General features: G+C 37.5%; 1 protein-coding gene across 8 annotated transcripts; it reads right to left on the reverse strand.

Moving 5' to 3' along the window:
* Positions 1 to 39,588: 39,588 nt before the first annotated feature.
* LOC101613198 (muscular LMNA interacting protein) lies at positions 39,589 to 177,241 on the reverse strand. Of its 8 annotated transcripts, XM_045157793.1 has the most exons (13): positions 177,079 to 177,241; positions 166,724 to 166,879; positions 164,964 to 165,353; positions 152,681 to 154,228; positions 143,924 to 143,995; positions 130,207 to 130,272; positions 129,860 to 129,919; positions 127,205 to 127,249; positions 120,870 to 120,911; positions 110,453 to 110,581; positions 78,688 to 78,894; positions 55,284 to 55,337; positions 39,589 to 41,154 (listed from the first exon to the last, which is right to left on the reverse strand). In XM_045157793.1, the coding sequence occupies exons 1-13, from the start codon at positions 177,172 to 177,174 to the stop codon at positions 41,152 to 41,154; spliced, it is 2,868 nt and encodes a 955-aa protein (XP_045013728.1). In that variant the 5' UTR covers positions 177,175 to 177,241; the 3' UTR covers positions 39,589 to 41,151. The 8 variants fall into 8 exon arrangements, with proteins under 8 accessions (XP_045013728.1, XP_045013733.1, XP_045013731.1 ...); XM_045157798.1 differs by lacking the exon at positions 166,724 to 166,879; XM_045157796.1 differs by lacking the exon at positions 143,924 to 143,995.
* Positions 177,242 to 288,358: the final 111,117 nt, after the last annotated feature.

A 288,358-nucleotide genomic window follows, 5' to 3' on the forward strand; every position in this document is an offset into this window, starting at 1 on the left:
TGTATCTTATATATGTGTATACACATAATGAAGGATTGTTTATTAATTTGGTAGTTATACCTTTTTTGAGAGACTTTTCTACTCTTTTTAAGAATTTCTATACAATGGGCTGGAGAGATGCCTTAGCAGTTAAGGTGCTTGCCTGCAAAGACTAAGGACCCAAGATCAATTCCCTGATACTCACTTAAAGCCAGATGCACAAGGTGGTGTGTGCATCTGGAGTTCATTTCAGTGGCTAGAAGCCATGGTTCACCCATCTCCCCCACCACCATCTCTTTCTCTCTGTCTCATAAGTAAATAAATAAATATTTTTTAAAAATTCTACAAAAGCTTACATCACTACCAAGAGTAAACAAATTCCCTTTTTTTCTATAACTGCTCTGCTATTTATTATAATTTGTCATTTTTATAGACCATCCTAACAAGTGTGAGGTGATCACACATGGTTTTTATTTGTATATCTTTGCACATTAATGATTTTAAACATTTTCTATTTTTATTGTCTATATTCATGCCTTCCTTTAGAAACATCTATTCATGTGTTTTCCTATTTACTTTTATTTTTAACTTTAACACAATATAAAATCATTTCTCATACAACATTCCATACATGAAAAGATTTTATTATAGTGTACAATTGTACAACAAAATAATAAAAGTTTTATTACTTTACATTTATTGAAAAAGTCATGGGTTTCTTTACAGCATTTTCATACATCTGTATCAAGTACTTTCATCCTCCTTATCTCCATTACTGATTTTTCCCTTCCTCACTTCTATTTGTCTCCTTTCTCTTTCCAAACAGTTCCATTAATATATTCAGGTTCTAATATGTTTTTGAAATTTAGATTCTATGTATGAGAGAAAACAGGAAGTATTTGCCATTCATGAAACATGATGGTCTCAATTTCGATTCACTTTCCTTTAAACGACAGTTTAATTCTCCATGGCTGAATAAACTTTTATTATCTATCTATGCCACATTTACATATTTATTTGTTGATGGATATCTCATTTACCTATTTTCCTTTTTGAGTTGCTTGAATTTTTATGTATTTTGGATATTAACTATTTATTGTGTATGTAGTTGCAAATATTTCTTATCATTCTGTATTTTAATTCTGATTACCTTATTTCCTGTATAAATTTTTTTTTATATTAAAGTAGACCTATTTGTCTATTTTTGCTTTTGTTGCCTTTATTTTGGGATCATGTAAAAATTGCTGCCAAGCCCAGTGCTATCAAGCTTTTCAGAAGCAGCATTGAATCAATGCTAAGAATGTTGGCATTGATGTACTTCACTCTGCCAGTGCTTAGATGGTTACCTTCTGATCCCACATCAACACAGACCATAGCCTGTGGGAAGGGAGGAAGCTGTAGTGAGAAGAGCTGATAGTGGAGTCTTAATTCTTTGCTTGTAACACATTGTTAAGTATTTCAGCTTGTTAGCTTTTGATAAGAGCACTTACTGATTACAGCATCTTTCTAGTTTATGATTTCTAAAATTGAGACTGTATTAAAACTTACTGACATGAATTTCACATTGAAAATGTTGATCATATTTGATGTCAGTTCTACTACTGCAGGAGTTTGGTGGTGTCTGAAGACAATTTTGTTGGAGAGCTGTGGAGGAGCTGTCATCATTTAGTAAGATGCAGTGATGCTCAGCATCCTGGCATGCACAGAACAGAACATAAAGCACAACTTACCTGGCCAAAAGTGGTAATATTGTCATCACTGACAAACCCTTATTAAGTTGTGTAAATGTTAAAAAAAATAATTAACAAGGTACCAGAAAAATCATGTATATTTTCCATCTGGGCTTATATAAAGTCTCACCAGATAAACCTCCAGTAATTGTCTGTATTTTTGTGGCAGTAATGAACAATAGTAGCATGTCTATCCTAGATTGCCCCTCAAGACTTTGGGGTGCAGTACCTGCAAGACCAGAAGGGTTCAAGTATACCAGTGTTGTGTGAAACTTTTCCTGGGGTGACACAAATTGGTATCTATTCACCCCAAATAAGGCACGGACAATGGCCAGTGAAACAATTTCACCAAAATTGAATGTGGTGAACCAACGAGCCTATTGAGATAACTTATGGGAATGCAGATGGTGCAATGGAAGCTATACTATGTCCCACCCCAGCCTAGGTGAAGACTTGCTGGACCAGCACCCATGGAGCACTTGCAGGGCTTTCAAACAGCTCAACTGGTAGGAGAGTCACTTTTCCCAAACAATCCTAACCTTGTGGAGGAGTCTTGTAAGTCTTGTGAATTTCAGGAACTTTATCATGCTTGTGAATTGTTTATATCCCAAGTTTTGATGAGCCAATATTTTAATGTGGATCTTTTTTGTTTTTGTTTTTGTTTTTGTTTTGGGAGGGGGGTAAAGTTTTGCTTTACCCCAGGCTGACCTGGAATCAGAATGCATTGGCTTCGAACTCATGCCGATCCTTCCTCTGCCTCCCAAGTGCGGAGATTAAAGGCATGCACCACCACGCCCTGCTAATTTGGAACTTTCTAATGAAGAATAATAGGAGCAAGACAGCTGCTTCCCCAGGAAGCTTGCCAGTGACAGAGGCTAAAGGATAGCGTGGATACCATCTTGCCTGTCTTGGCAGGACTGGAAAGCCCATTGGATCCCGTCTCATCCAAGATGGCTGCAGTCAATACCTTAGCAACAGATTCCTGTCTATTCCTCAGCTTAAAACATGTGAGGGCTGGTCCCTTCTAAATTGGCCTACTGAGCCTACTGTGGTGGCTTGAAATATATGTCCCCTATAAACCCATGTGTTCTGAATGCTGATCACCAGCTGATGGAAATGTGGGAGGTGAAGCCTCGCTGGAGGAAATGTATTTGCTGGGAATGGACCTTGATGGTTTATTAGCCCTGGCTTTCCAGTGTTAGTTCAGCTCCCTCTCCAGCTGCTATTTGCCACCTGATGTTGGCAAGGAAGTGATGTCCACCTTCTGCTCTACTGTCTTTTCCCTGCCATCATAGAGGTTTCCCTTGAGACTCTAAGTCAAAAATAAATCCTTTCCTTCTATCAGCTGTTTTTGGTCAGGTGCCTTGTGTCAGCAATGAGAAGTTAACTACAAAACCCTCTAACCAATCAGGACTCTCCCTTACACATCTGGGTCTGATGAAGAGGCTCATACTAACTTGATGTCTGATCCATATGAAAGAGCCTAACCACATGCATAGAACTCTCTTGGGGTCTTGTTTGGCAAGCTCTCCAAGCCAGGCTGGGAAGGACAAGGATTTTTTTTTTCTTTCTTTCTGTGGCATTTTTCTGCCTGCTTTCATGTGTGCTTTGTTCTGGGTGCTTTCTTGACCAACCATGTGTGTAAATCCCTCTCTTGATGTCCTTTCTTTCCTCTGGATCTACATGGGTGTTAGTCTCTTGATCTTTTTGTCTGTGTGCTTTCCTGTCTTGTTTATATATGTCTCCTTTCTTTTTTTTTTTTTTTTAATGTAAGGTCACTCTTTAAGCTTTGAGTCCTTCATTATCTCTTAATATTTCCTGACCCCTACGTGAGTGTGAGGGGATCTTTATAGTTGGGCGTCCATGCTTACTGTGTGCATACATATGTGTGTGTCTGTATGTGTATGTGCCCCAAGTCTTTCCCTATGTGAAGGATTTTTTTTCCCCCCATCTTCCCTCTCCCTCTCCAGCCAGGCAAGGGGAGAAACCTTCACTTGGTTTGGGGATTTCCACTAGCCTTCCCTCTGGATCCTAACTGCAACTAAAATAAACCTTATAATTCATGATTTACCCATCTCAGAGTTGGTGTTTTCAATTCTTTGCTAATTGATAAGGACCCAAAAGTTGGGGTTCATGAGCCTGGCATCTCTTACGTCTTCATGGAATTTAATATGTCCCTGGATCCAAAATCCTGCACCACTGACAAGTTTCTCTCCTGGAGAGAATGCTTTAATTTGAGGAAATCACAACCATCTCTTCTTTGACTCTTACAATCTGCCCCCTCACCCCTGCCTACCCAGCTCATGTGTTGGGTTCCCTGGGCCTTAGAGGAAGTGATATAGATAATCACCTATGGTGAATCACTGCACCACAGACATAGTCAGTTTCAGTAACTTGACTGGTGGTTGAGTCTTTCCAGGACATCTCCCATTGCAAACAAGTTTCCTTTCATGATGAATTGATGCTGACAGCAATAGTAATCCATGCATGTAAGCACACATATCTAGAAGACAGTTTGACAGCACATCACATCCATCTTACAAAATAATAGCAGTTGCTCCCCCACTAGGAACAATGACTTTCCCAACCACAGGCTGTGTGCATGGCTTACCATGCCAGATATGTATTTCTTCCTGCTCAAGGAGCCTTAAGTCCCATCATAAAACAGCAAAGTGGTTTCTGTACCTATAATAATCATGTCACTATTTCAACACTAGACACGTTTTATCTGGTATGTTACTCCTATTGGTTCATAGCCAAGCAGGATTGTCGTCAGTTTCCCCCCTCTAATCTACACAGTCCAGAACTTTGAAAACTAACCAGTAGAAAGCAGCTACCTGCTCAATCAGAGCCTGATTTCTCCATGCCCTGCAGCCACAATGTGCAGCTTCCTTAGCCATAGGCTCTTACTATCTAGTCTGGCTGCAAGCAACAGGAGTGTAAATACCCTTTGTATCCCTGGGTCCTCCCTGGCCAGCAGCCTTTAGTGAAACAATGCACCCCTGGCACTGGGGTTTGTACCAACAAACTTAAGCGTTGGGGGTGTACCTTATCTACCAATGCAGGTTATCTTCTTCAAAGTTTTTTAACTACTGTCATTACCATTTTTTTTTTTTTTTTGCAGATGCTTTAAAACATCCATGAGGTGCTTAAAGATTAGCATTACATAAGGAAACCTTTTTCCGAGATGAGCAGGATCCATAAAAGTCCACCGTCACCCATTCCAAGCAGGAACCACTTATCTAGGATAGCTACAATGATACTAAAGAAAAGATATCATCCAGGTCCAATACAGCATGAAAAGATTCTGTTCCTTCTATCAACTGTTTCTTAAAGGAGCAATGTTGGGGATGGAAGCCTCACTCTACAGAGCTCTCTGTAATCCACAGCATTTTCCATGAGCCAGTCTGTTTCCTTTACGTGGGGGGATTCAGAGTGGGATCCATGTCCTACTCACCCACCATGAACTCAGTAGGGCCCACTCAAGCTGCTTGGCTGGGCCCAGGGCCAAAAGGGAGTGAGGCTGCTCTTCTTCCTGCTGTTGTGCCTGCCCCTCAGGTTGGGACCCTTGATTTTACAAGGGCAAAGATACATCACATATTCTGTTGAGATAGCTGTGCAACTCTGGGGCAAGCTTAGTCATTTCTACCATGAATGTTGCTCAGTGTTAAAACCTGCTAGGACCTCACTGGCCTTGCATTTGGCTTTTACTTTATTTTATTTTTTAATCTAACATGTTGCATATTGGTCGTAACCCAAACTCCTAAATTAATTTCTTTATTAACTCTGAACATGGTTCTGTCTGGCTTTGTTAATTGAGAATCAAATACAGTCTTTCTCACATTCAATTCCCTTCAGTAATACCTGTACCTCTTGTATTTTCTTCCAATCTCTAATATTCTTGGTGATACCAGATGGTGATAATAATGTATCCCTAAATATTTCCTAGGAACTAGTCCATCTGGAACTGATTCTTCTCATATTGTCTGGGGCTATGCAGCTCTTTGTCTTGAGGAGGAATGAGTAGTTACAGTACTTAGTTTTTCTAATTCAACAGCATTCAGATTAACCCCATGTGCCCCTAAGTCACATAGTTTTACAAGCTATGAAACTGTGAGCTGTGAACCATTTCTTTTTTCACTTCTTGCTTAAACGTCTTTGTTAACTTATACAGTGCAGAGATAGAATACTTCATAACTATCATAGTCTCTTGTAGGGACTGTTATTAAGTACATCTGCATGTGAAATCATGGATTTTTGTTTTTGTTGTTATGTTTTCTGTATTTAAGGTGGAGCCTATCAGGTATGTTCTATCACCTTCACCCTCACTACCTGACTTTTTTTCATGGGCAACCTTCTAAACTCATTCTAAGAACATATTTATCCAAATAAAGTTCTTGACACAAGGTCTCAGCTGGATGCTATGAAAATGGATGGGATAGCAGATTAGTCACATTTATTATTGTCAGTTCTCAGGTATGTTTAACTATGTAAATGTAAACATGGAAAGACATTATGTTCTACCAGAACCAGTTTCCCTGTTCACAGAGACTTTGTATTGTTGCTTTTGAATACAAGGCCAAACATGATGAGAGTTACACGGAGACAGACTAGGAAGGAGGACCTGCTGTAAAAAAGTATCTGAATGGTTAAAATTCTATGATTTAAAAAAATATTATTGTTGTTGTTATTATTATTATTCTGGGATTTGTTAGCTTGAATTATGATTCATCCCTTAACCTGGGCAAGAAATCTAGTGTATGTTTCATGAGTTGGTGAGAACTGAGAGAAAAAGCATGACAGTTGAGAGAAGAACTTTTTTAAAATGAAGTGTTGTTCTTACACATTATCCCATCAATTAATTATGTGAGCCTTCCTTGTTTCTGCTCCACTGACTTAATTTAAATTCTTGGAATAAGGAATTTTGTAAAGACTGAAAAAAATTATTCTGAGTATACGATGTATTTGATTTTAATTAAGCTGCTAAGGGAACCTGGAGGAGTTTACACTTGAAAATACATATATATATATATGTATATATATATGATGAGTCTTAGTGTATGATCACATATGACCCTTGCAACTATATGTGTGATAGCAGAGGTTACAGTATGATGATTGTGGAAGTTATAATGTGATGAGGGCAGAAGTTATAACACTTTTTCATAGTTTAGTTTTACAAAGGACCAAGAATCAAGTGGCGAAGTCAGAATGTTTGACACCAAGCTAAAAGTACATCTACTTCATTGCCCCACCTATAGTTCTGACTGAATATTCATCTATTCTCTCCACCTTATCTAAAGCCTGGCCTCAGTTCATGACAGGAAAACATTTTCACACTCTTTCTAACCCACTCAATGTTGAGGAAGAACATCTGATGGAAATGGGAGGCAGAGACAGAGATTAAAGGAAAGATGATGAGATTTCACTAACTGTGCTTTGTGACTAAGCTGCACTTTTCTATGGAATTCTACCCATTAATGCAGATTCAGTCTCTAAATATACATCACTGCCAAAATTTTAAAATATTAAAGTTTTATCAAATTTATAAGTTGGAAAAAGGGATCTTAAACAATTCTGGCCAAATTCCAAGCTTGCTCAGATCATTGTTTGAAACATTTCATAATTAAACAGGTACTTTCAGTTTCACTTCCCTCTTGTTTCTCCAACTACTCATTCCACTTATTTCCTCACACAGAGCTGTGCAGTATGATGGTTTATATAGTTGTCGATTAACACAGACTAGATAGGATGTGCATCTAGACTATGCCACAGAAACCTCTGTAATGGGCTCCAGTGAGGTGTCTTCCTGAGCCTGGAAAGGAGAAAGAGAGGTGTTTACAGAAGCCATATCTTCCCCCTCCCCAGATTCTCCTCTGATTGAAGGGTTTCCCACAGATGTTGTTTTGCAAACTCTTTGCCTCAGTGTGGATTAGAAAGGTGCCACTCAAACTCTGTAATGACAAAACCCAAGATAAACGAAAAGAAAAAACATGAAGACATGAGGGCAAAAGCATAAAGCCAAACAAGTAACCAAAGACAGCAATAAAGAAAAGGCTAACAGCAAGAAGCCAGCAGAAGAGAGATACTGGACATACCAGATCAAAGTGCCAGTTTCACTATATGCAATCTGGAATTTACGAAGAATGCAAAAGCATTACTTCTAGATTGAACAAAATGTTTAATTAGTGCTTTATTTCACAAGAGGCCCTTGAAAATCAGAAGTAGACCTGCTATTCCACACTAAGTGTGCTTCTAGCAGTATAACATCCTGATGAAAGTCAATATTATCCACTTACTATTTTCCACAACACAAAAACACACACATTCCATTTCTGGCACTGCCATAATATTTGAACTTTCAATATATTCCACACACTATGACACATTCAGGGAATACAGAAATTAATGACACCTGCTTCTAACACATAAAGACCAGCACAGTATAGCCTGGGAAGCAAACTAAAAAGTAATGATATAGTGAGCCTCTGAAAAAGCATTAACAATGGGATCTGAAAAAGCTTTAACAATGGCATAGAGAAGGGTGTGGCTAATCACAGTGGGTGGAATTAATGAAAATAATACTAAGGAAGGTGTTGAATTTGAGTCTTAAAAAGTAAGCAACATATTTGTCTTGTAGACATGATTTGTAAACTGAGGGAGATAATATAGCACATGATTGCAAAGCTGACTGTGCCCACATATTTTTGCATGTTGAATGAATAGCAAGAACATACTAAGAAATGGGGATTTTAAAAATGGAAAAAGCATTCTTATTTGTTCTCACATTTTTACATTTTTTTTTGTAACAGCACATAGTATCTCTTTGGGATCTGTCATTGTCTCTTCCTAATATTCTCATGTGACCCTTGATAACAGGCCTTCATCTTCACTAGCTCCTGGAAGTTTCACATGACAAGATGAGTTATCATTCTTTGCTGACAGTTTTTTTTTCCTGGGTGGAATGGCTGTAAATAAAGCAGACAGAGTGGATTCAGAGACCAGCACTTCCAAATTTGATCATGAATTACACCGGCCAGCAACCTTCGATCATTCAGTGCTTCCTTAATTCTGTGACTACCGATATTCTTGTAAGACACTCTTTTGATTTTTAATTGAGTCAGGGAAGAGACGAGATTCTATATTTGATAAAGATTCTATATTTTGATAAACAAAGATTTATTGAGACAGAAAGAACAATTTTATAAAAAAGACAAAGATATGGTCAGAACTGACCTTCTTTAGATTCAGTCTGTTTATTTATTTATTATTTATTTATTTATTTTAGTTAAGGTCTTGCTGTGTGTCCCAGGCTAGCTATGAACTCACAATCTCCTTGCCTCACTTTTCCAAGTACAGTGAGTATAGACAAACACAGCACACTGATTAGAATGGCATTTTGAAATAGATCATAACATTAGCAAAATAGAGTATGGATTTTATTATGACAACAATGGAAAGAGGAGATTGAAAAATATTGCTCTCTGAGAAAATAAGAACTTGTTCCACAGAAGTGGTTCTCGAGTAAAGAATTATATCTGAAAGATATTAAGGAGATGATTCTTTAGCAAAGTCAATTGAATACAAGGATAAAGAAATTGTGGCAGACTAGAGTGAGGTTGGGGTTTCTTAAATGAATGATTAGGTAGTGACAGTACCTTAGGAAAAACAATTTAGGGCACAAAAGAACTTAGTCTGAATCACAATGTTTGATTATCCAGTGGGTTACTCCAATAGAACTATCTAATAAAAGGAAAAAAATATTTCTATCTTTGCCAGGAGTAGATTTATAATTCATCTGCATATAGTTGGTGGTAAACCTGTGGGAGTGAATGGCATTACTCATCATCAGCCAAAACTAAAAGAAATGTCAATGAGATATTTAAGATGTCTAAGTGTGTTTATTACAGTCAACTGCAAACAATCACTTTATAAACTCATAAACTCTGTTGAAAATATTTTTATAAATTCTTTCACAAATGATCTGAAATTTCCAAATGGCCCTTCTACATATGCATTTAAGAGGTACAGTATAACAGAATGAGTCATAGCTTGAATTCAAACTAAAATCTTAGCATATGGTCTCAGAATTCACTGCTTCCTCACTGGTTTTATGGTCTACATTGAGTGGCTTTGAGCCTGTGGAATCACCACGAGCTTGATGGTATTTTTGCAAACTTGAAAACTTACCCCATATGCACTCTCTCTGTGCTTAAAAGCCTTTTCATGTACTAACTCAAACTCTCAGTTCAGAATGCCTATTTCAATAGCTGTGCAGTAGAATCATTCAGGAAATGACTGTAAAAATAAAATTAAACTAGCAGGGTATGCTGGCACATGCCTCTAATACCAGCGCCAGGGAAGCTATGGTTGGAAGGTCATCATGAGTTTGTGAGTTCAAAGCCAGCCTGGTACTACAGAATGTGTTCTAGGTGAGCCTAGGTTAGAGTGAAACACTGCAACAAAAAGGGGGAAAAAGTAAAAATTAAGCTAGTCTCCATACTTTATTCCAAGTAATTGATCCTAAAACGCAGTCCAGACACTGTGCTGCATCTGAAGATACATAGGTTAAAGAAATGTGACCCTAATCCAGAAACGTGATCCAAACTTGCCCAGAAACCTTTTGGAAGGAGCCTTTCTCCATCATAGTCTATGAATATGTGAACATTTAACAAGTGCATAGAGGAAGAAGAAGTTGACCCCTCTTGGTCGAATTAGAGAAAACAACACCAAAAGAAAGGAACATCAGGGGCTAGAGTAATGGTTTAGCATTTAAGGCATTTGTCTGAGAACCCTAAGGATCCAGGTTTCACTCCCCAGCACCCAAGTAAGCCAGATACACAAGGTAGTACATGTGTTTGGGGTCCTGGCATGCCCATTCTCTCTCCTTCTCTCTCTCTCTCTCATAAATAAATAAATAAAAATAAAATATTTTTAAGTGATATTACACTTCAACAGTATGAAAGGTGAGATAGTCAACAATTGGCAAATGATATACACTCAGGCTCTTCCCATATTGCATGAGTGATTATATATCATGATTCATTCTTATAGAAACATGAGTATTCATGCAATGGGACATTATTTATCTTCACATCATTTAACTTATAAAATTATTTTCTCTGCTGGGTGTGGTAGTGCACGCCTTTAATCCCAGCATTTGGGAGGCAGAGGTAAGAGGATTGCAATGAGTTCAAGACCACCTTATGACTACTACATACTGAATTCCAGGTCAGCCTGAGCTAGACTGAGACCCTACCTTGAAAATGAAAAAAAAAGAAAAAATTCTTATTCCATCCAAAATACTTTCACTTTGGGATATTTATTTGATACTTATTGGCCAAGATAAGGTTAAGTTATTATATATATATACATATACACACACACACACATACATACATACATGAAGGATTTCAACTACAGCATAGATTTAAGTCTTCTTATTTATAACTCAAGAAACATAATGATTAAAATGACCTAACACCCTACTAATCCCATTTAATGGTATGGGTGATTTCAATTGCAACATAATTTTACTCCTAGAATGAACCCATAAATTGAAAATGTATCCATTAAGAAGTTCCTGTACTGGATGCACAATAGGCAGCCAGTAGGTGTTAGTTTGCTCCAAATTAATTCTTTACTCTGTCCCTCCTTTCCTGTCATCAACCTCCTGATAATACATGTATTAGATAGTTCTTCACTAACATTAAATTTTAATATCTGGTGGGTTATTATTATTCAGCAATCATACTTATCTCCTTTGTAGAACAGAAAAGAATTTGTGTGCATGAGTGGTATCCTCAGGGTGTTCATATTCTATTTCCTGCTGGAGATGATAAGGACCCATTTAAAAATGATGAGATGATGTCAATCAGGCAGAATGGGGAAAATGAGATTGAAAGACGGGATGAGACAGATATGTGTGGGTTGAGACAGATGACGGCTTTGGCCAAGGACAAGCTTTCCCCAGCAGTAACCACCTCTGCACCCATACAGAGGTGGCCTGTTGTAGTCCTTTCCTCCCCATGAGACATAAACTGTGGGTGGCTTGAAAGGCTGAGTCATTTTCAGCATTATTCTAGTGAGCAGTAGGAGAACGATAAGAATTAAAAAAAATAAAAATCAGAGAGAATGAAGACTGCTAATTTCTAAAGATGTATCAAAGCTCCAAAACTTTAAAAACATAACACATTCTTTACATGAGTTAAAAAATAATACACCTGAAATTACTTCATTCAAAATTGTGATACACACACACACACACACACACACACACACACACACACATGCATATGATGTGGAATCAAAGTGCATAAAATTTGGGTCTGGCTTGGGATTTTTCTTTCAGGGGTTTCCTTATTTGGAGTTCATGTGATTTTTTTTAATAACTCAGTTAAAGTTTACATAAAATATAAGTTTAGGATAATTATGTTATTTTACCTTTTTTGGGGGGGGAGAAAGGGTTGAGGTAGGATTTTACTCTAGTCCAAGCTGACCTGGAATTCACTATGTAGTCTCAGGGTGGCCTTGAACTCATGGTGATCCACCTACCTCTGCCTCCCAAATTCTGGGATTATTTTGTTCATTGGTGTGAAGAACCTCACCAGTTGAGACCATATTAGGCTGACCTGGGTCCTAAAAATGTCTTTTATTCTGAACCACTTGCAAAATGGTCCAGACCACAAAGCTAGAATTTTGCTGCTAAATTCAGAATTTTAATTTAGGTATCTAACAACTACTAAAGGGGAACACATATATAATCTGTAAAATAGTAGGCTAAGTCTGGGGCAAGCTGAACTCATATTAGATTCTGCTATACTTGTGCCTCCAAAGTAACTGAATATGCAGAATTATGAAGTGCAGATCAATGATTCACTATTTATATTACCAAAGGGCTACCAAAGTTGCTATGACAATAATAATAATATTCAGACTGCATTATAAATATAAATTGTAATATATTGGCTTCTTTTACATCTGTGTGACCAAAGGGCTCTCTATTTTTTTGTTTATATAACTCCTAATGGAGTTTGAAACTTCACTAAGGGAGAGGGAACTGTTTGTAGACTGTTAATGATAGCTGTCTGGCTTGTTTTCTCTTCTGTGAGTTTCAAGTACTCTCCTGTGTATTTTATGCTGGACATTGGTGTCTTACAGTATCAGAACGCAGGTTAAAAATGAAAATAGCATTATTATATATGTTGATATTAGAATTGGCTTGTATAGTACATACCATTTTAAAACAAAGTTTATACTAAGTGAAATTTTATTGTTTTATAAAAATGATTTAAAAACCCATTACCAGGAAAAGAATACTCTAAGAACATTCTACATAAGATTGCTTAGGAATCATCTGTAACAATTTTCCGCACTATTTTGCAAGTGGGGCAGAAGCAAACTAACAAAAAAAAAAAAAAAAAGGTATGGACTTGGCCCAGCCTAATATATAGTGCAGCCTCTTAATGTCCTTACATAAATAATCTAAATGCAAAAAGCAAAATAAAATTATATTGAACTATGTTATATAACCCGTAAACTGAGTTGTAAAAAGATCAAGTAAACTCTAAAAGGACTACCCTAAAATCTTTCTAAGGAATCTTTCCAATTCTATTCCTTAGTCAGTCACACATATTTTGACTATGCACAAGATGTGTCCACTTTAAATATCTTTTAGTACCCTTAAACAAAATATTTCTAAAACTAAATTTACACTTTGTATACTCACCCCTTCTTTTTGTTTGCAACCACACGTATACACAGTAGAAGTTGCTTCTCGCTTCTGTGACAAAACGCCCAGCTGGAGCAGCTCATGTAAGGAAAGGGTTTACGTCTAGCCTACATTTGTGAGGAGTTTCATCATGGTAGGAAAAGACAGCAGGGCATCACATCTCCACATCAGCATACAGGAAGTAGAGCCAGCAAGGTGAGGCAGCAGACTTGGGCTATAACACCCCAGGTTCTACCCCCAGTTTCACAAGTCTCCAGTCTCACAAGGCTCTAGCTCCCAAAGTCTGCACCAGATGGAGATTCAGAAGGAAGCGTAACCACAAACACATGAGTCTATAAGGGACATTTTACATTCAAACCACTATCAACACACGTGCACGCACTCATGCACACGTGCACACACACACACACACACCTTCTATAAACCAACATGTTCCGTGATGAGTTAGCTAGCCATATTCTGCAGGAACAAACAAAATCAAAGTCTCAAAAACATGGCATATAAAGTTTATTCCTGGCTCATACAGCGATCTCTCATGACCGGGTGACAATCCAAAGCAGCTGCCCTGCAAGAGGTGATTTTAATTTCTTAGCTGCTTTTTCCTGGGGCTTTACATTCCAGCAGATGGCCTCCCTTCCTCTTGCCAAAGAGGAAGGAACAGATGACCCGATGGCAGAGATGATACTAACACCTCTTTTCAAAACAGTATTCATCATTTCCTTTCATGCTTTGTTAACCCAGAGATGTTTACAGTCTCTTCTAATCTCAGTATCTTGCCAAGTATAATTTTATTTTGTTTAATATTTTTATTTATTTGCAAGCAGAAAGAAAGAATGTGAATGAATGGGCATGTGCCTGGCCTCTAGCCATTGCAAACAAACTCCAGATGCAGGTGCCACTTTATGCATCTGGCTCTGTGTGGGAACTGGAGAATTTAACCCAAGGCATTTGGCTTTGCAGGTATGTGCCTTAACTACTGAGCCATCTCTCCAGCCCGGCCCAATATCATTTTCTATGAACTAAAAAGAAAAAGTAGAAACTGAAGATCACATAACATTATCTTATCAAATTGACAATTTGAAGTTCCCTGGTCAGAAACTGGCTTCGTACATCTTTCCCTGTCAATGTACAGCCCATTTATTGCTAAGTATATACTTCTAATTCTATATTTTTCCCCAAACAGTTCACTTTTATGCATTAAGAAATTAAAACTCTCATTATTTCTCTTTTATATTCCCAAAACAGCTTCTCAGTGGGTACACATGCCTCTCATTCTCTTGCCTTTGAGTCAGTTCTTTACTCAGTGGTCGTCTTTATTTGCCTCCTGCTTGAAATCATCCCTCTCTTTACTTAATCCTGTGTGAACTATAAGACTCTGGATTCCCTGGTATGTATTTGGATTTTTTTTTGACTTCATTAAGACTTAATTTATACTTCCATGTGCTTAGCATATATCCCATTCAAATGCAAGTCAATCATTTCCCTATGACAGGGCCAGTTTATAGCTCACAGCTGAAACTCTTCTGTGAGAATGAAAAGAATTTGCTGTGACCTCAATTATTTCTTCACCTTTAAGATTTATTCAGGGTCAGAGGAAGACTAACAACCCTCTACTAGCCTCAACTTTTGAAGGGCCACCTCCTTCCACAACTCACTATGAAGTTGTTTTCTGTGATCTACAATCTGTGATTGTAGCTGCAACACTTCCCAAAATGGTCTCCTTCACACCCCAGTGATTGCTGTCATTGAATATATTACCATATAACTTCCTTCACTTCAATATTTGTCCACAGCTGTATCCTGGGGAGCCCAAGACAATGTCTCAAATGTCAATTTCAAGGTGCAAAAGTCACTGGAAATTCTCACAGCATCCAGAACAATTTCTTTTTCCTTACAAACATTTCATAAGTGTGTTTGAGGATTTGAAGGCTAGTCACTGAAACAACCTCTGGTGAATAGACGTAAGGGAAGCCATGTTAGGTCACTCAGCTATCTTGACATTCTCAAGGAGCCATAAGAGAGTAAAGATTAACACAGGGCAGTAACTACAAGCTTGAGGGCATGATTCCAGGAAAGATATCTGAGGTTAGTCTTGCCCTTATGTCAAGGTGGCTGGTTACTCCATACAAGCTTCATCTGGTGTTTGGTCTTGCCCATATCTGGAGCTCTCTCTGCCAAAGCTCTGCTTTTGTAAAGCGCACTTACTTATTCTTGCAAAAGATAATTGGGGTGGGGAGATGACTACAGAATAAGGGGTAGGTTATTGTAAAGAAATGTAGCATTTGAAAACTCACTATAAAAGTAGGATGGAGCTTCTCTCCTCCTTGCTGTGAGGAGACAGATGCTGGCCAGCTTAATAAAGACTCTTCTTTCAAATTTTTATTCCAAAGGTCTTTTGCTTATTTCTGGTCTGGGGCTCACTACAGTCACACTTACCAAATTTCACTTGTTATAAACATCAGCATCATGTCAAAAAAGACACCACTTCATGAACACCATTGCTTATGTTTTTTTCCCTTTCTTCATTCCTACTCAGACTCTGATGATATTATTCTTATTAATAAATTGTATTATAAGCCCCTTATGTAATGGGGTCATAAGGATCTTCAGACACTCAATGAAAATAAATTTCTGGTGACATGAGGGCCACCATTAAGATTGTGATTTGGCTTAACTTTAAAACCCAAAACCCACAGCCACTTTACTCTGAATATAGGCCTATGCTTGTTCTCTGGGTCCATCAGTATCTCTGATGTAAGAAGCACTGGATCTCATGAATTCTGTATATGGACCATAGGACTTTCTACCTATGGTAACTTCACCCAGCCACATACAGACCACTGGGATGTGGAAACAAGGGGAGGCTAGGATTATTCCAAGAGTTTTCATCATGGCCCTTGTTATAGCTTTCTCTCTTTTCCTCACTCCAACCTCAAAACTGTATTTGCTTCTAATGTTACCCTCCAGTAACTTGAGATCAATACTTCTCCAATTCATTCTTCTACACATTTTATAGTATGCCAAAGAAAGATAATTTATAAATTCATTTCTTTCATCATGGACTCTTCTGGTTTGTGACACCCCTAACTTGGTTAAATAAAAGTCACCTTCAAATACTTGGCTAATTTAAATACAGTCCTTATTCTTCACTGCTTTTTAAATCAATATCAGGAAAAAAAAAATAATAAAGGTTTATGGCCTCTCCTGGGAGAGGGCTGCCAGCAGCACATTGAAGGATAGGAAAATATGGGGTTAGTGTTTGCAAAGAATCATTCCCCACCCCAACTTGCAGTTTGTCTTGTATCTGTTCCTTCAGGGTAGAATTTTTCTGCCAGGAGTATTTTTATTTGTCTTGGCAGCTTTGCTGACAGAGTACCTAGCCCACAGCAGATGCTTTAATCTCGTTTGCTGAAAGGCACTCAGGGTAGCTTTACCTCCTACTCCAGGTCTGCTGTGATGCTTCTCTTCAGAGTGCCATCTGCTTCTTCACCTCAAACTTACCTCCACCTGCTTTTAATTTGACTGATAACATGGATCCCAATGAGTTACTTTGGATATTTATTATATATTTTTTAATCTACTTCTACTGTTGCTTTGGGTATTCTTTTAGATTAGAAACATCTAAAGCTAAGGAATCAATATTTGTTTCCTTTTATAATACCTTAACCATTAAAATTCTGTACATAACTAAAAATAATTCTTCTCAGCATGCAAAAATAAGAGATTGAGGGATAAAGCATATCTTCAGGATATCAACTCCATTGAGGCACACAAAATTTGAAGTTATTCTAAGGTTAAAAAAAATTAACTCTAATTATAAAATGATTGCTAATATTTATTTCTTAGTCAGAAAACAATAACTTTTACATGTGTTATTTATACTCCTATAGATACACTATGCTCCCCAGCATCTTAAATAAATTACTATTAGTTTTATTCTGGTTTTACAAATTCGAAGCTGAGGCACAAGTACATAAATAAGTTGTCTAAAGTCATATAGCCAAGGTGTTGAAACCATGATTGAAAGTAAATTTAATCTAGAATTTGTACTTTAGCTTATGAACAACAGTACTATTTTCCACAAATCAGAAATCTCTTGATTATTACTATGAAATACTTTTTTTCTAGTTTCTCAATGCACAAAAGATTATAGTTTTCATATATTAAGCATCCTTAAATTAATCCAAGTGTCTAATACTTGAACTTGAACACCATTTAAAAATCGGTCAAATCTGCCTTAGAATGTACCTTAGCTCCCATGAAGTGTTCTAAAATATGCTATGGCTAATGATCCTTAATAAGCCAAAGGTTCATTGGAACATTCATATCTGAACATGAGTTGAACATGGATATTCCTATAATGAGCAAATCATGCTCTAAGAAGCATGCATACAAAGAATTTTTTAGTAAGAACGTATTTCTGCCTAAGTGCTGCAGAGCCTATCCTCATGTTGTCAAGCTGTGAGTTTCATTATCATCATCAGTTGGTTAAAGTTCTTTTAATTACAAGTACCAAAATGCAATTTGAACCAGTTGGAGCAAAAATGAAGAAAATTACCACAAAGGTGCAGGGAGAGCCCACATGAGTAGAAAAGGTAGAAAACAGGTGTCCCTTTGAACAAATAAAACTGGTGGCTGGGAGGCAAAGAAAATTACAATTAGGCTCCTCATTGATTTTCTCCATGAATTTCCACCATGTATCTCTTTTGTTTCAAAAAATTCAAAATGAGAAATGAGAAAAATAAATGTTTAAATTAGAAAAACATGGGCTATTTAGGTGTCTTAAATGCATAGGCAGAACCTAGATTCTTTTTGTTGTTGTTTTGTTTTTTGGTTTTCTGTTTTCTGAGGTAGGGGTCTCACTCTAGCTCAGGCTGACCTAGAATTAACTTCTATGTGAGTTGGAATAAAGATCAGTAGCAGAGGCCAGAAAGCTAGAGAGAGGATATAAAAGGAACAGAAAGGGCGGGTGGGGGACTTAATAGGATGGTTTTGTATATATGTAAGTAGAAGAATGCATTAATGGGAGTGAAAAGGCCTAAATGTGGTCAGGGGAAGATGGGAGGATGTGGAAGGGTTAATCAAAATCTAAGAGAGTATGAATAAGTCATATGAAAACCTATTTATTTTTTTTGGACAATGGAACAACCAGAAGCCATAGATTATTACAAGAAAATTTTCTTTTTTTAAAAAAAATTTTATTAGCATTTTCCATGATTATAAAAAAATATCTCATGGTAATTCCCTCCCTCCCCCCAACAAGAAAATATTCAGTGGCAGAGATGGGATACTTTCCAGTGAGTTGTTGGCTAAGGAGGTCCCTGGTCTCCAAAACATTATAGGCTATTGCAGAAGCTCTTAGTTTCCCACCAGGAATTGGTGGTAAAACATTATTGCTGAAGACTCCACATACTTGGGCTTCAAGGTGACTGAGAAATCCTGCTGGAGCTGAGCTGAAAACCTCCTCCATGTAGACCAGCTGACAGAAAACTGTAAAAAGCTATGTTTCATGCAGTTCAATGGGAGAGAGAGAAATCACCAGTGGAGATACTCAAGAGTGGACACTGCAAGCCATAAATATGGCTAGCCAGGCTAAATGAGCCAGTGGGTGAAAAAGTGGCATGTCTGTTATGGGGGAAAACAACTGCTCTCTAATTGGAATGGAGGCCTGCTCCATGGGAGGGAATACACGTCTGATATTGTGTCATGAATCCTGGGGGTGTAACGTCTGCTGCTGTCTGGCTAAATGTATATACTATGCTCACCCAACTGCCCAGTAAGCACTTCTCTTAATTTTCATACACATATATTAATGCTACTCTCACTTTTGGTTAGAGAACCTTCTCTTTCCAGATGGCAGTGGCCATGGGATGACTCAGAAGGCACCATGGTATTGAGAAGAAGTGACAGAGGAGTATTCAGCACTGAAACATCTCCATCACACCTTTCAAGGCTCAGGGTCCGTGGCAGAAGAGGTGGCAAAAAGAATGTAAGAGCCAAAGGAAGGGTAGGACTCCTTACAACGTGCTCCCCCCAGATACAAAATGGCCTATATATCCATGACCTCACAGTGCCTGACACTACCTACACAAGACCATCATCATAGGAGGAAAAGATTATGACATCAAAATAAACGAGAGACTTATTGAGAGGAGGAAACATATGGTGGACAGTAGAGTTGCAAATGGGAAAGTAGGGAGAAGGAGGGTATTAACATGGATTATTTTCTATAATTACAGATGTTGTTAAGAAAGAAAACTCTATAGACTCAGGGTGTTCTTGAACTCACAGTGATACTGCCACCTCTGCTAGAACCTAGATCCTTTATAAAGCTATGAAGATATACTGCCATTCAGGAAAAGGCTAGATGGGAAACAAGACAGGGCCACAAGGAAGTGAGTGTGATCACAACACATTAAAATCCATGTATGTTTTTTACAATTAATATATATTAACAATGTGATAAATCATCAAATTCAGAAGAATTTTGTTGGCATAATGGATACAACATAAGATAGTATAGATAATAGAGCAAATTATCTGAAGAAAATACTGACTTCTAGAAAAAGGAAAAGAAAGAATGCTTAAGGTAATAAAGTTTGTGCGCATTAAGGATATATTAGCTATTTCTTGTTGCTGTGACCATGGTCCTTCTCACCTCATTTAACCTACTTGAGGTAATCTCTCACCAGGCATGCCCAGAGACTTTTCCTATGTGATTCTAGGCCGTGACAAGTTCACAGCCAATGTAAGTCATCACAAGTTCACTCCTTGTCGATTGACAGCCATACATACCACTTGTAAGTTACAACCTTCCTAGTCTTAGCCCCATAAATTCATGGACATCTCATAATGCAAAACACAGCCAGTATAACACCAAAAGTCCTCATAGATTTTAACAGTTCCAACACTGATAAAAGTATATAGAGTCTTTTTTTGAGACTCAAGCTGTCTCTTCACTATAACACCAAAAATAGTTGCACACTGGCCTACAGACATGGCTGTGCTGTTTAGGTGCTTGCCTGCAAAGCTTAACAACCTGGGATCCATTCAAAGTTCCTGAGTAAAGCCAGATGCACAAAGTGGCACATGCATCTGCAGTTTGTTTGTAGCTGCTGGAGGCCCTAGCACACCGATTTTCTCTATCTCTTCTATCTCTCTCTGCTTGAAAATGAATAAACAAAAATAATTTTCTCTGTTTTTTGACCCCAGCCCCTCTCCATTCCTCAATGAAGCTGTGCTCACCCTCACGTGAAACACTTCTGGTACCTGCTATCTGCAGCAATCTGAAGGCAATGTGAGATCATTGACAGTAACAGCCCCAAATACCACTGCACTCCACTCCTTACAGAGGGCAGATGTTCAGAAAAAAAAATGTGTGAAACGACTGAATGAAACAATTAATTAATAAAGTCAACCCATGTTTTCTGCACCACTCTTTTAAAGCCAGTTTTGCTACCTGAGTCAACCAGCAGTCTTTCTGAAGTGGTGACATTGGACCCCCAGGTCTCAGTAAGTCGGTGAAATTAGTCATGATACTTAGCATGCATAGCCTGCTTTCTTACCGGAACAGTTACCTTCTTGTTTTAACTAAACAGCTCATGGAAGAAAAGTGTTTACTTCCAGCTTATAGTTTCAAGGGGAAGTTTCCTTGTAGTGGGGAAATCATGGTAGAAGCAGACAGCTAGGCTTCACATCTCCATTTCCGTAGAGAGAGTGAGCAGAATGTGGCAAGCAGGGCCAGGCTACACCAGTGAAAGGCCTTCCCCTGGCAATGACCTCCTTCAGCAAGACTCCATCTCTCAAGGGCTACACCAGCTGTGTTTTAATTTTGAGGGTTAATAACAAACAGATGAGCCTGTGCAGCTCATTTTACACTCAAACCACCACACTTAACCATGAAATAAAAATAGCAGTAACAAATAATAAATAATTCAAGTAACTTAAAAATTTAGGATAGTGCCATACACATAATGGGAATGGAATAATTTTAACTGGTATTTTGTGTCCTGGTGATGTTATGACCATAGATGTGTGATATACTTGGATTTACAAATGTGTGTAGTGTTTCCTCTTTCTTCCAATTGACTTATTATAAGGTATGTCTCTAGGAAGCACTAGAGTCAAAAACAACATCTTACTCTAGAATCCACTCTGCCTGCCCATCCCTATCATAGCATGCTCTCTCCCTTCAAGATTAAGTGATCTCCCACGGTCATGGTTCCTTGTGTTTCCCATGTATGTTTTCATCCCTTGATCCTCTTCTTTTTCAGTTTCTTTTTACTCTTTCTAAAGTCTTAAAACCTGATTTTAATCTATGAGTCCCTCCTTCATTTTTTGGTGTATGGTTTTCACAGTGTAGCTGATAAATTTTGTGTATTTCACAATATAGCTGGCTTATTTTTTCATCTGAATTTTCATGGGACCATCTAATGCATTCCTCTATCATGTGTATGCTTTAGGAATTGGGAGGTGAATACAAACTCTAGATGTGACTCAAATTCATTACATGTGAAATACTATTAGGTGGTAGTAAGTTATGGTTTGATTATAAAAGGGCCATGAGGACTTGCTCTCAAGTTGGTCATGCTGTTGAAAGATTATTGGATGATGCTAATGATGATGTCATCATGCTAATCACATCAATAGATAAATCTGTTGATGAGTTCATAGCTTAATGGCCAATTAGGGGGTAAGGACTGGTTGGAGGACATGTGTTAGTAAGGCTATATCTTTGAAGCGTGTAGGATGTATCTTGTCCCTATGTGTTCTCTTTTTCTCTCTCTTTCTCTCTCTCTGTCCTGGCTGTCATGCAGTGGCCAGCTCCTGCCATTATGCCTTCTGCAATAATGTGTCTACCTTGCTATAGGCCTAAAAGCTTAAAAGCAATGGAGCCAATCAAAGACTAAGGCTGCTGAAATGAGGAGCAAAATGAACATTTTACTTTAACTCATTTGTCTCATGTATTTTGTCAAATTTCTTTAATTACAAGACACATAATACACAGTTGTTTACAGCCAGCATTGCTCAATTCCTAGATCCATTCATTCTTTGGAGCTTGAAAATATTCTATTATTTTATGATTATTATCTAGAATAATTTTATAAGGGTATAGTTCCCTTTGTCACCTAATTGATTATATATGCTATGACTCACATAGGAAAGGTAGTATAAAATTTATCCTTCCCTTTTATTTACTCACTTTTGAGGAAAACGAATTAGTTTTTAACCACCCTCAGACATGGTGAATTTACTTTTCGTATCATTATAAATGTATGAATTTCAATCCATTTTGGTTTTATCCTTATTGAAACTTAATCCATTCCTTCTTCACCCACCAAAAGCTTCCTCAAATTTGCTTCTGAGTCCTTCCAACATGAATCTGATGGTCTCTGATGGCATCTCTGCTCATCATATGCATTCTGCTCTGGAATGTAAATAAACCAGTTATCTGAGGGTCTCCAGTATCTTTTTGTTGGACATAGTCTTGGGAACTATAATCAGCATACTTAGGATGTCCACTGACGTTGAATCAGCCATTGTTTGTAGTTGTCTTCAGTGGAAAAAGCTAGGAATCTACAAATATTGAAATTTAAACTCAGAATAGCAGGCTGTTTAATTTTCTTGAATCATGTTTATATATTTTTCAATGGCATTATTTTTCAATGGGCTATTGGCATGCCCATTCTCTCTCTTTCTCTCTGTCTGTCTCTCTCAAATATATAAAAATATATATTAAGACAAAGAAAATCTCATATGCATTAGTAGTCCCTCCATCCTAAAGCACCTAAAAATTTTCTATCTGTATAGATTTCTCTTCTACACATTTTATACAAATACAGTCAATTTGGTATTTTAGTGATTGATTTCTTTCACGCAATACAGCTCTAAAGATTCTCAAATGTAGCATATTTACCAGTACTTTATTCCTTTTTATTACAAATATTCTCTTATTAAAATGCTACAATATACTTATAATTAGATAAATTGAATAATCATAATTAATATGTGACATATAATAAATATAATTTTTAAACATAAATAAATATTTTGATTATATACCTATATATTATAGAGAGATTAATATAATTTTTGTTGCTGCATGGTGTGTGTACATGTAAGTGCTTGCTTTTGGAAGCATTAGTGGTGGCCAGAGCAGAGCGTTTGGTGTGCTCCTCCATCACTCTTCATCTTTGTGTTGGAGTGCCTTACTCCTCCTAGAGCTTGACATTTGTCTCACGAGCAGATACCTGGGACTCTGCCCCCCATTCAGGACTGGGGTTACACACATGCATTGCCACACCCAGATGTTATGTGGACCATGGAGATTGTACCTGAGTGGTTACTCTGTCCCTCATGCTCTTAGCTGCTGAGACAGCTCTGCAGCCCTAAAAGTTTCTATGTAGATATGTGCTGGATGTTTTCTTTGCCAGAAGAGTTTTAGTTTGCTTAAGCCTATTTATCTTTTTTATTTTCTATTTATCTTTTTTATTTTTTATTTATCTTTTCCCCTTCATTCCAGCTATTGCCCCTTCCATTTTATTATTATTAACAACATATGTCTTGGTATGCTCTTTTCCCTCATCCCTTGGCCCTATTCCATTAAAAAAAAAAAAAAAACTGTGATTTTAGTGTAAGACATAACTGCCAGATACAATGCCATAAGCTTTTCTCATATGTTCTTCTAACTATTTTATAATTTGAGGCTTTATGTCATTTAAAATATCATTGTGTGTGTGTGTGTGTGTGTGTGTGTGTGTGTGTGTGTGTGTGTACATGCACTCATGCATGCAGCACACACACTTTCTGCATGTGCTTGCATGTGCATAGGTCAGAGGACAACTCTGGCTGTCAGTTCCTTATCTTGCACCTTGTTTGAGGTAGAGACTCTTGTTCACCACTGTGTATGCCAGACTGGCTGGTCCATGAGCTTCTGGGGATTCTCCTGTCTATACATCCCATCTTACAACAGAAAAACTGGGACTTCAGACATTGCTTCTGGCTTTATGTGGGTTCTAGGTCCTCAAGTTTGAACAGCAAGCATTTTACTCACTGAGCCATTGCCAGCTTTACAATTTCAGTTCTTATGTTAAATCTTAGTCCATTTAGGTTTACTGGTTGGTTTTTTTGTTTGTTTGTTTGTTTTGTTTTGTTTTGTTTTTCGAGGTAGGATTTCACTGTGGTCCAGGCTAACCTGGAATTAACTCTGTCATTTCAGGGTGGCCTTGAACTCATGGCAATCCTCCTACCTCTGCCTCCTGAGTGCTGGGATTAAAGGCGTGCACCACCACACCCTGCTCAAGGTTTACTTTTGTATATGGTGTAAGATGCAGATCATATTCCCCTTTATACATTTCCAGTTTCATCACCATTTTACAGAGACAATTTAGTTTTCCAACAATATTTGTTCTGAAAATGATCCTTTCTTTTTTTATGTATTCTTGGCAACCTATTAAATCTCTTGACTATCTAATCCTAGGTTTGTTTCTGTCCATTCTATTTTCTCCTCTTTGTCTGTATCTCTATTTTTATGCCAGTTTAATATCTGTTTGATTGTTGTATTTTTGTAAAATATTTTAAAACAAACATAAAAGGTGAGGCTTTCTGCTGGCTATTCATCACTGGTGGTTTGAGAGATGACTCAGCAGTTAAGGCACTTGCCTGTAAAGCCTAACAACCTGGGTTTGATTCTCCAGGACCCATGTAAAGCCAGATGAACTGTCACATGCATCTGGAACTCACTTGCAGTGGCTGGAGGCCCTGGCGCTACCATTCTTCCTGTATCTCTTCTCTCTATAGCTCCCTGCTTACAAGTAAATCAAGTGAATTTTGAAGTTATTTTTTTGTTTAAAAGTATCACAGAAATTTTGATGAAGATTGCAGTGAATATGTATATTTCTCTGGGTTGTATGAACTTAAGAATATTCATATGCCTTTCTGCTTATTAAACATTTTCTGTAATTCATTTTGAAATATATTACAGTACACATGCTTTTGACTTTACAGATTAAATTTATTCCAAAAACTTTTTAGGCTGTTATAAATGGATTATTTTCTTAATTATTATTTTATATTTTTCCTTATTAATATATAAAATACAACCAATTTTATATATTTATTTTATATCTTGTACCTTCAATGACTTTCCTTATTCCTTTAAAGAAATAATTGTTTTGGACTGGAAAGATGGCTTAGAGGTTAAGGCACTTGCCTGCAAAGCCAAAAGGCCAAGATTCAATTCCCCAGGAGCCACATAAGCCAGATACATAAGGTGGTACATGCATCTGGAGTTCATTTGCAGTGGCTGGAGGCCCTGGTGCACCCAATCATTCTCTTTTTCTCTCTGTATCTTTTTCTCTATCTCCATCTCTCTCATAAATAAAAAATAAAATATTGAAAAATTGCTTTAATTTATAGCTTTGAAATTTTTTACTTTCATAATTACATGTTCATGTAGTTTGAGTTAAATCTATTTAAAAATACATTGAGATAACTGGTTTTGTTACCTCTTCAGGCCTTTTTATTACATATGAGATCATGCGATATGCTGTTAGAGAAAATTTTACTTCTTTCCTGATCAGAATATGTTTTATTTCTTCATATTGCAAAATTTGTCTATCAATTACAGTAAGGTTTTGTATAAAATTGTAGTAATCATTTTTTGTTTACCTTATTTCAAAGGATAACCATGCTACTAATCCAAAAGATTAGTAACATGGAGAAACAATGCCCTGGGTGCTTAATCCATCAGCCTCTGTCTCCAGGCTTCTAAAGCAGTAGCATGCTGTTCAGCTATTTGGGTGTTCAATAGTTACAGAAATATAGATCATAGTGAATCTTTTCAATAATTCAGGATAGATGTCAAACCCTTTGGAAGCCCCTGGAAAAGTAGGGACAATATGATATACGAAGAAGTTGAGAATTCATAGTTTCCTCCTTATGTGAAGTGGAGCAAGTAGGAAGGAGTATGGAAGAGGGTGCCACAGAATTTTCTACCTCATTGGTGCTGTTTCTAAGCCTGCTGTGGTGTGGGAACCTATTTACCATATACCTGTTTATGCAAAATAAATTATTACATAAATTTTTGTTAAATTATTGTTCCATAGGAGGAAGAAGATCGCCTTCCTATTTGGTCACACTGATATCACTCTTTAATTATGTTTATTTGTGAGACAGAGTCTCACTATATAATTCATACCAGCCCAAAACTTAGTAGTTGGTTTTGAATTTACAATCCTGTCTCAATATTCCAAGTGCTGGAATTACAGATTTGTGCCACCATGCCTAATAGAAACTTCTTTTAGAAGACTTTCAGTACATTTCCTCTTCTTAAGTTTCACTCACCACACGAAAGCCTATGTCCCTTTTATGAAGTGATTCATGACAGTTGGTCCCAATGCTCTAGGAAGCAGAACAAGTATGTTTTAACTTTATAAACATTATGAGTACAAGGATAGTTATTTTGTGAAATAATAGGAAATACATTTTCAAAAACCATAGAAGGTAATTTTGGTGACATGCTCATTCCATAAATTGTTTAAGGAAGATACCCCAAAAGCTTAGGTTCTCCTGAAGTGCTGAGTATAGCACATAGACCTCATTAATCTGCAGAGGAAATGTTCGAAGCCAGTATCAATAACCAGAGAGCATGGTGCTTACTTAAGAGATGGGGAGAGGAGAGCACAGGGAAAGGACTACCAAAGAGCTAACGTGCAACACTTTGGGAGTAGGAATGGTAACAGATTTCACCTGAGCATAAGTGACAACTATTTAATTATAACAATCTATGATTCTGTGTAGAAGATTCTGAAACTAAACCTAGCTTTTATAGCTTTCAAGACCATAGGTAGGAGAGGATTCTGTCACTATAACCAGAAGACATCTTGCCAGGACAGATGAGGGACTGTTAAAACTGATCTCAGGGGCTTGCGGCTTGCTAGTCTAGCTAAAATGGTTCCCTCAATCCCAAAAGTGTTGTACTCATCTAAAGGCCTTGCATATGCCATTGCAACGGTATTCAATAGTCTGTACTAGAAGTTTACATTATACTTGAGCAATCAGAATGAATTTTCTGGCTGCTAATTATGAAAAATACAAGTGTATTTTATTACATGTTTGCGTGTAAGGGTAAAAAGTGTATGCACATGCTGGTGTGTGTGTGTGTTTGTGTGTGTGTTAGAAAGCTCAGAGGCTGCAGGTGTGTAACTGGATTAAAAGTGAAAGACTGAAGTCAACTTTTTCTCGTTGGAGAAAGTATCTAAAACTCTTTCCCCAGGGCAAGCTGACAAAGTGTACACTTATCTAAAGGGCAAATTTTACTGTCTTCTTTAAATTCTTGCTCAATGAATAAATGGTAGTATGTGTGTGAACTCCACAGATTTTCTCTGCCTTTGTCTCTCTCCCCACCCCGTGTGTGTGTGTGTGTGTGTGTGTGTGTGTGTGTGTGTGTGCGTATGTGCAATCAGAGAGCCACAATTGAGAGGATATTTGGAATATTTGTTGTCTTTAAGAGACTAACTTAACTGACTTAACATGATTATATCTAATTGCATCAATTTTTCTGCAAATGAGCATAAAAAAGGTTTAACCTCATTAGCCATCAGAAAAAATAAAAAGCCAACCTATGCTGAGATCACTCTTACTCCAGTCAGAGTGAAAGTCAATAAGAAACAAATAATTGATTCTGGTAAGAGTGCATGTAAGGGCTGGCTAATTAATCTGGGAGATCCCAGAAAGCATTGAATTAGTTACAGAAATTACTGGGACATGCTAGCCCTGGAACAGGCTTTAACACAGAGGAAATTCTTATGGGATGTAAATAACTTTCCAAACAGCAGCCTGATAAGGTCACCTGCTGCATAAGAGCCATCATCCCAAATGACACAGGAACTGTTGCCCCAAACGATGCAAGCAGGCTAGAAACTAGTCAAGCCAGACGTAAGTGTCAGATCTGAGGAAACAAGTGGTAATTTTTAATCCTCTCCCCCCACCCTTGTTCTCTGCCTTGCTTGTCCCTTCAATAAATATCTAGCTGAGCTGTGTCCATCCTGCAGAAGGGGCTTACCCTCCTTTGCTTTTCACCTGCTTACTCTCCAATAAAGAATAGCCTTCCGTTGGGGTACTATATTCTCTCTCTGTGTATTTTTACGTAGCCCTAGTTGGTCTCAACGCTGACTCAGATACAATGATTGATGCCAAACACCAGTTGGATCTCAGGGTCCATGGACCCCAACCCTCTCCTCCTTACAACCTTGTCTAATACCCTGGCTGGTTTGCATAAGATTGGCTACTCACCTGCAGGGACTGAGGAATCTCATTGGTGTTTTTTTTTTCCAACTGCCTTGCTGAGTTCAGCCAAGCCTTCAACCACCCACTTGGGTAGTCCACAAGACGGTGTCCTCCTTCCTTTTCATTCCATCAGGTGCTCAAACACCTGCCATTCTTACTAGAGAGGCTGAACAGTTGCCAGTACATGACCTGTACCTTCCGCCTTTGCAAATTTTGTCTTCTTAAGGGATACAGACCCCATGGAATTGGACTCATTAATGCTTTTGAGTAAACTCAGCCCACGGTCTTTTAGCCCTCTCCAGGACCCATACTCGCTTTCCTATCCGTACTGACCTCCAGCAGGGGCCTCTTGCCATCTGATACTCCATCCATCCAACGCTGCATCACCGTCACTAAAGTAAGGCCTGAACTCTGTCGACAGCCACCCTAGACTGCTGTTCTTCTGGCCCAGTGGCCTCTGGCTGTTAAACTGCCAGTGGGTGGGATGGTGGGTACCTCTTCCCTGCACCCTGGAACCTGACTTTTCTCTGGTACCTAGTGCCAGAGTTTAGCCTTCTAATCTGGCTTTTCTCTTGTACAGGGTGCCAACGTCTAGCCTTCCATTCCAGCTTCATGTTGGCACTGGGTCATGACCCACTATCATAATCTCACCCCTGACTTTATTTTGGTGCTAGGTGATGACTTACTATCAAAATCTAGCCTCTGTGTTGCATGTTCAAAACATTACTTTCCAAAAGTGGGAAGATAAAGGGAGGCAGGGGACTTAATAGTATGGTATTGCATACATGCAAGTAGAAGAACAGATTTATGAGGGTGAAAAAGGCCTAAGTCAGGTCAGGGGAAGAGACTGAGTAAAGGAAAGGTGGAGGGAGGGCTATTCAAAATCTAAAAGGATATAAATAAGTTTTTATGGAAGCCTATTTTTTTGGACAATGGATCACTCAGGAGCCATAGATTGTTACTAGAAAGTTTTCAGTGCCAGGATTGGGATACCTTCCAGTGAGTTGTTGGCCAGTAATGTCGCTGATGTCCCCAAAATATTACAGGCTATTGCCAAGGCCTTTGGTTTCCCACAAAAAAAGGGATGGTAAGATCCTATTGCTGAACATTCCACATACTTGGGCTGCAAGGTGACTGAAAAACTTTACTGGAGCTGAACTGAAAACCTCCTTCATGTAGACCAGCTGACAGAAAGCAGGAAAAAGCTATGCTGCTTGCAGTTCAATGGGAGAGAGAGAAATCACTAGTGAAGATACCCAACAGTGGACACTAAAAGCCTTATATTTGGCCAGCCAGGCCAAATTAGCCAATGGGTGCAATAGTGGCAAGTATGTTATGAGAGAAACCAACAGCCCTCTAATTTGACTGGAAGCCAAATGGAGGGGAATATATCCCTGATACTGAAAACCTACAACAGGGATAGTCATGAGCCCTAGGGGTATAATGCGTGCTGCTGTCTGGCTATATGTATGTACTATGCTCACCAAACTTCCCAGTAAGCACTTCTCTTATTGTTCATACCCATATATTAATGCTACTCTCACTTTTCATTAGAAAACCTTCTTTTTTCAGACGGCAGTGACTTGGGAAGACTCAGAAGGCACCACGGTATTGAGAAGTGACAGAGGAGTATTCAGCACTGAAACATCTCTACCACACCTTTCAAGGCTCAGGGTCCATGGCAGAAGAGGTGGCAGAAAGAATCACCAGTGTAGATACCCAACAGTGAACACTGCAAGCCATATATTTGCCTAGCCAGTCTAAATGACAGAGGAGTTCTCAGCACTGAAATATCTCTATCACACCTTCCATGGCTCAGGGTCCATTGTGGAAAAGAGATTGCAAAAAGAATGTAAGAACCAAAGGATGGGTAGGATTCCTTACAATGTGCTCCTCCAAACACAAAATGGCCTGGATATCCATGACCTCACAGTGCCTGACACTACCTACACAAGAACATCATAATAGGAGGAAAAGATCATGACATAAAAATAAAAGAGAGACTGAGAGGGGGGAGGGGACGCGATGGAGAGTGGAGTTTCAAAGGGGAAAGTGGGAGGAGGGTGGGAATTACCATGGGATATTGCTTACAGTTATGGAAGTTTTCAATAAATAAATCAATAAAGTGGGCTCTGAGCTCTGTCCCCAGAGACACTCACTTGAGATGCCTTAAATCAACACAAAAACTCTGGGTCTAACTGACCTCAAGACTAAACTTCTAATTGGGTTTTCTACTAAGATCTGCCCCCAATATCAGTTAGGTAATCAACACTGTTGGCCTAAATTGGAGCCTTTGATTTACGAGTCCTTACTGATTTAGACATTATAAAATGAAATGGTAAGGGGTCTGAAGAACCCCAAGTCCAAACTTTCTTCCATTTCCACGCTTGCCCCTCTCTTGGTCAAGATTGTTCCGCTAACCAGATCCTCCCGCTGCCTTTTCTGATTTTGCCTTTCCTTTGGTCTCCCCGCTTTCTGCCTCCAGTCTCCCCCTATCCTTCTTCAGAGCTACCTGCTTCTGCCGCTGCCGCGGTGATCCAGAAACCCTCCCCACCGGTTCTCTTCCACAGCCGAGCCTACGGGACCGAGTCTCTTCCAGCCCCGCAGCTGGAGCCTTCCGTGGCGGCCCTCCTTCCGGCTCTTGTGAACATCTCCCAACCTCTTCTCAGTCACACCTTTTTCCTAACATTTGCTGCCGCCTGGTAATAGTCTGACTCTACTCTCCCCTGTGTGGGCCTTCACTGTGGCCACAAAAATTGTTCTTTATGACACCAGATAAAGTTAACAAGAACTGCCCCTCAGGTCCATGCATCACTGGAGGGCATGCAGGCCTCTCCCACATGTTCCAGTCTTCCCAGAGGCACAGAAAAAAAGTGTCCGTTTTAAATTCAAACTGCAAACAACTGTTTCTGTCTTTAAACTTACTTAATGCCTTAAAAATTAATAGTAATCAGGATAGCAATTTGGCTTTAAAATATTGTCTATTTTGCTGATATGATAACATTGGCTCACAAGCAAGTACCCAAATACATTTAAAAATATCAAATTAACTTAGGTGCTCACTAATTTATGGTATAATTACAATATTAATAAAAGGATGCCTCTTCCTAATCATGCTTCATGTTCTTTGTCATGTCATGTCTGATGCTGGCCTGTCATGTCATATCATGAATCCTCTGTTTCATATGGTCTGTCTTATGTGTAACTAAATTATGGTTGATAATTGTTCCAGCGCTTATGGTCATTAAGTGTTCAAATATTCATTGATAAATTTTGAGATGATGTAAAACCTCTGAAGAAAATAGGCTTACATTTAAAATGTTTTACTTCTGTGCTTTTGGCTTTTTGTTTGTTCATGCTTACTACAATAGACATGTTTACATACCAAAGTTTAATCATGTTCCTAGCATTACCTTCTAAACATTTATTATGACTTAAAGCTTTAAACAGTGATTGACTTGGGTTTACTGACAGAACACAAAATACTGATAGGTTTTGCCTACATTTATGACTGCTGAGATACAATGTACATGCTTTCTGCTGAGCCACAGCTTCCTGGGCTCTAAGAATAATTTCTAAATTTTTATAATTACAATGATGATAACACAGTGTAGAAAGGAACCATCAAAAATTACAATCATAAAATGTGTTTTCACAGACATACAAAGTTGTTTCTCTGTCTTTTTCTCACCTTAATGTCATATCATTCAAACTTGACTCCTTTTTATAGGCGTTCTAAAATTGAAGCAACATTTATTTCTTATTGACAACTCCCATAATAATAGACAATAAACCATAATAATGACCTCTCCCCACTTTCCCCTTTGCATCTCCATTCTCCTCCCCCTCTCAACCAGTCTCTCTTTTATTTTGATGTCATCATTTTTCCTCCTATTTTACTGGTCTTTTGCAGGTAGTGCCAGGTACCATGAGGTTATGGATATTCAGGTCATTCTGTTTGGTAGAGTACACTGTAAGGAGTCGGCCCCCTCCGTTTGCTCTTTCATTCTTTCCACACTTCTACAGTGGACCCTGAGCCTTGGAAGACCTAACTCTTTATAGTATATTATTAAATAATGTTAAAGAGCTAAGGTGAAAATTCAAGTTTTCTTTAATATAATTCTACTCTTCAAATGTTTACAATGTGTCTGATTTTCTTACAACAATAGACCTCATAGACATTACTTTAAAAAATGGGTTACAAACAGAAGTTTGTTTTCTTTTTTTTTTTTTTTTAATGAGATACTTAAAAGTTTTTATTAACCGGTTGTGGTGGCGCATGCTGGTAGGATATTACTAAAGAGGCAGAGGCTGGTGAATCAGGAGATTGAGGCCAGCCTTGGCTACACGGGTTTTTTAAAGTTATAATTAAGTGATATCCAAATAGTCTCCTAAAGAATATGTTGCCATGCCTAAATCTGTATCATCTACAAGCCTATATCTATATCTAAGAGAATGCCTCTTTGCCAAGAGGGACAAAAGCCTGATATGTGCACTGAAGGGTTAATAGCCTTTCCTGAAAACTAGAGGGAGCTACAGAGTTAATGACTAACCTTGAGATGAGAAGGCCATAAAGAATGGAAACATCCAGTCCTCCCCAGACAGCTCTGCTAAAAAGCCTACTCTGAGCAAATAACTTTGATGCCTTATCTCCTTCCCTTGGACCTGCAGCTGTTTCAGTCTGCTTGCCTTAGGATCCTCCTTAGAATGCCTGAGTCAGTGCTTCAGTCTTCATCTCTCGCGGAAAGGCTGCTGCTCCTCATTGTACCTTCCAATAAACAGTCTGTAGAGACCAAGTCTGGTGTTCTCTTTGGCTTTTCTCTTACACTTTCCTTACATGCACAAAGTTTGGAAAATGGAGACCCAAAAGCTGAGGCTCCCAGAAACCTTTTAAAATAGCCAGTTTACTATCTTTTTCTTTATATGACCTGACATCTCTGTGACCAGCTGAAGCACCTATCATTCCGGATTATAGTTCTTATAGACATATTCTTATTAAGCTAGATTTATACCTGCTTGTTTCCTCTTCAAGTAAAAGTCATTCTCTTGTATTCTAAGCCTTCCTCATATTTACTGATTATATATATATATATATATATATTCTTTTGCCATTGTCATGAGTAAATCTGTTATTTGCCTACTTATGCAGTTTGTTTCAGCAGCTCCAGGTCTGAATGGTTTCAGAAGCATCTGCTGCTACTTGGGATTCTGAGACTGTCTCCCAGTATGTTTTCACATCCAGATCTACTGCTTGAGAAAAGATTGAATCCATACTTTTACTCCAGTCTCACCAGGCCACTCATCAACCTTGACTCCCACAATCAAAGCCATGCCACCAGAATAAGCTCCTGTAACATCACCAGCCTGGCATTCTATATAATGACAGAGTTGGGAAAATATCAGACCCAAAATGACTCCATTTTTGGAATCTGACTGACATTGCATTGTAACTCTCTCTCCCCACAGTGACACAACCACTCCTCCCAATTATCCAGATCACCCACACCCATTATCAGTTTCCTGTAGTGGCCCAAGCCCTCAGGCAAGATAGACAGCTCTGCAACCAACAAAATCAACGACCCCTACTCCTCATATCCCCTACTAGTCCCAAAGCTCTCCCAACACAGCTCCATCTTGGGAGACCACTATGTCCTGAGGCTTCTCGGTAGCGCTTTACTCCTGTTTTCTCTTTTTGTGTATGGCCAAAGATTTTAAAAGTGACACCAGAGCTCCCCCTCCCAAATCGGGAGAAAGAGATTAAAGTGTCTTTCCTATGCTGGAGTGCAGCTTAAAATTGTTATACAACTAGTACTGGCCAGGAACTACTGGCCCTTCCTCAAGACCAAACCTTATTCTGTGGGTCCTATTTATTAGTGAATCAGTTCTGGAAATATGATGTACTTCAATGTTCCTTATGCCTCTGCAATCACAACAGATCTCCCATAATAATCTGCTCTCACCTCCTGTCCTTGTCACAGGGCCAACATTAAAAGAAAAACCACAACACCATGCCAAAATGGCCCTGACTCAACTGGACACCATGCCAGATCCAGGCCCCAGAGAGACAACACTGACCCCCTGACTTGGTCCCATAAGTCAGCAGGAAGCATTTCAGAGAGTCAAAAACCACCTTCCTTTTAGTTGTCTTCAGTATCTGGGACCCAGCAAGCATTAAATGAGTCAGAAAAATTATTGGGGCCTGCTGGCCCTAGAACAGGCTTTAACACAAAGGAAATTCTTTTGGGATGCAAATAACTTTCCAAACCATAGCCTGATAAGGTCACCTGCTGCACCGTAACCATTGTCCCAGGCTGCATAGCCCCAAACCATGTAAACAGGCTATTATCAAAAACTAGTCAAGCAAGATCTAAGAGTCATATATGAGAAATCAAGTCAGAGTTGTGGTAGGATTTTTTTTTTTTTTTTTTTTTTTTTAGTTTCTTCCCCCATTCTCTGCCCTGTTTGCCCCTTCCCTTTAAATATACAGCTTAGGGCTGGAGAGATGGCTTAGCGGTTAAGCGCTTGCCTGTGACGCCTAAGGACCCTGGTTCAAGGCTCAATTCCCCAGGACCCACGTTAGCCAGATGCACAAGGGGGCGCACACATCTGGAGTTTGTTTGCAATGGCTGGAAGCCCTGGCACACCCATTCTCTTTCTATCTGTCTCTTTCTCTCCCTCTCTCTCTGTCACTCTCAAATAAAGAAATAAAAATAAATAAATAAATAAATATACAGCTCAGCTGTGTCTGAGAAAAGTAGCTTCTATCCCACTGAAGGGGCTTGCTGTCCTTCACTGTTCACCCACTTGCTCTCCAATCAATAAAAGCCTGATATTAAGGTAGTATATCCTATCTCTTTATCTCTACTCACCCTAGTTGGCCTCAGCCCTGAATCTGATTCAACAGTGCAGGAAAAGAGAACCCTTATACACTGTTGCTTGGAAAGACAATATTCACTAAGTAGGGAGATCTGAAAAATACATTAAGTCAGTTGCCTAAATATTGAGCAGCCATCTGTAAATAGAGTACAGTTAAGAACAAGGAAGATGGAAGAAAGACCTTAAGACTCCAACATGCAAACCAAAGCCACCAATCTGAGATTTCCTTTTAAGTGCAGGCTCCTCTTTCATTCAATTTAAATGGTCATCCAATTGATAACAAGCTATTTATCCTTGTCTCCTTAGCTCTCATTATGCACAATTCTCCAGTGATTAATATTCTATATCCTGTTGCAGGGAACTTTAAAAGTAGATTTTTAAGTAATGAGATTGTGACATTGAGAATGCTAAGAATATAGCCACAAGTTACAAAACAGAAAATGAATGTTTCATGGAAGCTGTGCTTTTGTTCTGCAGGAGGGTAAGAACAATATAAATCTTTGGGAAGTCACAGAAATCATGGGCTGGACACTGGGTTTTTTTTAAATCAAGTAGGTATACATGCAAATCAATTGTAACTATGGAAGCACTTCCATTGTATTATTGATAATCATTTATCAAGTGTGTTGTACAATGACAAACAGATCGCACTGTTCTTATTTGGTTCTCCAGGAAACTACGGGAAGTAGACATTTTTAGAACTGCTGGAAGACTCCTCTCTGCCTAAAACCTCCTCCCATCATGATGAAGTGCCAGGGCAGAGTATACAAAAAGAGAAAACTAAAATGACAGAACTATGTCCTAGATCAAGTGAGCAGTCAGCTTGAAGAAAAATTTGATAATTTTGGAAGATGGATTTAGAAAAGAGGAGGCTGATTTTTCAAACAGCTATTACATCATGCCTAGACTTTGTGCCAGGAGAAGCAGACCACAATGTCAAGATGTGGTCTTTCCTATTTCCTAATGATAGCATAAATGGCAACTCGAACCATGAGCCACAGAAATAAGAGTTTTGTAGCTATTGTAGCTCAAGCTGGAATACAGGCTTTCACTTTCAGGATTGGTTCCATTTAATAACTCTTACTGATGTGCTTTTACAGGACATGTGGGACAGAAATATGAAAAAAATGTCTCATATAAATAACTGTAGCAGTAAGAATCAAGGGTCCATCCAGTACTGCCACTGACATAGCCTCACACCACAATTTGACCCCTCTTCGGGATATTACTGGAGCAATAATGAGAGCAAAATATGTGATTACTCAGAGGAAGGTCTATTTCAGTTTTCTCTTTCCTAGTGGAAAAATACACATTTGTTTTGTGTAAAAAAGAAATACTGGATAAGAGAAGTGTATGTGTGTGTGGGGGGGTGTTGTTTTCCTCTAGCATTTAGAATTGTGTCTATCATAACTGACAAAAGTGTCTTGAGTTCTCGGAAGTGCACTTCCCCACATTCTCTTGGGCCTATCTAATATTAATGTTTATAACTGAGAAAATTCAGAGCTTGACCTTACCACATAAACTTTAAAATATATATTTTTCATTAATGTTAAGTGACTTAAGTAAAATGTTTTTCATAATCATTATCCATTTATCAGAAAATATAAGCTGTGAACCTTAATTTCTAGACTCTCAAAGGACTCAACTCTGAACCAAAAGTAGAGACAGCAAATATTTCTAAAACTTCTACTTTCTTGAATAATTTAACTGAGTTCTAATTTGAAAAGACATCCTAAGCCTTGTGAAGAACATTTTCAGATGCCATATATACTATTCTATGTCTTTCACCCCTCTGCAAGTTCTGCCATAAAATATGCTTTTTAAATATTGAATCTTCTATTGGGTTCAGGTTAAAGATTTTGTTCCAGTATTCTGAGTAGTAACCTGTAGCACCTTGGAAAATATTGTCTTTATTATGTTCTCTCATTTTCTTTTGTTTCAGTATTTACAAAGTTTTCTCTGCTTATTGCTTGAATTTACCCCCAGAGTTTTTGGTAAAGGAAAACAATCTAGGCTCAGGTGTTTAAGTGATACTGAACAATTGTCCAAAAACATTGAAAAATATATTTTAAAAACTTTCACTCAAATGATATTGAATGAATTCATTAAAATAGAAAATACAGATAATTTTATTTCTAGTTAACAAATTCATTTAAAGCTTTATGGCAATACAAGATATCACAGAAAATCAAGAAAATTCCCTAAAGGTAATGTGTTTTAAATAAATTCAGAAATATTTCCTAAATATTAGTGATAATTCTAGGTCTTTGGGCTTAATGTGGGCAAGCAATCTTTTTTTCTTCTTACAGTCATCCTCTCCCAATGGTGATTTAATTCTCAATAGAAATACATTTTGAATGCAAAAATTCACAGCAGTCTAGTTAAATAAAGATTTTCATTTCCTTTGCTACCTGAGGAATTTTTTCCTTGTCAAGTGGATAAAGTTGTGAGATTATTCCTTTGTCACTTAAGCTTTCAAATATCTCTTTTTTTCTTGTACTTTACCTCAGAAAATATAATGAATGCCATTAAAATGAAAAACTCACAATAAAATATTGGGTCCTATTAAACACAAATACTAAAATGTAAAAACAAAACAAATTAAAAAAAAAACACCTTAGAAACAGAAAAGTCTTAGCAATGTAAATGTAGTGATAAAGCTTTAGAATTACTACCCCAGTTTCCTTTCTTCTTGGTTTAATTAATTCTAAAATGTGTTTATTCAACCTTGTGTTCTTAAATCCCTTAGTGGAAAGATCTCCAATTGCCCATTTTGGTGTCTTTATAATGTCTTTCATTTGTTTCTTCCCTTCTCATTCCTTTATCAGTGACTAATGGTCACTACCCAAACATTAAGGACATACACTAGATCCTTGTCAGCTTCTTGGGGAACCCATATAGAGACAGAGCCTCAATATCTATCAATTCCATACCACCTGTTCTCGCTGCTTTCTCTTCACAGATATCCTTTGTACTTCAGTCTCTTCATATCACTGAATTCCATGTCCATCAATGTGTAAGTATGCTCCATGTTCTCCTAAAAAACAACACTAAGTCCTCCTATCTTCATATTTAGACGGGGCTTTGTTGACCTGCTGAACACATGCATTACCAAACGATGTTCAGAGCTGGAGAGATGACTCAGTAATTAAAGGCACTTGCTTGCAAATCTGACCACTCCCCAGCACCTATGGAAAGCCAGACATGGCAATATTCACTTTCTCTCTCTCTCCCTCCCTCTCTCTCTTTTTCGCTACCTTTTTTTTTTATCCCTCAAATAAATGAAAATATTTTTTAACAAAAAAACATGATATTTAGATGTACTTGATTTTCGTTCAGATATTTAGGATTTAGTCAAAGAAAAGTTCTCGGCTTTTACCTTTGAACGAGGGCAATAATATTTGACTGACAACTGCTATCAGTTAGAGGGTGTACACAGGCATGGGTAGAGTATGAAATGCCCCCACAGGCTCATATGCTGGATGCTGGTGCGACTTGGGTGGGTTGTGGAGCTTGAGCAGGTAGGGCTTTGTGACAGTGGACCATGACAAGCATTGCTTTGACTGGTACACCTCATTCATTTCTTTCTCTCTGTTTCCTGCCCCTGTGTGAAATAAAGTGATTTGTCCTGGTTTGCATGCTCTAGCCTCTAACCAATGGGACTCTCCACTAAAATTCCTGAAACTATGAGATAAAATCTGTCTTTCCTTACATTGTTTAGTCAGATATTTTGTCAAAGCAAAAATAAATAAATGAATGAATGAATAAGTAGATAGATTGAAAAATATACAAGCATTTGAAAATATAAGACTTAAAGGATACATATTAAAATAAACTTCTCATATTGAGTTAGTTTTTAGTGACAGTATAAACAAATGTTTGAAAGGCCAGGTGTTCAAAGGTGATGGACAAGTTTTCTTAATGTATTGTTGGTAGAAATATAAGTGGTAGTGCCTCATATAGATAGCACTCTGAGAAACAATGTAAGCAATATCCTTTATGTTTATTAAAGACAGGTTCCATTGAAACAGTTCACACCTTCAAAACATGTGTAAGCAAAAATAAACATAAAACATATGAAAGTATTTGCCACCAGCAAGTGAAATAGAAATAATTACAAATACTAGTCATAAATTAAAAAATATACACAAAAGAGGATTTTCCAGAACTTATGAGCATAATTAGCCATGATCTGGATAGTATGATAAAGTCAACAACTTATAAATGAGGAAAAAGTGAACAATTGATGGCTGGGGGAAATGCACAAGGTGCTTGCTTGCAAAGTCTGCCAGCCCAGGTTCAATTCTTCATCCATATGCAAAGTGGCACATACATCTGTCATCCCAATGCACTATGACCACAGGAGTTGGGGCCAGGAGAATCCAAAGCTCATGATCCAGTTAGTCTGATGTTCATTTCCAGTATGGCAGATCATTTGCACCAGCAAAGGATACTCAAGATGGAGAACAGACTCCTGAGAGTTATTCTCTCACCTCCATATGCTCACTGTAACATGCGTACCCACCCATCTACACACAGAAACACATAGGCATACACATAAATAAATGAATCAAAAATCTGAATGAATGAATGAACAAAGATCTTAGACTCAGATTACCTGTATGTCTGTCTTTCCCACTTACTAGTTTGACTGAACCATATAGATGTGTCCATCTTTGTAAGTTCACTGTTGGGAACTGCTGTGGGATCTTCCTTGGTGGGTATTATCCTAGGCTTCCCCAGTACACAGAAGGAAATCACTAGAGCACACTAAGACCAAGTACTTGGATGATGATGAGGAACTAAATAATAGGCATCAGGTGTGATTCTGCTGGGCTCCCAGTACTGTCACCCCATTGTGGGTTTGCTCTATTGACTTTTTAGTGTTCCCAAGATTATAAGAACAAATGAACTGTGAAGTACCATTCAGAATGATGAACCATAAGCCATGTGCAGAGAGATGGTTATTCAAGACATGTCAGCGACATACTGGACATCATCCTTGTAGTGTCCAGTACAAAGTCTGCCCTTAAAGAAACTCAATACTTTAGAAAGACATCATGTGATATGTACAATACCAATTTTCTCATTTTTTTTCCTCTGAAAACAGGTGGATACACAGATTCTTTTAAAAAGATGTTATTTTCCCTTTCAATGTGTATGACTGAAGCAAAACTATTAGAATCTGACTCAGTTAGCTATATATATGCACTACATAAAACCGGTGTTTGAAAACAATAATCATAGCCATTTTGTATTGACCTATGGTTCTTCTTTATTTAGTTACTAGATGTAGGGGTATTTGTATTGCTGTCAGCTTATTAGAAGGCATTAAAGGCTTGAGCAGCAGTGTGAAAAGCTGCAGGTAAATCTCTCCTATTCTAGGTTTCGTAGTAGACTGTGATGTATGTCAGCAGCAAACATTTTTTAGCTTCTCTGATGTACTATAGCTCATTCTCAAAAAGATGAGTTAAATCTAGCAAGTGGTTAACAACAGCATTCCATACATCTTCTACAGCCTGTGTTTTCACTTCTGCTCCAACTTCATTACTGCAAAATAAAACAATAGATTGATAGAGATGAAAACATTTAAAATTACAACTGAAAATTACACATTAATAGGTGAACATAGTATTTCATATAAATAGTTTCTATAATAAATCTGTACAGCTATACACATGATTCCAGCCTCTGGAGAGCTCAACAGATCAGCTCTGGTTTCCTACCAATGGTCATGATAGCTTAGAAGGGCTGGCGTAGTCTTATGGAGTTGCATACTATATACTACCAACTACTCATCCTTCAGTATCTTGACTTTAACCTTGCCTTTTCTGTATATTGAGTGCAACATCCCCTAAAATGTAATATCTAAAACAAGAAGATAGCATGAGTAGGGATTAAATTAAATCTGAGGTTTTATAAACTGGTACATGGCTAAAACTAGACATAGCATAGGACCTCTTACTTGCCTATTTATGTACTGATTTTCTTGGCTTTATATGGTTACTATATGGTAGAAAAGTGATCCTGATAATTTACTTACTCATTCCTTTTCTGTGTGTTCCTAGATGATGTAGTAAGACTGACTGGAACAGATAAGATAAACTTAACTCAGTGAAGATGGATGTTTGCAGCTATGAAGTCACGGCAGAATAAATAAAATAAGAAATTGATTTCCAAAGCACCATTCTGATAGAACATTGTGATAGAATGACAATGGAAGAAACGACTAGAACATTCTATTTCCAGATGCCAATGCATAACATGCCAAAATGGTCAGTGGAGAATAAAAGAAGCCAGGTGTTTTTTCATAGGCAGCTCTTTTCTGTTTTTCACTGGGCTAGATAATGGGGAGAAGAAGTAGAGATTGTGAGCCCTGTGGCTTGGAGTTGTACCCATGAATAGCCATGAATGACTAAGTCAGGGTGAAGCAGAATAGCTAGCTCAAGCACAGTTTCAGTATAAGTTCTCAGTTCTGATCCACTGGGAAATCAAGCTCATGTTCTCACTACAATTCAGCATCTGCTAAGAAAAGATGTATGATACATCAGGTAGGTAGCAGGTACAGCCCCCATCTGGGACACAGTATGAAGTTTCTATGTTGTTTTTGCCATTCTCAGTATAAAGAATGACATAACATGGAAGAACCAAAGGTAAACATTTAATAAAGATGAAGATGATAAAATAAGTAATTCCTTATCTTCAAATGAGCAGGCTAGGTATTTTATTCACCAATATGCATCACACTTATTAGGGCTTTAAGAAAATATAAGTAGGAATGAACTTAATTAAGAGACTTTGAAATCATAATTCCAAGGAGAATTAAACTCCAATTCCTTTGTTTAGAATTAACTTTGGTTAATAAGTAAGTGTGGCCCTATAAAACTTTAAGCCAATATTATAGAAAGGATAAAACAAACAATAAAAGTTGCATAGTTCCTTCAAGCATGTGCTGTATAAATGGGCTTCTTCAAATCTCTTAATACAGCAACAAAAACACATACATTTTCCTGATAAATGAAAGAAAAATGATCTACACTCATGCCAGATTCCACATGTACTTACCCAAAGCCATTTCCAAATATATATATATATACACATTCATACTATGTTTTATTTTTCTTCCAAAATATTTTGTGTACTTTGCACATGTATGTAACCATCAACATTGGTATAGAAGTATAAACCTGCTGTTAAATTTATTATCCATAAGCCAATAGCCATACAACATTCAAGTCTTAGAGAATATAAGTATAATGAACTCAGGGTCTCTACTTGGATCTGAGTTATAAACAACCTGATATCTGCTTAGCAGGGCCCTTCTCTGTAGGCCTCCATGCCCATCATCCAAGCTATGGTGACAGAAAAAGAGGAGGGGAAGAGGAAGAACAGATGATGATGAGTAACTTTTAGTGCTTTATGACTTTAGTTTCACAGCTCACTGCATTGTACACCTTATCTTTGTTGGGAGGACTTGGGGGAATGTCCACAAACTTGTCAAACTCTTGCACCCCCCATTGATAGAGACAACTAACAACTGAGTTCTTAGGACAGCAATAATCGAGACCTGTTTCTTCAGTTGTCTGGTCAATAGATTCTCAGATTTCAGTTCTAGAACGTTTTCCTTTCAAATCTAAAGACAAATGGAAATTAGAAATAAGAGTTTGATTCTGCCTGGGACTCTATGAAATGAATTTTCCTTGCCTTCAGTTTCCTGAACCATGCATTTTAGAAAACTGGTGGCAGCATTTTTTATTCTCTTGGAATCATCTATAAATTCTTATGAGTGCTGTTTGTTAGCTACAGGAAAGTCTTTGCCAAGGTTTTAATAGTTCGTTTTGAGTATAATCATCTAAGGAACTTGGTATTCCTCTCTCCTAGTCCCCAGGGACAATAATCTCCTATTTTCTGCTAAAGCCTACCTACTGTCCTAAAGATATTTCTTTCTCTGGAGTAAAGAAAGACACAGATGGTTATCTCAATTTTTTGGAAGCTTTAGGAAGAACTATGTGTTATAAGTGATACAGCAATTCCTCTTAGTTGGGAATTAAGTGACTTATTATAACTAGCAAACATACATAGTTGATTAGTTTTATAGTGAAAATTCTCCCTGTATTTGCAATATTAATGGATTGCCCATGATGTACATCACATTCTATAAATGTTTTAATATGTACATTAGTTTTACAAGAGGAAATGTAGGTTTAAAAATAAGAAATTATATTCCCTTAATAGAGGCTTATGACAGGGAATAAATGACAGGAAAGTCGTTTTGATAGCCTCACTGACATTAAACACTAGGGTATAAATGGCCATCAGAATGACTAGGTGGCTGTCCATTTAGCGGCCCATAGAAGGTGAATTTATTTTCGTAAGAAAAATTTCTCTAGTTCTTTAGCACAACTTGTCTATCTAAAAATCATCAAGTAATAATCCAAATTTCAAGTTCTTCTCTCAAAGTATCACCTGGAATTCTGAGCTGTCTATGATTTATCAAAGGTTGTTTGAGAAATAATAGTTTGGAAAAATTGCCTGAAGCAAATAGAGTGGACTTTTTTTATATTTTCATTTTTACTCTGCAATCAAATCAGAATATAAGAATAGCTTCTATGAACAAATTACTTATATTTCCATTTCTATGCTCATCTAGAAGAAGATCTTCTACCAATAGATGTTCTGAAATTCAAAATAAAATGAAAATAAAAGCCATATAGACCACAAAGTTCAAATCAATCATGGTTAATTTGCTATTACAATTATAGTCTTTACAGATCTTAAATATTTATCAAAATTTGTGATAAAGAAATAATAAGAAGCAGGAGGAAGCCTGGGGATGTGGCTAGGCTGTACATGCGTAGCATTTGCAGAGCTTTTGTTCAATCCCCAGTATCACAAAAATATTATTATGAAAGCTGGATAATAATGGATTTTATGGCATTTTTGTGTTGCTTAAAGTGAATCAAATGCATCTAATCATGCTTTGGAATCAATTTAAAAGAAACCATCCTAGAGCATCATGCATCAAGAGATGGGAAGTGGGAAGGCCAGTTTCATATCTCACTTTGCAGTGTGACTTTCATTATTAATCCTGAAGAAAGAGAAGTGAGTTGCAGAATGCTATGGATCAAAGGAGTCACACATTATGCAGAATTTGCAAGTCATTATAAATATTATTAGAAATAACTATTGCTACTAGAATACAAGTTTATTCTTAATAATTCCCTCAAAAATTATTTATCTGAGGCATGTAGCATATACTTGCTCCAGAGTATTAAATATTCACCTATTTGAAGATTACTAAATCAGTGTGAACATTGTGACTCTCTTCAAAACTTTTTCAACCAACTGACAATGATCAGTATTCAAACTGATTATGTAGGAAGCTCATCTGTTTACATGTAGCCTCTTTCATGACTAAGTATGTGTATAATGTGTGTGTGTGTGTGTGTGTGTGTGTGTTATAAACTAAAAATAAAGCATTGCTTCATATGTCTTAAGGTTTCTGATTCAGTACAATAAGTACTATCCCCAAACTCAGCCTAAGCAATTTTCAAATGCTTATGTGGAAAATCATGGAGGAGAAAGCTTTAGATTTAAAAAGAAAATTGTAGTGACTTTCACCCTAAAGCAGTTATTGCAAAATCAGTCTGCCACAGTTAAAGTGCATGTATATCATGGAGCCCAACTTTTAAATAACTGAAAATACCCCATTGGCATATCTTTTTAATGATCCGCTCCTTTTAGTTTCATATGTATTCATAATTAAATGATTGATTTCGCTATGCACATTTGAGTCACTTGCAGAGACTTAAAAACATGTCAAGGCATTTGCAGCCAAGCAAGTAGTGAGATAGCATGGTGATATAGGATTTCATTTGGCTTGGGAAAAACACAGACCCCTTTCATAACAATGTACCTTGCAACCTGAGTCTCCCACCAGCAGAGAGCTGCTGGGTATATACACCACTCCATATGATGCTGTAGATGGATCCTGCCTTAGCACCTCCTTGGCAACCTGCCTTTTGAAACATATCCAGGCAGCAAAGATAAAGGGACAATCCATCCTGAACCAGTTTTTTGCTCATGTACAGTAAGGTAAACTGTTCTTATATCACTTATTTACTACAATATGTCTATGCATGCTCAGGGTGCACACTGGAGGAAAATCAGATGCATCATGGGAAAGGCTGTGTATGGCAGAAAAAAGCTTACAAAATCCAAGCTTGTTAATCAAAACAGAAAATCATCTGCATTAAGCCCCCTCTGCCTTCTCTTAGACCAAATAAAAAGAAGCCCAAACAGTAACCTAATGCTGTTGGGCAATCTAGCTCAAGTAGCCCACAGCTTCCATGTACTGCATTCCCCCACTATTTCTTCAAATAAAATTTCTTGGTCTTCTGTTCTTTATAAGTTGCTGAGTTAATTTTAAAAGCTAGTTAGTTATTGGACTTCTATGTGAGTAGGAACAAAACTCAGTAGCAGAGGCCACTAAGACAGAAAGGAGATATAAAGGGAATAGAAAGGGAGGAAGGAAGTACTTAAGAAAATGGTATTGTATATATGTAAGTAGAGGCACAGATTAATGCGAGTGAAAAGGCCTAAGTAAGGTCAGGGGAAGAGACTGAGTAAAGGAAAGGTGGAGGGAGAGCTAATCAAAATCTAGGAGGATATAAATAAATCATATTGAAAAATACTTTTTTGGACAATGGAACACTCAGGAGCCATATATTGTTATTATAAGATTTTCAGGGCCAGGGATAGGATACCTTCCAGTGAGTTGTTATCCAGGGAGGTCCCTGATGCCCCCAAAACATTACAGTCTGTTGCCAAGGCCCTTGGTTTCCCACCAGAAATAGATGGTAAGACCCTGTTGCTGAACACCCCACATACTTGGTTGGGCTTTAAGGTCATTGAGAAATCCTGCTGGAACTGAGCTGAAAACCTTCTCCTCATAGACCAGGTGATCAAAAGCTGGAAAAAAGCCACACTGCATGCAGTTCAATGGGAGAGAGTGAAATCACCAGTGAAGATGCCCAACAGTGGACTTTGCAAGCCTTATGTTTGGCCAGCCAGACCAAATTAGTCAATGGGTGCAATAGTGACATATGTTATGGGGGAAACCAACCGCCCCCTAATTTGACTGGAGGCCTGCTCCATGGGAGGGAATACAACCCTGATACTAAAAACCTACAATAGGGGTAGTCATAAACCCTAGGGGTGTAACATCTGCTGCTGTCTGGCTAAATGTATGTACTATGCTCACCAAACTGCCCAATAAACACTTCTCTTAATGTTTATACCCATACCTTAATACTACTCTCACTTTGTTAGAGAGCCATCTTTTTTCAGATGGCAGTGACTTAGAATGACTCACACTGCACCATGGTGCTGAGAAGTGACAGAGGAGTGCTCAGTCCTGAAATATCTCTGTCACACCTTCCATAGCTCAGGGTCTATTGTAGGAAAGGTGACAGAAAGAATGCAAGAGCGAAAGGAAGGAAAGGACTGTTTACAATGCACTCTTCCAGACACAAAGTGGCCTGGATATCCATGATCTCACAGTGTCTGACAGTACCTATACAAGACCATCATAATAGGAAATAAAAGATCATGACATCAAAATAAAAGAGAGACTGATTGAGAGGGTGAGGGAATATGATGGAGAGTGGAGTTTCAAAGGGGAAAATGAGAGGAGGGAGGGAATTACCATGGGATATTGTTTACAATCCTGAAAGTTGTCAATAAAAAAAAAAAATGAAGGAAAACAAAGCTAGTTACCAATAGCAGGAATGGAGTCTAGATATCAGATTGTGGTAGTAAGCAAGAAAAACTATTATCATTGGGAAATGAAAGAAAACCAAGAGGGTAATTCAATGATGCAATCATTTCAAAATTCTGTTTTAAAAATAATTTTATAAATTTTATTTTTATTTATTTGACAGAGAGAAAGAGGAGGAGGAGGAAGAGAGACAAAGAGGGAGAGAGAGGGAGAGAATGGGTGTGCTAGGACCTCCAGCTGCTGCCGGCAAACTCCAGACATTTGCACCACCTTGTGCGTCCAGCTTACAAGAGTCCTGGGGAATCGAACCTGGGTCCTTTGGCTTTGCAAGCTAGCACCTTAACTGCTAAGCCATACCTCCATCCCTCATAATTTTTTTTATTTGCACCAGGTATGGAAACAAGAGCTTTAATCCTTGAGGATTATGGACTGCTTTACAGAAATAGACAGTTTTCTCTGCTCTTACTAATAGAGCTCAATGAATAACAGAGTTTGGGTGAAATATATGGGTCAAGAAGTGGTAGGAAGTTTGCAACTTGAAAGACCTTCATATCTTCAAAGAAGAACAAACACCAATGATTCTCACATTATTCCATTAAACTAGGAAATGAAGACATACTGTCAAACTCCTTTAATAAAGCCTGTCTTACCAAACACCAAAATCAGATAAAGACACTTATACCTACAAAGGATAATTTTAGACCATTATTCCTTAAGAACAAAGATCTAAAAATTCACAATAAAATATTTTCCAATAGAATATAGTAACAAAACAAAAAGATCACTCACCATGATCATGTCAGTTTTATCTGAGAGATGAAATATGCAACATATGGTAACAAGTTTAATATACTATATATAAATGCACCCAAGAACAAAAGTCACATTATCTCAATAGATTCAGAAAAGACATTTGACACAATCCTACATTCGTTCATGAAAAAAAGTTCTAAAGACATTGGAAATAGAAAGATTATATCTCAACATAAAATATATATGATAAATCTATAGTCAACATTATAGTAAGGAGGGAGAAACATGAAGCATTTTTACTAAAATCATAAGCAAGACAAGTGTCCACTTTATTCATTCTTTTTCAATACATCTAATATTGGAAATTTTAGCTATAGCAGTTAGAAAAGAGAAGGAACTTAAAAGGATACAAATATGAAAGGAAGGAATCATATTTTTACACAGAAGATGTAATTCTAAATGTAAGAGACCCTAAGGACCCTACCAGGAAAACTGTTACAATTGATAAACATTTTCAGCAAAATAGCAGGATACCAAGTTAATACAAAGAAATCAGTACCCTTCTGATATACCAATAACAAATATGCTGCACATGAAATTAGGGAAACGTTCTTATTTATTATTGCCTCAAAAATGTATTGGAATGAACGTAACCATAGAAGTGAAAGATATCCACAGTGAAACACTTAGAACATTCAAGAGAGAAATGGAAGAAGACACTAGGAGATGAAAAGAACTCCCATGCTCCTGGACAGGAAGAATCAATATTGTGAAAATGTCTCTTATCACCTGTAATCTGCAGATTAAAGAAATCCCTATCAAAGGCTGTATGTGAACATACAGCTACAGTCACCTGTTTGTTGATAAAAATGCCAAAAAAAAATATATACTAGTGAAAAGACTGCCTCTTTAACAAGTGATGCTTGGAAAACAGGATATTTATATGCAGAAGAATAAAATTAAATCTTTACCTCTCCATGCATAAGAGTCAACTCCAGATGAATTAAAGACCTTAACAACAGACCTGAAACTCTGAAGCTGATAGAGGAAAATGTAGGTGAAACAATTCAACATATAGGGATAGGCAAAGACTTTCTGATTAAAGGAAATAGGGCTAATCATCAACAAATATGAGTTGATGAAATTAAAAAACTTTGCAGTTATTAAATAGTTAATTTAGAGAAGAAGCCACCTACATAGAAAAAAACTTTGCTAATAATATACCTAATAGAGGATTAATATATAGGATATACAAACAAGTCAAAAAATTAAACTATATGAAATCAAACAACTCAATCAGAAATGGACTATATTGGTCCCTGCTGGCTAGCCCTCTTAATGCTAGAAAATGCTAGGCAAGCCACTAGGGGATAAGGCCAACCAACAGTGTGAACAGCTAGGGGTTCCTACAAGCTGCAAAAATCAACAAGCCAGGCAATATGTAGACATTTCGGCCATAGTGGCATACAGCCTGTGCAGGTATTCAAAGGCTCTCTGATTGGATATGACATCTGCTTAGTAGGAGAAAAAGCATACCTAGTACTGAGAACCAAGTCAGAATCCTATGGATAGAAAGATCACACACTCCAGAGAGAAGTTCCCACTGGTCTTTGGCTAAGAAGAGTGGCTATACCCACCAAAAGGGCTGCATAAATGGCTCAGCAGTTAAAGGGCCTTGCTTGCAAAGCCTGATGGCCTAGGTTTAAGTTCCCAGTACCCACACAAAGTGCTTGTGTCTGGAGTTTGTTTGCCTTGGGGTGCCCACACTAGCGCTCTCTCTCTCTCTCTCTCTCTCTCTCTCTCTCTCGTCTTCTTCTTCCTGTCTCTTAAGTAAATAAAATATACTTTTTAAAGTTCATAAATAACTATGCTTCTATCCTTTAATCAATGAGTCTCAAGGTTGGAGAATCTGCTTTTTCTTATGTTGTTGTTGTTGTTGTTTTACAGATGGCAGTAAAATCCAGGGAGAACCAAGATCCATTAATATGACAAGAAAAGAAGTTAGGCAACTGGCTACCTCAGGAAGAGCCCCCTCCATCACATCAGCCAAAGCCCAGGAGACATTACACAGGAAGTGTAGATTTAAACATAAGTGCGCTTCTCACTGCTATCTTGACAACCTTCTCCAGGGAGATGGTGGTCGACACAGAGGACGGTCATAAGTCATTAAAGCAGCAAGCCAGAGGTCACAGACAGCTCAACACTAACATAGATTTTCAAAACACCTGCCAAATCTCAGGTAACATTGCAGAATAGTGACAGAAAGATCGTAAGAGCCACAGGATGGCAAGGAGTATCCTGAGGTGTTGTCCCTTCACCACACAAGAGAGCTACTGATGCATTCCTGATCTCATAGTGAATACCAACACTCTACTGAGGAGGATCTCAGTGGAATGTAGAAAAGAGGTGTTACAAAAATATATCCTGCTGTGAATATGACCAACGTGTGATTTGTTTATGTAGTAAAGTTCATTAATATTAAAAAAAAACTAATAGGCTATGGAACTGAACAGGGTACTGGAAAGAAGAAATACCAATGAGCAATAAATATTTTTAAATGTTCAACATCTTTAACCCAGGAAATGCAAATTAATACTACTGCCAGATTCCTTTTTACTCAGAATGGATAACATCAAGAAATCAAATGACACAAATGCTGGTATGGATGTGGCCTTTTATTCTCTGATAATGAGTATGTAAAATGATATAATTATTGTGGATATCACTGTGGAGATTTCTCAAGCAACAAAAAAATGGATCAACTCCATGACCCAGCTTCACCACTCCTGGACATGTGCCAAAGGACCAGACCTGAGCACATACCAACTCTGGAGACCCTTCAATAGAGAACCTTGCACATCCATGTTCATTGCTGCTTTATTCATAATAACTAGGAAATGGAATAAGCCCCAGACACCCATCAACTGATGAATGGATAATGAAGATGAGGCACAATACACAATGAACTCCTATTCAGCTGTAAAGAAAAAATGAAATTATGGAATTTACAGGAAAATGGAGGGATCTAGAAAATATTATATTCAGTTAACTAAGCTGGGCTCAAAAAGACAATGTCACATGTTCTCTTTCAAATTCAGATCATGGTTTTAAGTTTTTACATTTGTATCTGTGCTGGAGTTAGAGCCAGTAAAGGCCAGGAAGCTAGAAAGGGACATGGGTGGGCAGGCTTAAGGACAGTGGATAATAAAAATTTAATTAAAGGGCTGGAATACTGAGGGTGGAAAGGTTTAACTGCGGTCAGGGGAAGGGTTGGAGGAGAGGAGTGTGACTGGCGAGTTATCCTAAAGAACCCAAAACAAACAAAATATATTGCAAAAAGTTGTTATATTGTTCCAATAAGTCCCAATATCACTAAGATATAAAATAAAATACATCATTCTAAAAGTGTAGAATGTAAATATGCATTTGCTTCATTATTTGTTTCTTTTAATACTAACCATGTGTGTCACAATTGTTAAAATTTAGCTTATTTTGTGACATGTTTATATGCCCCAAATCTAATTCAAAATTATTTTTCACATTTTATCCACCAGTTGAATTTTATATTTTGTTTACAGTTTTCATACTTGATGTAAAAAAAACAAAAATATTATATCTGACATTTTTAATGTAACATAAAGTATTTTATATTACCTAACATTCAGAAATTCTCAATTAAATATTCATTATTGGAACTGAATGCTTTTGTTGCTTAAATAAAAAACCAATTTTGCCTCATATTTTAGAAATACTGTTAGTAAGTAATGCTAGCCTACATGAATTTGAGCCAAACCTAATTGGCTTTAAATAAAGATAATATTTGACAGTTACATTCCTATCATGAAAATAGCAAAATTTATTCAAACATTCTCCTATTTGGGGGAATAAATATTTGTCTTTTTAAAAAATTTTACATAATTTGCCACCATTTCTACTGAAAGTTCTAACGTTTTTGACAGTTAATATTTTTATATGTAAACAGAGTTTTTATTTAAAAAATAATTGATAAATATTAAGCAGAATGCAAAATATCAATAAAAATAAAACCGGATATTTTAAAAATGCAAAGCAATGAAAAATGACTAGTATTTTAAGTTGACAAATATTTAAAATATGATAGAAAATATAAAAAGAGCTACATAATATAGACATTTAGATAAAGTTACAGAAACATGGCTGAGTGTGGTAATACATGCTTTTAGTCTCAGCACTCAGGAAGCTGAGATAGGAGAATCACTGTGTGTGTTAAGCCAACCTGCGGTTATAGAGTGAATTCCAGGTCATCTTTGGCGAGAGTGAAAGCCTGTTTTGAAGAAAACAATATAGAGAAATATACAAAAATACCTTTACCTAAATTAAGTTGTTTTTTTTTTCTTTAATTTAGATAATGGATGGCATATGAGAAAGCATTTAATAGCCCAGGAGGTTAGATCTCAATTTAAACACTGATTGTGTAATCCCTTCCCAGCTATTTGACTTTAGACAATAGACTGACTTTTGTCAGGCTGTTTCCACATCTGCAAAACTATAATAGCATTAGTTCTTAACTGAGATTAGTTTTTGAAATTTAAAATAAGGTATATGACTTTTTTTCAATATACAGTAATCTCTCAATTAATTTCCAAGTATAATAATTCTCAGTACATGAGTATAAGTATTAAAACATACTCCTAGTAGAATGAGTTACTATAATTTTTATTTTCATAACAGCACTGTATCTGTACATGTTAAAAATCTATCATATGCCCATATTCAAAGAACTAATAATCTTAGACTATTATCTTAAAAATAAATTTATCTAAATATATCAGTGTATACCAAGTTATAAAATGCCTTGATATGTTTACACTAGTGTTGCAGAGGAAAGCAATGCTGATCTTGTATGAAAAAGTTAAAATTTGAAGAAATATAAGACTAGTGATGTAGTTTAGAAATAGGGCCTACCATGTCTAAGGCCCTAGGTTCAATCCCCAAAACTACTACTACTACCACTAATAATAATAATGATTGATAATGATAATAATAATAATAACAATGACAGGTATGGTGTCACATTCTTTTAATTCTCCACTTGTGAGGTAGAGGCAGGAAGATCATAAGTTCAAGGTCACCCTCAGCTACATCACAAGTGCAAGGAAAGACTAACCAGGTCTGCATGACCCCTATCTCAACAAAACAAAAAATTATAAAAAATAGGGATGTCAGTTTATGAAAAATATATACTATATCCAAGTATGCCTTGAAACAGAAAATTCAAGTTTTATTTGAAATTTTATCATTTCTTTGTTTTATAGTTTTTTTTTCTACATTTGAAAGTTTAATATAAAACATGTTTCTTTTGTCAGGGTATCTAAAATGAATGTGTTTTAAATGAATATAGTCTCTTTTTCAAGATAAGTTCTTTCAAATTCACATTTTCTCATATTTTTCCATTTTATCTGAAAAGGTACACAGAAAAGCAAACATTGTTCAATTATACTTTCTTTTGAACACAAAATTGAACCATTTAGAGAATGTTTTGCATAAGTTTTATAAAAATCAAAGGAGGGGAATAAATTTAGTTTTCGATTTTGGGCTCAAAATATGAAAGTAAGTAAACATTTGCATAAAATTGGGAGGCCATCATTGAGCTGGCTATGCTCTGTCTAGATCCCACCTTCCAGAATGTTACTGGTGGAGGTGAGGAGATGCTCTATAAGTAGAGAGTCATCTTCCTGACCCCTGAAGCTAAGACACTGTATAGTTCCTCTGCCTCCAAGCATACTGTGTCCTTTGTAGTTTATCCATTGACCCTCTAGAAAGTGAGCTACACAGTTTGCACCCATGGAACTGAAGGGAAACAGACAGTTGGCATAGGGGACTTTGGTTCATTATTGTGATGTAAACACAAGGAACACCACTAACACCTTCATATTGAGAAGCCTTATCAGAACAACACAGTGGAAACAAGTAGTTTTCTTTTTTTTTTTTTTTTTTTTTTTTTGATGAGGCAAGCCCAACAGACTGCCTTTTTGTTTTATTTTAAGCAAGAGAAAGATAGAAAAAGCGAGAGAGTGAGAGGAAGAATTGGTGCACCAGGGCCTCCAGCCGTGGCAATCAAGCACCAAACATGTGCGTCCCCTTGTGTGCAGGAGCCACCTTGCATGCTTGTGTCAGTGCGTGGGACCACCGATAAGCCATCTCTCCAGGCCGCATTTCTTTTAACAATGTAATATGGAGTGAAGAGATGGCTCAGTGATTAAGAACACTTGGTGCGTAAGCACAAGGGCCTTTGTGGCCAGAGACCACCAAGTTTGGCTCCTCAGAATCCATGTTAAAAAAAAAAAAAACTAGGCATGGGTCACGCACATCTGCAGGGAAGCACACTGATGAACAGCAGCTCCATGTTGAGGACGAGATTCCTTCTCTATGAAATAAACATGTGGATGAGCAATAAAAGAAGGACGTCTAAGGGCTGGAGAGATGGCTTAGCGGTTAAGCGCTTGCCTGTGAAGTCTAAGGACCCCGGTTAGAGGCTCGATTCCCCCAGGATCCACGTTAGCCAGATGCACAAGGGGCGCACGTGTCTGGAGTTCGTTTGCAGTGGCTGGAAGCCCTGGCGCGCCCATTCTCTCTCTCTCTCTCTCTCTCTCTCAGCCTCTTTTTCTCGGTCTGTTGCTCTTAAATAAATAAATAAATAAATAAATAAATAAATAAATAAATAAATAAATAAAAAAGAAGGACATCTAATGTTTTTTTCTGTTCTCCTCACGGAACTCACATCTACACTCACACATGCATATACCACATGTCCCACACACTACACACATACTCTCCACACACACAAAATAATGAATTTTTCAATATTAAAAATATTACTGTAGACTAGAGAGGTTAAAGGCACTTGCTTGCAAAATCTTATGTCTCAAGTTTGATTCTCCAATACCCAGGTAAAGCAATATGCACAAAGTGGTGCATACATCTAGAATTCACTTGCCGTGGCAAGAGACCCTGGCACACCCATTCTCTCATTCTCTCTGTCCTTTTATCTATCTTTCTCAAGTAAATAATTAAATGTTTAAAATAATAATAATGACTTATTTCTACAGCCAATATCAAATGAAAGCGGGTAAGTGGATCTCTAACCCTGTCTTATCTTAACATTTACCTCTTTAGAATCAAGAGATTCATGTTCAGGAATAGCCACCATTGGATGCCCCAGCTTCACAGAAAAGATGCCAGATGCCCAGGTAGTGTTCAGGAACAGAAGTGAGGAGAAACAGATGTTTAGATTTCATTAAATAGATAATTAGATACTTCTATATTGTTATATTCTTTTACATAAGAGTAGATTCTACCAACGATAAAAAGTAAGACTTGTTTGTCATTTTAAAAGCATGGAAGATATTTTGGTAGACGGTCAGTATATTGAGCATAAGACCACATCTTAATTGTCTTTGTGTTACACATAAACTCCAACAGTCTTTGCAAGTCAACATGGATTGTTTATAATTATTTACTGCATGAATGGTCAAAACACTCTGACAGGATCACAGAAAAGAAACTAAGTGAAATTTAGGTTTCAATCCTCACATACTGGCCTCTGATAAGAAAGATAAAAGCAAAAGCAGCAAATAAGGTTCAAATAATGAAAAATGTAAATACATCCAGAGAGAGCACAAATTTCCTGGTAGTGAAATATTCCACATTACTATGTGTATTAGCAATCTCCATACACAGATGTGTCTTAAACAGCACAACCCCATAGATGACATTATGATGACATAATACCCCAAAGAGATATCTTGGAAGAGGGAGATTCTTTTCATATTCGGGAATTGTTTTAGCATGGGTCTTCAGAATGCTGAACGCTCAAACCCACTAATGTAAAAGAAAGGCATCTTGCATTCAAGGAAGGATTGAGCACACAGAGTTTGTGATGAAATTCAGTTACCCCCACAACTGGGCTGCTGCTTCTCTTCTTTCTCTTCCTTCTCTTTTTCTTCCTCCTCTTCCTTCTTTTCTTCTTATCCTTCTGCTTCTCCTTTTCCTCCTTCTTCTCCTCTTCCTCCTGCTTCTTCTTTAACAGATCTCTCACTCTGTAGCTCAAACAGCCCTAGAATTCACTATACAGTTGGAACTTAGGGCAACCTCCCCTACCACAGCCTCCCAAGTGCTGAGATTATAGTTGTAAACCATCACTCCATCTACCCCTCTTTTTTATTTACTATCTCTATTTCTCTAGCTTTATAGTAACCATGAAAATTGTCTGCCATGAACACTCCTATTTCTGCCCTATGCTAATTGTAGTGACAAATGACCTAAACTCCTTCACTCTCAAAAGAATACTTCTTTAGACAATCACACAATAAGGGAATTTCTAGGTCCAAATTATTTAGAGCAAGTTTAGGAAAGGCAACAGGACCAAGGAAGCTCAGAAGGTGTCTGCTTTGTGCATTTTCAGGCCCCTTCTGCTCATGCCAGCAGACTTTATAGAATGGAGTTTTCTTTTATTTTCAGTTATGACTTCACAAAATCCCAGGCCTTAGATTGTTTCCAACTTTGAAATCCTCTGGTTATCATAGCCTCAGGACTTCTAGGTGCTCAGCACCATTGCTTTAAATAGGAGTGAAGTCAATTAAAGCTCCAAATAGCACTCCAGAAAGCAACTGAAAGCATCTATTTCCTCATGCACTATACTGTTTCAGCTTCTGAGCTTTGCTTAGGATCAGACCTTATGTATTGCTCAATCTTGAAACTTATGTTATTGGTCCTGGACACAGTAGCCTTTACTATACCTAGGCTAAGTGACCGGATATTTGTATCAATCAGTTTGTACAATATCAAATTTTTATTTTTCTCATCTACTAGTATATAAAAAGAGAATATCCTGAAATTTTTAAATTTGGTAATACCCCAAGTTATATAACTAAGGTTGGAAAAGCATTTGAGTCATGATATGATATCTAATTTATATTCCATTTTTACTTCCAGCATTGGTATTCATTAGTTTAAATTGATTTCAGTATAATCATGAACTTCTAAAATATGTTCTGATTGCTCTAATCAACAAAACGGAACAGGAAGTGACTTATCATAAGTAATTATTTAACACCAAATTCTTTACTTTTGATACCTAAATGCTTTGAACACAGAAGATCAGCCTTTATATTTTCTTTAAGCTACCTGAAATGTTATGTCAATTTACTGTAAAATTTATGAGTTTAGTCACAATAATTTATTATACAATTATGTGGCAGACTGTTTATATATGTATTTGTTCATTTAGGATTTTCACTGTTTCATTTTTTAATTAATTTTTTGAGGAGGTCTCCTTACTATGTGACCCAGGCTTGTCTTTAACTCTGATTCTCCTATAAGTGCTGAGATTATAAGCATGTATAACTGCACCATGCTGTTAATTTAGTTTTTAAACAAATAGCAATCAGCTTCACAGATAGGCAAACTAAAACACTAAGAGAAAGAATAATTCATTCAAGATCCAGAAGTCATAAAGGAAAGCAGGCACTGGACTCTCAGTAAAAGTTTCCAAGGAATGTGAGGGGATATGTCTCCAGGAAGACATGTCAACTCAGGAAAAAGAAAACCAGGCAGAGAGTCAGAGAAAAGGAGGAGGGTGTGTGTGTCAAAGTGTCCAGCTGAGAGACCAAAACAACTCAGGAGCGACTTCTGAGCCACACCTGAGATATAATAATGGACCTTGTATGGTCAGAGGAGCCATAGCAGTGTCTTCAATAGTGAGGTGTTGTTAATATATTTACAAGAATTTAACTTCAACAAAAGTCATTGTAAACTGGTGTTTAAGTAACCTGTCATTGAAAGAGGAAGAGGGATAGGAGGAAAGGAGGGAAAAGGGAGCAAACAAAAGAATGTTAAAAGAAAATATTGCCTAGGAAATTAGAATAGAGCGAAGATTTGGTGGTATATCTTACCTCCTAATTCCCAAGATAAACTGATAAAAGACAGCAAACATGCATACTAATTTGAAAAGAAAAAATGGGAAATAAGAAATAATGTTGAAGCTGAAGTCTATACTAAACACAGATTTTATAGGAGAACAGCAATGTCAAGTGGGGAGAAAAAGAAACATGGTACACGCATTCTGCCACAGTCAGAACGGAAAGCATAAAACAAAATATTAAGTACTTAATAGGTTGATATTGTATATATGTAAGTACAATGATTGAGTTGGGGAGGTAATATGATGAAGAATGGAATTTCAAAGGGGAAAGTGGGAGGGGGAAGGAATTACCATGGGATATTTTTTTATAGTCATGGAAAATGTTAATAAAAATTTAAAAATTAAAAATTAAAAAAAATATATTAAAATGAGTTCCACATAATTGAATGCCTTGCTAAACAAAAGTGGATTGTTTGGTAATGTTCTAGAAAATAATTTACCATTTGATCTCAAATAAAAATAACTAGAAAAAAATCAAAGTATATCAGAATAGTATTCATATTCAGAGAATGAAAGAAAAATAAAGCACAGGTGAAGTGAGAAAAAACATAATTTCCATTGGATGCGGAATCAAGTCACAGATGTTACGTAACAGGTTAATTAGACTCTGTTCCCTCATCCCTGTGGTATCTGAATCTAACATTCAGTTGATTTTTATTATACTTGATCACAACTGCCAGCAAACTAGGATAGCATTGTGATGTGTTTGCTGCAGTGTGCGGCCTCTCACAAATACTTCTGTCTCTCCAGAGGTAACGATCTACCACTGCAGGATAACAAGGTGAACTCTTCTCAGGCAGCTGCAGAAATGAGAATCCAGCAATTCAAAGGAAGAACATGTGAAAAAAAATATATATGGTTAAATCTGCCAAGTCTTTAAGGGACGTAATAAATGGAATTCAATGTTCTAGCATTTGCAGAATTGCTTAAAGATGAACTCGACTGCCAAAAACTCCAAAGCTGAGGAAGTGTTTCAGGAAGTTTCAACATTTTAAAATCAGTAATAGAACACAGTCTACTCAGGATTTACTCCTTTGAGATTTCTTTATGTTCACACACATCCTCTTATAAGCTTCCTTCACACCATTTGTAATTAGGTCCTTCTACCTTTCTCTCAACACTGGAACCATGACCTTATTAAGAATACTTCTCACTGGGCGTGGCGGCACACGCCTTTAATCCCAGCACTTGGGAGGCAGAGGTAGGAGGATCGCCATGAGTTCGAGGCCACCCTGAGACTACAGAGTTAATCCCAGGTCAGCCTGGACCAGAGTGAAACCCTACCTCGAAAAACCAAAAAAAAAAAAAAAAAAAAAAAAAGAATACTTCTCAAATGTACTCGTGAAAAATGACTGCAGCAAGAGTTGCATAAAATATTGGCTGTCCCATTAGCATAAGGCTGTTGTGATGAGGCTACATGTCATTGAAAGTTCTCTGTTGCATGTCATTCACCTGTAGATTTTTTTTGCACCTGGTGTATTACCCACTTAGCACAGAAGATATGTGAATATTAAAAAAATAAGTAAATGAAAGAACAAATCAATTTTTTAGGGAAAGAAAATCATATATTCTGACTTGTAAAATTAAATTCTGAATTAGTGAACAATTAAGGGGATTTTTTTTGCATTCTTAAGTGTATACTCATTTATGTGAGACTTCACATGTTGAGAGACCTCAAGTACAACTCTTACAGGTGAGTTTTATTTGATCATCAAAATTTTCTTGCTTTAGGGCTGGAGAACTGGCTTAGCAGTTAAGGCACTTCCCTGCGAAGACTGAAGACCCAGGTTCAATTATCCAGGTCCCACATTAGCCAGATGCACAAGATGGCACATGCAGTTGGAGTTCGTTTGCAGTGGCTAGAGGCCTGGCCTGCCCATTCTTTCTCTCTCTCTCTCTCTCTCTCTCTCTCTCTCTCTCTCTCTCTCTCTCCCTCTGTATCTAATAAATACATAAACAAATAAAATAATAAAAAATTTAAAAATCCTTACTTTAACAAGACTTGAATTACCTGTCATAATAATTAGTATTTAAGTTCATGGATTCTACATGCAGGTCCATATTTCTGGTTTCTAGAACATGGTGTTTGCAATAATTTAGGTCTGGATATCAGCATGCACTTGTTAGAAGCTGGAAATCTCCATATCTTCCCTGTCCTCACTACTCCAGCCAGGAGACCTATGGTCAGAGGTTACCTGTTATCATGCTCACATTTACAGTGCAAGCTTGTTTCATGTGCTTTGGAGATCTGCCTAGTCAAACGAAACATTTATAGCTTTAATCTCTGACTTACAATATTTCAAACTGCATAGGATAAAACCCAAAGGCAATTTGTAAATTTCATGTATAACACAGGAAGGATCAAGAGACCATGAGATTCTGCATTTCTAAGCTGACCTCAGCTACTGCTGCACAGATTAAAGTGTGATATCAGTGAAAGTACAGATGGAATTAATATGCTTTAAACATTTATACAGTCACATCCAAAACTAACTGTACTGAAAAAGTCCCAATTAATTACCATGTGTGGCTGTTGCATAAATAAAGTAATTTACCATGTGTATTTTTACTTTGTACCTGCTAATGTGGTAGACACTTTGTTAGATGTCAGGAACACAGAAATAAATAAACACTCTCCTGACCTTGGAAACTATAGTCTAGTGGCAGAAACCCATAATGATACAATTAGGGATCTTTAGATACAAACATAAAGGCTCTGACTTTATCAGAATTCATTTTAGATACCTTTGGCCTAGTTTGGAGAAATGAAGGAAATTTTTCTTGAGATCATAAGATTCAGAAGATAAATTACTGCCGGGATAATGAGTATGAAGAGTGTGCCAATGGACTCACTCACTTAGAAGAAATTCTAACCTGGCTGGTTAAGAGATAAGAGAGAACTTCCGAAGAGATGGATGAGGTGAATGAGAGAATGCCAGGACTCCCGCTATACATCAATTTCAGTTCACATTCAAGGTTTATTCCATGAATGAGCATCAGTAAATAGGCGTGTGTTTCATGTGTCCCAAAGGCTGCAAGCTGATGGTGGAGCTTGCCGTATCCTAGCAGTTGAGCCGTGAATACCAGCTGATTGATTTTATGGCATATACTTGATTTTATGCTCGAGAATAAAACACTGGCAGTGTTTTCAGTATGTCTTTTTAGTATTTTTTTTTCTTTTTTAGTGTGTGTGCAGATTCACAAGCCCCACGCACGTGCATGCACAAGCCGGAGGAGATGCCTGGTGTCCTTCTCTACCGCTCCTGCCCTTCTTCCGTGGAGGTGGAGTCTCGCACTGAACCCGGAGCAGCCACTTTCAGCCAGCTGGACTGACTGATGACCTCCGGCAGTTCTCCAGCCTCTGTTCCCGAGGACACAGGGGTGAGGTTAGAGGCATGCACGACTATGCCCAGCTGTTTGCATGGGTGCTGGGAAATTGAACTGCGGACAGTTCAGGCTGTCACAGGCCCTCATACTTGTGCAACAAACACTCTAACCCACTGAGCCATTTCACTAGCCCATTTTAATTTACTGAGACTAGATGAACCGGTATCAGTGTCCACCCAGTACACCACTTGTATCAAAAAGAAACTGTAACAAAGAAAACACGAGTTGTTTCTTTATTTTTAGAACTTAAAGTACTGAATCTCTCTTAGATGTTGTCCGAATCATTACAAACATGTCTTTCCCACTAACTCCCTATAAAACCTCCCTCTGTGATTCAGTTTCCTTATCCATAAAATGTGCTCTCAGTGGGGGATGTTTATCAATGGCAGAATGCTTGGCTAGCATGTACCAGGCCCTGCATTTTATATTGTAGCTCTAAAAAAGTAATATTTATTATAGCTAATTGTCAATTAAAATATAATTTGGGCCCTAATGAAACTATTAGGGGTGTTGAAGTTTAAGTGTGCATTGGAGACTATAATTAAACTGTATCATATGTATAAATAAAAAATATTCTGTGACATAAAATTAATATATTACAATAAAATAATCCTCACAATTGATATGTTCCAGTTCCTTTTTCTCTTGGCAAGTTCATTAGTTCTGTGATCCTTATGCAGAAATGTACTGGTTGATAAGTGATTCTACAAATTAGAGTTCTTTCCTCATGGAATTTTCTTTACTGAATCACAGCTGAGGTAGACATGTCCATGGGAAGCTAAGCATAAACATATTCAGAAAATATAACCTGGGATTCTTAATATCAGTTCTCAGATATCCCCATTTATTCTTGAGTGGTATGTAAAAAAAGTAAATACCATTAAGCTTCACATTCTTTTGTGTATTCACTGAGTATTATCAAATGCTCAGTTGATAATCCATATTGACACATATCACTTTTCATGTGTTTGCAAAATCCTAATGGCCTATACAGTCATTAACTAAATAGTATTTTCTTTATGAAGACAGTATTAGTAAATTATTTTCTCTACATTTTTAACTTTTTTTAAAATATATTTTATTTGGGGCTGGAGAGATGGCTTAGTGGTTAAGATACTTGCCTCTGAAGTCTAGGGTCCCAGATTCAATTTCCAAGTACCCACCTAAGCCAGCTACATAAGGTGGCACATGCATGTAGAGTTCCCTTGCAGGAGCTAGAGGGGCTAGCATGCCCTTTGTCTCTCCTCTATCTGCTCTCTCTTTCTCTCTCTCTAAAATAAATAAATAAATGAAATATTTTATTCATTTGCATGTACCTGTAACCCCAACCCTAGGATTATCGAGTCAGAACTTCAAGATTATCCTTGGCTTCATAGTGAGTTCAAAGCCAGCTTAGGGTACATGAGATCCTGTCACAGACACAAAAAAAGTGTTCATAATAAACATAAATAAATAAATATAAATATAAATAAATAAAAGATATCAGTTAGAATTTGAGTATAAATTGTTACATATATATATTGAATTTTATTCAAGGAGTGGGATCAGGGACTCAATAGAAGGTTCAGCACATAAAAGCACTTGCCTCACAGTTATGAGAACTAATGTCCAACAATCCATGTAAATGCTGAGTGGATGTGGTGCCATACAAACAGAGCAACATAAATATAAGCAAAATTTAAAACCATAGGAAAAAAGTATACTAGAAATAAACATCTAGAATTGGTCAATATCAACATGGGGGTGATGATTGGAACAATGGAAAGATGCATATCAATATACCTTACTAAAAGAAGATATAAATATGGACATTATATAAGTATTGTTCTCTACCTAAAATAACCAAAATAAAGACAGTTATAGTAGGATTGGAGAAACGGCTTAGCGCTTAAGGCACTAAGGACCCATGTTCACCTCTCCCAGTCACAAGTCAGCCAGCCAGACGAAGTGATGCAAGTACACAAGTCACACATGCGCACAAGGTGGCACATGTCTGGAGTTCGACTGCAGTGGCTGGAGGCCTTGGCAGGCCAGTTCTCTTTCTCTTTCTATCACTCTTGCTCTCACCCGTACTCTCTTATATAAACAGGCCAGTCTGTTGGGCTTACCTCCAAAAATACAGTTATAATAACCAGGAAGTTACAATATCTCTTCAAGTGGAAACAAAAGAGGAAATATAAAAGTTATAGAAAGCATCAAGTATTACAGCAGAATTGACACCACTCCCTGAGCTAATCTTATGTATTAGGAAAGATTTCTGAAGAGAATACAAATCAAGATCAGAGGCTGGGAAGGTAGCTCAGTGAAGAGTACATGCTGAACATCCCCAAAGCCTTGGCTACAACGTGTAACTAGAAAGCGCTTCACAAACAAAAGTCTTAGAAAACTGAAAATCAGTGGAAAAAAATGACTTATTTAACCACTGATTCAGAAACTTTTTTAAAAATTTTAATTTATTAGTTTTCTTTTCAGCAAATACAGGCAGTTTGGTACCATTGTTTAGGCTCATCCATGATCTACTCCCTCCCAATGGACCCTCCTTGTTGATGTAAATAGGTTGAACATTGTGGAGTTAGTCCACAGTTATTGGTACGATAAATGTCTCTGCATATCATGACCCAACATGTGACTCTGACATTCTTTCCACCCCCTCTTCCACAAAACTTCCCTGAGCCATGTTGGGTTCATTTTTGGTCTGCTTGATTCAGAAACTTTTTATCTCAAAAATTGAATTCAAGAAAAAACATGTTGTAAGGTAACAAAAAAGGCATTGTATGGTGGCTCACAAATTAAGATGATATGTCCTTTGTAAACATATATTCCTAAAACTATGATCAAGTAATATTAAATATTACAATGCTTGAATTTTAATGTTTTGAGGAAAGAATGCTCTTCCTCTCCATGTGACTTAAAAGTGTGCTAAATGTCTAATGAGTACTAAATAGATACTTATAAAGCCTATGGACTCAGCTCCACGATCACTTCCCTCCAACTTTTTCCATTGATTCAAAAAACATATGGAACATATGGCTTCACTTCCCTGAGATAGAATTCTACATGAAACTTAACAATTTTCTCCCATTCTGAGTGAAACACAGCTATCTGCTTTGTTGCTGCCAGATTAATATATGGTTTTAAAAAGTGATTGCTTCTTATATCTCTACTAGAGAAGCATTCTGCATGTAGCTGCTAGGGCAAATGGGTCTGAAAAAATGTTTAATATATATGGACCTAACATGTGGTGTTAATTCAAGCTCAGCTAGTACTACCCAGTACAGTTGAAACTTAGACAAATATAAATGCACAAGCAAAACAATACTGAATGCTTACTATTGTTTGGTACCCAAGATTGAGGTAGCTCATTACACAGTGTTGCTTCCACAATAGCTATCTATTACAGTACCCTTATCTCCACCCTATTAATTATACCATATTTATTGGAAGTATTAAATAAGTTAAAGTGGGCAGGAGGGACTGGCTTAGCAGTTAAGGTGTTTGCCTGCAAAGCCAAAGAGCCCAGGTTCAATTCCCCAGACCCACGTTAGCCAGATGCACAAGGGAGTGCACATATCTGGAGTTCCTTCACAGTGGCTGGAGGCCCTGGCGCACTTATTCTCTCTCTTTCTCTCTCTCCCTCTTTCCCTCCCTCTTTCTCGTCAAGCAAATAAATAAATATAAAATATTTTAAAAAATAAACTAATGCATTAAAATGGCAATGGGTATCTGATGATTGTAGATTAAATGTCTGCTGTGCTTTTATCAGTCACACATGAATAGCTTTCAACTAATTTAGGAATCTGAAAGAATTCTATGCTTATATTTTAGAGAAAGTTAATCACATTAAACAAGGTAAAATAATAGAGAAAAATTACATTCTAAAATTCAAAGCCAATGTTTTCATAGGTCAAAAGTAATGGCAATTTCACATGGCTCTATCTGACACAAAGCATTTAAAATGTATATGGCATTTCAAGGTTAAATGAGCACTAGGCTCAATTATTATTATTTTTTTGCTGGGCATGGTGGCACATGACCCTGTGTGTGTGTGTGTGTGTGTGTGTGTGTGTGTGTGTGTGTGAAAGAGAGAGAGAGAGAGAGAGAAAGAATTGGAATGTTAGGGCCTTTAGCCACTACAGTTGAACTCCAGACATGTGCATCCCCTTAAAATCATATTTCAGAATCTTTATTTATAAAGATAAAATGTCTCCGTTTTGACTGTCATTGTATGGGGGATTATAATTCAGGGCTCACAGCCACCTCCTTCCACCACAGCATTTCTTTTCTGAAAGTTGTGTCCTAACCTTTTAAGAACTAGTAGACCAGGTACAGCATCTTTGCCTCATGTGTGGAAATCTTTGCTTTTCATACTTTCAAGCCCTCTCACCATGAATTAGACCAATGCTTGCCTTTAACTGAAAGCACACTTCTTCCCCTCTTTGCCCTTCCTCATTAGGATTCATCCTTCACGTACAGGATGCACTCTGAAAGACATTTGTTAAGTGAATAGTAAATCATTGCATCCTGTCCCAAGCTCTATTCTCATTAACCTGCTCCAAGCTTCTGTGAAAATTGTGCCAGGTAGCTAAATTCTATGAAATGCAGGAGGTTCATTTTTCCTTCACATCTCTATCTGAATGAGGTACATACAAACTGATGGCAGTTTATTTTTTCTATGCATATAAAACACAGAACAGTAAATAAATTGCAGGAGGGGCAGCAAATTATAAAAACTTTAAACTTTCAAAAATCACACCTTTCTTAAACTAGACTGTCGCATTGAAATTGTCATCCTGCTTGCCTCCAACCATGCACCTCTTTCCAGTTAACAAATTCTTAATATTTAAAATAATTTTATTGGGGCTGGAGAGATTGCTCAGCAGTTAAGGCACTTGTCTGCAAAGCCTAAACACCTGGTTTGATTCCCCAGTACCCACCTAAGCCATATGTACAGAGTGGTGCATACTTCTGGAGTTCATTTGCAGTGGCTAGAGACCCTGGTATGCCCATGTGTACTCTCTTTTTCTCTTTCTCTCTCTCTCTCTCTCTCTCTCTCTCTCTCTCTCTCTCTCTATATATATATATATATATATATATATATATATATATATATATATATATATACATATACATATACATATACATATATATGTATATAAATATATATGTATATATGTACATATATATATGCTTGCAAATAAATAAAATAAAAAGTAATAATTTTATTAAAATGTCACAATGAAATATTTCAAGTAGATGCTATATATTCAATGCCAGATGACAAATGAGCTCAGGGACAGAAGTTTTTGTCACTACGATTAAGTCAAAAAAAGGAGTATGAATGATTATTCTCAATTTCCTGGAATAATTTTAAAAGTCAACTGTTTTGTGATTAAATTTAAAAACATTTTTGAAAATAATAGCTGACAGGAACATTCTCGGTTTTACTGCCACTGATGGGTAAAAAGCTCACCATACCCTTTGCTGCAGGACCTCCTTGAATGGGATACTTCATTTTTGCAGAACTGCTTCTCTTAAAACACCTGCTCATTGACATTCATTATTCAATGTTAAATGTCCAGTTAATTTGACCTGCCCCATTGAACAGAGTGTTCTTCATAATTATATTATAAAACAAAATCTATTCGTTTTGAAAGCAATTTGGTATCAGCAAATAGTGCCTACATTTTGGCTTCCTGAAAAGTCTCAAAACATTAAAAATCCATTTGGAGTTTTATAAAATCTGTTTCCTGCCTAACCCTTCTAATGCATCCTAATAGTCATCCAAATCCCATTATCTCCATATGTTGTCAGAAAAGTTTAAAATTGAGAGCAAGGCAGTTAGTGTCTGCTTTGATTAAAAAAAATAAATAATTACCTCAGTTAATTCACTCTGACAGATTGATAATTTTATGTATAGGTAGTGCATCACAAACATGATTAATGAGGTACTTAAAAGACCTCCAGGACTCAAAATGGCCATTTTTTCAGTAAAGTTACTGCCAAGTGTATTATTTTTATTTTGCAGTTTTAGTTCCTTTTTTGTTTCACTATGTAGGCTGGTTTCAAACCCTGAGCTCAAGCAATCATTAGTCAATAGTCTCCTCCCACAAGGGTTGTTAGGCTGATGGTGGACTAGGGCGGCTACAATGGTAATTGCAGTACATTTCTAACACAGTAGATGTTCTCTTCACCACTAGCTTTTAGTACTGTGGGTGCTAAAGAAATGTGGGAATCTGGGGATAAAATGTCAAAAACACTAGGGGGTTCATGATATGCCAAAACTCTTTTGATGACTCATGCTGTGACCTTGGGCATGACACTGTTCAATTATCCTTCAGTGTTTTCTGCTTGCTTAAGGTAGGCAGGCAGCCTTGGCAAGTTCTTAGATCCAGTTCTGAGTTAAACCTAGAGTGTGTGGCCCCAGGGAAGCCTGTGATCCCAAGATAGTTGTAATACAGAAAGGAGTTACAGTGTTTCATAGACAAATTCCTGGGGAGTCTTGTCAGAAACATAATACACCAGCTTCTCAACCATCCCATGGAATCTCTGATCCTCATATGTTTCATGTGTAAAGTGAACCAAATACTTTATGATTGTTTTGAAATTTCAAAAAAAAACTGCACTCTGTAATTCAAGTGGCACTTTGCTTATTTTTACAAAATAACTTCTTTTACAAAACTTTAGAGAGTCTGCAAAGCATGTTCCCCTGCCACTAAGACATCCATCATGTCAAATGCTCCCTTTGCTGTCTGGTAGAGAGTGTCACTGAATGGGTCTGATTCTTCATTTCCCAGGTCTGCCTCCATATCCAATAGCCCAGTTCATTCACAGATGCGGATGCCCATCTAGCAGTCATACTTCTTGCTAACTTCACCTCATGGTCCAGTTTCCAGAAGTGTCTTCAGTGATATTCTAGACTGCTGTCATTTTCTCAGGTTTGCCAAGTTCCTTTTTTTGTTTGTCTGTTTAGTTTTGTTTTCAATTTGTGTTTGCTCTCTCCTCTCCTGCTTTTTACCCTCAGTGGGATACCTCATTCACTCCACACCTGATGTTCACTTCTTTCCAGTTTCAAATTAATTTCATACCCTCCTTACTTATTTTTTTTATAATTCATCAGGGGAGATTATAATCTCATAGCAGCCAGAAACTTCTGCAGGACAATCGTCATGATTTATCTCATGCTTTATTTCTGTTACACCAAAGTAGAAAACAAGTACATGGTGAAGGCTCTTCATTCCTTGTCTGCTGTTCACCATGACATGGCCAGCACTGGAAAATCATGGCTTTGCACTTAATGGACAGTTACTGAAACCATGTGATAAAAATAAATAGCTGTTTTTTGTTCCCTTCTCACCTCCAGGGCTCCAGATCTCTATTTTGGAATAAAATAATTACAGTGTATGCTCTTTGCTTTGCAAGTGAACTAGGCTATGAGGTAGATGAGGGTTTGGAACCTTGAACTAAATCCGCTTAATCTGGTGTTCATTTGATCATTGTTGAACTGTGTATGATTATGATCTACTTATCTCAAATACCGCCACTTTATTCTAAAAGTGCATGTACAGAATATGTTTTCCAGCTGTAGATCCAAATATTTACAGGTTACGTTAGACAGAAGATTACTATTTCAAAGCCCCTGCAGTTTCAGGAACCTGCACCTTCAGCCACCCAGGGTGAGCACAGGACCCTGCATCTTCAGCCATCCAGGGTAGAAAATGGTGAGTAAATGGATAAATCAGAAGCATTAAAAATTAAACATATTGTAATAAAAGGTAAAAGGAATTTAAGATTAGTGAGTGCCATGTTCTATCTGTTATATTGATGGATTGCTTCTTAGTGCAGTACTAAAATTTTTGCTAATAAAGTTGGATGTTAAAATGTATTAAATTAAAGTTAGAATGCGAAAGTTTTAGTTGTATTTATTTATCATTTATCCTGACCAAAAAAACTGAGCATTTTTACAGGTAAGAAACTAAAGCAAGAGACTGCATCACATTTTCAAGTAGAAGCATTTATTTTAATAACTTACTGATTCAATAGAAAAAATTCTAACTGATAACTTATAGATGGAATTGGTGAATGAATTTTAATGTGCATTTCAATAATGTGAATTAACTTTATGGCTAATAAGCAAATAAGGCACTTAATAATGTAAAGAAACAAAAAGAACATTAAAATTATAGTTTTTGAATAGTTGCCTATTGATTGAAATGGTTTATTACAGCAATGGATGTTTTTTCTAAATCATCAACTTTTCATGTGTTCACATCTTTATAATAGTTCAGAACTTTAGCCTAAAATATACCTTCAATACATTAAAGATGATTTGTATAGTAACACTGTAATAAATTCCAAGAAAAAAAAAACTATTTCTAAAAATAAAACTGGAAAAAAAGCATATAGTATTATTTATGCTCTAAAAATGATTGACTGATTAGGACATAATTAGCTACATATAAATATGCATCTTTCTGTCAATTTGGGAGACATTGGGACTCCCTCTGAGCTCTAGCAATGACAGTGTCCTGGAGGTTTGCAAGAGGGCCAGGAGTGCTCAAGGCTATGGAGGGGTACTGGACAGAGAGAACAAAGATGAGATGAGGAATTCTCTCTGTCCTTTAGGGGAAAACCTGCAGTAGAAGGGTTTCATTTTTTTCTTCTGCTATCAGGCTACTCCAGAGATAAGTACTGAAGTATTCAAATTAATAGTGGTAGAGAAAGCTAGATCTGAGTCCTACATGTGCATGTGCATGTAAGTATTACATATTACAGTTCAGCAGCAGTGGATTCAGTGATGCAATGCATATACAGAGACATAAGACAAAATAAAATGGTATATTTTTACCAATGAATGAAAATGACACATTTTTGAAAACAAGTGAAATAAAAAGGTTACATGGCCACAAATGAGGCATCAAAATATTTTTTGTTTTTGAAAACTGAAAGAGAATATACTTTAAGGGGAACTGTGAATTTTCTCATGGGGCTTTAAAGATGTAACTGTCTATAAAGATCCTATGTTTTTTTTTTATTAATGGAGAACTTTATTGTGTGAAAACATTGCATACTAATCACATACCCCACAGGTTATACACATATGTTTCTTCTCCTCCTCCCCAGTTCCACTGAGGGGGTTATCAGTATTCAACCAAAAATAGGACCTTTAGGGGAAAAAATAAGACAATAGGAGATCATAACACATGGAAAGTGTTAAGTTGGGATGGCTCCCAAAATAGAGTCACCAAGGACAACAAAATCATGACAGGCATAAGGAAGTGGATTATTCACATTCCTCAAGAAACTGCGCTGCCATTATCCCATCCTTGCCTAACAATGCCCCCAAGTCATGGTTTACTGTCCCTCATCTCTTAAGTCACCTGGTCACTGTTCTTGTCTCACACCCTGGCTATCTTAGATCTCCCCTAAAGAAACCTTTTTTATTCAACTTTCCCCTTCATCACCTTCCCCACAACTGAAAAGCCCTATAAATCCCACCATCTGAAAACTCAGGTTGGCTGTGTTCTGCTTTTGTGAGCCAGCCCTGGCAGCTCCTGGTTTTCCTGAATAGAGGCTTTCAGCTTTACCTCAGAGTGGTTTGCGTGGCCTTGGTCACTCCCAAACCTTACAGAAAGATGCTATTTTAGCTTGTAAGACCCCTCAAACTTTCATAGTAAATAGACGTCCCACTTAGGAAATCCTAGCCTTTGCCCTGCCAACTACTCAGAAGAGCCATCCTGACTGTAATGGGTTAGCTCTGCCAGCCAATCAGAAGAGCCATTCTGAGTGTACTGGCTCAGTCCTCACTATCAGGGCTCTGTTCATAGACTGAACAGAAGCAACACACCAAGCATTTTCTGGTTTGTTGCTGGTACAAATCAGTAGAGTAAGGACTGAACACAGACAATAGTATAAGATATCCTGTCTAAATGACATTATTCTTGACAATTAAAAGGAAAAAGTGGGATATGAAAAAAGGGAAAAGCTTATGAAACTGAGTGATTAACTTGGATATTTGAAGTAGTCAGAAGATCTGAAATCTCAGGTTGATTTGAGGAAACAGACAAAAATACTCCTAATATTATGGATGTAGAAAATAGCAGAAGTAAGGCAGAAGATGGGTGGAGAAAAATAATTTCTAGAGAATGCAATTTTTTCTGACTTTATGAACATATTCTCAACTGAAGGATAAGAAAATCAGATGCCTGTGGCAAAATATTAATGGTCATATGAAGAGCAATTTTTCAAAATGTAATGAATTTTCTGACATAGTGGACAGGTTCTAGAAAGCCTTAATCTGGACATTGACAGATGTGTTTTACACGACATCTTATTACCTTTAAAACCACAGTCTTTAAAGTATACTGAAAAATAGAAAGAAAACTGTTAAAATGACTATTGACGAGATACAATTTTATTTCACATACCAGACATATATTTCTCCCTTTGTTTTAGCATTATCAACAATATGCATAGTATATCAAAAATAAAGAAAATACTCATAGTCTTTGGATCTTGAATTCTTGATATGTTATTTTGCTTTCTAGTTGTTTTTTTTGTTTGTTTGTTTGTTTTTCCAAAGTAGGGTCATATGGTTGTAGTCCAGGCTGACCTGGAATATTTTGCTTTTTCTGCTTTGTTCTTGTTTTTGAAAGGATGTTTGCTTGCTTACTTTTATAGTAGTGGAATTGCACTCAGGGCGTAGTTCATGGTATGTAAGAGTTCTACCACCAAGCCACATCCTCAGCCCCACCCTTACTTTAATAGACAAAGTTTTAGATTGGAGAAGGTTAAACTTCAAATTTTGATCAAAAATGGTAAGACTGGGCTGATCAATGGCATACTGGTTAAGGAACTTGCCTCAAAACCAAAGGATGCAGGTTTGATTCCCCAAGTCCCACATAAGTCAGATGCACAAGGTGGCTCATGCATCTGAAGTTTATTTGCAGGGATGAATGCCTTGGCATAGTTACTCTTTCTATCTCCCTCTCTGCCTCTTTCTTTCTCAAATAAATAAAAAAAATAAAATATTTTTTTAAAAAATATAAGATTGGGTAAATGCACACACATATACACATACTTCTTCCTACATCATGCATTTCTTTGCACCAGCGTACCCTAGATTCCAAACTGCCCCTGCTTTTCTTTAGCTGTCTGCAGTTTCTGGTGATTAATTCTATGTGCCAGACACAACCTCTGCTAAAGATTATCAGAAGTTCCCTTCTCTCCTCTCAAATGACATTGCTCTGAACCTCTATTAGATATTCAGAGTTTTCCATAAAAATCCATCTCTAGTAATTGACAGTGAAAACTTGCTTGCCAACATACTCTTTATCAGATGCCTTCTCTTATCTCCACTTCCCCTCCTCTAGCCTGTGTGTCTTGGAATCACCTCCCAAACTAACTTCCTAAATGTCAATGCTCTCCAGAGGAGACTGAACACTAAAACAACCAATGACTATTCTTTGCATTTTTATCAACTAATCAATAAATATCTTGTTTTTCTTTGTGTCTCTGTATAAAACATTTATATATCACATTACTGATATATTGACTGAATATCTGGACAATGGCACGGTAATCCATGCCAAAACTGGTGCAGTTAAGTTGTCTATAAAACCTATCACTGCCTGACTGTCTAAAAACTTTGGACAACTCTTTCATACCAGCCTCGGGGCCTGTTTGAAGCAGCAAAATCATAAACAAAATGCAAAAATATATTTAAAAATAATATGGTGCTGGAGAGTTTGCCAAAGAGCTAATCATTTATAGCATGACAGCTGAGATAAGAAAACAGAGTAGAAACTTGCTTAACCTTAACTGGGAACATGTGTGTACTCATTGCTGTGACCAACATGACAAGAAACAAATTGAGGATGTGATATTTTGTCTCACAATTTAAGAGAACATTGCATTACAGTAGAGAAGGCATAGTGTGAATGGCTTAGCCTGTGGCAAGAACCAGACAGCAGAGAAAGGGATTCCTGGCACTTTCCTGACGTTCTCCCTTTCCCTTTTAATTCATTCTGGGGCTTCAGCCCCCAGGAAGATGCCAACTACATTGACCATACTCAGGATGGGTCTTCCCTCTTAAGTTAATCCTCTCTGGAAACAGCTCTATACAAGCCCAGAGGTATGTCTCCTAGGTGATTCTACTCAAGTTGACAATGAAGATTAGCCATCACAATGTTTTGTTGTTGTTGTTTTCCATTTTGGGTAAGCCCACAAATGGCTTAAAGAACAAATCAAGTGCAAGTAGTATTGATGATGGATTATAAATAGAGCTTGGTGAATGCATACATGTGAACTCTTGCAGTTCCCTGTATTAAAGGGAGCAGAACAAAAGCATAAAGAGGATAAAATGGCACTATTATGGCCTCATAGAGATTACATGATTCTAGCATGCATGCCACAATAATCCCCATGTATGCTAAAGAGGCACAGAAATAGCTACCAGGGAAAACATGAGGACATGCAAGACATAAAGGCACAGCAACTTATCACACAATTTATGGACAGATTACAGACAGAAACAAAAACCTCTCAGAAGATGCCAGAACTTATATCTGTAAGGGGAAGAATCAGTGTCCCTGCCTCACATCTCTGCCTGACCTGTGATCCATATGAACGATCTGCAAAAGCTCATGTATCTATTTAGGCCTTAATAAAATAATTATTTTCAGTTTGCTGTGATTATTCTAAACATATTGGGAAATGTATTAATTGTTCTTATTTAGTTTTTGCTTAAAACAGAAATAAATATGATTGGCACCCAAAGTTCACAGTGAAAAGTTGGGACTGTTTTGACATTTGTTTATCAGTAACATATTTACTGGCATGCCTATAATGTGGGAAATATCATGCCAAGTATGTCATGTCCTATATCAAGGAAAGTACAAAAATTGATAAACTATAATGTGCATGGGATGCTTGTGTAGAGGGAAAATGCATACAGATTGAAAAGAATAAAGAGCACTTTGAATGTTGCAAGAAAAAAAGAACTTCACTGAGGAGTGATAATTTGACTAAGTCATATAGTATAAAAATGGTTTACATGTATAGAAAATAAATGAGAGCATTTATATGTGGAGAATATATGAGTAACAGTAGGAAATGCTCAAGGCATATTTGGAGGCAAGTACATCATTTTAAGTAAAGTAGAAGAATAGTGCAGAATAACGTAAGATAAGAAGAACCCAGCTAACTTGAAAAATGAGTAGTTGTAAGGACAAAAACAGAAAATGAAAGAATAACAGGAGTTGAATACAGCTTTGAGTCTGAGGGCTTGGTATTATGGTATTAATAACAAAGTCAGGAAGTCAATGAAAACTAATTTTATGTAAATGAATGATGAATATGAGATATCAGTAAGGTATTCACAGGGAAGGTGATGGATAAGCAGATAGAGTTAAGAAACATGCTATCAGTGGAGAAGTAGCATTGCAAATGTGGATTTGAGACTATCAGTTAGGCTGAGGAGTGGTCAAATTTCTGAAGAGTATATAGCAATTAGAAGTTATCCAGGGGTGATGGCATGCCACATCTGTAGTTTAAAATCCTAGCTATTCATGAGCATGAAAAGTAGGGTAAAAATTCAATGCTAGCACGGACAACTTAGCAAAACTCTCTTTAAAATCAAAGTTAAAAAAAAAAAAAAAACAGGGCTGGGAATATAGATCAGTCCTTGCATGCAAATATAAAACCCTTAGTTTACTTCTCATTTCAAGAAAAAACAAAGAAGAACAATGAGGTAAGCAGACAGTAAGTGCTAACAATCAAAGGAGGAAACAGTCAAAGTTGGAATATATGTATACCCTAGTAATGGAATTAGGAGAGCAGTTGAGAATGAAGGGAATGAACAGCCATGTCATGTACTACAGAGCAGGAACAGAGACTGAAATAGGAGGAAATCTGGTCAATAATTTATCCTTGTGAGGCAATCTGAGTAGTGTACTTGAAGTAAAAGTCAGCATGCTTTCAGGTACTGCTTAAGGAGCCTAGGGACATGGTTCAGTTGGTACAGTATTTTTTGGGCATGCATAAGGACCTGAGCTCAGACCCTCAACACCCACATAAATGCTAAGCATCACAGTGTGCCTATACTCTCTCTCTCTCTCTCCTTCTCTCTCTCGGTGTGTATGTGTGTGTGTGTGTGTGTGTGTGTGTGTGTGTGTGTGTGTGTGTGTGTATGTGCATGCATGTGTGTGTTCAGGCACACACATGTCAATATGCACATACAGAAGTAAGAGGACAACTTCTGGTGTTGGTTTTTGCCTTTCATCTTGCTTGAGACCGGGTCTCATAGTATTCATGAATGCAGTCACCATGCTGACCTGGCCCACAAGTTTTCAGGGGTTCTCTTGTCTCTGCCTTCCATCTCACAGTAAGAGCACTAGGATTATAGATGGTCACACTACCACATGCAGATTTATGTGGGTTCTTGGGATTCTCTCAGGTCCTCATGTTTATATAACAGGCACTTTATCCACTAATCCTTCTCCTCAGTCCACGGATTTTGTTTGTTTGTTTGTTTGTATGTTTTCTTTTATTTCCTTCATAGTATGAGGAAGCATCCAATGAAGAAAGAATGAAGGACAATTCCAGACAGCAGTTGAAATGACAATTCCAGATTTCATTAGAGTAATGTTGAACTTCTCCATGCTCGTGTTGAATTTCAGTCACTGCCTTAGGCATCCATACCTATTAGTCCCTCATATGTGACATTGCAGATTTCTACTTTGAAAGTAAGATTGGAGGGAAGGGATTAGGGTGATGATTTAAATTCTGAGGACTCATGAAAATCTGGAAGAATACACTGCAGATTCAACAAAATGAAACCTGCTGAAAGCCTTCCACAAGCTTAGGTGATGAGAGACCTTAAAAACTGAAAAGTCATGCTCAATGCAAACTTCCAAGAGAGTTTTCCCAAGAGATGTGCATTTGGAAATAAGCCCAGTATGTAACACGGAATATTATTAGCATGAGACACATAGAGACACGTTGTATTTTACAATTCCTGGTGAGAAGAATTTTCATGTAAAATATGAAAGTTGATAACAGTATAGTATGATCCCACTACTATGTCATGTTTATAAAAATAGGGATTTAATATGATAATTCCTATTTGTAATAGAATAGTCACACAAAAGTAAGCAATTAAACCTTCTGTTCATCAATATCATTGTACTACAAGTTTATTATTTTTGTTATTTGGATATGAATAGCTGTTTATTCAGTATCAATAAATCTTAACAATCTTAATGACAAGAGCTATTATTGAAGATTTTCCAACTAATACTGCTTATACTTTTTCATACAAAATAGAATTTCACTATGGTGCCCATGCTGATATCAAATTCATAGGCTCAAATGATCCTTCTATCTCAGCTTCCCAAATATCTAGGACTACCAGCATTTTAACCATACCTGCTTTACATCCATTCATGTATTGCTTTGTAGAGCCTAAAGAAGCAAAGACCCAAATATAAATGAAATATTGAATCTATCCTTGTTTATGAATCCCAGAAAACATGATTAAAAATATGAAATGAATAAGGTAGTTCATGAAATTGATTTCTAAAAATACAATCATAACCCTATACAGGCAAATTTATTATAGAATGGATTCATTATCAGAATTAACTCTAGTAACTGATGGTTTTGATGGAACATAGAGCAGCATTAAAGCAGAGAAATATTGAATAATATACCATTTTTAAATGAACTTTTCCTGATATAGTCATGTTTTCAACATTAAGAACAAGAAATAATGAGAGTTCATAATTAGACAATCCTAAACTTTCTTGGCAGAAAATGGATATCTTAAAGTTATTTTATTCACAATTGATCATTCATACTCATTGATAGTATGAAGTATGGAAAGCTAATTTGTCTTTATATGTCAACATTAGATAATTATGTTTAAATGAGGTTATTAATATTACCTACAACAAAAACACTCAAAGAGAGCTATGCGTGGTGGCTCATGCCTTTAATCCCAGTACTCACTCAGGAGGCAGAGGTAGGAGGATAACCTTGAGTTTGAGGCCATTCTGAGACTAAACTACATAGTGAATTTCAGGTCAGCTTGAGCTAGAGTAAAGCCCTACCTCAAAAAAAAAAAAAAAAAAAAAAAAAACCCTCAAAGATCAAAAACTTTGGTTCAATTGAATTCTAGAATATATCCTTGATTTATTTATTTAGGTTTTTCGAGATAGGGTCTTACTCTAGTCCAGGCTGACCTGGAACTCACTATGTAGTCTCAGAATGGCCTTAAACACATGACGATCCACCTACCTTTGCCTCCAAGTGCTGGGATTAAAGGCGTGCGCCACCACGCCCAGCTCCTTGGTTTATTTTTAATGATAGAGACACATTTTAATGAATAGAGAGTTTGCAAGATTCTTTTAAGTAAGATATTGAATCATACCAAATTATTTAACTGAAATTTAAACTTTTCTGGTTAGTTATTTTAGATATTTTTAGGGTCTCAGAGTATATACCAGCTAACTTGGTCGCTAGGGTAACAATAAGGGCAAGGGGCACTGATACATGCCCTACGCATTGCTGCTGCTTGCTGCTAGCAGAGCATGTAGCTGATTCCACAACCAACGAGGACTATGAATGTAATGTATATGATACGCAAGCATTCTTGGCACTGAATTGTTTGTGATGTTTAATCTATCCCATACTGTAGACAATAAGTCAGAGAGACCCAGTTTAAAATAAAATATTAGTATTATTCTACAAATAACTACAGTAATTCTATGTAGTTAATGCCCACTGTCTGTAATTATAAGTGTCTTTTCATAGAATCTTTGTAATTTACTAAGCTCTTAAGTACCACTGAATAAAGATTAACAAATAAGTTAACAATGTCCTCATGTAAAGCTTTATAAATTTTCTTGGCATTTTCACATTGGGGTTAAATCATGACACAATAAAGAATACAAATAAGAAAAAGGCTTAAAAATTATATATATATATATATATATATATATATATATATATATATATATATATATATTTACCATAGTTCATTACTGCCTGTTTATAAAGTAATGCTCTTCAGCCTAAATATTTAACATTCCAAATATATTTAGAGATCAAATTTTTAAATATCTAGAAGTCGTCTTCATATATGTTTTACAAGTTAAGCACTGTGATGGTTCAGAACAAAATACTTATGTGGGCAGATAATTCTCACCTTATTGTAAGCATTCTGGCTAAGAAGGGTAGGAGAATTCTCCTGTTCATCCCTCAGTGAGAAAGAGGACAAATGACTGAAGGGTCCTGGAGTAAGACAGTCAGCATGTGAGAGGGTCTGTGGATGCAGCAAGGACTTGGCAGGAGGGTAGAGTTTAGTCTGATATAAAGGATGGAGGGAAACAGGCTTGTGAGGGACAGTCACATCCTAGGAAGAAGAAAGGCATAGACTATGTTAGTATATGAAAACTAACCTCACAACATCTTATATAGATGTACCTAAAACAATGAGAGAACTTTCTTATGTTGTTTGTTTTTTTGAGGTAGCGTCTCACTCTAGCCCAGGCTGACCTGGAATTCACTATGGAGTCTCAGGGTGGCCTTGAACTCACAGTGATCCTCCTACCTCTGCCTCCCAAGTGCTGGGATTAAAGGCGTGCTCCACCACACCTTGTGAGAGGACTTCTAATACAGAAGTTTCTCACAATACTTGCTTTCACAGTGAATTGTCTCTTTCAATAATTCTCTTCAGCTCCTCACTTCCAATCTGTCTTGCAAAGCAAAACAGTATGGAGGTTATTTCCTGAAGGTACTATACCTCAAAATATTGGGAGAAGAAATCTATAAGGACGAAGAGAGTTTATCCTAAGGGGGCACTGCCTGAGTGTAGAGAAATTTTTATTGAAGAGCTATGTATGGGTGGAAATTTTTTATTCAAAGATTCATGTAAATTTATCTGGAAGAAACTGGATCTGGCATGAAAATTTATTAAACTATGAGGAGAAGAGAAGAAGTAATGCCTGGCTCATATCACAAAAAGTTATGTGGTGAGCTGAGCAGGGATCAGTAAGAGATGAGTGTGGAAGGAATGAAGATAATCTTCAGTTCCTATCAGTGTTGTCTTGGAGATAATCTGGCTGTGCAGCCAATAGGTGACTTCAACTTCAGGGAGCAGAGGAGACAGGCCTTATACATGGTGGGTTGTTAATACAGAAATCAGATGGAGGCAAGAATTTCAAGAAGTAGGAGTGACTAAACGAGGCCATGAATTTTGTAAATGAAGCAAGGAACCAACAAAAGAGAGAAGCCTTGGGTTCAAAAATAAAAGTTGCACATGTGTAGGTTTGCAAATAGATCATGAAATTTTACATGTAAAAAAACAAATTGATGATGATCTTATAGAAAATCCATTAAGAAATGAACCTTAAAACATGAAACCTACTTTATTCATCATTCTGACCTCAGAATTAATTAAGCAAGTATGTTAGATGTTTAATGAATTAACATCTGAATTTTTAAAGGAATATGATATTTTTGTAAGTTTAATATTATGTTCTATTATTTATATGCTTCATAAGTAATATTTTTATTTAAGCTGAGTTCCTTTTCCTCAAATAATATATCTTTAAACCAATGACTGTCTTTCATACCAGTCCATGAAAGATGTTGATTTTCTACCAAGAAACATAGTGGTTTTAATTGATATTCAATTGATTGTCTTAGAAGTATATTACCTAAAATATCAAATCACCTAACATAGTGATGTTTATCTCTTTTCTAGTTAGTAGTCTTTTCATTTCTTTCTTTAGTCAATCTTCATCATAATACTTCTCATATTATTAAACATAGCCATGCTAGTGAGCAATTTAAATGAAATACATGCAGTACTTTTCCAGCAAAGTGTGTACTTCCAATTGAATTAGCATATATATTTTGTTGGTTTTGAAGTTCGGTCTCAGTCTAGCCCAGGTTGACCTGGAATTCACCATGTAGCCTCAGGCTGGCCTCAAACTCATAGCGATCCTCTTACCTCCTGGGTGCTGGAATTAAAGGTGCATGCCACCACAACCAGCTGGATTATCATATATGTTAATTTTGTGTAATTTCTCATTCATATATTTTATATTTTAATAACAAATGATTACATTATTTACTGTAGAAGGTGAAGAGAAGAAAACTGAGCATCAAACACAGGTGAGTTGTGCCTGAGCAGAGCAATGATAGTAGGTTAATAGTCGAAATGTTTAGGAAAGACGGGCCTAGCATATGGTCCACAGCCAGGTCTCAGGGCTCCTGGAAGAAATGGAAGCTGTTCTCTGGATGTCAGAAGTCAGCCTATGGGGTCCACGGGAAGTAAAGCAGAGATGGCTGGAGGGATAGAGTGGAAATCAGGAGGGAAATGCTTGGCAAGAATATTCAACTGTGTGTTTCATACGTCAGCATCACTGTTGTCAAACTTTGGCTGTCAGGTGTGGGTCAAATCTCGACACATCTATGAAATCAGGTGGCATATTCAACTTATCAAGGTATGTGGGCAGACATAGAACAGAATTTTTTCAATACTTGATCAGTCCCAGGAAAGCTGTGGGTCTTAACCAAACTCACTTAAGTACTGAAGAGTTGACAACTGTGGACAAAAGTGAAACGATTCTTGCTGGGAAGAATACCTGTGCCAGTTGAGAATCTGTCTTCCATGCAGTGAGACTTAACAGTAGTAAAGCAAACAGGATGGGCTGATCACCTACCTCCAACTTGTATCCTTTTACTCATCTTTGTCATATCTTCACTCTGTTGTCTAAATAGTAATTTCTCTGGCATTTTTGTTCTGATTTCATGGAGATACTTATTTTCTGTAACCTCTGAAAATATTGGTTCTCCTTGAATTTTTTCCATAATAATATTTCTTCTATGTTTTTCTTTTATTTGTAGTGAGTGGGGCTTTTTCTTTGATTTTGTGTTTAAATCTTTTATTGGGGTTTTTCTTCAGGTATCTGGGTATCCATCATTGTCTGCTGATGTTCCAGAGCAGGATGAAACTTCTTAGAAGCACTGAGCTCATGGACATATTATTTGAGTTTCATTTTCCAGATCACACAACTGTCAATAATTTGAAAGCTTTCTGCTTTGGGCTGACTAGCTTCCTCACTGAGCAATTTCCAAATCTCCTGGTGGGGGTTTAACTGAAAAGTCAGCCCACCCACAAATAAAACAAGCTGGGCTACAATTGACCATTCACTGGTTATCACTCAGTGCTCATTTCTAGGAGGGAGTCACTGCTCCAAGCTATGTCAAGTGTCCCTCAGGACAGATATCCTGTTTGAGTCTCCCCAGCACATGAGCTATTTCCTTAGGGTGGGAGAAAGTCAGTCATGGAGAAACATGATGTTAGAGATAGGTTCTTCTTAAATAGCTCTTCCCTCTTTTCTTATTTTATCTATATTCCTTCATTCTCCTTTTAGAGAATATCAATCACATCCAAAATACTAACCCTTCTGAGTACTCCAAGTAGAAATAGAATCAGTGCTTGCATTCCTCCATGCCGTCTTGAGATTTAGTTTCTCTGCCTACTCTGTTAGTTTCCTCTCATCAAGATGTTATTCTGCCTCTGAAATGTTACTATGTCTCCTTTCTTCCCATATTTGTAGATTTTGCCTTAAAATACATCTTTATAGTAATTTTAAGAAAACACTGATGGGGTGGAGAGATGGCTTATTGGTTACGGGACTTGCCCACAAAGCAAAAAGACTCAGGTTCAATTCCCTAGGACTCACATAAGCTAAATGCACAAGGTGGTGCATGCACTTGTAGTTTAGTTGCAATGGCTGGAAGCCCTGACACGTCCATGTTCTTCCTCTCTCTCTCTTGCTCAAATAAATAAATTAATCAATTAAATTTTAAAATAAAAACCACTGAGTGAGAGATGTCCAACCCACCCTTCTCTACTGAAAATCCTTAAGAGTTTTGTCATATTTTATAGAATAAAAGTGACACTTGGAAGCCTATGAAGATAATGGCATTATTTTCTCTTTACATTTTTAGTATAAATCATATTCATCAGATTGCAGTATTCTTTATGATGTTACTGAATTGTTTCTCCTAAACTAAGATATTTGTATTGCTATTCACAACTAAGTTTCCACCAATGTTTTCTGTGTATACAGCCTCTGTGGGGTGTTGTAACACTTTCATAATGGCTATATAATGTAAGGTAGAAGATGTAGCTGACAACTGTCTGTCATCACAATTATTTGATTTTAAAATCATTATATCCTTGTGGTTCTATGTGTGCTGCTTGAGGTACATTTTTACTATCTTTGTTGTTCCTCTTTTGGTAACTGGTTTCCTAGACTTTTTTCCTTTCTGCTTTCTTATATTTCTAGGAAGTCATATTTTTGAAAACTTGTTTGTCTTTTATGAATTATTCATTTCACATTGATCTTCAAAATGCATAAGCTTGAAAAAATTCGATATATTATTTTTTATTTATTTTTAACAGATTGTATACATTTATGTTCCATCTCCCCTGTTCCCATTTCCCAGGAACTCTTCTCTGTGGAGTTATAGGATTTATTGTGGAAGCCTGAAGGTCTCAGTCAGTTCTAATGGCATAGTGGGGGGGGGGGGACCTGCCTTCAGGTATTCCCACCAACTCTGTGGCTCTTACAATCTTTCTACCACATCTTTTGCACTAATCCCTGAGCCATGGTAGGCCTATTGGCATTTTTATTTAGTAGGGCATTTTCTTTAGCCTCTGGATTTTTGCTTTGATAGGAAACTGGACATACAAATACAGAATAATGAAATTGGACCCATATGCCATATATAAAAGTCAACTCAAAATTAATAAAAGGCCTGAAATAAGTTACTAGTAAAAAAAAAAAAGCATAGCAAAAATCATTTGACATCAGCTTGTACAATGGATATTTGTATATGTCCCCAAGAGGACAGGAAAATAGGAAATAAAACCAACAATTGAAGACTAGAGGCATATACATGCACAATTCACACTTTGAAAAGAAGTCTCCAAGCAAAGAATACACATAGATGCCCCATGGAGCAGAACCTTTGCTTTAGCAGAATGGAATCCTATCATTTGTGACCAAAAAAAAAGGGGACCAGAGATGAGTATATTAAGTGAAATAAGCCAAGCACAGAAATGATCGCACTAATTTACAATAAAAATCTAGTAAAGTTAATTTCACTGAAATAAAGAATAGAACAGGAGTTACCACAGGAGGGAGCTGAAAGGAAGGAGGGAAGGTAGAAAAGGTTGACCAGTTAGCACTAAATTAGTTAGAACTTTGGTGTTCTGATGCACAGTAGGATGACTAAACACAACATGTACGTTCATTTCAAATGCTAAACTAATTTTAAAAGTTTTTCCACCATATACAATAAACATTTGTGGATATTGATGTTTTATCTAATTCAAACATTTTAACAGTGCATATCAAAACATCAAGTGGAACCCCAATGACAAGTATATTTTCTATCAGCTAAAAGTAAAAATTTCTATCTGTGAATAATACAAAAGATAAAAATATTGATGAGAATGAAGAAAAGAAAGCCGTTATGAATAGTTTGTGGGAAGGTAATTTTACACCCAATGTGTAAAACAATATGGAAGGTCCCTGGAAAACTGAAAATATTACTACCACATAAGATTTAGAAATCAGAAAAGAAAAAAAAAGGATTTAGAAATCCTACTTGTTGACATATATCTAAAGGAAAATAAATTATCTTCTTTCAAAGATACCTGTATTTTCATGTTTACTATAAAAAGATAGGAAAGCAATGCAGATGTCCACCTACAGATGAATGCATTAAAATCTGCTTTGAAAACATAGGAAAGTCTGTCTTTTGTAATAACATGGTAGAACCTGGGAGAAAAGTAAACCAAACAAAGAAAGATTATATGAAATCTAAAATAGTCAACCCTATTATAGAAACAGAAAACAGAACTGTAGTTTTGGGGGTCTAGGTGTGTGAGGGTTCGATGACCATCTCTTATCAACATAAATACTTCTCAAGATTTAATGCAAAGCAATGTTCCTGTAATTAACAATTCTGTACTGCATACTTGAATTTGCTAAAAGGATGAATACAAAATGTTCTTACCACAAAACAATAATAGTAGCAGTAATAATGGTAATTAGGTCACAAATTTATTCGATTGATTGTGATCATTTCATAATACATACAATTATAAAAATACCAAATTGCACACCTGAAATATGCACACTTTTAATTATCAAATGGAGGCTGGAGAGATGGCTCAGCTGTTAAGGCATTTGCTTGTAGGCCAAAGGATACAAGTTCAATTCCCCAGTACCCATGTAAAGCCAGATACATAAGGTGGCACATAAGTCTGGAGTTCATTGGCAGTTGCTAGTGGCCCTGATGTACCCATTCTCTTTCTCTCACTCTATCTATTATCAACTACCTATCTGCCTCTTTCTTGCTCTTTCCTCTTTCAAATAAATAAATAATCCTGTTTTTAGGCCAGTACCATGTGGTTTTTTTTTATTACTATGGCTTTGTAATATAGCTTTAGATCAGGGACAGTGATGCCTCTGGAGGTGTTTCTGTTGCTGAGGGTATGCTTGGATATCCGAGGCCTTCTGCCATTCCATATGAATTTTGAGATCATATTTTCTATATATGAGAAGAACATTGGTATTTCTTTAGTATTTCTATTTCCTTACTCATACATTGTATTTACCTCATTTTATTAAACTGATTTCTTGTGCTCTCATTCAAGAGATTCTTTTTCTTCTTTGTTTTCCCATGGAAAAATTTTTTTTTTTTTTTGGTTGACAACTTCCATGATTGTAAACAATATCCCAAGGTAATTTTTCTTCTTCTTCTTTGAAACCTTTGAATTCCCTAGACATACTTATAATAGTTTTATAAATTCTCTGTCATGAATTTTATGTAATTCAGTCTCACTATGTTTCATTTTTATTGGATTTATAAATTTTGGAGAAATTATGTTGTCTTGATATTTTTGTGTTTCTTTTATTATTGCATAAGGATTTTTGTATCTTGAGTTATTCCAATGCTTGCATTTTCTAGTTATCATCTATGTTCTTGGATGTGTAAACAGAAGTTATATCTTCAGGGTATGAACTCAAGGTGTTAGATGTGGCATCTATATTATTTCCAGAGTAATAGCAGGAGCCAAACAAGCTGTTGGATATGCCTATAATGCAAATACCCAGTATCAAATGTACAATAATGTTTTTATTAAATCATTAATTGCTGGTAGGTTAAAGAGCAAGGCTAGATGTTATGTTTTAGGTCACTTAGAAATGGGAGGAGTGTAGGGGGAATTAGCATGTGAGCCAGTATTCATTTTGAAAAAGATGAAGGTAGTGTAGGTATCTTGGAGAAGGATGCTGTGGAAAACTGTTCATTTCCACATATACTAGAGATTTTGGGGGCTATGGAAGCTTACAGTTATAGAGAATAAGAAGGGGATAAGGAGGAGGGTATGTGGAAAGGGCGTTAGAAAGATAGTGAAAGTAAACAAGTTGGGGGAGGGGAGAATAGTAGAAAGAGTCTAACAGTAGTCTGGATAGAGAAAAATACACAATACCAAAATCCACTAGTACTTAGATTATTCTGCAGATGTTTTGTTTTATTTATGTAATATCCCTATTTTATCAGGATTATTTAAATTAAAATGATGATCATCTGAGTAGCTCACTGGACACAATGGGATTAAGGAAAAGCCTTCTGAAGGTTCTCTGCACTATATCAAAGCATTTAGCCCTGATCTTCCAGGAAGACTATCTTTTAACAAACTTGAGTTTTAACTATCTAACACTCAAATACACAGGAGATCTAGGTAAATCCATATGAACCAGAAAAGATCAAACCCTTATAGTTTTAGTTTAGGAGTTGGCCAGGGACAGTTAATAAGTATTGTAGGCTTTCCAACCTATATCTCATCATAATTACTTAATCCTGCTATCACAGTGAAAATACAGTAGACAGTACATAAATAGACATAATTGTGTTCCAATAAATGTTTTCTTATAAAGACACTGGTTGGACCATATTTTGAGCATCCTATTTTAGTTTAGTTATTTATTTGCTTGTGCAAGTGTGTATATGTACGTAGAATATGTGTGATATGGTAAATTCATGTGTCTTTGTTTGTGCGGGCGTGTGTGTGTGTGTTGTGCACACAGAGGCCAAAGGAGACCCTTCTCTATTGCTCATTCATGTTCTTCCTTCAGACAGTTTCTCCCTTAGGCCATAGCTGCTGTTTTCATTCAGATATACTCAGTGATTCCATAACTCCAAGTACCCCACTCACAAACTGATTATAGACACGTGGTCATGCCCTGCTTTTTACTTGCATTCTGAGGAGTCAAACTTGGAGGGTTTCCTGGAACTCCCAGGCCATCATGCTTAGCCATCTCTCCAGCCCCATTTTTTAAATTAAAAACATCAGTCATGTTTCAGCTATACATCACTTCAGTTCAATGAGTTATCTTGAGACTAGTACGGACACTTTGGAGATAACTATTCTAGATGATTTGTGAAAAACATTACTACTAGCCCTCACAATACCTCAGCATCTAATATGTGAACCATAAGTTTAAGAGGCTGAATATTAAAAAAGAATTAATTTATGTTGGGTGATAATTATTATGCAAAACTTCAAAAAGACCACAACTTGTAAAGTAAATAATAACCTCATTCGTTACAGAAAAATTAGCAGAAAAATGTCAAGTAAGTTGATTTACCTAAATTTACTAAATTAGAAAAGACACCAAAGGATTAATTTTATGGCTCTGCTATATTAGCATCTATAAAAAGGCAACTTCCTACACAACCATCAACCTGCTCAACTTCAAACGCTGCTTTTATTGCAATACCAAAGGGCATTTTAAAGCATACTTGGCTCTTCCCATTAAAGTCTGCATATCTTATATGATTTTTTTCTGTTTCTAACATTTAAAAAATATTATTATTTATTTATTTGACAGAGAAAGAGGGAAGGAGAGAGAGAGAGAGAGAGAGAGAGAGAGAGAGAGAGAGAGAGAGAGAGAGGGAGGGAGAGAGAGAGAGAGAGAGAGAGAGAGAGAGAGAGAGAGAGAGAGAGAATGGGCGTGCCAGGGCTTCCAGCCACTGCAAACAAACACCAGAAGCATGCCATGTGCCCCCCTTGTGCAACTGGCTAATGTGAGTCCCAAGGAATAGAACCTGGGTCCTTTGGCTTTGTAGGGAAATACATTAACCACTAAGCCATCCCTCCAGCAATGCTTTTAACATTTTAAGGTCATTACTTTCCCTATGGTTGGGAAGCAAATGGTGAAAATTCACTTTCTCTTAACTTATGCCGGTGAAGTACTGGCATCTTCCTACCTTTTTGTTGAAACAATACTTAACTATTTAACTCTGGTATATTTTGCTCCCTACAATTTAAAATTGCATAGAATTTATACTGCAGTCTTAATTTAATGCAGCACCCTTGTAACAAGGTCAAAAGCAGTCACAATGTATTCTGAAAGAATGGTTCCTTTATCTGAAGACATACCAATATTTTAAAGAAGCAACTACAAAACAATTGCCAAGATATTGTGTTGCCGTCTGTTCACATTGCTGGGACAAACATCCTCCCAGACACAGCTTATAGATATGAGGAAATGGATTTATTCTAGGCTTACAAATTCCAGGGTGATGGACAAAGCTGACTCAGATTCACAGATCCAAGCAGAGAGAAGAAACTGCAGCAAGCAAACACCAACACTAGCAATTGTGATCCATTTGAGCTCAAAACTGTTCTCTCCAAGCCTTTGGGCTAAAATTCAATTCAGCTCCCAGTAACACCTCTTTCCCAATTGACTCCACCCACTGGAAACTCAAAATTCAACCCTACGTCTATGAGAACATATATTCAAACTACCATAAATAGATTCTGATTATCTAAAAATTAGTAAAATTAACCTAGTGAATTAGGTTTCTTATTTTGTACATATGGCATAATTTCTTATTTATACCCCTGATTTTGAAAAAGCCATATGCATTTGATATTTAAACTAATATATATTTTGAATCTTTTTTTGTGTAAATGAGTTTATTGATGAATACACAGGTCAAGCTTCCCCCAACAACCCCCGCCCCCAGAACAGATCCCAACAAGAACAGAATAAGAAGCATTTTTAGGGCATCCTTACCCCTCCTTTCAAGCCTCACATACATACACGGAACAGGACTGGGTGAGGACAAGGAATCTCTGACCAGTAAGAGCTCTGGGCATGTGCTTGCCTCCCCAGCCCTCTGTATGCCAGTAAGATCAGACACACTTGGGCAGAGAGTGGGGTGTAGGGGCATGTATCCAGCTCCCTTAATCTGGCCAAGCTTGAAAGGGGCCTGAGGGGAAGCTGTGGCAGAGGCAACAGGCTGTCTCTTTGAGAGAGGTTCTTTCCCAAGAAACAGAGCTCCTCCCCAGCTCTGCCTGGGATGCAATGGGAGGAAGCTCCCCCAGGAGGGAAGACATCGTATGGATTGGCTCAGTTAGGCCAGCAGAGAACAGCAGCTGTTAACCATCACTGGTGGGGAGGCTGAAAGAAGCCTCAGCTTCAGGGATTGAAGGATTTATTGTGGCATAAAATCATGCTCTGTCTGCTTGTCCTGACACATTCTCCTCCTTCTGGAACTACAGTTTGCTTTGAGATGAGAGCACAGTGTTTGTAGTGTGAATCTCTTATACCACTTGTATCCAACTGACTCCATGCATGAGTCTCAACAAGGGAACTTTAACAACTTGCTTGCTTTCCTACCCCACACGTCAACAACCTACCCACCTTCCACACATAACCCTGTGTTATAACCTGTTCCCCATCTATTTTGAATCTTGATATGAACCAAAAGGGTGAACTTGTAAAGCATGAAAAAAGTTAGACAACATTTTTAGCTGCTTTGAATCATCCATAAAAATGGTTTAAAATAATTGCAGCCTAATTTTCAAGACAAACTTTGCATAACCATATGTAAAGTACATGGGTATCTGACAGCATTCTTCATAAAGCAGGAGTCATAGATCAGTCAGTGTGGTATTTGATGGAGTCAGTCCAAGGAAAAGAAAGAAAATTCTTTATAGTCATTTGGGCACTAAGGCATTACAATACTGAGTTTTTAAGAACAAACCCCATATACATAATTCAATTCTTAGATTTCCCAAATTAGCATAACCAAGAAAGAAGAGCAACTTAAATTGAAGAGATAAGAAAACAATATGGGGGGGAAGCTTCCATGATTTCTCACAATAAATATGAGAATCTTTATTTAGAAGCCATTCCATTTTCCTAAAATTACAATGATGTTTTAAGAAAACAATACTAGTAAATATTTTCAAATTTTACTCCCTTTAAAGTGTCCAAAGCTGATCCACATTCACCATTGCATTTACTCATTGCAACATTATTCAAAATAACCAACATATGGAGAAACTTAAGGGCCTGTGAATGGATGAATGGCTGAAAAGTAAGGTAGTATGTAGGCAATGAAACATTATTTATAATTAACCAAGGAAATCGTGGCATTCTTGAAAATATGGGTGAACTCAAATGATACTACTTTAAGTGGAATAAGTCAGGGAAAGAATATGTATACAATACATATTATGTATGGAATCATTTAATAAATATTGTACAATACAAAAGTCTGCCTTATACCTAAGATCAAATGAGTGAAACACACAGAATCAGCAAGTACAGTGATAGTGTCCTTAGACTGAAAGAAGGGAAAAATGGAAGGAAAGTTATCAAAACATATAAACTTTAATTTTTATATAAATACTTTCTATGGATCTAATATATGGCATGGAAACTATAGCTACAAGAGCGTTGTGTACTTGAAATTTACTTAGGAGAGTAGATTTTAAATTTCCTTAGCCTCCTATTACACACACAAGCACACAGAGTATTTATATGTGATGATAGATATATTTATGGTAATCATTGCACAAAATATGCATGCAATAAGTCATCCCATTATACACCTTAAGTATACAAAATTTAGTTTGACAATTATACATAAATAAGGATGAAAAATAAATTTTAAAGCCAATTATGTTATTCTCTGCAGAATGCATGAGTATATATCCATATGCATATTTAAAATGGTGATCAATAAGAAAATCTTTTCTAGAATGAAACTAAAGGAATAAATTTTAAGTCAAATTACAGAGTTCATTTCTTTCTATTGAACTCTTCCATCATCTGCAGAAAAGTCAAAGGGTGGAATAACTGGTAGCCCAGACAAGGTTCCTTAAAGTTTTCGAGAGCCACAGCCCTAGCATGTTACTGTCTTGTCAGTGGGATGCCATAATGCATACAGTCTGCTTATGAGGGGAATGAAGTAGAGTGAGAAAGCCATAGAAAGAGACAGAGGGTAAGCCTAGAGATTTAGAGCACGATAGTACCCATATTTCATGGGAGAAAAGCTGTGTAGTCTGCTTTCTTGCCTGGGGCATTGCTCAGGCCTATTTTAGGACCTGGAACAGATATTAACAGGAGAAAATGAGTATGTGGAGCCATAACAACACCATTTATTATGAACTACTCAGAATTATGACCACATACCAGGGAATAATAGTTTCAATTTCTTTCTTTCTCATAGTCCAATTATTTGTTACTTCTACCAACCAAGACAATTGAAGCCTCCAGTCGAATGTCTCAGGGTGGGAATGTTAAGGCAAAAGTGAATTCAAGAAAGACTAAGTTACTTGTTTGCTTGTTTGTTTACATGCATTGTTTGTTTAAAGGTACATTTTGAGAGCCTACAGCAGAGTTAATACTGGAGAGAGAACATTTTGGGGAATTGCATATCTAGAAACTTGAGGACAAAATTCTGTGCAGAGTATAAATATGTTGTTCTAAGCCACAAATAAATCTTATCAAATACATTCTATAATGTATCAGATAATAATGCAATAAAATTAGAAATCAATATAATAAAGCCTACACAAATACATGGAGAATGAATAATATATGATTGAATGACCAATGGATCACTTAAGAAATCAAGAAGGAAACTTAAAATTTTTTCTAGAATTGAATGAAAATGAAATTATCACTTACAAGAAACTTTCAGATATAACTAAAGCCGTTCTCAAATAAATAATCTCAAAGTCCTAAGGAAAAAATAAAAAGAATAATCCAAAGCTCAAAGCAGTAGACAGCAGTAAAAAAAAAAAAATCAGGGAATAAATCAATAAAATGAAAACAAAAAGAGCATTTCATAGCATCAAACACAGTTGGTTCTTTGAGAAAAATAAGTAAGCTATATAAAAATAAAAGGCATTTTAAAGATATAAAAAGTATATACATTTATAGAAACATATAACCTACAAAAATTAAATTGGGAGGATATAACAACCAAAAGAGATGCATAGCAGTCAATGACTGAAGCGATAATAAAAAGTCTCCCAACAAGAAAGGGCGATCCAGCACTGGACACATTCGCTGCTAAATTCTACTAAACCTTGAAAGAAGAGAGAACACCAACGCTCTTTCAACTGTTCCACAACATATGAAGGGAAGGAACACTATCAAAGTAATTCCACAAATCTAGCATTACCCTGGATGATAAAATTTGATAAGGACACAAGTAAAGGAAATTATAAACCAAGTTTCCTAAAAACATAGTTACAAAAGTACTCAGTAAAATTTGGCAAGCCAAATTCAAGAACATACTAAAAAGATCATATACCATAGCCAATTTGGTATAATTCCAGGGACATGTAAGGCTTTTTTTTTTAACATACAAAAATCAGTAAGAGTAATTAACATAGCATGTAAGTAGATATAAGGACAGAAATCATAGACCATTTCACTGACAGCAGGAAAGGCCTTCAACTAACCAGGGGAGAGAGAGAGGACAAACACCCCAGGGTTCCCCTCATATCTGCATATGAGTGCCATCATAATGTGTGCATGTGTGCGCACACACACACATGTATGTACATTTAAAAAGTGAAAAAAGATAGTATGAACGCGTGACATGTGCACGGAAGGAGGGCTAGAAGCAGACTAGAAACAATAAAAAGGACAGAGAAACAAGATCAAAGACTAAATGTAAGTATAACAGATCATTGTGTTCCATCTTCATAATTCAGTTTGTCAGATGCAGTAGTGGCAGCTAAGAGAATCCTTGACAAGCTTGAGCAATTAGAGGCCATTGGTGTCCTTGATTCTAAAGTGAAACTGAAGAAATGATAGGATTCCCAAGTTCTCTTAGGCCTACTCTCCTAAGGAAAACAGACCTGAAAAGACCATGTCTACTAAGAAAAGCCTTTTGTTTTTTTTCTTTTCCTTTTTTCCAGGTTTTCTTTATTGACAACTTCTACACTTATAGACAATAAATGATGATAATCCCTTCCCCTCCCCCACTTTGCCCTTCACAACTCCACTCTCCATCATATCTCCTTCCACTCTCTGTTAGTCTCTCTTTTATTTTGATGTCATCATCTTTTTCTCCTATGTGGAGGGTCTTGTGAAGGTATTGCTAGGCATTGTGAGGTTGTGGATATTGAGGCCAATTTCTGTCTGGACAGTTGCATTGTAATGAGTTGTAACCTGCCTTGGCTCTTACATTTTTCCCAGCACCTCTTCTGTAATGGACCCTGAGCCTTGGAGGGTATGATAGAGATGTTTCAGTGCTGGACATTAATCCATAACTACTTCTCAGCACTATGATGCCTTTGGGTCATCCAAGTGGCCACTACCATCATAAAAGAGAAGCTTTTCTAACCAAAAACGAGAGTATAGGAGTCTCCATATTGCTTTCCAAAGTCCATCCTACATTCCCACCAGTGAATGAGTGTTCCTGCTTCTCCACATCCTCACCAGCATTTATTTTCATTTGATTTTTTGATGTTTGCTATCCTTATTGGGGTAAGGTGGAATCTCATAGTTGTTTTAATTTGCATTTCTCTGATGATTAGGGATGATGGACATTTTCTTAAGTGTGTGTTTGCCATTTGTATATCTTCCTCTGTGAACTGCCTGCTCATCTCTTTGCCCCATTTTGTGAGTGGGGTGTTTGTCTTCTTATTGTTTAGATTTTTGAGTTCTTTGAAGATTGTAGAGATTAGGCCTCTATCAGTGGGATAACCTGCAAATATTTTCTCCCATTCTGTGGGTAATCTATTGGCTTTGGTTATTATATGCTTGTCTATAAAGAAACTCTTCAGCTTCATATGATCCAATTGGTTGAGTGACTGTTTAAGATCGTGAGCCACTGGGGTTTTGTTCAGGAAGTCTTTTTCCATTCATATATAATGGAAAGTACTTCCTAAATTTTCTTCCAGGAGTATTTGAGTTTCTGGTCTTATGTTGAGGTCTTTGATCCATTTGGATTTGAGTGTAGTGCATGGTCAAATGTGTGGATCAAGTTTCAGTTTCCTGCATGTGGTTATCCATTTTGTCCAGCACCATTTGTTGAAGATGTTGTCTTTTTTCCAGCCTATATTGTTCAGGCCTTTGTTGAATATCAAGCAGCTATAGTTGCTTGACCCAAAATACGGGTCCTCAAGTCTATTCCACTGGTCTATCCTCCTGTTTTTATGCCAGTACCATGCTGTTTTTATTACTATGGCTTTGTAGTATAGCTTTAGATCAGGTACTATAGAGATACCAACAGACCCAGTTATACCCTTACTGTGCATCTACCCTAAAACCTTCAAACTACAGGCCAGAGATATGTGCTCAACCATGTTTCTAGCGGCTCAATTCATAATAGCTAAAAGCTGGAATCAACCCAGATGTCCATCACTAGAAGAATGGATAACTAAGATGTGGTATAACTACACAATGGGATTATATATAGCAGTAAGAAAAAATGACACAAAGAAATTTGAGGAAAAATGGTTGAACCTGGAACAGATCTTCCTCAGTGAACTTACCCAATCACAGAAAAAAAAAAAATCAACACATGGATTAGACACTAGGATGGATGGGGAGGGAAGGGAGGGAATCGAAGGGGTGGGAAACACTAATCTGGACCCAAACAGCAATGGTACCATAAAATTCTACTTCCTAAAAGGCAGTCCAAATGGCTGAACCTTCACTAGACCCTTAAAGGAAACACCTGAACCACAAGACACTGGAGAGGGTAGGATCAAGTGTAACCTAAATCTTCTACATCTTCCTTCCCTCCCTCCCTCCCTCCCTCTCTCTCTCTCTCTCTCTCTCTCTCTCTCTCTCTCTCTCTCTCTCTCTCTCTGTCTCTCTCTCTTTCTCTCTCTCTCACTCACTCTCTCTCCTCTCTAATTCTTGTATATTAGTTATTTTTTCCTCATTTTCTTAGTGGGCACTGACCTGTAACCCCCACTACCAGCATGGGGCTATCATCCACAGTGAGCTTTTGATCAGAGAAACCTACAAGGTTTCCTAAAAGAATGACAGACTTCTGTCAGAGTCCTTGATGACCCACCAAAGGTCAGTGGTAAGACCCTATTGCTGAAGACTCCATATTCAGCTGACACTTAAGATGGAATGGCATGGCTGGAAGCCAGGAGAGAGTCAGTTCCCAGTCAGCGTGTCTAGTGCCAGAAGGTGCTACATGGGCGACTGGGGAAAATGACCAATATCTGTCCAAGAAACTCATGGTCTAACCTAATTAGCAACAAATAACCTGGTGTGATGCCCACACAAATGCAATAGTGGCACACAGCCATGGTGGGGAACCAACTACTCTTGATTTGGCTAACTGATCCCCTCAGTGGAATGGGACCCATAGCTGGAGCTGGGAAACAAGTCAGAACCATATCCAAACATAAGCCCACTCTCTAATATCAAACTACCATCAATCATGGGGTATAAGAGGGCATACACCTATTAAACTCTCTATTAAAAAAGTAAGTGTTATCTCAATTTTCCAGGTGCTAACTTACTCTCTGTTGGAGAATCTGCTTCTCTTTTTCAGATAGATGCAGATCCTAAGGAGAAAGCTGCCCCATCATACCTCAAAAGGGGCCTGACTGAAACTAAGAAAAATTGGCAAAACAAGCAAGGGTGCTGTTTTCCTGATGAACCCGATACCAGCACAAAGGGGAAGGAGATGAACACTGAGAAAAATCAACTCCTACCAAACCAGAGAGCCAGAGCCTCAGAGGCCCCCAACACCTCAGCACTGAAGCAGACCAAAAATGAACCCAACATGGATCAGGGAAATTTTGCGGAATAGGGGGCGGAAAGAATGTCAGAGTCACATGTTGGGTCATGATATGCAGAGACATTTATTGTACCAATAACTGTGGGCAAACTCCACAATGCACGACCCATTGACATCAACAAGGAGGGGCCATTGGGAGGGCGTAGGTCATGGATGAGCCTAAACAATGGTATCAAACTGCCTGTATTTGCTGAAAGGAAAACTAATAAGTTTAAAAAAATAAAGAATAAAAATTTAAAAAAGAATAAACCTTCTTTTAACTACAAAAAAGTGATAGTATAATTAAATATGAATATAAACATTAATTGTGGTGCTTACAGGGCACTTTAGTGAGCATAATATATGCATTTAGCCAGACAAGAACAGGCTTTATACCCCTACAACTCATAACCTCCACTGCCATAGGTTTGTGATTGGGTTTTCAGTAGCAGGCATGAATTCCCTCCCATAGAATAGGCATCCCGTCCAATTAGAGAGCAGTTGATTTCCTGTAGAGCAGACATGCTACTATAGCACATGTTCAGTCATTTGGCCTATCTGGCCAAACGTGAAGTTTCCAGTATCCTTTGTTTTCACCACTGATGACTTCTATCTCACATAGGACTACATGCAATGCAGCTTTTTCCAGATTTCAGTAAGGTGATCTATAGGGAGGAGGTTTTCAGCTGAGTCCCAGCCTGATTTCTCAATGACCTTGCCAACCAGGCATGTGAAGTCTTCAGCAATATGGTCTTACCATCTGTTTCTCATGGGAAACTAAGGGCCTTGGCAATAGCCTATAATGTTTTGGAGGTAGCAGGGATCTCTCTGGCCAACAACTCACTGGAAGGTATCCCATCTCTGGCACTGAACACTTTCTAGTAACAATTTATGGCTTCTGGATGTGCCATTATCCAAAACAATAGGCTTCCATATGTCTTATTCAGAATATATTGAATTTTGATTGACCCTAACCCCACCCTTCTTTTACTCAGTCTTTTCCCTGGCCTCACTGAGGCGATTTCACTTCCTGTAATCTGTTCTACTTATATATATATAGAATATCATCCCCTTAAATACTTCCTGTTCCTTCCTCTCATATAGCCTTTCTCTAGTTTACTGGCTTCTGCTACTGAATTTTGGCTCCAGCTCACACATAAATCTATACATTTGTAGCTAGGATCCACATATGAGAGAGAACATGTGATGTTTGACTTTCTGGGGCTGGGTAACCTCACTTAGTATGATTCTTGCCAGATCCATCCATTTCCCTGCAAATTTTATAATTTAAATTTTTGTTTACCACTAAATAGAACTCCATTGTGTAAATGTACCACATCTGTATTATTCACTCATTTGTTGAAGGACATCTAGGCAGGTTCCATTTCCTAGATATTATGAATAGAGAGGCAATAAACATGATTGTGTAAGTATCTCTAAGGTAGTGAAAAGAGTCATTAGGATATATGCCTAGAATTGCTATATCTGGATCATATGGCAAATCTATTTTTAGCTGTCTCAAGAACCTCCACACTGATTTACACAATGGCTGTACCAGACTACCTTCCCACCAACAGTGTAGAAGGGTTTCTCTTTTTCCACATCCTTGCCAAAGTTTATTGTCATTTGTTTTCTTGATGATAGCCATTTTGACAGGAGTGAGATGGAATCTCAAAGTAGTTTTAATTTGCATTTCCCTGATAGCTAGGGATGCAGAACACTTTTTTTAGATATTTATATACCATCTTTATTTCTTCTTTTGAGAACTCTCTATTTAATTCCATGACCCATTTTTAATTGGGTTGCTTGATTTCTTATTGTTTTGTTTTTTGAGTTCTTTGTATATTCTGGATATTAATCCTCTGTCAGATGTATAGCTGGCAAAGATGTTCTCCTATTCTATAGGCTGTTTCTTTGCTCTTTGAACAGTGTTTTTCACTGTTCAAAAGCTTTTCAATTTCAAGAGATCCCAGTGGTTGGAATTTTAGTGGGTATTGCATTAAATATGTAAATTGCCTTTGGTAAGATTGACATTTTCACAATATTGGTACTTTTGATCCCAAAACATGGATATCTTCCCATTTCCTAGTGTATTCTGTAATTTCTCACTTGAGTGTTATAAAGTTCTCATTGTAGAAATCCTTTACTTCCTTGGTTAGGTTTATTCCAAGGTTCGTTCTTTCTTTCTTTCTTTCTTTCTTTCTTTCTTTCTTTCTTTCTTTCTTTCTTTCTTTCTTTATTTTTGAGGCAATGTGAATGGGAGAGATTCCCTGATTTCATCCTCTACTTGTATTGTTAGCATATAGGAAAGATACTGAGGTCTGTGTTTATTTGTATCCTGCTACATTGCTAAAAGTGTTTATCAACTCTAACAGTTTGCCCTTGAGTGATTTCATGTCATCTTTGATGTACTTCTTGTAGGCCTCTTTTGTGAAGCTGGTTTCCTGAAGGTGATGGTTCATGACACTCTCAGCACCAGTGACTACTGTGCTTTCAGTACCATCACCCGCCAGGCCTTCAGTGGAAGCCTTTCCACCCATGAGTGAGTCACCGATGCTACCCTTTGTCCTACTGACCATCTTGCCTGCCACCTCCAGGCACAGACCATTCGCGATCTGCCGCATCTTGTAGATGTCAGAGAACAGCTCATCATGGCTAATGAGGTCCGGGTAGATGATTATGATGGTGGCTGGAGGGAGACAGCCGTGGCACTACCTAGGAACTCAGACTAAGCGCAGTGCTGCCTGAGCGGTTCTGGGGTGGGTGGGTAGGGGGTGGAAAAGCCACTTCTGCCTTTTAAAGTTCATGTTGAGAGATATGCTATCATCCTTGTAGGCGTGTGTTTATAGGGGACTTGCTTTTTCTTTCTAACTGCTTTCAATATATTTTCTTTGGTTTGTGTATTTAGCAGTTTAATTATAACATGGCAAGGATACGTTGTTTCCATGTTTTGAATGTTTGGTTTTCTAAACACTTCTTATATCTGCATTGGCATGTCTTTCCCAATTTGGGGAAATTTTTCTTCTATTATTTTGTTGAAAGCACCTACTATGCCTTTGGATTGAAATTATTCTCTTTCTTCTATACCCTGGATTCTTATGTTTGATTTTTTTTTCATAGTGTCCTGAGTATCTTGAAATTCCCATTCATACCTTCCTATAGCTTGTCTTTCTCTTTGTTGGACTTTATTAGATCTCCCACCTGGTCTTTTAGTTTTGATATTCTGTTCTCTCTTTCATTCATTGTACTGGTGAGACTTTCCACAGAGTTGTTTTTTTTTTTTTTTTTTAATTTACTGTAGATTTCAGTGCTAGAATTTCTGCCTGGTTTTTCTTCAGAATTCCTATTTCCTTATTCATGACTTGTAATGATCTTCTTATTTTATTATGCTGGTTCCCTGTGTCCTGTTGAAATTACTTCAGGAGTTTGTTTTCTTGTTTAATTCCTGTTTACTTCTTTGATTCTTTTGACTTCATTTTATTTCCTTGAATATAGACAAAATATTTTTTTAAATTTTTGTCAACCATTTCATCTAAAACAGTATCATTGGGTATCATTTCCAATGTATTTATAATTTTTGGTGGGTTTTTATTGTCTTGATTCTTTGTGCTTCTTATATTATAATGTAGTGATTTTTGCATCATGAGTTGATGTGATGCTTGGGTCTTCTAATTATCTGCAGTGCTCTTAGACTTGGAAATCCAACTTTATGTACCTTCATAGAGTTTAAGGTGCCAAATGTAGCTTTATACTCCTACCCAATAGCAGAAATAATCCTAGATGTTGAATTTGCCTGCTATTCAAGTATTCTAGTGGGTTTGGTGGAGCAATTTCCTGGCAAGATTCTAAAATTCGACTGAGCAACATATACATTCAATAAAAACCAGCATGGAGTATGCAAATATGGGGATTGAAATAAACAGATAACCTTATAAAGCCCAAATCCCTAAGGGGGTGTGTTGCTCTACACTTTTAAAATATTTTTTGTTCATTTTTTATTTATTTATTTGAGAGCAACAGACACAGAGAGAAAGACAGATAGAGGGAGAGAGAGAGAATGGGTGCGCCAGGGCTTCCAGCCACTGAAAAAGAACTCCAGACGCGTGCGCCCCCTTGTGCATCTGGCTAACGTGGGACCTGGGGAACCGAACCTCGAACCGGGGTCCATAAGCTTCATAGGCGAGCGCTTAACCGCTAAGCCATCTCTCCAGCCCAACACTTTTAATTCTGTCAGTTGGGAGGTTGAGATTTCTGCTCTACAATGGGTTCCAGGTCAGCCTGGGTCTGAATCAGACCCTGCCCCCAATAATGACATTTAAAAAAAGGACAAAGGCTTGATTAATCTGAAAGCATCTATACTCAACCCCAAAATACAGCTTTATTGAGAATGGTAAAGCCAACAATGAATATGTAACCAATAACCTGCCCTTTGCTTGTTTGTCAGTTGGTCTTGTTACCTTTTGAAGTTGCTTCTAATCTCACTAGTGCTAAGTGCCCACCTCGATCCCTCCATACTGTGCTGTGGAGCTGGTGTTCTGATCAGCTGTACTAGATGCCCTGCCACAGGGGTTGAATGTGTTCTCTGGAGGTTTGTGGTTTTGACAATTGGGGGATGGGAGAGTGCAGGAAACCTGGAGTTGTACTGGAACTGCTCAGCTGGTCCCACCTGTATCCCCTTCAGCTGGTCTCTGCTGCCTTCCCTTCAAGTTTCTTGACTTTGCAAGAAGGCTGATGAGGCTGGAAAATACCCTGCTTGGTCTCTGCTCCTGCAGCTCATCACTGGGCTGGGCAGATGGCTGTGGTTGGGGCAACAAGTGCCTAGGCGGGATTCTGGCTGTTTTTCTCCTTTCTAGTAGACCTTGGTCCCTCCTGCTTCTCTGCTGTGGCTGATAAAAACCTATACCCCTTCATTTTTTTATTATTATATTTAAGCACATTAACTAAGATGTGGTATATCTACACAAGGGAATTCTATACAGCAGTAAGAAAAAAATGACACCATGAAATTTGAGGAAAAATGATTGAACCTGGAACAGATCATTCTCAGTGAACTTATCCAATCACAGGAAGAAAATCGCCGCAGTCTCACTCACCTATAGCACCTAACCTGAATCTACCCAAGATCCCTTACATACCCAGCAAGCAGCTCATGGACTAGACAAAAGGATGGGTGGGGAGGGAGGGAAAGGCAAGGAGGGGGTGGGAAACACAAATATAGACCAAAATGGCAATGGTACCTTAAATTCTACATCTTAAAAGGCAGACCAAATGCTGGAACCTTCACCAGACCCTTAGAGGGAACACCTGAGCCACAAGACACTGGAGAGATTATGATGAAGACTGACCTTAATCTTCTACAGCTTCTCTCTCTCCCTCCCTCCCTCCCTCTCTCTCTCTCTCTCTCTCTCTCTCTCTTACCTCTAACTCTTTGGTATTAGTTATCTTTTTCCTCCTTTTCTTAGTGGGCTCTGACCTGTAACTCCTAGTACCAGTATGTGGCTGTCATCCACAATGAGCTTTTGATCAGAGAGACCTACAAGGTTTCCTAAAAGCAAGACAGATTGCTGTCAGAGTACTTGATGACCCACCAAAGGTTAGCAATAAGACCCTACTGCTGAAGTCACCTTATGCAGTTGACACGTAAAATGGAATGGCATGGCTGGAAGCTGGAAGAGAGTCAGTCCCCAGACAGTCAGTGTGTCTAGTGCCAGAAAGTGCTACATGGGTGACTGGGGGAAAATGACCAATATCTGTCCAAGCAACTCATGGTCTAACCTACTTAGCAGCAAATAATCTGTCGTGATGCTCACACAAGTGCAATAGGGGCACACAGCCATGGTGAGACACCAACTACTCTTGATTTGGCTAACTGATCCCCTCAGTGGAACGGGACCCATAGCTGGAGCTGGGAAACAAGTCAGAACCATATCCAAACATAAGCCCACTCTCCAATATCAAGCTACCATCAATCATGGGGTACAAGAAGACCTACACATATTAAACTCTCTATAAAAAAGTAAGGGTTATCTCATTTGCCTGGTGCTAACTTACTCTCCATTAGAGAATCTGCTTCTCTTTTTCAGATACACTGAGATCCCAAGGAGAGAGCCATCCCATCATACCTCAAAACGGTCCCAGCTGAAACTAAGAAAAAGTGGCAAAACAAGCAAGGGTGCTGTTTTCTTGGTGAACCAGGTACCACAAGGGTGAAGGAGATCCACACATACAAAAATCAACTCCTACCAATCAGAGATACAGAGGCCCAGAGGCCCCAAACACCTCATCAGTGAAGCAGACCAAAAATGAACCCAACATGGCTCAGGAAAATTTTGTGGAGAGGGGGTGGAAAGAATGTCAGAGCCACATGTTGGGTCATGATATGCAGAGACCCATAACTATGGGCTAACTCCAGAATGCATGACCCATATACCTCAACAAGGAGGGGCCAGAGAGAGGGGGTAGGACATGGATGAACCTAACAATAGTATCAAATTGACTGTACTTGCTGAGTACAAAACTAATTAATAATAAAAAATACAAAAAACAATGCAGGATTGGTGTTGTCCATGTTGATGGAGTATAAGATTTTTAAAATGACTAGATGGGTTTTTAATATACTGATATGTTAAATCCATGATTATAAGGAATCTAGATGAAAAGGTTGATGAGCTGCAACTAAGTTATATTTCTTACATAGAAGTTATTACACACCAGTTTCCAAGTAAATTTGAAAGAGTAAAAAACTTGAAGCCTATTACAATGATGACTCCAAAGCCTTTTACTATTATGGGAAAAAAAGTAAATCAAAGTAGTGTCTTCTGAAGCTTCAGAATGCAGAAACAGTATATCTAAAAACAAGGATTTTGCAAAAGCTTCATTACCTTCATTTTGAAATTTTCCTTCTCTTAAAATATCATTTGCCTACTTTGCCTTCCTATTCAGGATATTTTCCCCATGAATAGCTGACAAGTTTGCCAAAATGAAACAAAAAACTTAAGTATATAATTTCAGGACCCTTAAATGATTTCCAAAGATACATTGTATATACTTAATATATTTTTGCACGTGCACACACACTTAAAAAAACTGTCTCACCACAGGATTTTATAAGTAATGAATTTGCACAAATGCAAATTACATCTATTCTAAGAGAAATAATGGCAATGAATGATACTGATAATATCATAAAACAAATCAGAAGTGAATGGGAAACACTAAAGAGAAGAAAATGAAAAGGTTTCCATACCAAACATAGTCAAATCAGGAGAAAAAGCACACTAGCAACAGCACAACAGCAGGAAACTACATGTAGATGTGATTTGCCATTCCCTGATGATATTATTGATACAGATTTTCCCATGTATGGGAAATTATGGCCTAAATTTCACTTGCTTTTTACTTACCGCCTTTTTTTTTTTTTTTGAATCGCCTAATGACATAAAATATGCAGGGTAGATCTAGTACTTCTTTAAAACATAAACATGGAATTTTAGAGCAAGAGGTGCCTTCACTTTATTAACACCTCATCCATGTCCTCATTTTGAAACTGAAGATAATATAGTCCGTTATCAGAACTGACTTCATCCACTAGCACACATTGTAAGAGTCATTATACATGTGCCTTATTTTTATATTTTTCTTTTGGCTAATTGCAGTAAAAACCAATAATACATGTAAGAATAACAAAGAAATATTTAGAGAAGTAGGAGGTCATGATTATTTTGATATTCTTGAAATCAGTGAGAATGTATATCACTTATTAAAGAGGGCTATTATTGTGGGGGGAAACTACACAAGAAAACCTCTGGAAGATGGGCAATTTCATTCTTGGAAGTTTACCTCATTTGCATGGATCAAGAAGAGAAAAGCTCTTGGAACACAGTACCTAAGGGTTGGTTAAAATGATGTCTCTTCACGGAGAAAGTACTAAGCTGCATTAGCCTATGCAGTGAAGCCAAAACTTATTCTAGTTCAGAGCTCCTTAGTCCAAATATGACCATCATTTCCACCCAAAAATTCTTTGTTCTGTGTGGGTCTCTATGTTCTGCATTCTAGTACATTTAGCAGCACCCCTAGCCTTTAGTTAATATTAGTACATCCTGCCTTCTCTGTCATTACAACCAATAGCCAAAACCACACTCTGCTAAGAACCGTTAGTCTAGTCCAATCCTTTTAACTGACAAGGTTCAAATTTTCTGTTGAGGTTCAGACTTCACAAATGCATTTGGTAGAGCTCATTTACCACCTAAGCGTGATCAGGACATGGAGATCTCTCTCTCTGCATAAGAAAGCTGTCTCATTTCTCTTTGGTATCACTGTACATTAAAATACATAATATACTCAGATTCTGCCAGAATATGATTTATAAAGTAGGAGCCAAATCTTGTCCTAGTTTTGCATGGACCTGCAGTGGGCCAACTAACTACTAAATACGTTTCGCCAAAATCTAACTCTCAGATACAGAAACACAATATTTATATGCATTTTATTTAAGCAGATAAGACATGCCCTCAAACTTTACTAGATAAAGAATAGCTACCTTGTGTTAAGTTGTCAGTGATCTTTCCAAATACAATTTCCTACTTGGTAGAAAAAGTAAGGTAAAACAATAATAGTGAGATGGAGGAATTAATAAATGTTTAGGGTCTGGGAAAAGCCAAGACTATCTGAGTTCAAATCTCCAAAGTCAACATTAAACACATGCACTTATAACCCTAGTCCTGAATAAAGATAAGCAAGAACATCTTGAGTTACATGAGTTACAGTAGATATTTGCATAAAATTTCACAATGTTATTCTTCCCCAGTTGAATGAGATATTATTGGTAACTACACATCTACCAAATATTTATTATACAAATAATGCATTGGATATCATTATGATATAAATAACAAGTGTGTGGCTTTTTATAAAGCAAGTCAATATCTCTTTAAGATTCTCACCATTAAGAAGAGGTGAAGAGGGACAGGAAAAGAAATCTCCCCTAGCAGCATAGAAAAAAAAATCCAATGCATTAGTTATTATTTTCAAATTTCTATGTGCCCATAGGCTGATGTAGTTAATGTCAAACAAAAGGAGATATGAACTCATAAGTATGAAGTGAGCCTATCTAATTGCATCCTGGAGGATAAGACAAATATTTTTTCAAAAGGAAATTTTAATAATCCAAAGAAATGTTAGTTTATTATGTTTATGATAAATCATTCATTGCATACATTACACAATATTACATAAGAGAAGGGAGAGGAGGGAAGGCGGGAGAAAGAAAACTTCATAGAATTACATTAATTGGATAAATAAAAACAGCATGGTAAAAATTGGAGGAGACAAATCTTTGTGACTAAGCATTCCAAAATCAAAATTTCTGTTTCTTGTTCTTCAAACAGGGTAACCGTTGTTTAATAACTTTTAAACTAAAATGTTTCACTTAGATATTTTACCTGAAAATATTTTCTTAGTAAAAGATTAGCAATGATAATACAACAGGTTTATAACAGGAAAGAATGAGCTATCATGATTGAAAAGCCACTGTTGAAAAAGTGGTAGGCTGTGGCAAAGTCAAAGTCATTCAGAATAAATTACTTATCCATGGCAAAGGTATTTACCTATTATACATTGGTGGAGTAAGGAAGGGAAATTTAAGGTTATAGCTGAAATAACTTGATTAACAGTTAGAAATCTAAAAGTCACTCACATGATCATCAAACCTGAATGCCAAACATAGAGAATTTGGTAGGGATGGGATATATTTGGTAAGATAGAAAAGTTGGATGCTTAAAAGATCACAAGAGTGTTGGAGAAATGGCTCAGCAGTTAAGGTGCTTACACACAGAGCCCAACAGCTAGAGTTTGATTCCCCAGGACCCACATAGACCCAGATGCACAAAGTGGCACATGATCTGAAGTCCATTTGCAGTGGCTGAAGGCTCTGGTATGCCCACTTGGCTGACTGTCTTCTATCTCCCTCAGCTTGCAAATAAATAATTTTTTTTTTAAAGCTGCCCTCATTTAAAAAGCAATCAGAAGAAAGAAGAAAAAAGGGAATGAAAGAACTACTGGAAAGAAAATCCCTGTATTTACTGTTATGTTCTGTGTAAGTGGTGTGGAAGACATTCTCTAAATAGTCATCTTAACACAAAAGCATTCTGTCTCCTCCATTGAAGTGAATTAGAAGAAAAATAAAATTTAATGGTGTACATGCTATGAAGAATTAAATCTTAAAGAAAATGGAAAATACTTAAGAAAGTCAGATGAAACACCAACATCCTCGCTTTAATTCTACTAACACCTTTTTTCATGTGGTTCTCTTGGCCTTTAAGAAATTAATGACATTTAATATTATGCAATGAATTGTTATCTTATAAAGACAGAGAAAGATCTTTTCCCTAACATTTTATATAACTGAACTTAGCTATTGCTTTGTACATCAAAGCAAAAATCTTCAGTGAAGAAATTACTTTTATCTAATTAGATATATTAAATGGTCAGAAAGTAATATACTTTGAACACTTAGAAGCAGTCAAAATAAATTAGAAGTCACATGAGCCTTTTGTAGCTTTATCTCACCCACAGCTGAATTTCCAGATGCTTTCAGGATACTCACTGGTCCAATCAATTCTATTATTTTTAGCTCTGCTGTTACTAATCAATTACAAGCATTCTTCAAAGCACTCCATCATCATTCTAAATCTATGCATTTGTTGTAGACTGTGAAGATATTCTGTAATAATGCAACAGGACCATAAATGCAGGCAGTAATGGATTGGAAGATAATTTCAAAAAAAAAAAAAAGGCTTCATTCAGGAGAGATTCTTTTAAGAAATCCATGTAATACAGAATGATGTTTCCTATCTAGGCCATTTTGATGTAAAAGTCATTAAATAATAACCCTCAATTACTTGGTTACACATTTGGGCTCAAACTTTGCTTTTAGTACTGAGATGCTGTTTCCAGAAAATTTTTCTGTCCATAGTCAGTTCATAAGGTTGCCCAGCTGAACCTCTTTTGAGCCACAATAAATATATCTCTGCTCAGCCTCATCATCTTTAGCATCTGACATTTTGCAACAGAATTTTGAAACCATATTCCGTGACAGTGAGTCTGCTGGGGAAAATCCATTGATTTAACCACCCATTCAACATCTCCTGTCACTGTACAAGGGAGATTAGTGAATGTGAGCTGGTTCAATTTGGCCCAATTGCCTGGCTAAGGAATTTTCTGGGACATGGCTGGGTGAGATCAGCATTTAGAGCCATTCATTTTGTCCTCTGGCAGCAGCGAAAGATAACAGCAAAGACTGCAACTGCATGTGAGTGTTCATCATCTGAGGTTCTAGGGGATTATCAAGGCTGAACTACAAAGTGTTAGCACTCAATTGGTTTTTAAAGAGACCGAATATCTACATTTGTGAGCTGTCTCTTCCTTGTGTAGTGTAGACAGAAAGCACGTGTAGTCAGCAATCAATGTGAAGAAGTCGGTTGATAGGATATGAACTTTCTTGTGCATGTAGTGGCCCCAAATATTCTACCATACTTTATTATCTTATCTCATGCAGGGTAATCAATAAGATCAGGCAATCTTTGAAATTCACTTTCGGTTGTAGGCTTGATTTCTTTCAATTCATTTTTTTTTCCTTTCCTTAAAATTTAAATGTTCTAATTAACATACAAAGCATCAGAAATAATTATGGCATTTTCATATGAATTTTGTTTTAGTTGGTATTCCTCATCTCACTCCTCCCCCTTGTCTCTTTATAACCTACCCTCACCCCATCTCCTTTCTGCTTGCACGTCACTGCATCCTTTTGCTCTCATCCTGCTTCCTCAGCATCACTCTTCACCCTCTGTCTCCTTCCTAGATTTTTAGGTTTGACCCACAATTAGTTTGCAGTCTGCTACTAGATTCCGCTCTTGAAAAAAGATACAAAATAGAATAACTTAGTTATAAGAAAGTACAGATACAATTATGTTTATGGACCTTTGATATTTATAAAATAGGTATTTTCATCAAACAACCTGCCAAACATGTTTGTTTTGTACCATAAGTGGAGGTTTAAATGTCTATAATCATGAGTTCAGTGAGAAAAAAAATCACTTGTTTTAAATGACAAGAATTTCCTGCCCTTGAAAATAGAAGTCATCATTCTAGAAGACAATAGGAGTGATAAATTACAGGCAGATTAACTTGGTGTACTACAAGGGAAATTGCTTGAAATAAAACACACCATTTTTAAATTACATGAAAACTAAAACAATTATCCTAGAGCATTAAATCACATTTGAAGAAGGCAAGTTATGTAGATAAATGCAAAATTTATCTTAACTGTGTTTGTTTTTTATATAAACATTAGGGTATTTTATATGTATGTGGGAGAAGTATGTGGTATGTGTATAGATGGGCATGCATATGCCACAGCATATTTGTGAATTCTGGGGATGACATTGCCTTCTACCTTACGTAAGACAGGGTGGCTTATGTCATTTTGTTTTGACACTGTTTTGTGTGCACCAGCTTAGCGGGCTTCTAGGCTTCTGCATTCTCCTGGCTCCATCTTTCTTCCTCTTGCTATATAGATTCTTGAGATTGCAGATACATATGCCACCTTGCATTGGGCTTTATATGTTAACTAGGGAGTTAAGCTTGGATTGTCAGGCATTCAGAGCAAGTGCCTTTATCTAATAAGGCATCACTCCAGTCCAAGATTATGTTATAATAAACTTTTCTAATGACCTCATACAGTCTAAACTTTCACACTAGTCCTCTAAAATTTAGTGCTATGAAAACAATTGATATTTTATGTGTATTTTCTGATAATGAAATACACTTCCCTAGCATAAATTTCCATATTTGTGATGTACAGTTAATAAAATAACTCAAATTTCTCTATTTAATTTGAGAGTTACATTTTATTCCACCAAATAAAACTTAATTTCCTGTAATTATCTTTTTAATTGTATTTGTGCTTTCTAAAAAGTTAAAATTTATAAAAAAAATAGCAGTCTCACAAAGTTTATCTAAATAGCTGGAATATATTTGTAGCTCTGTAGGGAGATATGCTGCCTAGTCTGCCCTTGAAGCCATGCATTTCAAGGATCCTCCCACCTCAGCATCCCCTGTAGCTGGGACTGCAGATGAACACTGCCCTTCCAACTCCAATTTATTTTATAAGTAAAATATAATGGCTGCTCATGAGAAAGTATTTATAATAAGTTTCTTAAACTGCATAAGGATTTCCTATCTATTTGGGGTAAATTAAAGCTTTAAAGTAATCAAAATTCAAGAATTCAAAGGATCTTTTTAATTTAAAAATAAATTTTATATTTATTAAGAACACACTTTATATGGATACATAATGTGTTGGTACTATCTTTTCCCTCCTCCCTGCCCCCACTTGACTGATGGCCCTCCTCAGTGGGGTTGCTGGTATTCCCTGTGGATTCTGGGGTATGAGTTGTGAGAGTTGCAGTCAGTCATTGGGTTGGGGGACAATGCCTCTGTGTATGCTGTCCCAATCTGTGGTTCTCACAATCTTTCTGCCCATTCTTCTGCAAAAGTCCCTGAGCCATGGTGGGAATGTTTTAAGTCCACTTCAGTGACAAGCTCTCAGGAACCTCTGGATTTCTACTTTGGTGTGTGTTGAGTATCCTCAGTATTAACCAATGGCTTTCTGATTGGCTAAGAGATCTGCCCAATGAAAAGAAGCCCATAGCTGGAACTTGGAACTATATCAGAACCCTACAGAGAGCAAGATTAGGGTCTCCACCAACAAGCTCCCACTAGTCTTTGGCCAAAAGAGGGGTTACATCCATCAAAATCTCCCTGAATTAGTCATGCTTATCCAATTTATCCTATGCTGACTTCACTCTCCATTGGAGAATCTGTTTTGCCTTTTCAGAAGGTATCAAGACTCCAGGAGACAAACACTTGTCACAATTCAGCCAAGGCCCAAGTGAATTACAGATGAACTGGTAAGATGAGCAAGAGTGCCTTTTTAAAGAACTTGATCTTCACAACTTACTTTACACATCAAGAATCTGGGCCTGATCAGATGCCTTGATGAGTAAAAAAATATTTGCCACATAATTATAAGAAGCTGTGTTTACATCCCAGTGCTGTGAAAAATATTGGGTGTGTCAGTCTATACTTATAATCCTATCCTGATGTTGCAGCGGTAGAGACAGAAGATTCCCTGTGGCATGCTGATTAGCTTGCCAAACCCAGCAGGTGGGACCTCTGAAACTAAAACATTGCATTATTATTAATATGAATCTGAAAACCATTTGTCGACTCTAATATAGCAAATCTACAATACCATGTTTTCTCAAGAGGACTGAAGGCTTCTCAAAAAATAAGGTGATACCTATGTTGCCCATCCAAACAGTGGATACATGATGTGTTCATAGAAATAACAATATGCAGCACGTATGTGACTATCCAGCCAGTGAACGCATGGTGAGTCCATAGAAATAATAAGGCAGCACCTACAGGACCTCCCAACCAGTGAATGTATGATGTGTTCATAGATATAACAAGGCAGCACCTCTGTGACCATCCATGATGTGTTCATAATGGTTAATAGCACAGTCTCTCAAATCATACCAACGTTAGGTTCAGAAGACATTTAGAAAAAAAAATTAATTAGTGAGATGCTTTATCATCGTCAATTAATCAAGAATCACTCTTTATCTACAAAATGATCTTTTCCATTACTAAGGTCATTTTTTATAAAGTGTACATTTTCTTGCACATATGCTATTCTTATCTGAAACAAGAACTTACCAAAATAGCAAATGCTTTCCTGTGTGTATACTCACCTGCTCAGAAAAGAGGTCGCTGTTTTCTTCAAGGTATTTACTGAAGGGATTAGGCTCATACACTTCCTCCTCCTTCTTCAGTGATGGCTTGGATTTTATAGGCACTGGACGAATTACGCCAGGCTTAGTCTTCATGAAGGACAAATTAAAAATAGAGAAATACACACTCTTAAAATATGTAACTATGAATATTGTTGTCACCCAAATGTTCTCACAATTTTGGGGTTGTAAAATGATTTTACAGATGTGTTAAAACAGCCCAAAAACCAAATAATTTCAACTAATATAACTGAAGTTAGAAATTAATTACTTAGCTAAAACTGTCAACTAGTTGTAAACAATTAGCTTCTTGATTTTTACAGTAACCAAATCATAAAGCTAAACCATCAGGACATTAAAAATACAAAAATTATTTCATTTTACTCACCAAACATGTTATTCAACCCCTGGCAGTTAACAAATATTACAATTAATAAATTTATTTTGAGAGCCTCCTCCAAGCAAGGGACCCTTCTAGGCATGATATATACATGAATTTAAAAATCTACTGAGCGGGCTGGAGAGATGGCTTAGCGGTTAAGCGCTTGCCTGTGAAGCCTAAGGACCCCGGTTCAAGGCTCGGTTCCCCAGGTCCCACGTTAGCCAGATGCACAAGGGGGCGCACGCGTCTGGAGTTCGTTTGCAGAGGCTGGAAGCCCTGGCGCGCCCATTCTCTCTCTCCCTCTACCTGTCTTTCTCTCTCAAATAAATAAAAATATTAAAAAAAATCTACTGAGCATCTAACAACTTTTTTGGAAACATACCTGTGCCTCCAAATCCACAGAGTGAACCCTCATAAACCATGTTCATATTAAAAATGTAAGATAACTAAGGTTGGATACAAATAGTTCTCCCCCTAAAAATATGACATAGGTATTTAAGTTGTCCTTTGTGGAACTATGAAACTCCTTAATTCAACTTAAAAAACAGTCTTACTGAGATGAAGCTGAGGGGAAAGTTAGTTCATGGAGAAGCAGTCCAAAGAGGACAGTCCGCAAAAGGCCCAGCTGGTTTTCCTGCTCGAGGGTTCCCAAAGGTTGCCCCTTCCTCATATATTAGATTCTATGTTTTTTTGTTTTTTTTTTTTTACATATCCAAAACTCTGTAGCTCGAAACTAAGGAGTTTTGGTTAATACATAAATCACACAAGATTCGTAAAAATGTATCCATTGTTAATGAGAGAGACGGAAGGGAGAGGGATTTTAGTTGGGGATAATTTCAAAATATTTCACAACGTGCAAAATTTTGTAACATTGTCAAATGTTTGATATTTCTTTTTTTTTTAATTTTTATTTGTTTTTTTATTTGAGAGCGACAGACACAGAGAGAAAGACAGATAGAGGGAGAGAGAGAGAATGGGCGCGCCAGGGCTTCCAGCCTCTGCAAACGAACTCCAGATGCGTGCGCCCCCTTGTGCATCTGGCTAACGTGGGACCTGGGGAACCGAGCCTCGAACCGGGGTCCTTAGGCTTCACAGGCAAGCGCTTAACCGCTAAGCCATCTCTCCAGCCCATGTTTGATATTTCTTTAGAACATCTGACAGGCTGGATAGATGGCTTAACAGTGAAAGCTCTTGCCTGCAAAGCCTAAAGAACCATGTTCCATCTCTCTCCAGACCCCACAGGTAAGTCAGATGCACAAACGTGACACAAGTGCAAGCTGGCAGAAGTGTCTGGAGTTGCATTTCAGTGTTTGAGGCCCTGGTACTCCGATTCTGTCTCTCTATATAAATAAATAAATGAATGAATAAATAAATAAAAATTAAAAATGTAAAACATCCCAAGCAAAACTTCAATACAAAAATAAGTAATACTTTCTGTCCTGACACTCTTTGTGTTTATGTATTTTATTGCAATCATTCTTCTCAACATGATTTTATTCCAGGAAACTGTAACTTAACACTCCTCAGTCAATTCTGGTATTCACAGTTTAAGCATTAAGGGGCTGCATCTCTCTTTCTTCTCTATAAAACATCTGATATATTTTGAGAATCACCTTTCTCCTATATTTTTGTTCAAGTGATATTTCCCTAGTTGTTCGTGTGTATGCCAATTGGGGAGAACATGGGTTCAAAAGAATGTCTTACTTCTCCAGACTGAAAAAACTATCTCCTTTCTTCTTAAAAAACTTTGATTTCTCTCAAGGAAAAAAAATGAGCAAGTGACATCCAGTTACTCAGGAAGCCTGACAGCTGAGAGTATGTATGATATAGGAGCATTCTTCCAGATGACAGAAGTACACCTAGGCAGTCATCTGTCGCACAGCCACCTGTAAAGAGGGAGGTGCCCGATGTTGGGTCATAATCCTAAAGTGCACAGGTATCCTGTCCTCTTTTCTGCTCCTTGTGCTGGTTAAATTCTCCTTTCTTCTGCTCCTGTCCTGCATACCACCTTGTTCTCTTCTACCCTTTTGTGGCATCAGTACAGAAAATAAATACCGCTTTCCAGGTTCTAAAACCAATATGAATTTTGAAAGGCTTAAGCTAAGTGTTAGCATGAAGAACAGAAATATGACTGACAGTACTTGGGGTGGTAAAAGAATCTCTGCTAGGAAAAGTTGACCTTGTGTTGGAAACAGACAGGTATTGTATATCACATGGGCATAGAACTTCCACTCAGATCAGCTGATCTGTGACCAGTCATCCTGCTGGATGAGAACAGCAAGGAGACTTCTGGGTGTGGAATATCATGCACCTTCGCTCTCATCTTTGTTTCCCTATTAGCTTATATGTACTAATTTTATGTGAGTGCTCTAGATTTAGAAGTTTTCTACCAAAGAATAAATTACAACACATAAAAAGAAGTGTTTATCCAAGTAAGAAGTCATCTACTTGCCTAGCACCCCATTATATAGTGTTTACCACCACCTAGCACTGGTTTATGTGTTTATCATGTTGCTCTTTCTACAAGAATACATGGTCTGTGAGGTCAGAGATCTTTGTTATGTTCATTGTATCTCAAACTCCTACAACTGTGACTGACTATGATTGTTGCTCAATAAATATTTTCAAAATAAATTAATTGGCATAACATAATCCTAGGATGCTGGTTATATCCTTCTCAGAACATTGTAAAAGGTACAGATTGACCTCTTGGAGTCTCCACTTACTTTTTTGAACCTATTTACTTTGATCACCATATAAACCAGGAAGAAACACACCTGTGCAATAGTGCTACACTGCCTAGGTGGGTAACCAATGACTCTATGATTGGCTAAGAGATCTGCTCAGTGGAAAGGATCCAGAGCTAGAACTGGGAACCAAATTAGAATCCTGTGGAGACCAAAACTCATGGACTCCAACAAGAAGCTGCCACAAGTCTTTAGGCAAAAGAGAGGCTACACCCATCAAAATCTCGTAATTAATAATGCTTATCCCATTGACCCTATGCTGGCCTCAGTCTCCTTTGGAGAATCTGGTTTTCCTTTCTAGAAGGCAGCTAGAACCAAGGAGATAAACTACCCCTGGAACTTCATCCAGGGCCCAGGTAAAACCAAATAAATTGGCAAGATGAACAAGAGTGCTGCTTCAACAGCAAGCCTGACAACCAGCCCCAGTGTCATGGAGACAGGCACTGAGGATTCTCAAAATGCATTGCTGAGAGCACAACAGTAAAGAAGAATTACAACACACACACACACCATGGCTCAGGAAATTTTGCAGAAGAGGAGACAGAAAGATTGTAAGAGCCACAAAGTAGAAGGGAATATCCAGAGGCACTCTACCCCCACTTAGAATGACTGACTAATGCTCTCAAATCTCATAACCCACAACCCTAGGGGCAATAGCAGTAATCCCACTGAGGAGGGTCTTTAGAGGAATGGAGGCAGAGAGAAGGGAAATGATGGTATCAATACATGATGTGTTGATACAAGTTTCTACTTAGTTTAAAAAAATATTTTATATTCATTGATTGAGAGAGAGAAAGGTTGCACCAGGACTTCTGCCACTTCAAATGAACTTCATATTCATGTGTCACCATGTGTACCTGACTTATGTGAGTCCTGGAAAATTGAATTTGGGTCCTTAGGCTTCACAGGCAAGCACCTTAACCACTAAGCAATCTCTTCAGCCCCAAATCTTGAGTTCCTGAGCAGAGATCTACATAACCCTTTACAAAGAAAAGAAAAGAAGGAATGGAGGTTGGTATGCTCCATTCATACCTAAGACGTAAGAATGTAAGAATATAATGGATTTAGGAAGTCCAGACCAGATACCACTTCTTTAAGGACTTGATAGAACTGTGCTATTGTCTTCCCTTTGCACATAATAAAATCAACAAAACTCAGTTGCAAAAAGAACAATCATGTCACCATTTTTGGAGACAATAAGATGAGTAGAAAACTGGGTAGAACAATTATGAATCTTTGTTAGCTTTAGGAAGCAAAAATCTAACAGTAAGTTTAGAGTTCCTGGGGCTTGATAAGCAGGATATTATTTGTTGGAACACTTTTATTTGTGTTTATAATCCATGACATATATATTAATTCTTGAGCTTTGCTACTGGGGGCACTTCAAAAATATTTTCATTTTAGGAACTTATAATCCCATGACAACACGACTGTGTGGTCTGTGCTAGAGACCATATTGAAGATTAATTACAGTAATGACCTAGCAAATCCACTACTAATATTTTAAAATAATGGCTTCTTGAACAGCAACAACTTTCAAATTGGTAACTTCAACAAATGAACTGGTGTTTTAAATTGCATATGACTATAGTTGTAAGCTATAAGCTGATGCTAAGGGGAACAAATTTAATAAAAGAAAGGATTCCACTTTCTAAGAATTTGTCATCTCTTTCTTAGGAAAGATAATATGTGCAACACAGCAGCAAAAGAATAGAAATGCATATAGCAAATCCTGTGAACCAAGCTAGAAATTCTACTAATTTGAAAAGATTCTGTGAGAGCGGCATGATTGTTATTTTGTCTATTCTTCCTTCAGTAGCATTCATTCCTTTAGAAATTCTGCAACCAAAAGCTTCTACAAACCTAAAGAACCTTACTAAGTAAGACTAGACAAAAGAAATGTCAGCTAAATGATTAAACCAGTTCAGTCATTTAACCAGTGTTTTATGAATTGAGTCTTTTCTCAGTTAGCAATATTATACACTTAAAACAAATATTTAAGCTTATTTACCCTCAAATAAATATCTCAAGACTCAAAATTTTTATGGTATAGGCTAATTCTCCCATGACTGAAAAGTAACATATTTTTATGCCATCTATTACCATGGGACAACTGGTATAACATTGTTAACACCTGGCTTTTGGTTCATTTATAAAAATAGGAAAAACACTAATTCACAAGGTTAGGATGAGAGTCTAATGAAATACATGGGAGAACTTTGTAAAGAAAAAAAGGTAATTTGAAAATTTGAAAGGAAAAAAATGCATTTATACAAATAACGTTGACTATAAATTATCTAGTCTACTCAAGGAAGAAGCTGCTTAATATGTTATAATTACTATAGTCATTTAATAAAAATGAGCATATGTTGCAGTCAGGTTCACACTGCTGGTAGAAATCACCCAACCAAGAGCAGTTTGTGGGAAAAAGAGGTTTATTTTGGCTTACAGGGGGAAACTCCACAATAGCAAGAAAAAATGATGGCATGAGCAGAGGGTGGACATCACGCCCTGGCCCACATAAGGTGGACAACAGGAACAGGAGAGTGTGCCAAACACTGGCATAAGGAAACTGGCTATAACACCCATAAGCCCATCCCCAACAATACATTCCCTTCAGAAGACTTTAATTCCCAAATCTCCATCAGCTGGGAACCTAGCATTCAGAACACCTAATTTATGAGGGACACCTGAATCAAACCACCATAGCATATGACTTCAATAATTATAAGTCAGATCCTTAGCTCAAGAACTGTTTTATGACATGTATACAGTACAGAAAGGCTGGACTGAAGCATTTCAATAGTTAAAGACAATAGTGTGACACAAATCTGAGGATGTGTACGTAGTAAGTGTTGCAGCTCTTACGTGTGATATGTCAAGGAAAACAGGTCAAGGAGAAACTGCCTTTGAGTTTGAAGAATTCATCAGTTCTACACAAAAGCATTTCTAAACAACAGGGACCTTCAGGGTTCTCAGAAAGATGAGTCATGCGTCACTAAAGCGGGACTCATCAGCAGGCTTCCAGAGCTAGAAACAGAGAGCTATCTGCAGGTATGAGCTCTTGTTTTTATAATGTTCCAGGAAGTTGCCTTTGCATTTCCTCTACCTAGTTGTGTCATTAATTTTCTGCATCTATTGTGGTCTACATAATACTACAATGGACTGAATATTCTCTACTGGACATTGTGTATTAGCATAAGATTTCAATAGTAAATAAGTCAAATGTCATCTAACACAATCTCACTACATCTTGACTATCTTGTCAAAGCTAATCTGTTTTCTTAGGCAGAAAAAAAAGACCACTCATTAGCCCTTGCTAATACTGTGATGATCCAGTTTGGAAATCAGGAAGGCCTTCTGAAAGTTTAATTTAGAGCCTTGATCTTCTGTTTTCCCCTTGCTCTTTTTGATAATGTCAGGAGAAGCATCATTTGTGGTGTTGAAGCTCATCATTCTCGCTAACCCTACTCAGTCATCTCCTTTTCATCATTTTTGCAGACAATGCCCCTCCACAAAAAAAGTGAGGCAGGGCCAGACATGAGATACCCAGGAAAAATAATACTGCCCTTGAGGCCTATTTCCTGACTTCCTCAGAAGGCTTTCCTTAGGTTTCCTGAATTATTTAAAAATCAATATCAATTACTACTTTGTTAAAGCCACACAGAACAAGGATGAGTGAGCCTATTGTATGATCCCAGATACATCTATCTGAACTGTCAGCTACCTTTTTTTTTTCTTGTAAAAAATGACTGCTAATATTATCTCTTCATACTTCAGAGATTTGACTTGACTTCTAGAGAACGATATTGACATCTTCACTTATGCTGACATGTAAGTCTCAGAGTAATCCCTTAAATTGACAGAGTAGTTATTATAGCCTCCGCTCAGAGGTGATTGGTTCCTTTCCAGTTATCTACTATATTGCTGCTTAGTAGAGGAGAAGCTAAGATTGGTAGGCAAGTTGCATGACAGGCCCCAGTAAAATCTCTAAAGCTTAATACTAAGTCATTTGGCTTCCGCAATAAAAAATAGAGACCCACACATGTCTGTGGCTGGTTCATTAGCTTGCTCTACACAGTGCTGGGGATTCAATCTGGGCCTTGCGTACACTGGGCAAATACTCCACCAGTGAGCTACAACTCAACACCAAATTAAAACATTTTTAGAGTTGAAGTCATGATTCTCTTGAACTAGAACACTTGTAAGACAACAACAACAAAAAAGTAGATAAGCCAAGCTGAAAGTAAATATATATATATATATATATGAAAAAATGAATGGTACATCCTATCTTTAGAAAGTCATGTTTCCCCAACCTGAGATCTGCATCGAGCTAGTGCTGCTATAGTAACTTTAAATATACTTTCATGTCAGTGAACTTACAGTGTTCGCCCTATGATAGGAGTAACTTCTTATTTTATTCAAAATTCCTAGCTCTATTTTATAATTTAACTTTAATACATCACGTATTACTAATAATTATTTTAGGTGTTAGACATACATATACACACATATAGACAAAAATATGTATATAGAATTTCCAGCAACACTTAAAAATAGGGTATACTTCATGAATTAGAAATTATAATGATTTAATTGAATAATTATATCAACTCACAATGTTTGTTTTATGATACACTTACATGATTAGCTTAACAAATTTAGCTATATGTCAATGGACATTTGAGATTAAAACAACTTAAAGCTTGGTCAAGATATGCTTTGAACTCTAGATAACAGGGCTAAAAGAAATTCAAAGAAATCATCATTAAAATCAAAACAATGGGGGCTGGAGAGATGGGTCAGCAGTTAAGGCGCTTGCCTGCAATGCCTACGGACCCAAGTTTGCCCATGTAAACTCAGATGCACAAGGTGGCACATGCATTTGGAGTTTGTTTGTAATGGCTAGGGGCCTTGGTATGTTCATTCTCTCTCTCTCTCTCTCTCTCTGCCTCTTTTCTGTCAAATAAGTAAATAAAATATTTAAATTTTTTAAGGTGAAAACAATGCTCTTATTTTTCTCTCTACAGAACACAAACACAAAATTATTTTAGACACAATACTTGATTTTGTTGCATTCTCAATTTGTTTTTCTATGCCTCATTTTATGAAACATTATAAATATACATTATAAATTACATAAACATTATATAGGTTATAAATCATAGAAACATATATATATATATATATATATATATATATATATATACACATATAATTTTTCTGTGAAATTATTTTTTGAAGCATTAAACCAAGAATCAGCAGTATATAGTAACACACACACATAGACACACACTTCACCAATCAACTAAAAGAATCTGTATTTTGTATATTATGTTGAATTAACACATGAAGACATTTAACCAGTTTTGATTTCCATGTTACTGGCAAGAAATAAAAATATCGTTATTTTAAAAATTAAAAGTGCTGTAGAAGGTCCATATCTAAGGTGGCAACTGTTCAACTTTATTAATGCTATTGCAATGGCTGTTTCCATGGCAACTGCTTCATTTTCTGTGTTAGTAACCATAGATTCAGTCCTAGAGAAGCTTGGAAAGTACATAAATGAAGACTCTTATTTCCCAATTAGGAAATTCATGGCAGATGTTTGGCCTATTGTGACTTAGGCACATTTATCTTAATGGGTCAGAGTAGAACGCATACACCAAGTCTTCTAGCACTCATACTAGTATTTTTTCAAATACACCACACTGCTTTTCACTGTGCTAGACCAACTGACACTAAAATTGCACATACATATTCAAGGACATCTTATGTATCCACTATGTGAATAAATATCAATATGTTCATATGCTTTGATTGAATTAAACAGAACAATTTTACACATTGACCTATATTTTAATGAGTTGTTAGGTTTGCACATAAAAATACTGTTGCCTTTATTAATAGACACTAAAACAATAAAAGGGGCAAAAAAGTCAGTATTAAGCCAGGAATTTTGGTCTTTTTTTATGACCTAAACTACTTTATTAAAAAGTTTATTAATTTTACTAAAGGTGCCTTTGTTCAGGAATTTATAATACATTTAAGTATAATAATAGAACAGACAAGAAAATATGAGCATATATGTAAAGTACTCATTTTGAAGACTTGTCTCCAAAAGTAATGTAAAAATATAGCACCACTTTACTGATCATATATGCCTAGCATTAAATAAATTCTTGAAATTCGTGTATCCATTTCATTCATTTTTAAATGGCTACATGCAAACCTAAAATTATACATGACCCTATATTTGTAATTCACATTATATTTTTATTGTTCAGTAGGGATCAGGACCATCCACTTGCTCACCCTTCTCTGTGAATACTTGGATTTTCATATCTTTCCATCCAAAATCTATCATCCATAATGTATTGAGACTTTCTCCTTTATCTCTTTTTGGATCCTACTCATCAAAAAGTTATGTCAGGCATTGGGGTTAAGCTTGGGGGTTAAGACTACATCCTGTGCAAGCATGAGGACTTGAAAAGACCCAAGAAACTGTCCTGCCCAAGTTTGCTTCACACCACCCACATACAAAACAGCTGGACATGGCCATACATGCCCACACTCTCTGTCTTTGAGGAACAGAGACCAGACAATCACCAGGGCTGACAGATGGAGAGAGGGGAAAAAGGAAAAACAAAAACAAAAAAAAAAACACAATGAGTAAACCCCTGTCAGTAAGAGACAAGGGTTCTAAAATTGGGTGGAAAAGTAATGGAAAACCCAGTGTTCCCCTCTGGCCACTGCACCTCACCAAAGGCAAGAGCAGAGGCTGACACATGGGTGCATACGTGTGCATACACCATGCACACACATACCACCACCAGCACCATCACCACTCCCATCACCCTACACACACACCATGTTGTATACATGTGTATAGAAAATACATATATTTTGTGTATACATAATTTTGTTTGTATAAAACACATGTATTTATGTATACATTGTATATATAAAAATAAACATTTTAAAATAATTTCTCCTGTGTACATCCCAGTGACATTTTCCTTCTGACCCAAGTCAATCTCCATTAAGACTGCTGTTTCTAATGACAGTGGCCTTACACATTTTTCATGTGAAAGGCAATCAGTCACCATGGAGCTTTAAATGTACACAAATAAGTCAACAAACAAATAAATTTACTAATTTATGCTTTGTTCATTGCCTCTCAGATAATGTGATCTTGTGAAATGAGAATTTTCAAAAGTCTATGACTTAGTGACAAGATACATACCAGTTGATTCTCAGACAATGTAGAAGGTGAAGACAGATTTGCCTGCAAATGTAAATATAATAAATTTTTAGTGATATTATTTTAGTGAAATAATTTAGTAAAATAATATACCTAGATTTTAAAATATTTTGAAGTCATTTAATTATGGGAGTAACACATGTTCATTGTAGTACAATCCTATTAAAGGAAAAAGAAAATAATTACAGTTTGAGACATAACTTTATTTTTCCCAAACCATTTCCTCCCCATCACACACTTCCTTCTTACTAAAGTATGATGCTTTTTTCCAAGCATTATTTGTCTTTGAATATTTTTTGCTGTATTTTTTTAAATTTTACTTTCAGTCTTGAGCTAGAGTTGAAATGGACTTGCAATTCCAGGGTAATAGAATATGTCTATCCCAGTGACTCAACCACTCATTAAGGCAGTCCATCTAAACCATAACTCAGTCAGCCATCTTTCTTCATACTTTGTTGTTATTTAATACCTTTCTTTCAAACATTGTATAATTTTACTATAGCATATCTGGAGTATTTCTCATAGGGTAGTGATGACATGAGTGGGCACAGGGAAGGAAAGGGAAAGGGGATGAAAGGGTTTAAGCTTCATTTCTGCAGAAGTTAGTGATTGTGCCACATGGGAACCATAATCACCACAAATAATACATACTCCAAAATGACTGGAGCAGAAGTTAACAATCTATCACAAAATAATAATTTGGTAAGGTTATAGATATCATCATTATCTAGACTGAATTTTATAATGTATACACAAGTCAAATATTACATTGTACCACACAAATATAAATTAATTGGTCTATTAAAAAATAAATATAATTTCATGTTTTTTTAAAAAAAAAAAAACTAGTGGAGCATGCAAAATTCAAAAGTTGTACCTGCAAAGAATTTTAATTAGATATGTTTAGCTGGTTTTGGTTTGGGGTAGGTTTGTTTGCATACACACACACACACACACACACACACACACACAGACACACACACACACACACCCAGAGGCTCTGAAGCTGGTCTTATCTTCCCAAGTGCTGAGATTATTATAGATGTGTGCCACCATGACTGACTTAAAGTTAAGCTGAAGAGCAAAGAAAAAATGTGGATGTGAAACTAAATAAATTACTGTATGATTGCCAGTTATGGCAAGCAGCTTTAGGGAAATCATTTTTACCTTTGGCACATGTACTGCCAGAAGCATACAAGGGACAGTGGTTAAGGAGTTTGCTTGCAGAACCTAATGGCCCAGATTTGATCCTCCAGCAACCACATAAAACCAGACGTACAAAGTGGCACAGGCATCTGGAGTTCATTTGCAGAGGCTAGGGGCTCTGGCCTGTCCATTCATTCTTTTTCTATGACATGCTATATCTTTTCTCTCTTTCCCTTTCTCTGCCTCTCTTCTTGCAAGTAAATAATTTTTTTTCAAAAAAGTAATTCACAAAATGTAAAACACCCAAGGATTAAGTTGATATAAACAGAATGTGATTTGAATTAAGATTTAATAAATAAATTAGTATATTCTGCTTTCCAAGGTTGTTGTTTATTAAGAATTCATAATGCATATGGTCTTTTTTATTTTTACTTTTTAGTTTTTTGAGGTAGGGTTTCACTCTGGTCCAGGCTGACCTGGAATTGACTATGTAGTCTGAGGGTGGCCTCGAACTCATGGCAATACTCCTACCTCTGCCTCCAGAGTGCTGGAATTAAAGGCGTGCACCACCATGCCTGGCCCATATGATCATTTTTGAATTCCATAAATTAAATGGACTTATGCGAATAGCAGTTAATAAAAATAATAAAGGCAAATATAATGCAAAGAAAAATTCCTTTCCAATACTGATAGACTGAAAGTAAAAGAATTAGTATTTGCAATAGAACACTCGTTGTTGGGCTGGAGACGTTGCTTAAGGTTTAAAGGCACTTCAAGCCTGACATCCTGGGATTGACTCACCAGTACTCATGTAAAGTCGGAGACTTCGATGCACCTATCTCTCTTTCTCATAAATAAAAAAATATGTAGAAATACATTAAATATTTTTAAAGAGATTTATTGTTTTACATAGGGAAAGCAAGAAGCTAAAAAGGAAGGCTGAGGATGTAGCTCAGTGATAGAGCCCTTGTCTACTATGTGATATGCTCTGGGTTTAATCCCCAGCACCCCAAAAGGAAATGAAGAGGAGAAAGAAGAGGAACAAAAGTATTAAAAGAAGTAACCTCTCATATATCGATAATTAAGAATTCATTTACCTATCAGCAAATGATGTAAAGGTTTGGATATAGTAAAGCTTTATCATGTTATCGTTAAGGTGATAATTACGCATTACAAATTTGAACTGAACTTTGTTAGACATTGTAGGGGTTTTGATGAAATGCCTTCCATAACCTTATGGTTTTGAATACTTGATCTCAACAAAGTGGCACAAATTGGGCAGCTTGTAGAACTTCCAGAAGGCAGATCCTTGTTGGAGGAAGTGTGCCACTGGTGGCAAGCCTTGAGTTTTATAACTTGGCTCCTCTTCTTTCGTTTTACTCTCGACTTTCTGCTGACGACATGAGCTGACTTTCTGCTCCTGTCATGCTAGCCTAACACAATGAACTCCCTTCTGACACTGTAAGCTGAAGACAAACCTTTTTCTTCTCTGAGCTGTTTCTGGTCAGGTATTTTTTCCAAGTAATGAGAAAGTAGCTAATATAGGAAATAAGATGTAACTTATGGTCATAGTATAAATTCTTGTGGATGCACCACGTAAAGGACGGGAACTCTTTCCACTTTCTATTAGTGTATACAAAGATCAATGGCAACAACTTCAACAGGAAACAAACTTGGGTTGAATTGTGCCCACTTTGACTTGGAAGACTCTTCTACCTTTGTAAAATGGAAAATTGGTAATTAACATCTAACCCATAGAGTTGACTTATAGTTTAAATGAGGGATTGGAGATTTATTTGCTAGAAAATAACTCAATGTTGAATTTAGCATCTGTTACAAAAGAATCAGGTGAAATATTGATGAAATACTGATTTGATTTGCAGGAGACCTGGCATTGTCATTCAACATAAAATTAGCTCCCCCTTTTTAAAAAATACATTCTTTCATTCTTTTTATTGTTTATTTTCATGTATTTACTTGAGACTGACAGAAAGAGGGAAAGAGAAAGAGAGAATAGGTGTGTCAGGGCCTCCAGCCACTGCAAACAAACTCCAGATGTGTGTGCCCCCTTGTGCACCTGGCTAACGTAGGTCCTGGGGAATCGAGTCTTGAACTGGGGTCCCTAGGCTTCATAGGCAAGTTCTTAACCACTAAGCCATCTCTCCAGCCCCCCACTTTTTTATTGTACTTAAGTTTGTCTCAATTAAATTGCTTTAAGATAGCCTGTAATTAAAATGCATCTTGAAAGAAAAGTTCATTAGTCTGAATGAGTGGCACTTTCACTGGCTCATTCTAAAGAGAGGCTATTAGATTATTTTTACTTTTAGTAAAGAACCAAAGAAATTTTATTTTATACTGATTTCTTTCTTCCTTTATTTCTTCCTTCATTCATTCCCTTTTCTGCCTCTCTTTCTTTGAAGAAGAATTTTTAACAGACCTCAAGGTATTAATCACATAATTTATTATTAAACTAAATCATTATAATCATCCTAGGAAAAATAAAATCCTATGAACATAGAGATACATGAAAAACATAACTCTGTAAGCATATTTTAATATTATTCATTTCTCTGAGTGTCTCCCTATTTCTACAATAAAATGTCTTATTTATTTGCCGTTTTAATTGTTTATTCTCTCTTCCATTGGAATATGTGCCTCAGAATTGAGAACTATTGTATGCACCTCTCTCACTCTAATAACTCCTCCATGATTTGTACCCAGTGATTGTTAGATAAATATGCATCAAATTAATGTGCAAAAGTGGAAAATACCAAGTAGCTTTTACACTAGTAATGATCTATAGATTATGTTTGAAAATACAGGTTTGATGTGAACAGTACTGGTTGGCAACAGAGTTCTCTTCCTGACTGTAATTCTTCCCTGTGCTCAACTCCCTTTGTGGTACAGCATTTGGTCAACTACATGATCCCTGCTTTTGAGCCAATCCTTAGAATCTCTTCAAAGTTAATGAAACATGGAATCTTCATAAAAATATAGAAGTTGTGTAAAGAAAAAGTGAAATATTAAAATGTTACTTAATAGGCTTCCCTGACCTGCTTTTGAGGAAGAAAAATAAATGAGAAATTAGTTAAGTGAAAATTACCCAATTCATATTTAGATGAGACATCTTATTGTTCAGCTAATACAAATATTAGAATTTATAAATAATTATCACAATGTTCTTTGTTTAAAAATCAGAAAAATGCAGTATCTAAGAAAGTTGAGTCATATAACATGAAGGTCTAAAGCTAAATGAAACTTCTGCTCTAAAATTGTATCATTTATCTTTTCAAAACCACTGTATGAGATAATATCTACCATAATAACTTCAGCTGCATATTTATAAATGTGAGTTGTCTATGAGCTGACACCAAAGAACTTTTTTTATCCTCCATTGTGAAAAGCTCTGTTCCAAAGAAATGTCTTTCAAAGACATCTCTCCCAAGACATCTTTCTGATTCAAATGTCATTGTAAAAGAAAGCAAAAACAAAAGCTTCTCCTTCAAGAAACAAACTTTAAGAACTTGTCTGAATCAGAACTTTTATTGGTTTTCATCTATACTGAATTCGATGGCTTGGGGCTAAATTTGATAGAGTCCAATGTTCTTTATGAGGATAAAACTTAACCTATTTTAATTAGATTGAAAATGAAGACGATTTGAAATTATATCTAAATATGGAGATTGTAACTATCCTCCAAAGTTATTCTAGCTATTATAAATTAAGACTGTCCCTCTCAGAAAAGGGTAGACAGGAATAACAGCTGTATGCAAATGCTTGAAATACAGTTTGATCAAAACACTTTGGGAAACAACAGCAGTCTATGAGAAAAAACAGTAAAAGTCGAAAATATTTTAGCTACATTTTCTTGGAACTTTCTCTTGAAACTATAGAATGCATTAGTCAAAAAAGGTAAAGAAATATCTTTAGGGAGTTTTCTTTTCTTGTGCCAATGAAAGAATCAAGAACTCAAATGGTGTGTCTTCTAAAGATAGATTAAACAAGAAGGGAGGGAATACGTTTAAAGGCAAAGGTGAAGGGAATGAGGAAAAAAGGAAGGATCTATATTATCTCAGTGATGCCTGCAAGTTGGGACCTGAGGTCTAGAGGACTAAAATAAATGAACCCAGAATCGATCAGCATCCCATTTATGAATAAAAACCAGTGATTGTCCCAGAAGCAGCAGCAATTTCAACCTGAGTCTTGCCTACTAAATGCCTCTACTCCTTTCAAGTATTACTGCAAAGGGCTTTCAAAATAATGAAAACTAAAAGTGAAAGCTTCCAGGAAACACTATGAGCAGTGTTCCTGCTACATACTGTAAACATGATTTCCCAAATGTGATAACATTTAATAATTTCATCAAGCTCATTATTTGCCTTAGGGAGATTCAAATGAAGGCAGAAATGTTTAAAGTGCAATAATGACATGGTACAAAATGTACATTTAATAACTACTTACTCTTGAGGATGATGACAAAATTATTTATTAGACAAAGTAATGTATGATTTCAAAGGAGTTATTTTCTGGCTTATTTTAGAACTGAAAACAAATGATTACTAAGAGACAATCTCATTTCTACCAGACAGTGTTTGGTGAGAAGTGAGGACCACTTAAGAATGCAATAATGACTTGTGTGGAGAAAGGGTGTACACATCTAATACTAAGAGAGACTTCCCCAAAATTATTTGAATTAACTATGTGAATCTATATTTAAATATCCATTATTGATTTAGTTTTGTTTGTAAGTAGAAATTGACTGACTTGGTTACTTAAGTACAGGGAAGCAACAAACTAGTCAACTAAGCAGTCAAATCCTTTGGAAATAGACAAATCTTAATACATGAGTAGACTGTTTCTAATAAGCACAGTACACTCTCACAAATTAAAATATAATTTAAGCTTTGACAGCTAGACAAAGCAAATATTATATTTCTGTTTTATTTTGCCAAACTAATCAGACTACAGATCAATTAAGAAGTATTTATTTGAATATCTACCTGATGTGTTATATTTTAATAACAGCTGATGTTCCATGTATGAGTTAATTATGGCATCTTACCTTTTCAACTTTTGGAAAAGCCATTTAATTCAATTAAGAATTAAGTTTTTTCAAGATATATACAAGCAACCAATAGAAAACTATGCAGTGCTTTTACAAAGGTACTTACATATTTGGTTTCTCTACCAGGTGCTCTTGGGAGAGTTGTAGGAGCCTGAATGATAATAAAAATAGTTACGTGTTTGAATAATCAAGTAATAATAAAAGATTCAGCTTCTTGTACAAGTGTTTACTTTTTTAATCTATTGAGACTATTATTCTTTCATTCTATACAAAATCTCTTTTACCTTTGAAAATTATTTTATTAAATTATAACTTTGCTGCTATCTATCACTGTGCTGGTAATTTCTCTTTACTTAGTGATTGATAATATTACCACATGGATCATAATAATTTCTTCAGCACATTTCTTCCATAATTTTTAGCTGCTTCAAATTTTACTACAAAACTATTCTCTCTGCCCTCTGAGCTCCTGAAATCCAAAATTACTTTCATTCACTTTATTTCATTAACACATTTTGAAGAACATGTCTGACCTTACTTTGATGAAACATATGGAAGCCATATAATATCCCATTTTCAAAAATCTATCTCCTATCCATACCTTCATTTCTCAATTACTCTTGGTGTCATATGTGTTATGCTGAGACTTTCAAATCAATGACCCTCACTAACTTATTCCGGTTTTATTGCCACTTAACTTATGTATGTTTCAAGGTCTCAAACTTAATACTTCCATGTCTCCTTACTTCTTGTGACATACTCACCTGCAAAATAATGAGAACAAACCTATATAGGCCTTGTCATCTATTTTTTTCTCCCTACATTTTATCTGAAAACGAGATTTCCCCCCGCCCCCTGGGGAAACTCAACTATAGAAATTGATTTCATTTTAAATGAATGATTATAACTTTTCACATATGTCACTCAGTTCAGCTTGGTAATCCACCAATAATTTTCTCCTATGTCCATTTCTGAGAAGTTTCTGAGCAAAGATGAGGCCCCGAGAAGAAGTGACAGCCTCGAGAACCAGAGTGGTCTAGAAGATCTACCTGGTCTTTTGTGATGGTTAATCTTTTTTAAAAAATAATTTATTTTTATTTGTTTATTAATTTGACAGAGAAGGAGAGAGAGAGAATGGGTGCACCAGGGCCTCCAGCCACTGCAAAGAACTCCAGAAGTGTGCACCCCCTTGTACATCTGGCTAAAGTGGGTCCTGGGGAATCAAACCTGGGTCCTTTGGCTTTGTAGGCAAACACCTTAATAGCTAAGCCATCCCTCTAGCCCTTGTGATTAATCTTGTGATGGTTAATCTTGATTAGGTAGAATCTATACTCCACTAGGAGAAAAGCCTCTTGAGATGCATGTTAAGGCATTTCCAGAAAGGGTAAACTGAGAGGGGAAGAACCTTCCTCACAGTGGGCAACACCTTTCAATGGGCAGTGCATGTATAAACAGGTCTGAGGGAAACACAGTGCTATCTATCTGACTTCCCGGCTTCCTGGTTAACTGCATCACTTCCACGCTGCTTTCATCTCCCAGAGACATCAGAATCCAACATCTTCCTTCCAACATGAACTGAATACAAGCAACTCTCCAGGAACCCTCCAGGCCTTCAGTGACAGATTGGGGCTGTTGAGACAACCAACCTCATGATCTGAGCAGATACTGGGATCTTAGTCTTTTCCACCTGAAAATAGCCATTTTTGGACTACCTGCCTAGCTACTACCATGTAAGTCAAGTTAATAAATCTAATAAGTTCTATTGGATCAGCTCCTCTCAAGAATTATGCACAATATAGGCCTCATCATGATCTCAACTTTGGTGAAAATAATTGTCAAGATACTAACAACTCAAAACCTTAACTTGAAGAAGTTCTTAATTGGTAGTACTCCTAGTCCTTGTAGATACAAAGAAAATGTCACAGGAAGATAATATCACCCAATATCTTACTCGCAGTTGTTAGTTATGAAATAAGAACATAACATTAAATTCTTCCTTTCTGAACATTAACCTATACCAATTCTTGTAACCTCTCCTTTCTATTATACTATAATGGAAAAAATTTACATCTTCTTATCATAAGATACTATCTTAGATGATATTAGACACAATGTCATAGACTGAGCTGCTTATGAATGACACAAAGCTACTTCTCCCATTTTAGACACTGTAGAGTACAATATCACGTCTTGGCAGGATTGGTGTATGATGAGGTCCTGTTTCTCATTCACAGACAGTAAATTTTTCTTATTTACATGCATAGTGGAAGGAATGAAAAGCCTCTTTTCAGCCTCTTTCATATTGCTATAAATGAGGACTCCATCCACATGGCCTAATCACCCTTTAAAATTCTACCTTCTACTATTGTTGCATTGATGATTATTTAAATTTATGAATTGTTGTTTATGAACAGAACATTGAAGTTTTGGTTTGAAAATAATATAAGCTACAAATTTTATATGCACATCCATAAAATGCCAACATTCAACAACACTATCTAGTGTACTGTATTCCCAACTGTTCTGATGTTGACCTATAGCTAAAAATAGATCCCACTTGGCCATGCTGTTCAGACTTACCTGCATGTGTACATGTAAAGAAATTAAAACAAATATGAACACAACACTTCACTATCTACATAATGATTACTAGGGCTGAATTAATATCACAATTTACTCTCAACTACTGAACTACAGCTTGAAAATCACTGATCTAGTAAACTTTGTGGCTCAGGAAGTTATATTAAGTATATATACATACTTTGATTGTTTCAGAACCCAACAATATCTGTCGGGACCTCGAAGGAGAATCAGAAGAGTGCTGGAAAAGATAAGGAAAAGAAAGAAAAGAACAAGCCCATGAGGCATCATACTGAAACAGAGGGAAATGAAGAGAAGTGAAGCAAATGTTTGAATAGCACATTCTAGTCTAAAAGCATTACCACAGACAAGGAGTCCTGTAAGACCTTATCAATGGTAGCACAGAGCTCTTCAGTTTGCTTCCTGAGCTGTGCAGGGAAACACAACTGGAAGAATTGAAACCAGGTACCGGGTTAGCAATGAGATTTGGGATTGCATACCAAAGTCAAGGTGCATTTAAGTCATTACCTCCACAGGTAGATCTAATGTGCTGGCCTTGGAGACACTGTCACTGCTAGCTGGTTCGTCTAGTGCCTAGGGACAAATGAAATAGTTTTCATACAAGTCCTGTAGTTAATCATTAATGCAGTAGAAGCATCCTTTTAAAAGAAAGCCCTGTGAAGCTCAGTATTTTCAATGGGAAAAAAAGCTAAATTATTTGGTGCACTGTTCCAAGTTTCTCCTGTGAAATTAGAGTCTCCCTACCAAAGACAGAAAGTTATTTGTGTTTTGCATTTGTCCTACATTTTCTATATTTATCCATTTACTCAGTTTTTATTGATTACATATGGCTTGTTATTTACTGTTTTCTGCCTACTGAATTAGGCATGAGGTAGAGGTAATGCTAACTGTTCATCAGCTCTTTCTACTTTTTTTTTTTAATTTGTGTTTGTGTGTTCACATACACACATGTATGTGTATGAAGTAGGGTCTCTTGCCACTGCAAACAGTACACAGACTAGTACTACTTTTTGTGGTCTGTCCTTGTGTGGATTGCTGGGGAATTGAACCAATACCTGTAGGCTTTTGAAAGCAAATGCTGTATATGGCTGAGCCATCTCAGCTCCCATCTTCCATATCCTTGAACAAAATTAAACAACATTGCCTTGGCCTCGAGAACTTAGGTGTGACATGCTTCAGTTGAAGTACACTGAGAAATCAAGGTGGATCAGATCTCAAAACCTCCTCTCTGATAGTTAGTTATCTTAGTGCTGGAAAGTTCTATGTGGTCTGTTGTGGGAGGAAACACATCTAAAGTCTTAATCAGCAGAGGACCTTGAAGGTTATGCAACAGACCAGCCAGACAAGAAGTGTCAACTGGTACAATAGTGGCATGGCTGTATCATAATGAGAAAACAATGGGTTTTTCTGAAAAAAATGAACAAAACATAGGTGTCAACCAAATGCAAATTACAAGTGTTGACTCTACTGCACTCTCTATTTGTCTGTGGTAAATTCACGTGATCTTTTTGATCTTGTGCTCTGAGTTTAAGTTACTTGCAAAAGACTTGCCCACTATCAACTCCTCCTCCATTTCCAGAAGCAGAGATAATCTAATTAACTTTAATTTTTCAGTTGAAAAATTTATCAAAGAGATTTTGTAAACTTGAATTTAAAACCCATATAAAAGTAAACGCTTTTGGTTGAAGGTTTATTGTTCCTACCCTGAATTCAGGGAAAACATTCTTGCCATTTCTCTTTTGCAGTATTTTTTTTTTCTCTTGTTTATCTTGTACTAGAGAATGCAATAATTCAAATATCTTGGCTTTACAATGGTATGCTTTTATTTTCTGTCCTGCTCAGCCCCATCCTTTTCTCCTCTTGCATGCTTGATAATAAATGTCATCCCTATGATTAGTGAGTTTAATGCCTTCAAAATAACCAAAGCATCCAAATCAATATAAACATCCAGCACTTCAGTTTCCTTCTGGGATTTGACACTTTGGATTTCCCCTTATCTTTTTGTTTGCTAACCTTTCTATTGTGCTGAACCACATGAAGTTGCCAGTATTTAACTGAGCATGGTTTAGAAACATGGTAATTTTGTGTAATTTTACCTACTTTTAAAAATTTTAATCATTAACTCTAGGTCTTTTGCTAGAGGAAGCTTTTCAATCTATCTAATGTCAATTCACTTTCAAAGTTTGACAGTTTGCCATCATTGATGTCATTCAAAAACATGTGGGATGATATTCAAAGGTAGTTATAAAAGAGGTTATAAAAATATGATAAGCAGAGTAATTAGAAAAATTGCTAGTCTCTTAAGATGGTTACTTTCAAAAGAAAAAATGATTACTTGAATGTATATGTTCTTGCAGGTTTGTAAACAAATAAACAAAATACTGCAGTTTACCGTGTTTTGTAACAATAGACTACCCTGTATTCTTATTTGTATTTACTTCCTAAATCCCCTTTATTCACAGTCATTCTGGTACCACCATGTCTGACACAAGCACTGATCACCATTTTTATAAATTTAATCTTTATTTATTTATTTGACATAGACAGAGAAAGAGGGAGAGAGAAAGAGAGAGAGAGAGAGAGAGAGAGAGAGAGAGAGAGAGAGAGAGAGAGAAAGAGAGAGAAATGGGTATGCCAAGGCCTCTAACGACTGCAAACAAACTACAAATGTATGTGTCACCTTGTGCATCTGGCTTACATGGATCCTGGGGAATGTAACCTGAGTCCTTTAGCTTTGCAGGTAACTGCCTTAAACATTTAGTCATTTCTCCAGCCTGATCATCAGAATTCAGTTTAATAAAACCAGGTATATAGCAGATCCAGAGCTATGAATTTTCAAGAATTATCACTATTACATGTAATCACTCCTAAGGATTTTTCTTTTTCTTTCATCCTTCCTTCCCTTCTATTCCCTTCCCCTTCTTTCCTTCCTTCCTTCCTCTTCTTTGTTCTGAGCATCAAACCCTGGGCCTTGTGTTTGCTAAGTAAGCCCTCTTCCACTAAACTAAATCCCAAACTCCTAGAGAAGTAACATCTAAAAGGCAAATTTCCATTGTCTCCTTATTTTAGGAGCTCAAGGAAAATAATGTCTGAAAACTTTGTTTCCTAAATCTAATTGGAAAAATGATTAATGGAAACACTTTATGACTTAATTTTTTTCTTGGGCTTTCTTTTATTATGTTCTACAATAATAAATAAGAATATAATTACTCATGAGTACAGGAGAAATAGAGAACACAAAAATTCATTAAAATACTCCCAGTTTTCCTGACATTGTGTTTAATCACACTACTGGCCCTAAAGGTGAGAGAGAGGTCCCTTCGCTAGTATTGGGAAGATGGTGGAATACATGATGATTGCACTAAACAGATGAAACCACAGTTGCTTACAGACAGCCAGAGTTCAGAGGAGAAGGGCACCAAATGCCATGAAAGAGTGCATGTACAAGGAACAAGTGGGGGCTGGAGGGGCTCAGAATAGTACCAGCAGGCAAGGTATGTTCCAGTTCAAAAAAAGAATATGATTGGATTATTGGAGTAATTCCTCAGAGCACTACATGCTAGGTGTAAACAAGAAACCACATGTGTTGATTTTAATTAAAGAGAGTTTTCCTGATTTCTGAGTTTCATTTGCAGAAGCCTTGAAAGGGGGAGTTGCAGTAAGACCACGGGAAGGTCTTACAAGCTCCCAGATATTGAAGCAACACATAATATTGGCTCTTACTTTTAGGTATTACACTACGGATGACTTCAATGATATCAATAATTTTGGAGAAAAAATATGAAAAAGAGCCAATTCTTTATGATAGAGTAAACTCATAAGGAGAGAATTTTTTTGGTTTTTTTGTTTATTATTTTTATTTATTTGAGAGTGACAGAGAGAGAAAGAGGCAGATGGAGAGAGAGAGAGAGAGAGAGAGAGAGAGAGAGAGAGAGAGAGAGAGAATGGGCGCGCCAGGGCCTCCAGCCACTGCAAATGAACTCCAGATGTGTGTGCCCCCTTGTGCATCTGGCTAACGTGGGTCCTGGAGAATTGAGCCTAGAACCAGGGTCCTTAGGCTTTACAGGCAAGCACTTAACTGCTAAGCCATCTATCTCTCTAGCCCAAGAAGTGCTTTTTTTGTTTGTTTGTTTTTTGTTTATTTGTTTGTTTAATGCCCCTTTCTCACCTTCCTAAGGATCTTTCCATCTTTCATGGCTGTTCTCTAACAACAGAGAAACACTTGTGGTCTTTGAACTTTCTTGTGACTTTTTATATTACATGCTATCAACCCTTCCTACATCTCAGCTCACATGGAGAGTTTCTACTCTTCTTGAAGATTCAATTCATGTTTCCTTACAGTATTTTCCTGCTATCACGCCAATCAAAAATTAAAACCGTCCAGTGGGTATGACTTCTAAGCGCCCCCCCCCCAAATAAAATAAAATAAAATCAGCCATTCTTTTTCATACCCACTTTCCCATGCCTTGAGAATACTGTACCATGAGTGGTTTTGTAGAAGGATCTCTACCCTACTTGATCTTGCTCCCTATTAGTATAGCATTTGCCTTTGTTGCCAAGGGATGAAACATGATAGGGGATCCATAAAGATCTTCAGACTGAAGTGAAATGTTAACTGAGGAATTAATTGAGTTAAATTGAAAAATATATCATTGAGAAAATGGTTTTAGTGGTCTCTAGTAAAATAGCATAAAGACATGATTTAAGCTGATTATCTTAACAAGTTATTTCTTTTTACAAATGATTATTCAATTTTTATAATCAAAGATCTTTGCACACAAATTATGTTAAATATGACATTTTTAAGCCAAAGCAAATAAAGTTGATATTTTAATCTGTGAGAAATTACAATACATAAACACAGTATCCATTATACTATTTACAATATTGTATTACATGATACAAATGCCAAAATCATGTACAAAATCCCTTGGAACACTAAGAACGATCATCTGAGTTGAACAATGATGCCAGTATTACGTGTGTATGTGTAAAGGAGCATAATTTGGATAAGTAGCCTTCAAATTTACCATTTCTTTTTTTCTGTTTTTATCTATTTATTTATTTGATGGGGGGGGGGGGCATTCCAGGGCCTCCAGCCACTGCAAACGAATTCCAGACACATGCACCCCCTTGTGCACCTGGCCAACTTGGGTCTTATGGAATCAATCCTATGTCCTTTGGCTTTCCAGGCAAATGCCTTTACTGCTAAGCCACCACTCCAGCCCTAAAATTTCTTTTTTAATTTGCTAGGAGTTATGCATCCAGTATTTTGTATTGTGTATCATCGTGATATACTCCTAGCCATCAAAAAAAAAATAGCTTATCTTCTCACTTCCAAAAATTTATTAAAAGAAAACATATTAACCTTCATTAACAAGATGTCTAATCATGGATTAAGATTGGGTAGCTTTTTAAAGGTTATTTGTTAGTTTGTTGTTTAACAAGTTAAACATGTAGAGAATCTTTTACATTGATATGTGATGGTCTCTTACAATTTCTGTCTCTTAACAAAATACAGTTTCTGAATTTGCTATAGCATTATAATTTAGTCAAGTATAATTTTATTTTTATGTGAGAATATGCCAATAAGTTTTGATAGATATTCCTCACTCAGCAGGAGCACATATAGTACAAATGCACTTTTTAGATATAGTGAATCAGTCTAAATTGTTCACTTAGGAAACAGGATAAAGTTCTAAAAATAAAAGGTGGAATGAATCTTGTACAGTTCACCTAAAACCTAAAATTAAAGTGATTTCAAAACACTTGTAAGCTTGTACATGAGCTGCCTATTGGATTGAATTTCAAGTCTAATTTTGACTTACTACATTTAGTAATGATCTAATAAGGACTCCCAAACTGATTCATGTCGAGCCTAATTACCCCTAACTTTTCTTAATCTAACTAGTCAATTGGTACAGTAAATTCTGAGGGCTAAAGAAGACATGCTTCAGTAGTACAAAAACTTTTGTGAACCTGGAGATATTATTTGAAAAGTAAATCTTATGATTATCAAGTTGGGGGGATGCAGGTCTGAAAATGATTCAGCTCTTAAGTATATAAGCTTTTAAAGAAAAAGGCACACTACCAGCCAAAGGAGTTTGCATAGACATAAAAATACAGTTTCTTTAAAGATCTAGGAATACTTGCCAGTAGATTATTTTCATAGGATATGTTTATAAAGTTCAACATTTAAGGGGCTCCAATTGGTGTTGTTAGTCCCAAGAGATTTACAGGACTAGAAGCCTATTAATCCTGCACAGAAGGAAGTAGTGTTTTATTTTGTTGCTGTTTTTTTTTGTTGTTGTTGTTGCTTTTTGCAAGCATTTGCAACCAGTTCCAAGCCCATTCCATCAAGAAATGCATACACTTATTTTAACTTTTGTATATACATGTATGTACCATATATATATATATATATATATATATATATATATTGTTTTGTTGCAATATATATATAATTTTGTTGCAATATATATATAATTATTATTAAAGACAGAGAGAGACAGAGAGAATGGGTACACCAGGGCCTCTAGCCACTGCAAATAAACTCCACTTGCATGTGCTACCTTGTGCATTTGGCTTTACATGGGTCCTGGGGAATCCAACATGGATCCTCAAGCACCTTAACCACTGATACAGCTCTGGAGCCTGATACTGTTATCTCAATAAGGAAGATATTGCTTATTTACAACCAGCACCTCCTTCCCTAGGATTTAAGTTTTTTCTTTCAGTAACTCAGGGAATTGGGTTATTTTGTAACCCCTGGATTATGCAAGTCTTCTTAGAGCTGAATTGCTTCTGATTCCTTCTAATCATTCCACAAAAGAAAATAGTTTATCATTCTGAGTACATGAGGATATAAATATATTTCATATCAAATGGAAATAGTTTTCTAGAGTGGAATCCAAAATTGTTGTTTCTTGCTCAGTTTTTCAATTTAGATATCCAATGTCATTGTGCATGGCAAGGCCAGGGCATGGCCAGATCTGGTTACAGTGCCAACTTAACAACGTACTAGCGCTGCTGCTCTGGGGAACTAGAGGACTTGTTTGAAAATAAAATCAGTCACTGAGCTGTGAAGATAATAAAGTATGTCTGACATGCCAGAAAACTCAATATAAGAGCCATTCTGATGTTTAGTTGACAAAATATGCCAAGGCTAACCCAATTTACTTCACTTCTAGCAGGTCTTTTATCACTTTTTACTGTAAGTAAAATTGATGGAACTTTGTCCTAAATACTTGGTATTACTATTATTACAAATGTCATATACTTGCTCCTTTACTTTTACAGTCCTATGAGTAAAAGCTTGCATTAGGAGGTACTCAAACCCAAACTAAATCAATGTATTCAGTAACATTTAACAAATCATATTATGTTGCATGAAAATCTTTGTGTTTGTGGAAGGAAAAGGCTTCCACATAGGAGATATGCACATGGCAAGTACCTTAGGATATCCAGCTAACACAGTCTTAAGACCTGGATGTAAATTCATTGCCAAACAAATTGGGAAGACACCTGGACATGGACTGTACTAACATAAACTAAATGCTATCTCTCTATTATAGGTCATGAGCTAAATCAGCAACCAGTTATTTTTTAAATTTTTATTGGGGACTTTAATATAACTGCAAATTGGTTATACTCACAACAGATTATTTTCTTTTGTACCCTCTCTTCCACCCCAGTCTATTGGGGGCACTGGTATCACTGTGGGGTCATTAGTACACTGGCCAACTCATGTATGAAGGACAGGCCTCATTTGCAGTATACCTTCCCGGGGCTCTTACATTCATCTGCCTCCACATCTGCAAAGTTACAAGTTTTGTTGTTTTTTGTTTTTTTTTTTTTAATTTGAGCCTGCTCAAATCTTAAAATATGTTAACCCAGAGGCATATGTTTAGTCAGATTGTAACTTAGTAACTCCTTCTTTGGAAAATTAAACAGATAACTTAGCATAAATTTGTTTGAAAACTGACAAGTTGATCTGACAAGATCAATCATATCTATGCTTTTCCATTTTAAAGAAAAAAGGTTTTTACTATGGTTCTAAATAGCTATCCTTTTTCTTCCTTCTGCCATGATTAAAAATTTTCCCTTTACTTTCTATTTAAATAATTACTCTTATAATTATTATTTCATTCATATAAAATCTAACTGCTCTACAAGCCTGTCAAAAGCACACATGCATATAAATTAAATGTATCTTTAAAATGGCAGAGAGTAATGACATTTATTTAACAAATTGTACCTAACCTTACATGTTATTTTATCCTGATGAACACTTAGAAGAAAAAGAATAGAAAATCTGAGCTACCTTCAAGGGAAAATATATGTCATGAAAAAATATTATTCACTTATAAGACAATAAAATTCATACTATTTGACTTCAACTAGATACTTCTTCCTTTTCCCTTTCTTCAAAATGATTTTACAGTAATTAATCACAGTAATTTCACATTTAAAACAAAAATAATTTACCTGGATTGTTTTGTTGCAAACAAGTTACAGAAGTACTAGAAATCTCAGGACCCCTGACAACAAACTATGAACTTGAAACAGTAGTGATTTCATGTAGCACTGATTAAAACTGAAGCAACTTAACATCTCACTGCAAGGGATGCCGAAGGCAGAACTCACTGAAAATTGTGTTAGTTAGTTTGTTTGCTTTATTTAAAAAAAAAAAAAAAATCTTCTTTCCCATTTTTTTTTTAATTAAGGAGAAACTTTGTATGAACACATCATGTGCCACGCCCATCACTTTCCTCCACTCTGGCCCCATTCCCCCAAGGGCCCTCCTCAGTAGAATTACTGGTATTCACCATGAGGTTGCGGGCTATGAGTTTTGAGATCAGCTGTGGGGACCGATACCTCTAGATATTCCCTGCCACCCTGTGGCTCTTACTGTCTTTACACCACCTCTCTCGCAAAATTCCCTGAGCAATGGTGGATGGGCTGTAAGTGTACTTTAGTGCTATATTCTCAGAAGCTTCTGGATTTCTGCTTTGGTATGGTTTGAGTATCAGTCAGTGTCTGTTTCCAACACCCCTGGTGCAGGTTGTCAGGCCAGACATGGAAGTAGCTCTCTTGTTCATCTCACCAATTCCTCTGTGGTCTCACCTGGGCTCTAGCTGATGTGTGAAGGATGGTTCATCTCCTGCCAGGGAGTAAGCTATCTTTTCTTGTCTTTTGTTTGTTTGTTTGTTGTTTTTTTTTTTTTTGAGACAGATTTTGGTTGTCCTCAATTCTCACTGCCTTCTGAAAAATGAAAACATTTTGCAATAGAGATTGGAGTCCACGTAACACTTTCCAGCCCTGTGCCGGCTAACCATCTGGGAACTTGCTTCCTTTCAGATGCCAGTCGGTATCTCAATGCTCTGCGTTGGCAACATGTGGTGTCTTCAGCAATAGGGTCTTACCTTTTACCTCAGACAAGTAATCAGGTGCTTTCACAGGAGACTGTCTTGTTTTGGGGACCTCACAGATCTCTCAGATCAACAGCTCACTGTAATTTTAACCAAATTCTGCTACTGTTTGTTACAAGTTAGAGCCAGATGTTTTAGTGTGAGGCTTCATCTCACCCTCTCAAGGGCCCTTCTTACTAGACAGTCCCCTCATACTGCTATTGAGGTTTATATCTTTTAGTCTACTATCCAGGAGGATGTTTTCTATGGCACCAGTTTTTGTGTGTATCTCCCTCCAACCCCAAATTCCCCTGACCACAAACCCTTTCATTCCTATGATCTTTCCTCCAGTTGCCTGTCAGGAATGTTTTCAACTCAAGCTGTTCCAGTTTAGGAACAACATATGAGGGAGTGCATATGGCATTTGTCTTTCTGTGCTTGTGTGAGTTCATTTAGTATGAACTGTTACAAGTCTGTTCATTTTCCAACACATTTCATTATAGCATTTTAGCTTAGTGCTGAGTAGAATTTAATGATGTAAATGTACCAATTGTTTATTATCTATTTGTCAAATGATGGTCATCTGGGTTGATTCCAGTTTTTAGCTATTGTGAATTAAGCAGCTATAAACATGACATATAAGAAGGCTACTGGTTTGTGTGTGTTGATTTTTTTTAATTTAATTTATTAGTTTTCAGCAAATACAGGTAGTTTGGTACCATTGTTTAGGCTCATCTATGATCTACCCCCTCCCATTGGACCCTCCTTGTTGTTGTAAATGGGTCGTGTATTGTGGAGTTAGCCCACAGTTATTGGTATGATAAAGGTCTCTGCAAATCATGACCCAACATGTGACTCTGACATTCTTTCCGCCCCCTCTTCCGCAAAATTTGTGTTGATTTTGTGTCCTGCCATTTTGCTGAAGGAATGTATTACCTGTCAAAATTTTATGGCAGAGTCTTTCAAGTCACTTATGTATAGGATCATGCCACCTGAAAATGGGGCTAGTTTGACTTGTTCCTTTCCAATTTGTGCCCCTTTTATATATTCCTTCTGTCTTATTGCTTGGGCTAGGACTTCTAGGGCTAAATTGAAGAGCAGAGGTGACAGTGGGCACTTCTGCCTTGTTCTCAATCTCAGTTGCTTTTATCATGAAAGTTTTCCTTTAACCATCTATTATGAGGTATACTTTCTCTGTGTACAGGAGCTTGAGTTCGAAGCCATATTTTTAAAGTGCTTTGAAGTGCTCTATTCCAAGACCTTTTTGCTTTCAGGATTTGCCTTGAAAAATCTGAGGTAATTCTAATGAAATTGTCTTTGTATGTAATAAGTGATTTCTCTCTTGTTGATTTTAGCACTCTATTTGTATCAGTGTTTAGAGTTTTCACTGTGCTGTGCCTTGGAAATTTTCTTCTTTGGTCCAATCTGTTTATGGTTCTGTGAGCTTCTTGTATCTGGATATGTCTCTCTTTCATGTGGATGGGAAACTTTTCTTCAATAGTTCATCGTGCCTTTGGCTTGAATTTCTTCCCCTTCTAGTATATCCATTATCTGGATGTCTGATTGTTTTAGACTATCCCACAATTCATTCATATTCTATTCATATGAATTTTTGACTCCTGAACAATTTCTTCTCTTGTATCTTCCAGATCTGAGTTTCTGTCCTCTACATGATCAACTCTGTTAGTGAGGGTTGTTAGAGATGCTTTTACAAGCTCTATTTGATTTCTTTTTTCTGATACATTTTTCTGTGTCATATCCAGCCCTTTGTCAAGTTCCAATTTCAGGTTGTGGCTTAATTTTCTTGATGCTTATTAGAATTCATTCTTGCATTTAATAATGTCTTCACTGGTTATTGAGATCCTCTATTTGTTGACTCACCTTCAATTTATTATGTCTCTTTTGAAGTCTCTCTGGTTTTCCTTGAGTTAAGCCTAGTGACAAAAGCTGTGTGCTATAAGATATGGTTTTGTTGTATTTCTTTTATGCGACTGATGGTTTTTTGATGATTTGTTTCCAGTTCCACAATTTGTTCAATCAGGGTCACACGGCTGATTGTGCTTTTATATTGTGAATCTATGTCTGTTATCTGCTCTATATTTTCACTGATGACTTCCACTGTCAGACTAGGCAATCTTGGTGGAGATCTCTTAGTTTTTCTGTTATTTTGTTTGTGTGCTTGCTTTATTGTTGTTGTTGTTGTTGTTGTTGTTATTATTATTATTATATTGAGGTCTACCCATTTCAGAGAACTCTTGTTTAATTAAGGAGAATTTGCCCTTGTAGGATCTTCAGTGAGTGTTCTGTTCTGTTTTGGGTTTGAACAGACTAGGTAGAATGGCAATTTTATCCACAGATGTGCAGGCTGCAGTGGTTGTAAGTTCAATCAGCCCCAAGTGCATGTAGGCAGTAGGGCTGCAATCACAGACTTGGCTACTTGTAATGTAATGTGTTGTCTCCAAGTTCAGAGAAGTTGTTAGAACCTCTTGTATGGAGTCCCAAACATGCCTGCAATCAGCCCTTCTCAACCTACTCTGTGCCAGGCCCCAAATTTGCTGTCAGTCTCCCCCATTCTGAGTTCACAGGCCCCAGTCAGTCTGGCACTTCACCCCATCCCAGTGCATATACTCCAAAACACACTTGTACGTCACTGGTGAAGCATGCAGGTCCTGTATCTCACCTGCATTGAGTGCACAGGCCAGGTCTGAGCCACAGGCCTCAATCATGCTCAGAGCCCAAACACAGTTTCCTCACCCTACTCAAGCATATAGACCCCAAATCAGCCTGCTCCTCAACAGCCCCAAGTTCCAACACTCCGAGCAAGCTGGCTATTAAAATATAATATTATATGTGTATGTAAATTCTGTCTGAAAGATATTCTGCAGTATGGCTCATAACCAAGAGTATAATGAGACTATAGCATCATCTCAGCAGTTAATTTGTTCTGTGTGATAGCAAAGGGAACTCATTCAAACTTCTGTGATGAAAAATATTCCAAAATATTGAGTCTTCCCAAACTAGATAAGTTTCTGAGCATTATATTCTTAGTTTTCCCACTCAATTTGGAAGTAAATCCCTTTCATTTCAATAACATATGATTAATTCTATAGTTGAATAGAAAGGACTAAATTGTCAGATTTATTTATTACAAACTATAAAACTGAAAGATTTATGGCAATTTAAAAATGTTGTTGAAAATGAAATCAAATTTTACATAAGATTTTTGTAGCTGAGGGGATAGCTCAGTGGTTGAGCATTTACTTAGCATGCATGAGGCCCTAGGATCAATTTCCAGTATGCCACAAAGCAAATAGAAAGAGAGTGAGAGAGAGAGAGAGAGAGAGAGAGAGAGAGAGAGAGAGAGAAAGGAAGGAAGGAAGGAAGGAAGATAGGAAGAGGGATGGAGGGGGAAGAGAGCAAGTGAGTGACGGAGGGAGGAACAGAGAGTTTTATAAAACTATCCTAAGATTTGGGAAGCAGAGGTAGAAGTATCACTGTGAGTTCAAGGCCATTCTGAGACTACATAGTGAATTCTAGGTCAGCCTGAACTAGAATAAAACCCTACCTTGAATTTTTTTTTTCAATTTAAATTTCTGTTTGAAGAATGTGTAATAAGGTAAATCCAATATCCAGTAAAAATATATATAACTATACAAAGTATCTGAAGATAAAGAGAAAAATTCACATTAAATTTTGAGGACTTTGTGGAGCTCAACTATTTTGTCTAGAACAATTAACAATCAATGCATTTTCCCATAAGAAAATAATTTCTAGACTATATGTGAATAATTTGGAATTATTACCAGAAATATAAACTATAAGATAATGCTATCCATATAACGTTCACATATTTGCTATTTAGCATTCCTTATTCACCATTCCTATTTTTTATATAGTCATACAAAGGTTTTATTTTCTGGATCATTCTAAAAGAACGAGAATATATAATCATAAACCTATGATCAAAATAATATCTAGTTAGCAAACACTATATTAACCTACATGATGCTTATTATAATAATTGCCAAGTAGCCTACATAAGTCATCATAAAATAATATATAAAATCTATAATTTTGCACACTTGGCAACCAGATTCACTTTGATTCTAATTATGAACCCTTTGTGGGGTTTTCATTTGAGCATATGTAAAATATATTGAACAAGAGACTAGTATTTGCCTACTGAAGGAGCTAACATCTTATAATTTTATAATTAATGTTGCTTTATAGCAAAGTAAAAATACCCTAAAGCCTTTAAAAGTAGCTGAGTCATTAGGAATGATCTCCACCTTCCCTCCCAGTCGTGGGGTAGGACCTGTAGGAAGCAATAATGGATGAAATTTTAGCTTGTGATGGTATCTATGAGGACTAAGCTGAATCGTTGACTATTATATCTAAGTATCCACATAGCCTATGGGTAAAAACCACTATTAATGAAGTCTTGACAGGTCAGCGACTACATTGGCCAATTATCAACATAATCCACATCACCTTGAACTTTTGATTAATGAGAATAGAGAAAACTTCTTAAATATAACAATTATTTAAATTTCCTGATGAGAGGGATCTACTCAAGTTTGACAGTGGGCTAGGCTGATCGATGCTCTTATCCAATCTCCAGTGATAAATCAATGATGCTTACAATTGTGTTAGTCAAGCTGCTATCATATCAACCCCCTAACAGCACTAACAGTAGCTTGTACCTCAGTTAAGAGAATTTTTAAAAAAACAAATTTTGTCAGCAGAAATTTTACAAACAGAACAAAACTGATATTAGAAACACAAAGCATTTTGTTTTTTAGCCCAACACTGACCTTCTGTTCCAAAAGCAACGTGTTTGTGGGAATTGCTGCAAAAGCCTTGTAGCTTGGCATGGTCTTGTATTGCTAGAATGGGTGACCAAAAGCAAGAGTGTAGGTGAAAATGAGGAAGACCATAACAACTTAGGCAGTTCTACCAAGTTCAATAACAGTATATTGTGAGGAAAGGGGTGATTGTTTTAGAACCTGTGATGTTCCCCAGACCTTGAGTACTATTTCTACCACATATCATCTTCTTATAGATCTGCTTTCTCTTACTAAATGATGTTGGCAAGAATTTTTATAGTATTTCATGAATGGTTTTTTGTGGGCCATTTTTATCATCATTCAAGGCCATATACTAATGAAAGGAAGCTCTTGTACTGGATTCTCTTGATATGGTAGACATTAGTCCATCCTGTAAATCTTACTGCATAAGGAGTTCAACCAATTGATTCAGTCAACAAATAAGTACTGGGCAGCTCCTATTTCACATGTCCTCTAAAATATATATGTCTGTCTTCTTCAGTCTGAAAAATCACATTTACTGAATAAATGATGCTTTTCAGATACAGTGTTTTTCTTCTGAGTTTTCTCAACAACATTTGTGGATGTAAACATGAGTATTTTTATTCTAATTTGGAACATATATATATCTTCTTCAGCATTCCAAGGCTCAAGGTGTAAGCCATGCTCACTGATTTCCTTCTTTGGTGTAAAATTAAGAATTGCTCTAGTGGAGGTGATTTGAGATGACTTGAATGGTAGCCTGTGGTGTTACAGATGAAAGCCACAATCAGCTCCTCACAGAAGGAGATGTGGTCAGCCAAAGAGATTGCTGAGTCTGCCAAAACAAATGGTAGCACTGCTGTGTCACGAATTTGTCATGTGTGCTTTCAACTAAGATTCAACAAATATTTCTTAAATATCAGCCATATAGTAGAATACTAAGATTTAGAAAAGAAAATAGATTTTTTATACTTTTTTTTTTTTTTACAAAAGCGAACCTTATTTATCGTACTATTAACCAACGGCATATAAACACTGGTTAGAATATAACCTGTCCCTTCAAAACAAAATCCACAAACACTATCCTACTTACCAAGGCTGATGCCTGAAATTCTACCACAGATCCCAGGAGTAAGTATCAGTGGAAGTACTTTAGACTAACAATAGGAAGGGAACATTAATATAAGCCTCATTCAACAAGACCAACTTCTGGAAGTACTTAAGAGTGGAGATGAGAACTTGACTCAAACATACACTTCTTGGTCATTCACCATGTCTGCACTTCCAGAATCAGACTCTCCCTGTCATGGGCTCTGATATAAAAAACTAACCCAACCCAACCCCTTAGAACATCCCCCAGAATAGCCCCTTACCTCTACTCTCATAGCGATCCTGAATACTGAAGGGACAGGTGTGGGGAAAGAACTGAAAAAGCTGGCTCTAGACCTGTGCCCAGCAAAATAGAGGGCACAGGTAAGCTACTAAAGAAATTTACCTGGGCCCCTCCCTTTCAAGGACACTTCTCTGATTTATCATTTGTGTTCTTCTAGCATCCTAAACATTTAAAACTTATTTTATGAAAATATTTTACCACCTGTATCCACCTTCTGGATCTTTTAGATTTTTTAGATTTAACTACTCACTCCTCCCTTTATTTTAAACATCTAATACTAACTTAGGAGAGAATAAAGGTTCAGCAAACATTGGCCAACTTGAAGTATCTAATTGAAATTTTAACTGAAGATTACATAAAATTCAGAAGACACGGAAAAGTACACATTCTGTTCTTCATCGATTGTTGTTGAGATAGAAGTGACAGATACATTGTGTTAAGAAAAAGTTAGACGCAGGTAGAAATCTCTATGGAAAATCAAAATGTAGGCTTTATTGGAGGTAAACCATAGAGGGACACTTAGAATCTCAGGACTTGGACTCTGGAAATGCGAGTACAGCATTTGGCAAGGGGGGAGGAGTTTGCTCTCAACTTTCTTGCCCAGCTAGATCTCTTTTATCTTCTGACTTCCCCATCCAATCTTCTTACCTACTAATATAAGATTTAAAAAAAAAATGCAATTATTCTCCCCTTGTTGGCAGCCTTAGATATCCTTAACAGGTATGTCCCACAGCAACCGGACTTGGAGTGCCCATGCATGTAGTATCTGCTTTACCATGACAGCTGTGGGAAAGCCTAAAGAAATCTCAGACCAGACTGACTCTATACAAGATCAACTTGATTCCCTGGCTGCCATGGTACACCAAAACCAATTTATAGGACATCAGAAGTACCCTCAAAATCCAAGAGAACTTGCTGAAAGGTGTGGAATAAAAAAAAAATAATAATGAAAGACTAAAATAAGAAGTGTCATGAATCTAGTAGCTTTTTGACCCTTTCAGACAGTGGCTCTGATGATTGCTAAATGTTTGTTACATATAACTTACAAAATGTTTATGTAAATTTTATCTTTTTTTCTATCTCTATGGCCTAAACAGAGCATCATCATTTGCCCATATCATTACACTCACTTCCTAACATCCAAGGTTTCTCTACTTCCTCACTCACCCTTATATATTATATTCTTAATGCTGCAGCTAGAATGATGTCACTTATCTTTTCACAACCCTCCAATGTTTTCTGCTTTTCACGAGTAAAATTCAAAGACATAACAATGGAATATGGGGGCTGGCGAGATGGCTTAGAAGTTAAGCACTTGCCTATGAAGTCTAAGGACCTCGGTTTGAGGATACATTCCCCAGGACCCATGTAAACCAGATGCACAATGGGGCGCATGCACCTGGAGTTTGTTTGCAGTGGCTGGAGGCCCTGGCATGCCAATTCTCTCTCTCTCGCTCTCATAAATAAATTAATTTAAAATAAAAATCTTTTTTAAAAAAGAATGGGATATGGATTCCAATTTCATCTCTCTTTGACAACCTCAATATTCTATTTCTTACTCACATTGGCCTCAAAAGAATTAGCAGTTGGTGCCTATTAATCAAACACTCTGGCCTCCTGACTTTTCATCACTATTCTATCTTAAAGAACATACTCTCATGCAAGGCACTGATGGGAAACAGGAACAAGACAAAATTTATATAGGTGTTCAACCAGGGACAAAATCAAGAAGACACTTTCTTTCCTGCCCTGGCAAGATTAGAACCTGAATTTCACCCAGTATCATCCAAAGTGGCTTCAAGCAACACTCCTCCACAGTTTCCCACTTTTCTCTTCAGGCTACCAACCGATCAGTTTTCTTCCTTACATACCTGAGTCTGATAACAACACTATTTCCTAATTTCACATTTAATCCATAAATGAGCTTCACATGTGTGTGCAAATATCTTGGCTCTATTCACACTCCTGTTCTTTGCTTCCTGGCACTTGTTCCTAAGCTCTCCTCCTTCCCAGCCACTGGGAAGGAGAGTAGTCGTTTCACTGTATGTGCCCCATAGACACAGGTATTTTAGACTAAGCTTCCCACTAAAGTCTCAAGCAGTCTCCTGGAGGAGATATGTCACTGAGGATGGATCTTGAGTCTGACCTCTGGCTGTTCCTGCTGGCTGCTGTTGGTTTTTTTCTGCCATGATGACACCTTGCCCTGGAAGATGTGAGCCTGAAATAAACCCTTTCTTCCCACAAGCTGCTTCGGGTCAGATGTTTGTGCTAGCAATGAAAAGTTAACTGCAACAGGGGAGGAGTTCTTTCTGCACAGGAATTTCCTGCCTTGTTTTATTTGTTTTTTTGGGGGGGTGGTTCTTTCTTGCTTTATGACATGTATGATCTCTCACTATGTCCTGAGCCGTTTATGCTGTTATGTGGTGGGAGAAGCTGTGACTTGGGCTCTCCTGCTTACTTTCCATGAGCACATGCACCTTCTCTGAAGGCTTCTTCTATAGAGATATGAAAGGATTTTTGTTGTTGTTGTTGCTGTTTGTTTTTGTTTTGTTTTGTTTTTTTATACCCCTCCTCTTTTCTAGCCTGGCTAAGGAAAGAATTCTTTTCTGGCTTGAGCCCTTCCACTAGCCTAACTTCTGGATCCCAGCTCCACCTTTTCAGAATCCGTGTTTTTAGCTCTTTGCTAATTCAGATAAGGATCCAAAGGTTGGGGTCCACAGGCCTGTGGAATCTTCAGCATCTTTATGGAACTTACTACCTCCCTGGATCAAATATCCTACACTAAAATCTTTTCAAAGAAACCCTCTAGCTATATAGCATAAATTTGTGACAACATCCCTTCCTTTATCATCCTCACCAACCTATACTTTCTTCTGTAACAAGACAATCTACATAAAATGTAGAAAGATATTGTTAATCTCTTCTAGCACAAGAAATAAACTCTTTAAGCAGGCACTTTTGCATACCTTATTCATTGTAATATCTTTATAGTTTTGCAAAGTACTTATTAGTCACTCAATGTATAGCTATTGAATGAATGACCCAGATTAGTTCTTTAGCTCATAGACACAAGTCACACTGTTTATTACTCAAACTATATGTAGTTCTGCAAAGATTGAGAAAGTAAGTTGACTGATACACTAAAATTACAGTATAATATAATCAGAAATGATTTGATTCCTTCATGGAATGAGAGTTTAATAAATACAATACTGCCTGTAAAGACTGATGAAGTGTCAAAATCTCCAAAAGAAGCATTTAAATAACACTAAGGCCAGACCACTGGAAGCAGTCACAGTTTACAAAGATCTTCAAACCATTTTCAGTGAGTAGCACACTACATGAGATTTTGATATAATGGCCATTGTAAATTCCATATGGAATAACATATTAACTCACTATGAAAAAAATGACAATATTTTTTAAATGAAGGAAAAATATGTTAGTAACTAAAACACAGCCTTGTAGGTGAATTCCGCATTCTCCAAGGGGTGGGGGGAATCTTTCATGAAATATAAACACTGGTCAAAGAAATCCGAACCACATTCAGAGACATGTTCATTCTGTCTTAGGTCGTGATTATAAAAGAAAATATTTTGAAGATACATATAAAATTAGCATATCAACCATATATTACTAATGCAAACATAGTCAGATCCATAAGATTCTATCAATGCAAAGGGTGTATCAAACAAGTTTTATCAAACATCTAAATTTACCTCAGTGTACCTCAGTTATTCTATTTCATTTCACTATCAAAGACAACAAGGCCCACATTTAACTGCTATCCTTCAAGCATTTCTGTTTTATTTTGATGACGACCTGTGTTTTAGGACTCTTATCCTATGAGGAGGTAAGAATGAGAAAGGCTAATCTAAATCTTGAGCTCTTTTATTTCAAAGGAAGCTTTATAATTGGAGTTGTACTGCCCTGGATGGAACAAGGAAAGAAACAATGTATAAAAGCATATACATTCTTTAATACTACATAGCTTTTGTCTATTTCCTCATCTCATTCTGTGAAATAATCTTATCAATTTCAATAGCCCAATCAAAATGTCACAAGATTCAATTCAATTTATCTCAACTAGTATTAACTGGGAGGAATTTTTATATTCAAGATAAAATTCCTGAGAATAATAGTTTCTAAAAAAAAAAAAGAAAAAAGTAAGGTATTTAGGGCTAGAGAGATGGCTTAGCAGTTAAGGCACTTGCCTTCAAAGAAAAGGACCCAGGTTCTACTCTTCAGGACCCACATAAGCCAGATGCACAAGGTGGCACATGCATCTGGAGTTTGTTTACAGTGGCTGGAGTCTCTGGCATACCCATTCTCCTCTCTCTCTCTCTTTCTCTCATTCTCATAAATAAATAAATAAATAAATAAATAAATAAAATGTTTTTTTAAAGTAAGGTATTTAAGAAATTAAATCTAGAGAGGTACTACAGTAAGAAGCAAGTAAGAATTAAAGATGAAAAGAAGAATATGTTCAGTAAATTCTTTTGCAGAAATAAATTTACATGGCAAGAAACTTTTTTTGAGTCAAAGAAGTAAATTGCTATTTTTACTAACAGGTAAATTAATGCATGTTCTTATTTTCATGTTTATAAACTTCAGCATAGACCTCTCTAAACTAGAATTGTTTTAAAGAATAAAGAAAATTAAACAGGAAAAAAGCTAAGACTGACAGAAAGAGTACCAAAGAGAAGTAGACCCTTGGCCTACAGTCTTTAATTTATCAAAGTCCCTGTACAGATCATCCTCTTCCCATTCCGTCTACAGGAACAAAGCCCAGTGAACATGAATAGAAAGACTTTAAACAAGCTTCTGGAGTAAAATAGCTTCTCATGAGTGTGGTGAGTAACAAGTACATGGCAGGCAAGCTTTAAAGAATGTCAGTAGCAGAACATGGTAGTACTGGAGCCTGAAGCAGAAGTATCATGAGCTCAAGACCACCTTGAACTACATAGGGAGGAGCTATCTAAATTTCAGAAAGAAAAAAAGACATGTCAATAAACTCAGAAAATAACAATGACTAGATTAACAATTCATGCATTTCAAATTTTAAAAGATAACTTTACCTACATAGAAGGAATTTTAAATTTGAAATAATATAAAAAATTTAGACTTTATCAAACACATTTTTCTCTAAAAATTTTAAATACAAGAACTTAATCTCTCTCTTTCTCTCTCTCTATACATATATATAAATATATGCATATATACATCCCAAATATTTTATAAATTGAAAATTATGGTTATAATTTCTAACAAGTATTTCCATGCAAATATGATAAGGTCAAATTAATAATTAATATGAGTTACTTCCTCATAGTAATAGATCATACTAGTAAGGAATATGGCTTTATGAATTTTCAAATTTAAATGAACATAAATGTCAACTCTCTTCCAGATACATGGCCAGAAAAACTTATTCACCAAAATTCAGTACCTTTTCATATGCAAAAAAGGATAATAATCTTACTAAACTCACATGCTAAAAAATTTTTGTGTAATTATTATCACAGTTTTTTGAGATCCATCAGAACTACTATTAAGTATTAAGAAAAATCTTCTCATGTCTCCATAAATACCCTTCTGGGATTGCTTCTTTATTTAGTCAAATTGTTTTCCAATTATGAAATACTAACAACTCTTTTCCTCTATTAATCTAAATCCTAACTAGTTCTGACAAATTTGGCATTTATAACTTCCCTTACTAGCCACATTAAATTGAACTCAAGAAACAATTACTTAGTCTGAATTATAAAATGCTAATTTTGTCTTATCCCACCAGACTTTGTGTACATATGTTTTGTAACCATAGACTCAAACAACCATGGGTTTAAAATATTTGAAAATTATTGCATCAATACTGAACATGTGCAGACATTTTCATTTCTATTGTTCCCTAAACAGCACAGTATAGCCACAACTGATGCACTATTTATGTTTTATAGAGTACCATAAGAAATTTAGAGATGAAAGTGTGTAGAAGAATATGCATTAGTTACATTCAAATATTGTCATTTTATATAAAGGGTTTTGGTGTTTCTAGGGATTATAGAACTAATCCAGAGAAAGACAGTTGTACTTGTACTACAGAGTCTTTATAGCTTCTCTAAATTGTATATACATATGTTTACTCCTAAATGGAGATTTTTCTAAGATGAATTATGTCTTCATTTTTTTAAAAATATCACATGCACTTCACATAAAACTAGAAAAGCAGTAAGCATGCAGTAGCTATTTAATGCATGCTTTTAAGCCGCATTGTGCTGCAATATCAATAACAGGGTTATGCGGGTTGCTTTATTTCTGTGACCTTACATTAATCACCATGAAGCAATTCAACTCACTCTCCACGATACTCATAAGCTCTCCCAATGTATTATTTCAGTATACCGAACTGAAAAGTCCCGCCTCCTGTCAACAGTAGGATTTTCATAGTTTTATTCACCAAACAACTATCCAATTTGATAATATAAGATCCATATTCTGTGTTATTTGAGGATGGCTGGGAAGCTGGCATCGCCTAGAGTAGAACTGCCTGCCAGTAGCAGAACTGGATTATGGGGTCACTCCAAATATCTCCTCCCTCATATGAAAATACATGCTTTGCCACATACTTATTTAATGTGCTGCTTCCAAACATTTGAAAACCAGCATTGCTTATCTTTTCATTCTTTTGCTTTATACTCAGCTTGCTCATTCCTCATGTAGCCAACAAGTGCAAAATATTTAGTGTTTGTAGTAAATTAAATAATTTTCACATATAAAGGAAATTTATTTTCCCTTTTGTCAATATATGTATAAAGTCCTACATGTACATAGCATGAAGAGAACATATTTTAAATATCAATCTGATAGGAGGAAAAGAAAACTAATGATTATAAATGAATATGGGCAAAAGGAATAGAAAATTTTTTCATTAGGTTTACCATAACCTACAGCTGTTACATTTTGACATTATTTCACTTTATATTAATCTACCTACTGTAACAGTCAGTACAGGATATATTGATAAGTCCTCTGTTACTGATGTGTCATATTCCAGAATCTCAGAAGTACTTTTAATTTAGTGATTGGGACCAATGTCGTACCTCATAAGAAAGAAAAATGATCCTGGAGTCATAGATAAAAGTTACCTTCAAGAGGATTTCAAATCACAGAGTTGTACAAAAGTATGTAGTTTTAGGCAGACTGTTAATTCATATCTACATCCAGATATACCAAACTTCTAACCCACTTGTACTTGCTCTATTTGTTAGTAGTCAAATTAATGTCATAAATTCTTAATTTAACTGTAAAAACATATTCATCTGTATTTCAAAATAAGCATGCACCATGCAATGGGCACCCCAAAAAAATACCTTGGGTTTCTTATTTTCAAGGCCTGTTGTCATGGACAGCGCACAAGGTGAAAGCAATTCCTTGGTTCTTGCCAGAGAAATGGGAAGTGATGGGGCTGAGGCAGGTGACTGGTGGCTGGACAAGGTATTCTCAGATCTCCCGGTTCTTGAAGACAATGTGACATTGCCGTGATCTGGGTAGAGGGCCGAAAGATTGTGCTGGCAAGCCTGAGTGGTCAGATTGGTGGGAGGAAGAGTGGAGGACTGAAAGTTGGGAAGAGAAGCAGAGCCAGCGCTGGAAACAGGTGAAGGAAGAACTGACGGATTTAACTCCGGGCTTGATCTCTGTGGACAGGACACTCTTTTGGACCTGTCTATGAGGTCTGAGAGGCCGGGGGAAGGATGGAAATGTTTTTCAGGAGAAGAAAGGGCGGTGCTCTCATTAATAGGAGATGTAGAAGATATGGCACAGGAGGGTAGTGTAGAAGGACATGTGTAAACGTCCCTGGGCTTTTCTGGACCCCTAAAGTCACCATCCTGCCTGGCTTTTGAAGAAGAAAGAGAAGAGCTTGATACAACAGGAGGAATTGTATTGGTTTGTAGTGGGAAGAGCCTCACATTGCTCTTAGAAGCCGGTGATGGCATCTTCTCTACATTCAAAGAAGCAAGGCTGCTATTGCCAGGTGCTGGAGCAGAGAGTAAGGACCCCTGAGAAAGGGGCGTAGGCTTGGTAAAGAAAGGCAGGTGGCAGGATTGCTGAGTCATTGCAGAATCCGCCCAGTGTTCTCCTTTCTCTGGGGACTGGACTCCCAAGGAGCTACTTGAGAGAGACTTTTTAGGTGTGGGTGACGTTGGCTGCACTTTCTGATCAAGTGTGAGAGTGGAAGAGGCCAGAGAGTTGAGAGAAAAGGTGGGGCAGGAAGCAGGAGACAAAGGTCTTTGGTGAGACGGGTTTGACTTGAGCATGGCAGTGAGGAGGGAAAGGCGCGAAGGCACAGGGGATTTTGCTCCTGACTTTGAAAGGTTTCCACTAGACGACGTTTGGCTACAGACAGTAGGTAAAGAGCCATGGAAAGAGGTGGTGAACGGTTTAGGACTTGGAGAGAGCGAGTGCATGACAATACGGACTGGTATGTAGGAAGCTGGATTTGACTTCAGAGAAGTGTCAGAGGAAGAAAGAGATGAGCTTCTCAACTTTTCTCCGGGGTCAAGGACATGTGAGGGTGGTGCTGTCATCTTCAGTGCTTCCGGTGTCTGTCCAGGTGTCTGGGCAGCTATCTTTGAACCAGATAAATTAGATCCTGGTGGCTGAGTGGAAGAGGAAAGTGATAATACTGAGGAGCCCGTCAGTTCAGAAAAGAGTGGCAAGTGAGTGGTACTTTGAAAACACACAGCAGTTTCTTCCAGCAGGGCCCCGCTGACATCCAGCCTCCTACTGTGGGATTGCTCTAGCACAGAGGCTCCTTTCAAGTTAGCTGGGACAGGTGGCATTTTCTGATTAGTTGAAGAAACAAAGGAGAAAGTAGGTGGTTTACAGGCAAGTTGCTCAGAGGTAGTGGGAGAAGTTAGCTAGAGGAAAGAAAAATAGATTAAAATATGACATTATGAAATTATCAAAATTTCTTTTCAACGTGTGATTGTACAAACAGTCCTTCTACTGGTCTATACAAGATGCCTTAAGCCTTCATTAAAAATGAAAGAAATTATCCCAGCCCAGACTCATGTAGAGACTCCCACTGAGCAGGCCAGCCACCCAGAGTACAAAGCACTCCCACCTCCTTCCCCACTTGTTCAGTTACTTGGTACATCCCCAGGCTGCCCACACACATATTGGGGATTAGGACCTTATTGAGCTTATTACACTCCTCACCCACCTGTATGGAGACACCATGGGCAGGGTCCAAGTGAGTGTTCGCCACCCCTTTCAGTCACCCAGGTATATCGCCAGCGCCCTCCCCTCCCTTCCCTCTCTCTCTCTCTCTCTCTCTCTCTCTCTCTCTCTCTCTCTCTCTCTCCCTCCCTCCCTCCCTCCCTCCCTCCATCCCTCTCTTTGTGTCTCTCTCTTCTCTTTTTTTCTCTCTGTTTGCAAATAAATAAAACTTTAAATTAAAAAATGAAGAAACAAAGGGTTGGTCTTAAAAAAAAATAAATAACATTGATAAACCCCTGGCTAAATTGATCAAAAAAGGAGAGGCGGGGGTGGGGGACGCTGGGGCTGGAGAGATGCCTTAGTGGTTAAGGCTCTTGTCTCAAAAGCCAAAGGACCCAGGTTTAATTCCAGAGTACCCATGTAAGCCAGATGCAAAAGGTGGTGTATGCACCTGGAGTTTGTTTGCAATGGCTAGAGGCCCTGCCATGCACATTCATTTTTTTTTTCTCTCTCTCTTCTTCTCTCTCTATCACAAATGAATAAATTTAAAATATAAAAAAGAGAGAAGGCCCTAAACAACACTAGAGATAACAAGATATGTTACAATACATACCAATGAAATTAAGAGAATCATTAGAATATATTTCAAATACCTGTATTCCAGAAGATTGGAAAATCTGAAATAAATGAATTCCTTGACTCATATGATCTATTAAAACTAAACTCAGGAGACATAAATTATCAGTGTAGAGCTATGACATCTACCAATATTGAAGGACTAATTAAAACTATCTCAATCAAAAAAGTCCAGTCGCAGAGGGATTCATTTCCAAATTCCACCAAACCATTAATGAAGGATTAAAACCTCTGCTTCTTAAGTTATTGCACACAATTGAAAGGGAGGAATTCTTCCTAACTCCTACTATGAAGCTAGCATTGCACTAATACCTAAAACATGCAGAGACACTAGAAAAGAAAAACATAATTCAACATACCTGATGAATTTAGTTGCAAAATTTCTTAATAAAAATATTGCAAATAGAATCCAAGAATACATGGAAAGCATCATGCAACTAGATCAAGTAGGTTTCATCATGGCATTGCAATGATGGTTCAACATATGGAAATGGATAAATATAATCCATCACATAAATTTACTTAAAGACAAACCACACAATCATATAAATACATGCAAGAAAAAAGGCTTCTGTCAAAATATAACATCCCTTTATCATTAAAACACAGTAGAGACTAGTGTTGGAGATATCTCATCTTACATAACGAAGGCTACATACAACAGACCTAAAACCAGTATCATGCCAAATGTGGAAAACTGTAAGCATTCCCAATAAGGTCTACCTCTACAATTATAGATATCTACAATGAAAACATTAAAATACTGATAAAAGAAATTAGGGAAGACATAAGAATATGGAAAAATCTTTTATGATCATGGATCAAGAATAATATTGTAAAAATGTCCATGCTACAAAAACCAATATCTATTTGAGACACTTCCAAGAAAAAAAAAAAAACTAACAACATTATTCACAGAGTGAGGAAAAATAATTCTCAAAATTCTTATGCTCTCACAAAATGCCTCACATTGTCAAAACTGTCTTCAGCAAAAACAGGAGAAACTGGCTAACCACATATGGAAGAATGAATTTAGAAATTCTTCTCTCACTCTTCACAAAAATCAGTTTCAAATGGATCAAGTACCTCATTGTGAGAACTGAAGATGTGAAATGACTAGAGGAAAAAGTAGGAGGAACATTCCAAGGTGTAGGCATAGTGAAGACATTTTGAACAAGACTACATTTGCCCAGGGTATAAGACACTCAACAGATGGGATCTCATGAAAACTATTGTACAACTAAGAAAACTATAAACGGAGTCAATAGACAACCTACAGAATGTGAGAAAATCTTCCCCAGCTATCCATTGGACATTGGTTTAGCATCTAGAGTATACAAAGAAATTCATCAGATTGAGCATTAAAAAAAAATCAATCTAGGGCTAGAGAGATATCTTAGCAGTTAAGGTGCTTGCCTGAAAAGCCAAAGAATCCAGGTTCCTTTCCCCAGTACCCTCATAAGCTAGATGCACAAGGGGGCACATGCATCTGGACTTTGTGTACAATGGCTAGAGGCCCTGGTTCACCAATTTTCTTTTTCTTTATCTGTCTCTCTCCCTTTCTGCCTCTCTCTTTCTCTCTCAAATAACCAGGCATGTTGACACATACCTTTAATCCCAGCACTCAAGAGGCAGAGGTAGAAAGATTACTGTGAGTTCAAGGCCAGCCCGGAAATACAGAGAATGTTCCAGGTCGGCCTGGGCTGGCATGAAACCCTACCTTGAAGAAACAAAATAAAACAAAAAGAAAGACACTAAAAGAGCCTGTGAAATAACCAGTTAGATGGATACTTGTACCACTGTGAAAGCTCTTCAATACTTAAACTTTTTTTAAAAGATTTTTATTTATTTATTTGAGAGTGACAGAGAGAGAAGGAGGCAGATAGTGAGCGAGAGAGAGAATGGGTGAGCCAGGGCTTCCAGCCACTGCAAATGAACTCCAGACACGTGCGCCCCCTTGTGCATCTGGCTAACATGGGTCCTGGGGAATCTAGCCTCGAACCAGGGTCCTTAGGCTTCACAGGCAAGCGCTCAATCACTAAGCCATCTCTCCAGCCCACTTAACTTTTAAGCAGATTTTAAATTATTAATTCTATTCTACCAATCTATAAAAATAAATATGTATATATGTAATGAATTAGGATAATGTCAGTCATTAAAAAATTAATGCATGTCAAAATACATGCATATGTAAATGATTAAGTACATGTATATGTAATATCAATTACATTTTCAAAGCTGTTTTATTGAATAATACTTTTCATTTTAATTTAGATCATGAAAGATTATAACAGACCTAACGCAATGATCTTCATGCAATATGGTTTTAAGCTCTAAAACGTGTTAAAGCTGACAAAGTCAAACATCTCATCGCAAACTTATATTGCTTTTAGTTGCAAATCCATATGAATATGAACAACACAAAATTTTTACTACACAAAATATATGTTCATATGTTGACAGCACAGAATGCCAGAAAGATAGTGATAATTAAAAATCAAGCAGAGTTCAATCAAATTGAGAAAGCTTAACGATTTCCATGCAGGAGTTTATTTAGAATCAATACTTCTTAGCCAATCTTATATAACTAGTTCATATAGCTAGGGAGCATATGTAAATCCAAGTATTTCTAACTAGGCAACATAATGTTTCTGTTACCATAACAATTTATTTGTAGTTCTGGAATAATTTGTAGTTAACTTTGTCTTTAATGGTTATTAAGTCATTCACAGTCTCACAGTCAGTGTGTGTGTGTGTGTGTGTGTGTGTGTATTTTCTAGCCATGAAGGTTCTCTAGTTCTTTTTGAGTGGTCTCTCCTATAAGAACTGAACTATTTCAATGCTGGATGGGGTGTCTTTTCATGTTGTACCTTGTATAGAAGACATAGTTGGTAGAAATTTGTAAAGTAATACTAGTTGCCAAGAATCCCAGTATCTTTTCAGTCATTCTGTATGTAACTAAGTAAGCAGCATATACACAAAAATGGTAATTTATCATAATTATTTGCTCTATAACTACTACATTGTAAGACCACAGTTTCATAATTTTAAGGTGCCAATCAACAAAAAAGACCTCCCTAAAGCTTCTTGAAGATTATGAGTTATTACTTCTCAAATATTCTACCACATAAATGGTATTTTGTATAATATATATAATTAAGAATTTTCTCATACTTCTTAAGTAGATTATTGTGGAACTTCTAAAAGAAAATGAGAAATCAAGAATATTTATTAGTTTATATTAATTTATATAAATTTAAATCATATTTTCCTAGGCATCATGTATTTTTATTATGTCATTTATAACTTGAAAGTATACCATGATATTCTAATTTTTACTAATATTAAAATTTGGCATTATAACTTTTACAATTTACAGAGAGAGTTTACTTTTTTATTTAAAAGATTAAGTTTCCTGAGTTTCTTTTTCAAAGAAGGGGCAAAGAAATAATGAATAATTTCATACAAAAAGAAAGAGCATTTCCTATTAAATTCTCAGTCAGTAATTCAAAATCATTTTCCTTTCTCTGTGAATCTTGTAAATCTCTTGTTTGGCACTAGACCTCACTGAAATACACAAAGCATTATCATCCTATCCTATTAATAATGTCTTGTGCCAATTTCTATATTTGTGAGTGATACTTGCATTCCTTCTTCTTTAAGTGTGCTGCACTATTTATATCCCTCACTGTTGTCAAAACTCTTCTCTAGGGATAACTACTAACTATTATTTCTAGCACACTTGCTTCCATGAGTCCCCTCACCATGTACTTACTCCAAAGTCATTCTCAAAATGTCTCAAAAGACTATCCTGAAGTCCAGAAAGCATTCTCAACAATCTTAGTAAAAGAAGATGCTTGCAATGTGTTAGTCTCATAAAGTCAATGAATCCAGCCATCACTTATTTGCAGAGCTGCCTTCTAATTTTAGCAAATAGACATGCCATTCATGTACAAATGCATTTTTTTCTAATGTGTCTGTGAGATTTTCAAGTATCAAATGAAAAACTGAAACAATGTTGAAGAGTTCTCAAGATAAGGACAGCACCAGATGTTGGTCCTATATGGTCATGTTCTTCCCACTAAATCAGTATAGTCACTCAAGAAGAAGCCTAGATTCCATGTCATCCTAACCTTCCAATTACTACATTATGGTAGGTTAGCCTCCTACCCACTAATTGCTTCTCTTCTCTCTGAGACATGTACACAATGCTACAGGGCATAATCTCAGCTTTTCTCATCAGGTCAAATAAAAAGAAATCATGATATATCCATATGAAACATGTTGTTGTTAATAATAATAATAAACATTGAAAAATAAATCTCGTCTGATGTTCTTACCTCTAACTATAACCCATGAAACTCAGCAATAAATTGAACTTTTAAAATCCAATTAGCATGCATCTATGCTCAAGATTTTAACAATGCTACTATGATGTGAACTAAAAATTAATTCCTGGGTTTTTTAATAGTAACATGCAAAATTTTAGGAGCTAACTGTTATTCCAATCTAGTCCTTCCAACAGTTAGTACAATCCAGCAGGAAGTTTAATACTCTAACTTCTGTCAAGATCTACTACATCTAAATTCCTGAGGCTAAAATCTAGGGAAGATTTGTTTTAGGAAAAGCAAAACACCATCAACATCACAACTATAAGACAGGGTTTCTAGGCTATTTTCCTTTGTCTGTTATAATTCTCCCTTTGTGAACGCTCATCAAGAGATCATTTGAAAAGGAGAACCATTTATTTAATTATTCATGAGACAATTTTTAAGCATTCACAGCATTTTAGGTATTGTGTTACATCAGAGATGTCTAACACATGGTCCTTGGACTGTCTGTGACCAAATACAAAATTCTAAATTTACTTAAAACATTATGAGATTATTTGTGCTAATTTTTTAACTTGATAGCTTGTTTCTCAAGTAAGAACTTTGTGGATGGCAATGTCAAATTACAATGTCATGCAATAAATGCCATGGACCATGGTTTGAACACTCCCAGCTTTAATATGTAACCTAAGAAAATGTGACCCAGCAAAGGCAAAAAGTTGGATACCCCTATGTTAGGTCACAAGAACCAGAAGTGAGCAAAAGATTCTTTGTCATCAGTGGGTTCAAAAAATCCAGTGTTGTAAAGCACATAAAAGCTACTCTAACACAATGTGTTGCCATGAATAGTGTCTCTTAATGAAATTAAAGCCTGGAGGCACAAGAGGCTTCTATATCTGTGTTTTATGCAAATGTAAATAGTAGAGAGTATTACATGAACTAAGACCACCACAATGGCACTATATACTTTTTTTTTTTCAATCGGGACTGCCATTATATATGCAGCCCTTCTTTGATCAAAGTATTTTATTGTGCAATACTGTATCTAAAAAGTGTATGTGGTATTGTCCATAATTTTATATAATAACCTCTTTTATTTTTCTCCAGCCAGTTATTTTTATCTCATTGAACATGTCCTCACTCCACTTCTTATATTCAAACTACATCTAGACAAATATTTTCTCCACATAGTCTTTACTCTGTGTCCCAAAACACATAGTCTCAAATTTCTGAAATACAGACCTGTCTGGAGAGTACCATAAGCCAGGCACTATTCTAAGCACTTTATATATCATCATTACACTTTATCTCCTTAAGAAAGCTTTATATCCCAACCTTACTTTACAAATAAAGAAAGTAAGACCATGACTTCAAGTAACGTGCTCAGACAGTCATGAACAGTAAGGTTCCTCTCTCACATTTCAATATGTTTATCAGTGCCTCCTATATCATAACTTCCCTATCCTCACCTACCATTCACTTCTCAACTTTATTTCTGTCCCTGCCACCCATCTACACTGTACTAAATTCATCAAATTACCACCTAATTTCATGACTTGATGGGCTTAAAAGAATTTTGGATTATATTTCCACTATACACTTGCTTTTTTTAAAAGTTTCTATAATTATTATAATCAGTTAAAATAATGCCTCTCTATGTTGCCCAAGCCTGGCCTCCTGGACTCCAGAGATCCTCCTGTCCTAGAGTCCAGAGCAGCTGAGACTATTGGCATTGGACACTCTACCTGACCTCTTTAGTTTTTACTGCATGAAATTCTTCTTTCAACCACCATTGGTACCCTGTACATCTTTGTCAATGATTTCTCCCATTTCATAGGTACTTTTCACTTTACTCTTTTGTTGCTTTAATAATACGTTATCTGTTCAAACTCATTTGCCTCTCCTACCACTTCTACTTACATGGCAAGTATCACTAGCCTTCAGCACTCTCCCACGGTCCAGATTCACACTTCCAGCTACTTTCTAAATATTATCATGCTGTGCCACCAAAACTTCTCAAACGCAGTATCCGATATCCAATATTTCCTGGAGTCTCTTAAACCTGTTATTCTTTCCTTTGTGAATTGTGACCAAGTTCATCCAATTTCCTTGGTTATAAACTCCATTCATGATTAACTTTTCCTATTTACTTTGAGTGAGTTGGAAAGGATAAGGTTGTTTATTCCAACTCTCACCACTTCACAGCTCTATCACAGGCCTTTCCAACAAGCTATCGAAGTATTTTTAACTCTAATGCTATCTATAAAATAATTCTTGGACTTTTACATGGACATTTAAGTATCTTCTAAATTTAAGAGGAGATTGATTCAGTTACTTATATTCAATAGCATTTTACCTTTGATTTAGACTTGCAGCAATCATAATTTTTAAAAAAAATAATGTCTTTTACTTAAATGTGACACTTCAAAAACTGTATCTGGGGACATATCATATGGTGGATTCTGTATTGTATTCTGGTATTGTTTAGACTTTAGGATTTTTTGTTTTGTTTTGTTTTTGCAGAGCTGGTTATTGAACCTGGGGCCATGTGAATGTTGGACAAACAATCAACCATTAAGCTATCCTCACACTCCTATTTGGACAATATCATTCAACAAAATTTATATGGCGATGCTCAGGACATACTGAGTATATAATACACAAAGTGCTTAATAGAAATTAATTCAGGGCTGGAGTGATGGCTCAGCAGTGAAGAAACTTGCCTTCGAAGTCTACAGACCCAGGGTCAATTCCCCAGAATCCACGTAAGCCAGATGCACAAGGTGGCACATGTGTCTGGAGTTCATTTGCAGTGGCTAGAGGCCTTGCCATGCCCATTCTCCCTCTCTCTCTCTCTCTCTCTCTCTCTCTCTCTCTCTCTCTCTCTCTCCATATATATATATATATGTGTGTGTGTGTGTGTGTGTGTGTGTGTGTGTGTAATATTTCTCAAATAAATAAATAAGTAAAAGATAAGTCAATTCAATACAAACTATAAAGACTTTACAGATTTCACGGGGCAATAATTCTTGCTGGAATGTGAGGTTTTTGTGCTTTTATTTTATTTTATTTTATTTTATTTTATTTTATTTTTATTTTTGTAGTCAGTGAATAAAGTCGAATTGGTACCATTGTTAGCATCCTCCCTGCCCTCCTCCCCCCACAGGGACCTTGTTGGGGTATATATAGGTTGTGCATTGTGGGGTTAGCCTTTAGTTTGGGGTAGGAGGAAATGTCTCTGCATGTCATGACCCACTCTGTGGCTCTGACATTCTTTCCAACATGAGGTTTTGATTTCAAGGTTTTTTTATTTTTTTAAGTCTAGGTAAAAAAAGAATTATGCTTAAGATTTTTAAAAGCAACAAAACTGAAAATAGTCTAAAGACAGAGGAGGAGCACATACTCCTCTCCAAAGGCAGTGTCTCCAAGGGGAAGCCTGGCTAAAGGCATACTCAGCCTGTTCCAGCTACATGTATGAAGATTCTGTGAAGACAGGTCATACCAAATAGGAATTTTAAAGGTATGCAATGGAAAGCTATACTGTTCATACTTTAGTGGTGGTTTAGAAGAGCTAAAGCAAACAGGTATGAGATGTGGAGGGTAAAAGAATCTAGGCTAGGTTATACAAAAAATAAATTTCAGCTTTCAGAACTCAAGGCATAATAGCTTTTTCTTGACTCATAAATAATGCTACCTTAGACAATTCTATACATGGATACATTTTTACTAGGTAGTCCAGAAATTCACTTAATTGACTATAATTCTAACTGTAAAAAAATTGCTGTTGCTATCCAGCAGCTTAATCTTGGGACTCATTGGAGAATTTTTATAAAGTTCTACTACATTGATCTTCCTGGGTTACTATCATGGCTGCTCTGGTCACTTACGTTTGTGGGTAACAGATCTTACTCTTATATTTCAATAATCTATATCATCAATAAGAAATGACAATAGGAACAATGGAAGTTCCCTATACCTCAAGATTCAGCACCTCTCTATCACTGCTAATCAGAATTAGGTTTGGACTCTGCACTTTTATTTGGAGGTTAGATAACATGATATATTTCCTACCATCAACAATTTTTTTTTATTTCAAGATATGAATGCAGCTTCACATTTGACCTTCCTGTATTTGACCACACAAAAGCAAAATAAATGGCTACTTTAAAGGGAAAAAAAAACTTATCAGCTGAGGAAAATAGTAAAGAAAAAGATCAGAAAAATTCATTAGTAATATTTTCCTTTATATTTAGTGTCATCATACTCCACACTCTTCTCAGAGTGGCCACATAAAACAGCCCTCATCTTAACAACAGAAAGCACTCTCACTTCATCACTATCCTCTTTCCTCAGCCTGTCACTACTTACTAGTAATACTTTTAGTTACATTATTATAATATTTAATTATAATGTCTACCCGAAAATAAATTTTAATAAATACATATTTTAGACTGATAGACCTAGTCTATGGCTACAGTGGGAGGTACCACAGTGAAAGTCTTCCATTACTAGAAGGCAAAATGGGTTACTGGATTCTTCAAAGTAATAAAAAATTCAGTATCAGGAATTCAGTGAGGGAATGACATTAAATATGCCAAACCTACTCTACTATCTTGGTAGGGTCCTAATAGTACAAACATACCAATTAACAATCAAAATGCCCTGAGAGCTATTTAGAATTACTAGTCCTAAACAGGGCATCCTAGTACCAGCTCATACTCCATTGTCAAGGAGTCATAGCTCTACCTCCACTGTGTCAACCTCTCGCTAGAGTTCTTTACATTTTAAATGGTCATCTGCCTATTTTTCCCCCTTTAAAATCCTCCTTTTCTCTCTTGCCATCACAGATGTGTGTCTACTTAACCATGGGATGTCTGTCTTTGAGGAAGCTTTCAATCTCAGTGCTAGATTTTGGAGCAGGTTATTCTCTCCAGTTTCATGGAGGCTGATTCCTCCTTAGTAGATTCCAGGATCACAACACACAACAATTTAAGACATATGAAAGGAAATTAATTCCCCTAAATACTTTTATTTTTGGTTTATCTTTAATCATTATTTTATTTAACATCAATATTTACTTTTAATACATGCTGTTTCTGCCTTGTATTTTCCATGTCTGTAATGAGCTCCTTGATGCTCCCATCCTGTCCTGTCCAAGCTCTCTGTCCTCATAAGACAATTTCCAGGTCAACCAAGAATGATTTATTCTTGGTTGTATTCCCCCGAATCCACATCACATTACAATTGTATAGTTGCACAATCTCATTACAATTGTATACTCTTTTCTTTCTTACAAATTTACCAATGTTTATTTTCTGGTGATTTATGATCTTGAGATTTGGCTTTATTTTTTTTCTTTTAATGTAGGAATTTTATATGCCTTGAACTGAAAGACCTTTGTGAACAAGCAAGAGAAAAGAAAAGACAATGCACTATTTTTTTCTTAGGGCATTAAGATGAAACCTACCTGCCCTTCCTTTGGCTGAGTGGCCATGCCTTGAGGAATTTGAGGATGTGATGAAGCCTTGAGATCAGGTCCCCATATTTTGGGACGCACTACATCTGAGCCCACACTGGAAACATCCAGAGACTTGGGTGGGACAGCTTTGCGTCCTGTGTCCTCTGGATGGCCTTGTTCACCTTTGTTGCTTGTGACTTCATCTTCTCCTTCAGAGTCCACAATGAAAACATACTCTGCTTTGAAGAGGTCACTTTGCTGCATTCCTGGAGGTTTGCTTGGTTCAAATTCTTCTGCTTGAGAACTTCTTCCAATGATCCCTGAGGAGTAAGTCAGTGTCCCGTGATCCTTCTCAAGGTGACTCCCACGGCTGAAAGTCATGTAACCCCTGGAATTAGACTGCACAGAGGTAGAAAAAGGAAAACATTGATACGGGTTTTTGAAAAATATGACTTTTTGTTTATATATGCTGAAAACTTGCTTATTAGTTTTTGAAAATATATTAAAATACTATGCTGGACTAAGGAGAGATGGGTTGAAGGATATGGTTGACTTTTACTGACATGTTTTTTTTTTTTCTTTTTTTGACCGAAGTGTGAGAACTCAAACTCAATATCCATCAGTAAGCCTCTTTCCTAATACATCAAAAATGACAAAGGAGGTGACAGACAGAGGGAAGGATTGAGAGAGAAAGGTGTTCTGTGAAGATATTCATGAAGCAAATGTGATGCCTATTGATAAACAGTTTATTCAGTAATCAAGTGACCTATGTCTCCTTTACAAATGCAAGGAGGAGAATATCCAGTTGAAAGCTCAAATGATATAAAACTCCAAACTTTTGAAAGAAAAATAAACATTGGCACAAAGTGCATTAATAGATAAAACAATCTGAGCTAAATGGAATAAGCTCATGAATAGTATATTGTTTTAAAAGTCACAGTTAGGAGAGATGGCTCTGTTAGATAGAGACCGTTAGTAGCATATTCTTATTTTATAATAAATCTTGCATTGGTTTTATTTTTCCTTAATTAGTTTTCTACATAACATTTTTTTTCTTTGCAAAATTACTTTTATGACTGAAGAGATGGCTCAATAGTTAGATGTGCTTGCTTGCAAAGTGTAATGGCCCAGATTTGATTCCCTTATGCTTATATAAAGCTAGACACAAGAAGTGGTACACACATTTGGAGTTCGATTGCAATGCAAAAAGCCCTGATATGTCCATATTCATATTCTCTTTATTTGCTTGCTCACTCTCTCTCTCTCTAATAAATAAAATATTTTTAAAATACCTTGAGATATATTTAAAGTTTTACAAATGTGGATAAAGGTATTTCATCGAGTATAGGTCTACCTTAAATTGTCCATAATAATTTTTAAATTTGTATCAATGCTTAATCTCTCTGTTTAAAGTGAGATAATTATAAAAACCTAACAATTATTGAAAATACAATTATAGGGCTAAGGATTTAATTCAGTGGCAGAGCACAAACTAGACATGAATATTCCTTGAGCTCAATAATCAACACAACATATATATATATATTTCCAGGCAAGGTAAGGTACTCAAAAGCACATTATTCTCAGTTCTTTTGACATTCTACTGTTTACAGAAAAATTTCTGCCTCTAAAAACCTTCCTCTAAATATAGCTGATGAAAATAAAACCTTTAAATTTTGAAATTGATATTGAAAGAAAGTACAAGATAAAAGCAGCAGGATGTTATTATTTTACATGTAATAAATTAACAACATTAAAAATAATCCTACCCTATTTACTGTTTCTGGACTCTTATCACTTGGTTCCTCAGGAATGTTAACAAGGAATTTACAAGTGTCAGCCCACTGAATGTGGGTTGGTAGTCTTCTGACAGCGGGGACAAATGTGAAGGTCAGAGGCTTGGCTTCATAATCACCAGAAGAGACCTACGGGATATGTAATAAATTAGAATTTCAGCCTTGTCAAAAGGTTTCTCTCGACTTTATTCACTATACAGCATTTTTATCTCTTTCATTTTGATAAATTGCCTCATCCTATGATTATGGGATCCTGCTGTTTGTTGCCTCCAGGAAACTCATGTCTCAATAAAAGATAGATACTGTCTTAAGGTTAAAGGATGGGAAATGGTATTTCAAGCAAATGGGTGTAGGAAACAAGCAAGTGTTGCTATCCTGATATCTGGCAGAATAGACTTCAAACCAACATTAGTGAGAAAACATAAAGAAAGTCACTTTATGCTAGTTAAAGTAACACTCCAGCAGGATGACATTACAATCCTAAATGTATATGTACCTAATATGGTTTCATCAAATACTACTAGACATAAAAGGTCACAGATAACATCGAACACAATTGTAGTGGGTGACTTCAATACCCTACTCTCATCAATTGATGGGTCATCCCAGCAAAAAGCAAGCAAAGAGACATGTAGATTAAAGGATGTCATGGAACAAATGGACCTAACAGATATCTATCTACAGAAAATTCCATCCAAATGCTGCAGAATATACACTTTTCTCAGCAGCATATGGAACATTCTCTAAAATAGACTATATATTAGGACACAAAGCAAATCTTAACAAATACAGGAATGTTAAAGTAATCCCTTATACTCTATCTGACCACAATGGGAGTAAACTACAGCAAACTATCAGCAACAAGAAAAACTGCAGAACTTACAGAAATTTATGGAGATTAAGTAAACTATTGAATAACAAATGGGTCATTGAAGAAATCAAAAAGGAAATCAATAAATTGATAGAATCAAATGATAAGAATACAGCATACCAAATTCCTTGTGACACAATGAAGGCTGTCCTAAGAGGGAAATTTATATCTCTAAGTGCCCATATTAAAAAATTAGAGAGTTCACAAGAAAACAACTTAATGCTTCAACTTAAGGCTTGGAAAAAGAAGAACAAAGGAAACCAAAAATCAGTAGATTGGAGTAAGTAATAAAGATTAGGACAGAAATTAATGAGATAGAAACAAAAAAATCCAAAGAATAAATGAAACAAGGAGTTGGTTCTATGAAAGGATAAACAAGATTGGTAAATCCTTAGCAAATCTGAACAGGGGAGACAAGACAAAAAGTAATAAAATTAGAGATGAAAAAGGTACCATTACAACAGATATCAAAGAAATTCAGAAAGTCATAATGACATAGTTTAAGAATATAACCACTGCTAAGTTTGAAAACCTGAACAAATGGATGATTTTCTTGATGCATATGACCTACCTAAATTAAATCAAGATGAGATAAACCATTTAAGTAGACCTAGAACAAGTACAGAGATCTAAGCAATTATAAGTCCAAATGGGTGAGGGACCTTAATATCAGACCTGAAACTCTAAAACTGCTAGAGGAAACCATTAGGGGAAACCCTTCAACATATTGGCATAGGCAATGCCTTTCTGAATATAACCCAGTTGCTTAGGAAATAAAACCACTAATCAACCACTGGGAGCTTATGAAGTCACAAAGCCTTTTTGTACAGCAAAGGGCACTGTGAATAGAGCAAAGAGACACCCTACAGAATGGGAGAAAATCTTTGCCAAGTATATATCTGGCAGAGGATTAATATCCAGAATATACAAGGAACAAAAAAAAATCAATAAGAAATTAAACAACCCAATTTAATAAAATGAGCTATGGAACTAAATAGAGAGTTCTCAAAATAAGAAATGGCATATCATATAAATATCTTTAGAAGCATTCTGCATTGTTAGCCATCAAGGAAAGGTAAATTAAAACTGCTTTGAGATTCCATCTCACTCCTGTCAGAATGGCCATCATCAAGAAAATAAATGACAATAAATGTTGGCAGGATACAAAGAACAGGGAACCCCTTCTACACTGCTGGAGGGAATGTAATCTGGTTCCGCCATTGTGGAAATCAGTGTGGATGTCGTTGAGACAGCAAAAAATAGATTTAACATATGGCCCAGCTATAGTACTCGTAGGCATATTTCCTAAGGACTCTCCTCACTACCTTAGAGATACTTGCACAACCATGTTTATTTTTTCTCTTATATATGAATCCTACTTACAAATATTCACACTTGGGTGTAAGTTGGAATAAAAATCAGTAGCAAAGACCAGTAAGCTAGAAAAGGGCTATAAGGGGGAGAGTAAAAATGGGAACTTAAGGAGATGGTATTGTATATGTGTAAGTAGAAGGCCAGGCTCCTGAGGTGGAATGGTGAAAGCGAGGTCAGTGGAAGAGACTGGGTAAAAGGAGTGTTGGGGGGGGGAGGTGGTAATCAAAATTCAGGATACTTTGAATAAGCCACATGAAAGCCTACTTTTTTGGATAATGGGAAACCCAGAAGCTACAGACTGCTGCTAGAAAAATTTCAGAGTAGGTATGGAATACCGTCCAGTGAGTTGTTGGCCATGGAGGTCCCTGATGTCCCCAAAATATTACAGGCTATTGCCAAGGCTCTTGGTTCCCCACCAGGAATAGATAATAAGTCCCTATTGCTGAAGACTTCACACACCTGGGCTAAAAGGTGCCGGAGAAATCAAACTGGGGCTGAGCTGAAAACTTTCTCTCTGTAGCCCAGCTGAAAGAAAGCTGGAAAAAGCTGCATTACATGCAGCCTTATGGAAACAGAAGCCATCAATGGTGAAAACGATGGACACTGTAAGCCTCAATTTGGCCAGCCAGGCCAAATGGGCCAACAGGTGCAATACTGACATGTCTGTTATGAGGAAAACCAACGGCTCTCTAATTAGACTGGAAATCCACTCTGTGGGAAGGAATACACAATTGGTACTGAAAACCTAATGAAAATCCTATGATGGGGGAAGTCATGAGCATTAGGAATACAATGCCAGCTCTTTCCTGGCTAAATGCATATATTATGCTTACCCAACTGCCCTATAAGCACTTTACTTAATGTTTATACCCATATATTAATGCCACTCTCACTTTTGGTTACAGAAGCTTCTCCTTTCAGATGGCAGTGACCATTGGGATGACCCAAAAGGCACCATATTGCTGAGAAGACATGAAAGAGGAATGTTCAGTACTGAAATATCTCTATCACAACTTTCAAGGCTCAGGGTCCATTTCAGAAGAGGTGGCAGAAAGAATGTAAGAGCCAAAAGAAGGGTAGGACTACTTACAGTGCAATTGACCAGACAGAAATTGGCCTTGATATCCATGACCTCACAATGCCTAGTACTAACCTCACAAGACCCTCATCACAGGAGGAAACGATAATGACACCAAAATAAAAGAAAGAGTACTGGAGAGAGGGAGGGGATATGATGGAATGTAGATTCGTGAAAGGGAAAGTGGGAGAGGAGAGGGAATTTTCATGGTTTATTGTTTGTAAGTAAGGACTCTGTCAATAAAAAGGAAAGAAAGAAAAACATATGAAAATGGTCATAGTATATGAATTTTTTTTCTAGCACCATTATCAGGGAAAGTTTTTCACCACAGAGGATCCTACTTTAAAAGGAAATATGAAGCAGCAGGTTTGTCAGGAGGTCAGCAGAATCTTACAGGCCATACCTGTCACTTGAAGTGAAATCATGTCAAACACAGCATTTGCTCTGCCTCAAACCTGACTTCTATCCATTTAGCCATATGGTAGTGAGATAGAGCTACTAATTTATAATTAATACAAATCTCCCAAAATTCCAACATGTATCATTTTCAAGAATATGAAAGCATGGATTTAAAATTAAAAGTATCTCATTAATCTATTTTTAATTACTTCGTAAGTGATTTTATTAAGCATTTTCTGTGCATCAGGCCTTTTGAATGAAGAGCTATTCTGGTTAATGTAGAATAATTTTTTGACTATATACAAGTAGGTTTACTTTGTTCTATGACATAGTCCTAAAGGGGAAGTGTTCCATCCATCTGATCAGTACCAGCAAAGAAAGCTCCTGTAGTCTAATCAAGGTAGAGAGGAAACTAAGGGTACCTCAGGCTAAGGAACACCAAGGAGTAAAATCAGGTGAAGTGTCTGACATTTTTTATTATCATCAGACAGCAACAAAGTCAGTTTTGATAGATGACAAATTCATGCTACAATTTTCTACAAATCTGATTTGTAAAGAAATAATGCTGTGGCTAAAGAAAAACGCTATAAACCGAGGACAAGATGGGAAGAGAAACAGGTAAAATTTTATTGTGGATTCTTTTTTTAAGAAGTTTGGAAGAAGTATGGTGAGGTTGAGAGTAGTTAGAGAGGAAAATAGAGTGAACGGTGTGACTTGGTTGATCCTATAATGGAAAAAACAATCAAGAAGTGGTGAAAGAATGGTAGCACAGAGGAGTAAAATCCAGGAAGGAATGGGCAAAATAAGTTAAGGAAAATAAAGAACAGGTTTTTCTTTGAGACTAGAAAATATGAACTAAGGTAGAAAAGCTCAATAATGTAGTAAAGTGGAGGGGGGAGGAAGAAGAGGATGAAATATTTTTATATAACCATATTTTATCTAATCAGCCTCATTTAGTCAAAGTAGCACTGCTTTTCTGCCCCAGCACTCATACCTGTGTTGGAAAACAATATATGCTTTAGTAAGACACACTCTTTCTCTCTCTTTCCTCCAAATTGTGACACCTGCATATGCTTTGCATTGTTGGGCCCTGAAAGGCCTGGGTGTGAGGCCTATTGGAACTTCCTGAGCCTAGCTAAAGTTTGGTGATCTGCCTCAGACTCAGCAAGACACCTAATGGCTTCTGGCCTGCTACTTCCGCACAGGAGTTGGAATTATCATTTCAATAGCCACAATTTACTATTGGCCCTTACCTCTTCCCCCATCCTAAAATCCCCGCCTTGGTCTCCAACATTATATAGGCAATTGCTTTTAACAATAAAGAGAGTTCCTGTGAGTTCCTGCTTCCACAAGACTCCCGACTCAGTGTGGTTTTTCTCCGGTGACTAGGAGAGATTCTGGGTCATACGACACCCACCCTCCTTCTCAACCCCTTGGGAGGAACCTGCAGGCCTGGTCCTTCCTCAGCACTACCTGCCCGCCAGCGGAGCCCAGCATTGGATGCTGTTGTAGTCAGGTTTGCATTGCTGGTAGAAATCACCTGACCAAGAGTAGCTTTGGGGAAAAAGAAAATTAAAAGATTTATTTTGGCCTACAGACTCAAGGGAGAAGCTCCATGATAGCAGGGAACATGATGGCATGAGCAGAGAGGGTGGATGTCACCTCCTAGCCAACATCAGGTGGACAACTACAACAAGAGAGTGTGCCAAACACTGGCAAGGGAAACTAGCTATAATTCCCATAAGTCTACCCCCAACCATACACTGCATCCAGAAGGTGTTAGTTCCCAAATCTCCATCAGCTGGGAACCTAGCCTTCAGAATACCTAAGTTTATGGGGGACGCCTGATTCAAACAACCACAGATGCCCTGGTCTATACATCCTAATAGACATACTCAGGTCCATGTCTATGCCCATTAAAAAAATATGATTCTGAGTCATATTTTACTCTCCAAATAATCTACACATCTAGTTTTGTTCCAATCTTGTTCCCTGATCCAACTCCTAAAGCTTTCTCACTGTATACCTTCTGGTTTTAGAGACATCATTCAAATATCTTGTGCCATGTTCTTAATGCCCTAAATATATCCTTCACTTCCGGTTCTAACACAAAATATGGTTATCTCTGAAGATCTATTTCCCAGGAAGCTCTCACAGTGGAAGTAATTTCTTTCACACACTTGTACCACTCAGCCTGAAAGTAGGAAAAGTTTCTGTTTTTCTATCACTTCCAAGCTATTTTTCCTCCCTCATGTCTAAACACTTTAAGCTTTAAGCCCCTTTTAATTAATACATAGTATTCATATATCTTTCAGTTACAGTCTCTGTCCACCCATACCCTGACCCTTCTTTGCTTGAGGATTTAGTTTCTGGCTCAAAGCCACTCTCCAATAGAGTGTGCTTTACAATAGCCAACATATGCAATAATGTGTTTATCTTGGCTTTTACTATTCCTTGCTTTCCATAGCTCATTTCCATATTTCTATAGCCTAGAACAAGGGCTGAAATAATTTCGTAATTTCAGTTCTTTTGTTCTCTAGCCATTATTTCTTATCTCTGAACAACACTCTGTCAAGTGTTTCAATATTTCCTGGATCTCATAAGATTTTAAACCTATTTAATTCTTCCAACACATTTTCTGGTATTTGTCTTTTTAATTAGCTTAAAAAAAAAGACCCCAAGTCAATAGCATTTGCTTCCTTCTATATCCCTCAAATTTCTTACCTCCTTCTACATCTTCAATAATTTAGATAAATCATAGTCCTCACTAAACATAGCTCCCTACTCTAACACTGCATCAGAAATTTAAAAAAAAAAAAAGGCTCCAGAAACTCACACAACTATGCATACTGGTCTTAATTCAAATTTATAACTGAGAGTCTCAAGCAGGCTCCTCAGTACTGCACTGTAAATACTGAAAATGCTGTACGTCCCATAACACATTAACTCCTTTGCTGGGTTAGAAAACTCTTTCATACCATTTTTCCTTTTTCAAATCCCTGTCATCTTCCTCCATTATCACTCTAAACCTGTAGACTGTCTTCCATTCTGCTGAGACCTTTGAAGCAATTAGAAAAGAACTTTGGAAGCTCTAATGCCACACCTGCTCACTCTCCTGATCCCAGCACATCTACCCACCCCCTTAGCCCTAGCTATCCATAATCTTCAGGCCCATCATGATGTTTCTACTAATGCTTTTGTTTATTCAACATGGCAGGTAGAGGGAGAGAGGGAGGAAGAAAAGGAAGAAAGGGCATCTAATAAACATTCAGTTGAAATATAGAGGACAGTCTATACTGGAAACAAAATTGTCAGACTTATTAACTATAGATGGTATTGAAAACATGAGGTTACACGAGATCATGAAGGGAAGAAACATAAACAGAAAGAAGAAGTGAACAGTATAAACTCTAAAATCACCTGGTTCGGGGATAAAGAAAGAACTAGTACATTTGATGCAAGGAATGTAGAAAAGCCTATGATGTCAATGACATCTGTGGGAAATAGTCCTGTGCAGAAACAAAAGAATGGGCACTCTTTATTGAGGGCCCAGGCTTAGTGGAATTCCATGAGTTTGTACTGAGGTATTTTGTTTGGTTGTTTGATGGATTCTAATAAGATTCTGGGCTGACTATTAAATAAAAAGGAAAGCAAACCACAATGTTCTAGAGTGGATGTCTGAAGGTGGTTTAGGTAGAAGAGTGTTGTGTGTATGAAGAAATTATGGATACTGTTAAAGGTTAAGCAAATGATCAATCACTGGGTTCAGTTTGAATCAATAAGGAGAAATAACCATCATGTTCAAGATAATTAGAGGTATCTGGATCAGAAGATAGATTAAATATAGTGATGAGAGGATTTCTTGAGGTTATAATATAGTGTATGAGATTTTAATAATTTAATAATTGCTAACTATGAAGTGTAAACCTTGACCTGAGAGGAAAGACCATAAACTTGTGAATGACAAGGAAATGTGAGGCAAGAAGATACACAAGGCTATCTTTGTGCAAAGGAAAGAGAAGCTATGTGGGGTAATAACAAGATTAGGCTGGACAGCAAGACAACACAGCGGCACCAACTTGAGTAATGTCACAGGGGAGTCAGAAGAGCCCCTGAGGCTGGATCTGTGGGATGTGGGACTACTGGAGATATTCTTTGTGAGCATGAAATAAGACAAAGGGAACTGGATATCCTTATAGTCAATTTCACTCAAGTTTTAGAAATACCTAAGAAAATTATTTGGTAACATGTATTACATGATATAATGTCCTGGTAGCTGAAGCACTTATGCCTTAGAGAAACATTGCCTATGCCTATTCCTTAAGGCATATGAAATATATGCACAAACCCTCTTGACACTACTTTCATGTCTTTATAATCTTCTTTAAAATATTTGTCATTATTCCTTTATGATAGTCATGTCACAGTTCCTACATGGCAGCTCCTCATCAGAAAGTTTATAAGTCACTGTTAATTTCTTATAAGACTAGGATCATCTATGAGGCTGATCAGCAATACATATGTTATAGGATTTCTGAATATTATTCTTTAATGTTTCTTTACATGTGTAATCTCCTCAGTGTCCTTATGTAATGGAGAGTGGTTTGGACAAGGAAATCAGTAGGGCAGTGATGTTAATCTTCATGGCCAATTTGATGACATCTGGAATCACCTAGCAGGCACACCTCTCTATAAATGTCTGTGATGCTGCTTCCAGAAAAGCTTAACTAAGACCCACCCTGCCTGTATGTGCCACCAGCCAATAGACTGGGGCGCCAGGCTAACTGAGAAGAAGAAGGAAGCCGGGTGAGCTCCAGCACCCATTTCTTTGTGCATTCTCACTGTGGGTGTGGTGGCAGGCTACTGCATCTTATCTTATACACACTACCACCACACCTTCCCTGCCATAATGAACCACACCCTCAGTCCATGAGCCAGAATATACCTTTATTTTGTTAAGTTGTTTTCTGTTGTTATGTCACAGCAAAGAGAAAAGTAGCTTAACATATCTTATTTTGAAAACTTCCATCCTAGCATTTCATTTGGACAAAAAGATAAATCTTTAGGAACCAAAGAAAGGCAACTACTCCCAGGTTCTGTTGTTACGCCTGCCCTCATCTTCCCATATAATGGCTATCTATCTATAGGACTATTCAAATGGACTTTTAAAAGTGATATATGACAGGCTTCTATATCAGCACATCATGTTATAAAATAGACATAACCACTATAAAAAGCAAGCAGCTTTACATTCTGAAGCAACAGAATGATCAAAATTTATTTAAGTATCTTACAAAAGTTGTCTTAAATTTCTAAATTATAAATAGAGTTCTTTAGTTAATACATCATGAGCCAGAGACTTTTTAAATGATCTTTATAATTTTAGTGAATGTAACAGGAACAAAGTATGAAAGAAAACTGGTGTAGCAATGCACATGAATACTTTGGTCACAATGCCCTCAAAGGAATTTAAACATGATGAGAATGAAGGCAACCAAGTAGAAGTAACTTTGTTATTACATTTTCCCTACAGAAAAATCTGTATCTTGAGAAAAATTTCTCCACTGATGTATGAAAACAGTTCCAATTTCTTACTTTAATTGAATGAATATAGGGTGTCTTTCTAGAAAACATAAGATTAGAAAATCTAAAAGGATTAAAAGCATTCCTTTTTTCTGGAGTAACGTTAAAAAGAAACAATATCAAGGAGATATTTTGGGCAACATACTTATTTTCCGAACACACACAAAAAAGGCAATTTTTTGTTATTTACTTTTAAGCAAATGCTACAGAACTGGTACGACAATTTGTTTCAGTGTCCTTATCAAAAGTCTAATATTCACTTGTAAAGCATTTCAAGTGGAAAGGGATTTGAAATTACTCTGACCAGGCTATGCAAAAATCATAGAGTCAAATATTGGCCAGGAGACAGATGAAGCTCTTGTTTACTTCATACTGTGTGGCAAGTTCCAATGGAACCCTAAAATGAATGGCTATGGTAATGAAAATCATTTTCCACACAAAGCAGAAACAGATGCATGCTAATGGCATTACACTTCTTAACTGCCAATTAACACTTCAGTTGTCAATGTCATTTAAATATCTTATCACAAGGAGCCGATTACGATAATAGAAATAAGAGCTGAACAGATTAAAATCTTTTCCCAAATGTGGTTGGAAATTCTCCGAATCTCATAATTTGAGAAATAGTTTGCACGGGGGCCATGCAGGCTATTTGCTCCTTTCCTCAGCGGCAGGCTGCAGAGCCTTCATTTCTTACATTTCCCTAGAAGTTCTTTTACTTCCCGCGTTGACACCGCATCACACATGGCCACTAGCCTGTAACTGAGGAAAGGCGCCATGAGGTGTATACTAGCAATAACACTGTGCCAAGTGCAAACCCAAGCATTTTTCCCCCAATAAGCAGTTTTGCTTTATTATCTCACCATTTTCTCTAACTGTAGATGGCACCTCATTTCGACGTACAGACAAATTTATCTGCACTGTGGTTGCTTTTCATCACTCTCTCTGGCAAACACCAGGAACACTAACTAGCCCATTACCTTTACAAGTTACTGAAAGCAGTAAGCAAAGACTTCCTTTTACCTTGGGTGTGGTCTGAAAGGTCCCTGCTAAAATGCACGAGTTCATTTGGAAGTAATTGTCCCCGCAGTCACTCAGAAGCCCCTGCTCTGGAAGCATTGATTCATCACATAGGAGAGTGAGGAAACCAATGGCTGAGGTGGGAAGGGAGCCTGCTACTGAAACAACATGAGGGGGTGAGAGAGAGAGGGTGGGAGAGAGAAAGAATTCTAAAAGGAGGTAAAGCAGAGTCTTCCCTGAATTGAAGATTTTTTTCTTTTTTAGCTTTGAAGGGTAGATTTATGGTTTATATTTTTGGCATTGTTACATCTGAAACATCACAATTAGGTCATACACACTGATGAAACAGGATCAGTGAAAGTGAAAAATCTACTCCTATTTGTGTTTGCCCTCTTTCATGCATGCAGTCCAATTATACATTCTGTGGAAGCAGGGAAAAGAGAAGCCAGATTGCAAAGCAGTGAGATGCTAACTGAAGGGCTCTAGCATCTGCCAGTCTCAGTGATCACACTCTCAGAGAACATTCAGAGGTACAAACACATGCAAACATGGTGTCTAAATAAAGAACAAGAAAACACACAGTGATCACTTCAGACAATCAATAACTTCATTGATCAGTCCTTGGTGGAAGACTGTAAGCAGTGATACTAGGGCATCTGTACTGACCAGCATTACTGTTAACCCTAAAATAAAGCTTGGAACCAAGATGTCAAAACAAAATTCTATTCCAAGGTTTCTGGAAGACAGTGGAACATACTCACCACAGATAAACAAACCTCAATTTTTACACTTGAAATCAATTACCAGACATCAGCTTTCAGTATTTCTATCTTACAAGCATTGATTTTTCTTTTCTCTGAAGCTGTGCTATCTATATTTTCGCTTTGACAGTGAAAGATGCAGTGTTGAAAGAACATACCGAATGCTATAGGAAGGAATGAAGTTTCTATTTCATGGAACTCATTACACATGTACAATGGTATCAAAAAGCCTGAATTTATGGAAACATTATTGTTAAAATAAATTGTCAAAAACAATTCTATTAACTAGTGAGAAAACTATTCCAAATAAAGCAGTACATCTTGACCTAGAAATGGTTTCAATTTCAGAATATCAGTGCTATGCTATAAAACTAAAACAGCCGTGTATCTTCTGTAATGTACACCCAAATATATTATAATATTTCCCCTGCTCTCAAAAAGCTCAAATTTAACTGACAATATCAAACAAATACACAAATAACAGGCATGCAAACTGAAAGAGAAAGCAAAGTGTCTCCCATGCTACAGCTCTTGAACTCTATTGAATACATAAACTAGCTGGAGGATTTTTTAAAGTGTAGTCTCTGGCTGAGGAGACATGGAGGGGACTCAGATTCTGCATTTTCAATTTATAGATTATGCCTCATACTAGTCTATGGTATCTGACCACAAGTCAGTGAGATAGAAGCTACCTTGAATGGAATAACTTTAAAGGCAGTGTTGAGGTTACTTTGATGATGGGGATTCCTCTGTATGAAATAAGATGGAAGAGTATTTTTTTTTTCAAGCAGAGAGTAGAACTTTAGTGAAGGTACTCATCTGAGAAGCAAGAGAGAAATGAGCAGCAAGTTTAATCAGAAAGCATGGATATGAAAGTAGGAACACAGGATGGTTGTAGGGGCTTAAAGGAGTTAAGAACCTCTCACTTATGAAATATGATTAAGAATGCTCCTATTTTGCTGGACATGGTAGCACATGCTTTTATTCCCAGCACTTCAGAGATAGATGCAGGAGGATTTTCATGAGTTCGAGGCTATCCTGAGACTACATAGTGAATTCCAGATCAGCCTGAGCTAAGATGAAACCCTTCCTTGAAAAACAAGCAAACAAATTTCTTATTTCATAGATTACAATTAGATTCATCATAGGAAGCCAATAACTCTGTAGCAGGATAAGGATTCATGTACATTATCCCTGTGGATCTTGTTTCCCAATCTGATAAGTATGTAAATGAAAATAAAGACATATAAGACTAGAAAAGCAGCTTAAATCCCAATCATCAAAGGCCTTGAATCAAGGTGTTTTGACTTTATACAGTGAGGAATGGAGATAGAGAGATATCTATGTGTGCTTCTATATGAATAGGAGGTTCAAACATATGTCTTCCATTGATACACCTTAAAGACTACTCATCTGAAGTTGTGATGTGCGTTTACCCAGCCAGGACTGGGGTAAAGTGACTGTCCTGTCATTTGTCAATAGATCTGTTTATTCCAAGTGAATTCAAGCAACCATTATTCTCTCCACCTGCATCTTATTCTACGTTCTGCTCCCTGGAACTTAATCAGTGTTGAAGAGGATATGTTTTAGCCTGTTCTTTTGCTTGTTCAAAGTGTTCCTTGAAGCCTTTAATTGACTCCCAGTTAAATGATTTAGTTAATACATTGTTATCTTGCTACTTTTCCCTACCTTTTGACAACTTTTCTCTGAAAATTTTATCCTGTTTATTAACAAAAGAAATTGTTGGTGCTAGAAACTGTTTATTATGATAGAAGTGGTTTTAATTAAATTTAAAAATACAGCAAATCCATGTTTTGTGATGGTATATCTGTCAGCCATCTGGTTAATGACACTGGTAGCTTCCAGAACTCATGAGTTTAAAGTAACTTCTATAGAAACCATTTTCATCCAGATGGAAACTGGCAGACAGTCCATGATTAATAAACAAGTCCTACTACAGATAATAAAAGGGCACATAATTTACTTGAAAATGAGAGGTGGATAGGGCCTCTCCAACAATTTATAACCATTTACCCTCTGATCAAGACTAGTCATTTAGGGTCTTTCTGTGACCTTAAACATTTTATAAACATAAATTCCAAAACCAACCTTTCTTGTACCAATGAATATAAACTTCTCTGCTCAATAATCTTCTTACAAAAGAAAGACACGCTAAAATTCACAACAGATCTCCTTGGCCATTCTTCCCAAACAGATACCAAAAGACTCTCAGGATATTGATCTTGAAATAAATAATATGGAACAAATAATATGTTTTCTGATGTGAGAAATAAGTGTGAGAAATAAAATGAATAATCCCACTAAAAGTGTGCCAAGAAACTTGTGACTGAACAGATCCAGAGGCAGAGGCTATTCAAGCACACATTTGTCTATGCTTCTGCCTTGGGTTGATAATAGAAGGAAGTAGAACTCCCATTCACTTATCTTCATAAACATCTGGTGAGTGTTAGGCATTATTCCACACTCTAAGAAACGCAGGCTTTATTGTCAACACAGTCCACAGACTCATGAAGGAGACACCTACATAAGTGATTCCAACTGTGAAATAGAGAACAATAAACAGAGAGATTCTGGATGGAGTGCTGTCTGAAATGGGTAACTCTTAGATTCGGTGTTTTGGTGGACATATATTCTGTTTTGTTCAGGGTGATTGTTCTTCCTTCAGGTAATAAGAAATACCAGGAGTTGTGAATCCCCTAGAGTGATTTCAGGGATCTTAATCAGGATGGGTCCACTTCACAGACTCCTAATTGAGTGCTTAATCTGTTAATTCTGACATCACATAAAAGGTCTGGGAAATCTCATCAAAGCATTAGTTCAGCTTCATCTGGATTGAACAGTTGGACAGCACCTATATCTGTTATTATTGCATGTATATCTCCTTGGGATATCTTATAAATAAAAAAAATAGGGCTGGGGAAATGGCTTAGTGGTTAAGTCATTTGCCTACAAAGCCTGAGGACTCTGGTTCAATTCCCCAGGACCCATGTAAGCCAGATGCACAAAGGGACAAATGCATCTGGAGTTTGTTTGCATTGGCTAGAGGCCCTGGCCTGCCCATTCTCTTTCTCTCCCTCTCTCTCATAAATAATATATACATAAGCTACTTTTTTTAGCAATAGGGTCTTACCATCTATTCCTGGTGGGAAACCACAGACCTCAGAAATGGCCTATAATGTTTGGGGGGCATCAGAGACCTCCCTGGCCAACAACTCACTAAAGGTATCCCATCTCTGGCATTGAAAATTTTCTAATAATGATCTATGGCTCCTGAGTGTTCCACTGTCCGAAACCAGAGGATTCCATACAATTTATTTGCATCCTCTTAGATTTTGATTAGCCCTCGCTCCACCTTTCCTTTACTCAGTCTCTTCCCCTGACCTCACATTGGGCCTTTTCACCTCTGTTAGTCTATTCTTCTACTTACATATATACAATACCAACTTATTAAGTACCCTCCTCCCTTCCTTTCTCTTCCTTTTATATCTCCTTTTTAATTTACTGGCCTTTGCTATCCTGCTGGAACTGAGTTGATAACCTCCTCCACGTAGACCAGCTGACAGAAAGCTGGAAGCTATTCTACATGTAGTTCAATGGCAAAAAGAGATACCACCAGTGAAGATACTCAACAGTGGACATTGCAAGCCTTATAATTGGCCAGCCAGGACAAATGAGCCAAAGGGTGCAATAGTGGCACATCTGCATGGTGGAAACCAACTGCCCTTCAATTGGACTGGAGGCCCGCTCCATGGGGGGCAGGGAATACATCCCTGATACTGAAAACATAAAACAGTCATGAGTCCTGGGGTTGTAACATTTGCTGATGTCTGGAAAAATGTATATACTATGCTTATCAAACTGTCCAGTAAGAACTTCTCTCAATATTCATATCCTTATATGAATGCTACTCTCACTTGGGGTAGAGAACCTTCTCTTTTTTAGATGGCAGTGACCTTGGGATGACTCAGAAGGTATCATAGTACTGGAAAGAAGTGACTGGAGTACTGAGTAACATCTCGATCACACCTTCCAAGGCTCAGGTCTAATGTGGAAGAAGTAGCAGGAAGAACGTAAGAGCCAAAGGAAGGGTAGGACTCCTTAAAACATACTCCTCCAGACACAAAGTGGCCTGGATATCCATGACCTCAAAGTGCCTGACACTACCTACACAAGACTATCATAATAGGAGGAAAAGATCATGACATCAAAATAAAAGAGAGACTGAATGAGATGGGGAGGGGATATGATAGAGAATGGAATTTCAAAGGGAAAAGTGGGGGGGGAGGGTATTACCATGGGATTTTTTTTTATAATCGTGGAAAATGTTAATAAAAATTGAGAAAAAAGATATTTTTTAAATTATATTAAGGCTTGTGAGATAATTGCTCAGTGGGGAAAATATCACGAAAGTATAAGGACCTGAGTTCTGATCCCCAAACCCTAGGCAGTGTGGCCCACACCAGTAACCTCAGCATTGGAGAGAATACAGGGAAGCCCTAGTCTCACTGGCTAGCTATTCTAATCAATGGGTGAGCTCTTGGTTCAGTGAAACACCCTGTCTTAAATAATAAAGTGGAAAAACATTGAGGAGACACCCACCATCTATGTCTGGCCTCCACAAGCATGTGCATACCACACAACCACACACATGGATACACAAGCATAAGCACACCACACACACACACACACACACACACACATGTAAAATATATGTTAGCATTTTCATTAAAGTATACCAGAAGGTTCAAAACACTGTATAAAATCCAAACACCAAAGTTTCTGACATAAATCAGAAGAAATGAAACTCTAATGTCTTTATCAAAAATTTAGAGGAAATACATAAGGTCTACATATAGTAGAAATTTTTAAAGGCACAAAAACAGTGGAAAGAAGCATTGATTTGCCCAGAAGACATGGTTTATTCCCACCTTAGTAAGTTACTTCCTCAGCGTGGTTTCAGGCAAACCATTTCCTCTATCTTCTTCCTACCACCTTGGCACCATTGGTTAGTCCCATCCAGTTATTTGACTTGAAAGTAGAGTTTGTAAACTAATGAGTTCCAATTTTACTTCTCCACATGCATGGCATGTGACTAGTGTCTTCAGTTTGACATCCCATAGACATCTGAAATCGTGATGTCTAAGGAATGAATGTCACTACCAACATCCCTGTAGCAAAAGCTGCAATCATCTCACTTCTGAATCAATAATCAATGCCTCCTAACTGGTCTTCTGAATCTACTTTGCCTTGAATAATGGATGCTTTGCTGAACCATCCATGTTCCCTTCACACTGAAGTGCTTATTCCCAAGACGCCATCCGCCATATCTGTTTCACCATCAGCTCTCTAGAGGAGTTTCTTTCAGCTGGGCCACCCTAGTCAGGGACAGGATTTTTACAAAAGTAGGACCCCTTGCTTTGACCTGGAACAACTCTGAAAAGAAATCAAAATTGTTGCAGCACCTCATAAGAGTATTTAGGTTTAGAGATTACATAGCAGTACAATTTCTCTGTCTGCCTCATCTTGTCTCTTTCCACATCCCACAGATAGAGCTGACATGTACTACTCCTGTGAGCAATGCCTAACAAACATCCAGCATGACAATCTCCACCTCAGAGGCTGCTTTCTGATTTGTTCTACCTTGTACACAGAGTAAGATTGGCTTTTTAAAACATAAGACAGCCCATATTACTTTTTCTTCTTATTTTGTAAAGTTCTTCAGTGACTTCTCTTGTCACTCAGAATGAGCCAAAATCTTTCTAACAGCCCAAAGTTCCTCCCTTCTTTCCTCCATTCTAGCCAGTGACCTTCAAGCATTCCTAGAAAATGTTCATTCAATGGCTGTTTTATGGTTTCCATGTGTTTCCACTCAAATGGCATGTGAGTAGTAAAACATCCCATGCCACTCTATGTACTTGTTAACAGTAATCTTGCACCATTGCCAGAACTCTATCCCTTAGCCCATGTTATTTTCTGCAGAGCACTTATCAACTTCTGATGTTTACTTGTGATCTATTTTCTTTCACTGTACTTTAATTCCATGAAAACAATGGTTTTCTAATTCAGAGCCAAATGCACTGGGGCTAAAGAAAGTAGTAAGACAAGGGAGCTACAAACTGTCCCCATCTATGGTGCCTGCTTACAAAGGCATGTGGGAAGAGACAGCAAGGTGCTGTGCTCAGCATGGCGCTCACGGTCCTGTGAGGTGACCTCTGGTTACAGATTTCCCCCAAGTAACTAGGCTTATAAGTGAGTCTCTTAATTTCTCAGAGGTAATTTAGTTATTGAATGAGAATCTAGATCCCTGTCACCTAATGTTCGCTCCTTAAAAAATCAACATTGGGCTGGAGAGATTGCTTAATGCTTAAGACACTTGCCTGCATAGCCTAATGACCCATGTTCAACTCCTCAGATTCCATGTAAGTCAGACACACAAGGTGATGTATGTCAAGGTTGTGCAAGCACACAAGGTGAAACATGCATCTGGAGTTTAATTGCAGTGACTGGAGGTCTTGGTATGCCAATTCTCCCTCTCTCTCTCTCTCAAAAAACACATAAAGGGCTGGAGAGATGGCTTAGCGGTTAAGCGCTTGCCTGTGAAGCCTAAGGACCCCGGTTCGAGGCTCGGTTCCCCAGGTCCCACGTTAGCCAGATGCACAAGGGGGCGCATGCGTCTGGAGTTCGTTTGCAGAGGCTGGAAGCCCTGGCGCACCCATTCTCTCTCTCTCCCTCTATCTGTCTTTCTCTCTGTGTCTGTCGCTCTCAAATAAAATAAATAAATAAAAAATTAAAAACAAACAAAACAAAACACATAAATAAATAATGTTAAAAAGCCAAAATTTCAAAAGAAATAAGGAGGAAGGATTACATAGACAAATAAGTTTAATAATTTCATTCTATATCCTATGGTTTCAGGGGTCTTACAGGCAAAAAGTATTTTCAGCTTTGTTTGGCCCATGGTTTCTTACATTGATTTGTCCACAGAACATGTGCACTGCTATCCAGCTCACAGAGTGAACTAATGAACCAGGTAGTCTGAAGTTCAGCTGGAATACTTAATGAAAATATTCAAAGAAGGCAGATCAAAGATTTAAATGCGGATTTATGACATGTGAGTATGCTTCCTTGTTCAGATCCAAATGTATAGAAGCTAAACAAAAAATATATATAACAAGGTAAGTGTAGCAGACAGCTTCAGGTTCACTGAGATGAACTTTTAGATCAGGTAGAGTTATGGAGGAATGGATTTATTGAAGCTTACAGATTGAGGGGGAGTTCCATAATGGCAGAAGAAGATGGCCTGCTTTCACAGGACTAAACACAGACAGAGAGATGCACAAGCCTAAAAGTCAAAAGTCACACAGCACAGCACACTTTGCATATCTATAGATTAAAATCTCAAACCCACCACCACTCCTTAAGATCTACCCAGTGTCATCACCTCCAGCCAGGTGGCTGCAGATGCAAACTACAAACTAATAAAACACTGGATATATCAGGGGCCATATATTCAAACTACCACCGTAAGAGAGCTACAAACAGTCCCCACTATGATGCATACAAACAAATGCATAGAAGAGGTGCTCAGCAAGTTTAACTGTTCATAAAATTATTTTTTAAGTAGTAGACTGAGGTCAGCCTCTTTCAAAGTAACAGCATAATTCAGTAAAGGAATGTGATCATGTCACATTTACTTTTAATGTGACTGTGATGTAATCTGATCTGATTTTCATTAAAAATAAAGAGAGGAGATGCCATGGCATCTGATTTAATGGCCTTAATATATTACATGTGGAGTATGCCTGCACAAAGCTTTCATGAGACTTCCCAGAAAACATTTCATTTGTATTACCAGTTTTGATCACTATTTAATCAAAATAGTGAGAGCCATTTGAAAGTATTATTAAAATTGCTCAAATTTAAAAACTTAATTGATTATTTTAAGAGCTCTTGCTCTTTATGAATCAGTCTGTCTTCCACAGTGAATCAGAAACCTTCCTGGTCCACAGGGTATCCTGTTATAAAGAAAAATAATGATAACTAGTGTTATATCTTGACTATAATAAGCAATAAACTAAGTAGCAGTGCAAAGATGCACTTGTGTCTCTGTTGAACTTTAAGAAATTAAGGTTCTTTCGTGGATATTATGGTTTATGTCATGGGTATAACAATTTCTGACACATGACAAACTTCATAAAAATCCTATCTTCAAAAGACCTCCCTGACTCCAAAAGTTAGGTACACTTTCCTGGTGTCCACTCTCTTCTTACCTTTTACTTCTATATGCTAGTCATCGCCCTAAATATATATTACATAAAAATTCTTCTGGCATCTGGCCCTCCATTTGGTAAATAAGCACTCAGGCAACATAAACTTTTTGGTTTGTCCCAGAGTTCCCCTGGCACTTAACATAGTGCTTGCTACATACCAGGGGCTAGTAAATGTTTATTTAATAAATGAATCATGACATGCATTTATAGTAGATGTATGGAGATTCAGAGATTTCTTTTCCTAAAATGTCAGTGAAAGGCTCTACAGAGTAATTAGCGTGATTCAATCAATTTATTCTTTTATTCAACTTGAAGACACTGCTAATAAAATTAGGAACTCATATCAAATATCAATGCTGTACTATAGGAAAATATGAAAAGAACATGCATCAAAGGCTTATGTGAGGTGCCCAGTATGTGAACAGAGATAGAAACATTTTCATGATCTAAATCATGCTTCCCACTCTTGACACTTATGGTCTGCCACTCTGGTCCCCTCAAGTACTTACTTAAACCCCTCTGGAGAATGGATTTTATCCCATACACAGAACATATAACTACTCCTTCATGATAGTCATACAACACTGCTCTTCATGACATAGACATGAAACATATAACTCAGGCTTCATGAGAGCCACAGGTTGCTGTTCTTCATGGATATATATATATATATGAGTGTGTGTGTGTGTGTGTGTGTGTGTATGTATATACATATATATATATATATGTATATAGTTTGTGCATATATATATATATATATATATATATATATATATATATATATATAGTAAATATCACTTCATGAGAGCCATGAAACTGTCCTTCATGCTTAATATATCAGTTTTGTGTTTCTCACAAGCCAACAAGAAGATTAGAATGTCCACTACACAAGAAAGAAAAATGAACCTTGGAAAGATTCAATACCTTGCAGAACCAGCACATGACTCAAGTACATTTGCACTCAGGTCTGCCTGGCTAAGGTCTATGCTCATGCTAACTTTCACTTACTACCTGCTTCACCAGCCTATCTTAGAAATGCACATTTATAGTAAAATGATTTTAAAAACTGGAACATGATACATTATAATAAAACAGCCAGCAAGTGCTTTGTTTGTAATATAGCACCTACCCAGGTGGATTGAGTTCAGACAAATACTTTTCCCAAGCCTCCAGTGATCAAAATATGAATGTTTCATGGCTATGATTCTTATTATCTATGTGTTAGGTTTATCTATGAAAGCAATGCATGTTAACTGTTTGATGTGTCCATGTGTGTGTGTAGTATGTTCATGGATGTCTGGTGTATACACACATATGTGCAGAAACCAGAGGATGATGTTGACTATCCTGCTCTATCACACTTCTGCCGTATTTCCTTGAGATGGAATCTCTCACTAAAACTGGAGCTCATGCTCTCTCAGTTAAAATGGCTGATCAATAAGTCCTAGAAATCCTGTTATATCTGCCCTAGTCAGTGCCAGAGTTATTGGAATTTAACACACTGGCTTTAATGAATCTTATTTTGGAGAATAACTTTAAAATAGAAATGAGAGAGAAACAAGGAAAACATTTCAAAATTGAGAGTACAGCAAGGGGATGGGGAAACATTTTGGGATCCATAGCTACCATATGTTCAAAGTAAACAATATATAATCTTCAAAAGAATGTAAGGTGTATGTCTATGTTTATCCTCTTTGATCAATGCTGCTCTCGTTCCTGCCTAGAGAAACTGCAGCTTTTTATAGGTGGCAACAAATACTTCAGAGACTCGAGGCCCAACAGTATGGCAAGAAAAGAAAATTGACTACCTAGCATGAGACACATCAACTCTATCACATCTTCCATGGCCCAGTGAACTCTACACAGGAAGTGGCAGATTAAATATGAATATTTCTGTCACTAGTAGCCTGAGACTTTCCTCTAGGGAGATGGCAGTAAACAGTGAGGAGACTCAAAACTCATCAAAGCAGAAAAGTTGGAAGCTGCTAAGAGCTTAACAATAAAGAAGACATATAAACACCCTGCAAGACTCAAGGAACATTACAGAAGAAGGGGTAGATAAAATGTAAGACTCACATGGTGGGAAGGAGTATCCTGAGGGACTGTCCCCATAACAGAGTCTGACTGGTACATTCAGGACCCCACAGCGAATACAAATAACACCCCCAAGGAGGAACTTCAATGGAATAGGGATAGTGGACAGGAAGCATAAGCATATAACCCAATGGGAATATAAGTTTTCAATATACTTTATATTAAAATTCTCAATAAAAACATAAAGAAGGTAATAAGCTCTAAGTTGATATTTGATTTCATCAAATTGATTAGTTGTATTAATGAAAATAATGGGGATGAGTCAGAATCAAACTCAAATCATAAATAAGTCTATTACTAATAAATTGATCTCAAATAAATGACTCAAATTGCATGAGCTTTCATGTCTTAGTTTTTAAAATGGTTACAATAAAAACATCTAAACCCTACAGAATATGTGTTGTGCAAGATGACATTTGAAAGCCCTAGTATATCTTGTTTACATTGTTAATAAATTCTATTTGGTATCTTATTGTTAGAATAGAATAAATGACTGAAGTTGAACAAAAAATTCTACAATGGATGCATACATTAAATTAATATGAATCTTCATATTATTGATTTGTTTCCCTTTTGTTGTTTTTCCTTCAAAAGGCAAATTTTAAGAATCATGACCTTTGTCAATCATTATACAAAAGATCTTTTACCAGCTCTGTCATTTTTATGAAGAATGGCTGAAACTTTGACTGATCCTGAGTCACACAAGAGGTTGCAAGTCAGTAGAATCTAGCATTTACTCATTTCTTCTAGAATATATTGCCATTTGGACTGCAGGTTAGTTTTGAATAAAAATATTCATTTTCAAAAAAGATTAGCTGAGTATGTAAAGACTTAAAAGTAAACCAAATTAGCTAGGTATTGTGACGCACACCTGTAATCCCAGCACTTGGGAGGCAGAGGTAGGAGGATTGCCATGAGTTCGAGGTCAGCCTGTGCTAGAGAAAGACCTTACCTCATAAAAAAAGTAAGCCAAATTAAATGTAACCATTTTTTCTTCTATTTTTACTTTATACAATAGTTCAACCACCTTACAGCCATTGTTAGCTAGTGTTTTTTCTGCATGTGAAAGGCACTCTGGGAGCCAACACCAATCAGTCTTCCAGGAAGACAGGATTAAAGATGTCTACTGGCATTATCACTACACCCTTATTATTTATTTATTTATTAGAGAGAGAGGCATATATGTAGAGAGAATGGGCATGCCAGGGCCTCTAGCCACTGCAAATGAATTCCAGACAAAGTGCCGCCTTGTGCATCTGGCTGCCTACATACTGGGTAATTGAGCCTGGGTACTTTGGCTTCAAAGGCAACTGCCTTAACCACTGAGTCATTTCTCCAGGCCCCACTCTTGTTTTATTCTTTTGTTTTTTTTTGTGTATGTGTGGTTTTTTTTTGTTTGTTTGTTTTGTTTTTGTTTCTTTTTTTTAGCATTTAGTAGATTTTCCATATCTACCTGTTGAATAGTGTATAAAAATCAAAAGGCAGAGGTAAGGAACAGGTGCCATATATCAAGTACAGAAGAATAGAAGACAAACAGTGCCGCATTTCTACCAAGGACTCACCCTAGTCAGTAGCAAATCATTAGCTCTAACTTTAATTTAACCCTCCACTGTCATTTTTCTCACTAAGTGACATTAGATGATAAAGAGCTATCCAAGGTAGAAATAGATACTATTTCAAAGGTAAGATATTAAGAAGCAATTTAGAAGAATACATAAGGAAAATATTTGTTCTTTATCTTTCAATCTTTTATCTTTGTCTTCTTTATCATTTCTTTGTCTTCTCAAGCTATATAATGAAACAAATGTGGCTTATAAAAAAGAAAAATTCTATGTTAACATATGATAAATAGATTATTTTAAGGCACTACGTACAATATGAAGGGTGACTAAAAAGAGAAATCTCAGGGCTGAAGAGATTGCTTAGTGGTTAGGACATTTGTTTCCAAAGCCTAAGGACCCAGGTTTGATTCCCCAGTACCCATTTAAGGCAGGTGCATTAGATGTTGCATGCTTCTGGAGTTCATTTGCAGTGGCTAGAGGCTCTGGTGAACCCATTCTCTCTCTCTCTCTCTCTCTCTCTCTCTCTCTCTCTCTCTCTCTCTCTCTCTTTCTCTTTCTCTCTCTTGTAAAATAAAATAAAAAGCTTTTAAAATGAGACAGCTAGATAATGACATCAAAATAAAAGAGAGGCTGAAAGGGGAGGGGATATGATGGAAAGTGGAGTTGCAAAGTGGAAAGTTGGGGGGGGGGGGGAGCAGAGAAATTACCATGGTTTATTGTCTACAATTATGGAAGTTGTCAATAAAAAAATTAGTGCTGGAGGGATGGCTTAGCAGTTAAGGTGCTTGCATGCAAAGCCAAAGGACCTTGGTTCAATTTGCCAGGACCCGTGTAAGGGAGATGCACAAGGTGGCACATACTTCTGGGGTTTGTTTGCAATGGCTGGAGGCCCTAGAATGCCCATTCATATTCTCTCTCTCTCTCTCTCTCTCTCTCTCTCTTTTTCTCTCTCTCCTTCTCACTCCTTCCTTTTTTCTCCCTCTCAAATAAAAATAAATAGATAAATAAAATTAATTAATTAATTTAAAAGGGACATCTCACCTGAAAAAAATCTTATACGCTAATTCAAATGGCCATCAAATCAAAACAAAGTCATTATTAAGAATCATTAGAATACAAACGTTGGGCTGGGGAGAAGAGTCAGTGGCTAAAGGCCCTTGCTTGCAATGCCTGCTGGTCTGGGTTCGATTCCCCAGTACCCCTGTAAAGCCAGATGCACAAAGTGGCACATGCGGCTGGCATTCCTCTCCTGTTGCAAGAGACCCTGCCTGGTATGCCATTCTCATTACCGGGCATGCTGGCGTACGCCTTTAATCCCAGCACTTGGGAGGCAGAGGTAGGAGGATCACCGTGAGTTTGAGGCCACCCTGAGATTCCATAGTGAATTCCAGGTCAGCCTGGGCTAGAGTGAGACCCTACCTTGAAAAACAAAACAAAACAAAAGAAATCAATAGCATAAGGTGGCGGAAAGAATGTAAGAGCCAAAGTAAGGGCAGGACTCCATTCAACATGCTCCCTCCAGACACAAAATGGCCTGGATACCCATGGCCTCACAGTGCCTGATACTACCTGCATAAGACCATCATAAGAGGAGGAAAAGATCAACACACCAAAAGTAAAAGAGAGACTGATTGAGATGGGGAGGGGGTGTGATGGAGAGTGGAGTTTCAAAGGGGTAAGCAGGGGGAGGGAGAGTATCACCATGGGGTATTTTTTATAATCATGGAATTTGTTCATAAAAAATTAAAAAAATTTAAAAAGAATCAATAGCATAGACTGGCTCTTTCAGCCCCACAATCAAATTTGATTAATTCTTAGAACTTTTGTGAAAATTAAGTAAAATTCCACATAGGATGTTCCACACATGACATCCAGCATCCAGTAAGTTCTCAAACACAGTTAAGTATTGTTCTTATTCCTCTACAATGTAACACTAAATTACCCAAAGCAACTAGTTGAGTACATCATTAAACCAGTACATGACAGTGAACATCATTATCTGGTTTCATAAAACATTGCTATTTAATATGTTCCAAAGTCCTTGTACATAAAACCAGTATTTTGATTTCTCTTTATTCTCTGATCAATTAGTATTGGAAGTTTTTGCTTAATATTTATGCATTTATATCTCTATGTATGAAAAGACTATGTTGATTTTTATAATTGGTAAGTTTCTTTGGAAAGCAAACCTATTACTAACTTAGAATCTTCTGATTGTAGTTACCACCAAATCCTAAACAAATGTTTCTTAAAAAGATTTTATTCTTAAATAGAGCAGTTTTTTTAAAAAGAAAAAAGAAAATGCATCTGCAATATTCCAATTGGAAATATTTTAAGAATCTCTTAATAGTCTTTAAAAGCACGTACTGGGATGAATAAATATGGTTACCTGAGGAAGGACTAAGGATGGAGAGAATGGATTCATAAGCCTCAGCTTCCAATATGCTGTCTACACTGTGTTGTATGCAGCTATATATATATGCTGGTGTTTTTGCGTGTCAGCATGCCTGTGTAGGAGATGAGTGAGCTTTCAAATATGTGAAAGTCAACTAAGCAGGCAGTAGGCTTTACGGAATTCAAAACACAAAAGACTATTTTTCTAGTGCAGCTTTTACTTGAAATGTGTCATTCTAAAGATAGAATGCCTTCTTTCTTTCCAGAGCATTTACTAAGTTCCATAATGTATCTCTTCATTTGTCTAGTAAGCTTACTAGTAAAAAATGAAACATATTCATCTCAAAGAAACAGCTTAATAGATGAAAATGAAAGAAAGAAAAATAATAAAGAAAGAAGAAAAGAAGGAAGGAAGAGAGGGAAGGAGGGAAGGAGGCAGGGAGAGAAGAAGGAGAGAGGGAAGGCAGGAAGGCAGGAAGGCAGGAAGGCAGGAAGGCAGGAAGGCAGGAAGGCAGGAAGGCAGGAAGGCAGGAAGGCAGGAAGGCAGGAAGGCAGGAAGGAAGGAAGGAAGGAAGGAAGGAAGGAAGGAAGGAAGGAAGGAAGGAAGGAAGGAAAGAAAACAGATGAGTAATATGGGATGACCAATGTTCTCCTCTGGCATACATATGCACTTGCATGGGGTGCAAGTGTCCGTACCTATATGGGCATACACTACACATACACATGAGAGAGAAAGAGAGAGAATGTGCTAATACGTGTGCTAACACAATAACATTTTCTTCTACATTACAATATTTTTATAAATTTTCAATTATTTTGTAGACTTCTGTTGGAATTACACTCATCTGGGATATGCACTCATTATTTGATATTACAGATAACAGATTCGTATGTAGATTTTTATGAAGCTAGGAATTGAACCTAGGGCTGCACATGCTATGCTAGCATTCTACTACTGAGCTATCTTCTCAGCCCCATTATTTTCTATAGAATTATTATTTTTAAGTGACATGTGATTTTGCTACCATTCAGTACAAGCAAAATTAGAGACCAGCTAATATGTTCATTTTTAATGATAGTTCAATAGATTTATCAATTATATCAATAAATGAAATTGAATGGTTAAAAAGACACAAAAATGTTTCAAATTTTACATAAATTATTTTTAAAATGATAATTGTGTGTCCTATAAAGATTGATACAGGAAAAAATACAATGAAGTTCATCTCTCTTCAGACACTTTATTTTGGGAGAGAATAAAAATCAATCAGGAAGTGCATCTAACAAGTCATATGAAAATATGCTATTATAAATCCACTACATTTTATCTTGGAAAAACTCTGTAGACACTATTCTTTTTTTACTTTATTTGGAAGGGAGAGAAAGGTAGGAGAGATAGAGAAAGAAAAAAAAAAAAACTTTAGCTGGAGGATAGCAAATAGCTCAGGACCTTCCTAACTAAACACTGGCTTCAACACTTGTCCCCAAGAGAAACCACAAAACAAACAAACAAACAAACAAAAAATTCTCACTTTACTAGATAACTAAGCAAAAATTCATCAATTATATTGCTACTTGAATCCCAACTTTCCATTCAATAGCAGTGTGATCTTGAACGGACTACTGAGCCCTTCATTCCTCAGTTTTCTCATCTATAATGCAGAGGTGATTGACGTAACAAAAACATAACACTGTGGTTATGAGTTGATGCATGTGAAGTCCTTAAAATAGTACCCTGTCCATGTCACTCAATACATATTAACTCGTCTTGTCAGCTACGACCACCAAAAAGATTACCGTACATGTTTTCAACAGTTCATATGTTATTGCTGACCTTCCTCCATCCGTTCCTACATTGCACTTTCCACACTTCAAAACCAGTCAATGCATGGCCTCTTACTACTCGAGTCATTGTCTTGTCCTCTTTTTGTAAAATTCTGTGTTATGGATATTGTTAGTCCATTTCATCTTTGAGAAAGCCTTTCTCTTGATCCCCTCTGGTACCTCTCTGCCCCGCCTTTACTTTTTTTTCTTCCAGTGACTCCTCTAGTTTCCTCCTCCTAGAGACACCCCATGGCACCCACGTTCTTCTACTTACTGAGTTCTGTACTCCTTGACTGTCTTCTTGAACCCTCTCCTCTCATGGTTTCACACTCATAAGAGCTGGTTAACTTGCAGACTGTCCTGCCCAGGGCTCCCACTTCTGCTCTGATTGTTCGCCTGTTGGCTTCAACATGAGGACCATGGTACAAGCAGATAAACTGTGTGACCCTAATCAATTTTCCTCATTTTTCAAAAGCTTCATTTCTTCATCTCTATCAGACATTTATAACAAGCTCATAGGCTATGCTCTATAATATGACAGATATGAAGTTTTGCATGGTGCCTGGTGCCTGCAAAACACTAAAACACTACACATAGTAGATTAATCTGTTTGTTAGAGAAGATCCCTCATCATCTATTTCCTTCTGAAAACACTTTCACAGACATGCCAAGATCTACTAATCTCCTAGATGATTCTCAATTCAGTCAAGCTGACAAAAATATATATGTCACACAAGGAAATAAACAAATTGGCAAAAGGGAGAAATTGAATTAGGATTCATCCTCAACAGAACCTGGGCTGAATGAGCCATGTGCTCAGGAGCCCTAAGGAATGTATCTCCTAACTTTTGGCAGTAGGAACACTGCAGGTAAGAATATTCCAGATCTAGCCAAAGTGTCTAGCACTTCACGTGGTGGGAGGTGCTGTGAGATGCTGTGACCTCAACAAATTATCTCTGTAGCTGAAGCAACTCTGAGGGAAGTGACAGGCCAGGACTGAAAGTTACACCCCTTAGAGCTCAGCAGCGCGCTCTTCTCGGTGGAAGGAACTGAGCCCCGTGTCCATGTCTACCTCAGTGACCACATATGATGCTTCTCTTTCAGGCAAGTGCCTTAACCACTGAGCAATTTCTCCAGCCGCAGATGCTTCTCTTTCAAAACTAATTTTATTATGAAGCATAGTAGGTGCTTAACAAATATGTGCAGACTCCTTTATCAAATTGTCTTCTATGGTTACCCTAGGAAATACAATCTATATCAAGTTCAAGAAATTAATCCCCATGAGCACCAGCAAAGGGGTTGAAAAGCTATAAGGAAGAATAATTTCAAAACTTCCTCTTCTAATCCCATTTGGGCCAAGATTTGAGTTCCTTTTTGAGCAGAACCCCCTTTTGTTTTACACGTAAATCCATATAACACCTACTACCATGCTAGATGCTACGAGGGCTTCCAGACATATTCCATTTAATAGCCAGGAAGCAAAAGACAGTTGTCCATTTGATTTCCAATTATCTTGCAACCACATGACTCATGGCAGCAGACTCATTATGAGGGAAATTTCACTAGGTTTCCACAGTTGTAGCTTCTGTACTTCTGTGTTCTTATACTCTGAGCTCCACTGGGAGTCTCTACCCATCTCATAAGTTTCTAGAGATCTAATAAATTTCTCCCTCCCCTTTGTGAAAGGGTCAGTAGAGTATTATATAAGACAGCAGGCACCTGTGCTATACACTTCTTTCATACCACAAAATCACTACATCCACACCACATTCTAGTTATAGTAGAAACTGGAATAGAACAAGTGCCAAACTATCCATGGAAAGGCAGCAGTGTGGGGTAGAGGAATAATACCATTATTCTCATTGTTATCATTTTAAACATAGTGAAACAAATGAAAAACAAACTTGCATACTAGGTAAGCCCCACAGTGTCTTCACTTTGCCTTGGCCTTCTATGAGCAAGACAATTGTCTTGTTGCAAACCATGATATGACTGAGTTGTGACCTATACATTTATATTAGCGTGGGGATAAGCAAGATTGATCAATCACAAGGTTAGTTTGCTTGTTGAAGTTGCTGCCTACTGAAAAACTCTTTTAATTTCTGTGTATCCATTGCTTCCCAGAATACATTTTATGGTAATTGAGCCACTTTAAGAATCACTCCCATCTGTTCTCTTCTACAAAGATAGCTACTTCAAGAGTTATCTTTGCTGGTTGGTGGAGGAGGATGTTGGTGATAGGGGCTGACATACAATCTACAAAAAAAAAAAAAGTTATTTCAATGTAGCTTCAATTTGCAATTCACCATTTGAGTGTGTTGCAAATGTTTTTGTTTAGATGATGTTTTCTTCATCTCTGAGCCTTGTCAGAAAGTGAACTTCACAATTAACAAACTGCTCTGATCATGTCTGGGTGGTTTAGTTGCTAGGGAAACCACTTTAACAGGAGAAACAGATCTTATTTGTGAATTTATAATTGAGAGAAGAAACCAATGCCAAACTTCTGAGTGAGTCTGATTTACTTGGTGATACATTTGGGGTCAATGGGCTACAGAAATGAGACAAGAATGAGGGGTACAGTTTTGGGCCACAGAAATGGGGAAAAAATGTGTACAATTAAAATAGATGAACTTATTGTATCCAAGAAATGTTTTTTTTTTTCATTTGAGTTTTGTAAATACATTTTATCCAAAGATAAGGCAAACATTTACTTGCAGACTGTAGGAAAATAACCAGAACCTAACACTAAAACCCACCTAAGTTAAGGCTCAAACAGGCACTGACAAAGGGGAACTAGGAAAAGCAAAATTCCCATGTGAAAACTCTATAAATATTTTTGAGGTAGTTCCAAGAATAAAAACAAAAATTATGAAGGTATCAGAGGCCAAATGCAGACATGAACAAGAAGAAAGTTTGAGTGGCTGTTCTCTTAAATACCTCCCAATACTGGGTGCTTAGGTCTTAGATACAGACCTTCATTCTTTATCTTACAGCAAGTTTCAAATTCTTAGGATGAATTTTGATAAAAAGGAAAGGAAAAATAATGAGTATTATGTGTATAGGAATTACTAGAAGTAATTTTTTAGGAGAAGATAATCCAAAGTGTATAACCAAAGAAATAATTTGTTTATTATTATCAAAATAATCATTGCTATGAACCTCACCTCAGTGTATTATTATTATCAACAACATTATAATTGTAATTCTTATCATCTAAATCACCTTTGCCACTATATAGTAATAACAGCTACTCTTTATATTTACCATGAGCTAGTAATTATAAATATTTTATCAGAAAATTCTCAGATATTGGAAAACTTTTGTGAAGGGTCAAATAAGTAAACATTTTGTGAACCATTCAGTGTTCATTAATACTATTCATCTCACTTCTAACGTGTTAATAAACTGATACGTCCATGTTCAGTGCCACCTCCAGCCTTATATATGTCACAGGCCACTAAGAGAATAAATTCATGTACCAACATGCATGCACAGAGAGCAGATGGAAAGTTCTTTCTGGGGTGGCCATAAGTTATTATGTAAACATCAAATGCTAAATAACTTTAAAATATACAAATATATATCCATACTAAAAAGAAAATGGTGTTACTATCTATGGCTGAACTTGTTATGTGTGGGCTTCTCTCTCTCTCCCTCTCTTTCTCTTGCTCTCTCATACACACATACACACACACACACACACACACACACACTATATTTAACACTACTTAACACACAGAAAAAGTACACTACAGAACACAAATGAAGCCCATACTTTATGAAGACTGATTCCCATGTGTAGCAGACAGCTTCAATTTCTGTAGCAGACAGCTGCAGGTTCACTGGGATGAACTTTCAGACCAGGCAAAGTTATAGAGGAAGGGATATTTATTGAAGCCTACAGATCCAGGAGAAGTTCCACAATGGCAAAGAAGCTGGCCTGCTTTCATGCAACCACACAGAGAGAAGCACAGACCAAAACCCAAAAGCCATACAGCACAGCACACTTTAGGAACTCCAGCTAGGCACACTTTGCATATCTTTAGATTGAAATCTCAAACCTATCACCACACCTTAAAATCAGTCCAGTGACACTGCTTCCAGCCAGGTGGCTGCACATGCAAGCTACAAACTAATAAAACACTGACTATATTGGGGGCTATCCATTCAAAGTACCACAGCACGCTAACCAGTTAATGAGTCATGACTATTTTGAGGGGAGGATAGGTCTCTGCAGTAGAAGCACCTTCCAAGCATGTGTGAAACACTGGGCTAGATCATCAGCACTAGGAAACAGAGGCCAGCAGGAAATTGTGTTGGAGTTGGAGGGAGTAAACTCTAAGTAGTTACTGTTCATCTATGACAGAATACCTGATAGAAGAGCATATAGGAGAGAGGCTTACTGAACTTATGGTTTCAGAGGGATTCTGTTCCATCAGGGAAGATGGGCAGTAAGGTGGAGTTCATAGAACTCATAGTACACACCTAGTGTGTGATGGAGAGTATTCAACTAATGGGCCGGGAAGCAGCAACGGCAGGCTGGAATCCAGAGCAGGTATAACCTTCAAAAGCCCATTCCAAGCTGGGCTTGGTGGTGCACGCCTTTTAGCCCAGCATATGGGAGGCAGTGGTAAGAAGATTGCCGAGAGTTCAAGGCCACCCTGAGATATTGCCTAGTGAATTCTAGGTCAGCCTGGGCTAGAGTGAGACCCTACCTCGGAAAAAAAAAAAAGCTCATTCTAGGTGGTCAGCCAGGCCCCACATCTTCATAGACCCACAGCCTTCAAACAGCACTACCAGCTAGGAACCAAATATTCTAAGCATGACCCCATGTAGAACACTTCAGATTCAAACAACAGTGCTGTCCTGATAGCCAAAGGAAGTCGTTCTGAAACAAAAATAAACCTATAACATTAACAAGGCTATCTAGACTACACTGAAAGTCATGCTAAGAGATTGTGAAATAGGAATGACAGAGTTGTCTTTCAATCTCACTGATGCTGTCTGAAGCTGCAATTCAGGGACAAGATTGTTTCAAAGCAGGAGATACTATCAGCTACAATTGATAGAAACATTGGCTGGGTGATGTGGGTGACAGAGGACTTGATTTCTGGGAGCAGGTTCAGGTCAGGACTTGTGACAAAAACACTGACCCAAGTCCCATGTTTTTCAGAGAGTATATTCACAGATGTTTTTGTTATAACACCATAATCTGAAAAATGTTCACGTTTGGCAGCAGATCAAAAAGTATATTTTAGTATACCCATTAGAAGGAAAGTGTGGCTTTGATTTCTGCAAGGAAATAATCCCAAGACCTTAGGAAACAGGATTTATTAGGTAATATAAAGCCCGATGTAGCCCCAAATACAAGTTTACCTAATGTAATTGCCAGTAGCATTTATATACTAAAAGTATGCATTTTGGCCCTGTTGAAATGTTACTATGGTAAATTAACACTTATTTTTAATGATTAAAGTTACATGACTCAGTGTGGTTCTATATGTAAATATATAGAGAATATTTATATTCACATATCTTTTAACTTATTCTCTCAACTATTATTTATATAGGGAAGCAGGCTTCTCTGAAAATAGAGATACTTATATTATACTTTTGTCTAAATTTCTAATTCACATTTTCTCCAGGTTCCTCTAAAAATAGTTCAACTTCTTTGCTTTTGCTATAAATTAATCTCTTAATTAAACTTTCTAATTACTGAATTCATAAAAATGAGCATGCTTATTTAAAAATTTAAGAAAATCCCTTCCCATGACAAGTGTCCTCTATATCATGAGGACATTATAAGCAAGTAAGCATCTATTCAACACTAAATGAGATTTGTTTAAATGAGAACATCCCTGTAATAGGTTTAACCGAATCTGGTGAAGAACAATAGTTGACTTCTATAACTTAAGTGTTTTGAAGCATGAGAAGAGCTAGAAAGCAATACCCACTAACCTTGAGAAGCCAGTCTGTTCTATCATCTGAGATAGGGGTACCTTAGAAGACACTGGAGTGTGTGTGTGTGTGTTTGTGTGTGTGTGTGTGTATGTATGCATATTTTCATGGGCATTCATATATGTAGAGGCCAGCAATTGTATGGTGTTCTCCTTGATAACTATCCACATATTTCTTGAGACACTGTCTCACTGAACCCAGAGCTCATTAATTCAGCTGCAGTAGCCAGCCAGCGAGCCCAAGGGACCGGCCTGCCTCTACTTCCCCAAACCTGTGATTTATAGTCATGTTACCATACAGCCAGCATTTAACATGGGTTCTAGGCATCCAAATTCAGATCCTCAGACTTGCATGACAAGCACTTGACTCACTGAGTCTTACTCTCGGCCTATGAGATATTCTTTGATGCCACAATAATTAAAGAAATAGTTGAGAAGAGATAGGGGATGAATAGCATATGTCTTTGTGACCCATTACACCCTGATTTCTGTCAACTCTGGCACCAAGATTGTCTCACGGCCATGAGATCCTCCGTGTGAGGAAGACATAAAGGTCTGCAGTCCACGAGACAACACGTCACAAATGTCAATGAAGGTAATGCTCAGTGGAGCCTTGGCTGGACAGTCAGCTGGAAATGAGTCAGCAGAATATTTATAACATAAGTAAATGACATAAGACTTTGGCCTCCCACTACTTTTGTTATGACTAGTGTAATATATCCATTGAGCTCTGGCTTGGGGAGAAAAAGAAGAAACAGCAGGCTTTCCCCAAATACAGTATGGTGCAGTGGGCCTTGCCCAGGATAAAACTTTTTTTTTTTTTTTTTAACATTTCCACAGTCTCCAAAAGGAAATTCTTTAAACTTTCTTGTATCTCTTGATGTTCCCTCCAAGACCATGGACTCTCAGACCTCCAAAATTGACAAAGCGAGCAGGGTGGAAATCTACACTCAGATCATGCGGGAGCCTGCGCTCAGGTCAGGCGGAAGCCCACACTCAGTCTTAGTCGGCTTCCTACTGCTATAACTGAATACTACGCAGATTGCATAAATTATCAAATAAAGAACTTTTATCGGCTCAGATCAGAAGGCTAGACAGCCCAAGTCTGAAAGACCACATGTGGAGAGAGCCTTCTTGCTCCACCTGGGAATGGCAGGCAAGCCAGCAAACACAAGCAACACAAGAAGAGCTCAAGGGCGGCCAGCGTCCTACCTCATTCCCAGTAAGGAACCATTATGTATAATCCACCAGGGAGGGAGGCATCCTTGAGACTCAACCATTCAAAGTGCCACCTTTCAACTGTTACAACAGTTAAACTTTAATGGGAGTTTTGGAAAGGATATTCAAACAGTGGAAGCTAGAGAAAGCAGAGAATAACTAAACAAGTTTTAAGTCTTACATGTTTGCCTTACTCTGATTACCCCTGCCCTTCTTCCAGTCCAATTCTCCTGTCTTCCTTCCCTAAGCCTCCAGAATCTGACTTGGTATATTCAGAAAGCTCAATGCCTCAAAAACCTAACCAACATTTCTTTCTTTTCCTAGTATGCTCTTCAGAAGAAACAAAATGTTTCACCTCAATTGGGAAGTCATCTTGCTTAAACTAAGTATGTAAAATGTAAAAAGTATATTAGCATACGAATATAATACACATTTTCTCTTTGGAACTAAAGTACCAAAGCAAAATCCAACCAAGACCCTTTCTGGAGACTCTCCGGGGCAGCTGCTCAGCTCAGTAGACTGCATTAAATACTAAATTCATCCCATCCAGATGTTGTCCCTTTGGTCACATCCCGTAAGCTGAGCTTTGGGCTATATAGAATGTTGGGATGCTCCCTAACAGACAGGCTTATTGGCAAAAGGCCAGGCTCTCATGCAGTTGAGGATCCAATTAAAGGGAATTTTTCCCATAAGATCTGAAAATATCTTTTTTTTGGACACATCCCGTAAGCTGAGCTTTGGGCTATATAGAATGTTGGGATGCTCCCTAACAGACAGGCTTATTGGCAAAAGGCCAGGCTCTCATGCAGTTGAGGATCCAATTAAAGGGAATTTTTCCCATAAGATCTGAAAATATCTTTTTTATACATTTTTTATTAATTGATTCACTAAAATGCCAGCATCATCTGATTGAAATCTGATCTATCTTTGTTCAGACACACATATACTTCTATAGGGCCATAGCTGGAACTCTGTTCCTTCTTACTGTGTCACACTTCTGAGGACAGTTGTTCTTGATGAAGAATCAAGAGCTCAAGAGTGCTCAAGAGAAATTACCAAGCATTTTCAAAGGGCTGATAACTTCAGCTCCCTCTGTACTTCTCTTGTGTTTCACAGTCTTGTTGTCCTTTTGTAATCAAGCAATATTTCCATTTTTAGAACTCTTTCTCTCTATAAAACATCTCTTTGAAACAACCCTCCTCAGTTTAGTCATTCAATCATTAAAATTGACTCATTCACACATAAATATTCCAAACCTAAAGTTTTTATCTATAAATTAAAATCTTTTATCTCCTTAGCAGCTTATATACTTAGGGCAAATTTTGTGACACCCCGCACTCTTCTTTCCTCACAGGCTCAGAAGAGACACAGCTATAGCATTTTGCTTGGGGTTGTAACTTATTTGTAAGGGCCATCCAGAGACTCTCCCTATTTCTATTTTTGCAGTAATGTTCATTCTCTTAAGAGTTGTTTTCAATAAATATGGAATAAGTACTTGACAGATACCAGACATTAGGCTAGATCCTGGGACACAACAGTAATTTAAGCATGGGAAAAGAAAAAAAAAAAATCCTTGTCTAATGAAATATGTAAACCAGACAGGAAGACAGACAATAAATGCAATCAAAATGTATAATATATTAGAAGCAATGGTACTGGGGGGGGGGCAGAAACTGGGAATAGGGAATGGCTGTGGGTAGAAGTAGTAGGGTAATGAATTTAAGTAGTCTATACAGAGAAATTCACCAGGAAGGTGACTTTTGAGATGGGGCTTTGAGGAAGTGAGAAAAAAGCACAGAGATGTAGGTAAGGGTTCTCCAAGAAAAGGGACTAGCAAACCAAGACACAAAGGTGAGAGAATCTCTGGTATGTGTGAAGAACAGAGCCTGCTGGGGTTGAAATAGATGGTTCTGGGGGAGCCATGGATTAGGAAGTACTAGAATTTTTTTTTTTTCTGGGTTTATTTTTGGCTTTCTCTCCCCTAGGCTGCTTTGGCATGGTTCCTACACCTCCATCTTAACCAGAAGTATATATTTATAGCAAAGCAGTAGCATAATCTCACTTGCCAGTAACAATGCTCCTAATGGTAATTTCCAACTCCTAATTTTCTGTGCCTTTATGCCAAACTCCAAAGCACAAATGGCTGATGACTGGATTTCCAAGTAGAAATGGATGATTTCAAGAGCTGAAGTAACAGGTAAGTCAAAATTTACACACAAACACATAGTAAGTGTGTTAAGAAGAAAAAGTACAAAAGTTAAATTTTATATGTTAGGTTGAAGATGACTTTTCAATGTCCAAGTTAAGAAGCTAAGCATGGACTTGCACATCCATCTAGAGTGTAAATATAAGATCTGGAGATATGTGTGTATGAGTTATTAAGAGACTAGAAGCATTTAAACTTAAAGCCTTGGGGTTAAAATATATTGCTTAACCAAGGATTAAATATAGATATAAGCATACATACAGACATGGAAACATTAAGGGGATGAGACTAAAATACAGGATACATGAATCTGAGCCTGGAAGTTCAGGCTGACATGGCACATGTAGGAGAGAACATAGAGTCTGGAATGAAGCCTAGAAAATGCTTCCTTACAATTCAGACTTGTGCATAGAAGTTGTAGACTTAGAAACATCCATATAAAGCAAGTTGAAGTATCACATACTGATGGAACTCTTCTAGGGGGCCTTGGGAAGAGGCCAGAGCTATGGAAACATGAATAAGAGATGCTTGTGTGAGAACACCCACAGTTCCTAACACAGTGACTTTTCAAAAGAATGGCCTATATTGGCAGCTGAAGGCTTCTCGTGGAATATGGCAACTGTACCTGTGGAGCGGTTGACTCGTTCTATTGGTGTTCAGCACTTCATCTTATTGACAGTTTATGTTTGCCTACAACCTAGCTACAAGTAAGAAACCTGCTCTCTCCAAATATCCCATATAATTTGGACATGCCAGCGATGATGATCACAATATCATGATGAACATGAAATTAAAAGCTATTATGCTTACAGTATTCAAGACATTTCTTAATTACTTTCTCATTTATTCTTCATTGAAATAGGCATAATTTTCAATGCGTGGATTGTTTTTTAAAGGTGCGGGAACCCTAATGTTTAAGAATAACAAGTTAGATCAGAACCATATCCAAACATTAGCAGCCCACTCTCCAATATCAAGCTACCATCAATCATGGGCTACAAGAGGGCCTACACCTATTAAATTCTCTATAAAAAAAAAGTAAGGGTTATCTCATTTGTCTTGGTGTTAACTTACTCTCCATTGGAGAATCTGTTTCTCTTTTTCAGATAGACATAGATCCTAAGGAGAGAGCCACCCAATCATTGCTCAAAAGGGACCCAGCTGAAACTAAGAAAAATTGGTGAAATAAGCAAGGGTGATGTTTTCCTGATGAACCAGATACCAGCACAAGGGGGAAGGAGACCAACACAGAGAAAAATCAACTCCTACCAAGTCAGAGAGCCAGAGCATCAGAGGCTCCCAACACCTCATCACTGAAGCAGACCAAAAATGAACCCAACATGGCTCAGGGAAATTTTGCAGAAGAGGGGGTGGAAAGAATGTCAGAGCCACATGTTGGGTCATGATATGCAGAGACATTTATCGTACCAATAACTGTGGGCTAACTCCACAATGCACGACCCATATACCTCAACAAGGAGAGGCCAATGGGGAGGGGGTAGGTCACAGATGAGCCTAATAATGGTACCAAACTGACTGCATTTGCTGAATATAAAGCTAATTAATATTTTTTTAAAAAAAAGAATAAAAGTTAGCCTCCTTCAATGCCAACACCAAGTCAATTTAGATTGGAAGTGATCGAGGTCATTCTGATTCCATCACACCATGATATTATATTAATCATTACTGCCAATGTTGCTCAAGACTACCCTGCTCACAGGTTCCTCTGGGTGCTGACAGAGCAGGGCAGAGATGCAAGCATTACTGATTTGGCTCTGCCACTTATCCATTTAAAGAACTCTTGTTCGGAGTCTGTGACTTACAATGAAAAGGGTGTCAGGGGTGCAGTTTCAAGTAAAATGCTATCTGCAGGGTAAAGGCAGTGGACATTTCTGGGCCTTCTACAAGGCATCTGTTTGCTACAAACCCTGAAACATTTCTACAGTGATTCTTTGAAGATTCCACTCAAATACCCTCCAAATCTTGACATACATAACTTTAAGACAAAAATAAATGAGGCATATATATTGTTACAGATATTCACAGCAGTTACATTTTTGGAACTTCTTTTTTTTCTTTTTTCATGTTTCAACTGTTCTCTTGACTCTGAAACAAAAGCTTTTACAATAACCAGGATGTATTGGGCCCAAATAAATATGCTGAAAAAGCAGATGAAACATGCTAATCTCCACTATTTGAGGGATATAAAAAGGAGTGGAAAAGCCTGAATTTGAAAAACAATGATTACTTTTCTCTCCTTATTTATATAAGTTTTTATTTTAAAGGCTCCCAGCCATTCACATGTTCCCATACTCTGCTGCTTCAGGACCTGGAGGAAGAATCAAATCACTCTGGAATCATGGTAGGTTAGATAAATCTTCCTTCCACTTTCTCATCTGGCTTACATCTAGGTAACGTGACCCTAACTGTGAGAGCAATGCCTTGCATCACATAAAAAGCACCAGGAACATTCCGTCCCCATTTATTATTCCAACAGCGAATGCAACTTTGTATAGTGCCATAAGCAACAGGGTTGTTACCTTCAGTTACTACTATAGGTGATTACTAGTTGTAAGGGGACACAACTGGGGACAGTAAAACTTTATAAGAAGAGCCCTACAGATTATCTGAAGAGTGTGAGAATATCCTGGATGCTAGACACTTAGTTAGGAAAAAGAATGCAGAGGGAAAAGGGTGGAGAAAGAAAAGAGGCAGAATCTTAAATTGATTTGAGATAAAAGAAAGAACAGAGAAAAGAAAGCAGGAACTAGGGCTTCTGTCTTGTTATTACAACATACAACTAAAAATATATTAAGAAGTTAGAATTGTATTTTGAAACCTATTTCAAGAGCAAGTGATTAAAATCATGACACATTTTTATAATCTCCAAATTATTCTAATTAAAATATGAACATAGAATCTTAACTTAATCCTTAAAAATTAAATGCAAAATAACTTTATAATTCCATCATACTCCTACTCATAACTTGCTAAATTATTTCTCATTATGTATGAAGTTAACAATAAAACAGGCTTTTCCTGGAGCAATTTCAAGGTAGAGTATCCATTAGCCCATAGCTAATTTAACATTTATTTCCTGTGACCACTTATAAGACAACTACCATGATATAAAATAGTATACATAAAGTACATGGCTATCACTGATGTCCAAGATGTGACATAGTGAAAATTTCAAGAAATTGTACAAATTCTGCAGAACTCACAGTACATTCAAATCCAAGGTGCCAGCTGTACAAAGTCTGATGACACACGTACCAGCTGGACAAAGTCTGATGACATGTGTTCAACTAGCAGATGCCAAAAAGCAGGGGCCATAAAGACAAGGTTGGTGTCAGCCAACAAAATCCCTTGATAGACACTTGCCTATGTCAGCTGCTGACATGATGAACTGCAAAGATGACAAAGCAATGTAAAAAATATGTCCTTTTTTTTTTCTGCATCCCCTAAGACTTCGGACTGGAAATAGTAATGTATCTGTTATTTCAGTCCAATTGAAAATATCAACTGACCACAAACTTAACAATGTTCTCATGAAACTCTGCTAGACACTGAGGAAAGCCCTATCTCAAAAGTCAATGAAAGATTAATCTGACATAGCAGCATGGTGCCACTCTTTGAGGTGACATATGTACCCATGTGTGCATATGTGCTACCACATGCATTTGTCACATGACAGGGATAATAGAAATACCTTCAACTGGAAACACTAATTTTTTTTAATCAAACTTATAGTAGCTTCCACAGTAAATTAAATGGCATTCTCAAGTTAATTCAAGAAATTTTTACTGGATGCTTGGACTTGAGGAAATGTAAGTATAGTGTATTTATGCTTTCACTCATAGCCTCATGAGAAAAAGAAAGAAATACAATTAGCTAACTGCTTTCTTGGAGTTACAGAAAAAAAAATACATTAAATCATGGGTAGAGAGAATACACTGGCTATACAAAATATCAAGAGAAATTTACAAGTTACAGATATGTCTTATGGCAATTATTTTTCCATTCTGTAATCAGTCTCTTGACTCTGCTGGCCTTTCTTTTTGCTGTTTGATTTCTAATTTCAGGTAATTCTATTTGTCGATTATTGGGATTATTTCCTGTGCAATACATGCATCAAGGAGTACTGACTAAGAGATGGAAGGGAATCAGTTACAGTGGTTAGGAGATATGGGGGAACAACAACCAAGGGCAAATTAAATAACATATATGATGGAAAACTCCACTTCATATGCTAACCTACTAATTTAAAATTAATTTTCAAAGTTTTCAGTAATTTGCAATTTGGATTTTAAAAAACATAATTATAATTTTATAACATGGAGGAAATTCACATAAATAGAAAGATGAAGGACCAGAAAAAGGAAAGATATTCAATTTCACTGCCAGGAAAGTACAAGTTCAAATCATTCTACACACTAAAATAGTAATACAAAATGATGGTAAGAATGATACAGGTAATGTCATGTAAGGACAAAAAGAAGAAAATTCAGTAAATTCACCTTGAGGAGCAGCCCAGAAGTATCACAGATAAGACAAATAAAAATATAGTGAAATTCCTGCTTCTTTCTCAAGAAATTATGAGCATAACTATTTAAAGGATGATTTTAATTGGAAGAAAACAAGAAGAGATCATCTAAATGCTCACCAACAAAATATATAAATATACGTAATATATTCACTGAGTAAAATAGGACACAATAATGAGTTATATAGAAATATGCATAGTATTATATATATATGTGTGTGCTATATGTGTGTGTGTCAACATACCCAGAGCTCAGAAACATAATATTGTAAACCAAGAAGTACCGTGATATATGTAATGTTACAAGGATGTAAAACAACCATAAAACAATTTAATTATTGCTAAATATATAGTGGTAAATGATAATCCCTAAGTCAGATGTAAATTTTTGTCAGAGTTAAGGCAAAGAAATAAAAATGAGTACATATAAAGTTTCAATTAATAATTAATTAAAAGTTTATTACTTTTCCTAATCCTGTATCTGATATATTTTAAATACTAAAATGTAAGGGCTGAAGATATGGCTTAGTCATTAAGGTGTTTGCCTGTGAACACTAAGGACTAAGGTTCAATTTCCCAATAGCCACATTAGCCAGATGCACAAGGTGATGCATGCATCTGGAGTTCTTTTGGAGTGGCTAGAGGCCCTGGCATGCCCATTCTCTGTTCTCTGCATATGTATATTTAAAATCAAATAAAGATATGAGTTAAAAATATAACAAATGCATGTAATAGAACAATTGGTTCTGTTTGAAAACAACACAAAAATAAATTAAATGAAAGAATTATGAGTCACTATGTGCATTAGCAATCTTCTGGGTAAAATTCAAAGTGTCTTTGGGTTTTCTGATAATAACATGTGTGTTTACACAGCAATTTTGAGGTTTTACTGCTTTTCTACTCATTTGCATGAAAGGAAAATTCATGACTGTACACAGTAACTAATTAGTACCAAGTACTCTGTAATTTGAGCAACTGTGGAAGACTCCACTTATTATTGCCACAGAGGAAGATAGACAAAGTCTCAGGATTATGAAAGTAGCATCTCATTTAGGAATTTGTGATGGCAACTTGCTCTCATGGCAGAATCCTGCTCTGTGTGCAGAATCTGAGCACTGGGATGACATGAAGAAAAAGAGAGGGAGGGGGATGCAAACAAATTCACTCTTTGCAGTGATTTGTCAGTGTGGTTGGCAAATAGTTAAGGAACACCTTGTGTGGTACAGGAACTGTGGTGGACAAATGAACAGAGATGTGTTAGACATTATCTGCTGCTTGCAGAAATATGCCAGAGAGATGAGTAAGGAATCAAGTGTGGCACAGAGTAATATATCAGTGCCAGAAGGCCTGGGAGAGAAATGAAGAGATCAGAGGCTCATCAAAGAAATAGAAAAAAATGAAATAAAAATGTCTTTGGCTTAATAAGTCTTTTAAGGCACATTAAGCAGAATCATGAAATCATGAATCACAGCTAGAATACTGTTCAGAAAAAAAAAAAATAGTGAGGCCAGTGTAAGGAAGGATTAAGGAAAATGTGCATAAAAGTAAAAAAATGAATGATATTTTCCCAACAGGAATTTCTAGTGATAAAGTAAATCTTGTACAGAGTTTATGTGGCTCATAGTTTTAAGAAAAGCATACTTTCAGAGATTTTTTTTCTGGTTCTTTTGTAAATAAATTGCTCAAAGAAAAAAATCAATTTTACAAGTATATTTACATGTTATGTTTACACACTTCTCTAGTATGTATTGACTATGACCACTTACAATTTTAATAAGATATTTCATTTTCATTTTTCATTGCATTTTCATTAAATGCAAAATGAAATGATCAAAAAATAAGAATGCACATTCAGCTCCTGGGTTTAAGTTACTTGCATAGACAGTGTGTGGGTGGATGCAGCACTCTGGAGTGAGTGGGCCATACCCATTTCTGGGCTGCTCCCACCTCCTGGGTATGAGTTCTTTGCACAGATAATGTGTGGGTATGCACAGCACTCTGGAGTGTGTAGGTCAGACCCATTTCTATCCCACTGTGCCTTGCTTTGGGCAGTGGGGAGAGATTGAGATTGCCCCTGTGTGAGCTGTGGAATCAGGCCTTTTATTGTAGTATCCTTACTGGCCACTAGGTACCAACATCCCTGTTCACTTGGGTCAGAGGATCATGGGTATACCAGAAAGGAGAATAAATCCAGACCAGGGGCATAGAGCATATACTCAACAAACTTATTAAAGAATTTTTTTTTCCAAATCTTGCAAAAGAGAGGCTCATTAAAATACAAGAAGCCCAAAGAACACCAAACAGGCAGGACCAAAGAATAAATTGTCCAAGACATATCGTAGTTAAAATTCTTAACAATGAAAACAAAGGGACAGTGTTAAACCCAGCAAAAGAGAAGCAATTCACAACATACAAAGGCAATGTCATCAGAATTAAATCAGATTTCTCAGTGGAAACCCTGAAAGCCAGAAGGGCCTAAAATGGAATACTTCAAAGTCTGAAAAAGTATGGCTTCCAACACAAGTTACTTTACCCAGCAAAAGTATCCCTCAAAATAGATGGTGAAGGAAAAACTTTCCATGAAAAAGCCAACTCTATGATTATATGAACACAAAGGCAAACCTACAGAGAATACTTGAGAGAATACTTCAAACAGAAAAGTCAACCAATCTCAAGAACCAAAAAGAAGATCACAATAAGCAAAATAAACCAGGGTCAAAACAGTACATAACAAAAGAAAGTACCAAACCCCATAAAACACCTCATCATGGCAGGGATTAATTCAAACTTCACAGTAATAACCTTAAATATTAATGTTCTTAATTAATCGCCAAAAAACACAGGTTAGGGCTGGAGAGATGACTTAGCAGTTAAGGTACATGCCTGTGAAGCCTAAAGACCCAGGTTTGATTCTCCAGGTCCTACATAAGCAAGATGCATATGGTGCCACATGCATCTGGAGTTTGTTTGCAGTGGATAAAGACCCTGATGTGCCCATTCTCTCTCTCTCTCTCTCTCTCTCTCTCTCTTAAATGAATAAGTAAAAATAAAATCTTTATATAAAAAAGAAAAAACACAGGCAATCAGGATGCATCAAAAAACTAGACTCTTCTATCTGCCGTCTTCAAGAAATCCACCTCACCACTAAAGATAGATACCTCATCAGGGTGAAAGGTTGGGAAATTATATTCCAAGAAAATAGAAATAAAAAACAAGTGGGTGTTGCTATATTAATATATGATAAAATAGACCTCAAATCAAAAGTAATTGAAAAGGACAAAGAAGGCCACTTCTTACTCTTTAAGGGAATAATCCAACATGAGCATATCACAATCATAAATCTACAAACACACGGCACCACAGTTTAAAATCAAACTCAATCTATGCCAAGAAATAAGACAGGAGAAAGAAATAAAAGGGACTCAAATTGGAAAGGAAGGGGTCAAGTTAGCTCTATTTGCAAAATACATGATCCTATATGTAAGTGAACCAAAAGTGTCCATCTTAAAACTTCTAAAGGTGATAAATTTCTTCAGAAAAGTGGCAGCATACAAAATCAATGCACAAAAATCAGTAGCTTTTTTGTATTCAAAGGACAAATATACAGAGAAAGAAATCAGTGAGACTGTCCCATTCTCAAAGGCAGCAAAAAATAAATTAAATACCTTGGAATAACACTAACCAAGGATGTGAAAGACCTATATAAATAAAACATAAAACACTCCAGCATGAAATAGAGGAGGTCTTGAGAAAATGGAAGGACCTCACATACTCTTGGATAGGTAGTATTAACATTGTGAAAATGGCAATTCTACCAAAAGCAATATACAGATTTAACACAATACCAATAAAATTACCAGCATAATTCTTTACAGAGATTGAAAAAAATTATCCCAAATTCATATGTAATGGCAGAAGGCCTTGGATATCCAAACATATCCTCAGCAAAAGAAACATCACTGGTGGTATCACTATACCTGATATAAAGCTATATTACAAATCCATGGTGACAAAAGCAGCATGGTACTGGAGTAAAAACAGAAACATAGAGCAGTGGAACAGAACTGAAGACCCAAACCTTAGGGCAAGCTACTATAATTGCTTGATCTTTGAAAAATGTACCAATAATGTAGACTGGAGAAAAGACAGCATCTTCAACAAATGGTGCTGGACAAATTAGATGACTACATGTAGAAAAATGAAATTAGATCCACTCATTTTGCCATACACAAAAATCAAGTCCAAATTGATTAAAGACCTCAACATAACACTGGAACTCTTCAACTACTGGAAGTAAAAATAGGAGGCACTCTCCATGATACAGAAATTTCTTGAACAAAACCCCAGTAGCCAAGGAAATTAAACAAGCACTCAATGTGCTCTCATGAATCTAAAAAGCTTTTGTACAGACAAACATATCATAAGCACAGCCAATAGATTACCCACTGCATGGGAGAATATCTTTGCCAGCTATACCACTGACAGAAACCAAATATCTACAATCTACAAAGAACTCAAAAAACTAAACAATAAACAAAAAAAAACAAGCAACCCACTACGAAAGTGGGGCAGAGAACAACTAAATAGGGAGCTCTTGGAAGAATGAATTACAAATGGCTAACACATACTTAAGAAAACGTTCAGCATCCCTAACCATTTGGGGGGAAGGCAAATTAAAACAGCTATGAGATTCCACCCTACCTCAGTAAGGATAGCAAACATTTAAAAAAAAAATCAGATGAAAGATCAACCCAAGTGCCCATCATTGAATTAATGGGTAGCCAAGATGTGGTTTATCTACACAATGGAATTCTACTCAGCAGTAAGAAAAAAAAATGGCCAAACTTGGAATAGATCATTCTAAGTGAATTCATACCAATCACAGAAAGACAACCATTGCATGATCCCACTCATCTGCAGTTTCTAACCTGGATCAGCCCAAGTTGCTGACATAACTGAATAGCATTTTGAGGCTTGGACAAGAGGTAGGGGAGGACTAAGGGAACAGGTGGGAGGAGACACAAAACTCAACCCAAATTGAACTGGTACCAGAGAAGCCTATCTCCTAGAAGTTTGACTAAAATGTGGAACCCTCAAGAGGACCTTAGATGGAGCACCTGAATCAAATGTCCCTGGAGTTAGACAAAACCTAACCTCAAATTACTCCCATTTCTCTTACTTCTCTGTATTTTTATTTTTTTTCTTTTCCCTTGGTGCTGGCCTGTAATTCCCTATACCAGGATGTGGTCTACATCTACAATGAGCTATTGATCATAGAGACCTACTGAATCGCCAAAGACAAACAAGACAGACTTCTGTCAGAGCACTTGATTACCCACAAGAAATTAATGGTAAGACCCTACTGCTGAAGATACCAAACTGTATGCATGGACTATGGAGAGTCCTAGTCAGAATCTGAAGGAGAGGTAGCCCCTGACAGTTAGCTCTTGTAGTGCTGGAAGGTGCTACATGAGCTATCTGAGGAAAATGGCCAACATTTGTCCAAACAACTCAGACTCTAAGTGACTCAGAAGCAAACAACTTGACATGATGCTCACATAAGTGCAATACTGGCACACAGCCATGATGGGTAACCAAATACTCGTAGACTTGCTAACATGAACAAATGTAAGAATAAATATTGGGAAACATGAAAATCAAACCTTGACCTGAAATGTGACCTCAAAAAAAAGGAATGGACACAATAGAAAAAAAAAAAAAAAAACCTGTCTAGAAACCCTCACTAACAGGGTCAGTCATGTGGAGAATCTCTGAGCTGGAAGATAACACAGAAGAAATTGTTGGGAGTCCAAAAATTTTGTTAGATTCAGAAACTCTTGTGAGTAGGCTATGAGGGAAATGTGAGAATACCCTAAAATGACCAAATATCTAGACATGGGTATACCAGAAGTTGAAGAAATCCAGGCCAGAGGCATAGAGAACATATTCTACAAAATTATGGAAGAAAAACTTTCGAATCTCACAAAAGAGAAGCCCTTCAGATACAAGAATCTCATAGGACACTAAAAAGACAGGACCAAAAAAGAAACTCTCCAAGACACATCATAATTAAAACTCTAAACAATGAAAACAAAGAGAGTTCCAAACAGAGCAAGATAGAAATAACTCATTATATACAAAAGCAATTCCATCACAGACACCTCAGATTTTTCAGTGGAAACTATGAAAGCCACAAGAGCATGGAAAGGAACACTTCAAAACCTTAAATACTTTGGCTTCCCAAACTATTGTATGCAACAAAAGTATCCCTCATAATAGATGGACAAAGGAAAATTTTCCATGACTGAAGCCAGCTCTATAATTTTATGAACAAAAAGCCAAACCAACAGAGAATACTTCAAGAAACATTTCACACGGAAGAGTAACCAACCAACTTCAGGAATCTATAAGAGAATAAACACAATAACCAAAACAAGAGCAGGCATGAAAAAGCACCAAACTCCACAAACCCTTGAGTATGGCATAGATTGAATCAAACCTCAGAGTTGTAACTTTAAATATTAATGGATTTAAATCACCCATAAAAAAAACACAAATGTACAGGGTGGATGAGAAAAAAAGGTGCTTTTATTCTACTGCCTTTAGGAAACTAACCTCAACATTAAAGACAGACACCTTCCAGGGTGAAAGGATGGAAAATGATTTTCCAAGGAAGTGAAAATAAGAAACAAGTGACGAAATAGACTCCAAACCAAAAGTACTTAAGAGGGACAAAAGAACACCACTTTGTAGTCAACAAGGGTACAATCAAATAAGAGGACATCACAATCATAAAACTATAGGCACCAAACACAGGAACACCACATTTTATAAAGCAAAAGCTACTTTACAACAAATCAGAAATAAATCCCAGTCACATCACACACTAGGAGACCTTAATACCACACTATCATCAATAGACAGATTATCCAAGCAGAAATCAACAGGAAAATAATAGAGCTTAATACCACCATAGATCAATGAGACATAAACAGATATCTGTAGAACATTCCATCCAATTCTACACAATACACATGCTACCCAGCAGCCCACAGAACTTTCTCCAAAACAGATCATATATTACAGCATAATGCATGCCTCCATAAATTCAGAAAAGCTGACATAAATTCCTGAATCATATCAGACCACAGTGTTTTCAAGGTATAAAGTAACAATAAGAGAAACAACAGAAATTGCACCAGCTCCTAGATACTGAACAACATGCTACTAAACAATGAATGAGTCATGTAAGAAATCACAAAGGAAATTGTAAAATTTCTTGAACTGAATAATAATGAAAATACAACATCTCTAAACTTATGGGACACAATGAAGGCAATCCCAAGGGGAAAATTTATAGCACTAAGATGCCTTCATAACAAAGATAGATTTCAAATTAATAACCTAACCATCCATCTAGAAGTGTTGGAAAAACAACAAATCAACCATGAGGTTTCCAGGTGAAAGGAAATAATTAAGATCAAAGCAGAAACAAATGAATTGGAAATGAAGGAAACAAGATAATAAATGAAATGAGAGCTGGTTCTTTGACAAAAAGGAACAAGATTGATAAACCCCTGGCCAACTTGATCAAATTAAAAAAAGAGAAGTCTCAAATTAACAAAATTAGAAATGAAAAGGGAAAGCTCACAACAGACATCAATGAATTTGAAAGAATCATGAGGACATATTTGCAAAACCTCTACTCCACAAAACTGGATAACCTGGAGGAAATGGACCAATTTTTAGCCAAATACCACCTACCAAAACTAAGTCCAGAGTAGATGTATCCTAAACAAACCCATTATATCCATTGAGATTGAAGATGTAATAAAAAAAAAAAAACTCCCCAAAACAAAAAGTCCAGGACCTGATGGATTCTCAACCCAATTCTACCAAACCTTTATTAGAGAACTTAAATCTCTTTTTCTCAAACTGTTTCACATAATCAGTGAGCAGGAAGCCCTCTCCAATTCCTTCTATAAAGCTATAGTCACCTTAGTATCAAAACCAGAAAGAGATATAAGAAGAAAATAATTGACTTATTTTCCTGAGGAACTTGGACACAAAAATCCTGAACAAAAATTCCTAGCAACCTGAATTCAACCAACACATCAAAAGCATTATTCACCTCAATCAAGCAAGCTTCATCCCAGAGATTCAGAGTTGGCTCAAGATATGGAAATCAATTAACAGCATATACCACATATATAAATTTAAACACAAGAGCCTTATGATAGTCTCAATAGATTCAGAGAAGGTCTTTGACAAACTTCAATGTCACTTCATGATCACAACACTGGAGAAACTAAGCATGAGGGTTTATATCTCAACATAATACAACCTATACATAAATCACCTAAAGCCTTGGTAATGCTTAGTGGGGAAAGGCTTCAGGAGTTCCCACTAAGATCAGAAACAAGGCAGGGCTGCCCACTCTCACTGCTGTTCTCCAACACACCACTGGAAATCCTAGCCCAAGCAATAAGGCAAGAGAAAGATATAAAAAGGGTACAAATTGGAAAGGAATAATTCAAACTAGCCCTGTTTACAGATGACAAGATTATATACATAAGTGACCCAAAAGACTTTACCACAAAACCACTAAAGGTGATAAGTCCCTTCAGCAAAGTGGTAGGATACAAAATCAACTCACAAAAGCCTTCCTATTTGTAAAAGACACATATATGGAAAAAAGAAATCTGTGAGGCTGTTCTGTTTTAAATAGCCACACACACACACACACACACACACACACACAAATCCTTGGAATAAGACTAACCCAGGAAGTGAAAGACCTACATAATGAAAACATAAAACCACTCAAGAAAGAAACTGAGGAGGGCCTGAAACTATGGAAAGACTGTTCCTGGCTAGGTAGAATTAATATTAGGAACATGGCAATCCTACCAAAAGCAATATACAGATTTAATGCAATTCCAGGAAAAAAAAAAACTAGCATCATTCTTTACAGAGATAGAAAAAACAAGCTCAAAATTTATATGGAATAGGAGAAGACCTCAGATATCCAAAAGTATCCTCAAAAAAAGAAACACCTTTGGAGGTATCATATCTGATCTAAAGCTATACTACATACCCATAGTTAACAAAAATCAACATGGTACTGGCACAAAAACAGACATACAGACCAGTGGAACAGAAGACCCAGCCCTTAATTCAAACAACCACAGGTACTTGATCTTTGACAAAGGAGCCAGTAGCATTGACTGGAGAAAAGGTAGCATCTTCAATAAATGGTGTTGGTCAAATTGGATAATCAGATGTAGAAAAATGAAACTAGACCCACTCCTTTCACCATGCAAAAATACCAACTCCAAATGGGTTAAAGACCACAACATAAGACCAGAAACTGAATTTTTTGGAAAAAAAAAATGTCATGCAATTTTCCATGATATAGGAATGGGGAAAGACTTCCTCAATAATACCCAGATAAATAATCACTTAACCATTGGGATCTCATAAAGCTTAAAAACTTTTCTACAGACAAATATACATAAACAGAGTCAAAAGACTACACACAGAATGAGCCCATCTTCACCAACTATATCACTGGAAGAGGCCTAAAATCTAAATTCTACTAAGAACTCAAAAAATTAAGCAATAAAAAATATCAAACAATCCACTCAAAAATGGGACAGAGAAATGAATAGGGAATTTTCAATGAAAGAAAAACAAATGGCTAATACATAAGAAAATGTTCAACATCCTTAAACATCAGGAAAATGCAAATTAAAACAACTGTGAGATTCCACCTTAGTCCAGTCAGGATTGTAATCATTAAAATGTGAACAGACAATAAATGTTTGCGAGGATGTAAGAAAACAAGAACCCTCATTCACTGCTGGTGGGAGTAAAATCCTGTAAAACCACTATGGAAATCAATATGGAGACTCCTGAAAAATATGAAAATAGGAGCTACCAACTGACCGAGCTATTCCATTGTTGAGCATCTACCCTACAGGCTCCATTCTTTACTGCAAAGATATTAGCTCAACCATCTTTATAGCTGCTCAATTCACAATAGCTAAAAGCTAGAATCAACCGAGATGCCCATTGTTTGATGATTGGACAAAGAAGAACTGGATGATGAAGATGTGGCACATATGTGCACAGTGGAATTCTACTCAGTGGTAAAAAAACATGATACAATGAAATTTGTAGGAAAATGGATGGACTTGGAATAGATATACAAAGCAAACTAACACAAGCACAGAAACAAATGCTACATGTTCTTCCTCTTCTGTGGTTCCTGATCTGGAACACCATTAGTTGTAGACATACCTGACAGGCAACCTGTGGCTCAGATAATAGGGATGGAAGTTTTTGGGGGGAAGGGTAATGGGAGGGTGGGGTAAATACATACAAAATGTAATCAAAAATGAATTCATTCCATAGAAACCTTTCTCCTGGATAGCAGGCTAAATGGTATAACCCTCAACAGGACTATGCAGGGATTGTTAGGTAAGAAGTATCCTGGGGAGGGTGGCATGAAGCCTAACCCCCAAAAATTTGGCTCTGGCTTATAACTCCCAGGACCAGAAGTCAGTTACAATCCACATTGAGATGTTGATCAGAATGACCTATGAGGTCCCCAAAACAAGACAGGCTTATGTCAAAGCCATTGATTACCAGCCTAAGGTAAAAGGTAAGACCCTATTGCTGAATTCACCACATGTTGCCAACACAGAACATTGAGAGATCAGGATGGAATGTGGAAGGAAGCCAGTTCCCAGATTGTCTGCCCGCATAGTGCTGGAAAACATTACATGAGCTGCTGATGGAAAATGGCCCACAAAGTTGTGTGCTAACAGCAGACAGTGCTATGCAAATGTAACCAGGCTGACAAGATGGATATGCTTGTCCAATAGTGGCATCCAGCCTACGTGGGTGACTAATGGCTCTGTAATTGGCTAAAAGATTCACTCAGAGGAAAGGAACCCATAGCTGGAACTGGGAACCAAACCAGAATCCTACGGAGACCAAAATCTGACAGTAAGATCTAACTAGTATTTAGCCAAAAGAGAGGCTACACCCACTTAAATCTCTCTTAATTAATAATGCTTATCCCATTGAACCTATGCTGACCTCAGTCACCTCTGGAAAATCTGTTTTCCTTTTTCAAAAGATTGCAAGACTCAAGATAAACCACCCCTCGCAAATCAGGTGAAACCACAGAGGAATTGGCAAGATGATGAAGAGTGCTGCTTCCATAGCAAGCCTGTCAACCAGCGCCAGGGTCATGGAGACAGACACTGAGAATCATCAAGTCACAATGAAGCAGAAATCCAGAAGCTGCTGAGAGCTCCACACTAAAGTAGACTTAAAAAACACCCACCATGGCTCAGGGAATTTTGCAGAAGAGAGGGGAGAAAGACTGTAAGAGCCTCAGAATAGAAGGGAATGTGAGAGGCCCTGATCCTCTCCCTTACAATGACTGACTGATACTCTCATCTCTCATAACTTGCAAACCTAGCAATTCCGGTTGAGGAAGGCCCTCAGCAGAGTGGGGGCAGGGAAGAAAATTATGGTACTAACATATGATATATCCATATTACTTTCTAGTTAATAAAAAAAGAGGGTGATGAGATGAAGAGATAGCTCAGCAGTTCAGCCATTTGCTTGCAAAGCCTAAAGCCCCAAGTTTGATTTCCTAGTACCCATGTGAAGCCAGACCCAGATGGCACATGCATCTGGTGTTCATTTGCAATAGCAGGAAGCCCTGGTGTACCCCCCCCACACACACAAATAAATAAAAACATTGTTAAAAGGAGAAAAAATAAATTAATTAAAAGCGTGAAATTTAATGAATATTAAAAAATTACTATCTGATTAATTGCAACTTCAACCTGTGTACCAAGGAAAAAAGGTAGTAAGGGTTTTTCAGATCTTATTAGGAACTGGAAGTCTGAAAGTCCTCTGTAAATCCTGACAGGCAACAGGGCTAAACAAAGAGTCTACATCTCTGAATAATAAGAAATAGAAACCTGTAGTCTTGGACGCTGTAGAAGGAACAGAAAGCAAAGGCATCCAGAGCCAGGAAATGCCAGGACCTTGGGCAAATGGCATTAGGTTTTCAATTACATGACAGTGGCTAAAGACCACAAAATAACTTCCCACTGCTGGTGGCCAGGGCACTTGGTACTGAATGCACAGTCACCTCCCGCGCTGTACTCTGTTGCAATCCACCTTACTAACTCTTTAACCTTGGAGGATAGTCAACTCCTCAAACAGCCATATACTTGTGAAAGGCATTTGGTGGAATACAGTCAGAGAGCAACTGGGAAGAGGAGATTAAACTATGTGAGGACGTGAGACAGCTAAGAGCAGTTTTTAAGGAGGATTCATTAAATGAGGAATGTAAAGAAAGAGGTCATATTTTTATTTTATTTTTGCTTGTGAGTGGCAGGGGTGGGGAGGGGGCAATGTGCCCATGAACATGCACCAGAGTGGACCCTCAGCTATCTTACTCTATCACTCTTACACCCATTCTTAATTGAGCCAGAGTCTCTTACTGATCCTGGAGCTTGCCATTTTTTTCACAAGCTCTCCCGGATTCACTGGTCTTTGCTCCCCTTTGGGACTGAGGTTACAGACATCTGTGTGGCCATACCCAGCAATTTATGTGGGCTGGAGATAGGCCTTCTCAGTCCTTCTGCTTGCAAAGAAAGGGACATTAACTACTGAGCCATCTCTCCAGCCCATACTTTCACTTTCAGTGAATCATTTCAAATATTGTTCTTGGAATCCTGGGGTTCCCACCAGGTAGCGAAGAAGAAATTAAGCCATTACTCTGAAATTGTAGGTAATGCTGACATTCCGAGGTGGAGGATGAAACATTTTAGACTTTCCCAGACATTGGATCTGCTCTACTAGTTCTGTATGCATATGGGTACAAAGCTAGACCAACAGTCCAGTACATGAACCAAGTAATCGTATTGAGTGAATTAAACAAATCTCAGAGAGACAAATATCATGTCTTCTTTCACGTGTGGTTAGTAGATGTTAGTACAGATATAATACATGCAACCATCTGTACACATGTGGTATGAAAGCAGAAGTGAAGCTATGTAGGGTAATAGAAGAGACTAACATGAGGGGAGAGGGAGAAAAGAGAAGGCGGGAGTTTGGGGGGAAAACTGTGATATGTTTATACTGGTTTTCCCTTAGACAAGGAACATATCATTTGTATCTTTAGTTTGTTTCTTTTTTTTTTTCTAATTTCCAAACAATGTATTATAAACCTTAGAATTAAAAGAAATTACATGTCCTTAAGATGGGGAAGAAATTCAAACATTTTAAACTTTCTAATTGCAGTTCTTGACACATATTGTTAAAATTAATGGATTTCACTGTGACATTTCCATTCATATAAACATCAGGCTCTGTTCGTGTCCATACTTCCTTATTATATCTTCTGTTGCCTTCCCTCTCTCCACACTCTCCCTTCTCTAGTATCAACCCATTATCTTTCTGTTTGCTTACTTGTTTTTTTTTTAATTTCTTAACATATGATATTTGCCTTTGTTTTGCTTATTAATGTGATCAACTCTTATTCCATCCATTTCCTCCACATGGCATAATTTATTTTTATTTATGTCAGAATAATATTACGTTGGTGTATACATGCACTATATGTTCTTTGTCCTTCATTTATCAACTGGCACTGAGTCTGCTTCTATAGGCCAGCTATTGGAATAGTATGTAACAAGTATGAATATTAATGTGTCTGTTGTGTATATGACCCAATTTCCTTTGAAAAAAATCGCTAGGTATGGTATAACTGGATATTATCATAATACGACTTTTAGGTTTTTCAGAAACTCCACATTATTTTTTTTTTTTTTTTGGTAATGGCTGTAATGTACATCCCCATCAATAGTATATAAAGGTACCATTTTTTCCACACCAGCACCAATAATTGTTATTTCTGTTTGGTTTAGTTTATAATATCATTATGACTGAGAAAATCTCAATGTAGTACTGATTGCATTTCGCTCATAGCTAAAGATATTAAACAGTTTTCATATCCTCATAAGCTATTAGCACATTTTTTCAGGAAGCATGTTCATATAATAAGCCCACCTTTTAAATTCCTGTTTCTTGTATGGTAAATTATTTGTTAATTTCTTTATATATTCCGGATATCCATCCTGTCATAAGAATAGCTGGCAAAGATTTTCTCCTCTTTCACAGCTGACTTCTACACACTGTTGTTACTTTTACTTTAATGTAATCCATTTGCAAATTTTCTGTGTTATTGGAATTCTATCCAGGGTACCATTGCTTATATCAATATTTTAAAGTATTTTGTTCATTTCCTTAAAGTAGCTTCAAACTGTTGTCTTTTACATTAATGTGCTTGACTCATTTGAATTGATTTTTGTATAAGCTGAGATATATGTGTCTAGTTTCTATCTTCAACATATTTCCAACATTCTCCAACATGTGTTTTTGATGATTTGCCAAAAATCATAGAATTGTATATGTAAGGGATTATCTTTAGGCTTATCTTATTCCATCCATTCTATCAATCTATATATCTGGTTTCATGCCAATTATATGTTGTTTTTATATTTCTAAGTTGGGTATTGTCATACCTTCAGTATTATTTATTTTGCTCAGTATTGCTATGTCTATTTGAAATCTTTTGTGCATCCAAGTGAATTTTAGTGTCTTTTTTTTTATTTCTGTGAAAAACGACATTGAGATCACACTGAATCTGTAGATTGTTTGGGATAGAAAGGCCATTTAAAGCCAGGTGTGGTGGTGCACGCCTGTAATTCCAACATTCAGGAGGTAGAAGTAGGAGGATTGCTGTGAGGTCGAGGCCAGCCTGAGACTACACAGTGAAATTGGACCCTCAAAAAAGGAACCATAAACAAAAAAAAACAAACAAACAAACAAGAAACAAAGAAAGGAAAAAGGCCATTTCCACAATATTTATTGTGCTGATTCACTATTGGATATCTTTCCACATTTTAATGTCTTCAATTTCTGCGGTATTTTCTAAAATTTTAACATTTCACTGTACAGGCCTTCTATCACCTTGTTTAGGTGAATAAACTAGGTTTTGTAATTTTTTTAAAACAAAACTCACAGAGTGAAAGTATACATCTGGTGCTGCCATTAAGGAGGTGCCTATCTGCTTGACCTGAGTGCTTCCGTCCCCAACCCGGCAGCTAGCAGAATACCATAGGAGCAGTCACCCAGACCTGTGGGATTCGTGAGTGAGGACCATGCAACTGTCGCATTCTCCCTTTTTTTCTTTTCTTATATTAGTTATGTGTGCAGTGTGTACACAGCTATGTCACTTTTAAATGTTAGTAGTATCCACTAAAATACAGTGTCAACTAGTGAAAATGCCATTCACCAGAGGATGCTTCAGTATACCAGCATGACTTAATAAATTTCAACTTCGGACAAAATCTAAGCAAATTTTGGTATAATTATGCTCCACCAAGTATTTGGAATGAATATTTCAGTATTATTATGTACCACATATTTTGTCCTCAATACATTTAAAAAGTATTTGTCAGTTATCTGATATTTCAATTTAACTGGTTCCTGTGTCACGAGCTGTTACAGGTTTGTCTGAAATGTCCCCTCATAGAGCATGGCTGGCCAACACAGACCAATGGGAGTAAGCCTTGGAGATTTTAACTTAGCCCTGCTTCTGACCCCACCACTATGCTTCCAGTTTCCTTGAGTTATGAAGAAGTCATTCACTCCCACCAACATGAACCCAGCTGCATCAGCTGCTTAACCTTCTCAGCATGGTGGACTGTATCCCAGGATCATAGACAGAATAATATCTCCTCTCCTAAGTGGGCATTTTGTCACAGCAATTAGCAACGTAATACACATACTGAGACTGTAACAAGAGCTAGAGAAGCATTTAGACAACATAATACTATGTAGTATTTGATGCATGCCAATTTTAAGGAGAAAATAGTGAAAATGGGGATGGAGAGATGGCTCAGCAGTTAAAGGTGCTTGGTTGTAAAGTCTGATGGCTTGGGTTCTATTCCCCAGCACCCAGGTAAAGCCAGTGCACTCAGTAACATAGGTAAACATTTGAATGATATTAAAATCCAACAAACCAATCCCAAGCCCGCCTTAATAGTAACCTAAAGGACAAATGTCGTTTTGTATTAGAATTCAATGTGGTACACACAGGCATTACCTGACTATTACTAAGGGACAGATTTTTAACAAATGAAAAAGTTTGGGCATCTGAAATTAATAAGCCAATCCATGAATTTTTGTCAATAATAATAACTTCCTCTTACTGGCTACATTTTTACATACTGAGTGCTTTACATCTAGCATGTATCAACCCTGACAGGCCTGCAGGGTCCTTAAAATTGATTCTCATTTTATAGACAAGGATACTAACTACGATTGAAGCATAAGAAAGGCCGTTTGCCCAAGATAACAGATGGGAGTGTTGAGTTTTGTCCCCGTGCCTTGACCTCATTCTCTGATGTCACTCTGCCTCCTTAGTTGTATAAATGCCTCCACTCTACACAAGAGTTCCTAGTGTGCAAACTGGTACAAGAAGACATCTCATAAATTCCACGAATGCTGTCAAATCCTGGCTGTTTTCACTAGGCTAACCTCCTCAACCCAAAATATCAAACTTTATAATGTTTCAAGAAGAAAACTGAACTGTAATTTAATCAAAAGGCACATATTTTTAAAGTGAGGAAACATGTCATAGCTTTGATTTCATTTTTCCTCAAGGAAAGAAATACAATCTTTTGCACATTCACTTCCAAACTAAGTCCAGTATCTTATGCCGATTAGCAACATAATTCTCCTCTTCTGGTTCTAGCAACACATCTGTGAAGTGCAGCAGGTTTCAGAGCTGAAGATTGCATTATACTACAGTCAATTACATTTTTCCATCTATTGCAGCAGGAACACCCTGGGAACGATTTATCAATAGCACCTCAAAATAAAATAGGATAAAATAAAATAAAACAAAGTAACACCTTTTCAGCTTCAAACAAAAAAATAACAAACTTACCGCTTCAATTTTGAACCTGATAATCAGTGCCAGGGTGAAGGAGTCAGATCCCGAGGATACTCAGAACTTATAAAAGCAGAGATCTAGAGGTACCTGAGAGCTCATCACTGAAGTAGACTTAAAACTCACCCATTGCAGCTCAAGGAACTTTGTGGAAGAGGGGGCGGAAAGATTGAAAGAGCCACAGGTTGAGACATCATGCCCAGAGGCATTCCTCCCCACAAAATAACTGACTGCTGTTCCCACAATGCATAACACTCAACCCCATAAGGGAATATCCCACTAAGGGGGGTCCCTAGAAGAATGGGGGCAGGGACAAGGGAAAGAGACAACATATGACATATCCATATAAAATATGTTGTTAATATTAACAATAATAATAAGAGATTGAGTAAAGGAAAGGTTGAGGGAGGACTAAACAAAATCTAAGAGGATATAAATAAGTCAAATGGAAACCTACTTTTTAGGACAATGGAACACTCAGGAGCCATAGATTGTTACTAGAAAGTTTTCAGTGCCAAGGACTGGCTACCTTCCAGTGAGTTGTTGGCCAGGGAGGTCCCTGATGCCCCCAAAATATTATAGGTCATTGCCAAGGCCCTTGGTTTCTGACCAGGAATAGATGGTAAGACCCTATTGCTGAAGACTCCACATACTTGGGCTGCAAGGTCACTAAGAAATCCTGCTGGAGTTGAGCTGAAACTCTCCTCCATATAGACAAGCTGACAGAAAGCTGGGAAAAGCCATACTGCATGCAGTTTAATGAGAGAGAGAAGTCACCAGTGAAGACACCCAGCGGTGGATATTGCAAGCCTTATATTTGGCTGGCCAGGCCAAATGAGCCAACAGGTGCAATAGTGGCACATGTGTTGTGGGGAAAACCAACTACCCTCTAATTTGACTGGAGGCCTGTTCCATGGGAGGGAATATATCTCAGATACTGAAAAACTACAACAGGGGTAGTCATGAGCCCTAATGTCTGCTGCTGTCTGGCTAAATGTATATACTATGCTCACCAAACTGCCCAGTAAGCACTCCTCAATGTTCATACCCATATATTAATGCTACTCTCACTTCTGGTTAGAGAACCTTCTCTTTTCATATGAAAATGACCTTGAGATGACTCAGAAGGCACCATGGTGCTGAGAAAAAGTGACTGAGGAGTGCTCAGCACTGAAATATCTCAGTCACACCTTCCATGGCTCAGGGTCCATTGCAGAAGAGGTGGCAGAAAGAATCTAAGAGCCAAAGGAAGGGTAGGACTCCTTACAACGTGCTCTTCCAGACACAGAATGGCCTGCATATCCATGACTTCACAGTGTCTGACACTACTTACATAAGACCATCATAATAGGAAGAAAAAAACATGACATCAAAATAAAAGAGAGACAGTGGGGGAGGGGATATGATGGAGTGTATAGTTTCAAAGAGGAAAGTTGGGGAAGGGAGAGAATTACCAGGGGATATTGTTTGCAATTATGGAAGTTATCAATAAAAAAAAGAAGAAAAAATCAAAGAAATAACAAATGTGGTTTGTAAAAAATGTTGTAAGGCAATTCCTGAGAATATATGGCTCAAAAGCAAAAGGCCAGAAAGAAAATTGATCACAAGTAGGTAAACTTGAATAAGTAACTGAGTGAATTAGAACATGAGGAACTCGTGAATACTAGCCCATGCCAGGCCAGTATATAAGACTCTTATTATAAATTGTAAATTTTATAACTGATTGAAAATCTGAACATGAGTAAACAGAAATAAGTAAACATGATACAGCTCCCTTTACTGGCGTGTTTTTTAGAGTAATTGAAAACTTATATTCTAATGGAGAAAATGAAATTCAATCTGTCTCTTTAAAAATACAGAAATTAGGGCTGGAGAGATGGCTTAGCTTTTAAGTGCTTGCTTGTGAAGACTAAGGACCCTGGTTCAAGGCTCAATTCCCCAGTACCCACATAAACACAAGGTGGCACATGCATCTGGAGTTCGTTTGCAGTGGCTAGAAGCCCTGAGGCACCCATTCTTTCTGTCTCTCTGCTTCTTTCTCTGTGTGTCGCTTTCAAATAAAATCTGTACTAGTAGAAATGCAAATTATGAGACCCAAACTTGAAAATCAGGAACTCTGTGGCTTAGAAGAGGATAAAAAGAAGTTAGTATTTAACAAGCATTTAGGAAACTTGAAAATTGTGAAGTCTGTTTAGGGAGACATAAACAATGTGACCTCATTTAGAAGAATTGGCTAAAATGTGTGCAATTACGACTAATCAAAAGAAAAGTAATTTATAGCAATTCTTGGCTTGCAGAAAGTAAAATTTACTAACACTGTATTGTTGTTTTCTGTAGGAATATGATAAGTGCATATTCAAAACTGCTCAGTGAAACCTAAAGGCAATTTTACTTATAAAATTGGAATAATTGTAACTAAAAGGCTGTTGCCATTTATGAGCAAGGAAGATTGAAAACTTTGGATCATCAATCACTCAATAGAATTACAAAAACCTCACAGAAGGGTAACCAAAATTACTTCTTATGACATATTTAGACAAGACTTTGGTTCTACCTCAATGACAATCAACATAAGCCCTGAGTAGCAGAAGCCTGGGCAACTCCAGGACACTCACACTAACATGGATGCTCACTGCTATAAGCAAGCCTCATTCATTCAGACTACAGAACTAAAGGAACTAAAACCACTTTGATTGAAAACAGGAAAGGATAGATGACTAGATCACAGGGTTAGAAATTCAGTGGAAGGGCCACGACTCAGCAAGTAATATATTCTAACACTCACATGAGGACAAAGAAGGTACCTCTGCACTGCTCTGGGAAGAGCAATTGCTTATCATCTACAAGGTCCAGAGCTGGAGCCTCGGTGCCAATGTTTCAAGGGGTAAGGGAGAAGAAGTAACTGTTTCCTCAAAATATTATCACATTTCTCTCAGAACTAACTTTCCAATATTTAAAAAATGGATTCCACTTAAATTAGCACTTGTTTTTCTTTTATATCCTAAAATAACTCATTACAACTTTTGCTCTTTCTGAAAACAAAATCAGTTATTGGGAAACAATGGTTTATGAGGGACTAAAGAATATGTCTATAAAGAAAACAGAAAAATTAGAATTAGAAGCAAGATTTTCCTTCCATAAATTGGACATGCCCCATCTTTTGTAGAAATGAGCTCTACTACATGATAGTAGATGCATATTATACAAGCTATCAACACGGAATTTTTATCTAAATATACTTTATAAATCTTTGGACAAAACATTAGCAGAAAATATATACTATAAGCAATTTATCTAGCTTGGGCATTTACTATTACCCAAGGTATCAGTGGTGGAAGAGGTAGGGAAAGAGGTGAACCAGCTGATCTGTCAACTGGGCAAGAGCCAGCATGATTACTGTCATAGATAAAATTGAAGGAAAACCAACAAAAGTTATGAATGGGGCAGAGAAACTGACATATGATTTAAATTGGTTAGGTGTCTCAATAAAAAGACAGTCATGCATAGGTCCCATTCGTCAAAAGCTTCTTTACACTAATGAGAAGTCATTTGGTAGTTTACCTTTAACAGAAAGAGAGAGTGAGAAAAATCAAACAAGATGAGGGCTTATAATAATGGATCAAATGTGACAAAAAATGTAAAAATTTAATGGCAAAATCTATCTTTGTTTGAACACATTTGCATTTGCTTTGCACGCTTGTTAGGATATAGCACTACCAAGCGTGATGATAGACTTTACCTCACAAATCCATACGGAAAAGCACACAGTCTTCAAAATGTGCTGGTCACAAGTAATTTGAGCACAACACAAAGTAATATGAGTATTATCTGGCACAAGACTCAAAGGCCACATTTAGATTCCTCAGCTTTAGGGTACTTATTTATATCAAAGTGATGGCCTAATCCTGCTCAAGGAAGAAATCCAAAAGCATTTTTTTTCTTTCTTTCTTTCTTTTCTCCTGCCAGTTCCTTTGTAGTAAGATCCATTTCCTCACTGTTCTCACATGGTTAGTCATTAATAGGGAAGCTGAAATAAACTTCCAGGTCTTATTCCTGATCACAGGAGAAAAATAATATAGCAAGTCACCAGGAACATCATAGGAGCTGCTGTCAGATATAACACCCATGAAAGAGACTTTTCCCTCCAGAATTCCAAGCCAGATCTCTGTAATGTGCTCAGAGGGGGCCTCCATGGAAGACATTGCACTGGAAACTTCAAAACCCTGATGTTGCCCCAGCTCTGGCAAATTCCCTCTGGAGATACCATCCATCTCTAGGAACCTCATAAATGATGATTTCCCTGAAATTTCACTTGGCAAGGGTGACATCAAAGAATCATTTCCCTAAATAACAGCATCTTTACACCATCAGAAGTCACATCCAGCTTAAGGTTTAACGTTTTGGCATTCCAAGCAAGTCAAGCAACTGAAATTCTTCCTGGGGATTGATGGAACTTCTTTAGAGGCCATCGGGAAGTTGGTATTGGCTGAGTTTACAGCAACAAAGATCTTTACTGATTGCTTGGCCTATTTGTTAAAGCTACTCCCAGTTTTTGAAGAGTTTTACATTTTCTGTCAGTAAGTTTATCCTTACTAAGTCTTGTAGCCTTAACATGAAGTCAACAAGAACAGGCAGGTCTTTGAAGGAAACCTCTTATTTGTATGTTATGATGATAGCTTTCAGGAGGGTAAGGGCATCCAGAACACCCATCATCAGGGGAATATTTAATAGCTCGAGAATTATGGATGGATGCTTGCCTAAAACAGAACCATTTTCCATACTGTACAACAGTGAATATGAAACCTGAACAGCTGTTCTAGTCACAAGGACACTGATTAATTCAGATATGAATGGAAAACTGGACAATTTCTGTACCGCAAAATGGCACTCATGGAGTCAGGTCAGTCTACATCAGATAGCAAACCAAATTGTTGAAAAAGCCAAAAGAAATCACTTTTGAATTTGATCACTCCAAATTTCTCCCTGTTTAACTTTCTGATTATGTTGAAAAAACACTACGACACCAAAGAGAACTAAGGTAGAGTTTAGCCTATTATGCTAAAAATAAAATTTTAGGTTATATATATTTTTATAAGATGTTCTTACTAAGCTTCAAACACTTTAGTATTGCAATAAAACTGTTGTCTTCATCATCAAGCAAGTTTTCAGGTCTATAGCTGAGCATGTATATGTGAATTTATTTATTCTAGTTCTTAATACTAAATAACTTATTCAGAAAGATAAACCCACTTAGTTAGAACAGAACATTCTTTGAACAATCTCAAAATTATCTCAAAAACAATCAAATACATCACATATTTCTAGTAAATAAATAGAGTAGTAGAAAAGCAAATTCCACCATAATCAAAGGTGCAAGCACAGGTTGCAGACTACAGAAGGGACTCTGGGGATATTTGGAGTGACCTAAACATGAAGCAATTTGATAGGTAGACTTTTGCCCCAGGGCAATCAGTATATTAACTGTAGTAAGAGGACCAACAAGACCTCTGGATGATGGTGTGATATAGAGAAAATCTACAATATTGTCTTCACTTCTGAGTGTTTCCCTTTCTTCTATCCTGACATTGTGGAAATTAATATGGTCCTTCAGAGACTCTATACCTGCAAATATACCAAAAGAAACTCACCTGACCAAGACCAATTTAACCACACAGAGAGAATGGATAATAGAGGACTTCCAGGGAAAAGACTGACCCTGGCTCCAAGCCCTAGCCCTGAGATTTTCTTAGACAACCAGCCATCTTGACATGCTCAGCCCTGAGATTCTCTGTTTGGTTTTTGTGGTTGTTTTTATGGAATGTTTGTTTCTTTTCTTTTCTCTTTTTTTGTAAACCTGAGAAAGTTACCTAATCTTTTGATTTTAATTACATCATGTATCAAATAAAATTATTTCCATTTGCTATGACTATTGTAAGAAACAAAGTTTAAAAAATACATTCAAGTGTTTAGGATTTCATCTGGGAGGGCTCCATTACATATTGCCTTATACTTGATTTGGTATGAAAATATGATCTAAGCTTGGCTAATGGGAACTTTACTGCATTTTATGAAATTTGGAAGCTCAGTATGGTGGCCTGTACTTTTAACCCCAGCACTTGAGAGGCAGAGGTAGGAGGATCACCGTGAGTTCAAAGCCACCCTGAGACCACATACCGAATTCCAGTTCAGCCTTGGTTAGAGCAAACCTCTATGTTGAAAAAACAACAAAAAATATTAGACACATTTTTTTTCAATCATTTGGGCAGTAAGGTCATAAAATCCAAGTTTTAGAAGCTACTGGTGACTTGTGTCTAACCATGTGGCAAAACTAATTTGCAATCAGAAAAAAGAATCAAAGATGAGTGTCCAGGAAGCAAATATAGATCCTGCCTACAAGCCTGTTGAAAGTTAATGAAGAAAATTGTAAAGAAAAAAACTAAACAAAGTTTTATTTCTGCATTAACTGTATTTTATTAAACTTAATAGCAACTATCAAATAGTATCACAAAGCCAACTTCTTTCTTCCCTTACTAATTTCAGTATATTTGATTAATTCATCTATAAATACATACAATATACTGAATAGTGTCATTATAAAGATCATGTGCCAACTCATAAAATTTTAAATTTTTCATTAATCCTCTCATTACTCTCACCTCTTTACCAGAAGGGATTGATCTTAACACGTTTGGTCAATTACAAAGCATTTGCTTTCCACACACGTGTTGGGATTTCATAGGATTTCCCAAGTGTTTTCATGAGCCCATGCCACTGATAAAAGCAGAAAATCTTAAGTAATTTATTTTGAAAGTAAGTCTCCTGAACTTAAAATGTTAATGAAAATGAAATTTCCTCACTCTGGATATCACTCCTCTTAGATATTTTGGCTGAAGATGAATCATCACTTTCTCAAAGTAATTTCCTTCTCTAAGGAACTCTGATGTTATCTTTTGTGAGAAACATTACTTTCCAGTCAGTATTATATTGACTTGTGCTCAGGTGCTATCTCCCTCTTTGATTACTTTTAGTGTGGGTTTCATATTTCTGCAGGTTCCACAGCCCCTGACTCAGTGATTTGAACAATGTTTGCAGAAGTAACAAGTTACACTCAAAAAGAATCTATTGTCATGAAATTCTAATATTATTGTGTTGGAAGATATGTCTATAGCCTTCCTTCACCCAAAACTCTGCTCAACTGGCCACCCTACATATTATTTAAATACCATAGAAAATCCAACTGCCAACAAAAATTCAGATAGCTGTGCACATGAGTTTAAAAGGATGACAGTCATGTTGTGGCTCATGGTTTTGGGGCCTGTGACGACACAGTACATCATAGCAGAGTGCATGGCACAGGAGGTATGCTCACTGTATGCTGACCAGAAAGCAAAAAGGAGAGAAGGTGAGGGTGTGGGACTAGGTTGACAATATGCCTGACAAAACATGTCCCCAGTGACCCAACAGTCTTAAACTAGTCCCAACTTCTTAATGATTTCACCACTTCTCAGTACCACCACAGGCTAACTACTATGCTTCCAGCATACAGTAGTTGACATGAGACATTTAAGATTCAAATAACATTATCTGTGCATACCAAACACATGAAGCTTAAAAGCAAAACAAGGTCTTATGTGAAAAATGAGAGAACAGAAATATCTTGGAGAACAGAAGATATCCTCACCATTTGACCCAGTTTACTATTGCATCTTACTGTTCATCCAACAAACATTTTGAATGCCCACTAGATAGTAAGTACATGAGCTTATCTCCATTCAAAGCATATGAAAAATCAATCTTAAACATTTATCCCATCTTCCTTTGTTTCCCAATAATCATTGGATAATATACATTATTTGGTCATTTTAAAAGTAGATGTTGATGTTAAATTAGGACTGACAGTCCTACCACAAAATGGACTTCCTGTTCCTCTCCTCTGCCTTCTTTCCCCTTCACTTCCCAAAGCCAGTAGGAAAAGAAAATGAAGGGATCCTACTTTCTGGTCAGTTCCAAAGAGTAAGTAGTTAGAGACTAACTTAGACCACATGGTCTTAAACTCTAAAGGAGTATTTACATAGTCCTGGGGAATGCTCTGTAGCATTTTAGAATAAGGAAATAGCTTGATCTGTTTAAAAGCTAAACTATGCATGATGGATATACAGCAGAAGGCCTCTAAGATAAACTGAGATACCTGTGAAATTCATGTGGAAATGTAGATTAACTTGTTTCAAACAACAGTCAAAGAAAGCTTTGCCATCACTTCTTACCAAGGAAAGAAGTAAAGGGAAAGGAAGGGAGTGAACATTGTGATTGGGATGTAAAGGGCATAGATAGGGAAAAATATGAGAAGTTTAAGAAAAATAAAATAATATAGAAGCAAAGAACAAAACAACAACAACAACAACAAAACAATAAGTGGAGTTCTCATACTGAAAATAATTGGTCCTCTTCCTTGATTCCTTTTCCCTGTCACTTACATAGGAAAGAAGTACAGCTTACATGTCTGCAAGTAATTGCCTTTTGATCACCAAAGAATCTAATTTAAAAAGCAGGTCAACTGGAAAAAGACTTCAAAATTTCCTAAAGTAAAATGTATACAGACAGCAGAGTGAAAATAAGCACATTTCAAAGCAAGGGCTTTTGAAAAGAAGTAGTTTGGAGATATACATGGGTGTGTGTGTGTGTGTCCAATTTGATCAACTAGTGGTATTGACAGAAGTCCCTAAGCAATCCTTTGTAACCCAACTTGGATTTTAAACTAATCTTGAGTTTCTCCCCTCTCTCCTACTAAGATGTTCCTGTTTAACCCCAGATTGCTTGCTTCCTTAGTCTTTCACATCTGCATTATTAACATTATTTTAATATACTTAGTATTTATGTTTTACTATAATTATCATAACTTACTTGAGGGCATGAATAGTACAGTCCTTTCTTTATTCGCACATTGTTCAAACCAAATATGTCCTCCATTTATTCAATACCATTTAAAACCAACTGGTATGTTTTACCCCTGGAATTATAAGATTTTTCCTTTTTTAAAAATTTTTTATTTACTTTTTTTTTTTTTTTTTTGAGGTATGCTCTCACTCTAGCCCCAGCTAACCTGGAATTCACTTTGTAGTCTCGGGGCAGAAGGACCTCCTACCTCTGCCTCCAAGTACTGGGATTAAAGGCATGTACCACCACACCCAGCTAGAATTACAAAATGTTTCAAAGGTTCAACTTGGTGTATAGTATAAAAACTTCAGCAAAATTTAATAATCATATAAGGAGTAACTTCCTTAATTTACCCATTTTGTGGTTAAAGATGGATATATAGTAGTGAACTTGACCTTCAAAGCAACCAGCAAGCTGAGATTTCATTGATATTAATGGATAAGGCAACAAGCTCATAAGTGACTGAGTCAGGACTACAGAAATGGTCCATCACTGGACTGTCAATCACTGGACTGTCTCCTGTTTATCTTGTCCTTGTATTCATGACATGTCAAGCAGTCATTGTGGCTAGCTCCATTTTCTTGTCTCTGTTTGCTATGTAAGACAGCTATGTTTCTAATAATATGATAAAATCCTGGGAAAACAAAAATAAATTCAGGAAAACTATTCACATTGGTGACAATAATATAAATTGTTGACAGGTGCTTGTAGCATCCTGACATTTCTCCAAGGTATCTCAACCCCTTTCAGCTTTGATAAACTTTACCACTGTCTGCATCAACTATGGATATACTTGTGACACAAAAACATATTTTAAGTTTATTATTAGACAAAAAAAGAAAAAGAAAAAAAGACAATGCAAATATAGGAGAATGGGACTGTCTGTTACAGAGGAACTCATAGGGGTGAAATAGGTTTCTGAGAGACAGGGAAGGAATGCTGAGTGACTCAATTGATTCCGGCAATTCAATCAGTTTATCATATCCTGCATCTACAAAAAGTTCTCCCTCTCTCTGCTCTACTTCTATTCTTCATTGAACACACAATGTCAGTCTATGTGGCCATCTCAGTCCTGCTCAATTCTTGTCCTATATGACTTTTTTTCCTCCTTATTATTTCCTGCTTTATTTTTATCATCTCTCTTTCTTTCAAAGAATATAAAATATCCTACTTTTCATGGTCTCTGTGACACATGTTCTTGAGAGAAATGACTAGTCTAAATAGTCTGACAGCATACTTTTACCTTTCTCCTACCAATCTAATGTTAGCCAAGCTCCCTCCCTCACTTCCTTTTTGTTTCTACAATTCCCTCTTCTTATGTTTATATATTCCCTCTGACTCTTTATTCAATGACTCCAATAATACTAGTCTTAATGTGCTCTTTTCTCTTCTTTCCTTTTCCTTCCCACTCATACCCACAACAACTAATATATTAGCAAATACAGTATATCAATATCCCTAAAATGATGACTGTTAAAGAGATGATTTTTTTTTTTTAAGTGGGCACTACTGTATTTTCAGAGTGGACCTAACTCTCAAGAGCACTGAGACTCAAGCCTGGTGTCCTGAACACCAAAATCACTGAGGAAAATGAACCTAGGCCCCTTTGAACATAATAAATATGCCCACTAAAAGAATAAAGATGATTTAAATAAAAACAAATACAAATTAAACTAACTACCTAACCCCAGATGTGCAAAACCCATTGCAAAAGGACAAAAAACTTGAAAAGTGTGACATCTATATTCCAAAAATTACCAATAGCACAATAAAGGATATCAGTGAGAGTGACTTAGAAGAAATTCCACCCAAAGACTTCAAAAGAATTATTATGAATGTGTTCCAAGAACTTAAACAGGACATAAACTTCTGAATAAATTCTAAGGAAAGAAACAAACAATTCCATGGAATAAATCAAAACAGTACAGAATTAAAAATGGAATTAGAGAACTACTGCAGAAAAATTAACTGAAATGCTTGAAATAAAACATTTTAATACCAAAAAACTCCAAGAGAGCATGGCATGGTACTATAAACCTTTAATCCCAGAACTCAGGAGTCAGCAGTAGGAGGATCTCCATGAGTTTGAGGCTACCCTGAAACTAAATAATGAATTCCAGGTAAGTCTGGGCTAGAGCAAAACCCTACCTAAAAATAAAAAATAAATAAATGCCAAGAGAAAGCCTTACCAGTAAATTGGAAGATGGATAGGGAAGGCAGAATATCAGGGCTAAGGTCAAGTAGATGAATTTGTACATTCATATGAGAAAGGAGTAATTAATTAAAAGTTACAAATGAAGCAGTTTGGAAATTGTGAAAAGACTATATTTGCAAATGTTATATATAGAAGAGAGAGAAGAATTGATGCCAAAGGCATAGAAACCATTTCAATATCATAGCTTAAATGTTCCAAATATAAAGTTATGCGCATGTAGGTATCAAGAACACCAAATTTAAAAAATCAGAAAATAAAATTGTCTGTATCATATTATAGTTTAGAAAAAAAACTAAACATACTGAATAAGAAGTGTATTAAAAGTTCTAAGTGGAAACAAGCACCAACGCACATACTAAGGCAGATCCATCAGCATAATAGCTTAAATAAAATGTTGGGTCATGATATACAGAGACATTTATCATACCAGTAACTGTGGGCTAACTCCACAATGCATGACCCATATACCTCAACAAGGAGGGGCTAATGGGGAGGGGGTAGGTCATGGATGAACCTAATAATGGTACCAAACTGCCTGTACTTGCAGAATAGAAAACTAATAATAAATAAATAAATAAAGCCAGAAAGGATTTGTGACAAGTTATTTCAAGTTCTAAAAGATTATAGGTGCAACCCAGACCACTATACTGAACAAGACTATTTGTAATAATGAAAAATGATGAAAACCTTTCCATAAAAAAGACGAGAAATATATACCAACTAAGCTTGCTCTACAGAAGATAAAGGAAGGAATTATTTAGGTGGAAAAAATAAATGAATACATTCAAGAAGGTACAGGAGAGAATAAATCACATTAAAACAGTAGTTAAGTGAACAAGGGTTCAGAAAAACAAAGCACTACAAAAATCAATACAATTGTAGGAATTAATACTGACCTTTCAATAATAACCCTGATGCCTTCTCTGGTGGCCTAATGATTAGGATTCAGCCCTATCATTCAGAACCCTGATGACTAATAATTTCAATTTCCCAATCCAAAGATATACAGTACTGGATAGAATTAAAAATCAGATCCATCTATTTGTTTCTTCAAAAATAACATTAACCACAAAAGACAGACATTTACTTAGAGTGAAAGGATAGGAAAAGGTATTTAAGCCATGAAGAACTAGGAAAGAAGCAGGAGTCAAATATATAGCAACACTTATGAGACCAAATAAAGGGAGGAAGTTTAGCAGTAAATGGCAACATTACAGAAATAGAGATTTCAAGTTAATAACTTAACCATCCATCTGAACACAATGGAAAAACAAGAACAATTCAAACTCAATAGTAACATACAGAAAGACATATTCAAGGTCAGAGCAGAAATCAGTGGATTGGGACCTGCCCCTAGGTCCCCAACTCCTGGATTCCCTGCTGCAGAAGGTGCATGTATACAATGAGTAGGACAGAGCTCCTGGTTTCTTCCCCACCTCCCAGTGCCCTGGTCATGGTACCCCTGCTGCTGGCTTGGGGCTGTCTGGACACAGAGGGCATGCTGCTGAAGCAGGCCTGTTGCCCTGACTTCTTGATTAATTGGCCCCTGACTCCCCAAATTCCTGTTCCCCTGACCCAGAGCTGCACAGGCTACTGTGGGAGCTGGTCCCTTGCCCCTGTCTCCCCAGCTCCCAGGGTCCTGGTTCACCAGCCCCTGGTTCCCTTGTGTTGAAGAATGTGCGCAAGTGGAGAGACAGGACAGGGCTCCCTGTTCCCCACCTACTGTTCCCCAGGTACCTTTGACTTACTTGCAATCTCCATAATATGAGCATCTGCAGTTATAACCTCATCCTATACTAACCTGGTTCACATTTAAAACAGAACACTCACTGAAGATCCTATAAGGAAAAATAGTTGCTTCCTCCTCAATAAAATAAGACTTTTCTCTAAGATAAGAATACCATGATACCAAAAAAAAAAAAAAAAAAAAAAAAAGAATGGACATCAGAAAACAGAGCTCTCCACCAAGGATGCCTAGTCCCACAATGGAAGCATAGAGAAAACAAAACAACAAAAATTGAATCCCCAAAATAAAACACAAGTTATGTGCCCCTGATCAAAACAATTGCTGAGCTAGAAACAAAGGATCAAAAAAAATCAAAAATTGCATAAATGAACTTTAACAGATTCATCTCTTAGAGTACTAGGCTTTTGTCAAAAGACTTAATTGAAGAAAAGCAGACAAACCTCAAAAGAAATATAAATGAAGTGAAGGTTAGTCAACAAATACAGAATCTCATTAACCAGGTGATTAAGCTTAATGAAGACATGACCAAATGCAAGAATGAATTCCAGGTAGCAAATGCAAGAATGAACTCTAGGGAGATCAAATGCACGAATGAATTTGAACTAAAATTGTACCTCAAAAAAAAAGAGATGGACACAATTTAAAATAACACAATAGTAAACAAAAATCAAATAGGGCTTTAGCAATCAGCTCTAGGGCCGGAGAGGTGACTTAACTGTTAAGTGCTTTCCTGTGAAGCCGAAGGACCTACCCATGTTCTACTCTCCAGACCCCACATTAGGCAGATGCACAAAGATGAGGCAAGTGAAAGGTCGCACATGTCCTCTAGGTGACACAAGCATCTGGAGTTCAGTTGCAGTGGCTGAGGCCCTGGCACACCGATTCTTTACCTCTCCCCTCTTTGCCTCTCTCACTCTGTCTAAATTATTTTTTTTTATTTTTAATTAAAAAACTTTCTAGAACTCCTCACTAATAGAGTCACTCAGGTAGAAGACAGAACCTCTGGGCTGGAAAACAAGGCAGAAGAAATTGATTGGGCATCCAAAAATCATGTGAACAGAATACAAGAGAACTGTGGAATGTCCTGAAATGACCAAACATATGGATCGTGGGTATACCAGAAGGGGAATAACTCCAGGCCAGAGGCATAGAGAATATATTCAACAAAATTATTGAAGAAAATTTTTACAGGTTCACCAAAAAAGGCCCATCCAGAAACAAGAAGCTCACAGAACACCAAACAGACAGGACCAAAGAAGGAACTCTCCAAAACACATCAGAGCTAAAACTCTTAAAAATGAAAACAAAAAGAGAGTGCTAAAAGCAGTGAGAGAGAAACAATTCACTGCGTACAAAGGCAATTTCATCAGAATTACCTCAGTTTTCTCAATGGAAAACCTGAAAGCAAGAAAGTCCCAAAATCTAAAAAACTATGACTTACAGCCCAAAATACTGTACAAAGTCAAAGTATCCCTCATAATAGATGGTGAAAGGAAAACTTTCCATGAAAAAAAGTCAGCTCTATGGTTATATGAAAACAAAGCCAAACCTACAGTGAATACTTCAGGGAATAATCCACACAGAAGAGTCAAACAACCAATCTCAAGAGCCAACAAGAAGAAGATCACAATAACCAAAACCAGAGCAGGCTCAAAAAAGTACAAAGCCCAGAAAAGCACCAAACTCCAAAAGGCACCTCGTCATGGCAGGGATTAAATCAACTTCATAGTTATAATCTTAAATATTAATGGATTTAACTCACCCTTCAAAAGACACAAGTTAACAGGGTGGGTCAGAAAAATTTACGATTCTATCTACTGTCTTCAAGAAACCTACCTCACAACTAAAAACAGAACCCTCCTTAGGGGGAAAGGAGGGAAAATGATATACCAAGTAAATGGGAATAAATAACATGCAGGTGTGTGATATTAATATCTGATGAAATAGAATTCAAATCAAAAGTAATCAAAAAAGGACAAAGAAGGCCACTTGTTACCCATCAAGGGAATGAGCCAACATGAGGACATCATAATCACAAATCTATATGTACCAAACACAGGTGCACTAGAATTTCCTAATTTTTAGGGCCTTTTTCTTTTTCTTCTGTTATTATTGGAGGCAAGGACTGACTGGCCCCAGGCTGACTTGAAACCCCTTTCAGGCTAGAAATCTCAACCTCCTAGTTGACAGGATTAAGGGTGTGGAGCAACACACAACCTTAGAGACTTCGGTTTTATTAGATTACCTGTTTATTTTAATCCCCATGCTTATATAAGTACTCTGTGCTAGATTTGATTGAATGTTGATGTTACTCAGTTGAATTTTAGAATTTGCCAGTAATTTGCTTCACCCAGTCTACTACATCACCCTGACCAAAACCAGAAAAAGCAGAACAAAAAAAGAAAATTACAAACCAATCTCCCTCATGAACATAGGTACAAAAACTCTCAACAAAATATTAGCAAACAGATTACAAGAATATATCAGAAAGATCATTTACCCTGACAAAGTAGGTTTCATCCCAGAGATGCAGGGATGGTTCAACAAATGCAAATTGATAAGACTGATAAATGTAATCCATTATGTAAATGTACTGAAGGACAAAGACAAAAATTACCTGGTCATCTCATTAGATGCCAAAAAAAAAAAAAAAAGCATTTGACAAAATCCAACATCCCTTCATAATAAAAGTCCCACAGAAACTGGAAATAGAAGGAACATATCTCAACATAATAAAGGCTATTTATGACAAGCCTACAGCCAACATAATACTAAATGGAGAAAAACTTGAAACTTTTTGTCTAAAATCAGGAATAATACAAGGGTGTCCACTGTCCTCACTTTTACTTAATACAGTACTGGAAGTCTTAGCCATGGTAATATGCAAGAGACACACACAAAAGGGATACAAATTAGAAAGGAAGAGATCAAGTTATTATTATTTGCAGATGATATGATCCTATATATAAAGGACCCTAAACACTCTATCGGAAAACTGTTAGAGCTGATAAACACTTATGGCAATGTAGTGGGATACAAACAAAAAAACCCCCACAAAAATCAGTAGCCTTCCTATATGCTAACAACAAACAAACAAACAGAAGATGAAATCAGAAAATCACTCTTGTTCACAATTGCATCAAAAAAAAAAAAAAAATGAAAGTACCTTGGAATAAGCCTAACCACAGAAGTAAAGGATCTCTACAATAAAAATTTCAAACCTCTCAAGACAGAAATTGCAGAAGACACTAGGAAATGGAAAGGCATCCCTTGCTCTTGGATAAGAGGAATCAGTATTGAGAAAATGGTTATCTGGCCAAAAGCAATATACAATTTAATGTAATCCCCATCAAAATTCTAATGGCATTATTCATGGAAATAGAACAAATAATCCTAAAATTCACTTGAAAGCAAAAAAAAAAAAAAAAAACCACACCCTCAAATATCTAAAACAGTTTTGAGGAACAAAAATAGGACTGGTGGTATCACCATACCTGATTTTAACCTATATTACAGAGCCATAGTAACAAAAACAGCATGGTACTGGTGCAAAAACATACATGTAGAACAATGGAACAGAATAGAGGACCCAGATATAAGTTCAGGTAGCTACAGCCACCTGATCTTTGGCAAAACTGCCAAAAATACTCATTGGAAAAAAGATAACCTCTTCAACAAATGGTGCTGGGAAAACTGGATATGTATCTTTATAAGGAAGAAAATAGACCCATATCTCCCTCTGTGCACAAGAATTAAGTCCAACTGGATCAAAGGCCTTAATATCAGACTTAAAACTCTGAAACTGCTATAGGAAAAAGTAGGGACACCCTCCAACCTATTGGTACTGACAAAGACCTTCTGAATATAACCCCAGTTGCATAAGAAATAAAACCACTAATCAATCACTGGAGGCTCATGAAATTACAAAGCTTTTATACAGTAAAGGACACAGTGTGAATAGAGCAAAGAGGCATCCTATAGAATAGGATAAAATCTTTGCCAGCTATACACCTGGAAGATGATAAATATCCTGAATATACAAAGAGCTCCAAAAGCTAAATAATAACAAATCAAACAACCCAATTAAAAATGGGCTATGGGGGCTGGAGAGATGGCTTAGCTGTTAAGCGCTTGCCTGGGAAGCCTAAGGACCCCGGTTTGAGGCTCAATTCCCTAGGAACCATGTTAGCCAGATGCACAAGGGTGCGCATGAGTCTGGAGTTTGTTTGCAGTGGCCTGAGGCCCTGGCATGCCCATTCACACTCTCTCTCTCTCTATCTGCCTCTTTCTCTGTCACTCTAAAATACATAAATAAAAAATAAACATTTTTTTAAATGGGCTATGGAAGTAAACAGAGAGTTCTCAAAAGAAGAAGTACAGATGGCATATAAACATCTAAAAAAAAAAAAAAAAGGTTCTGCATTCCTAGCCATCAGGGAAATGCAAATTAAAACTACTTTGAGGTTCCATCTCACTCCTGTCAGAATGGCTACCATCATGGAAACAAATGTCAATAAAGGCTGGTGAGGATACCATAAAAGAGGAACCTTTCTAGACTCCTGGTAGGAATGTAATCTGGTATAGCCATTGTAGAAATTAGTGTGGAGGTTCCTGAGACAGCTAAAAATAAATTTACCATATGACCCAGCTATACCACTCCTAGGAGTATATCCTAAGGACTCATCTTACTACCTTAGAGATACTTGCTCAACCATGTTTATTACTGTTCTACTCACAATAACTAGGAAAGAAACCAGCATAGATGTCCCTCAACTGATACAATGGAGTTCTACTCAGCGGTAAAGGAAAATGAAATTTGCAGAAAAATGGATGGATCTGGAAACAATTATACTTAGTGAGGTAACCCAGGCCAGAAATCTAAACATCACATGTTCTCTCTCATATGTGGATCCTAGCTACAAATGATTGGACTTGGACTTCTATGTGAGTTGGAATAAAACTCAGTAGCAGAGGGTGGTAAGCTAGAAGAGGATATAAAGGAAATATAAGGGGAGGAAGGGGGGACTTAATAGGAATGGTATTGTATATACGTAAGTAAAAGAAAAGATTAATGGGGGTGGAAAGGCCTAAGTGAGGTCAGGGGACGAGATTAAGTAAAGGGAAGGTGGGGGAGGGCCAATAAAAATCTAAGAGGGTATGAATAAGTCATATAGAAGCCTACCTTTTTGGTCAATGGCATACGCAAAGCAAAAAATTGTTAGTAGAAAATTTTCAGTGTCAAGGTGAGGTAGCTTCCACTGAGTTGTTTGCCAGGGAAGTCCCTGATGCCCCCAAAAGATTACAGGCCATTGCTGAGGCTCTTGGTTTCCCACCAGGATTAGATGGTAAGACCCTATTGCTAAAAACTCCACATACTTAGGCTGCAAGGTCATTAAGAAATCCTGCTGGATCTGAGCTGAAAACCTCCTCTATGTAGACCAGCTCACAGAAAACTAGGAAAAGTTATGCTGCATGCAGTTCAATGGGACATGAATACTGCTCTCACTGCTAGCCTGAAAACCAGTTCCAGGAAGATGGCAACAAACCCTGTGGTCACTCATATCTCATCAAAAAACAGAAATTAAGAAGCTACAGAGAATTCAACACTAAATCCAATTTCTAACCCATCTACCAAGGCTTAGGAAAAAGAGGAAGCAGAACGATTTTAAGAGCCACATAGTGGGTAGGATTAGACTGATGCATGTCTCCACCACCACCACAGAAACTGATTTTGGCCTCCAGGACCCCACACTGAATATCAGTATCCTACTGAGGAAGGCCCTCGGTGGAGTGGGAGTCGGGGAGAGGGGATATAAGAGCATAACCTTTTAAGAAGATTTGAAAAGATAAAAATCAACAAAAAAAGTCATAGCCAAACTAACCAAACGAAAGAGGAAGAAGACTCAAATTAATATAATTGGAGAATCAAATAGAGATATCACAACAGGTAAGAAATGAAATTCAGAAAATCATAAGGATATATCATAAAACTTATAGTCTGCCAAAGTTAAATATATAAATAATGAATTTATAGATGCAAATAACCTGCCAGTGTTAAACCATCAATTTTAACAGAGTTGAAACAAAAGGTAAAATTGATACAATAATAAAAACGTCTCCTAAGCCGGGCATGGTGGCGCACACCTTTAATCCCAGCACTCGGGAGGCAGAGGTAGGAGGACCACCTAGAGTTCAAGGCCACCCTGAGACTACATAGTGAATTCCAGGTTAGCCTGAGCTAGAGTGAGACACTACCTTGAAAAGAAAAAGCTGACAGAATTTTATAGTGAATTTGTCTGAGCCTGGATATTTCCAGTTAGGAGACTTTTTTCTTTCTTTCTTTCTTTTTTTTTTTATTTTTTTTATTTTTCAAGGTAGGGTCTCACTCTGGCTCAGGCTGACCTGGAATTCACTATGTAGTCTCAGGGTGGCCTCAAACTCACAGCAATCCTCCTACCTCTGCTTTACAAATCCTGGGATTAAAGACGTGCACCATCACCACTCATAGCTTTCTATCAGCTCTTTTAAGAAGAACTTAGAGCCATCATTTTCAAACTATTCCATGAGGTAAGAAACAAAAGGATGTTTTCAAATTCTTTCTAATGAGACCAGTATTATTCTGATACAAAAACTACATAAAGAAACAACAACAGGAACAAAAATTATAGAACTCTCTCTCTAATGAGCATAGATGCAAATTTTCTCAATAAAATTTCCACTTGAAAAACTAAATTCAAGGAAACACCAAAGGGCTTGGAGTGATGGCTCAGTGTGTAAAATGCTTGCCACACAAGCATGAGTATCTGAGTTTGAGTCACAGGACCCACATAAAAGTTGGGCACAGCGCTACAGCATTAAGGAGGAGGAGGAAAGAGGACTGCTGGGCTTGCTGCCTAACTTGTCTATTCAAATCAAGTGGACTCTGGGTTCAGTAATGATAATGATAAGAAGAAGTAATTAATAATGATGGAAATGATGGAGAGCAATAGAGGAAACCCCATCAGCGACCTCTGGCCCCCACATGCAGACACACAAACAAATACCAGCATCTGAAGACATGCACATGAATATGCACACATGCATGCACACACCCCACATACATACACACATACAATATAAGAAAAGGAGAAAGAACACATCACAGTGATCATTGACCATAATCAAATTTGCATTGTTCCAGAGATGCAGGAATACTACAACAAAAGCATATCAATACATTTAATATATTATTTAAATGACCTCAAGGATAGAAAATGCATGATCATCTCAACAAATGCTGAAAATGCTTTTGAACAATTTAACATACCTTCATGATCAGAGCCCTGAAGAACCTAAGAATGCACAGAACATATCTCAACATCATCGGGGCTATCTAGGACAAATTTTAGCCTACATTATGCTAAATGGAGAAAATTCAAAGCATTTCTATTAAGATGAGGAACACTATTCAATACAGTGCTTAAAGTCTTTGCAAAAGCAATAAGACAAGCAAAGGGAATAAAAGGGATACAAACAAGAAAGAAAAAAAAATCAAAGCTAGCTTATTTTCAGATTTGCAGTTGATGTGATTCTCTATAGATACCTAAAGATTTTGACAGAACACTCTTAGATTTGATAAACACTTTCAGCAAAGTGGCAAGATACAAAAATAGCATATGAAAATCAGTAGCCTTCCTATACAATACTGAGAAAAAGGTTGAGAAAAAAATTAAAGAGTCCCATTCACCACTAAAAAAAAAAAAAAAAAAAAATACCTTGAGCCAGGTGTGGTAGTGCATGCTTTTAATTCCAGCACTAGGGAAGGAGAGGTAGGAGGATCACTGTGAGTTGGAGGCCACCCTGAGACTACCAGGTCAGCCTGGGCTAGAGTGAGACCCTACCAAGAGGGGGAAAAATACCTTGGAATTAGCCTAACCAAGGAAGTGAAAAACCTCAGCAGTGAACATTTTAAAACACTGACAGAAGAAATATAAGTAGACACTAGTAGATGAGAAGAATGCTCATGGATTAGAAGAATCAATGTTGTAAAGATGGCTACCTTACCAAAAGCAATCTACAGATTCAGTGCAATCCAAATATAAGCTCTAATGCTATTGTTAATAGCAAGAAAACAAAGAATCTTAAAATGTGTGTGGACACAGCAAAGACCCTAGATAGTCAAAGCAACTATGAGCAAGAAGAATAATGCTGAATATATTGCCACACCTTATTTTAAGTTATACCACAAAGCCATAATAACAAAGCATGATATTGGCACAAAAACAGATACATAGATCAGTGGAATTGAGTAAAAGATCCAGGTATATACCTCCATAGCTGCAGCCACCTGATATTTTACAAAGATGTCAAAAATACACATTGGATAAAATGTAGAATTTGGGGGCTGGAGAGATGGCTTAGCAGTTAAGGCACATGCCTTCGGAGCTTAAGGACCCAGGTTTGATTCTCCAGTTCTCAAATAAGCCAGATATATATGGTGGCCTATGCATCTGGAGTTCGTTTGCAGTGGCTAGAGGCCCTGGTGTGCCCATTCTCTCTCTCTCTCTCTCTCTCTCTCTCTCTCTCTCTCTCTCTCTCTGTCTCTGTCTAATAAATGAATAAATAAAATCTTTTAAAAAATATACAGACTTTTCAATAAATTGCACTGTCAAACTCTATATCTATATGCAGAATAGATATTCCATATGAACCAGATATAGCACACATGATATTTACCCAAAAGACTCCAAGTTGACATATCACAATATTACTTGCACCTCAATGTTTATGCAACACTATAATTGTAATCACTAAATTGTTACCACAGGTGTCCAACAAAAGAAATGGATAAGGAAAATTTATATATATATAATGAAAATTTATGTACATAGTATACATAATATATTATAGTGTGTGCAAGTTAATTTTTTAGCCATAAAAGAAAATGAAGTTGTCATTCGTAAAAGAAAATTGATGCAACTGGAGATCATTATATAAGTGAAGTAAGTCAGTCTCAGAAAAGTATCATTTATTTCTTCTCATTTGTGGTTTCTAGTCTTATCTAGAAAAACAAAAAGCAAAAGTAACTTATGTTAAGGAAGCAACGGGCAAGGGAAGGTAGAGAAAAGGGAAAACAGGCAAATATGAGGGCAATGGGTTCAACATACACTATGCACACGTATGAAAGCTTCAAAACTAAAAACACCAAAAGTAGGTTTAATGGGTATACCTTGTGTATGTTCAAAAAGCTATTCTAAGAAACCACAAGATTATTAAATAAAAGAATCATAGTATATTTCTGAGCCAGTATTTAGTACATGTCCATTTCATGACTTTCTGTGTTCAACATGGAAGCTGCTTAGTCATCTAGAACATGGCAGCTTCAATTCCTAATCATGTCCTTTGATGCTGAGATTCTTCGATGCCACACAAGGAGCACCCTTCTTGCCTTTTGACTTAAACAAAATGGTCTTATGTCTTATACTTCCCACTTGCAAAAGTGAACCATATATTTATTTGTCTTTTTGTTAGAAGGTATGCCCCATTATAAAGCAGGCAGCGCACACTGCCACAGTGCTGGTTTGCAAAGCTTTCATTCTCCAGACACAAGCAGATGTAGCACTGGGCTCATCCAGTAGAAGGCTGCCTACACCACAGGCCTTTGCAGGGATCATTCACTAACACACACACAAGCCCCTCAAGGCAAATACCAGTCCTGTGTTCTTACCAATGTGTCCCCAGTACCTAATATAAAGATAGCATCTAGGGCTGGAGAAATGGCTTAGTAGTTAAGGCATTTGCCTGCGAAGACAAAGGACCCAGGTTTGATTCCCCAGAACCCATGTAAGCCAGATGCACAAGGGGCACATGTGTCTGGAGTTCATTTGCAGTGGCTAGAGGCCTTGGCATGGCCATTCTCTGTCTCCTCTCTCTCCATCTCTCTCTCTCTGCTTGCAAATAAATAAATAAAATTTTTTAAAAAGATAGCATCTAGATAATACTTAATAATTATATAATTTGATGCTTGCAAATAAAGGTCAAACCATTATATATACATATACATATATATGTGTGTGTGTGTGTGCGTGTGTGTGTGTGTGTGTGTGTGTGTATTCACATATATATAATATCTTTCAACTAATTACTCTACATTTTCCTCTTTATACACTCATGCATATACATATAATATCTCTATATACTGTAATTTATTTTTTTTCTCTAAGCCAATGACCCAATTTTTTTTTCAGTCTGATTATAATCACCTAGATTTTGGATGCATATTTCAGAGGTAAAATACTGGAAATTTACAAGTTAACACAGTTGGTTACTACATGTCAGATTTCCTATCCTGTTAAATACTATTAATAAACTTGTTGAATATTTATTCTATTTTTATCAACTTGACCAGAACAGTTTATAAAGGTCTCTCGTATTCCATCAATAAAATTGGAGTTCTACTAGCTTCAGAGCATTTCTTGGAGCCCTTAAATCAAACTGTCTTACTGAACTCACTATCCAGAAAGTAGATCAGAGGTTGCCTAAAGCAAGAGACGAAGAGATGAGGAGTGACTGCTGCATGGGCTCAAGATTTCCTTGGGGAATGATGAAAATGTTCCATAATTATAATGTACCAGTAGTTGCAGCTCTGGACATTTGTGAAAATTATTGAATTATATATTTTAAACAGAGTGTATGTGAATCGTATCTCAATAAAGACATTAAAGTAAAAAAATAAATTCAATCCAGTGTTAAAAAAAAAAAAAAACAAAAACAAAGGAAAACCTCCAAACATCAAGTTGTTTCCAAATAAACTGCCTCAAAAAAACAAGTTGACTCAGGGGCATGATAAAGCAGAAATGTTATGGTTGCTATAAAGAGGATTTTGCAGAAGGAAAAACGTTTGAAGAAGTTTATATTTTTAGTATTTCCTAAGAGTACAAATCCTGGTACCAAAAAAAAAAAAAAAAAAAAAAAAACACTAGTGAAAATTTCTAGCATTTCATCAATTTGTTATCCATGATGGAATAAAAGAATAAAACAAATGGCTATTTTGTTATGAGTTTACTGATATGGCTATGCAAAGCTCAAGACTACTTAAATTGCTGCTTAACTTAAAATGCCCCAGAGCTGATTCAATGCACTGCACATTTCCATCTCTCACCTATCCCCCACCACCCACCCACCCACCCAAGCAGCCATATAGGCAGTGCTGGCGCTGTGGGCGTTCTGATGTGGGACCAGGATTTGAGAAGGCAAGCGTCTTCTCTAGCACTAATGAGCTGATTATGTCCTTAGGCAAGGCGCTCAATTCTTCAGTGCTTCGTCTCCTGATCTGACAACTATCATGAAAATCATATCAGAATCACTTGGTCTATTTGGAGATGTATGTGAATATTACAGTTCATATCAAATACAAGCATAGCTGACACTCAATACATGTTAAACCTAAGCAAGTTACTTAGCTTTTCTGTCTTTTTTTTTTCTCATTTAGAAAGCATGTGCAAAAATAACCCTAGCATATATTGTGACAATCATAAAAGAGATATAAAAATCATTCGGGATGCATGAAATTCCATGCAAATACTAGAAGTGGGGGGGGGCTAGTATTATAAACTGTTAAGAAAATTCTTTCTTCCTTCAATTGAAAATACTTTTTAAACTTGATTCTTCACTCCCTAAGAGAACTGTTTCAGAAAAAAAAAAAAATCCCTAAGAATTGTACACAGATGTAGACAATAGCTGAAGAAACAAAAGCATGAATTTTAGCATTTTCCTACACAGAGAAAAAAAAATTTTAAGTCCCATGGAGTGAACTTAAAACACAACACAAAAGCATAAAAGCAGCCTCTCAGAAGTAAAAGAGGTCTCTCAGCCCGAAGCCTACTCCTCACTTCCGCAAGTGCCCTGGTGTAGCCATTGATGGAGCAATCTAACAAAGGTACGGGGAGTAGAATGACCTCCAACAAGGAAGACAGCAAGCTTTTCCTAAAAGCTTGGGGAGGAAAGACCGACACGATGAGTGAAAGCATCTACAAATTGCTCCTAAAGGTCTGCTTGACCTTTCACATTCAAGCTGCTGTACAATGTGGCCCTTTTTAGCTTTCCTGAAATCTTTGTCATCTTACAGCCAAAACTTAGAGACGCAAGCATAAAGTCCCGTCCATAGGCCAAAGAATAGATGGCTTCCATGCAGCATGAACTTCATCCAATAGCAGTCCACATAAGTAAGAATGAGGGGCAGCGATACAGTGGGTGCCCATAGCATGATGATGTTAACAAAATAATTTAAGCAAATATTTTTTAAATTATGATGTATTGGGGCATGTGTGTAGCTAATCGTACAGCCACTGTCTAACACGTGTAACCCTAGGTTCAATCCCTAGCACCTGACAAATGCGCACATTTTTCTTATGTCAAAATTGGCATTTAATTGCTGTAAAAGAGTTTTAAAATTCATATATATATATATATATGTATATATAAATTTATATATATATAAATTTATATATATATATCATTTATATCTCAAACATGTCTGACCAAACTGTCCTGATCTCTGCCCCTGTGATGCCAAAGCCACTCTTCCGGTTCTTTTATTAAATCTCACCTTCACAGACAGTCCTTGATCACACTAGTTCAACTATCCCTCTGATTTCCATTTTTAATTAACATGTAATTAATAATCATAGCTCTACATTCAGAAAAGTTTCAGATTCTATGGCACATATTTGCTTGTATAGTGTCTCATCTCACTAAAATGTTATTTGATATAATCTCAAAGTTTAGAAAAATACCTAAAACCAAGCAAACAAACACTATTTGTTGACTGAATAAATTAATAAATGGTGAGTGAATAAAAACACCTTGCATGCTAACTTTTCTAACAATTATAAATCATGTGTTTTGGGATTTGGGAATATGCATAAATTTTAACATTCATATTGATACATGATCCTTGCTATGCACTTGGGGTTTTGCCATGTGTTGAGGACGTATAGAGGAGAAAGGTGTACTCAGGAAGTAAACATGAAAAATATAGTGATATGAGCTGAAAGACTCTGAATCAGCACAGCCCAACATCTGATTTTTATTATAGCACTATACACAACAGCCAGGGAAATGGAACCAGCCTAATGTCCACCAACAGGAGAATTGACAGAGAAAATGTGGTACAAGTAAATGGATGGAATTTTATTCAGCTTTTAAAAACAGAATGGAGCTATGTAATTCACATGAAAATGGACAGAACTGAAGATCATCAAGCTTAGTAAAATAAACCAAGCTGGCAATGACAAATATACATTTTTGCCATAGGCAGAATCTAGATTTAGATGTGTGTCATATACATTTATATTATTTATATTTATATGTGCATACACATGACATTCATGAAAGTAGAAAGGACCCTATTTGGGGTGAGAAACAGGAGTAATGAGCGTAGGAGAGGGAACAAGAGAGGGTAATGGCTCTAAGAAGAACAAGTTTCACATGTTTTCTGCCATATGTGAAACCTAAATTTTAAAATGAGCATTTATGCAGACATACATCTATGTATGCCATAAAAGCAGAATGGACCTGTTTGAGGAAGGAAGAGACCAGTGGGAAAGGGGCAATAATGGGGTGACTACGATAAGACAAGCATAATAATATGTAGATATGAAAATTCCAGTGAAGCCTGTTTTTGTATGATAATTAAAAAGAATTCAGAAAAATAGTGATGATTAAATTTGATAACAAATTGTCTAGAAAGTAGTAAAAAAAAAAAAAAAAGAAACAGTTGCCTCATAAAAGAAGTGTTATATGTAAACACACTGAGTTGGCTGCTCAGGCTGCCAGGGAAATCTTGCCTTGTTGATGCTCAAGCTGATGTAATTTGCCATTCAGAACAACAGTGAAAAGCAAAGCTGCAACCTCTGTTCTTACTACCCACGATCATGATGGAATCTTGCAGGTGACCTATAGATCATTACTGTTTTGACACTTGTAATCTAATCCTGAATGCGGATAGACTTCGATCTACAGAATTGAAAGGAGTATGCTTCTACTTTAGGTGCACACTCCATCCAAGCTATTACGTCTGCAGCTATGATACTGAAATCTCAAGGAGTGACTAGGGTTTTGTTTTGTATTTGTTTGTTTGCTTGTTTGCTTGTTTGTTTATTTGTTTGTTTCCTAGCATCCCTTCTCTCCCATTCTTAATATGTCAAAGAAGCAGAAACTTCTTATGACACAATATACCGTTTGTCCTAAGTACAGTGTGTCATTTCCAAGTTCATCCAGTATCTTCCATCCACCACAGGGTGTGGAACAGCTAAGAATAGCTGTAGAATTTGAGTCTAATCTGCTTGCTGGGAAGCACTAAGCTTGCCGCATGACTCACTATGGAATGTAAATTCTTAGGAGAGCACTGATTTTTTTTTTTTTTAAGAGCTTGCACAGAGGAAGAGGGCCTGCTAATGTTTGCCTTGTGTGCTGAGAACTTCTACAACTCAACTTTTTTTGTGAAAACAACAAACTTATAGATAATCAGTACTCTATCATTATTAAGTTTCTCCCATAAAGCTCAGATAACAAAGTTGGATGGCTTCCATTCCAGAAAATTTAAACTCTGAATTAAGCTTTGATCATAAACAGCACCACAGGCTTAGATAGCAGAGTCAAGATTCAAATACCCTACAAGTACTTATGTAGTGCTCATTTCTAATCATTCCTGTATTATTTATCATATTAACCATTAGTGTGCTTGTGTCAGCTAAATAGCTCAGAATATCCAAATATATACAACTCTCACATACCCAGGGGAAAAAAAATCCAGAAATAGAATGTAAAGAATAATAAGAAAAAGTTATTTAGCTCAGCATTGGTCTAAGACATTTCCATGTGTTTTATGCTTTCATTTTCTGAGCAATGTTACAGAGTATATCGCATTATGAGGACTACATTTACTGTAATTACTTGCCCACAATCACAAAATTAATGCTCATGACAGCTTTCTTTAAATGGCATTACTCTTGTACCATTTTAATTAGTAACCACATGCTATGACAAAAAAATGTATTATGTTACTTAGGTTTTATAATGTGATTGTACATTAAGTTGCTGCTTACAGTAAAACTATTAATTCAAACTTTATACTACATTTGCCTTGAAAAATAATCAGGAGAAAAGAAAGATAATTTCTCTAGACATTAAAGATAAAACATGGTGAATGCTCAGTGTCCTCTCAGAATGTTTTAAAGGTAAATTTTATATATATATATATATATATATATATATATATATATATTACACACATACACATACATACATACATACATGCATACATACACATATACATATATATATATACACATACATATGTATATATCATATTCTCATACACACTTAAAACTTAGGTTCTGTTCAACTCGTTACCCTGAGAAAACACTGTTATTTAATTGTTTTGAACCACAAAAATGGGTATTGTACATGATCCAATCCACAGTACATAAGACAGGAGCATCAGAACCCTTGAGCCTGGGTTCCTCCTCTAATCCAGACATGCAATTGTAAATGCCACTAGTGAGGGCACAGGCTTCGGCATGTATATCATGAGTACAAATAAATTACTAGGGATAGAGATTAGGGGTTCAGTATTTGTCCTTCATAGAAAGTTAGTTAGAGACGCGAGACCAAAAGCACACAGGCAGCACCCTACCCTGGCAACTCCAGTCTGAACATAACCTGATTCATCAAGATGGTGACTAGGGCCAGCCCTCTGCTTTACTTCCTGGTTCTTCCTGCTTCTTGGAACCTTTTAGTGGGAACCCACAGTACTTTGTCTAACTCATCAACCTATCAGGAACCCCACATACAATCAAAGTAAACAACTCTACCCACTCTGACATAATGCCAAATTTAGATCCTCAGGATCTAAGGAACCCAGACCCAAGTCACAGTGTGGCGACCCAGAGTTCCAGGACTGCTCAGTCATGGAGAACAAGCCTTTTACTTCCAATAGAACTTTGCTTGCTTGTCCTCCTCCTGGCCCTTTGAAGGAGTTACTGGCCAAAAAGCATGCTGTCTATTTCTGGCCTTTCTATAAACCAGTGGCCATCCCACCCTTGACTTGCATGATTGCCATGACATCATTAAGCATCCCATGGGCTTCAGCACTGTCGAGGTAAAAGCTGTTCTTGCCCATAATTCATTGTGATCCCAGGACAAGTCTCAGTCCCAAAACAGTAACATTTGGACACAGAACCAATAGGCAGTAGTCAGCAATGCTCTGAAGAGACCTCAGACCACACCAACTAAACCTCAAATTCACATCCAATCCTCTTATAATAGCTTTTAAATCAGGATAGATTGGCATGTTAATATGAACTCATTCTCAATTGTGTCCCCTTTTCTGTAGCATAACTTCCAGGCTCACTTCATGAACCAATGAAGATACAGTAATGCACTCTAATTAATCTCTTCTTTTAGAATGTATACTAATACTTATAATTGGTCATGTTTTCTTATAACCCTATTTTGGACTATCATGCAATTCTTTACAAAAAGCATGTATTTTTTTTTTCTCTTTAAAGAAACAGCAATAGAAGCACATCCTTTTATATGTAGTAAGGCAGTGATTGGCAGTTAAGGTGCTTTCCTGCAAAGCCAAAGGACCATGGTTCAATTCCCCAGAACCCACATAAGCCAGATGCACAAGGTAGCACATGTGTGTGGAGTTCATTTGCAGTGGCTAGAGGCCCTGGCACACCCATTCTCTCTCTATCTCTCTTTCTCAAATATATAAGTAAATATAAAATATTTCAGAAGAAAAGAGATTGAGCAATACAGGATTTTAGCTTTTTGTAAGATTAGAAGTCCAACCCAAGTCCTTATCCACATTTAGCAAAGACTAAAAAACATAGACACTAAGGGTAAAGTAAATATTAAGATTCATTTTAATAAAGAATATAAGTAAGATGTAGCACCTAACCTGAATCTACCCAAGATACCTTACATACCCAGCAAGCATCTCATGGACTAGACACTAGGATGGATGGGGAGGGAGGGGAGGGCATCGAAGGGGTGGGAAACACTAATCTAGACCCAAACGGCAAGGGTACCATAAAATTCTACTTCCTAAAAGGTAGACCAAATGGCTGAACCTTCACCAGGTCATAACGGGAAACACCTGAACCACAAGACACTGGAGAAGGTAGGATCAAGTCTAACTTAAATCCTCTACATCTTCCCTCCCTTCCTCTCCCTCTCCCTCTCTCTCGCCTCTCTAACTCCTATATATTAGTTACCTTTTACCCTCATTTTCTTAGGGGGCATTGACCTGTAACTCCCAGTACCAGCATAAGGCTATCACCCACAATGAGCTTTTGATCAGGGAAACCTACAAGGTTTTCTAAAAGAATGACAGATTTCTGTCAGAGTACTTGATGACCCACCAAAGGTTAGTGGTAAGACCCTATTGCTGAAGACACCATATGCAGCTGACACGTGAAATGGAATGGCATGGTAGGAAGCCAGGAGAGAGTCAGTCCCCAGACAGTCAGTGTGTCTAGTGACAGAAGGTGCTACATGGGCGACTGGGGGAAATGACCAATATCTGTCCAAGTAACTCATGGTCCAACCTACGTAGCAGCAAATAACCTGTTGTGATGCCCACACAAGTGCAATAGTGGTGGGTAGCCATGGTGGGGAACCAACTGCTCTTGATCTGGCTAACTGATCCCCTCAGTTGTACAAGACCCATAGCTAGAACTGGGAAACAAGTCAGAACAATATCCAAACATAAGCCCACTCTCCAATATCAAGTTACCATCAATCACGGGGTACAAGAGGACCTATACCTATTAAACTCTCTATTAAAAAGTAAGGGTTGGGCTGGAGAGATGGCTTAGCGGTTAAGCGCTTGCCTGTGAAGCCTAAGGACCCCGGTTCGAGGCTCGGTTCCCCAGGTCCCACGTTAGCCAGATGCACAAGGGGGCGCACGCGTCTGGAGTTCGTTTGCAGAGGCTGGAATCCCTGGCGCGCCCATTCTCTCTCTCTCCCTCTATCTGTCTTTCTCTCTGTGTCTGTCACTCTCAAATAAATAAATAAATAAAAATTTTAAAAAATATATTTAAAAAAAAAAAAGTAAGGGTTATCTCATTTGACCTGGTGCTAACTTACTCTCCGTTGGAGAATTTGATTCTCTTTTCAGATAGATGCAGATCTTAAGGAGAGAGCCACCCCATCATACCTCAAAAGGGCCCTGGCTGAAACTAAGGAAAATTAGCAAAACAAGCAAGGGTGCTCTTTTGCTGATGAACCAGATACCAGCACAAGGGGGAAGGAGACCAACACAGAGAAAAATCAATTCCTACCAAATCAGAGAGCCAGAGCCTCAGAGGTCCCCAACACCTCAGCACTGAAGCAGACCAAAAATGAACCCAACTTAGCTCAGGGAAATTTTGCAGAAGAGGGGGCAGAAAGAATGTCAGAGCCACATGTTGGGTCATGATATGCAGAGACATTTATCCTACCCATAACTGTGGGCTAACCCCACAATGCACGACCCATATACCTCAATAAGGAGGGGCCAATGGGGAGGGGGTAGGTCATGGATGGGCCTAATAATGCTACCAAACTGCCTGTACTCGCACAATAGAAAACTAATTTAAAAAATAGGAAAAAAAAAAAAAAGAATATAAGTAAGATGAGAAAGGAGACGTTCTCAAGCTGAGTAGCTGAGAGTGGTCCTGAGAAGGTTCCTCTCTCTGATTTGGGAATTCTGATTTGGCTTCTTGATAACTTTGGAGATGTAGACTAAGAGGCACTTAGTTGGAATATGTTTCATGGTCAGGCTTAGGTGATGGCAAAGATATTGGTTGGTTGGTGGGCACACCAAAAACACTTAGAAGGGATCACAGACTTAGAAGGAATCCACCAACATGGGATGGGATGAAATGCAGGTGAAATGCCTCTGTCCTTAACTGACTGCCTATGGGGCGGGGGGGAAACCTCTCTTACTCCTATTCTCTATCCTTAGCACATTGTATAAACAGCTCTGATGTTTATGCACTTTATAATTATTTACTTTTTCAGTGACTTTATATAAAAGAAAAAATAGGGGTATATTTTTTGTCTTTTTAAACTCTGGTAAAAACAACAAAAACTATCTAAAATCAGCATTGGTGAATATAAATCTTTTTGTGACAAAATTGCAAAATATATTGCAAGCTTTTTCAGTGGATTCTTGAACAATGGACAGAGGAACTTTTGTTCTCTGTCTGGATCAGGAAAGTCATAATTTTGACAGGAGCTTAATATGTTTCCTAATGATACAGGAGCAAGGTAGATTTCTCCTGATAGGTAGTTAGCAAGGGACAAGGTCAGAGAAATAGAGCTCATGTCTGATAGTCTCATTCAAGATAGCTGTAAATCACAACCTCTTAATACCTCCTCAGCAACAAAAACTTCCTGTTCCTTCCCCAGTTTTACAGCTTAGCCCCTGTGAGTGGACCCTTCCTGAGTCAATGTTCCTCCTTGATTCACCAGCCAATCAGGTCCCTCCCTACACATCTGAACTTGGTGATGAGGGTCATTCTTATTGGATGTCTGGTTTATATAAATGGACCTGAAACACGCGTGTAAATCTCTTTTCCCTTCCCTTCGCCAGAGGATTTCTCCCTGAAGAGAGATCTTTCCCTGTGGGAGGGAGATTTTCCTTGTTTTTTTGTTTTTTTTTTTTAACTCTTCTTTCGGCTTGGGTGATTTCCTGCTTTGCTTTCCATCTTATCTGAATCCTCATAATTTACCCTTTTCTAAGAACTGAATATGAACTTGAGAGCCGTTGGCATGGGAGTTCAAATCCTCCCACTCAGAGCTCTCATCACTGCTGCTATTCTTCCTTTAAGTCCTGTTCTACTTCTTCAGTCCTATTTGCTTTATCACATTTGTTCCATGGCCACTGAGTTAGTATCCATTTCAGACTGGTATGATAATATATTTGACCTATAGGTCCCCAAAATTGAGCAAAGGATTATACATCTGATCTAAAGAAGGCAAGTTAGAGTCCCCATTGATGATCTTCCAGCATAAGCAGTCGACTATACTTTTTTTAAAAAACCATATTCTTTCTTTTAATTTTTATTTTTATTTGAAAGAGAAAAGGACAACGAGGCGGGGGGGGGGAGAGAGAATGGGCATGCCAGGGTCTCCAGCCACTGCAAATGAACTCCTGACAAACACACCACCTTGAGCATCTGGCTTACATGAATCCTGAGGAATTGAGCCTGGGCCCTTTGGCTTTGCAGGCAAATGCCTTAACCACTAAACCATCTCTCCAGCCCATCTTGTTCATTCTGTTCTCTGACCCTAGTTCAGAGTAAGACCAACGCAGAGAAGCCAAGGGGTGAATAAGAGTAAAGCAGAATAGCCATGAAACAGCGTCGAAGTACCTATGGTGTTGCAACCCCTGACTTCAGCTGTAAAGTCCATGAACCCTTGGTCTTCCTGGTTACATTAGCCAATAAATTCTTTATTTATTTATTTATTTTTGTTCATTTTTATTTATTTATTTGAGAGTGACAGACAGAGAAAGAGGCAGAGAGAGAGAGAGAGAATGGATGGTCCAGGGCCTCCAGTCACTGAAAACAAATTCCAGATGCATGCACCCCCTTGTGTATCTGGCTAACGTGGGTCCTGGGGAATCAATCCTCGGACTTGGGTCCTTAGGCTTCACAGGCAAGCGCTTAACCACTAAGCCATCTCTCCAGCCCAAGTTCTTTTTGATAAATGTCATTTAAATTGAATATCTATTATCATCAAAGAAATGTAAAATTCTTGAAATGATGCTAGTTCATAATAAGTGTTCTAAATGTTAACAATATATAAAATTTTTAAAGTCATATTTTTAAGATTATAGACTTTTCTGATTAGATGATAACATTAACATCTTCTATTCCTAGAGAAACTGAGACCTAAGAAAGTTAAAACAGTTTTTCACAAATTGCTTTTATTTGAACATCTAATGCCTTAATCCAAATTTTCTTGTCCCTTTGGGTCATATTGGTACAGATAGCTTTCTCCCAGTAGGTAAGAGGTAAGGACTGGTCCACTGAAACATGGATGCCATCTCAACTGTCCTGGCAGGACTAGAACCTTTGTCTGATTAAGTCTTACACAAGATGGCTACCAGCAATGACCTCCTAACCCCACCTCAGCAATAGCTTCCTGCTTTTTCATCAACCATCCCTGGGATTAGGACACCTGTAGACTGGGGCCTTCCTGCATCATTTTCTTAAGCCTACTAACCAATCAGGTCCCTATCTTACATGATTGAGTGTGGTGTGGAGTTCAGTCTAATTGGATGTTTGATTCATATAAATAAGTCTGAGCCAGTGCATAAGCCCTCTTGGCCCCCTTACCCTTTCCACCTCCTTCTCTCCTTCCTATGTGAGTGAGGTCTTGATCCTCCTTCACTGATCCCAGCTAGCCTAGAAAGGGGAAAGGTTGTTTTTCTTTACTTTCCATGAGTGTGTGAGTCCCTTCCTTAGAGGCTTCTTTTCTGGAGAGAGACCTTTCTGTAGGTAAAGAAAAGGAGTTAGAAGGATTTCTTTTGGTTTGGACTTCCCTGCTTTATTTTCCTTCTTAATGCTATCTCACCCCAAAATAAATCTCATAATTCATAATTTACCATCTTCTGAGTTCACATTTTCAATTCTTTGATCACATGGACAAGAACATTGTTAGGTCAGGACAAAATGGAATCACCAAGACATCAGGATGGTGACAAATACCAGGGAGTGGGTTATCCACATTCTTCAAGGAACCACCCAGCCATTATCCCTTCCTTGCCTAACAGTGGTCCAGGTTTAAGTTCCCTGCCCAATTATCTCTCAGGTCACCTGGTTACTGTTCTGGTGTCATACCATAACTATCTTAGATCTCCCCTAGGGAAACTTTTTTTTTTTTTTTACTTCCCCTTTCCTTACCGTCCCTCAACTGAAGAACTCTATACAACCCACTATCTGTAATCCCAAATTAACTACTCCACTCGAGAATCAGTCCTGGCAGCTCATGTTTTTCCACCCCCATCTTTGCCTCAGAGTGGTCTCTATGGTCTTGGCCACTCCTGAACCTTAGAAATCTGAAGTTGGAGTTCACAAACCTGAATTTTTCCTGCATCTTTACAGAGATCTAATACCTCAGGTTTCCAAATCTGCTTCGATATTAAAAAAAAAATTTTTGTACTATATATGTTCTGAGAATTAATGGATGTCTAAGAGAGACATTAGGAGCACTAGGCAAGGGTAAAGAAGATGAAATGAAAAGCCTGTTTTCAAACTGAGTTCAAGGGATATTTGCTTCTTTCAAATCTTGCACATTTTTTAAAAAAGATTAAGGTAATAGTTATGTTTTTTTAATTTATGTTGCTGTTATCTATTCTTTCTATCCTCATGATGCAATAAAAAGTAAAAAAAAAATCTCAATATTTGAAGTATCTTCTTTAAGTTAAAATTATTAAACAATTCAAATCAAAGAATATAAAATGATCTTATCTACCACAGAAGCATCATACAATATATCGCAATAAAGTAAAAGACTAGCATTAGTTAATACAGGAAAATCTTGGCAGACATGCATATTTGTTCACTAGGTAGGCTGCAGCAGGGGCAGGTGTGGGAATGAGGAAAGGAGAGGCCAGCAGGAGGCACAGAGATAGAGACACATTCTTCCTCTAGGACTTGGGGGGAACTTTCTTGAAAATTGACCTTTGAGCTGGCTTTACTGAAGACTTGAGTTCCAAAAGCCAGAGCTTGGAATGTGGTGGAACAAAGGCATTCCAGACTTGGTAAACAGTGTGGGACCAAAGGTTCAGGGTATGTTTTCATATTGTAGAGGTTATAGGTACCTAAGAGTTAACACAAGAGTTTGAGTGTATAAAAATTATGTCAGGTGATGACAATAAAGACAGAGAATCAGTGATTTCAATAAAATTTTAGTGTAGGGAACTAGTACAATGATGTGCTTAGAATTTCCTTGCATTCAAAAAATATACTCCTTTACATATTTTAACCAATTGAAACAAATAAGCTTTCTCTTTCACCATTTTGTGTTTCCACATTAAAAATTTTAAACTTGGGGTTGGGAAATAGCTCAGCGGTTAAAGGTGCTTGTTTACAAATCCCGCCAGCCCACAGTTCAATTCCCCAGCCACCCACATAAAGCATTCCTTTGCAGTAGCAAGGAACACACACACACACATAGACACACACACCAATAATATAAATTTGTTTAAAAAGTTTTAGTATGACTATGAAAATATTCAATTTACCACTCTTTATCAGGTAAAAAATGAAACAGTTTTGAAATTCCAAATTAGAATCACTTATGTGCATAACAGCAGATTGTCAAGTGAATTATGCCCAAACCATGTAAACCATGTAAAATATAATGTGTGTGTGTGTGTGTGTGTGTGTGTGTGTATAACATATATATATATAATATATATATAGTATATATAATATATACTAAATTATAACAATAATCTTCAAATATCCTCTAAATGTGGGTGTGGATCTTAAGAACTACATACAGAATAAATACTGTGTGTATATGCATGCATGTGTGTATAAAGCAAGAAGATTTTTATAGTCCAATATATTAAACATAGTTATTGTCAGGTAGAAATATGAAAAATATTGAAGACATTTTTCTTTTCTTTCATCTCTTTATTTGTGATTTGAATTCTTGTTATAAAAAGTTTATTTACTCTTTGTTAATAAAACATGTGTGTATATGTGTATATTTATGTATATACAAGCTTAGTTTCTTGCCTATGGGAAAATAAATTTAAAATAGACCTGGGACTCCTGATACTAACTCAAGAAGAAAGTGAAAATAAAACTCAATGAATTCATGTTCTCTTTTCCAGAAACAATAGCTCCTGTATGGAATCATTCTCCCTACCTATTTATTTTAATCAAATCAAGCAAACTCCTTTGTTTAATTATGTCACAATTCTTAAAACTGTCATCAGCATATCAAATCAGTATGAAGGCTGAACTTCAGCATAATAAAATTTCACATACATTTCACATTTAAATAGCTAAAAGAAAAGATGGAACTCTTCAATTTCCTTTAAATATTATTTCACAAGAATACTCCAAAACCTTATACACATGTATGAAAATGTCATAATGAAATCCATTATGTGTTGTCAATACAAAAGACACACCTCTCACTTTAAAGGGATAAGACATAGTTTATTCTACAGCCAAATATGGGCAATCATGAAAATGGAACACGGACTTAAGTTATCCCAAATTTCATGTTCCATGAAAGTTTTATAGTTACAGAAAAGCAGTCAGAAATAGAGGCACTTTTCAAACATGCTACGGAAACATCAGGAGGGTGGTAATAGCAAAGCAGGAAAACCTCTGCTGTGGGCTTCGATGCTACCTGATGACATTCTTAGCCTGTAGGTTGGTAAAAGCAGGTCAGTTGCTGAACTGGTTTTCATTGCAAAAAGGTCTTGCTTTGTGCCCTGATACCAGGATGTTAGGTCAGTCACAGGGGGCTATTTAGGGGTAAATATAGCCCAAGGTAATTTGCCTCTGATCCTACAACATTCCATTTCTCAGTGATCAAAGGAGTTTTAGTACCTTCAGCCTTGTTGGAAGTAGATGCAGGGATTTTTTTTTTTCCAGGACTTCACAATTCAGAGTATAATTAGTATATGATAATACAAAACTTGAAAAAAATGCTACTTCAAGAGCATTTAATGATTGCTTCACTGAAAGCACAAATAGTTTGCATTAGATTACTAATCTTATGACAGAAGAGCTCAATTCATGTAATTTTTTAAGTAGTGATTAATGATAGGGCTTGAGTTAAGAGTGGCTGTGAGTAGGAGTTTTAAAAGAGTATACAGTGCCTATCTTGTAGGATAAGAAAGCTTCTCCACATGCTGAACCTCTGGATCTTAATCATGCCAGACCCTCTTGACACAAGGAAATAGAGCATTTTTCTATGTCTGTAATAAATCCATTTTTGCCTTGCTCAAATTTTGTTCACATTTTTAAAAAATTTCTCTTTGACATATACCACATACTACTAACTCGGGGTGTGGCTCCAGTGGCTATTTGAATTGTCTGGCATGAGCCACCTGAGTTAATCTAACTTGGACAATGAAAGGGCCCCATCACTAGCAAACCCAATGGAGGTCCCACCAAGATAGTTCAAGGCAAGCCTACTTGCATAACCCCTCTGGCCCTTCTACTGCCATGTTTCTTTGGTTCCAATGCTCCAAAGCATACTTCCAGCGTTTTCATTTGTCTCTGTTCCTCTGCCCCTGAAAGACCTGGAAACCAGACTGGCACCATGACAGGCTTCAGTAAGGCACTGCCCCAGCTAGGCCTAAGTTTCAAATTCCTGCTTAGGCAGAGGACCTGAGTCAGCCCCTGGACATGTCCAGGCATGCCCAAGACTGGCCCAAGACCTGTCCCTTCTCACTCTCTGCCCCAGCCACGCAAACGAATACAAGTACAGTTACTGTTTAAACCAACCAAATTGTAACAGCCCCCTACTCCTACTTGTTTGTTCAAATCCCTATAAAAACCCTGCCCTCCTGCTACTAGGGGCTCTTGCATGGATCCACTGTGAAGTCAAGAGTCAAGAGTCCAAGCTTAAGCTGGAAATAAAGCTCCTTGCCTTTGCATGTGTGTTTGGTTCTCCTTGGTGGTCACTGGGGGCACCTAGAACTTGGCATAACACCCCAAGCTCCATTCTAAGTTTCTAAGCCAAATTGTTCCTGTTTCTGGGGAGGGGGAGCACACACTGCAGAAGCCAGAGGAGAACTACAGGTATCCTTCTGTACTGCTAGTCTACATACTTCCTTAAAGCAAGGTTTCTAGCTCAATCCAAAGCTATTATTTTCAGTCTGCAAGTCCCAGTGATTCTCCAGTCTCTGCTCACCATAGACTTGGGTGACAGATGCGTGTGGCCTTGACTAGATTTTATTTCATTTTATTTTTATTCATTCATTTGAAAGAGAGAGCACGCGCTCCAGTGCCTCTAGCCACTGCAAACAAACTCTAGGTGTATGTGCCACCATGTGCATCTGGCTTACATGGGTACTGGGGAATTGAACCAGGTTTCTTAGGCTTCACAGACAAGCACCTTAACAAATGATCTGTCTCTCTAACCCTTGGCCAGATTTTTTCATGGGTTCTGGGGAATCGAACTTAACAATTCTGGACCTTTCAAGCCTTCTTGCCTAAGAGAAAAACCCTGATAACCAATAAGTCATCTTCCCAGCCCCTTTTATTGTTTGTTTTTCTGAACTCCCAACCATGGAGTCCAACCATGGCTCTCAGTGTCAAAAAACGCTGGCTTCTTTTCTACCAATTAAAAGTTGACAGGGGGAGCCAGGCATGGTGGTGCATGCCTTTAATCCCAGCACTTGGGAGGCAGAGGTAGAGGGATTGCCTTGAGTTTGAGGCCACTCTAAAACTACATAGTGAATTCCAGGTCAGCCTGGGCTAAAGTGAGACCCTATCTCAAAACAAAAAATGTTGATGGGGGTGGGGTGCTGGAAAGATGGCTAACTGGTTAAGGCATGTTCCTAAAAAACCAAAGGACCCATGTAAAACTGATGTACAAGGTGGCACATGAGTCCGGAGTTCCTTTGCACTGACTGGAGGACCTGGCACACCCATTCTCTTTCCTGTCTGCCTCTTTTGTCTCTCTCACTTTCTCCCTCAACTAAATAAATTTTTTAAATGTTGACAGAGCAGCTACTAGTCTTAACACTTAAGAGACAGTCTTTCTAGAAGGAATTTGATTACTACCCTTCTGCCTCTGGAACTAGGAGAACAGATCTGGTTTTCATTTTCATTTTTCACAGAATCTATGTCCTTTGGGAGGAACTGGGATGATGTTGTATAGTAATTGAAAAATTCTGACTGGAGAAACTCTCAGGCAATACCTGAAGGCTCTTTCATTAAATCTTGTCCCTGATCCTCCCTTTGGGGTATTGGACAAGGAGAACACTTTATTTCTACTGAGGCAGTTTAGGGGTGAGAGGGCCCAAAAGTAAACTAAAAGTGGTTGTAGACATGAACCTCTGTCACCTGAGGGAGCCCTTCCATTTTATGAAATAATCAACCCACTTCTGAGTAGGACCTTCCTCGAAGATTAAGACTTCTGCAAAGATTGCCTTTTCCCAGAAATCTTACGCAGACACTTGACTGACAAGTTCAGTCCTTACACTCATAAAAGACCCTAATGTGGATCTCTTGGTGGGTTTTCCCATTTTCCAGGGACCTTGCTCCTTCCATTTGGGCAAGGGCCTTACATTTCATTCTTTTCCTTCAGGTCTAAGGTCTATCTCTCTAAACTCTTCATATAATAAAATCTTTCTAACTCTTATCCTTTAATCTGTGGGTTTCATTTCTCAAATTTCACAAGACAGGAATCTGGAGGTCACTAACTCAGTGAAAGCTTTGTGTGATTGTGATCTTCCAGGGAACTTGCTCCTGAATTATTGCCCACCCAAAAGCCAAGACAAGGCTGCAATACTCTCAAAGACACCCTAAATTCTCATATCATATATTGATGAATTGTCTGGGAAGTCAAAGGGTAATTGTCTTGCATAGACCAATGCTGCTTTTTCTTTCTTTGCTTCCTGCCTTCCTCTCTCTTCTTGTAGGTAAATCTCTCCTGCTTCGGAACTGGGTATATTTAAAACTACATGTGTGGCAGATTTAATAAATTTCTGCGGACGATTTTAAACCTTCCTTTGTTTTTCCATTCTGTCTATTTGTGAAGCCAGTATTAATACAGAACACACATACACACACACACACACACACACACACACACACACATACTTCATTCCTGTTTCTGTGTGTTCTCTGTAACAAGTTGATTGAGCTTGTCAAGATACATATTTTATGTTTATGATCTGAAGAACTTTATGCCTTGCTTAAAAAGTGCTCTCAATGACCAGTGCAAAATACATTAATGCTTTTAGGAGACTAGACCTGACAAGCCCATGAAGATTCCTACAGGAGCCCAAGCCCTACTCTGGGCAAATACAACTTCTGCCTTCAGATTGCCATGCTGGGTTTCTGCCTGGCAGAAGGCACTGGGACAAAGGTCTATCCACATTGCCTGTGCATGGGCTCACGGCATGGGGACCCCAATAGTAGGAGGATCCCACAGAGTACCTGTATTCTACAAGGCTGTGAGCCACAATAGGTGGAAAGAAGTGGTGGGGTGATGCTGAGACCTCACTGAACAGCCAAACCTTATAGGAATAACAGTGAAACTGGCACAGTTGGTAGCCCAACACATTAAAAAATAAAAAAAAAAAAAGCAGCATCATAGTGGAGTGGCAGACTCTAAGAACAGGATCAGGATCATCAACTTGGTCTCAAGGTCCACCACCAAAGCAGAGAGATGATTGCTAAGTGGTTAGATGCACTTGCTAGTGATCACATCTGCTTGATATTTTCTTTTTAAAAAAGTATTTTTTTTTTTTAATTAGAGACACAGAGAGGGAAAAAGAGAAGGGGAGAGAGAGATCAAATTGGTGGGCCAGGGCCCCAAGCCACTGCAAACAACTCCAGATGCATGTGCCATCATGTGCATCTGGCTTACATGGGATCTGGAAAATCAAACCTAGGTCCTTAGGCCTAGCAGGCAAGTACCTTAACTGCTAAACCATCCTTCCAGACCTGATACTTTCTTTTCTAAAATATTTTATTTATTTATTTATTTAAGACAAAAAAGTGTGTGTGGGAGGGGGGGAAATGGGAGTGCCAGGGCCTCTAGCCACTGTAAATGAACTCCAGATGCATGTGCCACCTAGTTCATATGGCTTACATGGGTACTGGGGAGTCAAACCTGGGTCCTTGGGCTTCATAGGTAAGCACTTTAACCACTAAGCCATCTCTCCAGCCCCTATCTGATGTTTTCTGATCTGCTTTTTTATTTTGTTTTAGATCAACTAAGATGTTTTACCTGTAGACAGATTTACTGTCTGTGTTGCATGTGGTAAATTATAGTATCTCTTTCCTAATCCAGACAGTCTGACAGATTTATATGAAGAATTCACCCTCAGCGCTATCATGCTTGCATTAATAAAAGAGTCAAAATGCTTTAATAGAATATTCAAACAGTGTTATCGAGAGCCAACCTCACTCTCCCCGGTCTCTTGTAGTTATACCACTCTGATGCAAAGATGAAAGCTTTTATTTGGGGAAAACATCAGCTGCCAGGACTGACTCTCAAGGGCAGAGCAGGATTCACAAGATCAGGGAGCAACTGAATCTGTAGACTCTGCTCCCTCTCATGGTGGCTAATGAAGAGGATTCAAGGTTCAGGTTACAGCAGACTACATTGGTAAAGTTAGCTAACCCAAATAAGTCTGGTTCTGGCACTTCTCCCTCTCCTTCCCTCTCTTCTCTCTCTGCCTTTCATACTGAAAAAGGAGCAAAAGTCTTGAGGTTATGCTTTAGAGGAAGAAACAAAAGAGATGTGGGAGGCAGGTCATGATATTGTCTTTGATTTTCTGTATGCATAGCCATACCTCTTCATCATAGGCTTCTTAGACTGGATTATCACCCACTGGGCACAAGTATGGTCTACAAAGTGCCCTATGTGTGGTGGGTTCTTGCTCTAGGATACAGAAAATGCTGTGGCACCCCAGCATACTTGGGTGCTTTAGGACCTCGAGTTCTGACATCTAGCTGCGGGAATGATCCTGAAGCTTCCAGAGACTTGCTTGTCTAACTAAATAAAACTGCCACAAAAGGCCTACAACATAAAACAAGTATTAACATATTTAGATTTGGAATGTTTCTCTTAATTTTTCTACCTCACTGTAATGTAAATTATATTTTTAAAAAATTTGTTTACAGGCTGGTTAAATTCAGGGAAAGCTGGATTCTGAGAAGGATGGGTGCCCCCTCATCTCAAACCACAAACACATTTAACTCATGTGCCCTCCAAACATTGTTCTGAGACAAAATTGTTACTTGCTTCTGAGACTAGGAAATGGAGAATCACAAACAGAATAAAGTTTTGGTTCTTTCTCTATGTTTTCTGTCTTGTCTCAGATCACCAAAGGCCTGGCATGACTTGTTAGCATTAACTCTCAGACTTTCCTTGGACAGGAAAAAAAAAAAAAATGCAACTTACAAACAGATGTAAGGTTTATTGCAAGCTAGAGCTTCAAATTTTAGCAACATATGAACAGATGATCTTCATTTGTTACTTATGCGATGAATGTCATTCAGGTTTGCGTCTTTAACAAGTTGATGTCAAAGTTCAAATTCAGTTCACTGTGGTTGGTTTGCTCAGGATGGCAGTTATAAAAACTGGCTTTAAAGGGTTCAACTATTTATGATGAAACACACCAGTAAAGAATTTGTTAAGATACAGAGGCAAAACAAACAGGAGTTCTAGGCCAGCCTGATTCTAAGAACTGAAAGCAATGGCCCTTTTATTTCCTGAGGCAACAAAATTAACTTTGGTGAATCACCTAGTTATGTATACCCTCATGGTATGTTAGGCCTATTATGCTGTAAGGGAAAATCTGGCTAATTAATAATTGCCCCCCTCCCTTGAGATAACAGGTTGTCTTCCTAGAAGTTCCTTTATCAGACAAAAAAATCTACAGAGCTGGTTTTGCAGTGACCACCCTCTGTGAGATGAATGAGAGTAAATTCCTTCCTTCAGGCAGTGGTGCTCAGTAGTGGCTCTCAGCAGAGCACAAAAACTAAACAAGACAGAGAGTTAATATTTACACTGAATCTAAATATGTAAGCCTGGTCTTCCATGGAAAGAAAAGAGAGAGAGAGAGAGAAAGGAGAGAATGAGAGAGAAAGGAAGAAAGAAGAAAGAAAGAAAGAAAGAAAGAAAGAAAGAAAGAAAGAAAGAAAGGAAGGAAGGAAGGAAGGAAGGAAGGAAGGAAGGAAGGAAGGAAGGAAGGAAGGAAGGAAGGAAGGAAGGAAGGAAGGACAGGAAGGAAGGAAGGAAGGAAGGAAGGAAGGAAGGAAGGAAGGGAGGGAGGGAGGGAGGGAGGGAGGGAGGAAGGAAGAAAAGTATAAAGAAAGAGACCGTTCACAAAAACATATATTATAACTCACAGGGTGGCAGAGAAAAGAAATCTGCTCTTATCTGAAGTTAATCATAAGAAAAAGTCTCAAAAAAAAGATCCCAAGACTTTATTCTGCTGTAATTTGATTTGTTATCAAAACATTTCTAAACTGGGCATGGTGGTGCATGCCTTGAATCCCAGCACTCAGGAGGCAGAAGTAGGAGGATTTCTGTGAGCTTGAGGCCAGCCTGAGACTGCAGAGTGAGTACCAGATCAGTCTGGGTTAGAGTGAGACCCTATCTTGAAAAATAAATTTTTTTTTCTAGGTGTTTTAAATCTTGACAAAAATTATCTCCAAAACTGTTAACATGTTTTGCCTGTACTTAAAATTGTCAAATATTTAAAAGTAATCTATATATTTAAGTTTTTTATTTTTAGAAATGGCTTACCATGTCACCAGTGTCATCAGACAACTTAAAAGTTAGATGTTACAAAATAATGTGAATGTTTTATGCTATTCTTTAAGTGGATCTGTTTTACTAATAACAAAATTTGTCAAAATACATGTCCAAATATATTCTATATTTACACTTTTCTTCTGGGTATTCAACAAACAGGTGTAGCAACCAAAACCAATGAGGACATTAGTGTGAAACAGGCAGCCAATATTTGGGTCCTGGCCCCCTGATCAAGCAGGATACAAATGGCACTAAGGTGAGTCTCAATTCTCCCTGGATTTTGGGACTCTTCCTTCCTTCCTTTAACACCGCCATTCCCTCAGAACCAAAAGAAAAGCCAACTACAATTTAGGCAAGTGAAGACAACAGAATCTGACTGGAAGATCCTGTTCCAGGTCGGTGCTATCAGGTCAGCTGCATAGACGCTAGACCAAAATGGCTGCTGTGTTCCATACGTATCATACCTCAAATGAAGGCCTGCCTCCAAGGACTCCAGGATTTCCTAACTGCATAAAAGTCCTACACAAGGCTATGAAGACTTTTGATCAGAATTCCCTGGAGTATGCCAGTTTCCAACATTTGACTATCTACTCAGCTAAGTTTTCCACTTGAGCGCTCTCTTTTTCCTTTCACTCTGTTGGCTAGCCGCATCTGTTTTTTGATCAAGTCATAGTCCTGGTGGACGCACCATAAGGACAGACCTGGAGGAGGCACAAGACGTCATGCCCCCTCGTCTGAGTGGGGGCTCTGTCCCGGAAAGAGCCAACCTGCTAATCTGTAGCGCACACATCTGTTTTTTGGGGGGATGGGGCTGTGTGTCTGTGTCTTGTGTCTTGTCATTGCCCTAATCCTACAGACATTCCTCCCCTGACTCAATAACATGGGACAGATTTCTTCCTCCCCTTTAGGACTCTGCCTTATGCAATGGAAGAACATCAAGGCAGTTGCTTATAACAACAGGGTAAATGTTAAATAAAGACAGATGGATTACATTTTCTTCCTCTGAATGGCCTACCTTCAATGTAGGATGGCCACAGAGGGGACCTTTCATCTAAATACTAAACTTGAGGTTGAAAAAAATTGTTTTTCGCCCTAGGAGTGGACACCCTGATCAAATCCCTTATATTGTGACCTGGAAGAACCTGATAGAAGAGCCTCTCCCCTGAGTGAAGTCTTTCCTCCCTTCCTCGCCCCCTCCTTTACAGGTGCTGGCAGTTATACCCAAAAGAGACACCAAGCCCACTGCTGAAACCTCAGCCCCAATTCTTGCAGGGGGTACTGATGAGATGGACAGGGTGGGTGAGTGCTCTCCCAGAGGGACTGGGAGACATTGGCCCATGCGGCCTTGCCTCCATGTTTTTGAGGGTTGGCAGGTTTCCCTTTCTCCTCCTTTATTTTCAGTTCGCGCCATCGCATGGAACCAGACACGACAAACTGGCAACTGATGTCTCTTGGCCGAGGCCACTCTTCAGTATTGACTGAAAGCCAACTCTCCTCTTCCTGGTCCCCGATAGCCCATTGGATGTTGGCAAAAAAATCTACTTCTCTCTGACACACACAAAAGAAATCCGGTAACACATTGACCTCTTAAAAGCCTGTAGGGCAGGTCACTGGCCTCTTAAACTTGTGGACAGTCTCACACCTGGAGCTTTGGGGAATCCCCCATGTGCTAATCAGCCCTCAGGAACATTGCCCTCTGGTCTTGCCATTTCTCATCTTTCTCTGTCATGGGTAACATTGCCTCCTGTCAAAATATAAATATAGGTATCTCAGATTCATGGAATAGAGCTCTTCTGAAAGTTAAGGGAATTAGCTCTCCCAGAGGGAGGGCTGAGAATAAAGCAAGGCTGATCTAAGGTGATACCAACCTGACCTAGCCACAACAGTGCACCAAAAAGCAGCAAGAAAAAAAAAGAAAAAGTCACATTTAACTGCAGCCTATAAAGAACTAAAGTTTTACATTAAAAAAGTGTCAACTGTTACATGACATCATGAATATAATTACTGAATTTATGTTCTAGGTCAACTTCAACTTTCATAGATGATTATTAAAAACAATAGAATTATCTCTAAAGTAGCAATTTATCAGGTATTTAAAAAAAAATGTAATGTACTTAAAAGGAGGAGGCTGTTGGAGACGAGGAGATGAGCCCTGAACAGATCTTTGCCCTGAAATAACCTCTGCCCTGAGATAACTTCTGCCCTGAGCAACTTCCGACCTTTCCTCATCCCCCCACCCTGCCATACCTAACTGATTCCATCCCCTCACCCCGCCACACCTAACTAATTAACATCCTGCCTGGCAGCTGCAGAGACGTGAGAACTATACCGTGAATTCTTGGAATAACTGCAAACTGTCCTAGGCCAAAGGCCAAGAAGATTCTGTAACTTTCCACCACCTGCCTCCTCCAGCCCCCCCCTCACCCAAGACCCTAACCCTAACCCTTAAAAAGGCCGCTGTGGCTCAATAAAATTGGACTCTTCCTCTCTCTCGCCCATCTTATTTCAGGTTAGGGTCCCCCTCGCCCCCACGAATAACGAGGTCCCGCGGGTCGGGACAAGTGGCGCCCAATGTGGGGCTCGAGGCACGGACCCCTACCGGACGGAGACCCCCAGTTCAGCGACCTCTGGAGGATTTGTTAAGTGGTCACCGCTTCTCCGCCCAAGAAGACGGCAAGACCTGGTAAGTTTTCCCTCTTCATTCCATCCCATCAAGATGGGCCATTCATTGTCTAAAGAGGCTTCTTTCATAAAGGATTTAAAAGCCTCTCTCAGAGAGTGAGGAATATGGGTAAAGAAAAAGGATCTTATACAGTTTTTTATTTTTGTTGATAAGACATGTCCATGGTTTATGATTGATGGACCTAACATTCATCCCAAGAAATGACAAAGAGTCAATAAAGAATTAAATCAAAAACTTACTACTAAAGAAATGGCAAAGAGTTGACACCTCTGTCTCCTGCGTGAGATATGTGTCGACCCCAGAGCTCTGGTTTCCTAAATAAAGCCTCATGCTTTTGCAGCAAGTTGGGTCTCCCGTGTGTCTTTGGGTGCGTGCTATCTCGAGACTTGAGTGAAGGTCTCCCTCTGGGGGTCTTTCAATTGAGGACTCGTCCAGGGATTTGCACGTCTACCCCAGACTCCAGAGACCCCCTTGGAGGTAAACAATGTAAATGTCTGCAGCGCTGCTTGTCTGAGTGTTTGTCTGAGTGTTTGAGTGATTTCTGTGATTTCTGTTGCTCTGATCTGTTTTAATTTCAGTTTGGGCAGCTGTTGTTCAGGACCGTGAGGACCTGACAATGGTGGTTGGCAGGACCACAGGCTGCAATCCTGGGGGACGCCCCAGGATCTGAGGAGAGTCAGGGTGGCTGACAGTCTCCTATCTGGTAAAGGAAGATTGTGTATTTCTCCTTCAGGAGAAACCACAGAGGCATCTTCCATCTGAAACTGCATTTGGTTTTCTGTTCTGGACGCATCGGAGGTGTCACGGTTTTGGTTTCTTTTTGTCAGTATCTATTTTGTGTTTGTTTGTGGACTCTTGTTTCTAGTTATGGTACAGACTGTGACGACCCCCCTGACTCTGACGGTATCTCATTTCTCTGAAGTTAGAAGTAAGGCTCATGACTTATCTGTAAAAATTAAAAAAAGGTAAATAACAGACTTTCTGCTCCTTTGAGTGGCTGCCAGAGGGAGCATTTGATCTAACCATTATTTCTGCTGTTAAGAATATTATTTTTCAGAAGGGATCCATTCTCACCCAGATCAACAGCCATACATCCTGGTCTGGGAGAGCCTAGTGATGGATCCCCCGGCATGGGTCAAGCCCTGGATCCACCCCCTGCCACGGTCAGGCTCCCGCGTCCTGGCAGTGGCCCAACAAGCCACAAGAAAACCAAGCCGAGTGACCCCAGACCCCTCGGCTCAGCCCAAAATATATCCTGAAATAGAGGACCCTCCCGAGTGGCCCTCTGCCCTGATTCCATCTCCCCCACCTTAGCCCCCTGCTATCCCTGCTCCAGCTTTGCCCGAGGGAGGAGGAGATGGGCCCACTGCAGGGACTAGAAACTGAAGGACCTGATTCCACCGTACAAGCATTTGGTCCTCCCCCTAACGCTAGCATGTCTCAGGGCCAAATGAGTAGCCTACCTAGCTCACAAATGAGATTGATGTGGGATTCCCTCTCACCCGACCTGAATGGAATTACAACTTAGCAGAAGGTAGGGAGCAACTGACAATCTACCGCCAGGCTCTGATGGCAGGTCTCAGGGGGGCTGCTCGCCGCCCCGCGAATCTGGCTAAGGTAACCTCCCTCTATTTTTTTAGAATGCTTGATGGAGGCTTCCCGGAGCTATACTCCTTTTGGCCCTACTTCTCCGGGTCAACAGGCAGCGATAACAATGACATAGATAAGGCAGTCCGCTCCAGACATTAAAAAGAAATTACAACATCTGGAGGGTTTACAAGATCTAGCTTTGACAGACATAATTAAGGAAGCTGAAAAGGTTTATCATAAGAGAGAAAGAAAAAAAAAAGGAAACAAAAGAGAGAAAAAATAACGGGAAAAGGAGACAAGAAAGGAGCTTAAATAGGATATTGGCTGCAGTGATTAAAAAAAAAAAATTTTCAGGCTTAAGTATGTTGGGATAGTTTGAGCTTTATCAAATTTAAGTCATGGGTAAAACATAAAATTGTTTTATGTTAATAAAAAATTTCTGTGGTGCATGAAATCAATAGTTATCAAGTTTAAGCCAAAATCATTGGTTGTCAAATAATGTTTTTTTCTTTCAAAAATATTTATCAAGGGTTATATTAATATTTAGCTAGCTGTTTGGGCTCAGAAAAGACCAGATTCTACTCTGTTATATGTAAAGTAACTGTCTCAATTTTGGCATCTTAAGTCCAGTGCTTATAACAAAATTAACCCTTAAGACATATTCCCTACTTTAGGGCACAGCCTCATGCTCAAACAATGGTCCTCATCTGAAAAAAAAAAAAAAAATCAAGCTCCATGGTTCTGTTTCCAATGTTCTCTGGGTAATTTGTACCCACACAGGTATCTGAACTAATCAAAGATGTTTTCACACAGGTGCTAAGACCTTATACTGTCTTACTTGTTTTCTAGGTTAAATAAGTTAAGTTTGTAAATGAACTGGTACTGTTTTCAAGACTGATAACAGGTTCTGCCTATACTTATAAATGTTGGATATTTAAAATGGGAGATGTGCCTACTTTCTATACCTCAGATATGTGGCTTATGCTACCACAGTACAACAAAAATTTTAAAGATAGGACAAAATGATTTTAGAAGCCCTGTGCCATTCTTTAGTTAAGTCTATTTCAGTAATTAAATGTGCTCCATATGTATGTACATCCACGCTGATGTAACTTCCTTTCTAAGTGTGTTAATCACCTATGTAGAAGCCAAAGCCAATTGGAATCATCGGAGTAAAAAGTGTCAATATTTTGGCCTGTGCTCCCAGGTCATGAGGCCACTGGAGATGATGGAACACTTCTACACTGGCCCCCTGGTAAGTCACCTGTCTTCCTGAGCAGGGAGGATATGGAGACCCAAACAAAAGTGGTGTACAATGTAAAACAGGAGAGTCACAATTGAGAAGCAATCAGTCCTCCTGACTTCCCAAAGAAGGGAAAACTACTTGGCCAGCATGGCCCTGACTCATCCTAACAGGCAAAAGACACCAGTAAGCTATGGGGCTACTCCTGTGTCCCTAAAGTCTCTTTGGAGAGCCATTAATGACCTCCAAAATTAATCCTTAATTAACTTTTGGCTATCTGCAAGGTCTTAAACACTCAGAGAAAAATGTATAACCAAAGATAAAAAATAGCTCTTTATTATTAAGATTAAATGTTATGTATATGTTTCTGATAACTCTGCTAGCATCTCATCTGTTTTACAAGCCATGTTAAATACTACTGTGCCATTTAATGAACAGTTTTGAAAGAAAATCTCAGCCAGCTCATCCTCAGATGGTCCTGAGATGATCCAAGCCTGTCTACCTGGATTCCCTCGACCTACAAAAAGACCAGTTTGCTGTGTGTTCACTTCTCAGTAACTCCTTACTTTTATTCTTTCTTTCCAAAATTATCTTTCAAGATTATCTTCCTACACTCCGGGGTACATTAAAATAGTTCCCCTCTCTAGGAGAGATTCTCTAACTGCAACAAGTCTCCACTTCGTGTCCCGTTCAGCAGGAAGTAGTAAATGATCTGATGTCTTCGACCCAGCCCCCTAAAAGCAGTTAGAGTGTCTTCTCATGAGAGGGAGAAATAAAAGGGAAATAGACTGTCTATACCATACGTTCCTGTTGTCATAGATAAAGTTTACTTAAAATAAGTTCATTTAAAGTTCCTCAAATAAAATTATAGAGCTTGATTGAAATGCCATACAGATTAAAAGTTCTAGGACCTCCCTTTTATGAGGGAATTGCCATCCTTACATCTCCTGTGTCTACTAACAGTGCAGAGGGATTATTCTGGCACTCTGCCCCAAAGGGGGGTATTACTCTTACATCCATTTCCGGCCTCGGACTGTGTCTATTAGGCCCTGATATGCTCCCTCCTCTGACTCTTGAACCAGTATGCAACCAAACTGCTATTATCAATGACTCTTTTATATATACTAAAGCCCGTAGTAACTCCTTTCTTGCTTGTTCCACGGGGCTGACTCCCTTTATTGTCAACAAGGACTTTTTACAGACTAAGGACTATTGTGTTGTAGTTATAGTTTTGCCACGATTTTTCATTCATGATTCTGAAAGTTTTACAACTACTATAGATCAAGGCATTGCCATTAGACCAAAAAGAGAGCCTTTAACTGCCCTCACCCTGACTGTGCTCCTGGGACTTAGTGCTGCAGGGGCCGGGACAGGTATTGTCTCGCTGGTAACCTCCCAACAGCATTTTTCACAACTCAGTGCCTTAGTGGACAGAGATCTTAACCTCATACATGAGGGGATACAAGATCTCAAAGATTCTTTGGCCTCGCTCTCTGAGGTTGTACTTCAAAACCGGAGAGGGCTAGATTTGGTGTTCTTAAAGGAAGGGGGACTCTGTGTAGCCCTCAAAGAAGAATGTTGTTTTACTTAGATAAGACTGGGCTAATACAAAATAGCCTTGATAAAGTTAAAAGAAATCTAGAGGATAAAAAAAGGACTCGAGAACAACAAGAATCTTGGTATAAAATTGGTTTTCCACATCTCCCTGGCTAACTACTTTGCTTCCCAGTCTTTTAGGCCCTTTTGTTGGATTCCTTTTGCTTATCTCCTTTGGCCCCTGGGCCTTCAGATGACTAACCAGTTTCATTAAGAGTCAGGTAGATTCTGCAATCAAGCCGGTGGAAGTCCACTACCTCACCTCGCCACAGAAGAAACATCTGCCGCTGACCTGCCAAAAGAACAAGACAACCCCCCATCTTGACCCTTAGACTTTACCTCCCTGCAAAAACCCACCCTGGGGTGGAAATTTTGGTCCCGCCCCTCCGAATAATAACTCAGGTCTCCGCGACCCCTCATACTAATTGGCTACCAAACATATTTCCTCCAGGATCCTTATGTGGCATTGACGGTCTTGTTGAGAGCAAAATGCGTTACATTTCCACAAAGTGAGTGGTCTGGTAAGTCAGCGACGGAACGGGTGGCTAAGTCTCGACCCGCCTAAGACAGGACGACCTCGCCGAGAGGAGGCCGATCCAATGACGGGTAAGGGTCCAGCACTGCCCTTCTAACAGGCTCAGACCGTTTGTGCCCTTGTTCTAAGGTCAATCCAAATGACTTTATCAAAATCAATGACCTATGAGTAACAGCGCTCAACCTACTCTGGGGAACGCTCGCCTTTCTGATGTCAGGTTGCTCCTCTGGATCCATTTCTACTCTTAAACAAAAATAATCGGCCACCAAAACAAGCCCTTCTTTGGGACATCATTAAGGGGTCGCGGTAACCTCCCTATCCTGGTCCTTGTATACAGAAGACGGGGAGATGTTGGAGACGAGGAGATGAGCCCTGAACAGATCTTTGCCCTGAAATAACCTCTGCCCTGAGATAACTTCTGCCCTGAGCAACTTCCGACCTTTCCTCATCCCCCCACCCTGCCATACCTAACTGATTCCATCCCCTCACCCCACCACACCTAACTAATTAACATCCTGCCTGGCAGCTGCAGAGACGTGAGAACTATACCGTGAATTCTTGGAATAACTACAAACTGTCCTAGGCCAAAGGCCAAGAAGATTCTGTAACTTTCCACCACCTGCCTCCTCCAGCGCCCCCCCTCACCCAAGACCCTAACCCTAACCCTTAAAAAGGCCGCTGTGGCTCAATAAAATTGGACTCTTGACAAGTGTACATTTGCTTGAGTCTCTTCCTCTCTCTCGCCCATCTTATTTCAGGTTAGGGTCCCCCTCGCCCCCACGAATAACAAGGTCCCGCGGGTCGAGTGTCAACTGTTACATGACATCATGAATATAATTACTGAATTTATGTTCTAGGTCAACTTCAACTTTCATAGATGATTATTAAAAACAATAGAATTATCTCTAAAGTAGCAATTTATCAGGTATTTTAAAAAAAATGTAATGTACTTAAAAGGAGGAGGCAACTGGCCTGACTTCTAGGCCAGCCTGCCTCAAGATAGCAACAATATTTGCCTTAGTTTAATGTCTTATTGGTATTAATGACATAAAATTGTCTTTACTCACTTGCTAGTGAGTAAGAGGATTAATTAATTTGGTGTAATTTTTCATAATAGCCTTATAAGAAAGGTGGTTAATAATGGGATAACATGAATTGATTGAAGGGACTGGGAAGAAATTTTTCAATGTTAGGACATAGAATGCTCATTAGTGGTACTCTGATGAACATGTGAATAAAGATGTGTATATATAGGAAAGAATTTTCAGGCTAAACCTAAACACCATGCCTAAAGTTAGAGATTTTTCATGTTTACAGACTCTTAAGGATACTCTAAAAGTTTTATATAGGGACATAGTCTTAATGTAAATTCATTTTATATTAGACACAGGTGATGCCTATGGTAGGTGGGTCACAAAGTCATAAGTACAAAAGTAATTGGAGGTTTAACCAAGTTAAATATAGACAAAAGTTTATCATCTTGTGTTCTGCAAATGGGCAAATCTGCTATGTAAAAACAACTTCAGAATAGGATAAGGAATGTCAGGATGCTTATCTCTCTGTTCTCTAATTTCATTTTGTTCTTGCTTTCCAACATATGCTACTTAAATTCATGGAAAGCTGGACTCTGAAAAAAATGGATGGAACCCCTTTTATCTCAGACCCCATGAAAGTTTAAGCCATGTGTCCCCCAGACTCTGACTAGAGACAAAATGGCCAATTGTCTCTGACAAAGAAAAAGGAGTACAGCATGTAACTGTGGTTCTCTTTAGTTCTTCTCTTTTGAACACCTAAAGTCACATCTGTTAGACAAAGTTTCTCACTAGACAAAATGTTAAATAAGTAAACTGAGTCAAGGTATTTGATCAGGTTACAAACTCCTTACATAAGACAAGCATCAGATATACACATTAGATAATGTGTATATCAGGGTAAGGGCCCTTCACTGAAACATTTAATTGGATTAAATCTAATGTTGACCTGATGCCAAGGTTTTAATCAGTGGAGAAACTGAGTTTTATGATAAGGCCTCACTCGTTAACAGGCCACTGATGCTAATTTGTTATGATTTAAGGGTTATAAAACTGGCTTTAAGACTCTCTCAGTAAAGTAAATTAGGTTTCTCTTTTCATCAAGGTTTTAACTATTCTTAAGATAAAGGCTCACACAGAAGTGATTAATTTCCAAATATGAAGTACTCATACCTAAAGACATTATGACTTTAAATATAGCTTTTGTCTTATTTATGCTAATTCTATTAAATGGTCATAACTAGGTTTAATCACTTAGGTTTAAGTGATTTAATTTCAGTAATGATAACCTTCATCTTCCTGGGATATGTTGGGACAGCTTGCTTCAGCTTATCAAATTTAAGTCATGGGTAAAACATAAAATTGTTTTATGTTAATAAAAATTTCTGTGGTACATAAAATCAATAGCTATCAAGTTTAAGACAAAATCATTGGTTGTCAAATAATGTTTTTTTTCTTTCAAAAAGATTTATCAAGGGTTATATTAGAATTTAGCTAGGTGTTTTGGTTTAAAAAAAATTCAAGCTCTATGGTTCTGTTTCCAATGTTCTCTGGGAAGTTTGTACCAACGCAGCTATCTGAACTAATCAAAGATGTTTTCAAACACAGGTGCTAAGACTTTATACTGCCTTACTTGTCCTTTTCTGACAACTTCTAGGTTAAATGAGTTAGTCTGTAGATCAATTGGCACTGTTTTCAAGTCTGTTAGCAGGTTCTGCCTGTATTTATAAATGTTAGATATTTAAAATATGAGATATTTATAAATATTAGCTATTTAAAATATGAGATGTGTCTACTTTCTATACTTCATAATAAGGCTTATGCTGCCATAGTACAACCAAAATTTTAAAGATAGGACAAAATGATTTTAAAAGCCCTTAAGCCATTCTTTAAGTCTATTTCAGTAATCAAATGTGCTCTATAATGTACGTACATCCAGGCTGGTGTAACATCCTTTGTGAGTGTGTTAATTACTTATGTAGAAGCCAAAAGCCAATTGGAATCATCAGAGCAAGAGGTGCCAATATTTTGGCCTGTGCTCCCAGGTCATGAGGCCACTGGAGGTGATGGGATACATCCACGCTGGCCCCCTGGTAAGTCACCTGTCTTCCTGAGCAGGGAGGATATGGAGACCCAAACAATATTGGTGTACAGTATGAAACAGGAGAGTCACAGTTGAGGAGCAATCAAAACTACTTGGCCAGCACGGCCCTGACTCATCCTAACAGACAGAAGACACCAGTAAGCTATGGGGCTACTCCTGGGTCCCTAAAATCTCTTTGGAGAGCCATTAATGACCTCCAAAATTAAGCCTTAATTAAATTTGGCTATCTGCATGGTCTTAAACACTCAGAGAGAAATGTATAGCCAAAGATAAAAATACCTTACACATATGGATGGCCTATTAAGTAACACAAGAACTTTCCCAGAGGGGAAACAAACATTAAGGCATCTTTTCCACATAGTTTTAATTCTATAATAAAAGAAAAAAATGATGTTCAACGGGTTATTTTCAAACCTAATATATGTAAATAATGTGGGAGACTGGGTGTTGCCATCGCTGCGAGACACTGGAACTCCACTGGAAGGGACCCTATGCTGGAAGGGACCCTAAATCTTCATCCTGACCACATCTACTGCTGTAAAGATGGACAGAATTGCCACCTGGATTCAGCACACACACCAACTAAGGTGGACTATATGTGACCTTAGGAAAGAATGTTGTTTTTATGTCAACCAATCAGGTATACTTAGAGACTCAATGGTGAAGGTATGAGAAAATTTGGAAAAATGAAAGAAAAAAAAAAGCTGATAGAGGATGGTTTAAGTCATGGTTCAGTCATTCCCCATGGTTAACAACTCTGCTGTCTGCTTTAGCAGGGCCATTACTTTTATTTTTGTTGCTAATCACAATATGACTTTGCATTATTAATACATTAGTTGCTTCAATTAGGGAATGCATTAATATGGTACAGCTTATGGTTTTAAGATCACAGTATATACCATTAGGCCCCACTCACTAACTCAATTAGGATCCAAGATTGACTCCTCATGGTACATAGACAGGGGGAAACGAGAGACCAAATATAACCATTTTAAGTAAAAAGGCCCAGGCCTGAGTTAGAGAACTAGCCAGCTAATGTGCTGACCTTTGCTTCTGTAAACTTTGCTTGCTTACTCCTCAATTGCTGCCTTTCCCCCTAATGTTTCTGAGGAATCTCCACTTCAAGAACATTGCAGAAACACTCCACTGTGGCGGGGGGGGGGGGGGGGGGGTGCTCTTGCCTCCAACCAACTGCTTAAGAAATTGAGGAATCTGCACTTCAAGGACAATGGAGTTTACTTCATCTGCCTGGAGTGCCCCTAGCTCCTGCCCCCAGTTTTGCCTGCTGAAACCCCAAGCCAATCAGAACTGTTTAAATCAACCAATCATGTATCTATTCCTACTTCTTTGTTCGAATTCCTATATGAACCCCTTCCCCCAAAAGAAAGGGTCTCTCTCCCTCACTAACACTTTGTCAGACTGTGTAGACAGAGCCCAGGCCTAGGCTTGCGATAAAAAAACCTGTTGCTTTTACATTCGAGTGTCTTGGCTTCCTTGTTGGTCCTCTGGGTGACTCCTGGGTGACCAGGGGACTTGGATCCAGGTCAGGGGTCTTGGCACAACACTATACATCCATATATGTATATACTATTATATTTAAGTTGCCATCTAGGGACAGGTACAAAGAAACAGATGCCACTTCCATCTGGTTCTGTGTCTCTATGAGTGTTTTCTCACAACTTTCATAGATTCTCTCTTCACAACAAAATCCTTCTCCCTGGTACCATAAGTGTCTTTTCCAAATAGTGATCCTCTTTGCACTGTGTTACTGTGTAGTAGACAGCTTCAGATTCACTGAGATGAACTTCCAGTCCAGGTATAATTATGGACGAAGGGATTTATTGAAGCTTACAGATCCACGGGAAGTTCCATAATGGCAGAAGATGCTGGCCAGTTTTCATATAACCAAACAGAAAGTGAGAGGCACAAGCCTAAAAGCCAAAAGCCACACAGCACAGCAAGTAGAGACTAAAACAATGCAAACTCAACCACCATCAAACAAACATCAAACTTCTGCAGTTCAAATCCAATATAACCAGACACTGCCAGTCTCCAGATTTTCTAATTCCACCCCTCCAACTGGACAGAGTAGCAGGGAAACAGTTCCATCCTAGGCCAACAGTATGCTTTGTGGTAGCCCTTGCATAGTCTTGGTATATCCAAAATGTCTTCAGGTCTTCATGCAAACTACAGTCCATCTTCCAAAGGCTCTTTCTGCCTGTCAGGGTATCAGGCCCTGCCTCATGCCACATCTTAACATTGGCTCCTGGAACCATGTGCAATTCATGACCCACTCCACACATTTTTGATGCTCCTAAAACCAATAATAGGTTTCCAGGACACAGCAATATTCTTAATTTAAGGATGAAATAAACCAAAGCCTTGATAATCAGGTTCCTTCTCCAGTCAACTCTTTCCCAATGAATTTGCATTTCTATGATATTCTTTCCTCATGCATTCTTTCCATTGTTTTAATGTAAAGTGATTGGACCATCTTCCTTAAGATTGTTAATGTGTTTGACAATAGCAGGTTCAGTAACCTAAAACCAGTATCAGTGCCTGTAATTTTAACTTGCTTGAGGGTTTCTAATTTAAAACCTGAAATCTTTCAGTCCAATATCTTTAGCTAAGCACATCATTTCATTAGAAATTTAACCTTGATCAAACTTTCTGGACCTGCACAGCAGGATTCAGCCAGTTCTTATACCTGTATCCCAGTTCTAACAAAGTCCTCTACAGTCTTTCTTTCCCTTTAGAAAGCTCATAAACCAAGCCTCAAAGTTCAATACTGTTTGCCTTAGCATCATCAAACTCTCATCAGAATAGTCCATAAAACCTGGCTTACACTCCAGAAGGCATCTTCAGTTGCAAGCACCAAGTCCATGCCCATTCCTCCAAAACAAATGTTCCAAAAGATCAACATCCACATGGTCAGGTACATCTCACCCCATTCTCAGTACCAACTTCTGTGGCATACAGCTTCAGGTTCACTGAGATGAACTTCGAGACCAGGCACAGTTATGGAAGAAGGGACTTATTGAAGCTTACAGGCCCAGGGGAAGTTCCATAATGACAGAAGAAGCCTTTTCACAGGACCAAACACACAGAGAAAGAAAAACACAAGCCTAAAAGCCAAAAGCCACACAGCACAGCACACTTCAGGAACTCCAGCTAGCACACATTGCATACCTTTAGATTGAATTCCCAAACCCACCACCACACCTTAAGATCTGCCCAGTGACAACACCTCCAGCTAGGTGCAAACTACAGTAATAAAACACTGACTGTACTGGGGGCCATCTATTCAAACTACCACATGCCTTTACTTCCTTCATTTCCACTTTCTGTGCCTCCTAAATCAACTTATGAACTTTGGTTCCTGCCTTGCATGCCAAACACCTTATCACTTCCCCTCACCCAGAGGAATCTATCCCTTTTATCATTAGCCCACTGACCTTATCAGACATGAAAGCATTCTCATTTGACACATCTCTGTTGCTTATCCTTTTGTTATGGATAAACCTCCAAAAGTAAACCAACCTAATCTGTAATTACTGTCCCATTCATTTTGGATCCTTAATGAGTGAATAGCTCTATGAGATCCCCTTGCTTGGAGCCATTATTCCTTCTCTTAAGACCCTTGCTTTCACTTCCATCTTCAATTCAATCACCCAAGGAAGAGGCAGCCTTCTCTTCAACTGGGGAGACAGTTAGGAAGACAAAGGGTTTTGCATAAGGTAGCTTCAATGTCCCTACCTCACTGAATTCCCTCCCCTACCCCAGGACTAGTAGGTCAAGATACTTTCTGCAAGTATGGCTTTTTTTATTATTATTGTTTTGATTGCACATGCCTGTGAGATGTCATGGTCATTAGGAATCAATGAAACAGTTTTTAAGACATCTTTTTCCTCTCCTTTAGATGGGAAACAATCCTAGAAAGATATTTCTTTGGACATTATGCTTAGTAAATAGAACTAGTTCAGTACCCAGACCTTGAACAAAAAACAACTAATTTTTTGTTTTCTTCTGCTCCATAGTGTGGCCACAGTACAAACAATGGAATGGAGAGGCCTTACTTCCAGAGAGAAGTATCAGTCTTAAGATTCTCCTAAAACTTGATCTTTTTGTAACTGGAACTGGAGAAAATGAATATAACTCCCTTACATACAAGTTTATTTTGCCCTGAGATAACCCTGACCTTTGAAGAACTTGAAACATTTATTTATTTAGCTGACAGAAAGAGAAGAGAGACAGACAGACAGAGAGAATGGGCACACCAAGGCCTCCAGCCATTGATCACAAACAAACTCAATATGCACATGCCCCTTTTTGCAACTGGCTTTATGTGGGTACTGAAGAATCAAACCCTGGTGGCTAGGCTTTACAGAAAAGCACCTTAGCCATTGAGCCATCTCTCTAGTCCAGTATACAGCCTTAACAATGGTCTACAGGAGGCTACAAATCAAGGGGAAATTTTTCCAAAAGGTCAATCCCAAACTTACCTCCTTGTGTCTTCCTTATCTTAGGCCCAATCCCTTCCCTAAATTTAGTAAACCTGCAGAGAAATTTTAACCTTCACTGCACACTATGTTTTTTTTTTTTTCCACTTTGAAAAGTTTCTGGTGGAAATTCAGGATCCAAGTGTGTTTATAGTTCCTTTATACTTCAAGAGTTAAGGCAAATTAATGCAGATCTTGCAAAGTTCTCAGATGACCCTGATTGGTATGTAAAGGCCATTCAAAATCTAGAACAGATTTTGACTTTACATGGTAAGACATCATGCTTCTATTAAATCAAACTTTTACCAAAGTAAAGAAGGAAACAGCCTTAAAAGTCACAGAACACTTTGGGGATCAAGATTCTAAGACTTATTCCCAAGACCAGGAAAAATGAAGGACACAGTGAAGTATCAATATTGAGACAAATGTTCAGTTTCCAAAAGCAAACAGTCTCTAATCATGAATCCTCCTGGGAAACCACCTCCTCTTTGGGAAGACAATACCATAAACACTGTCTTGCATGTGTGATTGAGGTTATTAAGGAAGACTACATCTAAGTTTCTTACTTTATACCAAGCTATCTACTATTGGCCACAAGCCCAGTGAGAACCCCACAGCCTTTATGCAGAGAATGAGGGAGGCTTTAATGAAACATATGCTCCTGTCCTTTTGAGAAACAAATGATCTCAGAAAATAAGTTCATTACTTAATCTGCTCCTGATATTAGGGAAAAGCTCCAAAAAGATGGCCTTGAGCTCTGACAGTATCTTACAGGTTTTTAAAAGTTGCCATTTTGTTGTACTATAATCAAGATCAGGGAAAAAAAAAAAAAAACAGAAAATGTGGAGGGGGGCATAGAAAGAGAACAGAGGCCCTGGGACAGTTCTACAGATCTTTCAATCCCAGAAACAGCAAGCTAGGGCATCTACGGAAGGATGGTGTTGTAGTCAGTTCCATACTGCTGGGATGAACCTCCAAACCAGATGGGAGGAAAGGATTTATGTGAAACTTACAGATCCAGGGGACATCCCATTGTTGGCAGAAGAAGCTGACTCCCTTTCACAGATCTAAGCAGAACACACATCCATATAACCAGCAGGAACCTGCAACAGCAGGACCCCTAGAGCTCAGGCTGCATTCCTTAAACTAAAATTCAGATAACCCCCCACTAACACCTTAGGGCTGGACCCCAGGATCCTCCCACAGTGACATTTCTTCCAACCACATGGCTGGAAATTCAAGTTACAAGCTTTTTCTTTTATTATTGGGCAGTCTCATTTTTTGCCCAGGCCAACCTGGAGTTAGCCTCAGGCTGGCCTTGAAATTGCAGCAATCCTCCTACCTCCGCCTCCCAAGTGCTGGGATTAAAGGTGTGTACCAGCTTGGCCAAGTTGCAAATTTTAATAAGACTCTTGAATCTATTGGGTGGGGGGGAACATAATTTCAACTACCACAGGTGGTGGTGGGTGAAATCTTCACAACCATAAAACATAAGCAATATTGATGTTTGGAAGATAGAGTCACCCCAGAGATGAAGATCCCTGAATTGAACCCCCTTCCCAGATGGCTCAACAGTGCTGATATGTACCTAGGTTCACCCCAAACCAGGATGTAAACCACCCTTACTTCTGGAAAGCCCCAGGTGAAAATCAAGCTCAAGGATACAATTTTTCTCTCTTTTAAGACACAGAGCAACCACATGGTGCTCCTATTAGATCCAGTACCCATGTCTCTGGAAGCACAAATGTGAAGGGTTTATCCAGTCTATCATCTTAATCAATTGATCAGTTTTTTAAAGCTTCTCTCCTGCTTTTGGGGGGATATACAAATTTTCCGACTTGCTACTGATCATGCCTGAAAGTCACGTTCCTATTTGAGACCAAATCTGTTGGCCCAAGTCAAATGCTCAGGTTTTGTTCTTTCCTCAATTGTATTGATGCTTTCCCACTCCCAGAGATGGCAGTTGATCCTGAGATATGGACAATACAAGGCCAGATTGGAAGAGATAAGACATTAACACCAGTTCAAAAGTATCTTAAGGAGCCTACCAGTTTTCATTATCAAAAGCAATACTCTTTAAAACCTGGGGCTAGAGAAGGACTTACTAAAATAATTACTGATTTAAGAATCCAAGGACTACATCAGCCTTGCAATAGTCCATTTAATACTGCAATATTGGAAATCAAATATCCCAGGGGAGACTTGAGACTGGTTCAACACCTATATCTTTCTCCATTTAGATCTTTCAAACTCTGACCAGAATGATGTAACAAAGTCTGCTTTCAGCACTGCAAGGCATTTCTTAGGTCCAAGGTTTCAATCCTTCCCAAGTCAGTTCCAAAGGCCACAAGCCACACATTCACATTTCTAGCAGCAATGATCACATGCCATTGGTACCAATTTTTGGTTGCAATCACCTGGGGCAAAGCACCTGTCCAAAAGTAACTTTTTTGGGGGGTGGGGGAGGCTTACAGTCTTGAAGGATGATTCATGATGGCAAGGAAGAGCATAATGAGCAAAGGGTAGACATCACCTCTGCCACAGTAGTTGAGAAAGAGTATTAGGAGAGTGAGCTGAACTGTGGCAAGTGGGGGTAGCTGGCTATAACACCCTGAAGCCCCCAAAATATACTTACTCCGATAAGACTAAACCTCCCAAATTGCCATTAACTTGGTCCAAGCACTCAAGACACAAGTTTAATATCTCAGCGTTGAGAAGGATGATATAGGAAGATGTCTGGAGCTTTCTGGCCACACAGTCTACCTTATTGACCAAGTCCAGGCCAGATAGAAGTATCTAGTCTCAAAAGAGGTAAATGACTAACATAGAGTAGTTTGATTTGATTATGAGCCTCAGTAGTGTTGCAGTCAGGTTTGCATTGCTGGTAGAAATCACCCAACCAAGAGCAGCTTATGGAAAATACAAGGTTTATTTTGGCTTGCAGGCTCGAGGGGGAAGCTCCATGATGACAGGGGAAATGATGGCATGAGCAGAGGGTGGACATCACCTTCTGACCAATATAAGATGGACCATAGCAACAGGAGAGTGTGCCAAACACTAGCAAGGGGAAACTGGCTATAACACCCATAAGTCTGCTCCCAACAATACACTGCCCCCCAGGAGGTATTAATTTCCAATTGCCATAAGCAGAGGAACCTAGCATCCAGAACACCTAAGTTTATGGGGGACAGTTGACTCAAACCACCACATTCCACCCATGGACCCCATAAACTGGTAACCAAACATGATGTAAAATGCAATGCACTCATCCAACTTTAAAAGTCCTCATAGTTTTTGTCAATTCCAATGATTTTCCTACATACCCATTGTCTAAGATCTTTTCACTGAGCAATAATACCAAAAAATAACCTATAAAAAACCATAATAGGGGCTGGAGAGATGGCTTCGCCAACAAGCACTTGCCTGTGAAGCCTAAGGACCCCGGTGTGAGGCTCGATTCCCCAGGACCCACTTTAGCCAGATGCACAAGGGGGCACAAGGGTCTGGAAGTTTGTTTGTAGTGGCTGGAGGCCCTGGCATGCCTATTCTCTCTCTCTCTCTCTCTCTCTCTCTCTCTCTCTCTCTCTCTCTCCCTGCATCTTTCTCTGTCTGTCACTTTGAAATAAGTAAATAAAAATAATGGGCTGGAGAGATGGCTTAGCGGTTAAGCGCTTGCCTGTGA

Source organism: Jaculus jaculus, chromosome 8 (assembly GCF_020740685.1).
Source record: "Jaculus jaculus isolate mJacJac1 chromosome 8, mJacJac1.mat.Y.cur, whole genome shotgun sequence".
Lineage (NCBI taxonomy): Eukaryota > Metazoa > Chordata > Mammalia > Rodentia > Dipodidae > Jaculus > Jaculus jaculus.

What these genes read in the sequence shown, in the direction of transcription:
- LOC101613198 (XM_045157793.1), bottom strand. Translation starts at nt 177,174, where the DNA reads ATGCTTCCAGAGCAGGGGCTTCTGAGTGACTGCGGGGACAATTACTTC. An exon ending in GTCCAGAAACAGTAAATAGG is followed by an intron (nt 165,354 to 166,723) that starts GTAGGATTATTT and finishes ACCTCTGTGCAG; the next exon opens with TCTAATTCCAGGGGTTACAT. An exon ending in CATTAGATCTACCTGTGGAG is followed by an intron (nt 129,920 to 130,206) that starts GTAATGACTTAA and finishes TATCTTTTCCAG; the next exon opens with CACTCTTCTGATTCTCCTTC.